Here is a 287,291-nt window from a genome sequence, read left to right on the forward strand (position 1 = left end):
AAAAAGGAAGTGGCCAGGTTTGAAGGCGTTTTTAAAGTTATTCTTATTGAATGAAAAAAGTGCTTGACGTAAGTTGTAGTTCAGCCCTTATGGAGGAACTTCCATGAATGGCTCCATAGGTGGAGAGGGCTGTGATGCCTTTATCCGGGAAAGAGACATGCCAGGACAGAGTGTGCCCTTAGGCACCTGCTTCAGCTTGTTCTGCAAGTTTAAGCAGCCAAAATGGCACCAGCCACACACGAGAGGGAAGTATCCTTATGCTCAGGGGAACCTTGCAGTTTGCAGAAGTACCAAGTTTCTTCCTTAGGAAGAAACTTCAGGAGGAGAGCTACCAAAACATTCCAGGGGGGACTGAGCACGTTCAGCAGCCATGGAATGTTTACTGACTGGTGGGGAAGGAAAGGGGAAAGAAAAATGGGGGCTGGGATGGCTGAATGGAATATCTTAACAGATATCTTAAAAGGAATATCTTAAAAGATGGCTGGCCAGAACCCTGAACAAGAGTGCAAGTTCCGCTTGTTAACACCAGCAGAGAAGGATGTGTCATAGCTGCATCCTCGAGGAGCCAATTTCTTGTGCATTCCTTTTTGTTGTTGTTTCTGATTTATTTTTTATTGCTTTTCTTCTTACAAGCTGAACATCACTTTGTTTGCATTCCAAGATGGTTTGGGGTTCAAAACAGAACCCCAGACTTGGGTTAATGTGCCTAGAAGACAGTCGTACACTAGCAGGTCATCACACCACTAATCAGCACTGTACCTTGCAAAAAGCAATTCCATGAGCACCAAACCTGACATATGAAGCAGTTTTGGTGATGACTGAACATATATTGTGTGTTTCCTAGAAAATCAACCCCATGATCCTCCTGGTGTTGTAAAAGGATGGCAAATAATAAGGAGTGCCCTCTCTCATAGTTAGTATTCTTTGCCTCTGTGCAATAACATTATTTAAGATATCTTTCCCATTAATGTTTAGTCCTTTTACAACTTTCAACAATCCTTTTATTGGAGCATCTACACACAATAAATCTGTTGAAGTGTTTATTGTTCCATTTTGTGTTATATAAGAGCTCTGATTTATCTCATATTCCTGAATGGTGACAGCACCCTTGATACTGTAATATATTGCTTCCATTTGCAGTACTTATCTGTTTTGATAAAGGTCACTTTTTCAGTTTCTTTTCTTTTTTGAAAAATAAGAATCTGTTTAAGTCAGTAGCAGAAAGCTTTGGGCCTGGGGTTTTAAAAAGAAACAAACAACCCCATTCTGCATAAAACAGGTATAACAGAAGTACTCTCTTAATCCCCTCCCCCAAGGAAGCATAGTAACATCTACCGTATTTACTTGAATAATGTGCCATCAAATCTAATGTGCACCTCAATTTTCAGAACCTTGAAACCAAAAAAAGTAGTCACTGGCGAATGTAAATGTGCCATTGAATCTAATGTGTATCTTAATTTTTGCAATGTAATTTGGCCAAAAAAAGGTGAGTGTTAGATTCAAGTATATATGATAGTCTCTAGCATCTTGTTCTCACAGGAGCTAACCAAATGCCTATGGGAAGCCCAGACCTGATAATGTCTGAAAATTGTCCCTTCAATTTTTGAAAAAGCTGTGCTTACAGGGTGACTGGGTAGCACCACTGAGACCACAGCTACCTGCTAACTTAATTTGCTCAGAGGCAAATCTCTGACCTGTGTGCCAAGTCTTTTAAATATCTAGCAACACCCCTGCAGCCATCCAGGAGGACTGTTGTCACATTTTAAAAAACGCCATGTGTCCTGGTTGACAGCCTATGGTGAAACAATCATGTGTATCCACTCCCTAATATCTTAGATTGAATTTATTTATTAATCTCATTTATATACCAACTTTTCCTCCAAGATACTCAAGGTGGTTTACATGCGTTACCCACTTCCCGTTTTATCCTCAGAACAACCTTATGAGGTTGGTTAGGACGAGAGGCAGTGACTGGACCAAACTCACCCAGTGAGCTTCATTGCTGAGTGGGAATTTGAACCCTGGCTTCCCAGGGTCCTACACTCTAACTGATGCACCGCACTGGCTTGTATTTTATTGTATTAACATTTGTACTTTATGGAATACAAAAATGTTTGTGTGTATATATACAAACACATACATTTATGAAGCAATTAAATGAAATTAAAAGTCACACAGCGTATAACATAGTGCATCACAATGTATGCTACAACATTCTATGCTACATAGTAAAGGTAAAATAACCCCTGACCATTAGGTCCAGTCATGGCCGACTCTGGGGTTGCGAAGCTCATCTCGCTTTATTGGCCGAGGGAGCCGGCGTACAGCTTCCGGCTCATGTGGCCAGCATAACTAAGCCACTTCTGGCGCACCTGAGCTGCGCACGGAAACGCCGTTTACCTTCCCACCGGAGCGGTACCTATTTATCTACTTGCACTTTGACACGCTTTCGAACTGCTAGGTGGGCAGGAGCAGGGATCAAGCAACGGGAGCTCACCCCGTCGTGGGGATTCGAACCGCCGACCTTCCAATCGGCAAGCCCTAGGCTCTGTGGTTTAACCCACAGCGCCACCCGCATCCCTTCTATGCTACATAGCAAAGTCATTAAAGGGTCCACCAATTCTCCCAGCAAATTTCAAGTTGTCGTAGGGGAGGGGGATGTTTCAGAACTTCTTCTGTAACCAACGACAACACACAGGCAGTTTGGTACACGTCCAACTAACACAGAAGAGAAAAATTAGACATAACTGTTACGTTTGTTTGTTTTGCCTGACCTTGTAAGAGATATCAAGACCAAAGATACCATGGTAACAAGCCATTCCAGGATGTTAAGGGCCTAAGTTTCTAAGAATAGGAACGCCACTCTTTTCACAATAGCACTGGAGTGAGGGAGGGTGGCTAACTGAAATGAGTCCTTTGGAAGGAAGAACAAGGTGAATTTAAAAGGAAATCTGTCATCCTCATGCCAGCTACATGAAAAACATCTACATCTGGCGCTGTTCCCACTTTTCACTTAGAATGTCATGCTCCCCATGAAGAAGTGCTACCATTTTGCGATGTGCCATTGCATAATGCAATAAAGACCCTTATTTGTTATGATAGGATTCCATTAACGCCTTTCAGTGTGTCAGTGAAGCTGACACTTCACTCTGTCTTATTAAAGCAGTGTAATTATTGTAATGCCCAATCCTGTCACAGTAGGTGAGGTTCTCTCGTCGACGCAATTAAAACTGCATCTTTCCCTAGTTCGGAGTTTGGCTAGCTCTGGTCCTGGTGTGACTCTGTCAGGAGGATCCGGCTCACTGGTAGTAGAAACCGGATGATGGACTAGAGAGGGCCTTGGTCTGATCAAGCAAGGTGATTCTTATGTGCCCATACTGTTGAGAATCTATGGTGGCACAGTGGCATCAGGGCTTGAACTGGGAACTCTGCGTCTGTGTGCAGCAGCCCTGATCAGTGAACCACCGGACTGTATGATGCAATGTCTGCCTAGGCCCTGCACTAATCCTGCCCACCCAGGCTGGATTCACCTAGACAGGAGGGACTATCACAGACTACCCTTGTTCCAGGTAAGCCTTTGTGTTCCTGTATCCTTAGGGCCCAGCTTCCGGCTTGGTTCTTGATCCTGCCTCCTGGTTTGTCATTCAGTCCAGACTCCAGACTACTGGTTTGGGCCCCAAACTCCTCAAGACGAGGCCCAAAATGCAGGCAGCTATGCTGATCTAAACTTAGCCGTTGCTCACACCACACATCAGCCCTGCCTTTGGTGGGGTGAGGAACCATTTTGGCTCTGCAGGCCAAATTTGACATGTGGGTGGGACCTCCCACCTGTCAATCAAGTGACATCACAAATGACATCACACTTTGAAATCCCAAAGTCAGGACTTCAGAGCACCTCGCAGGCAGCAATGCACTACTAAAATGAAGCCCGCCTTCCTTTTAGCAGCGTGCTGCTGCTATTTATTTATCTACTTATTTATTATTGGCATTCATATCCTACCTTCCCTCCAATAAGCTCAAGGTTCTCCCCCTTCTCATTTAATACTCACAGCAACTTTGTAAAGCAGGTTGTTCTGAGAGGCAGTGACTGGCCCAAGGTAACCCAGTGAGCTGAGTGGAGATTTGAACCCTGGTCTCCCAGGTCCTAGCCCAACACTTTAACCACTACACCATACCAGATCTCTGCTTCTGTCTGTCTCCCCCATCTCTGTGAATCTAACATTAGCTTCAAGGGAGAGGGGAGATCGAGGGGTTCAGGAGGAAAGGGTTAAGCACTTTCTCTCAAGAGTGCCGCTTCCTTGATCTTCAATTAATAGAGAAAAATGCTTTGGGCATCACAGATCTCCCACCTCACATCTAGCTTAGGCTGCGCTGCACAGTCATAAAACCGTTTTCACAGGACCAGCCAAGGGTAGAATTAATGTTAAAAGATCTGAAATAGTCACATTCTCTGGCTTGTTAAACAAATAACAGAGCAGGCCTGAACAAGTGGCTTCTGAACTGTGCATCCCGAGTTCATTGAGCACAAAACCCTCAGGAGCTTCTGTGTCATATAGTTTTATGGCCAACTATGCTGCAGTTTGGACTTGATTCCAGGAATGAAACTGTGATTCTGCGTTAATGAGCTGCAAAGGTGTCCCATCCTTCTCATTAGTAATGTTGGGATTAAGTCCATGTCCCAGGGGCAGTTTACTGTATTCTTCCGATTTTTATTAAATGTAAATGTCAGGGTTGAACTTTTGGAGCATAAGGGCAACCTTTTGCTAGTGCAACCATCAGCAGTTGTGCACCGCACACTGGGCAATTACCAGATCAGCATATAACAGTCTTTGTTATAATGAATGGCATATCCCAGTGCCCCAGCCTTCATATTTTGCATTTCAGAAAGTCAGTGTGGTGTAGTGGTTAGTATTGGACTATAGCCTAGGGGACCAGAGTTCAAATCCTCACTCAGCCACAAAATTATCTTGGTGACCTTGAGCTACTCAGCCTAACCTGCCTAATAGGGTTGTTGTGAGAATAAAACTGGGAAGAGGAAACTATGTCTGCCAATTTGAGCTTTTTGATGAAAAGATGGGATAAAAATATGGTAAATAAACAAACAAGTTTATTATTGCAGGATACGGCCTGCGCTGGGTGGGTGTTATTGTGACCAATTTTGCTCAGTAGCTAACTGGTCCTGGTATAGCCTAGTGGCTAATCATGTGAGCAAATGTGCAAATTTACAAGTAAATACTATAATTTGAATAGAAATACATCTCACCAACGTGGGGAAGCCAGAGCAGGTGACCTGTCCTTATTAATTTTTATTCTTAAGATGAACTTTGACTGGGTACTCTTTGAAAGAAAGGGTGCCTTCAAACATAGGACTGTCTTTGGTAAAGTAGAGCACATGACAACCCAATTTAAGCACCTGTAGCCTGACATGTTTTCCAATTCAAAACAGACCAGTTGATAACAAATTCACCCCAACACACACACACACACACACACACACACACACTGGTACATCACACCATGGAATTCAATGGTGCCACATATACTTCTGGAAGTGGCAGGCATATTGCAGTCTTTCATTTGCTAGAAGTATTTGGTTTAAGTCTGGGAATGAAGAAGTCAATATCATAATTACAGGACATTCCTTTTAAAAAATTACCTATAAATTTTGACCCAACATTAAATAAACATGGGGGGGGGGGCATTTGAAAGAAAGAGAGATTGGGTGGGGGATGAACCCAAGGCTTAAAATCTAAAAGATCGAGAAACCTACTTGGTATGTTTAAAATATTGCAATTCTACAGTTCAGCCATAACTCTAATTAGCGCTAGGATATATTTAGAAATGTCTTGAGAAAACTCTTGTGATCTCTGGAAGCAGGATGAAGTGTGAACCAGCCTTCATTCAAGACTGTGCCTTCTCCCTGCCACAAACGATACTAGTTAAAGAGAACCATTTAAAGAGCACATTTTTATCCTGCTGGGTCCTAAGGCTGCAGTCTTGCACCCACTTACCTGGGAATAAGACTCATTCAACTCAGTTGCACTTATTTCTTCGACATTTATAGGACTGTGCTGTTAATCATTCTATGAACTTTATATATAAACACGAAAGTGTAACCATCTCTGGAATGGAACTCAGCATCCAGCTGGCATATCGTGGTAGTTCACACAAATAAGGGAAGGAGATATTTTTGGCCAAGGACATCAGGACAAGCCCCTCTTATTACAGAAAGTGCATTACAGTGGTACCTTGGTTTAGGAACCTAATCCGTTCCGAAAATCCGTTCTTAAACCAATGTGTTCTTAAACCAAGGCGTGCTTTCCCATAGCAGCGGGGGACTCAATTTACAAATGGAACACACTCAACAGGAAGCAAAACATGTTCTTATTCCAAGACAAAGTTCACAAACCAAAACACCTACTTCCGGGTTTGCAGCGTTCTTAATCCAAGTTGTTCATAAACTAAGCTGTTCTTAAACCAAGGTACCACTGTACAGGTTTTTATAGTATAGTGGTACCTTGGGTTACATACGCTTCAGGTTACAGACTCTGCTAACCCACAAATAGTGCTTCAGGTTAAGAACTTTGCTTCAGGTTGAGAACTGAAATCGTGCTCTGGCAGCGCAGCAGGAGGCCCCATTAGCTAAAGTGGTGCTTCAGGTTAAGAACAGTTTCAGGTTAAGTACAGACCTCCGGAACGAATTAAGTACTTAACCCAAGGTACCACTGTACTGTACAGGTTTCCCCCACCCTGAAAAAACAGTTGCTACATTTTTGCATCTATTCATGTAAATTAGCAAAGGCAGTTTTTATGCAAATATGTGCCCCCTTTTGACCTCCTTTTTCCATTTTTTAGCAACAACTGTTGCCTCAGGCCTGGTTCCTCATTGTGTGGAATTTGTCAAATGCAACAGTTGCTCTTGAGATTCCTACACCTTACCTTGCCCTTTTTGGAACTTGACTTGAATTCCAGAACATAAAAAGTTCGGGCAAAAGGCCTATCTAGCATTCTGTTCTCACAGTGGTCAACCAGATGCCCAGGGGAAGCTCACAAGTGGAAGCTGAGTGCAAGAGCACACTCCCCAACTGCAAATCTGTCTGTGGGTTCTCTGATCTTGGGTTGCTACTCTGGACCTTGACTTCAGGTTGACCTGAGCTACATACTGTTGCACACCACCCCAATTTCCGAACGGTGCAATATTCCAGGCACTTACCCAGGGCTCATGTTTCCTTTGGAATGAGACACAACAGAGACTGTGGCGTCTTTTTTTAATATATGGCTTATTTACACATATATACAACCTGAGCCTTTGATGGAGGGCTTTCATCTCCCATAGTTACAGCCTTGGATTCAAACAGAAACCAAGCATTGTTCTCTCTCCCTCTCTCCAGCTTGTAGCTTTTTCTTCTAGTTTGCATCACTGCCCCAAACTCTCTGCCCTCAACCCTGACTTTTTCTTTCTAACTATCTGCAAGTTGGAGAAGCGCTCCCACCCATTTGCCATCTTGCAATGTGCTGTCTCACACAGAGCCCCTTCTCCTTAATGGCCCATCACCCAAATGATCACCTCATCAGGAACCTATCCAGGCTTGTATTTTAACACTTACTGGATTCAGAGGTTAGAAGGGTCTCGGCATACAGCCTACCCCCACCCAAATTCATAACAATACTCTTCTTTGGCCCTTCCAATAAACTGTGTGCGGGTCTACCTGTTTGACTCTCCATGGTCCTGACAACACAGTAACACACGTACACCTGGAGCCATGTGGAGAAAAACAGCAAATAAGGTAGCAAGGGAGTCCCCTTTCTTTCCACTGCCTCCCTCCTCCAAACTGCCCCCTTCAGAAACAGTGTTGCCCTAGTATCAGAAGACTTTGAGGTTTTGTTCCATATGTTCATATGTAAGGGAATTCCTCCCTCAACCTGTTTTGAAGGGCAGGCCAAGATATGTCTCGTGTCTTCAAAACTGCTTTGATTAGTACTCTTGAATGTTTGACATCACTACTGCTGCAGCTTGACTTCCCTTTGCATGAGAGGTTTCTCCCACTGTAAAAGTCACTCCACCCAACATTAGCTTATGTAGGAGAGAACACTCTTTCAGTTGTGTAATCTGGGAAGCATACAAATATGTAATTGTGCTGAATGGATAACTAACCATTCATTAGGCTGAGCACATTGGTTCATTCATCAATATAAAGCATGTAAAGGCTGACATGTAAATATAAATATGCATTTACATGCGTAGAAATTCCTTTGCTGGATCAAACAAAAGCCCAGTCCCTACTCCACTGTTTCCAACAGTGGTCAGGTGCATAACTTTTGGTGCTCGTATGCAGGGGACTGAGGTGATGTTGTTCCTATTTGTTCCTAGAGCAGGGGTCAGCAACCTTTTTCAGCCGTGGGCTCAGACCTAGTGGGGTACCAGACTATATTTTTTTTGGGGGGGGAGAACGAATTCCTATGCCCCACAAATAACCCAGAGATGCATTTTAAATAAAAGCACACATTCTACTCATGTAAAAACATGCTGATTCCCAGACCCTCTGCGGGCTGGATTTAGAAGGTGATTGGGCTGGATCCGGAGCGCAGAGAGAAGGGAGGATTTCTCTCTCCCCGCCCCTTGTACTCAGTGGTCCCAATGAAAGTCACCACACTTGAAAGTCATTTGGGACTGAGGAACTGCCCACTTGGGTACCATTTGGATTCTGGAAGTTAAGATGCTATTCCACTTTCAGCCTGACGTAGAACAGATGTGATCAGATGTGACTACCGGCAAATCACCCATGTCATTAGGAAGCACTCCTGGACTCCATGTTAAATTAACTACCTCTCTCACCCAGGCTGTGGCTATTGAAAATAGTCACCTATACCTTCTGAGGTTCTTAAGCGTAAATATACTGAAATCCGCAGGCCGGATTGAGAAGGCGATTGGGCTGCATCCGGCCCCTGGGCCTTAGGTCGCCTACCTCTGACCTAGCGGTATCTTGTTTCTCTGTATATGGAACATCCACTTAACTGCCATGCCTCACAGTTTCCTTTTCATCAACCTCAGTCGGTTTAAAACCTGGGTTTCTGTGCATTCGAAACTGAATTAGAGTCACTCAAAAATGCACATAAATATCACAGGAGAGGCTGAAAGGCGGAAATATGGTTTCTATTTTGTTTCCTACATTTTAAACAGAATTGTGAGATGGCACTGAAAACACATGAGGGGGTGGAGTGGGGATCTCATAATGAGTTTCACATGCTATGGAGTTTGCACGGCTGGAATTTATTATGAAAAACTTATTTTTACTTTTTGGCTAGACGTCTGCTATGAAATCAAGGAAAAGGCTGTAAATAAATATTGCAAAGCCTACTGAAATGCTGTACTGAAAGGTATGAAAACATGTCAATACCAAGCAAAGAAAAAGAAAGGTTAGTCCTTAAAGTTTCAGTGAACGTTTATTTGTGTCTAATAAATTGTTCTGGATTCCCCATGATGACTGATCGTCATATGCTGTGAAATGCCCTGAGATCTATGGATGAAGAGTGACATACAAATTTAATAAATAATAATATTAATCTTGACGAAACCTGAATTTGTGGTCCCACTATCAAGCATGGCGTTTTAGGCTGTTGCCATCTGCCAATACAGTAATAATCTCTAATACTGGCTAGAAGTTTGAGAAAACTATGGCTCTTTCAAAGTGATCAAGTAGTTCAGTGTATGGATGTTCAAAAAAAGGCTTGCCTTTACAACACTGCAAGGGCAGCAAATGCAGTAGCTATGTCTCCTTTTGATCCACGTTCTACTTAAAATTGCTGGAAAAGCCTTGTTTCCCCCTATAGGTCAGATCATTTCCAGTAAAAATAATAGGTAAGTGCTCATTAATTTCATGAATCCTTGACCCAGCAGCATTCAGTTGCTTGGAAGCTGCTTAGGATTCTGTGCACAGATGAGGCCAAATTCACACACACGCAAAAATCAATGTCATGATCTTTCTCATTCATTTCATAGCCTTTACCAAGTTACCTTTTTCTGTATTTCCATCTCTCCCCACCCTAAACTGTCTGATTTTTCAGTTATTCTGGGTTAATCCATTATCTCCTTCATCAGTTCCATATAACACCTAAAGAAAACTAGGAGGAGTCTTGGCCATGGAAGAATAAGAAAATACAAAATTATTGTATTAGGCAATGATGTCACATAATTTTACTGGCCACGGCCCATTTTGTGTGGTCAAAAACTTAGGCTGCAGTCCTAACCATGTCTACTCAGAGTAAGTCCTACTGAATTCACTAGGGCTTACTTCAAGGAAAGTGGGATTAGGATTGCCGCCTTAGTGGACCGCAGCTGCCCTTAGAGCTGTGCAGATAAAAATACTTGTGGGCCACTCAGCATTACAACTTAAATATCTGTTTCTTCCATGCAATGGAGAAATTTCACATGATATTATGTTGGCAAAGCACTCATCTGTATCTATGTTTATCTATGAAATCTACCTATAGGAAAGAGCATGGTTTATGGGTCAGTGATGTGGGTCACAGAATATGGCTAAGCTTGGGTCTCCTTTCATGTTAATTAATTCAGTACTCTGCATAAATAGAAGATAGGAGTAAACCTGGGGCCACATAATCAGATGTTTACAAAGGGTTTGCAATCCTGAGTAATACTCAGAGCCAAAATGTTACATTTCCTTGTCTGTGATATAACAAGCCTTCTGACTTAATTCTGTTTACATCTGGATCTATAGTCAGTTGTGTTTATCATCCAACATAACAACCTTGGCAGAGCTGACTCATTGTTTCTGCTGGTGGCGTAATAGTTGTCTGTACTGTTTTTCCAACACATTGTGTTCCAAATAGAGCCATCTGTGCTGCACTGCATTGGTTAGAGGTCATTGCTTTTTCAGTTTATTTTCATTCATTAAGAAAAAACACCAGTCACTTAATAACAAAACAGAGTGGGGCACTTACACAAAACTAGGAGAAACCAATTTCTCAAATAAATATCTCTTTCTCCCTCCTCATCTTAAGTTTATTTATAGATCAAGCTGCCCTTACATTTGATACTGAACACAAGACATTCCAGTTCCTTTAGCTGTGTTAAATCACTCAATCAGGGTATCAGTGAATGGACAGGAAGTTATAAAATGTGAGGATTTGAGATGTTATAAATTGTACTCCAAATCTGGCCCAGCATGGGAATATCTAGGACAATTAATATATAATACCTGAATTATATTGGGACGCAGGTGGCGCTGTGGGTAAAAGCCTCAGCGCCTAGGGCTTGCCGATCGAAAGGTCGACGGTTCGAATCCCCGCGGCGGGGTGCGCTCCCGTTGCTCGGTCCCAGCGCCTGCCAACCTAGCAGTTCGAAAGCACTCCCGGGTGCAAGTAGATAAATAGGGACCGCTTTCTAGCGGGAAGGTAAACGGCGTTTCCGTGTGCGGCTCTGGCTCGCCAGATGCAGCTTGTCACGCTGGCCACGTGACCCGGAAGTGTCTCCGGACAGCGCTGGCCCCTGGCCTCTTGAGTGAGATGGGCGCACAACCCCAGAGTCTGTCAAGACTGGCCCGTACAGGCAGGGGTACCTTTACCTTTACCTTACCTGAATTTTGAACAGGATTGGAGGGCAAGGGAGATGATTTAATTTTTAAGGAAGCAGAAATCAAGTCTGGCCGTAAGCCATATCATTTAACCTAGAAGTCCCCCCGCCCCCATGAAAGATACATAGTGGTAGGCAATCCATGGTAAGAGAAAGGCATACTGCACATGCTCAGAGGCACCCTTTTTCTTCTTCACAGTAAAATAGAACCACTTGCTGAACCTTCACCCCTAATATGTTTATCCAAGTTTTGACCACTTAATTAAAGAGTTTCTATGGGCCTTGGAATGCAGGAGCAATGGTTTCCCCATTGCTTCATAGAAGCAAGCTATGTGGTGCTCTGTAGTATTAAAGCTGTGACATCAAACACGGAAGCAGAACCAATTGCTCCGAGTACCAGATTTACAAGGCTAACAAAGACCCTCTGTGCCCCCACAAAGGACCTGAAATAGCTGACCTACCTGTTTGTTGAGAGATAGTTTTCCCTTCCCTTTTTCTGTCCCATTTGCACACCTGCAGCAAGACTTCATAACTGCAAGAGTTTTGGTATGATGGATACCTACAGTCTTCTGATATTATTACCATTTTGAAAAGAGATACTGAGGGTTTTAAAAAAACGCATTCCTTACAAATATGATAAAATCTCTAACAATGGGAGGATGTTTGGGAGAACCAGCGGCTGTGTTATCGCAGGAGTGGCACCCAGAACGTGGGAGTAACTTCCCAATCTGTAAAAAGTGCCGCTGTTGTTTGCTCCCATAAGGAATCTTGACATTTGCAAAGCCAACTGCTTTTCATAAATCAGGACAGGTTCTGCAACTTTTCCCCAGCTGTAACTTAACAATTGCCAATGGCAGGCAGTTCAGCTGCATACCTTTAGGGTGGGAAAGCAGACTTGGGGGGGGAAAGATGCTTTTTAAAAACATGGTTGCTTGTAATATGCTCATTTTAAACATGCTGTTGAACTACTTGCTTGAGCAACTGCTGACACTTATTCAAGCACATACCAGACCATAAATAATACCTGTAAGTTAACACTAGCTGCCTTTTAGGTACCTTGAGCCATATTTAAAGGCCTTATTTCCCCCTCTCCTGTTTTATTTATGTCTCTATGATCTAGGTGCCTAACATCAGATATGTAAGACTGAAAGCGTCGTCTCTGCCCTTTACTAACTCCGTTCTGTGCTGTGCTGAGTTTTCCTGTGAAGTTCTGACCGCAGTGTAATACTCTTGAGTGCAATGTGAGGATGTGAGCACAATATGAGTTTGATGAAGCTCAGGAACGGGTTTTTACCTGAAAACAGTCCTTGCCCCTTATATTTTCCCAATAGCTATATATTCCTGTGTCCCAGGCTGAAGCACGTAACAGAAATAATAAGTTGCCGATGACACATTAGTCTCAAAATGTTTGTTACTGAATTGGATATTTTCAGGAAGTAAAGAGAATTTCCTTAAAAATATGTTCCTAGGAGCCCTTCAATCCAACTTCCTGGGGAATGTAGCTGCAGTAAACAAGAAAGACCAGATGCTTCCTCAAATCCTCCAAACATCAAGGGGGGGATATATGCAATCCCTTCCCAAATTGCATAATCACTGGAACTTGCTGGCTTTTCACATCACATCATAATGAGCCCGGAACACTTAAGGTTAGGCAAAACTGCCAGGTTCTGTTCACATAAGAGCAAGAGAGAAGGTGCTGGGGTCAAACCTACTTTTATCTAGTAAAAACGTCTACTCTGATAACAATATTCTGATCCCCAATATATGGGGTTAGCTTAACTATACAGTAGTTAGTAGCATAGGAGAGACACATCCCTAGTGTGGTGTGGTGTAGTGTAGTGGTTAAGAGCAGTAGTCCCGTAATCTGGTGAACTGGGTTCGCGTCCCTGCTCCTCCACATGCAGCTGCTGGGTGACCTTGGGCCAGTCACACTTCTCTGAAGACTCTCAGCCTCACTCACCTCACAGAGTGTTTGTTGTGGGGGAGGAAGGGAAAGGAGAATGTTAGCCGCTTTGAGACTCCTTTGGGTCACTACCCAAAATCACACACATTAAAGCGGGATATCAAATCCAAACTCTTCTTCTTCTTCTTCTTAGTTTGCGTCCCATAATCTGGTTCGATCCTTTATTATCATTGTGAAATACGGAGGCAGGGGAGAGATGGGAAGGAGGAAGTTTAGAGATGTACCAGTGTGATGTATTATGAAATGAGTGATCACACAGAAAAAATGGTTACATAATTTAAGGGAAGCCTTGATGAGCAGGAGCAATGGCATTACGGGATATGATGTAACACCAGCCATCAACGGTTAAAAGTCCAGTTCTCTCTAAGGTGAGTTATGTCACTGATGTATGTCATCTTGGGTGATGATACTGCTTGTCCCAGTTGGCGAAGGAAAAGCACGAGGCAAAGGCAATACAGACATATTCTTCTAGATTTCTGGGCAAGTATGCAGGTTTTAATTAATCTATTGCAGCCTTCAACAACTTAGTGCCTTCCCAGCATGGTCAGCAGTCAGCGAAGTTGGGAGTTATAGTCCAAAATATCTGGAGGGCACCAGGTATGTGAAATGCCTGGTTCTCTTAAGTCGTGGCAACTGTACCAGAGCTAGAATACAGATCTATATGTTCCAGAATCCATGAGAGCGCAAATTCTTTTTATATACAGTGGTACCTCGGGTTACATATGCTTCAGGTTAAATACGCTTCAGGTTACGCACTCCGCTAGACCAGAAATAGTACCTCGGGTTAAGAACTTTGCTTCAGGATGAGAACAGAAATTGTGCTACAGCAGCGCGGCAGCAGCAGGAGGCCCCATTAGCTAAAGTGGTGCTTCAGGTTAAGAACAGTTTCAGGTTAAGAAAGTACCTCCGGAACAAATTAAGTACTTAACCCAAGGTATCACTGTATATATAATTTTTTTATTTGATTTTCAAAAAATATAAGCATACATCAAAAAATAATTCAAGATCCAAATATTGAGATTGCTCTGAACAGCCTGACTTCCCCCCATCCCTTCCATGGGTCCTAATGATAATATTTACAACTCCATATCAACACCTGTCCTCTAATTTTTATCCTTCCACATAATCCATACTTTCCATTACTTTACAAGTGTGGTTAAAATCCTGCTAATGTTTTAACCTGCTTACAATGGTCTTGTAAGTAGATTGTGAACTTTCCCCATTCTTTTGATTTCTGAGCTTCCCAGCTAATTTTGCCATTTCAGCATAGTCCATCAACTTGGTTTGCCATTCTTCCCTGGTTGGGGTTATTTCTTCTTTCCATCTCTGGGCTAACAGCATCCATGTGGCTGTTGTCGAACGTGAGCACAAATTCTTTTATGGATCTCTACATAGGCAGCCCTGAGCCTGGTAGTATGTATTCTACAGTTCCTCCGTCATGCCACTGCATAGGCATAGAATCTGGTTTTGAGCACATAATTCATTATTCTAAGGCTGTGTACGTGTTTATAGCACAAAAATGTCATTTTTTTCTCAGTCCGGAATCATCCGTGCTTGTCCTCAATATACTGCTTTCAAGTTAGATTGAGTCTAGATCCTGCCTTCTACAAAAGGAATCAGATATTCCGGTACATGTCCAGTTCTCTAGTGCCTACTTTCTCCACATTGTCTATAAGCCATCCTTGGCCAGGAGACCTTTTGCTAGAAGCAACAGCGGCTTTAAATGCTTATGTAAAAAGTATGAGGAAGTGGGAAAATCAAACACAGGGATTCTGTGGAATAAGTACTGGTGGTGAGAGAGAGAAAAACCATCAAGGATGCCTGTTATCTTGGCAAGCCATCATAATATGATCCATTCAAGCCCAGATCATTTTACACTAAGCAGAGAAATGTGATGGGCAGAAGGCAGTTCCTCTCCTGGTGACATAATAAGAGATGAATGTGTGCTGGCCTGGTTCTGCATACTGTATATGTCCTTGCTAAATTAAGCAGCATAAATAACTGCAAGGGCATTAAGACTTTTTTTGGGAACAACTATAAACATGCTCTGGTGGCTTCAAAAGAGGAAACTAGATCTGAGTGCTTGGCATTGTGGGATTTGTGAAGGATCAATGGGTCAATGGGAGGAATCAAAGCCTCACAGAAACTTCTTCTTTTTTAACCTACTTAGTTTTGAACTTCATCTGTAATTCGTTTCTAGAAACAGTGAATGGTGCACAGAACATCTAGGCATCAACCGAAAACTGTTTTTCATGCACACAGCTGTATAAGGAAACATTTTACTGACAAGAGCACACAGCTATAAGCAATGTTTGCTTGTTTTTAATTTGTGTTTTATTGATTTTCAGTTACTAATGAATTTGATATATATATTTAAGCTGTCACTATATAGTGGGCAGCAGGGGTAGAAAAAATACATACATACATACATACATACATACATACATACCTTAGCAGCTCATTCTTGATGGGGGAGGGGGAATGGCAAGCAGCACAGAGGAAAAAATACTAATATCCATTTTTTAAAATAAAAAACCCTTTCAATAATAAAATAGGTTAATGAGCCATGTGCTGCTTAAGAAAGAAATTGCATCAACTTGATCCGTAGCCTGTTAGTGGAATGTGTTTCCAAGGAAAACACACCTGGCACTATCATTGTCAGTTTTTACGTGCCAGCCTAAGACATTTTTATTAATCCAGTCCTTTGGTAGTAAAGCTACCCTCTACTGTGGTGCTAATCTTTTAAGTGGGGTGGAGTTAGACTTGTCCTCCTTTGTGTATTTTTGGATGAGCATTTTAATTTAAATAGACATATATTTCATGGTAGTGCTGTTCAGGAGCTTACTTTCAAAGGGCACCCTCAAGGTCCCTGATCCGCCTATTGACTGTTCTTTACCTTTAAACTGGGCAGTGACTTAGAGAGCACTTCAGACAGAGGCCTGTAAAGTAGGACACACAGTCACCCTAGTTGGCAATGACAGAACCAGATGAGGCAGGACCATCAATCCACACCCACCCTCCAACAGAGAGTCAAGAACTGATGACTGAATATGTCAAGATTGATGCCTGCAGATGAGGAAGTGGCTGGCTGGTTCCAATGGATATGTTAAATCCAGCATCCTTTGCTACCGAAAGGGCATGGAACTGGCAATGATTTCATGCTCTCACTATCTAAACTGGAGCTGCCTGACACACAATCCCCAGGATTATTCCCTCTTTATGCCTGGAACTGAGCCCTCCAACAGAGGAACTTCTAATAGGGTGATTGGGGAAATAATAAGAACATGAGTGGGTGAATTTTGGTGTTCTATTGACAGTTAATAATTTCCTTTCTTTCTGGCATGTCAGCAGGTGTATCTAGCAATTTGTCTGAACAAAAACTGTGGGTGGGGGACAAGGGTGTGATAAGTGCATACAAGCTCCACCCTGACATCCTTGTGCATGTTTTCCCACCATCTCAGTCCACAATTTTCCTTGTGTTGAGAGGGGGAAGCTTTGCAGGGAACTTTTACTCACCACATTTACTTAAATTTGAGCAGAAAACCATGTGCAATCAGGAAGGGACTCCCTGCTTTATCAGGGTCCGCAGTCACGCAGAGGGCTGTACACTTGCTCAAGTAACCTTGAGTAAAAGTTGCAGGCCTTCCACACTCAACACAAGGAAAAGCTGTGAGATTAGAGTGGGATTAGACTACATACAGGGGGTGCAATGGGGGCAAGGGTGCCAACTTGAATAAAATATGGGGGGCAAGTTAAACTCTGCCCTGCATATGCGGTGCACACAAACCATTTGAATGGCAATGCTCACCAAATTTGAGGGGTGGCTTCCTCAAATATTTTATGGGGGAGACCTCGGCCCCTAAGAGTTGGCTCCTATGATTGGGATGATTGTGGGCAGTGCTTCTGTCCACACTACATTTCCCCATCCACAGATGCACATTCATGTTTTTTGGGCATCAGAAGTGGGAGACTCCCTGGCTTCTTCAGCAGCCTGCCTCTCCCCCACTTCTCCCCAGCCCCTGCTTCTGCCTCGCAGTCTGAACTGTGCTCTGCTGCAGCATCTTCCTGTTCACTTAACTCTGTCACCTTCTCCTTCCAATCTGTAACCACTCCTCGTTGTCCCACCACCAATCCCCTGGCTCTGCGCTTTCCTCTCCTGGGAGTTCCCTAAGGGCTTCTGCAGCTGGTGCCTCCCACAGCTCCTTGGCATTCAACTAGTCCATGACGATGCCCTGGAGCAATGCTACATTGGGGCATTTTGGGTAATGGCAGATGACCCTCAGTGCTGGTGTTCTGTTGCATGCCACCAGTAATAAACCTGCCTTGGAGCGGAGAAGCTGATGTTCCCCTCCCACCTCGGGCTGGCCTTGACTTTTCCTTGAGATATGACCACCACCGCCTAGTATCACTTAAACCACTCACAAGCTATTCTGCCACAAGGCTTGGTGGATGGTCTCCCTTGCTAAAAGCTATTAGCAGAGGGGAAAGTTCTTTTGAATGTTGTGAGAGAGTGGATCTGACTGACATACTGTGGGCGGCAAGTCGAATTAACGGTATTCGGCTAGTCATCAAACTTTTTAAGACTATTAAATATCTACGCAATTACACGGAGAATCTAAAGGATAAAATTACTCACATCAGACTACATAATGCAATGACTCTGAAATGCTACAGAGGAAACCTATGTTATTTATGCACGGCTATGAATATGATTCACTGATTTTGCTGAATATGTATGAGGTGGCTGCTATTTTTTACCATCCCTTTTTTTGTGCAATTATATAAGAGTCTCCCGATTTCACCTGAAGACAGTCTTTCATTATGGCTGCCTCCTTTGTTGCCTTTGGAATAGATAAGCGGCAGTTTCATACAGTAATATATTGTTCTGGCACAAACAACAGATTGGTGCTTTATTCAGTTCCCCAGTCGTAAGATACAGACATCCTTCTTAAATGTCAGGCTGCAGAGAGTTGGGTCACTAGCAAAAATTTAGTAAAACTTGATGCAGGTTGAGGTAGCCAGAGTGAACAAAGAGTGGGGGGGGGGGGAGGAATTTTTTTTTTTTTAAATCAAGGTGTGGAGAAAGTAGATATAGGTAACAGTATAGGTAACTTGACAGAAGAAGAAGAGCTTTGCTCTATCTAGTCCAGGAGTCAGCAAGGTTTACCTTGCTTGGGCCGGTTCATTCCAGCGGAGATCCCTCTGTGGGCCGGATTAGTTGAACACTCTGCTTCCGACACTGGCTGACTAGATTTAAGGGTCTTTTACACAGCTACCTGATACTTTTTAACAGAATATGCCAATGGCAAAACCTGGAACTTTTTTCATGAGCTACCAATGTGCTATGGCAAGAATGGGGAGGATGTGACCCTCCAGATAATGTTGGACTCCCAACTCCCATCAGCCCTACTGAGCATGGTCAATGGTCAGGAAAGATGGGAGCTGTAGACCAACGACATCTGGAGAGTCAAAGATCTTGAGAGCCACTAGTCTTAAAGGGGTAATTAGACAATTTCATGGAGGATGGATCTATCAATTATTTGCCATGATGGTGATATGTAGCCTCCATCTTCTCTGGCAGTACTGTACACTAGTTGCTGGATATTGTCTTTATGCCCTACCTGTGGACTGCTCAAGAGGCATCTGGTTGGCTATAAATAGAATGCTGGGCTCAGTGGAGATCTGATTTAGGTCCTATTACATTCTGGATACCATGATTGGACCAACGCATATTCAACGCATATGGTATCTCAAGAAGTGTGCATGTACACAAAAGCTCATACCAATAAGAAACTTATTTGGTCTCTAAGGTGCTACTGGAAGGATTTTTTAAATTTTCTTTCACATATTCAAAATGTTTCCTTATTTTTCTACTGAAACAACTGTTTCTGGACAAGCTCCACCCAGGTCTACCAATTACAATTACAATTTTCCTTTATTATTAAATTGTTGTTGTTGTTGTTGTTAATTAAATTTTTATACCACTCTTCATCAGAGGATCACAGGGCAGTTTACAATACATTTTCACAAAACATATAACATAGTACCAAATGAAAACAATACCCCTGCCACACACAGCATAGAAAACATAGTGAAATGTTACTTTAACTTTACACATATATTTATCAACCTTTAGTCAATTATTTTTTATTTGTTTAGTCGATGAAGTTATTTAAAACTATTTTTGTATACAAATAATGTATGCAATATTAACTTATGAGTATCTTCCTTTACTTTTTGACATGTGTAATTTACCGTTGAATTATCAAAACGTAAGAACTGCAGGTGGGAACAAATGCAGGGGACCATAAGAGACAATATATCAGAGTCACTAGAGAATACTGGGCATGGGGCCCCCACCTGCAGAGAAAGAGGTTGAGAAAAGTGGTTGCATAGGGATTTAAGTTTAGTCCTGTAAGATAAGGTTGAACTTTAAAATAATGGCAAAAGAACTTTTTTTGTGAGAGAACAGGTTAGTATATTAAAAGCTGCAATGTCAATCTGTCCCCCTTTCACCAGTCAAAAGAATAAATGCATCTAAGCAGCTGTAAGAATTCAGTCTGATTATCTCCTGGGATGCAAACAGTTCTCTCAGTTACTGAGAGAAGCTAGATTATGCCCAGTTGCAACATAAAGGAAACCTACCTGGTTCTGCCTCCAGGTGTTCCTTGCTCACTGGTATTTTGAAACTTTGAATCTGCCTTGTTTGAGTGAAAATGCCTTATGGCAAATTGCTGAAGGAGCAGCCACTGAAGAATGTCAAACATCAGTCACTGCTTTGTGATTGCAGGTTTGTGCATAATCAAACTATCAACTGCATGAGGGTTCTTCTTGTGCTGATTGACCTCTTTCCATCTGAATTCCTCCCAATAGCACAAAGGATCCTACACATATTTCACCTGGGCAGCAGAAAATGTAATCACCAACCTCTGTTTGTCTTGATTGTTTACATCAGAGAGTTTTTCTTCCCCACTTGGACCTTTGGGAGGTGAGTAGCTGCAGCTGCCTTCAAGAACAAAGCAATCTTCTTTTTCATCTCCACCTAGATGGAATTAGAACACAGTCAGTCAGCATTGGAAAGGTGACACGAGCAATTAATTTATTGTTTGTTACTTAATGGTAGCAACATGTTCAGAATGACAACAAATGCGTAGCATCTTTGAATTACAAGCCACTGACGTTTCATTTCTGAACTGTAACGTATGATTAGGAAGCTGGGAAGTTGCATTCTACTGAGTCAGAACATAGTCCATCCGGCTCAGTATCATCTACTGATAGCAGTGGCGTAGCGTGGGTTGTCAGCACCCGGGGCAAGGCAAGTAATTTGCGCCCCCTAACCCGTGGATTTGCGCCCCCTAACCCGTGGATTTGCGCCCCCTAACCTGTGGATTTGCCCTAACCCCAGATGTTGCGCCCGGTGCAGCCGGCCCCCCCTGCACCCCCCACGCTACGCCACTGACTGATAGACAACACATTCTAGGGTTTCAGGCAATGGTCTTTTCCATCTCTACATGGATATGGAGATGTTATGCACTTTTTGCATGAAAGCATGTGCTCAACCACTGAGATGTTGCCCCTCCCCCAATACAACTAGACTTCAGGGATGCCCAATGTGATGCCCTCCAGCTGTGGTTGAAGTACAACTCACATTCAGCCCGAGCCAGGAAGGCTAATGATCAGGGATAACGGGAGTTGTAATCCAACATCTGGGGGCAGAAAATGTAGCTGGTATATTCTTCTTAGGAAAGCTTTAGCTATTGAATTTAATTATTAAACACATGTGAGCCCAGTTGCAGGAGAGGGGAGATGACAACCTTAGTGAGGTGATTTTACTTGCTGCTTTCTTTAAACTAAATTTTTAAAAGTGTACATAAGAGAATGAAAGTCAACAATGCATGTCTTCTCCCCCTCTCCCTGGGCTTCTGTTTACTCACAGAATGAATTAGGTGAATGTAATTTTTTATTAATATACTGTATGCAAGTTTGTGTTTACAAAGTTTAAGAGCCAAGGTAACAAGATACATTATTGTGCAGAATGAGTGCTTCAATGCATACAACCGTCTTGAAACACACGCAAAGCAAGTCTCTTTCATCTCTAAGCTTGTAACCTAAATACCACACAAGCAACATACTGAGATTCATCATTATGAACTTGTTTATTGATTGCTGACTTTAAGGATTTATTATAATTCAGGTTGCTTAACAGATCATCAAGGGAAACATCTGAGAAGCACTAACTGATTTTTTTTTTTAAAGAAAAGAAGCAGCACTAACTGATTTTTTATCTCAGCATGTGAAGGGGGAAAAACTGTAATGATAAAACATTAAAGAAAATAGACATACATACCTATAAGGGCCTGACACAACAGAGAAAGGCTTAACACCATTTAGTATTAACGTCCCACTGTGTGAATCTAAATGCCTACAGATGTTATCTTTCTATCTGCAGAGCCTTCCACTTTACAGAGAACAGTCCTCTACTTTGAAGAGCTGTCAGAGAACAGTCGTCTCTTTGAAGAACTCCTTTATCTGAAGGGCTGGTCAGTCTAAGTCAAATTATTTATTTGCATTTATATCCCACCTTTCCCCCTCCCCACAAGGAGTTCAAGATTGTGCGTATGGTTCTCCCCCTCCTCAATTAATCCCACAACAACCCTGTGAGGTAGATTAAGCCAAGAGCAAGTGACTGACCCAAGGTCACCCACTGAGACTCGTGGCTGAGTGGAGATTTGAACCCTGGTCTCCCAGGTCCTACTTCAATGTGAGCATGTGCATAGTCGACTCAAATGCACACGAGTGTGGAGTTGCCTGTTTACTTTAGAATATGTAAATCCGTCTCTCTTTCAGTTGATGCATATTTCATATTTTAGCAATGAGGGGCAATTAGCTACCTGAGAAAGGGGTTCCAAAATGTACAAGGAGCCTCCACAGAGCCTCGTCCCCCACTGCAAACAGTTGCCTTCCAACCTGCAGAAGGTGATGAAAACGGGGTGGATTGGGCAAGCATTAGTATACTCAGTCCCACTTGACTCCACCCCTTCACATGATAATTTTTCCACTGAAGTTAGGTTTAGTGGTGGGTTTTTTGTTTTTGTTTTTTAAAGGGGGGCAAAAAACTAAGTGATATACATAAATCTGAAACCTGTAGGTTTATATTGTATTAAAAACAGTGTTTCATTTTCCTCTTTTGATTGTATATCTAATTTCTCTCTCACACACCAATATTTCACAAGCTGGATGTGAAAAATTGAGACATTTGTGGGAGATATACAGTCAAATCTAACAATGCATATTCTTCCTAGTTAGAGTGTGTAAGGGTTAAGACCATAGAGCCGTATTGCTGATAAGCCAACTGAGACCACAGAAATGTACTGTAATTGGTGGAGAAGGCTCTGTGTGATGTCCTTTCTCCTCCTCTCCTGGGAGGGAAGAAGCAAAAATATTTCCTGTTCCTTCTCTATTTTTCTCTTCTTCACACCACGTAAGCAGACAGATACACAGACCTGATGGGCTGCAATATGTTCCAAGGAGGATTGCCAACTGTTCTGTCAGCAGCTGCTCTAGTGCCTTACTGCCTTGAACAGGAACCTGATGTGCCGACCTTGATTAGGTGGCAGTGCTTTAGTCCATGCCACAAAAAGCCCCCCAAGCTGTTGTTAAAGGCACAATGCCAAGCCAGACAAGGTTTGTCCCCATCCCAGTCAGTTGGCAACCCAGCGGGAGAGGAAACAATTCCTGAGCGCCTGTCCTTTGCCCTCACCATTCCCAATCTGCCAGCTCTGATTCTGCACAATCCTATTGATCTTACGAGGTTTGTGCAAAGATTCTGCATGAGGCTGTGCTGAAATGAAAGAGGTGCTTGGCAGGCTGAACCCAGTATTAACTTGCAAATTCAGGCACATGCAGGGACAAAACAAACAAGTATTTTTGTTTCTAGATGGTCTAATGAAGGTGTTTGCCAAGCCATGAAACCAGTCCCTCCCTAAAATTTCTCAAGCGAAGCACCCAAACAGATGCATACCACTGAACACCCACATATTTGTTTAGTGGGGAAAATGTTAAAAACAAGTTCCTTATCATGGTGTGCTTGGATTCTGCACCTCTGTGATTGGAGAGTGCTTTATTATCACTTAGCAACCTTAAGTGCTTTGGCAAAGTTGATGTTTACAGTACAAATTGTTGCAAGCTTCTGTTTCATTTTGCATTCTGCCACATTCCTTTCCCTTTTTCTTCTCAGACTGTGATATTGTCGAATCACAAGGCAGGAAGAAGAACAGAATGTGATTTTCATTAGGGGTCACCCCCTTCTTAAGCCATTATTCTGCACACAGGTAACTAACAGCTACCCTATACAATAACCTTGTTGCTCTCTATCCCTGCGTGATCCCAGAATTTAACATTTTATGAATAGGGGACAACAGAGAATATGCTTTTAAAAAAATTGAATGCAATATTGATCAGAGGCTCTAACTGCAGCCACACATAGACATCTAGATAAATGATAACCAATCCATCTATAACATAACTTTAACATATATCTGAAAGTATTCTACCTATTATTGAATGATAAATAAACAAGACAGTTTAAAATATGCCCAGTGTGGCTAACTCATACCACTAAATTGATTTTATGAATTCATCACACACTGCTTGAATTTAATCAGCTTTTGGTTGTTGTTGTTGTTGTTGTTAATTTAATTTTTTTGTTTACTTGGTTTTGTATTTGCGTCCTGAAGAGATGCCATTCCAATTACACCACCCCACCTCACCTCGCATCGTTCTTGTCCTCTATTACAGACTTCTCAAAAATAATCTGTACAGGCAGTGAACTTGTCTGGTTCAGTCACTTTTGCTAATTCTGATAATGCAGGCTATGTTCTCAAAGGAGGGGGAAATTGTAAATCAATGCACTGCTGGATGGAAAGACAGTTTGTGCATACAGAAGACAAGAAATATCACCATAGAATTGAAAACTATGAATTATCTGGCAGCAGAAATATAAATAAAATGGAGATGGAAGCCTGCAGAAGATTGCCATAAAGGGAATTGCAAACATCTCAGGGCACTCTTGAAGGCAAGACTTCACTAGAGCATATATGCACGAAAAAATGTAAACATTCCCTCTAAATTTACAGTACTGAACAGAGCATTGAAACTTCTGACGACTGGACTCCAGGCCTATGTAAACAGATTGCCTCATCCTACTTCCCACATCTGAGACACTCCAAAGGCCATGGCAGGCTATGAAAAACAGGCTTGTCTTATTTTCCTCTCACACCATTAGTAGGGGCACCATGGGATAATTGCCCAGATTCTTCTAGAATGAACTAACAGAGAGCTGTGACCAACTCTGTGCATAGCTTGTAATCTATGCATAGATTATATGGACTTGCTGATATAGTCCCATTGACTATATCTGCAGGAACTGTTCATTTTGTATTGTTATGAGTTTGAGGAGGGAGGGAGTAGGCTGCATGCAAGATCCTTCTAACATGGATCCAGAAAGTGTTAAAATATAAGCCACACCAGTTTCCTGTGTTGAGATGATAGCCTGGGTGATAGGCCATTAAAGTAAACAAAGGAAAGAGGCTGTGTGTGAGATAGCAAATGGGTGGGGCCCTTCTCCCAGCTTGTGGTTAGTTAGAAGGACAAAGCCTGATAGAGATGGGTATGAGGTGATGTGACCTAGAAGCAAAGAAGCAAACAGACAGAGAGAGAACCATGCTGGATCTCTTCCTGAATCCAAGGTTGTGGCTATGGGAGAAACAAGACCCTTTTAGGGAGTTAGTGTTGTGAAACTCCCCCCAACCCCAATTGCAGGCTCAGGTTGAATAAACCATATATCATAAAGACACCACAGTCTCCGCTGTGCCTCATTTCCAAAAGGAAACATGAACCCTGAGTAAGTGCCTGGAACCCATGGAATCAGAGATTGGGGTGGCGTGGTACAGTATGTTTTGTAGGAAGACAGATGGGCCCTTCACTGGCTATCGCTATGACATTTCTACTTTCCTTTGATCCAAAAGTTGTAGAGAAAAAGAGTCAAAAGGGAGAGGACATTCTCCCCAAAGTTGTGGAATTCCCTCCCCACAGAGGTGCATCTGGCTTCTTCACTATGCAGCTTTTGGCAAACCCTCAAGATGCACCTCTTTCCTTGGCCTTTAACACCTGAGATGAGTGATTGCAAGGCCCACCCTATTCCTGTGATTGAAATCTGCTGTTTTTAATTTCAATTTGTTATAACCTACTCTGGAAACTACTAGTGAACGGTTGGCAATAAATATCATCACCATAATCCTGATGTGATAGACAGTCACATCTGCATATATCACTGAGTTGTATAATGCATTGAAGTAAGGAACACAGCAGGTATTACAGAGCCACAAGCAAGCTCATTTTGGGGACTGGTCCAGCTATGGCACCCATTCCAAGCAGGAAGGAAACTTGTTCTCAATATTTGTTTCTTGGAAAGTGATATGAGAGACAAATAGGGCTTCACACATGCTCTTCCCCCTCCATATCTACTTATGGCTGTATATACCTCCCACTTTTTTCAGACAACTTCATGTATATACCCTGAATAAGTGTTTACTCAAAACATGCGGTTCGAAATCCACCACTTTTTTTAACCATACATTTGAATATTAATGGAGCTGCTGTTGTAACCCAACCCATCTTAGGTCAGCCTGCAACCCAATAGTTGGTCCCAATCTATCTGTTGAAGCAACATATTGCATGTGAAAACTCATGTCCTAAGAGTCAGCTGCAGCATGAATTTATCCATGTTTACTCAGAGGTTACTCCATTGTCTTACTTCCTAGAAAATGTACTTAGATCTGCAACCCTAGTTTGAAACTCATTTTCCAAAGCAATCTCCATTTTTGCAAATAAAAGGAGGTCTTATCTGGTCTTTATCATTAAAAGCTGCAGACCTATGGAGACCTAACTCAGAAGTGGGTTTCACTGAGTTCAGTCTGATTTGTTTCAGAGTAAACATGTATAAGATCTTGCTGCATGAACACTGTGCATGCAATGACCCTGCTGCATAAGAAATATCTTACTTGCCATATTTACAAATATTTATCAATTGCTTTGTCTTTGGAAGACCTTTGGAACCTGCATATTTTCAATGATGCCTAATCACTTTTTTTTGTTAAGAAGCACAGTAGCTCAATCAACCATTAATTCTGTACTACTTTGTTTTGAAAAGAATCAAAGTAACTGTCTGTAACTATTTCATTTTGCTCTAAATATTTAACCATGATAATGCAAAGATAGTTGTTTCAGTTTTAAAAATATTTTACCCATTCCAACTTTTCCCAGTTGCCAATAGCCTATCACAGCAAGAAGGGCTACTTGCACTCTAGAATGCAGAGCAGAGAAGTTGGGATGTCCTCACTCAGAAAGTATTCAACAAGCCTGAAAAGTATAAGATTATATACTTCCTATACCCAGGATAAATGTCCTGGACAACTGAGAAGAATATTTCAGTTCTATCCAGGTCTACCAACAATCACTTATGGTCAACCACAAGTACTCTGTTAAGGACTGCAAGAAGCATTTTGACCCAGCCAATATCCTCCTTGCAAACAGGAGGGGAAATTGCTGCCACACTCATGTGTTTCCTGAGGTTTCTCTCCTCCTTCCTAGGACTGACAGCACATTAATCAGAAACCACCAGCCTCATTCAGTTATATTTTTTTTAATTCAAGAATTTATATCATGCCCTTTAATTCATAAGCATTTACTCTGGGTGGCTTCAAATAATGGGAAATATCACCATGATCTCATAATAAAACAGTCATATAAAACACACAAGTATAAAATAGAAACATGGCCCACAAACAGTCAAAAATAACAAAGTTTGCCACATAAAAACATGATCAGTCTGATAAAAGACAAAAGCAGCCCGTAACAGAAAAGTCTTGATAACGAAGGCCTAAACCACATGCAGCAAATTACTTGGCTTAAGGACCATGTCATCTGATCTAGGTTGAGTACACACCATAAATTTAAAGCACATGCCACCCCCGCCCCAAAGACTTATGGGAGCTGCAAGGGTGCTGGAAATTGTAGCTCTGAGAGGGGAAACTACAGTTCCCAGGATTCTTGTGGGGGGAGGGGTTGTCATGTGCTTTAAAATTATGGGGATACCTTGCAGAGCTACAATCCCCAGCACCCTTGGTGAACTAGTTCCAGGATTTTTCGTGTGGTGGGTGGGATATGAATCAAATGTGCTTTACGTATACTGTACTCCGCATTCCCCACCCCGAAAAAGCATGCCTTGTGCTGGATTAGGAAGGGCAGCAGAATAGCAGAACTATAGAGTTGGAAGGGACACCAAGGGTCATCTAGCTCAACCCCCTGCAATGTGCAACGTGGGGCTCGAACCCACAACCCTGAGATTAAGAGTCTCTACTGACTGAAAGTCTCTACTGAAAGAGTCTCTACTGACTGAGATTAAGAGTCTCTACTGACTTGGGGACGCAGGTGGCGCTGTGGGTAAAAGCCTCAGCGCTTAGGGCTTGCCGATCGAAAGGTTGGCGGTTCGAATCCCCGCGGCGGGATGCGCTCCCGTTGCTCGGTCCCAGCGCCTGCCAACCTAGCAGTTCGAAAGCACCCCCGGGTGCAAGTAGATAAATAGGGACCGCTTACTAGCGGGAAGGTAAACGGCGTTTCCGTGTGCGGCTCTGGCTCGCCAGAGCAGTGATGTCACGCTGGCCACGTGACCCGGAAGTGTCTCTGGACAGCGCTGGCCCCCGGCCTCTTGAGTGAGATGGGCGCACAACCCTAGAGTCTGTCAAGACTGGCCCGTACGGGCAGGGGTACCTTTACCTTTACTGACTGAAAAGCAATGACAAACCTAGACAGCATCTTAAAAAGCAGAGACATCACCGTGCCAACAAGGTCCGCATAGTTAAAGCCATGGTTTTCCCAGTAGTGATGTATGGAAGTGAGAGCTGGACCATAAAGAAGGCTGATCGCCAAAGAATTGATGCTTTTGAATTATGGTGCTGGAGGAGAGTCCCATGGACTGCAAGAAGATCAAACCTATCCATTCTGAAGGAAATCAGCCCTGAGTGCTCACTGGAAGGACAGATCGTGAAGCTGAGGTTCCAATACTTTGGTCGCCTCATGAGAAGAGAAGACTCCCTGGAAAAGACCCTGCTGTTGGGAAAGATGGAGGGCACAAGGAGAAGGGGACGACAGAGGATGAGATGGTTGGATAGTGTTCTCGAAGCTACAAACATGACCAAACTGCGGGAGGCAGTGGAAGACAGGAGTGCCTGGCGTGCTCTGGTCCAGGGGGTCATGAAGAGTCAGACACGACTAAACGAATAAACAACACCACCACCGACTGGTCAAATCCAGGTCCGGCTAGGAGAGACCCCTGGCCTGCAATCCTGACCAGCCGCTGCCAGTCAGTGTGGAGACAGCCCTGAGCTATGGAACTCGCTCTCCCGGGAAGGCAGTGCCGGCCTCCACCACCTCAGGGGCTACTAGCCCGACGGCTATGCTCTAACCTCCACTGCTCATGCGCTCATGCTCTGCTTGGTGGGCTTCTCACAGGCATTTGGATGGCCAGGGCGAGACCAGGGCGCTGGGCGAGCGCGGCCACTGAGGTATCTCCCCCAACGGCCTCCCCCAACCCCGCAGGTCTCGAGCGCGTGGCCGGCTCTGCGCGTGCGCGTACGCGCGCCGCCGGGTTTGTTGCCATGTCGAGCTCTGACCTCACTGACTCCGCGGCGGTCACGCCAGCCCCGCCTCCTCCCTGCCTCCCTACTGTACAGGCCGGCGTTTGAAAAAGCGGGCGAGTCCACCTGAGCGCACTCAGTACAGGGGCGTGTCTGAGGGGGGTAAAAAAAAAACACACGCTCCCGCTCACTGACACCTTCGTGCCTGCCCTTGCTGCGGCTAGCCTGCCCCCACCCTGTGCCGTCCGGGCTGCGAAGCGACAGCCGCCGAGGTGGGCAAAAAGGGCCGGAGCTCCCCCCCTCGCTTCTGGAGCAGTTGGACGCGCCCGCGGCCGCGTCACCCATTGTTTACAAACCAACCGCAGCAGCAACAACAGCGTTTTGAGAGCGAGAGAGCGAGCGAGCGGAGAGGGCGCCTCATTGGTAGCTGCGGAACGAGCAGCGGAGGCGGCGGCGTGCGCGCCAAGCGGAGGAAAGGAAAGCGGAGCCGGCTACTGCCATGCCTTGCCGGCGAGCGGGCGCAGAGCGCTTCCTGCTGCTGGAGCACGCCGTGTCGCTGCCGGGCGGCGCCGTCGGGGCGAGCAGCGGCTCCAAGGAAGTGGACGCGCTGGTGGCCAAGCTGGGCGAGGTGCTGCAGCTGAGCGCCCAGCGCCGCGCGCCGCCGGCCCCTCGCCTGCCCCCCAAGCGCCAGGGCCGCGACCGGGCGGCCCCCTACTCGTCCCCGAGGGGGCTCGGCTTCTTAGCCTCGCTGCACCACCACCACCCGCGGCCGCCCCACGCGCTGTCCCCGGCCTCGCTGCTGCTGCTGCCTCCGTCCCCGCCCAGCGCCGCCGACCGCGAGGGCAGCCCTCGGGTGGCCAAGCAGCTTTGCGGACGGGGCTGGCTGCGGAGCGCCGGGAAGAAGCAGCGCCAGCAGCACTCTCGGCTGTCCGCGGGCGACGAGGACGACGACGAGGAGGACGACGACCCGCACCGGCTCCTCCAAGAACTCATTCTGTCCGGCAACCTCATCAAAGAAGCCGTCCGGCGGCTGCAGCTGGCGGCCACGGCGCCCTCGACGGCGCCGGCCGAGGCCTCCTCCGCCACCGCGTCCCCCGGCTCGGCTTCGTCCACCGGCAGCTGCTGCTGCCACAGCAGCAGCGGAGAAGGAGACTCGGCGGCAGCCTCGGCGTACGGCGTCTCCGCTTTGCAGCCCCGGCCCTGACGCCCCCACCCTGCCCGTCCGGGATGCAGCCGTGCCCTCCCGATCGCCTCTTTCACGAGGGGGCAGACTATGGGATGGGGCTTTGCATCTTTTCCCTCTCCGCTACACACAGTTAGGGATTTATGGCCGGGGGGGGGGGGCAGGCCAAACGCGACGGCGAAGAGGTGCGACTGCAAATCCCCAGACGCGGATTATCGAGGCAGCGCCGTATATACTTGAAGCAGACTTGTCTATTTGCTACGAGACACTGAACGATTATTATTCTTTGTAGCTCGTCGTTATGGACGAAGCCACGGCTGCTACTGACTCACTGTTCTCTCTTTATTAAGAAAATTGTGGTGCTATGCAGCCCTGGACGGTTGCCCTCGCAGCCTTTCTCTTCGACCAGCTAAGAGCCAGCCAAGATGACCCGAATCTGCCTCCTGCGCCAGGATTTGTGCTTTCCGTCTGAACGCTTGTGCCCCACCGCCGCAGTAGCCTGCTCTTTTTTGGAGGTGGGGGGGGGGGCGAGCAAAAAAAAAAAAAGGGACCATCCCGCATGGCATTATTTAGTGTGGAATCATTTTTACGCACACGCCGGTGTGTTGCTTGAGGGAGGGCGGGCGAGGGGTGCTGAACAGTAAAGGCATGTCAGATGTTTTCTATTGGAAAGGGAGGGTGGAGCCTGTACACTATTGAATGCAAATATGAATTGGTTTGAAGAGCTGCGCCCCCCACCCTTTTCTGCCAAGGTCACCCCTTTCTGCCTTTCCCCGTCCAGGCTCTGTTTGTTCATGTTGCGTTCCCCAGGCAGTTGGAGATCGTAATCCTATCCGAGCTTGTTTTGACTGGGCTGTGGGCGAACCCTGTGTGTTTTGTAACGGCTGGGAGTCTCCTGAGGACGCACACGTTGCCATCCGAGTTGTTGTGCTTTTCTCTCTCTCTCTCTCTAAAAGCTCCTCCTCTCCCTACAAACAGGATTCTGAGAAAGGAGGTCATGTTACAGCCGTCTTTCTAAGAAATCTCCCCCCCCCCCCCCGCCAGTCATAAGCAAATCTCTGGGGCTCTGGCCAGCCAAGGGTATTTGGTTTGCCTCTTTTACACCGTCTATGATCCCCAAATTTCCCTTGTGAGTCAATCCTCTTACACACAAAAAAAGAGAGAAAAGAAACGTTGCCTCTTGTTTTGGATTGTCTCAACTGGAACCATTTGCATTAAGTGTAAATTCTCTTTTTGGAGACGAGGTTTTCACCATTTTTATCTTTTACATAAATCTGTTTTGCGGCTGTATGTAGCCGTTTAAAAATGTGAATATTCATGCTGGAAAGTGGTTGGCTAACATGCAGCGAGAGGCTGAGGGCGAAAAGGCACATTGTTCACAGAAGGTAGCTAAAAATGAGCTTTTTAAAATTAAAAGCATAAAAATAAAAATAAAAATGAATAAATACACACAGAACCTCAATGGCTCAATCAGCAGAAGCGGCTGTTGAGAAAATATAAATATATATACACTTCGTAACGGAGTGTTGGAGTTGTGTTCCTGGTTTTCAGGACTTGTCTTTAATATGTCTGTATTGAATAAACGTGGTAGACTTTTATATGAAAAAGAAATTGTGTTCTGTCATCTTTGCACTAGAGTGGTTTAGTGTTCCCACTTGCTGTATATATGATCAATTGTTTCCTCTTCTGTTAAGCCTTCACGAGGTGGGCGAGGGAGTATGGGGGTTGGGACTAAACCTGGGCTGTGTGATGCAAAGAGCTGGTTACAAAAGTCTCTGAATGCAACTCAGTCCCTTTGTTTGCCAGCAACATTCTTCCAGGCTCCGAAATCCTCTTGTGCATTTTGTAGTTTTGTTCTTGGAATGTACACATTCTAGTTTATTTGATGCAACCACTGAAAATTTAGAATACTATAAAGGGTGTGTGTGTGTGTGTGTGTGTGTGTGTGTGTGTGTGTGTGTTTGCATCCCCTTATTCTCACCCCATCTCCCTCCCCTGTCCACTTTTGTGGTAAGAACAGAAAGGATGATGTAGCTCTCATTGCAGCAGTTTTTTTCTTGATTACGGTAATATTGAGATGCAGGAATCTTGGACCCAATCCAGATCCACTGCCATCAGGAGGAGGCTGCTCATTCATGTTAGTGAGATAAGAATGGCCTTCCCTAGATGCCAATTAAACCAAATGTCCTCGGAACACTTCTCACATTAAGACATTTGCCCTGGATTACTCGGCATCAAGATACAAATGAACTAAAGCATGCTATTCCACCTCTTGCCTCTGTGTCACAATTGCAAACAAAATCTGCTTCTTTGTAGTAGATGGTGATTGTGTCTAGAAGAAAATGGAAGGCAATAAAGCTATGAAAATGTACTTGCCTCATGCTCTAATGCTTTGCAATTAAAGAAGGGCTATGTTAAGATTACTACTACTTTTAGAAAAGAAAATGGAAGCAATGACAGGAATAGCTTACTTGCTGCTAGAACTCTCTGTGCACACAAATGATTGGTAGATGCTGCAAGAATGTGATAGCCCTTCCCTTTGCAGAAGATGAGGGATAGAAGATGATAGGATCCTACCCAACAAATGAGTAATAATTATGCAAAAACTCATATGTAATGGCTGCTACTACTAAATAAATAAGAGTGTTAAACATAGAACACATGTATATTTACCTCGCTATTTTTTGCCAATTATTCTTTTAGCCAGCCAGGTGGTAAACTAGTAGTGTGAACCCATGAGTTATTTCCTTCTGGCCTTAATGATACTAAAATTCCAGTAGCAAATGTAGATTTGATGGTTCAACAGGATTGCCAGGCCTTTACCACTACAATTCTGGACAAATCTGACTTTGATGGGTACCTTGTCAATATGGTCTCATCTGAAGGTAAATGGGTAAAAAAATTAAATGCATCCTTGTGTAATTTACTCTCTCTTTACAAAAGGGGCCAGTGAATACTTTTTTTAAGGACTGGCAAAGCTTGATAAGATGTTCAATTAAGTTTTAATTGCAAAACTGATAACCTACATGTGGGGGGGGGGCGGGATTCTGCTTCAGCACACTTGGGGTGGCTCTTGTTTAAACCAATGTACAAATTCTGCTGCATTATAAGGAAATGTTGCAGCTTGGTATGGTAAAGGAATTAGCTGTATAGACTTGGGGTCAAACTAAACATGATGGTCAGATGGATGTGAACACAGATTTAATTGCAAACAGCAATTTGGTATGCTCTAATCGCACCAGAATTGGAGAGTAAGAGTCTATTGTAGTACCAAGGAGTGTAGACCACTTCACTTTGCTGCACCTTCCCCCTACCCCCAGTGTATTTCTTCCAACCAAGCACACTTTCAATATTAGGGTTTGGCTAAGGAGAAAAGTACTTCGAGAAATGGAACATGGGGGTCCTGTGCCCCTCTTTCTCTTTTGCATAGGCTCCCACCCCCTTTTTCAACAATGAATGGAATCACGGAACCTACATGACTTGGGCAGATTAGTGTTTAAATACTTAAATCTGTTGCAGTCCCATCTAGCTCAGCACTTACGTAACTCATTTTGTCATTGCTTCATATAAAGCAGATGTTTGAAATTGTATCACTGAGTAATTATGTATTCCTTACATGTGCTCTAGGCAAATTGATCTTGAAATAGAGTTTCATAACTCTACGCTAATGGACAAGTTTGGCTCACAACTGCTGTTTGGGGCGAATGTGGAAGGGAAGCTGTTGCAATATACAGCATCTATTGAACAAGCTTTCGTTGTAAAAGCCTTTTTTGTTTGTTTGTTTGTTTGTTTCCTGCTTGTATTCTGTATAGCATGGGTAGGGAACCTTCAGCCATAGGGGCTGCATTTAGCCCCCACCCCTGCTCTACAGCAACAGGAGAGTAAATGTTATTCAGTGATTGTTCAAGCCAAGAATAGCAAAGGTAAAACAAACAGAAAGCTTAGGTGTTTCCAAAATCAACACTGTCATGTAGCAAGCTTATTTCCCTCCCACCCCCATATAGTGAAGCTTTTCAAAATTTGAAAATCTAAGCTTAATTCAGTCCCTTGTCCTTCCCAATTCCCAGAAACCTTCTGTCTTTTTAATATCTCTTTATGCATCTGCCACATCCCTTTTATTATGGCAACATTTTCTCACTAAAGGAATATATAGGTATGTGAGAAGCACAGACCTCTTCATCAGATAAAATAAAAATGTGGATGTTCACTGCACATTAATGTAAATATTTTGTATTCTTCAGATACAAAGAAGCCTAGCTGCAAAAGGGATAGACAAATACTTGCTTTCTTAACCAGTCCTCTGTGTCACTGAGAATTATATGCCTTTCAATTTAAGCCTTATTTTTAAAAAATTCTAACTTGGGCTATAAGCCCAAGCACACAAGTAAATAGGGAGTTAACCCCATAGGCACAATGATACTTGCTTCTAAGCAAACTTGCATAGGTTTGTCCTGTTCGTTTTGCAAATTGCAACCTTGTTTACTAATTAAAATAGCATGTTGGCTGGCTCAGGGTGACGTGGCCTTTCCCAACAGTTACAAAAACAGGCCAAAAAAAAAAAAAAGTTGGCAAGAAGGAAGAACTAGTGTAGCGGATCAATTCTTCATTCTAAAATAGGTAAAAGGTAAAGGTGAAGGACCCCTGGACAGTTAAGACCAGTCAAAGGCCACTATGGGGTGCGGCACTCATCTCGCTTTCAGGCCAAGGGAGCTGGTCTTTGTCCACAGACAGACAGCATGACTAAACCGCTTCTGCCACAACGGGACACCATGACGAGTGCCAGAGCGCATGGAAACGCCGTTTACCTTCCTGTTACAGCAGTACCTATTTATCAACTGTACTTGCATAAATAGGTCCAGCGGAGCGACTGACCCACGCACCAGAGCCAGGAGTCTATCAAGCCCAACATAGGTAAAGGTAAAGGGACCCCTGACCATTAGGTCCAGGCGTGACCGACTCTGGGGTTGTGGCACTCATCTCGCTTTATTGGCCGAGGGAGCCGGCGTACAGCTTCTGGGTCATGTGGCCAGCATGGCTAAGCTGCTTCTGGCGAACCAGAGCAGCACACGGAAACGCCGTTTACCTTCCTGCTGGAGCGGTCCCTATTTATCTACTTGCACTTTGACGTGCTTTTGAACTGCTAGGTTGGCAGGAGCAGGGACCGAGCAATGGGAGCTCACCCCATCACAGGGATTCGAACCGCCAACCTTCTGATCAGCAAGTCCTAGGTTCTGTGGTTTAACCCACAGCGCCACCCGCGTCCCTGCTGAAGCTCAACATACTGTTTCGCAAAGTGGTCAACTAGACTCTTCTGCAAAGCCCACAGGCAGGCCAGGAAGGCAGCTTGTATTTTATTTGCTGGGCTACTTTGATTAGTCTATTTAATATTTGTACACTACTTATCAATTAAGATGATAGCCAAATCAATTTACAATAAATAAAATTCAGAATAACAGGGTAATAGCTGGGACCCTGAGTTTATGCCCATTGGAAGGAACGCTGCCCGAGCAGAGGTTTGCTCACAGAATGCTCCCACCAGCAGAAGAAGATGGAGGCAACTTTAACTAAGTCTCCTTCTCCCCCTGCATCCCTTTCTGGCTCCTGAATATCTGCTTTAAGAGGCGAAGAAGCTTCTAAAACAGTGCCTGTTTTCCCTTGTGCCTCCCTCCCCTTTTGCTTGAGATCCAAGTCATAGGCAGAAACTTATGAATTCAAAAATTAAAATATCAATGCAGCCATGTTGTAAACTGCCTTGAGGGCTGCAAACCAATATATAAATGATTTTATAAATAAATAAATGCACACTGCCTGCAAGAATTAAAGCAATGAGAGGCAACAGTATTAACACTTTATTAACACACATAGCGGGTCACTGATTTAGAAGCTGGCTTGACTTTAAAAAGTCTTTACTATCCACCATAAGAAGGGGATTAGGGGAACTTGAGTGAATTTCTGCTGGGAAGGAATTCCACAAACAGTGCATCACCACCAAGACCCTGTCTCTTGTATTGCTATGCCTGACATCCCATATGGGAAGGACAGAGAGCAGGATGAAAGAAATGAAATACCATTATAAATGAAACAGTGAGATCCTTCTCAGAAAATGTTAACAAATGTTATTGTTTAACACATACAAGTCACTCTGATATCAACAGGCTTACATGTGCCTTACTCTGTGCTGGATTGTGAAAAATGTATGGGGGTTCTTATGTCTTAAATTTATTTGGGCTTCTATGAGTCAGACTGAAATAACTGATAGAGAAACCAGTTTAGCTCTTAAAGCATTACTCAGTGGACCATTTAGAACTGTAGGCATCATCAAAGCTGGGAAAGAAAGAAAGAAAGAAAGAAAGAAAGAAAGAAAGAAAGAAAGAAAGAAAGAGCCCTGTTAGATCAGGCCAAAGCTCCACTTAGAATGACCAATTACTGCTTCCCACAACAGCCAATAGTTTACTGTTTATTGTGGCCTCTCTGTTATATCCCAGCTTGGGCAGCATATAAATATTGTTAGTAAACAAACACCTGAAAAAACACACCTTGCATCTTGAATATCTTGCTTGATGACTAGGGTTTTGTTTTTTAATTAAAGTACCGGTAATTAATTCAAGGGTGTATATCACTAACCGCAGAAGTTTAGCAACTGTGATTAGATGGTGCCCATACAGAAAAGTGTTTGGAATGCAAAACTGAGAGCCTTCGGACTGTTAGTGCGAACAGGAGAAGCAAAAGATGAAGCCTTGCTCTTTTTTCAGGAGGTTGAAATCTACACGGGGCTTCAGTATATTTTGCCAGTTATCTCTCCTAACCTTCCCTCCCTTTCTCTTCCTGAGTCATTTTTGAATGAGGCAGGGAGTTAACGTTTTTTGGCATCGCAGCTTCCTTCCCTCTGAAGTGTGACAGCTATTGGTCTATATGATGCAATGCCACCGTTTTTTCCTTTCTGCAAGACTCAGCAGCTAAAGCGGCTACCCTGGAATTAATCTGATCCAGGTGATCAGAACTGTAAAGTGCTTTGGTGTGTTTTTTCCAAAGAGAATACAGAAATGAATTCCAGGGCAGCTGTTGTTAGCCTGGTCTTGCAAAATGTTACATCATCGACTCCCCAACGGTTCGTGTGGCACAAGCTTTCTTAAGTATGGGTTTCTTGCTAACCAATCTTATGCATGTTATGGACAGAGGGATCAAGAGTTACTGTTCTGGCCAGGCTCTTATCACTTTCAACTGCTTCTTTCAACCCCCCCCCCTCCACAGCTGGGGGCAGGGGAGACGCTTCCTTCCCGCTGACAACTATCATATCAGGGAGAGAGCCTCTTGGATGCTGCTTCGCTACTTTTCTAGGAGTGCAGTTGAAGACAAGCAGCAGCCACAAAATTAAATCCAAGGTACTGTACAGTGTTACCTCGGGTTAAGTACTTAATTCGTTCTGGAGGTCCGTTCTTAACCTGAAACTGTTCTTAACCTGAAGCACCACTTTAGCTAATGGGGCCTCCCGCTGCCGCCGGGCCGCCGGAGCCCGATTTCTGTTCTTATCCTGAAGCAAAGTTCTTAACCTGAAGCACTATTTCTGGGTTAGCGGAGTGTGTAACCTGAAGCGTATGTAACCTGAAGTGTATGTAACCCGAGGTACCACTGTAGTTGTGGAATCTGAAGCCCTGACACCAGTTTACCTTGGAAATAATTTCACCTCCAGACATTCGACTCCCATTCAGAAAACCCCAAACCAATTCAGCTTAAGAACATAAGAAAAGCCCTCCTAGATCAGGCCACAGGAGTGTGCTGGTTAGTAATCGCACAGTTCAAAGACTGAGTTAACTCTTTATTAGCAAAAACACAATACTCACAGACTTGGTTGAGTGTCAGGCCTAATGTACAATTTGTATGCACAACCAAGGAATAAAGGTACACGTGACACCAACCCCGTATGTTTATTTTTCCGTATGTTTAACAAAACCTCCCTGGGTTCCTTTGGGGGAAGGTGCAGAGCATAAATCTAATAAATATATAAAATAAATAAACACACCCGCCAGTTAAATACTCTTAGAATGCCTTCCAAAGTCTTAATGCATGGGTTTCCTTGTCTGTCCCAGAGAGATCTTGGACTGATAGGTAGGGCTGGTGTGTGAAATAATGGCCAGAATCAATAATAGCTTTAGTTCCATTTTGTGCAAATTACATGTCGCGGGACTTGACAGATCAAAAGGTGTGTCAAGTTAGGATATCTCTGATGAGTATATGTGATGATTGCAACAGAAAACCCAGCAGCTGATGTAATATATACTGACAATGCAACACTCTTATTACTACAGCAGATCATCTAGTTCTAATCATAGACAATCCTCTGCCTCGTTCAGCTTCATTCTGGTAAATTCTGCCCCTTCATTTGCTTCTCTCTTTTTTAAATCAATATTTCTCCAAGAATTATTTGATCGATGAACCTCAATTTACATGGAGGTATTTGTGGCCTTCATTATTTCCACTCTCCCCCAGCAAAAAAGTAAGGTTAATAGCACCTGAGGAAAGCACAAAGACACAATTTTAAGATTGAGAAAACAGTGCAGGGGAGAAGGGTTAAGCACCGTCCTTCATCCCACTAATGATGATGCTCCTATTGAAGCAGGAGCCTCCCTGTGACTACTTTGTACTTTAAAAAGTTGGGGTACCCGAACAGGGATCTCCCATCCCGTGCTGTTTTTGGCCCTTGCTGAAGATGGCGATGGGACATATTCTGCATTGGTTTCCTTACCAATATCCCCCCTTGTCCCTTCCACTGTGATCTCCCTTGCATTGAAATTCATAATTACGAATTCCTCAAGGGCAGGGACATGACATTTTCTTGGTCATGTTTTTCTCCCCACTCTCACTCTCTTCTTCTTTTTTTGCTCATGTTTACATGGATGGCCCTCTATGAATAACAACAACACAACTCCGACTACTCACTCACTTATTTGTATACATACAGCGTGCACCACACACACACACACACACAGAGAGAGAGAGAGAGAGAGAGAGAGAGAGAGAGAACTCCTCCGCTGTTTTTAAAGAGGCACATCTGGTGGTACTAAAAATAGGGGCTTGTCAGCAGCTTGGTAATTTTAGGCTCAATGAGAAGCTGTCCCCATGGCAACCGTACAGTTGTTGAATCATTTATTATTTGAAGGAGAAAGCCATAATAGTGCTGACAATTTTCAACTCCAGAGCTTTTTAAGGGTACTTCATTTTCCCGTATTCCCCGTTTCAGATCATTAATATTTATCAGACGGCACCAGCTCTTGAGCTCCTTGCTTGCTTTCATGCTAAGTTCTAACAATTTGATGTGTGTGGAGCGACGGAGTCTCAGCATGGCATTTGATAAAGGGGAAGGAGGGAGGAATGGAATAGACATAACTTGGTGCTTTTGCGCTCCTCAAGCATTGCCAATGTTTGCTCCCCAAAGATACGACACTTAGACATGGCTGGGCAAAGACTGTTGCAGAATTAGATTCAAATCCATATATCTCCACCCACCCCCCATGGCGCATTGTTCTTTGTCCCCCTTGGTGTTTTCAAATAGTGTTTGCTTAGAAGCACACAGAGAGATCAGAGCCGTCTGAAGAAATTACAAACCTGAGGAAGTCCAAATGCTCTCCTCCTTTCTAATTAACAGGACTCGCATAAGAACCTGCCCATACCCTAAGAGTTGTATCAGAAAACTTTGAAGGTTAAGTGACTGGCAGCTGGGGATGGGGGGGCACCACAGAGAAGGCCCTGTGGAATGCTCTTTTGAGAAAACACTCACTATAGCCTACATTGTATAAGGCACCAGGGATCTCAAATTGTGCAGGGCCCAGGCACCACCAGGGCAACTCTTGGCCAGAGTGTATCTATAGGTCCTTGTTTAACTGATCTGGGTCCCAGATCGCGTCCTCCACTTCTGGCACACATTGGATCAACATCTGCCTGACTCAGAACCCAACCAGTCCCGTCTGGACCATATCATTTGCCTCTGACTCAAACTGGCCAAGCCGACCCAAGCCCTGCCCTGGCACTGTGGCTTAATGGGCAATATTTTCATGTTGCTCTTATTCTTTTATTATGGTCTTTCTAAATTGCTTATTGTTTTATGATTGACCTTTACATTGGGGTTACATTTCTGTTTTAGTAGATTGTTGTTGTTAGCCAGTTTGGAAGTCTTTTCCCCCCCATACTGACAAGTAGGAAAGAAAGCAATCAAGAGGGATTTGTTTTTTTTAAGGGACACCCTTTTCAGGATAGATCAACTTCCCTCCATTTCAATAAAGCTTGTGCAAGAGAACTTCTCTGTGCCATTAACTTCCACCACAGCAAGCCCAAACCATTTTAATCAGCCTTGTACAGTGGTACCTTGGGTTACATACACTTCAAGTTATATATGCTTCAGGTTACATACACTTCAGGTTACAGACTCCGCTAACCCAGAAATAGTACCTCAGGTTAAGAACTTTGCTTCAGGATGAGAACAGAAATCATGCTCCGGTGGCACGGTGGCAGCAGGAGAACCCATTAGCTAAAGTGGTGCTTCAGGTTAAGAACAGTTTCAGGTTAAGAATGGACCTCCAGAATGAATTAAGTACTTAGCCTGAGGTACCACTGTATTTAACAACTCAGTTAGCATCCATTGGCAGCAAGGAACTCCAATACAGGTGGGTTGGGGAGGGAACAAATATTCTCCCGCCTCCACTAGTCTACTTGGTTTCTGTGATGGCCACGGAGGAAGGGAAGTCTACCCCTGTTCCACCAATTCTCTGGATAGAAGTCATGTTAAGCTCAAGAGGCTAGCAGCTTGCATTTTCATGCTGGCTGCAGAATCACAGAATCACGGGATGTGGAAGATAATCTGGTGTAAATTCCATGCCCAATGCACAAATTTGTAGCTCCCCTGGCAGATGACCATTTAGCCTATGCTTAAATACTGCCCGCGAAGGAGACATCGCTACCTCCAGAGGCTGTCTGTTCCACTGTCTACAGCTGTTGCTATTAGAAAGTTTCTGCTTATGCAGATATAGAAGGAAGAAATAGCAGGTTAGCAGTTTGATTTCCTGCTCCCTCTTCTGGAATGGCTCAGAACAGCAGTGTGTACTATATTGCCGAGAAAATTAGTAATTTGCCGTTTTGTGGAGCTTGATGCTCGCTGGTGTCAGTTTGTTTAGAAAGTATGGGCAAATCTGCATGGCAGTTTTGATAAGTGCTAATGTGTATCTGATGCAGAGAGAGAGAAAGAATTCTCCAATTTAAATTATCTCTAGTTCTGTTTCGATTTATACTCACAGCGGACAGATGACTTATGTAAGTTATGCATGCGACTGTAAGGGTGGCCTAACAGTATAACCAAAAATGACGAAGGTTTGCAGAATTCATCTCACCATAGTGGGCAAGACTGATCAGGTGACCTGTGTGCCTGATCAGGTGATTGGTCATCTGTGCCCAGATGCCCAGGACAACTTCAAGGTACCTGCTCTGCCTTCTTATGGTTCTTTCTCTTTTAAATGGTCTTGAAATAGACTGCCCTTCAACAGAGAGCTGTCTTCTATAAAGCTGGGCACATGATCACCTGGGCAACCATTTCACTCTTTTGCTGAGAGCACCTTTTCTTAGATGAAGGGTGTGTGTGGAAATCCCTCTGTACTTTTAACTACTAGCAGCAAATTTTAAAACCACTAAGCTGGGCCAGTAAAGCACACCATTTGCTAATGAGATGAAATAGCACCATGAAGCAGCCAAGCCAGATGAAAGCGAAAGCTACTTCTCTATACACCTTTACACCACATGAGCTTTTAAGAAAATGTTGGAGAATCTAATGCGGATGGTGCTTTTGAAGTGGCTTTCCCCACTATTACTAGGTTGCAGAGTTGAACAAATCAAGGTGGAAATATCGTACGCGAGGCCTTCATGTTTTGAATGCAGATGTTTCCTATTTCAAACAGCTTTTGCAAAAGCGCCTTCCACCAGATGTTTAAAAGAGCCAGTTCTCCCTTCCCTCCCGCCCATCTACCTTACGTATTATACTAGCCACAGCCCAGAAATAAATTCCTATTGCAATCTCTCGGGTAGGGAACAATGGCAGACTTACTGCAAGGGGGAAATCACTGTACTTCCTGCTCACCAATACCCCCCTCTCAAAATGGGGTACATGCGCTCTCCAGCACTAAAGAGGGTGGTGAGGCCAGCCTTCTTGTTCCCTCTGGCACATCTTCTGTACACAGTAGAATGCTCTTATGCCAGACTTCAACTTGACAGACATTTGGAGTCTGCATCAGATCCCCCTAGAAAGGGATGGTATAAGGAGGTGTGGGGCATTGCCATGTCTATGTGTTTAGCCAATCAGAAGAGGTCTTTAAGAGGTGTTACAAAACAAGACCATTTTGATATTGCATGGTCTCCAATTACATGCTTTATAAAGATAGTGCATTGCATAGGCCCTATATGGCAAGGCTGTTGTTTAGTCGTTTAGTTGTGGCCGACTCTTCATGACCCCATGGACCAGAGCACGCCAGGCACTCCTGTCTTCCACTGCCTCCCGCAGTTTGGTCAATCTCATGTTCGTAGCTTCGAGAACACTGTCCAACCATCTCATCCTCTGTCATTCCCTTCTCCTTGTGCCCTCCATCTTTCCCAACACCAGGGTCTTTTCCAGGGAGTCTTCTCTTCTCATGAGGTGGCCAAAGTATTGGAGCCTCAGCTTCACGATCTGTCCTTCCAGTGAGCACTCAGGGCTGATTTCCTTAAGAATTGATAGGTTTGATCTTCTTGCAGTCCATGGGACTCTCAAGAGTCTCCTCCAGCACCAATACGGCAAGGCTACTCCATATCAATATGGGACTCTTACTTCCAAAATGCCCCTTTGCAGATTTTACTGTATTACAAAGCCTGCAAAAGTATACTGAACCTTCTGTTTATTTTTCCCCCAACTGCAATAATGTGCTCCACAGAGACCTCTGTTTTCATTTCTTTGTCTTGTCTGCAGGTTTTTTGAAAACTTGAAACACATCTTTTTTTAAACAACAACAAAGATGTTTATTACAGCAGTAAACTGAAAGGAAGAGGGGGAAGAATCTTCAGTTGCAATTTGGAATACTGTTACCTTACAGCAGCTGAGCCTGCTGCTGCTAACAGGGCTGGCCATTGCTGTTGGAGGACAGAGCTGTGCAAATGCTGCCCCTCCTCATTCCCCAAAGCAGCCTGCTGTTCTCAGGTGGAGTGGAGGACGCTGTCCCAACTGCTAGTGTTGAAGTAAGTGTCAGCTGTCAGGTTTTGAACATAGATGGGGAAGGAGAGGGCCAACTTGCACTTTTATCCCAACTTCATTCCCTCCCTCCTCAGACAGAAGTTTATGAAGAAGTGATTTGGTCTTGTTCATGGCCGTTGTGTTCTCTCTTCCTCCCAGAAGGGAAGGGTGGTGGCAGGAGGCTGTATGTTTTTAAAGTGATATTTCCTTAATAAATGGACACGCAGCAAACGTGTCGGCACTTTAGCATAATACCGATTATACAGAACATTGCATTCGAAGGACCTGATGCATATGTTATGAAGATGGCATGTGCCAGCCAGGAAATCTTGCGGAAAAGGTTCGGATTGCGCAATGATCTTTGGGAAACTATTTCCACACAGCTCGGCACTGCAGCTGTTTCTTTTACAAGAACAAGCCCCATTGAAGAATGCCAATTCTGCTCTGTTTTGCTGGGAGAGCAGGTGACCAACATTCAGTAATAATCAAGCAATAATGGGGTGTGTACAGAATGCAACTCAAGGGGTCCACAAATGGATTTAAAACAGTTTTAATACTTGTAGAAGATGCAAATGCAATGTAAGTCAAGGAGCAAAACATCCACATAGCAGGGTGGTACAAAATCCATGTAGAGCAGCTCAAAAAAACGCACTTCTACAACAGTGATATGGTCTGTTTTTAATTTTTTTTTTTAATGCTTTCGGTAACAATTCATTCTTTTAACTCAGCAGACGGGGCAGGTACTAAAAGTTAAAAGGAGAGTTTCTGGGTTACAATTCTCCCAATAATCTCCGATAAACCTCCAATACCATCCAATCTAATTACTGCCTCCGTAGTCAAGACCACTGTGAGCAAGTATCGTGTTCCCATTATTTCCAAGTGTCAGATTTTATTATCATACCAGTAATTATAAGTTCTGTATCTTGTGAGAGAAGAATTGAAGGGTTTGTGTATTGTTACAATACCCTCATTCCCCCACATTAAAATAATCATGGGATAGTAACTTAAATATACAGTAGTCCAAATGTGCAATATACAAGTTTAGAACATTACATTTTATACTTTATATGCATATAATAATATATAATCTATTTTACAAAAATGTTACAGCATTTTCTCCCTCAAAGTATTGCATTTCACATTCTTAACCAAATCTAGACTGTCAAGTAAGCCTGGCTAGAATCCATTTTTTTAAACAAATAAATATATACAAACACAAAGCAAACAATTCTTTATATATATAAAAAAACCCAAAAGGCACAATCCCAAGGTCTTAAGAAGCCTTTATTTTATGGATATATAAAAATAATTTTGTGTGCAAATAAAAATGAAAGGTTGGTTTTGTCATGATATGTTTTTCTAACAATTTGGGTTTTTCTTTTGTTTTTATAGTGATTTTGTAGTGATCAAGGAGAACCCTTTGTGTGATAGGTGAATTTAACGCTTTGAATGCCAGGGCAAAGAAAACATCCAGCAATATCCCTCCCTTGTGAATTTGGCAACTGTGCTATCAAAGTAGTGAATGTCCCAGAAACTTTAAATGGCAAGCTTGCACCTGGGGTGTGCGCAGGGAGAGAAGCATCCCTATGGCCAACTGTGCATATGCCTAGTTTTTGTTTCCAAATAATAATTAGAAAACACCACGAAAACACAAAATGACAGGTAGATATCCAAGACAGTGGAAACTTCCCATGTGCTAGAAGGATTCAGCCACTGTAGATTAGGAGTGAAGTCAGAGGGACCGGCATCTGGTTGGCTGAAGTTGTGAAGGAAGTTTAAGTGGAGCCTAAAAGAAACAGGCAAATAAATAATAATAATAATAATAATAATAATAATTTTTTATTTATACCCCGCTCAGGGCTGCTAACACCAGTAAAATTACAATAAAAACATAATGGGGGAGGGGGGAGACCAATTTAAAATACAGGTTAAAATACAATTTAAAATGCAGTCTCATTTTAATAGTAGCCCATAGATCAAAACCATAAGGGGAGGGAAACATAAGGGTCAGACTGAGTCCAAACCAAACAGCTCTGTCTTGCAGGCCCTGCGGAAAGATGTCAGGTCCTGCAGGGCCCTAGTCTCTTGTGACAGAGCGTTCCACCATGTCAGGGCCAGTACTGAAAAGGCCCTGGCCCTAGTTGAGACCAATCTAACCACCTTGCGACTTGGGACCTCCAAAGTGTTGTCATTTGTGGACCTTAAGGTCCTCCGCGGGGCATACCAGGAGAGGTGGTCCCGTAGGTACGTGGGTCCTAGGCCACATAGGGCTTTAAAGGTCAAAACCAGCACCTTAAACCTGACCCTGTACTCCACTGGGAGCCAGTGCAGTTGGTAAAGCACTGGATGAATGTGATCCCGTGGCAAGGACCCCGTAAGGAGCCATTCTGCACCCGCTGGAATTTCTGGGTCAGCTTCAAGGGCAAGCCCCGCATAGAGCGAGTTACAATAATCAAGCCTGGAGGTGATCGTCGCATGGATCACTGTGGCCAGATCAGGGCGAGAAAGGTAAGGGTCCAACTGCTTAATACAGAAGATGGAAAAATGCCACCTTTGCTGTGGCTGCAACCTGTGCCTCCATGGAAAGGGAGGCGTCGGTTACACCCAAGCTCTGAGAGTTCTGTAAACTAGCGCTGAAATTCATTTTGCTTATAGTCTTAAATAGACTCCACCCTGCCGGCCCCAATCTATCAGTTCATTACCATGTGAGGGTTGTCCCTCAATAGATGGGTTCAGGCAACAGCTGCCCTTAAACACAAGAAGCTGAGCATGAACACAGATGCAGCCTTAAACACAATATGCCAAGCATGCAACCACAAGCTGGGCATGCACACAAGGGCAGTCATCTACTAAAGCACTGTGCCGCCCCTCAACATTTGGAAATGGCAACGTAAGACTATTTTAGCTGCCGATCCTGGCTTCAAAAGGCTTGGAAGGACATGGAGGGGAATGAAGAGAAGGAGGAAGGGAAAAGATCTGGGGGTAATTGTAAGCACACACTCCCCAATAGCTACTCCCAAAGTTCAGTGCGTACATTGTGCATTTGGGAGAAGATGTTGCTGAACCTTACCTTTGTTAGGAAAATCTAACTGCTTGGACCTTTGAAGACAAATCCGTTCTTTGGGCACTGACCTGGCCGATTCATCTGCGTGTACAGATCCATTCTCTGCTGCATACTATAAAAATGACAATTAATATGTGTTGCAAAGGGAACAGTTGTTAACACAAAGCATAGCTTGTAACATCATCTCAGGCTCATTCCATAAAGAGCATAAGGTGCGTCTATTGTCTGCTAGCACTGTTACTTGATTCCAAGTGTCTGTTTAACATTTACAGTTAAGTAAAAGTTGGATTCCAGAGAAGGCTTTCAGCAATCACAAAATGGCAATTGCTATCAAATGTTCACAGTTTTACCCCCCTGCATCCGGTGGGCTTGAATAAAGACCCCAAGGTACACATGGATTTCTATTAATCATGATTATTGTAGAGAAGATTGATTAGATAGCAATCTTTTCCAGATGTGCTTGGTTACTCAGGTCAGGCTCTCAGGATATGCACTTGGGGCAAGGAAAGCCAGCAGAGTTTCAGTGAACAGCCTGTACCGAATTTGAACTTGAAAATACGACTCCATAGGGAAGTTCAGGGACCTCAGGAGTCGCAGCCTAACTGGGTACTGGAATATTCCCCAAAAGACTTCGGGTTTGGTTTGGCTTCCATTTCAATACCTTCTTCTGTCCTCATCCTTGTCTCAGCCAGAACATTTTCCAGGATCACAAACCAGCTCGTTGCGAAGTGCTCAAGAACCACTACAGCTCCATCATATGAGCTTCCATTCCTCCGATATGCTGAGCTTCTGGACTTCCTTTTCTTTTATGCTGCTCTCTGGGGCTCATCCCCTCCAACCCTGCTAGGCTCCATTAAATTTCCAAGGGGAATGCCCATGACACATGCCCCCCCCGTCACTGCCAGACTGGCTGCCAACACACACAGTAAATATTCAGATATTCCCCGCTAGGTGGTTCCAAAAGTCCATTTACTAAATAGTATGGGGGTAGTCCAGTGTTTCCCAATTGTAGTATTTTGGACTACAATTCCCACCATCCCTGACCAGTGGTCCTTGGTAGCTAGGGATGATGGGAGCTGTAGTCCAAAACCAGCTGGAGACCCAAGTCTGGGAAACAGTGGGGTAGCCAATCCACTGCATCAGCTTTACTCAGCATGGTCAGTGGTCGGGGTTGATGGGAGTTACAGAACAGAACATCTGGAGGACCATACTGGCTACCCTTGCTTTAGTGCAATGCACCCTTGTACATAATTTCTGACCAATTACAGGTGCACTGTACTCTTATATATGTCTGATTATCTGGGACATACGCTCGGGTAAGTGTGCGTGTACAGCAATCTTTCTCTAAACTTGGGTTCCCAGATATTAAGGGACTACAGCTTCCCTCATCCTCGACAATAGGGCTCTGGCTAGTTGTTATGATGTGGGGTCAACAACATCTGGAGACCCACAGTTTTAGGAAATGCCAGTGCACAAGATTGCAACCTTAGCCTCTCCCCCCACCCAAAAAAAGTGCCAACTAATTTCTGGAGCTCATTTACTAACTTTGCCTCATTGAAAGACTCGCTTCCAGCAGTGGCTCCTATAAACCAGGACATCTCTCAAGACATTAGCTTGGATCCCAACTTCCCTTCCATGAATGAAGAGAGCCCATGGAGCAGAATTCTCCCCTGCTTCCTTTTGTAGCCCCCTGAAAACCTGCTCTTAAGGATTGAGCAGCCCTTTGGGGGTACTGTAAGGAGGAGATGCAGCAGATCAAGGAGGGAGTTGACAGAAATCACACACACACACACACACACACACACACACACAAACCCTTTCCTTGCACGAACAAGAAAGCCACTTAGGATCCAAGTCAGCGTTATTTCAAGAAAGGTCAACATCCTTTCCAACCGGTAAAACATTTCACACAGGTGACAAGTCCAAACTCACTCTCCCTACCCGTAACACAACAGCAGCAATCTGTAATGCATCCTGATCAGTGATAAGAAACAGCTTGTTTGGCTGCAACATAGCATGTTCATAGCCTGCTATATTCCGCTACAAAAGAAGTCTGCTCCTCACTCTCTCTTTTTTGGCGTTTTGCTTACCTAGGGTAATATGCTGTGTAATTCATAAAGAGCTGAGTGCCAGCTGGATAATATGCTGTAGAAGGCTGAAGTGTCCGTGGGTTGAGGAGCACGGAGGGTTGGTAGAGTGCCGCATCCGTCGGGATAACTGCCGCAGGAGCAGGGAAGGAGTAGGACGAAGGAGACATGCCTAAACGACAGAACAAGACAGAGACGAAGAAGGTCAGTGCTTCTGCGCGCAACCTTTTTTAAAAGCACAAAGCATGATTAAGGCCAGGCTACACTCCCGATCCAGGTGGTCATTTCACAGAAGAAAGATGCAATTATACCACAAGCTATATTTTGCCCTCACACTTCTAGGAGGTAAAGGTAAAGGACCCCTGGATGGTTAAGTCCAGTCAAAGGAGACTATGGGGTTGCGGCGCTCATCTCGCTTTCAGGCCGAGGGAGCCAGCGTTTGTCCACAGACAGCTTTCCGGGTCATGTGGCTGGCATGACTGAACCACTTCTGGTGCAACGGGACACCGTGACAGAAACCAGAGTGCACGGAAACACCGTTTACCTTCCCGCCGCAGTGGTACCTATTTATCTACTCACGCTGGTATGCTTTTGAATTGCTAGGTTGGCAGAAGCTGGGACTCCGTTGCAGGGATTCGAACCACTGACCTTCTGATTGGCAAGGCCAAGAGGCTCAGTGGTTTAGACCACAGCGCCACCCACATCCTGCTACACTTCTGGGAAAAGCTACACTAATTGACACATACACAAAAAGGCCATACTTCTTGGTGACCACTGTTCTTAATCTGTTGAGTCACATTGCAGCCTTCATTGGAAAGAAGTATTCAGATCCAAAAATCTAAAAAAACAATTTAACCAATCACACACTCAAAGAGGGTGCAGAGATGGTGAGAGGTGTGGCCTAGGGAGAATCCTGCCTGATCATTTAGTGTAGGTTTCCTTCCAAATGTTTGGGATTATAAACTCCCATCATCTGACCACTAGTAGTCATGGTGGTTGGGGCTATTTTTGATTAGATTAGTTTAGAATGCTGCATGAACCCTAAACTGTGAATGAACTAAAAACCGTGGTTAGCAAAAACTAGAGAGTTTCACAAACTATGGTTTGGAGATTTATTTCTACTAACCAGTTATGTTTAACCAGATGGCAAGGCAGGCTGTGGTTGGTAAAATGGAAGTGAGATCTTCCAGACTCCCCCTTGTGGCTATGTGAGCTGAGGGGAGAGCATGCGAGCCCAAGGAATGCTAGGCTTGTTCTCACAGTGCTGAACCACGGTTTAGCATTACAACCAAACTAGCCCCTGTGAACGCCAACTTTATACATAAAGAAAGATTACTCAAAGAGTTCTTCTGTCTGAACACTGGTCTGCCTCCAAGATCTTATTGCAAGTTTAGTTTGGGCTATTCCTAAATCAGACACAAACCTAAGTAGCTGACATGTTGGGAATTTGGTCCCAACCAAACTGACCCAAACTACACCCATTTGAAGTAGATGTTATCTCATGTCAAGCTGCAGGATTAGTAGAAGATACACAATATAGAAAAAGGAGCTCTGTCTGCACAATGAGGATGGAAAATATGTTCCTCCATCCTCTTCCAGACTTAATGCCTTCCTTGTTTTTGAGACTGCAGATACTGAAATATGGAGTGTTTAACTTCTAAAAGGAAGAAGTCAGGATCAAAGCCTTTCTAGAAAGAATGTGTTTTCAAAGCTCTTCGCCCTGCTATTAACGTTTACACTCTGCTTTATGGGCTTGGCAGAACCCCCAAGGCAGCTTATAGAAATTAAAATTCCATATATAACATTAAAACCCATAATAATAAAGCCAAACCAATAAAAATGGAAGTACTGCACAATTCACCAGTATCCAACAAACATAGAAAGCTGCCTTATATTGAGTCAAACCATTAGCTACATCTAGCTGAGTACTGGCTGTCAACACCGACTTTCCAAGGTTTCAGGCAGACGTCTCTCCAGGCCTACCTGGATATGCCAGGGATTGAACCTGAGGCCTTCTGCACACCAAGCAGGTGCTCTGCCACTGAGCTACAACCTTCGCATGTCAACACAACCAGCTACTCCAATTACTTTATAAAAGAGCCAAGTCTTAACTGACCTCCTGAAAGCTAAGAGAGCACAAGCTGATAAGCTTCCCTTGGACAAGAATCCTGAAAAGAGAAGGCTGCCCTCGAGGTGGCTTTTGAAATGCAAAATAATTTGTGGAGCTGTAGCTGCGTTAGCTTCTTACAGCAAAAACAAATCAAAGATGGCCAAAGTGGGTGGGGGAGAGGGGGAGGGGAACAAAGAAACAAAGAAAGAAACTGGACATATTTCACCCTGCAGATGTTACCTTATTGGCGAGAGTAAGCCTCATTGAGCTCAGTAGGGCTTACATCTGAGCAGGCAGGCATAACAATACAGTCGTACCTTGGTTTTCGAACAGCTTAGCTCCCGAACGTCACAAACCTGGAAGTGAGTGTTCCGGTTTGTGAACTATTTTTGGAAGCTGAACATCCGACCTGGCTTCTGCAGCCAATCAGACACTTTGGTTTCTGAACATTTTGGAAGTCAAATAGATTTCCAGAATGGATTCCGTTTGACTTGAAGGTACAACTGTATACTGTACAGCAGGGGTAGCAAATATGGTATCCCCTCCAGATGTTGCTGAAATACAACTCCCATCATTCCCTGACCATTGGTCAGATTGCCTGGGGCAATGGGAGTTGTGGTCCATCAACTTCTGGAAGACACCATGTTTGCCATCCCTGCTGTAATTACTAGTTTTAATTCAACTTAACTGGCATTTCCTTGCTAGGTGAGAAAAGAGTTTGCCCTATGCAAATTTCTCCCCCGGCCCAGACCACTCCCCGAATCCCTAGAGGATCTGTGGCATATCTTTCTGGCATCAGTTTTTGTGATGACACCTGTGCCCTCGCTCTCTTGGCAGTTTGCATCCTCAGTGGAGAAGGGGTGGAGACGACACTGCACAAGGAGGAAGGGGCCCTTCCTGCTCCCCCGAGTCCCACTCAGCTTCTTTCTCTCACTACTGATGGTTAGGAGTTAAGGGTACAGAAGGCTTTCAGGTAATAAAATCAAACAGGAAGGAAGAAGCCTGCAGGGGCAACAGATCTACTGAGGGCTGGATCAGACCCAGGGCATTTGGAGTCCATCTCCTCCCCAAGTAACTCCCTAGTGACGATCAGGAGCTGGTCAAATGGGACTTAAGCAAAACAAGCAAATAGACCCAGTATTGCTGGATTTAGCCAGGTTCCAAATCTGGATTTCTTATGACACAGCTTTTTCGCTTTATGTTTTACTTTGCAGAGCAAACAGAAGCTAGTCCAAGATCAACCAATCAATACACCTGGGAGACATTTACCAGGCACAACTACTCTGTGAATGTGAACAGAGGGAGAAATATTGGACTAAACTCAACTTGGAAGCTTCTCACTGGCCATTGATAGTGGAATAACCAGGCTTTGTTCACTCATTTCTGAATGGGGCATCTAATCAACATAGTGATTAGAACAGGGGTCAGCAAACTTTTTCAGCAGGGGGCTGGTCCACTGTCCCTCAGACCTTGTTGGGGGCCTGACTATATTTTGAAAAAACAACAGTGAAGGAATTCCTATGCCCCACAAATAACCCAGAGATGCACTTTAAATAAAAGGACACATTCTACTCATGTAAAAACACGCTGATTCCCAGACCATCCGTGGGCCGGATTTAGAAGGCGATTGGGCCGGATCCGGAGCGCAGAGAGAAGGGAGGATTTCTCTCTCCCCACCCCCTGTACTCAATGGTCCCAATGAAAGTCACCACACCTGAAAGTCATTTGGGACTGAGGAACTGCCCACTTGGGTACCATTTGGATTCTGGAAGCTAAGATGCTATTCCACTTTCAGCCTGATGTAGAACAGTTATGATCAGATGTGACTACCGGCAAATCTCCCATGTCACTAGGAAGCACTCCTGGACTCCATGTTAAATTAACCACCTCTCTCACCCAGGCTGTGACTATTGAAAATAGTCTCCTATACCTTCTGAGGTTCTTAAGCGTAAATATACTGAAATATACATACTTGTAGTAATTTACTATGTCAGCCAGAATACATAGGTCTCATCCATCTGAGCAAAAAGCTCTTTGTTCCCTAACAACCCATCCTTTTGGCTAACTTTGGTGTAACGAAATGCCCCGTACATGCTCCTCTGCATTTCCAGGCACCCATATTTGATATTGGCTTCTGCTGCCAGTCAGTTTAAAACAGGGGTCGGCAAGGCTTACCAGGCATGCGCCGGATCGCTCCCGCAGAGATCCTCTGTGGGTCTGACCAGAGCAGCATGATGCTGGAAATCGCGTCTGCACATGCCCAGATGCTGGAAATCGCGCCTGCGCAGAAACGATTTTTGTGCGTCTGGGCACATGCAGAAGTGTTTTCCAGTGCCACAGACATGCGCAGACGCAATTTCCGGAGCCAGGGAAGAGAGTCCCCGCACCGCACTTCACCGATTTAGCACAGCACATGGGAACTCGCCGAGTGGGCGGCTCATTTCAGGGGTGGCTCGTGGGCCACTTCCGGCCCACGAGCCGCTGGTTGGGGACCCCTGGTTTAAAACATGATCCTGCAATTCTGAGCTGAAGTGCTCCAAATCAACACTTGCCCAGTGCAAATTACACTCCAGAAGGTGTGGGTCAGCAGAAAAGCAAGAGTAAAGAAGCCAATTACTATCCAAATCACAGTAGTCCACAGCCAAAAGGGAGAACAAAAATCAAAGGCTGATACCGATTTCAGATGGGAAAAGCTTTGCATTCCAGACCCCACAGACACGCTGATCCCTTCCAAGAGAGGAACACAAAAACAGAATGGGTGAAAGAAGCTCCAACACCTACCAGCGTACAGCAGAAAGTAGCGCCAAGACCCAAGCTAAACTTACATGGTAACTTACATGGTGGTGGGGATAAGCCATTTCGATTTAAAGTGCCCCCCATTAACACAAAGTTCATCTCCTCTGCAGAACACTGAAAGACTTCGACATATCTGTCCTTCATGGTTTTCTTATGGCACTTCTGAGCAGCCATAAATGCTCGGTCTGAAGATTTCATCTGGATAAAAGCGTCTCCGGAGGGACGACCCTAAGAGGGGAAAAGGAGAAAGGTGAGAGGCTGCAGCATCAAGACTAAAGGATTTACTCAATTTTTTAAAGAAAAAAACATCCGTGATGATAGCTCTTCTAAGTTTCACCTAGCAGCCGTTATGGTGGAAGAAAGGTATAACTTTTATTCCTTGCTGTAAAGCAGCAATATGCCTGTTGGGCAACAGTCCGACAGAGTTCCTATGTACCCGGAAGTTACTTTGACAAGCACAGATTAAAACAGTTCATGTTACATCCTAGGATAGGCTTCCGAGCCAGGCTTGTAGTCAATGTGACACCCAAACCCATTTCTACATCGACAAGCAGTAGCCGGGAAACATCGCTGGCCGTTGCTAGGCACCCGAGAAAGCAAGTCAACTGTACAACTCCATCCCATAATCATGCGACCAGTGAAGAGCAGCTGTGGCACAACCAGGGGCTGCAGGAATAGTGCCCGGTTAGCATCATAACGAGGTGGGAGGTACAAATTTTGACGTGCCCATGAATCCTGCCTCAAGGACCGCCTCTTTCCATATGAACCTACCCGGACCCTGAGATCATCTTCTGAGGCCCTCCTTCATGTGCCCCCTTCGAGAGGTTCAGAGGGTGGCAACATGAGAACGGGCCTTCTCACAGCGGCAAGACTGCTATTAGCTAAAAATTGGAAATCTCAAGAAATGCCAACGGTAGAAGAATGGCAGATGAAGATGCTGGAGTTTTTGGAGCTGGCAGACCTGACTGGAAGAATCTGCGATCAGAAAGAAGAGGAATACCAAGGAGACTGGAAGAAATTTAAAGACTATTTAGTTAAATATTGTAATATAAGATAAGTAGAAAATACGTGAAAGTACCAAACAGGCCGAGGATTAGAATAAGAATGTTGTATATTAATATGGAGCTAAGTCAATAAGAAAAGAGATGAAGATAGTGAATCGAAGGAGTTAATTGCAGTAGTAAGATGATTTTGGAGAACTGTTACAAGGTGATACAATGAAATTCAGTTAGAGGGGATTTGAGGAAGTCAGTTAACAATGAAATTTAAAATGAACTTTTGAAAGGCTATGTGTTTCTATTTTTGTTTCTTTCTTTCTTTCTTTCTTGTAGTATTGTAGTGTGTTTTCTTTCGTATGTTTTATATGTTTTATCTGTTAAAATCAATAAAAAAAATTGGGGGGGGGGGGGGGAGAACGGGCCTTCTCTGCAGTGGCTCCCCGTCTGTGGAATGCTCTCCCCAGGGAAGTTCACCTGGCGCCTTCATTATACACCTTTAAGCGCCAGGCAAAAACGTTCCTTTTTAGTTCAATAAATAAATAATAATAATACATAGGAGCTGCGAGCCATGGCAGAGTTCACCACTATTTAGTTCTCTGAGGACAGCCCTTTATAAAAGCCAAGAACACACAGGAAGGGGGTTCTATACAGCAGCAGTGGGGAACTGGAAGCCTCAGTACACAGTGCTTTGCAAGCCGCCGCTCCCCTGCATCAGCTGATCATCAGCATCTGCAAACCCCCTATTTGGCTCGGTCACACATCTTCCAAACTTATAGGCATAGGGAGGTGAGAGTGGCTTGGCTGAAATGGCCTCAGAGAGCACCAAGTGGAGATCAGGCCTGGCAGGCCTGATTAGGCTAGAGGCTCCGCACTGCTACTGCGCCCTTGGGAGAAAATTGGGATTGTCCTCTCCACTTACCTGGTGATTTAATACCATGTGAACCCCATGAGTCCTGATATCTCCAGAGAACTCCCCTAAGAATCCCAGAATGTCTTCTATAGTGGCGGCATACGGAAGCCCCCGCAGCCGTATGCAGTCTCTGACGTTGGTGGGAGGTACAAATTGCTGAGGTAGTACGGGAAGGATGGGCGGAGCAGGGAGAGGAATGAGAGGCACAGATGAGTATCTGTTCAGTACCTGCAGTAAAATAAAATAAAATAAAAATATGTTAACAGCCGAGTGGCTTCCCTGTAATTCGGACTATAGCCTGTACCGTCACATCGTATTTTGTTAGCATTGTTAAGTTCCCATTTAACTAAAAGCAAAGTAAGACAGCTCATGCCTGATCATTCCTCTAAGTAGGCAGCTGGTGTATGGGGTACAAAGAGGCCAAGAGAAAAAAGAAGAGGTGGCTTCTTACTGGCAGGAGGAATCCCAAGGCACACCAGAAAATCCTGTACTCTTGAATGCAGCAGCTAGACTGGTGACTGGGAATGGCCGCCAAGATCATATAACACCAGTCCTGAAAGACCTACATTGGGCTCCCAGTACGTCTCCGAGCACAACTCAAAGTGTTGGTGCTGACCTTGAAAGCCCTAAATGGCCTTGGCCCAGTATACCAGAAGGAGCGTCTCCACCCCCATCGTTCAGCCCGGACACTGAGGTCCAGTGCCAAGGGCCTTCTGGAGGTTCCCTCGCTGCGAGAAGTGAGCTTACAGGGAACCAGGCAGAGGGCCTTCTCGGTAGTGGTGCCCGTCCTGTGGAACACCCTCCCATCAGATGTCAAGGAAATCAACAACTATCTGACTTTTAGCAGACATCTGAAGGCAGCCCTGTTTAGGGAATTCTTAAATGTTTGGTGTTTTATCGTGTTTTTAATATTCTGTTGAGAGCCGCCCAGAGCGGCTGGGGAAACCCAGCCAGATGGGCGGGGTGTAAATAATAAATTATGATTATGAAAGGACTCTTCCATTTGTGAATTGGCAGGAGGTAAAGGCTGCATCCCCAAATGCTGACAGCAGAGAGCAGCACAGAGGCATCAAACTCTCGGCCCACCCGAGTTAGGCCTGCCATTTGAGACAGTAGCCTGGCGAAGGTTTTATACTGCTGCTTTTTAACTGCCGACTGTGGTACTAGTAGATGAGCGTTTAAATTTGTGTTCATGTGATTTTATTGGTGTGAACCGCCCTGGGCTCCCTTTAGGGCGGAAGGGCAAACTATACATTTGCACGCAATAATGATCTGCCTCATCCTTCCAGCATGAGGCCCATATAAGAATAATAACAACCATTTTATTATTTATAAATAATATGGCTCTGTGTGTGTGTGTGTGTGTGTGTGTGTGTGTGTGTGTTTGTACCCTGACTTTTCCCACTGACAGCAACTCAAGGTGGCTTACAGATAAAATTAGAAGAGCTAAAAACATTAGGGAGGAGGGAATAAATAAAAACCAGTTAAACGTTAATATAAATAAAAACCAGCAAAACATTAATATTAAGATAATAACAATAGAAGCTGCACAGCACCAGCCCTTTCATTAAGCCCGGCCTTGGCTGGGGAGGGCGGGGTATAAATAAAAATTATTATTATTATTATTATTATTATTATTATTATTATTATTATTATTATTATTAAAAGTAGTCTGCTCCCAAAAGCCTTAGGAATAAGACGGTCCTCACCTGCTGGCTGAAGGGCAACAAGGAAGGAGCCAGCCTAACTTCTCTAGGGAGGGAGTTCCAAAGTCGAGGAGCAGCCACCGAGAAGGCCCTCCCCTGCATCCCTACCAAGGATGCTTGTGAGGGTGGGGGGTCCCAAAGGGGACGAAGGAAGGGTGGCAAGGAGGGACTGGGCTTGGTGAACCATCAGGCAAGCATTCTACAGGCTCACCAACACCACCAGACCTTTTAAACTGTAAAAGAGGAATGGCTCCCTGGCAATTTTAAAAGCTTGCAAGGATGGTAGTGGAATTGGCCTCTGAAAAATGCTCTGCTGTGATCCACTGCACTCCAACCGTAACATTCCCACTCCCATTTGTTAGAATGAAAACAGAAAGGGACTACTGAATGAGTTACTGGTACACTACAAACACACTTTCCAGTCATCACTTTTGTAATTCTACATTCTTGGATCATGCGTCTTCTCTCAAGCTACAGCCCATTGGCTCAAAGATGTTGCAGCCGGGATCTGAATGCGCAATTCTGAGCAAGACTTAAAAGCTGACATCGTCATTTATTATTTGTACCCTGTCCATCTAACTGGGTTGCCCCAGCCACCCTGGGCAGCTTCCAACATAATATATATAAATAAAACATTAAACATTAAAAAGCTTCCCTGCCTTCAGATGTCTTCTGCAGGCTATATAGTTACTCATCTCCTGAATACCTCTTGACAGTTAAAGCTCAGAAATACCCAATCAAACAATGTAGAAATTTTATGAAATAAAACAGTATATAATCTTGTATTGGCCCTGGACCCAACACTGAATGGACTCCTGCTATAACTTCCTCTGTCCCACAAAACTTCCGTTTCCCAACAGATTCCTTTTATGACATTAAATCAAGTCCTTAACTCACCTGCTGGACCTCAGCAGCTGTACTCCTGAAGAGCTCTATGTACCTTTTGCCCAACAAGTCCTTGTGTTTCTTTAGTGCATTCTGTGCATATTCCTCACAGGCAAACAACACAAACGCATCCCCTGTCGGCCTACTGTCAGGATACGTCACGAAAAGGATCCCTTCTTTTCCACCCGTCACGGGACAGTGCTGACCAAAGAATGCCAACACTTCATCGGTGGTGACGTTGAACGGGAGGCCGCGCATACGAAGGATCACTTGGTTCTCTTTCGAAAGGAACTGAGCCACTTCATTGGACGTGCCTTGAAGAACCAAGGAAGTTAGAAGTTGAGATAGTTGTTCGTTTCCCACAGTTATGACAGAGTAAAATGGCTCAGGATCGCAATACCTCGAGACTTCCGGTCGGTGCCAGCGCTTAATGGCGGTCCTACCTCCGGGCTCCGGAGAAGGACTGCTCCGCAAGTTCGGGTCTTACCCGCTACGGCGAGTGGGGGACCCCTAAAATCTCAGGCGCGGAAGCCTGAGAGCAAGGAGACTCGGTGGGCACCTTTGCGCCCCCCGGTACTGTGAAAGAGCCTTTTTAAAGGCTCCGGAGCGGCATCGGGAGTGAGCGCGGTGCTGAGAGTCGCTACCCAGCCTGCGGAGTGAAGCCGCGTCGCCATTAGCGGAGAGCGCCGATTCCTTCCTGAAAAGAAAATCTGGACTGGATTCCCGTGAGTAAGAAGGGAAAAAAAAATCAGGAACCTTTAAAATTAGAAAATTTGGCTGAAAACGGGAGGGCAAAAAATAAGGAAGTCTGCCCCCCCCGGACTGCAGGAATTTAAAGCAACGAAAGACCTCGCTGCAGTTATTAGAAACTCAGTTGCGAACTGTCAAACCTGAGCTGTCAAAAGTATCTCTTCCCTCCAGATCGGCAGGAGAAGGGGGAAAAAAGACAGTCTTGTGAAGATACTTTTAATTTAAAGGGAAACAAAGTTTTTCACTGCTCTGATCCCCGGGGACGACCTGCCAGGACTTAACACCGGGAAAACTGTTCTTTAAAATAACTTTGAAGTGGATATAGACTATACCTTAAATGGTGAAAAAATTTTAAGACACTTAAGATTTGAATGGGACTTTGTTACTGATATTGGACTAGTTAAATTTAAATTGGAGAAAAAGTTTTACAACTTTAATGGCGGACTTGAGATTTTCTACATCCGGTTTTCTGTCTCTTTGTTGTCTCTAACTTGGAAACTTTTAACTGCTCCCTCTTGAGGGCTAAGAGGGAAAAATTGCAAAGTAACTGACTAACAGTGGGATTTTCCATTGCAAGTTTTTCCTGTGAGAACGGCCTTGGGATATGAGTGGCACGGCAGAGGAGATAAGAACCAGATCTAAAGCTAAATTAACACAAAAGAAAAGAGGCTCAATCTCTGGCAACACAGTGCCTGCGCCGGATAGTGTGACAGCAGCATCAATGGAATCTATGACACAGGCACTGCTTAAAATAAACCAATCCCTTGAGGCCTTAACAAAGCAATCTACAGAAAATTCAAAGAAATTGACAGAACTTACAGCAAGATTGGATTTGAATACTACATCAGTGGCAACAAATACAGAATCTATAAATAGACTGATTCAGGAATCTTCAGAAACGAGGAAAATTGCAGAGAGTGCGAAATCTGTTGCAGGTGAGACACAGGAAAGACTTGTGCCGATTGAGAAAAAGGTGAATGAGCATGAAGCGGCCCTCTCCTTACTGGAATTACAACGGAAAGAAAGGAATCTGAAATTTAGACAGGTTCCAGAGAAAGAAGAGGACAACCTGGCGGAATTTCTCACAGAGGCAATTCTGGAAAATTGGCAAGGAGATCTGGAGGAAGATGAAGTGGGGATAACAACTGCTTTCAGACTTGGTAGAAAGCAAAGCAAGAAGTCAAGGGATTGTCTGATCACCTTTAGAACCAAAGAGGAAAGAGACAAGATACTGAACCTTCACTATCAAAAAGCTTTGGTGATTGGAAACATTCAAGTCCAAATCTTTAAGGACATCCCTAAATACATCTTGGAAGTGAGGACTTTTTATAGAGACCTTGCCAATTTGTTGAGGAAGAACTTTATACCCTTCAGGTGGGAATTTCCACAGGGGTTGTCCTTTAACTACAAAGGGAAGAAAGTACGAATAAGAACAGTACAGGAGAAGGAGTACTTTTTGGAGAGAAACCTAGAGGACCTACAGAAAGGTACGGTGGACCCGGCAAGAGAAGGACAAGGATTAACATCAGAAGGAGGAGGGCTAACGGACATTGCAAATCTATCATTTGGACTACCACAACCGCCAACTGAAGAGGAAGAAAAACTTGGAGCAGTCGGAGGATCAAACATCTAACAAACAAAATGTCTCTGCAACTTCTAAGCTGGAATTGCAACGGTTTGAACCATCCCAGAAAAAAATGACAGGTTTTCCACATTTTGAAAAGGGAACAACTGGATCTGATATGTCTACAGGAAACTCATATAACTAGAGCACACAGGAAATTGTTGGTGAACAAAAGATTGGGACAAGAATTTATATCTTCCGATAAAGTAAAAAAGAGAGGAGTAGTGATTTATGCAAAAGAAAAATTGGACCCAAAATTAAAATTTAAGGATGAAGAAGGAAGATACCTGGCAATTGAAGTACAGATCCAGGGGGAAAAATATTTGATAATTGGAGTATATGCACCAAATGATGGGAAGGCAGAATTTTTTAAGAAGTTGCATGAGACTTTACTAGACTATCTCGACTGCAAAATAATAATGATGGGGGACATGAACGGAGTGGTTTCTACAAATATGGACAAGGCACAAAGACAGATAATATCTAAAGAAGGAAGACTACCAAAGACTTTCTTCGAGATGACGGAAAATATGGACTTGATTGACATTTGGAGAACAAAGAATCCTCTCGAGAGAGAGGGAACTTTTTTCTCGGAATCTAAAATGACATGGACGAGAATTGACCAAATCTGGGTATCTAGTGTGATGGCTACAAAGATTAAAAAAGTAGAAATCTGCCCAAAAACCTGCTCTGACCATAATGCCGTAAAGATGGAAATGAAAATGACAACAACTGGATCCTTTAGATGGAGAATGAATGACTCCCTATTTAGAGATGAACAATTCTGTAAAAAGGCCCTAAAGACATTGAAAGATTACTTCGAGATAAATTTGAGAACAGATGTTGAAAAAAGAACAATTTGGGACGCGAGTAAAGCCGTGATGAGAGGCTTCCTGATACAACAGAATTCAATCAAGAGGAAAAAGCAAAATGAAAGGAAAGAAAGAATTTTAGAAAAAATGAAGGAAGGAGAAAAGAAACTGAGGTTAAAACCAAAGTCTCAAGAAATTTTGAGAGAGATAAAATATTATCAGACGCAATATATGGAACTGACAAATCAAGAGATAGAATGGAAAATTAAACAAATGAGACAAAGGACTTTTGAGTCTGCAGACAAGTGTGGGAAGCTCCTTGCATGGCAATTGAAAAAGAGGCAAAAATTGAATACAGTTACCTGTTTGGAGATAGAGGGAAAGAATATTCATAAGCCAAATGAGATAAGTAATTGTTTTCAAAGTTTTTTTAGGAAATTATACACACAAGGGCCAGTAAACGAACAAGAAATAGAAGAATTTCTTAAAAATCATGGACTACCGAAAATTTCAGAACAGGGCAAGTTGATTTTGAATGAGAAAATAACAGAACAAGAAATAGAGGAGGCCATTCAAAAGGCACAACTGGGAAAGTCTCCAGGACCAGATGGACTGACGGCTAGATATTATAAAGCTTTGAGAGAATGTTTAGTGCAACCATTGAAAGAAGTTTGCAATGAAATATTGGAGGGGAAAAAGGCACCTGAAACGTGGAAAGAGGCCTTTATCTCACTTATACCAAAGACCGAGACTGAAAAGAACCAGGTTAAGAACTACCGCCCGATATCACTATTAAATGTGGATTACAAAATTTTTGCAGACATTTTAGCAAAAAGACTGAAGAAAGTATTGACAGGTGAGATTCATAAGGATCAAACTGGCTTTCTCCCGGGAAGACACATGTCTGACAATGTGAGGAACATAATAGACATTGTGGAACTGTTGGAAATGAACATTAACAGAAAAGCGGTTTTGATTTTTGTGGACGCGGAGAAAGCCTTTGACAATATTTGTTGGAGTTTTATGAAAAAGAATCTCCAAGGGATGGGGGTAGGCCAAGGTTTTGAAAATGGTATAGGTGCAATTTACTCTGAGCAGAAGGCAAAGCTAATTGTGAATAATGTGGTAACGGAAGAGATAGCTATAGAGAAAGGAACACGACAGGGATGCCCTATCTCCCCCCTACTTTTTATACTGGTCCTGGAGGTTTTGCTAAATAGGATTAGAAAGGACCAGTTGGTTAAAGGAATTCAGGTCGGAGTGAGAGAGTATAAATTAAGGGCATTTGCAGATGACCTAGTTTTGACTTTGCAACAGCCAATCACTAGTACAAAAAGAGTTTTAGAACTGATCGAGATATTTGGTCAAGTTGCAGGATTTAAATTGAACAAACAAAAAACTAAAGTCTTGGAAAAAAATCTAACAAATGAAGAAAAAGAGACATTCCAGAATGAAACAGGTCTGGAGATAGCAAAAAAAGTGAAGTACCTGGGGGTGAATTTGACAGCGAAAAATGTGAATCTTTTTAAAGACAATTATGATAAATGCTGGACAGAAGTTAAGAAAGATTTAGACATATGGTCAAGGCTGAAACTTTCCTTGTTAGGCAGAATTGCTGTTATCAAAATGAATGTATTGCCTAGAATGTTATTTTTGTTTCAGACATTACAAATAATAGACAAGATGGACTGTTTCAAGAGGTGGCAGAAAGACATATCGAAATTTGTTTGGCAGGGCAAAAAGCCAAGAATAAAATTTAAGACATTAACAGATGCGAAAGATAGAGGGGGTTTTGCCCTGCCGGACTTAAGACGTTACTATGAATCAGCAGCGTTTTGCTGGTTGAAAGATTGGCTGCTCCTCGAGAATACAGACATTTTGGATCTTGAAGGATTTGATAACAGATTTGGTTGGCATGCATATATATGGTATGACAAGGTAAAATTGCATAAAGGTTTTAAGAACCATATGGTGAGGAAAGCTCTGTATAATGTTTGGATAAGGTATAAAGATCTGTTTGAAAGTAGAACCCCCAGGTGGTTGTCACCAATGGAAGCAAAAGAGGTGAAAAAATTGAATATGGGTTCTAATTGGCCTAAATATTGTGAAATTATAGAACAAGATGGTGAAAATGTAAAATTGCAGAGTTTTGAGAAACTGAAGTTTAAGGTGAGAGATTGGTTACATTATCGACAGATAAATGAAGTATTCAAACAGGACAGAAAGAAAGGCTTCCAAGTGGAGAAGTCAAAATTAGAAACAGAACTGTTAGAACCCAATACTAAAAATTTGTCAAGAATGTACAACTTGCTGTTGAAATGGAATACTCAAGATGAAATGGTGAAATCTAATATGATTAAATGGGCACAGGATATTGGGCATGACATTGAGCTTGCTGACTGGGAGCAGTTATGGACCACTGGTGTTAAATTTACGGCATGCAATGCCTTAAGAGAAAACATTATGAAAATGATCTACAGGTGGTACATGACTCCTGCTAAGTTAGCAAAGATCTATCATTTGCCCAACAACAAGTGTTGGAAGTGTAATGAAACGGAGGGAACTTTCTATCACCTTTGGTGGACCTGCCCGAAGATTAAGGCTTTCTGGGAAATGATCTATAATGAAATAAAAAAAGTTCTGAAGAGAACGTTTGTTAAAAAACCAGAGGCCTTTCTCTTGGGTATGGTGGGCCAAATGGTGCCAAAGAAGGATAGGACATTTTTTATGTATGCCACTACAGCAGCAAGAATTCTTCTAGCAAAGTATTGGAAGACGCAAGATTTACCCACGTTGGAAGAATGGCAGACGAAGGTGATCGACTATATGGGACTGGCAGAGATGACTGGCAGAATTCGAGACCGGGGGAAAGAGGCGGTGGATGAAGATTGGAACAAATTTAAAGTTTATCTCAAAAACTGTTGTAATTTGGAAAATTAGGGGCTCAGAGTTATAAGAGATAAAGAACTACAGTTGTATTAATAACTAACTGAAGTTAAATACATGAAATATAATCAAGTTTATTATCAGAGGGTTGCTGAAAAATTTTGAAACAAGAATGCAGAAAAGGGGTGGTATGGGGAAGTCGATTTTCTGTTTGTTTATCTTTATGTTTTTGTTTTGTTTTTTCTTTACTTATGGAAAACTAATAAAAATTTATTATAAAAAAAAAAGGATCGCAATACCTCAAGGACCGCCTTGTTCCATATGAACCTACCCGGACCCTGAGATCATCTTCTGAGGCCCTCCCTCGTGTGCCTTCTCCTCGAGAGGCCTGGAGGGTGGCAACACGAGAATGGGCCTTCTCTGCGGTGGCTCCTCATCAGTGGAATGCTCTCCCCAGGGAAGCTCGCCTGGCACCTTCATTATACAGCTTTAGGAGTCAGGCAAAAACATTCCTTTTTAACCAGGCCTTTGGTTGATTTGATTTACATCCTATGCCCTTTTAAAATGTGGCTCTTTGCGGGGGGGTGTTATTTGGGTTATTGTTTTTATTTTGATTTTATATATTGTGATCTTTTCTGTGAACTGCCCTTAAAACTTCCAGGTATAGGGCGGTATATAAATTAAATCAATCAATAATGTAATGTAATGTAGCAACTCCTCTCCCTGTGTGGCCTGTGCTCATTTCAAGAAGACTCACATCTACAACGTACATTTAAAGCACTCCAGGGCCACTTTACCTGTCAGGAAGAATCATGGGAACTGTAGGTTGTAAAGGTGCTGGGAACTGTAGCTCTGTGAGGGAACAGTTCCCAGCATTCTTTAAGACTGGGAGAAGAGTGCCCTTCAATGTATACAGTGGGTGGAAGTTTCTTTACTTCTATACAAGAGCCAGAAATACCACCACATGGGACACACCCCAACAAGTCTGGCAATGAAATTCCTTTAGCTGTTTGCGAGGTCCACCCTTACCTGAGGCAACGTGAGGGATTTGTTTAGTTTTTCGGAGCCTGCACACAACTAGTGCTTTTGAAATGCTAAGCTTCCAAATCTAGAAGCTATTTTTATGGCCCTATCAGTGTACGGAGTGCCTTATAAATGCAAGGGGACTGGCCTTTCCCCCCAAAGAGTCTACAATCCCCCCCCCCCTTTTTTTTTTTGCCTATTAGCAATGCCAGGTACAAGGCTGCTTGGGAATTCGAAGAAGATGAAGAAACAACCCAGTGCCATTTTGAAATCAGGTGGCTAGAATCAGTGCTGTTTTGAAAGGTTCGCTCAGCCACTGCAACGTGAAACGGGGTCCAGTTGCATCCAAGTGTGGATGAAAACCTGCTCCTTGATCTCAGGAACCACCTCACAAAATTTGGTTGCGTTATCTTCAAAGGTTTCCAAATTCAAACAAGCAACTTTTTGAAATATGCAGCAGATCAGCAGGTGGGGAGTTTCCCATAAAGATTGTTGCAGTTATGGTATTTTTTCTATAATTAGTCAGCATTCTGAATGGCAGCTAGTCCCTCCTGCCTCCCCCAATTGTGGGTGTGTGGAAATCTTGTTACTTTTAAGAATGCTAACTATTCGTGCCAAGGAGCTTTGAGAATGCACTATAGATCAGGGGCAGAGCACGCAATCTGCAAACAGAAGGTCCTCAGTCAAGTCTCTAGGTACAACGCAACCCCCAGGATGGCCAAAGGTCAAAGGTGAGGGGAGCTGTACTCCAGCAACATCTGCAGGGCCACAGGCTCCACATCTCCGCTCTACGCAACAGATGAGCCAACAGCCTGTCTTGGCACAGCCCTTCATCTACAAAGACATAAGGCATATAGTGACATGATCAAAGGCTATAATAGCATGATCACACCCAGATAAAATCTTGCAAAACTGGGCCTGCACCAGAACTTTCTCTCAACAGCAGGAAGCAGACCTTTTTCTCATAAATCACACTACTGCACAAGCCATATCCAAGTAGCATTCAGCGGCACCTAAAAGCTTATTGCACCTAACTCCATAGTGAAGCAATTTCTGTAACCTCCGATGATGTGGGAAGCTCCGTATTATCAGATCCTTCACTTTGCCTTCCCCCAGTATCCAAACAGCTGCAAGGTCATGGCAAATACAGGCCTGCCACGTGAGGGTCTGCAGGGCCACACTTTTAACTGTCTCCCTATTCTCTCGTGGCTCCTTCTGGCTTCAACATTCAATAAAAAGCATCTGCAATGGGGAACCTGCTGCACCCATGTTCGCTCCCTGGGTGATCGGGGTTCCAAATTACGCAGGGAGCTTAGAAAAAGTACAGTCAGAGTTGCATGACAGTGGCAGGGCTAGGAGAGCTTGCGGCACAGCCGCTTCATACTTTCAACTGAATAGTTCTGCATTAAGGCCCAGTTCATACATTAATGTTATACAATGCAAGTCCCATCTACACTGCACTGGTAGCGTCTGAATAGCTGAGACCTTCGTGGCTGCTCTCTCCACACCCAATTTTATGCCAGTCTATTATTATTTTAAATAATAATATACCGCCCTTCATCTGAAGATTAAAGAGTGATTTACAGCATGTAAACAGAAAATACTTAACAAAACAACAAGCAAGCAATAATTCCCCACAATACCCCCCCCATAAACCCACACAGAAACAGTGGTACCTTGGGTTACAAACTTAATTCGTTCCGGAGGTCCGTTGTTAACCCGCAACCGTTCTTAACCTAAGGTGCACTTTCATTAATGGGGCCTCCTGCTGCCACCGGCGCGCGATTTCCGTTCTCATCCTGGGGCAAAGTTCTCAACCCGAGGTACTACTTAACGGAGTTTGTAACCCAAAGTGTTTGTAAGCCGAGGTACCACAGTATTATGTTGGCCAGTGTGCCAAAAGTGCCCCATTCTTTTTGAAGCCACATTACTATAGGTAAAATGGTAAAGGATCCCTGGATGGTTAAGTCCAGTCAAAGGTGACTATGGGGTTGCGGTGCTCATCTTGCTTTCAGGCCGAGGGAGCCGGTGTTTGTCCACAGACAGCTTTCCGGGTCATGTGGCCAGCCTGACTAAACCGCTTCGGGTGCAACGGAACACCTTGATGGAAACCAGAGCACATGGAAACGCCATTTACCTTCCTGCCGCAGTGGTACCTATTTATCTACTCATGCTGGTATGCCTTTGAATTGCTAGATTGGCAGGAACTGGGACAGAGTGACGGGAGCTCACCTCGTCACGCGGATTTGAACCACTGACCTTACAATCGGCAAGCCCAAGAGGCTCGATGGTTTAGACCACAGAGCCACCGCGGCCCTGGAACATTACCTTACTGCACATTCTCAAAATATGACTGGTGCCCTCTGGATCAGTGCCAAGTTATATAAAATGCACCTCCTTGTACCTCCAAAGAGAGAATACCTGATCTGAGGGGGGCAGGGAGGCTGTCCCTCAGACCACTCTGGAAGCTTAATGGCAGAGGGATTTGGCTGGATAGACAAAACGTTCAGCTCCATAGGACAGTTTCATTTGACCATGTAATAACATGCTAGGTAGCCCGTGTGACATAGCAGTTGGGAGTGTAAGACCAGGGAGACCAGGGTTCAAATTCCTACTCAGCCATGCAGCTCACACCTTGAGCCAGTCACAGCCTCTCAGCCTAACACACCTCACAGGGTCGATGAGAGGATGACAACAAGGAGGGGGACAACCATGTATGCTACCTGGAGCTCCTTGGAGGAAAAGGTGGGATATAAATGCAATAAATAAGCAAAGCAAAAAACATTTATATACTGCTTTATATCATAAAATGTCAAAGCAGTGTACAGAATAGTAAATTCATACTTTAAAACCCTACCATAAAAAAACACCCACCACCAGATTAAAGAACAATTACCTCCAGCAATTTTCAAGAAGTCCTCCCCAGTCGCTTTGTACACCTGAGAAAGGGAAAGGGAAACGATTATGCCTGGAGAAGCCCTCCTCACCATTTAATCCAAACACCGATTTTGGAGCTTGAGCAACATACCTCAATGTACCGGTTCCCCATGTGATGCTTGTGTCTTTGCAACGCCAGATCTCGGTGTTCCTCACTGACAAACCTGACAAGAGCTTCTCCGTTCCTCCTGCCTTGGGCGTTGAGGCAAAGTGCGGCCCCTCCTCTAAAGAGTTAAGGCAGCAAACAGAGGCAGCCGTAAGCCACACAAAGCATTATGTCTCACCTTGCAAAACCAGCACTTACATAAATCAAAGGCAAGCAGCACTGGGTGTTCTTAGGTGCATTCACACCTCCCTTTTGAAAGCAGGAGTAGCTACTTGCATGTGAACCTCAGCAGCAAAGTCCTTCACTTCTGAAATGTTCCCACTACTGGCATTTTAAAAATACGCAGTATTTATTTATTTTTTAAGCACCCTTTTAATCAATAGTGTGCACTTTTAAAAAACCCTACCCTAAAAAGCAAGAAGGTTACATAATTGTATACAGACTGAGGATTCAGCTACTCACTCCTGCTATAGAAAAGGGGTTCTCTTACTGCAGAGTTTTTAAAAAATAATTAATTCAAGGAAGTACAGACAAGGATATTTTTTATTCATGCATATGAAATATGGGAATATGAAAGAGGATGTCTGAGAAGGGTCCGCCAAACATTCCTGCCAGCCCCACACCAGATGTCAGGTAAAGAGGTCTTTGCAAAGGAACAAACAGGAGGCTAAAGTGCTGTTCATTCAAACTGGCTCTGCAACAGACATTTTCACTCTCTGCACATAACTTTGCTCACAGCAAGCCCATCTGAAGTTGTCATCTGTTATGATAGAATCAAGTGACTGGCAACAGTTGGGCCACAGGTTCAGTGGGAGTAATAGCCCACCAACATCTGGAGGGCCATAAGTTGACCACCTTTCCATCCACGCCAATTTCAGATAGCCCAGAAAAAGACATTAAAGTCCATTTTTTCAAACAGAAAGCAAACTATTTTAGCTGTGGTTTTGCTGCGTTGTGATTGTATTTTACCTGGTTTTTAACTCAGCTGCTGGGCAACTCAGGAAATGAAAAAAAAGTAGGATAAAGGATCCACAAATGCACTCACTGGCAAGTGCATCTTTTCTTCTGGCAAAAACAGGGGATGAAGGAGAGCCCCTGCCTTTCACCTAGGCCCAGGGAGGCTCTGTTCCTTCACTGAGCCTTGGAGACATTTCAAAAGCCATGAGTTTCCCCACTGCTTCCTGAGTGCCAAAGGCAGCTGTGCAGAAGCTTTTGCCTGCCAGATGCTGCTGAACTACAACTCCCATTAACCTCAGCAAGCAAGTCCAGTCCCCACACTTGGTCTAAGGCTTAGGGCAAGGGAGGTAAATTTCCAGGCCTCTTTCTTAGCCATGAGCCAGGGAGCAGGGTCTCACCCCTACAATAGTTGCATTTAGCTTTCACTGTATTTAGCAGGGTCATGCCAAATACAAATTTCAGCTGGTCGCCAAGGGCAGCCAATACGCCAACTCCAGGGAACAGTTTGAGAACATGGCTGAAAATAACGAACGTTACTAAATGAGAGAACTAACTTGGCAATATTAAGGCCTTTGAAGAACCTAGCAATGTCCTGGTCCGATGACTGCCATGGTAAGCCTCTTGCTCGGATTATGGTGTTATCATCTACAAGTTCCATCTTGCTGCTGCAGATCAAGCAGAAGGATATATATTTAAATTTTGCCTATCATCATGAACCATGACCAGAGCCAAGGATATCTTCTATAGGCTCACACCCCACATTCTTCAACATGCTTTCGCAACAAGTCAGGGAGAGACTTATGCCCCCCCGCCCCCCCAAAAGAGAATCTCAACCAGTTTTGAAATTATGGGCCTGTCCTCCAATATGCTGTAATCTTCAAAAATGGAAGTAGAGAAAAAAACCAAGAGCCAATGTTGTCACCACTAGGCTGCAGATGTTTTGAATAGGCTATCTATGGCAGTCTTGTTGCTTTGTCTCTTTCCTACCTTATCATTTTTATATTGTAAGCTCCTTGCAGGTAGTGAAATGTATTTAAGGCTATGGGTTGTAGTAAAATAACATTTACTCAGAGTAGACCCACTAAAGTTAGCGACCATGCCTCATTTATGTCCCTTAATTTCAACTGACCTGCTTAGCTAGTCACTATTGATTAAGTCTTAATCTACCTCACAGGGTGGTTGCAAGGATAATACAGGAATAGAACAAAGTATGCTATCCTGTGCTCCTGGGAAGGAGAGCTGAGTTTAATTGTAATGATAATTTTTTAAAAAAATGCTGGGTCAGAACATTAGTCACAACGTTTTAGCTCTTAACCATAGTCACCCAGACACCACAGATCAGTTCACAAGCAAGATGCCTGGCAGTGGAGGTATGGATCCATTTCCCTGCCCCTAAAGTTACAGTATTCTAAGGAAAACAGCAGGCCAGATTCAAAATGGAAAGAAACTGTTGCTTTCCCACGTTACAAAAAGAGCATGCACTTACCAGGTCCCACTTTCAAATTTGTAGTTCACCCTTTCTGGATCCGAAAACGTGTGATCTACAAAACACAGCAGCATGAAGTTAGCGACATGTCTAGTCCCGGAGTAATATATACCTTCCAACATGTTGCCAAAGAAGGGGACAATTGTACACCTCGAAAAAGCACTGCTTGTATCAAGAACTGCTGCATGATTCCTCAAAGTCAACCCAACAATTACACATTGATGGGGCCTCTTCTCTACCAACCATACTAAGCCTGGAACTGCTTCTGAAGCTGGTGTGTTGGAGTGTCACTTGTGCACAGCGGGGTTACAGGGCTCTGTGTTTAGTCTCTGCCTCCAAAGTTGTGCAGCTCCTCTCAGTCCCTCACATGAGAATATTTAAAGCAGGGAGCATGTGTACCTGCAGGAAGTTTTCTCTGGGGTGAGGAGTAAAACACTAAAATATGATGAGCAGACTCATTCTCACAAAAATGGGAATCGTGTTTGCATATTTTGTCTTATCTGTTTGATTCCACAACATGCTAGAAACTTTCCCCTATTTTAAAAAGAAAGGAAGCTGAGAAAATGGAGATTATGGTCCACCCACCATGGATGACCATGGCAGGAAGTCTTATTATTTCTGTGTAGGTTCCTCATGTGATTTAGTACTCTCAGGCTGAGCATGTGATCTCCACAGCCTCTTTGCATCTGTGTTGTACTTTCATGTGACGAAAGTGGGCTATAGCAGAATCTGGGAGCTGTGTGGCCCTCCAGATTTTGCTGGACTCTAGCTCCCATCACGCCCATCCACTGGCCACACCGGCTGGGGCTGATGGGAGCTGGAGTCCACCAGCATCTTGAGAGCCACAGATTTCCTGCCACTGCACCACAATTTCCTTTTCATTCTGCTGATTTCTAAGTTCCTAAGCTGGCTTTCTGGAAGTCTAGTTCGAAACATTTAATCTTGCAACAGAACTGGCTCAGCAGCCTTTAGTACCTGGATAGTCAGTGGGGAAGGGAGGAAATTATGGCACACCTGAATATCCTAAATTTCTTTTAAAAAAAACAAGTCATCCCTGTCAATCAGACGCAAAGGACAAAGTGATGACAGATTTACCAGGAACAGGCAACCGGAAAAACAGAAACAGCTTACTGTATGGTTCTGAGATGAGTGTTAAAATGACGTTTCCCATGTCTTCCACCTGAGACGCTCCAAAATTCTGTGGAGAACTGCTCTTGTCAAGATTCAGATCTGAGCATTGGTGTTAAGTCAAGAACCTTAAAGCGGCAATTTAAACAGATTATGCTTCAGGGCCAGCTATCAACCTGTATTGATTCACTGTGGTGTTTGTCCCTAGGCCTGTTCTCTCATATCCTCCACATCTAGGTATCGGCCCACCCACCATACCATTAAAAGAGTAATTAGAAACGTAAGAGCTGGAAATGTACAAAAGGAAAATATTCGCAATCTTGATGAGATCTGACGCACAATATAAAATTTTAAAGCTTCAAATGTGTTTCCTCTGATCTTGGAATGATGAAGTTAATCACTAAAGCCATAAATCTATTACAGTAACGAAACAGGTATTATGCTTAACGTAAGAAAAAGCCTGCTAGATCAAGCTAATGGCTAATCTAGCCCAGCATCCTGTTCTCAGTGGCCAACCAATGTGTGTGGGAAACCAGCGATCAGAACGTGAGCACAAATGTACTCTCCCCTCACCTGGTTTCCAGCAACTGGTATTTGAAAGCACTGCTGTCTCCAGCTGTGGAGGTTAGAGCACAGCTATCCTGGCTAGTAGCCATTGACTGCCCTGTGCTCCACAAATTTGTCTAACCCTCTTTTGAATTCATCCAAGTCGGTGGCCATCATTACCTCCTGGGGGAGTGAGTTCCATAGTTTGACTATGTGCTGTGTGGAGAACTACTTCATTAAAGGTAAAAGGTAAAGGACCCCTGGATGGTTAAGTTCAGTCAAAGACGTCTTTGGGGTGCGGCGCTCATCTCACTTTCAGGCCAAGGGAGCTGGCCTTTGTCCACAGACAGCTTTCCGGGTCATGTGGCCAGCATGACTAAACCAATTCGGGCGCAATGGAATACTGTGACAGAAACCAGAGCGCATGGAAACACCGCTTACCTTCCCGCTGTAGCACTACCTATTTATCTACTTGCATTGGCATGCTTACGAATTGCTAGGTTGGCAGGAGCTGGGAATCGCAGGGAATCGAACTGCTGACCTTCCGATCAGCAAGCCCAAGAGGCTCAGTGGTTTAGACCACAGCACCACCCGCGTCCCTACTACTTCATTAGTCATTGTAATCAATATATATCTCTATGTATCACACACACACACAAAATATGAAAAGTAATTTTTGTATATGATCATATATATTGGAACTAAGTATATCCATTACACTCCTTATGCTGCAGATTTATTTTTATAAAACAGATTGTCAAACACAAAATGAGACTCTTTGCTTCTGCAGCACTGCAAGCCTCTGCATGAAAGCATTTGCATGAGAAATATTTCTTTTCCTACATAAAATGGTTTCATTCCCAGTTAGTCACAATTAATGGCTCTGCCATTGCCATGCTGAATTATTAGTTCTGGCCATTGATCTGCACATCGTCATTAGACTTTTTCCTCTTTGATACTCTGACAGATTAGCATTTTGTTTTTACAGTAGCCCCCTCCTGCTCCTGTAGACTACCAACCACAGCATTTCTTCCATTTTATACGATTCCTCAAATTGTCAGTGTAACATTGGTTGAAATTGAATCAGACATGCTTGATGAAGTCAGAGTCTAGACTCTTAACAGATCTATGACTAGCATTTATCCTTTCCCACAAACCATTAACATCTCGAGGCCAATGAAAAATGTTCGGGGTGGGGTGGGGGGAGAACCCAACACAACACTCCTAGCAGTGTTCAAAACTCCCATTGTTCTAGGTGCATCTGGTGACAGGGAATTTCATTAGTGCAAGCGGTTTCTGAGCTCTGGGCGCAGTACTGCGCCTAAGATTTCAGATTAAAACTGCAGAGTAGAAGGAAAGGAGAACCTTTTTCTGCCTCCCCACTTCCAGCTACTCTGAAGACTGGAGAAGAGACCCTATTAAGAATACAGTTGACCATCTGGTTATGGATTTGATTTGTTCTGGGGGTCTGTGCATGTGGCGAAACCCGGAAGAATATACTTCCGGGTTTGCCGCGCTCGTAACTTGAAAGTTACGTATCCAGAGTGGTATGTAACCAGAGGGTCCACTGTATTAGGGGGTTGGGCAGGGGAAGGAATGCACCATGTGAAAAATGAACATAATATTTTAGGGGCAGTTCATTCATTTTCAGCTTTGTATTCTTCTTATAAAAAAGTGTGCCTAGACATTCCATTGCTGCGTCCATAAACTAGGTTTAAGGTGACATTTAGCTCCTAGCTTTCATGTCTGTTTCCAAGACTGCCTCCTAGGGCTGTACCACTTCAGAAGACAGGAGGAGGCATCTCCCTGAATGCTCCCCATGAGAGAGAACCTCTTTGCAAATGGAAGAGAAGCCGAGAGAGAGAGAGAGAGAGAGAGAGAGAGAGAGAGAGAGAGAGAGAGACTTCTGCCTGGGCTTTTACCTGATGCACTAGCTATTCATGCACAAGATGTTTGTACTGCAGAGCAGCAGACTGCTTAATAGCAGAGGCAAAAATGACTAGAGGAAGAGGGGTGTGTTTGTCAGTCCCACTCCCAGCAGTGGTGGGGTGTGCTGCACCTCCTGCCTTCCTTGCAATTGGGAACCTTCGTAAGACTAAATATGCAAAGGTTAGGAGAATGCGAGATGCACTTGGCAAAATTAGGATTTGGTGCGATACACATTCCCCAGTCTCTCTACACTTCTGCCCTCCTGTGTTCAAGCCTACACATCATGCAGCACAAGTGCTGGTTCACCTCCCATAGCTACTTCAAATTGCTTTTCAGAACACCATTCCGATAACTTGAGAGCCAGCATGGTATAGTACTTAGGCTCTTGCCAAACTATGAGGCTCACTGGGTGGCCTTGGCTCAGTCGCTGCCTCTCAGCCTCATTTGCCTCACAGAGGTTGTTGTGAAGATTATGATGGTTGATGAGGGGGATGAACCATCTATGCTACCCTGAGCTCCTTGGGGAAACAGTGAGATATAAATGCAATAAATAAATAATCAAATAATTTTCCTGTACAGTACAGTGGTACCTTGGTTTGCATACGTCTTGGTCTGCATATGTTTTGGATTACAAACACGTCAAGCCCGGAAGTGTGTGTCCTGGTTTGCAACCTTTTTTTGGATTACAAACAATTTTTTTTTTTGGTGAAAGTGCACCTTGGGTTACAACCTGTTTTGGTTTACAAACGGACCTCCGGAACGGATTATGGTTGTAAACCAAGGTACCACTGTATAGGGAAGTTTTTATATCTGTTGGAAGCTGCCCAGAGTGGCTGGGGCAACCCGGTCGGATGGGTGGGGTACGAATAATAAAATTATCACCATCATCTTGTATAATTTTACATTCCAACTAAAGGCTACTACCGCAGCCTGTTTCCTAAGTGGCACAGTGCTGGGAGGATGAAACTATTTCCTTCAAACATTTGAATGGAATTTCAAAAGCCTTGACCCAAACAAGTGATGTGGGCATTTCGAGTTGCAAGTATACTCATATTGGCCATGTAATGATTTCTGCATGTCTGACTGTTAAGGGAACAGCAGAATGTATCCTCCGAAGGCACATGATTTATGGGCAGCCATGCAAGCCTGATTCACTCCACCCTTGAGGCATCTGCAACCAGAAACTAGCTGAGCGAGCTTTGCAAGTGGAGAACGGCGATGAACTGAAGCAGGGGCAGGGAAGGCAAGCAGATAGCTGTAAAACACAGGGCCACTTTAGGATCCAAGTTGGAACAGTCAGTTCCCTAGCTCGTTGGTCAGCGTGGTGGGAAGATCTCACACCGAAGAACTAGGCTGATAAACCCACAAGTCGATGCCTTATCATTTATGGCTACATAACATGATGGGCAACTAAGGCTGGCACATGAGTTGTAATGGACCAAGGGAACTTGAGTCAGCAAGGTGATGCTGCAGCACAAAAAGCCAATGTCGTATCTTAACAGGAGCATTGCTGCCAATACACTAGAAAGGAAAAGGAGAAAAGAGGCAGAGAGATAGTAACTGGTCCAAAGTCAACCAAGTGGGCTTCATGGCTGAGTGGGGATTTGAACCCTGATCTCCCAAGTCCTAGTCCAGCACTCTAACCACTACACCACAGTGGCTCGGATACATGGGCCTCATTCAGTAGTAGATGGCCTGGCGGTGGTGGTGCAGCAGCAGCAGTGTACCTGACCTCCTACCAGCTGACTGGCTCTGCCACAGCATAGGCACCACACTGACCTTCCCACCACCTCGTCCCGGCCTCCTGGTAAGCAGCACCAGCAGGTGAGCACTGCCTCCCCAAACCGCCACCTGCCATTGGCCCCTTTGTTAAGTTACTTTTACAACCGATTAAAAAGCTTCAGTTTGGGTTGTGTGGTGCGCATGATACCAAACCTCTGCATGAGTCTGACAGAAAGGCTAGTTACGCCTCCCACTCAAAAGATACAGCAGATGGCAAAGCAAGAGAGACTTTGGAGGGTTGGATTAGATGTCCCATGGCTGACGCATGTTAAGCCCAACGTTTCCTTTTTTAAAAGAAAAAATGAAAAGCAGCTGCAGGTGGCTGAATCAGAAACTGAAACCCCCCCCTCTGATTTTTTTCCAGCTCAAAATGTGCTCTCCTCATTTGCTTTCCCCCTTTACAGTCGAAATTTCACAGTGAGGTAACCAAAGAAGATTTAACAATAGCATGATCCCTTATCCCCAACTCATGCTGGCTGGGGATGAAATTCAGAGGTTCCAAATCCCCAGGGCAGTGGAACCTAAAGAACCAATCTTCACAGGGCAGGGGTAGTCAACCTGTGGCCCTCTAGATCAGTGTTTCCCAACCTTGGGCCTCCAGCTGTTTTTGAACTACAATTCCCATCATCCCTGACAACTGGTCTTGCTAGCTAGGGATGATGGGAGTTGTAGTCCAAAAACAGCTGGAGGCCCAAGGTTGGGAAACACTGCAGATGTTGCTGGACTCTAACTCAGGTAGAGAAGTCCACAGAGCAACCAAGCAGCATAACGTTGTGCTTGCAATAGTGGTGTAATTAAGAACACTACTGTGGAGAAACCCAAGAACAGTCCCCCTTCCTCCCCTCAGTCCCAGCCCCAATGGTTGATAGGGGTCTGATTAAGCTCTGCAACTAATCACAATACACCCTGCCAGGCAGAATTGTGTGCAAATAACACAAAAGCCGGGAGAGAGAATCTGCTCTAACTTCCAAGGGTAAACTTTGGAACTGATAGAGTAGAGGGGTACCTGTGCCAAGTCTGTTGCAGCAAACAAGATGTGGTCTTGTAGCAAAAATCTAACATCAGAAATTGCAACATTCAAGAACCAGAGAGTGTTTCTGCCTCCAAGGACACTCTGACTGGTCTTAAAGAGGAGAACCTTGAAGAAAGGAGCTTCAAAGGCAAGCTGAAGTGAATCACAATTCTTCCAGACGCTCTAAAGATTAAACTTGCACTGCTCTTAGCACTTCATTCATTTTAAAAGGATACATTCCGCCATGGCTTTAGCATCTAATTTGTCGATTTCAGGTGAGCCAGGGCAACATTTCTTGAATTCCTTCCGCAGATCAAAAAATGAGTAGAAACATTCAGACAACAAGATGTTCTGCAAAAATGACATGTTAGTTCTAGTAAGTCAAGGTGTGTAGCTTGTACACTATCAGGTTGAAAGTATGCTCAGTTAGCTTACAGGAAACCGTTTTGTAAGCTGCAAGTCAACTTTTTATCACTTACCGGTATCTAAGTTTCCCTTCTTGAGAGCGCACCCTCAGTGTCCTTTAATAAGAAATTGTGCCCCATTCACAATTACTCACAAAATGAAGACTAACAGAGCCAAGAAAGGTTTTGCAGAACCCATTTGAAAAGGCAAACACATCATCTCAGACTAAGGGCAGGATTCAACTAACAAGCCCCACTAGCAGAAGCCAGTGTAAGGGTCCCTGTTAAAAGAGTGGGGCTTCTTGCCTCACTCTGTACACACCCAAAAATGATGGGGGGATTAGGAGAACCCCCAGACTAGCATGCGGAGGGGAGGGAGGGGGTATTGTTCCACCTGGCAAGCTGAAAAGCTTGTGCACTGATGGAACAATTGCCATTGCATTATGCTGGACTCCTCCCATAGTTCTTCCAGGCCACTTTTATAGTCTTGTGCAAAAGAAAGAAGAAAAAACCACCACCCACACATTTCTTCAGTATTGTAAGCCAGGTATGAGGAACCTGTGGCTTTCCAGATGTTGCTGTTTTCCCATTAGCCCCAACAGCTGATCATGCTGAAGTTTGAGGCCAGCAAAATCTGGAGGATCAAAGGATCCCCGTTCTTGCAAGAAACTCCCCATCTTTTCCAATAAGCTCATCCCAACTTAAAACCACCTCTCTCAATTATATGCAGGGTTGAGCTCCCTGAGCCCTGGCTTGGCCTGGCTGCATAGCAGAGAGACATAGAGAAGTCTCTTCCACACAGCATTTTTTGTACCTGTGCATATATTGAAAGATGCAAGACTGGAAGAGCCTGCAATGCTCACGAGAAGAACTATGGACGAGCTACGCAGCTCATCCCAAATGAACGCCAGATTTCGCATCCACCCATTATTCTGTTATTTTATAAAAGTTTAAAGACTGCTCTAAGAATCAAATAAATAGTAGCGTCTCTGTTTCTCTCTCTCTCTCTCTCTCTCTCTCTCTCTCTCTCTCTCTCTCTCACACACACACACACACGTATGTACCATATATTGCTATGCTTCATATCAACTCAACCCCAAAGGCTTTTTGAGAAAGGACAAATGCATTGCAGCACTTTATATTTATGAATGGGGTTATTATTATTTTAGCTGCAATTGACACAGTTTAGAAACTTGGGCATGGCTAAAAAGCTTCATTCCCTCCCCCGCTCTGTTGGTGCATCACTAGAGCAATGTGATCCTATTATAGGGCAATACGCCTGAGGCACTGATTTACCTAGCGGAGGGTGGGCTGAAGTGAAAAGTAAAAAAAAAAAAGAGGCATACTTCTGTGGCAGATTGATTTCTGTTTTGCCTCTGCTTCAAGCTTCACAGCTGATGAAAACTGTGGGGCTCTCCAGGTGGTGCTGAACTCCAGACTGCCCACCCAACTACTAAGAGAATATGTATTCTCTTTATAATGGATTGAAAGATGAGTTTACTGGTGTTCTTCCTTATTTTTGAAAGGAACAACGAAAAACCCAACAAGACTCAAATCGCCCATGTATTTTTGCCACTGTAACATTAGCGGCAATAGGAACCCTTGGAAAGCACAGATTGTTCACGACCAGAATTTCAAGATCTACAACAACGTGATCTGAAAGGTGCGGAGCACAGATTTAATCTCTTTGAAAAGATGACTGATAGATTAAGCAGCAAAACACATCAGCTACAGCCAAAGTAAAAATTGCTTCACATGTGATTTTTACTGGCACTGCTGTCACATGCGCTGGAAATCTACATGCAGTGTACCTGCGATGTAGTACATACGCAATGCTGCATACGTATATTTCTTATACAGAAGCAGCATAAATTCCAAGCAAGCATTGCTTGGGAAGGAAGATCGACCACTGCATTACTGGTAATATTTATACACGTTTTATCTCAATGGATTTCAAGGTAATTTACAAAAAGTAAGACACAAAGCAAAACAAAATAGATAATATAAGGAAACAAGCAGTAGATATAGGCAGGCAGTAGTTGTCAAGTTTTAAAATATTTAAGTCATCAGAAATAAAATGTTTTTGTCTGGCACCTACAAGTAAACAAGGTTGGGAACAGACATACCCCCCTGGAAAGGTACCAACTGGGGTACCAAAAATAGGCCACCTCCCTCGATGAAGCAATTCTCCCTTGTGATAAAAGTAGCATTTGAAGAAGGGCATCAGAAGATGAACTTAAAATGCAGGCGGGTTGATTCGGAGTAGGCATCATCAAGCACATGGGTCCCAAGTTGTTCGGTACTTTAAAGGTTACTCTGCAATGGGCCTGGAAGCAGACACTAGCCAGCAAAGTGTAGTTGTTTTTAAGACTGGCAATATATGGCCTCGGCCCAGTATACCTGAAGGAGCGTCTCCACCCCCATCGTTCTGCCCGGACGCTGAGGTCCAGCGCCGAGGGCCTTCTGGCGGTTCCCTCATTGCGAGAAGCAAAGCTACAGGGAACCAGGCAGAGGGCCTTTTCGGTAGTGGCGCCTGCCCTGTGGAATGCCCTCCCATCAGATGTCAAAACGATAAACTACCTGACATTCAGAAGACATCTTAAGGCAGCCCTGTTCAGGGAAGTTTTTAATGTATGATATTTTAGTGGGGTTTTTGGTTTCTATGGAAGCCGCCCAGAGTGGCTGGGGAAACCCAGCCAGATGGGCGGGGTACAAATAATAAATTATTATTATTATTATTATATGATCCAAGTCTGCAATGCCAGCGATAACGTAAATGAAACATGCAAACCATTTTCAGAGAGAAGATCCAAGTAGAGTACACTGCATTTTTGCAAACATGATCCTACCAGAGTAGATGATCAAGGCCAGATAAAACTTGGTGGGATTTCCAACCAAGGATTAGGTCCAAGCCAAAATGAATATTCTTATACGCAACCTGATCCTATGCATACTTTATTCAGATGTAAATCCCACTGAATGCAATGAGTCTTAATCAAAGTTAAGTGTACATAGGTTAAGTGCATTTAGGATTTAAATACTGTTTATGGCAGCAAGATCTGGGAACACTTGCAACCATGCTATCTAACAATCAATTTTGCTTTGAAAATGCAATTGTGCTCAACATTAAAATTCATGTTGGGTCATTATACTACTCAATAGAAATTACAGGCAAGAACTGCAGTTAGTATGTAACAGAAATATGTAAAGAATGAATACTTAGTAATGTAACTTTCTTCTTCAAAAAAGAACAAGACTGCACTGTGAAAAACAAACCATTTTCTTCTTTTACACATCCCCGTACATCAGTGATTTCAGAAAACGGGAAATGTGACAAGAAATACTTCATTTTAAGCAAAACTATGTGCAATAGATTCATGCATATCCTGATTGTCAGAAGGGGTCAGAATTAATTAAATCTTAGTCTTCTTACCTTTTTGGAAGCTTCGGGATGAAGAACTTGCCTGAGATGAAGCTGCCCATCTGTGCAGAGACAGAACGAGGTACCTACACCAATATTTAGTTCATTGCTCACAGACTGGTTAAACTAAAAGTTACAAGACACAAAAAGAAAAAGAAAAATCCACTTACAACCTGAAAGTACATTTTGCAATACTAGATAAATATTTTTTTATCAGTTATGCTTTCAGTAGGATTCACTACCTGCCCAAATCAGAGTGCTGCTTACATTACTTTGTATCCTGCTTTTCAATCACAAAGTCCCAGAAGTGGCTTTCAAACCAAAATATTATTCTTATTTATTTAACGAAATGTATATACCGCTTGATTGCATTAAAACCTCTAAATGGTTTACATGAAACATTAAAATTATCAACAAAACATTAATACATATTAATTTTTATACCACTTAATGCCAAAATAGGCTTCAGTTAAAAACATGTTAACAAATGCAAGAGGAATCACAAAAATGCACAACAGCAAACAACCATTCAAGAGATAGTGTAGGTACAGCAAAATTAATAAAGAATATTTGAACTTCAGCAGATTTAGGTGTATTTCAAGGTTGCAAGTTAGATAGATGTTAAGATATTTTTTGCACTGTGGATTTAGTTGCCCTTCCTCCAAAGAACTCTGAGCATAACACAGCATTGCTCCTTTTTACCCTCATAATAGCCTGTGATGTAGGATAGGCAAGAGTATGTGACTGGCCAAAGTCAAGCAGTGAGCTTTCTGTCTGAATGGCTAATGACTCCATTAATACAAACCACACACACAATTTCTACTGGAGAGGCAGGATTTTTTTTAATAGCATCTTGATCATACACAACCTTCAGCAAATCTTTACACAGGGTTGGCCCAAGTTACTTTGCTTCCTGAGGTGAATATGAACCTCATGTCATCCCCAGAATCTGAGCAGCTTAACCACTGGATCTTGGTTCAATCTGGCATTTGGACTAAATGCTCCACTACATTGCAGGGGGTTGGACTAAGATGACCCAGCACAAGGTAGACCACATGCTACACACACACACACACACACACACACACACACACACACAGTACTCCAACACCTCAGTGCCCCTCACTCACTGTCCAATTGACACCAGTGTGCTGCTTATTCAAGACAGCTGATGTACAGTCATGCCTCATGTTACGTTTGCTTCATGTTACGTTCTTTCAGGTTACGTCCCGCAGTGACCTTGAAGTACTGGAAAGGGTTACTTCCGGGTTTTGCTGCTCGCGCATGCACAGAAGTGCAAAATGACGTCACGTGCATGCACAGAAGCGGTGAATCACAACCCACATATGCGCAGATGTGCTGCTGTGGGTTGCGCTCTTTTCATGTTGCAAACGGGCCTCCAGAACGGATCCCGTTCACAACCAGAGGTATCACTGTAATGCAATGCATCAGTGCAGCAGCACCCATATGCATCACATGAAGAAAGCTGCAAGGAAAATCAGCATGTCTGTGACATATTGGAAGAAGGCAATTAAGTGAGACAGCCAGATCCGATCAATAACACGCAAGCACTGACCGTAAGAACTACCACCACTGGATCAGGCCAATGGCCCATCTACTCCAGCATCCTGTCGTCACAGTGGCCAACAGCATCTCTGTGGGAGGCCTGCAAGCAGGACATGAGCACAGCAGCACTCTGCCCACCTGCAGTTCCCAACAACCAGTATTCAGAGACATATTGCCTCTAACAGTGGAACCTCGGGATGCGAACGGGATCCGTTCCAGAGCCCCGTTCGCATCCAGAAGCAAACGTAACTAGCGATGGCAGGTCTGCGCACGCGTGCATCGCTTTTTGCCGCTTCTGCGCATGTGCGAGGCATCATTTTGAGCGTCTGCGCATGCGGCAAAACCCGGAAGTAACGTGCTCCGTTACTTCCGGGTTGCCGCAGAGCACAACTCGAACGTGCTCAACATGAAGCATATTCAAGCCGAGGTGTGACAATACAGTTATTGCTGCCAGCTCAGACGGTTGCAAATAGCTGCTTAATCATAAAATCATAGAATTGGAGGGGACCACAAGTGTCGTCTAGTCCAACCCCATGCAATGCAAGAATCTTTTTCCCAATGTGGGCTTCGAACCCATAACTCTTAAAGAGTCTCAAATGTCTACCAACTAAGCTATCCCAGCTGGCTCAAGAAGAATGGCCACTCCCCGCATCCCCAGCAATTGTTTCGAGGTAACTGCCTCACTCTGCCTCATGGTAGGATTAGCCCATCAGTAGGGTTTCATATCTCTCTAACAACACGATTTTAAAAAAGGTTCTTCATCCATTTTTTCCCCTTACAATACTTGCGCATCATTTATTCTATGATTCACTACAGACCCAAACACTTCTTAAAATCCACCAATAAGGGAAAATGTGCCCATTGTTCCACATGAGGGCATATCAATTTGTTTTGTAACTTGAGTTATTATTTAACCTCTTATCTGTTTTGGAAAGACCTTGTAGGCAGTTGTATGCTTGCAGTTCCCTCCTCGTTAGAGAAAGGTAAAAAGGTAAAGGGACCCCTGAAACTTAAGTCCAGTTGCAAACTCTGGGGTTGCGGCGCTCATCTCCCTTTACTGGCTGAGGGAGCCAGCATTTGTCCGCAGACAGCTTTTCCAGGTCATGTGGCCAGCATGACTAACCTGCTTCTGGCAAAACCAGAGTAGTGCAGGGAAACGCCGTTTACCTTCCCACCAGAGCGGTACCTATTTATCTACTTGCGATGTGTGCTTTTGAACTGCTAGGTTGGCAGAAGCTGGGACCGAGCAACGGGAGCTCCTCTGACCTTCCGATCGGCAAGCCCTAGGTTCAGTGGTTTAACCCACAGCGCCACCTTCTGATCGGCAAGCCCTAGGTTCAGTGGTTTAGACCACAGTGCCACCCGCGCCCCTAGAGAAAGGTGCAATTGCTCAATTATCAGTTAGCTAGCTGGGGGGGGGGGGGGGTGTTTAATATATTTGCTAGTCAGTTGTGGCCTCCACCAGCTTGTGTGGAAGTGACTAGTAGTGACCAGCAACTTTAGAGAGATCTAATTTACTGCACCCACTCTTCAGGTCTTTCCTCTACTCAACTCCAAAAACAAAACACAAACTTGTAGAATGACAGAATTGAGTAAACAAGGTGGAAAGGAAGTGTGCCAACTCTGAATTGGGTTTTTTCCTGGCCCAGCAGTAGGGAAATCACAGGGTCCTTCTTTTCAAGGCTGCCATTTCTAGCCACACTTATCTGGGAGTAAGTGTCACTGTGGGGCAGATGGGGACGGACCACAGCTCAGTGATAGAGCATCTGCCTTGCATGCAGGAAGTCCCAGGTTCAATCCCTGATGCCCCTAGGCAGGGCTGGAGAAAAGCTGCTACCTGAAAATCTGGAGAGCTGCTGCCAGTCTGAGTAGGCAATACTGAGCAAAATGGACACATGTTTTGGCTCCGAGCAAGGCAGATTTCTGTGTTCCTATTTTGAAGTGATGCCTCTACCGCAGCAACAGCCATCCTCCTGGCTTTACTTGCAAGCGCGCACGCAAATGTCAAGGCCATGGGAGCTTCGAAACACCAGAAAAGCAGTCTGAAGCCATCTCCTGTCTTCCTTAGGCACACGTGGGCGAGGAAGGTCGACTTTTTCCTGCTCCTTCTGCGGTGACTCAGCTTTCCCTCCCCTCCCAAAACAAGCCCAACCCATCCCTGGAGAGAAATGGAGCGTCGTCTTAGCACTTCTCCCCCTTTTAACCTGCATGCACCCGATTCCCACGACCCAGCCTAGCTTACCTGTCTCAGAGCTTGCTCCAGCTGCGGGGCGAGCGCCAGGCGGTCCTCGGCGAGGCCGGTTTCTTCTTTGCACTCGTCCGTCAGCTCCAAGTGATCGGGCCCGATCAACTCCTCATGCAGATTTCCCAACTCCATGGAATTAAGGGAGGGGTCGGGGAGAAGAGGGGGAAGGCAAAAGAGATAAATCCTTCCAACCCAAGGTCTCCCCTGCAGGCATTCCCAGATAAGACAGACCAAGCTGGTTGCTGGTAAACCGGATCTAACCTGGGCCAGCGCCGGGCTCTTTGACCCATCTAGGCCCAAGCCTCTGGAAGCCAAGGCCCTCGTTTCTTCGAGCGTTTGTTTACACTGCGGCCGCTTATCTGGGAGAGTAAGGAAGGGTTTACTTCCGAGTAGACACGTGCAGGCCGGTTCCGTCGGGTTTCTGAGTCACCCGGGGCGCGTGGGGCACAACTCGAGCCTTGCTTTCAAGCTCCTTGGCAGTCACTGGGACCACGCGGAGAGTTTACACGCGGCCCGGCCGAGATCCGAAGTCGGGGCTCGGAGCGTTCTGACGCCAGGCTGGCTCCAGCAGCACCGCTCCGGGCCTGAACAACCCCTCGAGCACACTCCTTAAGCCGGAAGGGTCTATTGGGACAGTCTAGTTTCTTTTCAAACACCTTTACGGTCAAAATCCATGCATATATATATATATATATATATATATATATATATATATATATATATATTATATATATATATATATATATATATATATATAAAATAAATATAACACCCCACTAACAACTCAAGAGGTAAATCCCACGGAATCTAATTGGATTTGCTCCCAAATAACCGTGCACTGGATGGGAGCTGGGCTGCGTTCACACATTTAAAGCACCCCCCCACACCCAAATAAAGGAATCCTGGGAACAGAAGTTTAAGGATGCTGGGAATTGTAGCTCGGTGAGAGGTGAACTGCAGTTCCCAATGGGATTTGGGGGGTATTAAATAGATGGTGTACACAACCTTAATTCCGACCCACCTCGGTTTTGCCGAGGGCACAAAAGTTCCTGCCCACACTTGCGTAGAAAACAAAAAAAGAAAGCGGAGTACCTTCTTATTGCTCAGATCTACCACCTTCCACAGCAGCTGGATCAACTCTCTCTCATCGGAGCCCAGCCGAGCCCCGTTGGCTCCGGCGGTGGTCCCGAACAGGATGACCAGGTAGCCCGGAGACGTCGTCATGCCGACGGGGATGAGCCCCACAGAGGGAGGGGCGGGAAGAAGGACCTTCACCAAACTTCGGGCAAAACCAGCCCAGCCAGCCCCCAACCCAGCCACCCCCCAAGCTGTCCTCCTCCTCCTCTCCTGTGCAGAGGAGCAATACTAGCCCCTTCCCAACCCTACACCTCCAGCCACCTCAGCTCTCCCTCAGTCCCTGCCCCGCACCTGCATTTAGGAGAGCGGGGGCGTGGGGGGAGGCGCCTGCCCCACGCGGCCTCTTTTTGTAGCTTAATTGCAACAGGAGCCAATTCCGCAGCGCAGGGCGGGCTACACCCCTGCGAGGCGCGCAAATGGCTGCGGGCCGGGGCTGTTTGGGGATGTGGCTGTACCTGCCCCTTCCTCCGCCCCACGTGGTGCAGGTGAGAGAGACACACCTGAGGGAGGCCGCCCATTGGCTTCTCTCCCCGCAAGGGACGTGGCAACCGGGCGGGGGGAGGAGGCGAGGGCGGGTCAGGGGAGCAGGCCGAGGGGCTTTAACCCAGGGACGGAGATTGCGCCCAGGGACACCTGCCTGGGACAAAGGCGCACGCCCTCGTGAGTGTGGAAGTCCCGGAAAAGGCTGGCCGGCTCACCTCCACAGCGGAGCCTTTTTATTCTTTCTTTGTATGGAGCTGCGAAATAAAGCAATAAAGTTCTGTGTTGGTTTTATGTATTTTACAAAGCTGAGAGTGCGGTGTAGTGGTGAGAGTGTTGGGCTAGGACTAGAGGGGTTATTGGTTTGCTTACCTTTATTGTGTATTTCGCATTCTCATTTTGTGAACCGGCCTGGGATCTTCTGATCATAAATTTAAAAAATATTATTAATAGGACCTGGGAAATAAAAGGGCATGAAGCTCATTGGGTCATCTTGGACCAGTCACTCTCAGCCTAACCGACCTCTCGGGGTTGTTCTGAAAATAAATTGGGGTGGAGAACTATGCCGCCTTGAGCGCCTTGGAGGAACGGTGGGATATAAATGCAAGTACTGTAGTAGTAGTAGTAGTCATTAGCAAAACATTAATAACAGTAATCCATCACGGGCATTGTTCAAAGCATTTCACGTGCGTTACCTGGTTGTGATCCTTCCAACAACCCTGACAGGTAGGTCAGCGTTCTTCCCCGTATAGAGGATGAGAGTGTTTGAAGGCTTGGGGGGCGGCGGCCTTGTTTAGGACTCACCTGGTGAGCTCATGGGAGAAGTAACACTTGAACCAGGGGCTTCCCTTTAACAAATGCACCAGCCACTAACTGTCTATGACTACTAGCCTACTAATAAAGGTTGTATTTGGCTGCAGTGCTATGTTCACTCATTTGGAAAGGAGCCCAGTGAGGCTTACTTCCAAGTAAACAGGCACAAGGTCAGGCTTCTTGTTTGGGTGCCAAGGATAACGGGAGGACACGCAGAACGGAACATACGGAGTAGTGTCAGAAAATGGAATCTGAAAGGATGGCAGAGATCGGCCAGACAGAGAAGAGGCGACCGCCCAGATTGGTGAGGATCCGGGAAACAATGTAGTCAAGTAACGTTAAAGGAGAATTGCCTCCAGATATATGAAGGGCTGTCGTGCAAAAAAGTTGGAGCAGAAGCTAGTTCCCTGTTGCTCCATAGCCGTTTTAAGGACGCAGGAAGCTGCCTTATACAGAGGCCAGTCCCGTTGACACTGACGGGCAGCATCTCAACAGGGGACATTTCCCAGTCCTACCCCGCGATACTGGGGATTTAACCGGGGACCTTCTGCACACAAAGGATGTGCTCTGCGTCCTCTGCGGCTATGGTTCCCCCTCCACCCACCCCGACAACAACAAAAAGATATGTACGGATCTATCCGTTTAGACATAAATATTCCTCCTTCCCACGATTAGACCCATTGGTCTGACCAATCCAGGTTTCATCTTCATAGAATCGTAGAGTTGGAAGCAACCCGAGAGTCATCTAGTCCAACCCCTTGCAATGCAGAAATCTCAGCTGGAGCATCCATGATAGATGGCTTATCCAACCTCTGCTTTAAAACCTCCCAAGGCGGAGAGTCTACAACCTCCCGAGGGAGACTGTTCCACTGTTGAACAGCTCTTACTGTCAGAAAGTGTTTTCCCTCCCGTATGTTCGGTCGGAATTTCCTTTCTTGAAACTTGAAGCCATGGGTTCCAGTCCTACCCTCCTGAAGATACTTGCAAATGGCTATCATCTCTCCTCTCAGCGCTCCTCGTAAGGCTTGGTTTTCATAACCTTGAAGGATATGATCTGTGCCCTCCCACCTGCTACTACTCCCCCCACCTTTGAAAAAAGTTTATGGGGAGGGGAATATTGCATTGCAGGGGGTTAGATTTGGTGACCCACGAGGTTCCTTACAACTCTGGAATTCTATGGTTCTTTTAACTCTGCCAGTAAGATGCCCTGCGCTCCGGGTTATGGAAAGACCGGTTCATCTCCGGGCATCAGCGGTGGGGAAAGGATCCATTCCTGGGTGCAGCGGGGAAACCAGCAGCTCCTTTCAGGATCATCTGGCCCGGTGCGCGCAAGATCTCTAGAACTTGGATCGCGCGCTCCCTCGCTCGGTGGATACTATAGCTCGCTGCCGCCCTAGGGTCAACCTGGGGTCCCTGGCTATGTTGGGCTGCAACTCCCACGCTCCCTAGGTAGCAATACCAGCGGGCAGGCTTGATGGGAGTCGTCCAACAACAGCTGGGGACCCAAAAGGACTTCCTAGAAGCCTGTATAGATTTTCAAGAAGCTGGAAATAGTTCCTCTGTGGCAGCCTTTGCAGCCCAAGAAACCGCCCACTGGGCCCGAAGCTGCGGAATAAACTATTGGAGATTAACAGCTGTCCCGTGGGTAGCGTTGGTTTCCTGCGGAGCGATTTGACAGGCTGCTAGCAGTTTGAAGAGTCCGCCATGGGTGCAGCTGCCTTCCCAAATCAAGTAGATAAATAAGAATACTACTTAACTAAAACTATAAATGATAGAAAGATTTTGACAGATGTTTTCCGAGTGCTTGAGGTCAAAAGAAAACAATTAAAAACAACTGTTGCGGAGACATTTCATTCCGAATCTGCTAGACAGAGAGGATGGAGACCATGGGGGTGAGAAACCGAATCGACTGGGACTGATGGACTGAGCAAATCTATAGCATACTTACCAGGAAGTAAACCTCAATAAGCTGCGCTCTTCACTAGAGGAAGGAAACTCCATTGATAGTAGCGGGACTGACTTCTGAGCAAGGAAGTGATTATTATTATTATTAATATTATTACAGTTACCGTAAATCCCTATTACCTCCAAATATTGGCGTACAATATTCTCCTCTACTCCTCACATCAACTATTCCCAAGTCACACATTGACATTCATGGCTACCTGCAGATTTGAACCCTGGTCTCCAAGGTTCCAATTCTCCGACCCCACTACAAGAGCCTTATGTTCACACCATTGGGAGCTACTTCCGAATTAAGCGTGGTTTCTTATTTTTATAGAAGGCTGGACAGTAACACCTTTCTCTGGGCGGCTTAATGAAGCACAAAATGACACAGTGCCCTAAAACAGATGACTGGCGCCGTCTGTCATGTATGATCCACTTGCGATTCCTGCATTGCAGGGGGTTGGACTAGATGACCTTTGGGATCCCTTCCCTATTCTTTGCTTCTGTGAAAAACAACCCCAAATCCTGAGCACTTGCAGTGCAATCCTACCCAAAGGTTAAGCCCCTTTGAGTTTAACGGGGTTTACTCCCAATAAAGTGGCCATAGGATTTCAGCCTTAGAATACCTACTATTGAACTGAATGCGGGTTTACAGTCCCATCCCATTGTGTGTGTTTGTTTGCTCAAAAGTCGCTTTGAGTCGCCGTGGCAAAAAAGCGACCAATAAATGTAATATTAATAATAGTTCCAGACGCTTATTCGGAAACAATGGAGAAGGGTCACATACAGGAGGGTTCCCAGGTTCAGTTCCCAACATCCCTAAGTAGATCTGGAGAAACCGTGGAGAAACCCTGTCAGTCTGGGCGCATCTCTAGATCGATCCATTGCTCTGACTCGGAATAAGGCAGCTTTTTTTGTTTCTAGGGAATGGCAAGGCGGAGACAAGTTAGACAACCAACTTGGCGTGGTAGGTCTCTTCCCACAGGATGATGGCACAAGAGCATTAATTTTTTTTGCGGAGTGCCTGAGATTTGCGCGCTACAGACTCACCAGCAGAGCGCAAAACAAAACCAGGAAAAGGCGAGGGCGGAGGAAGAGAGTATTTTGCGTGAGAATAGTCTTACCCCGCTGTGGCCTGTTTCAAGACAGGGTTGCTGGCTTATATATATTTCCTTTTCATGTTAATACGGAGCACATTGTCCTTTTTTTTGAAGGGGTGGTGGTGGTGGTGCGTGCTTTGGCCACTGATTTCAGACAGATGCCATTTTCATAGACCCTCACAGTGTGCTCTTTATTTTGGAGCGCTTTGGTGGCTCTCCTACTTGCTTATGCGATTTCCAGAAGAAAGGAGCCGCGAGTCGCGACCACCCGCCTTCCATGCCCATCCCATCCTGGTCCGATTTCACTTTTTAGCCCTTTTTCAGTTCCATCGTGCCGCCCTCCCGCTCTCTGCGGGAGAAGCAGCTGCTGCAAAGCCGTGCGCGCAGTTCCGGGCGGGCAGCTGCCTGCAGGAAGCAGTGCCCGAGCAGGAGCTTTGTGGCGCCGCCGGACTGGGCGATCAGGTTTGGGAGGAGGGAGCCGCCGCGCTCGGAATTAATTTGCTCAGTGTTTCCAGGACTCCCCGCCCTCTTTTTCAGGGCAAATGATTTCGCACCGTAAGCAACAATCGGAGACGCACACTAACACACGGAGGGAAAATATCGTCAATCATTCCAGACTGGCAATTCTTGCCTGTCTGCACACAGCGGCTACGGGCGAACTGTCTCTGCACCGGCTGCCATTCATAAAAAAATTACCAACATCTCTTCTCAATGGAACATTTTGAGTCTGCGCACTGCACTGCAGCTCGCTCGCCTGCGAGATTGTTGCGCGTGGGAGGCTGCTTCGGATTCGAAGAGCTCCTTCTTAGCCTCTGGCCAGAGTCGCCGTGCCAAAAGGGGGTGGCTGCGGGGAAGAGAGTCACAGAGCAATCTTATCTACTCAGAAGTGAGTCACAGGTATCCCTGTTGGGCCTCTGGGAGTTAGGGAGAATCCCGATGTAGCAATAGTTAGGGTATTTCTCTCCATTCTGATGTTATAGGGCTCCCAGCTCCCATCAGCCTCCGCCGACATGGCCAAGGTCAGGCATGAGTACGGTTTTGGATTAATGTTTCTGCCCCCAAAAGCACAAGATCTGTGATTTATACCGTTCAGTCCTCCGAGACTGATGTGGCCTGTGATTTAATGGTAGGTTTTTAGGGGTGGTGGTGGATGGTATGATAGTTTGTCAATAATAATAATAATAATGTGAATTCAAAAGGACACATTTTTAAAATCCTGGATCTGACTTTTACCAGATCTTCTACAAGTACAGGCTGGCTTATAAGCAGTATGGTTGTAAATAAATGTTTATCACATCATAGTTTGCCTGCGATGTGGCGCTCTTGTTATTGTCAACGTTCAATGGTTTGAGGATTATAGAATTACTTTCAGCAAGTCTACACACATTTAGAAGCACGTATCGCTGTTTACTCAGACACAAGTACAGTGGTACCTCGGGTTAAGTACTTAATTCGTTCCGGAGGTATGTACTTAACTTGAAACTGTTCTTAACCTGAAGCACCACTTTAGCTAATGGGGCCTCCTGCTGCCGCCGCGCCGCCGGAGCACGATTTCTGTTCTCATCCTGAAGCAAAGTTCTTAACCTGAAGCACTATTTCTGGGTTAGTGGAGTCTGTAACCTGAAGCGTATGTAACCCTGTGGTACCACTGTATGCACAGGAGCGTAGTTGGATCCTATGCAGGTTCAGTTGAAGCAATTCTCACTGTTTAAAGGAGCTTACTCCCAGGAGCGGATTCTATGCAACTTCATTTGACCCACCCCTGCAATTAAGTGGTATATACATTTTATGAAACAAATTTGTAGAGTAGAGCTGCTGAGCCTTTAATAATTGTGTGAAAGAGGGAATTTCAGCAGGTGTAGCAGCACAACAAGCCACACCTACTGAGATCCCCTCTAACACACAATTATTAAAGGTGCAGGAGTTTTGTTCCTCTTCACCCAACTTCCGCAGCTGGACGCCCTGTTTACTCGGAAGGCGCTCTCCCTGTACCAAATGCTTCTTACTCCCAAGTAAGGCTGGAGAGGTCTAAACCCCGATCCCACGTAGAAAGATGACTCTGAAACAACGCACTTGATTAATGGGGATTATTCCCCAGTAAGGGCACATTGCATAGCATGCCTTAACCGCACGTCCCACAACTACGCTGCCTTTGCTTCTCCAACGATATATAGGCACGTTGTTCTGCTTTTAGCCAAGCGGCAGATTTAGGAGGAAAAGCAGCAGCTGAGCAGGATCTATTTTACGAACGGCTGGAAAGAAGCTTAGTGCGCATGCGCTCCCCCACCTGCCATTCCTCCTTGACTCCGGAAGTGCTTCTCGTGTCAGGCGAGGTGCTTCCGCCGAAGGAAAATGGCGGCGGACACAACAACGGAGCTTCTGTTTTTAGACACTTTCAAGCACCAGAGCACAGAGGTAACGGGGGAGGCGAGGGCCGTTTCCTTCTGCTTGACGGGCGCCCAAAGAGGACGGGCGTAGCGGAGTTTTAGTCTTTTTTGCTCCAGGGACGAGGGTTGATTTTATGCAGAGAGGTCGGACCCTCGGGGCGGGGCTAGAGCCCCTTTGCTCTCTCGAGCCCCACAAAGGAAACTGGTGACAGCTCTGGCCCGTTTCCTTCTTTAGTAGGTGCATCTGCGTCTTGTATAGAGGTTCACACGCATGTACAAGTGTAAACATATTTCTTTTTCATATTGGTTTTTTTTTTGGGGGGGGGGGAGGTTTCGACCATAGGAATGAGATGCCTTACCTTTAATAAAAATAAAAAGCCTGTCAATTGTCTAGGTGTTGTTTGATCTGAAATAACTGCTACTCTGTGGCAATTACTAACATAGATTATAACCCATGATAACACACTCTGAATATTGTTGGATTCTAAGTTATGCCAGCCCAACCGATGTAGCCAGTAGTGGGAGGAAATGGGAGTTGCAGTTCGGCAGCATCAGGAGGGCCATAGTTCCCCGCCCCTGGGATAGAAAAAGCCGGTGGAAGTGGGAGTAACAACAGTAGTTTAAGTCGAAACAATCATAGGCTAGTTGGGGATCTTAAGTATGTGCAGCCTTACTGACAATTTGTATTGCTCTATTTGTGACCCGGAAGCTGTACACTGGCTCCCTTGGCCAATAAAGCGAGATGAGTGCCACAACCCCAGAGTCGATCACGACTGGACCTAATAGTCAGGGGTCTCTTTACCCTTTACCACTATTTGTATGTTATTATGTAGAGGAGATTATTGATGAGAGAGGTTAAAAACTCTTAATGTATAGAGCCATCAAAGTCCAGTACTACGTGCTTTCCAAGCAGCTGAATTATCTGCATGTTGCTGTAGCTGTGCTGGCCCAGCACTCTTTTCTCCTGCACTAGTAGGTTGGGTAAAACAAATCTTTTGAGTCTCTTAAGTTGTGAGATAGTGTGAAAAGTAGAATGCATCTACTGTCTTTCTCCTTCTCCTCTAATCTGCCAAAAGCACAAGTATGCAATGCAGTCTGTTATATGGCTTGGTGAGATATAGGGAGCAGGTAGAGACCCTTCTATTCCCTGTGTGAGATATCATTTGTGTCCGTGAAAATGATAATACAGGTGAGGTGTACTGAGTTCTAGCAATATTGTCAAATTATTGTTTGTGCTGTTGCAGCTAACTACACAAACACTAGCATTAATTTGTCAAATTTGGTTGCCTGTGAACTGCTGGAAACCATTTTCAAATATTTTCTCATACATATCCGGTACACGTATGCATGCCTATTTTTTTGGAGAAAGGGGAGTCTGTGCATGCCAAATGACCCATATGTTGGGTTAGGAAAATTTATTTGGATTTCAGTACATTTCATCATGCAAGTATAACCAGATTTATGCTGCAGTTGTTTATATTAAACTTTGCCTCTTGACCTTCACAGACTAAGACACTTGCTTACTCAACAAATGTGGAGCATGTGAAGTTGCTACTTGTGCTTATAGTGAAATATTCATTAGATGGACTGTAGTGTTCTTAGACTTATGAAGATCAGATGGAGGATGCTTGTGAAAATGCTGACTGTTAAATGGGAGCTGAAGCCAGGCAACATCTGGCCTTGGGGAAGGCTTACATATAGTGGAGGCATTCCTTTTTACCCTCCAAGCTGAATACAGCTTGCTTGCCATGTATCTTATCAGATACATGTATCTATCAGATGTTGACAACACTTCAGTATATACTGACAGTTAGTTCAGTATATTATGTGTTCGTTACATTTGTGCTCAAGGCACCTAAAATCAATAATATGCCATTTTTCGGGCAAGTAGGAAACAAGAAGGTTAGAGAGTCACTAGTAGGTTGTGTTTGACTTCATAGGCCACAAATGTATTAATTTAGAAAAAATATTCTGTGCTTCCCTTCAATAAAATTCCTCTGTATGGTGTACATTACAATAATAGAAGAGCAAAACAAACAAAAAACCAGCAGAAGTTGTAGACTTTTTTTATTCCATTCTTAAAATTACTTACCTTTAAAAACATTAAAACAATTTGCTTAACAGCCAGCTGTATTTTTTAGGATGGCAGCCTAAGGAATTGGTGAAAGGCTTTCTCTGGTAGTGGTTACTTTTTAACTGCATCATCTGTAGCAAGATGTAACTTTATAAAGGCATGCTATGGCCATTAAATTTACATTAAAATACTGATAGGTGACTGAGTCATTGTGTGAAGCTTTAAATCTTCATGCTTTTCTTGTTCCTTTACTACTGTGTTTCACACTAATACAGTATCATGCAACTTTCCTTTTGTTTTGGCCAAGTACTAGGTTTTCAGCATATACACCTTTTGTTTTGCTTTCTCATCTTTCCTGTAGCACATTGCAAACTTTTTCTGTGTTCCTCAGTTCCCTGATGGATCATTGTCTATTCTTTCTGTTCATCCAATCATCCTCTTGGTTCATCTTCTCTTCCTGCACCTCAGTTACCTGATGTCAGAATATAGCTTTTTCTGTCTCTTTGAGAACATCAAACATTCATTTTTTAACAGCAATGTTTGACCAGCCCTTCCTGTAGTAGTTGTGAATATTCCATGACATCACAGCAGCCCAGATAATGCCTTAGGCTGTGGTTGTGTGAAGTGAGTGAAAGATAGTTTAGAGACTTACTGTATATAAAAAGAATATTGCAATGCATCTCAGTATGGGATGCATGCCATTAAATTACTCATTAAAAAGGTAAGGTAAAGGGACCCCTGACCATTAGGTCCAGTCGTGGCCGACTCTGGGGTTGCGACGCTCTTCTTGCTTTATTGGCTGAGGGAGGGAGCCGGCGTACAGCTTCCGGGTCATGTGGCCAGCATGACTAAGCCGCTTCTGGCGAACCAGAGCAGCGCATGGAAACGCTGTTTACCTTCCCGCCGGAGTGGTACCTATTTATCTACTTGCACTTTGACGTGCTTTCAAACTGCTAGGTTGGCAGGAGCAGGGACCGAGCAGTGGGAGCTCACCCCGTCACGGGGATTTAAATTGCCGACCTTCTGATTGGCAAGTCCTAGGCTCTGTGGTTTAACCCACAGCGCCACCCGCGTCCCTTCATTAAAAAGCTAGGCAACTATTAATATAACAAAAGCAAAATTAATTTGTACTCTTCAAAAGCTGCACTCAGTGGCTGAATGTCACCTCTGAATTTTATTTTTTTATGTCCTTGCCTGCTGCAAATGGTAAGCAGCCTAGTGTGGGTGGCACTTGTCAGGAAAAATGGGTGGATACAGCTGTCATATCATTGCTGGCCTTTTAGACAATTTCTGGGCGCTGTGCCATATATTTTAACCTTCATGAATTTTGTTCTCTTTGTTTTTGTTTTTGATAGCAAAGTAGTAATGTAGATGTGGTTCGCTTTCCATGCGTGGTTTACATCAATGAAGTACGTGTCATCCCTCCAGGAGTAAGAGCTCATTCTAACTTACCTGAAAACAGAGCTTATGGGTAAGTGCAAGTTGATTAATTCAATTCTTTATTTAGAATATAGACATCCTGCTTTCTAGCACCTAGTGCCTCTCAAAGCAAAATTAAACAAAGGCTTACAGAAGATTCTCAAAGTCAAACTCAAATGTGGTACAGGAACAAAAATTACCTACATGGTGTACATATGGGGGCCAGAGTATTCAGGCTCTCATTCTTGTTCTTCTGTGGTGTCATACCAGGCAGTCGCTCCCCCAATGTCATCTGAAGCAAGGAGGTGATTTGTATCTTACTGAGTCCTCTGATGAAGGCAAGCCTTCCCTTATTGGCAATTCCCATTTGCCAAGTAATAGCTCCTTCCGAGGCAAGGGAGTTGGGCCGAGCAGCTGGAACTTGCTCAGCACATAGTGAAACTAGTCTTCCTTTTCTGGAAGTTAGTAGCTACCTACCAGTGGTTATTTGAACAGCATTTTAAATTTGGAAAGTATTTTGTTATGTTCTCCTTCCCAACAACCTTGTAGCTCCCATTATAGAGATATGGAAGAAACTTGCCCTTGGCCACACAATGGCAGAAAGACTTGAACTTGGGTCTCCCAGATCCATCAGCCTATTCCAAAGCTTAGGACAATATGAGAACTTAGAGAGGGATCTAGATTGCGTCAAGACAGTGGCCATAGCCAGAATGCCAGGGTCACTTGACCCTAATACAAGACTAGCACAGACCTGGAAAGTTTGTTTAGTTTGAAGTGAATTGGCAGACCATAGCTTGGAGACAGTTTTGGTTAGCTCCAGCCCTTATTTGCCCTATTGGGGTATTATGTCGAAGTAGGATTAGAACAAATCGGGAAAGGTGAAGTAAGAAGTGTGCTCACCCACATCTTCCTCCTGGTGGCAGTTTTCTGTTCATCTTTCCCAAAAGTTACTTCCAAGGTTTGGGGAATCCCTTTAAAGTGGTATTTCGCGTTGTGAAAGGGGATGTGGTTTTGCAGTGGGGGTTCATGGAAATCAGGGTCTTTATTGACCGCAAGCATTTATGATCATTTATCAAATCTGTGCAGTGTCAAATAGCACATGTGTGGTGGAGGTGCAGTCACAGATCTGCAGGCCTCTTACATAAGTGATGAGCTTGCCTAAAATTACAAAGGTGATGGTTAAGATAGTGGGGAAAAAATAAATGTATAACAATGTATGATTTACCTTTGGATACAACAATGCTAGGTTTATTAGATAATGGCCTGATGAGATGTCATGATAAACTGTAAACTATTGGATTGAGAATGAGCTGTGTGCTTCCTCATTACCCTTCTCCACCTCCCCTTGAGTTGTGGTTTATTAATTTTATAGTTGAATACTATTAAAAAGCTCCCCACTTCTTTACTTCTTGCAGATTGTGGCTATATGATAATTGGTATTTTAAGTCTCGATTATCTTGTTTATTGTGGTTCTGTAAAATAATTTTTTACACTTTGGCTTTCTTCTCAGTGAAACATCTCCTCACACATTTCAGTTAGACCTGTTTTTCAACAATGTCAGCAAACCAAGTGCCCCTGTATTTGACAGGCTAGGAAGGTAAGCAATTCTTTCATAATCTTGGTGCCATTGTAAGACTTAACCAGGGCTAAGGCAAGCTGTGTAAGCCTGGCTACTAGTTTCCTTGTGTCTTGTTTATGAAGAAAGCAGTTGAAGTAAATGGAAATGTAGGCTTTGAGTTTCTCTGTTCTACTACTAAATATAAAAATAGGTAATTGTCATTCTCATTAGATACTGATTGAAAAAAGTACCATTGTGAATCTGGTTGTAAAAGATGTTGGTGCAGTTTCTTTGACCTTTAACACATATTTCTGTTTTAACAGCCTGGAGTATGATGAGAACTCTTCAATAATTTTCAGACCTAATGCCAAGGTAATGATCACTTGTAAATTCTGAGATTGACCCTTCTAGTGACAACTGTACAGAGAGAGGCTGGTAACCTCTACACTGGGCTGCGTTGGGATGTTCTTGGGGTACTTTTGAAGTCTTCTCAGAAAGTTTCATTAGTGCAAAACATAGTTGCTAGGTTTTTCACTAGGGCCAACTATAGATAGCATCTCTCAACAGTTCTTAAACATGCATACCAGTGGCTAGTCTGTTTCCAAGAGCAGTTCAGAGTGCTGGTTGTTACCTATCTGAAGGACTGCCATCTACCTCATGAGCCTGCCTCAATCCTTTGATCTTCATCAGAGTCTCCTCATCAGAGTCCCACAATCATTTGAAATAAGGAGGTGGTGAGCAGAGCAAGTGCCTTCTCAGTCTTGGAGGACCACATTTTGAATGCCCTTCCCCAGAGGTGCTCACCTGGTTCCCACTCTTTATTAAAAACAAAGTGTCATCTAAGAAATGCTCTGGGGGAGACACGATTAGCTTTAGTCGATTGTGTGATGCAGTGCAGGCCATCTGAAGCCCATTAGAAACATTTGGTCTGAGTGGGCCAAGTGCACATGGTAGGGGGGCCAGCATTATACAGCCAGATGCTGTCTCACGTGTGTGTGTGTTAGAGAACTTGTGCATGTAGGCCAGCCGTGGAGAACCTCTGGCTCACAAGCAGAAGGTGACCTTCTCCAACCCATGGGACTCTCATCAAGTCACATCCCTCTGCCCAGCCCATGCCCCTCACATCACAGCTCACCTGTCTTTTTTATATAAAAAAAAGCTGAGGCTTTCAAAACTATTACAGGAGTCTGTGCCTCATGTATTTGCAAAGTTCATTTAAATCCTACTGTAACATGTAAGTGAAATCTAACAATGGCATAGCTGGAACTATATTTCATTGCAAATATATACTGGTACTGAGCCTGTAGTGTAGGTGCAGCAAGTTAATGGTTTATCTTTGTTTCTTTTATGTTCTCTCTCCTCCTTTAAAATCCAGGTCAACACTGACGGATTAGTTCTGAGAGGCTGGTACAACTGCTTGACGCTTGCAATATATGGCTCTGTTGACAGAGTAATAAGCCATGATAGGGACTCTCCCCCTCCGCCGCCTCCGCCACCACCCCCTCCTCAGCAACAAGCAGCTTTGAAAAGAACTCCTAAACCTGGTAAGCATTCCAAAACTAATCCAGCTAAAATTCTTTTTTTCTTTTAAAAGAAATGTAAATAGAAGTAAGTGATCCCCCCCATAGAAGTTAAATCATCTCCGTCTAAAATGTTTGTGTCTCATTACTTCTTTCAGCTGAAGTTTTTGTCTGTGATCTGTAAGTTAATGCATGCACCATTACAGTGTTTTTACTGAGTGGTTCATTTTCAGCAACTTCCCAAGTGATGCCACAGGCTTCCCATGAATTTATTTATCTTTATTTATAAGCTCATTTATATGCCTTTTTTTTACAGCTGATGGAGAGAAAGAGGATCAGTTTAATGGCAGTCCTCCACGACCACAGCCTAGAGGCCCAAGAACTCCACCAGGCCCCCCTCCTCCTGATGATGATGAAGATGAGCCAATGCCCGTATCAGGTATTTTGGAATGTAACTTTCTTTCCATTTCTTTCTCACTTGTGTCCTCATGCATGCATAATTTAAGTGAGGAGAAAGTGTTGCTGTTTTTCTAGAAGTAGGTATATTTTCCAGCTGCAACTGAATTCACCACTGGGAAGTGGCAGTTGTGACAGGAGATATGATGCATCTATTAGGCTGCTCCATACGGGAGAATTGGAAAACATCTGTATTGGTCTATGGAGGCTCTTTGTTGTTGTTTAGTCATTTAGTCATGTCCGACTCTTCGTTACCCCATGGACCAGGGCACGCCAGCCATGGAGGCTAACCTTGCCTTAAAACTACAAAACCAAAGCAGCAGTTTATTAGCGTCCTAGCTTGAGGATGTAAATTGTATGGAAAACACACAGAATTCTCTTAGCAGAACATTAAATTACACTATGGGTATTAGTTGTCTAGCTTTCGTTGTTGTCTGCTTTCTCTTTCTTTTTGAAAATGGCAGTTGTTTAAATTAATTTTGCTGTGGATTCCAATCTTTCCAGTGGTTGGGGAGAAAGATGACGATGTTGATCACAGAGAGGATTACTTTGAGCCCATTTCTCCTGATCGGACATCCGTTCACCAGGAGGGTCCATATTCTGATGAAGCAGAAGTGGAAGAAGACCAGCCCGAAGAAGTGGATGATGAAGAGGGGGTGGATGTTGAGGAGGAGGAGGAAGATGAAGAGGATGACGATGGTCAGACAGTAGAGAGTATTCCAGAAGATGAAGAAGAGGATGAAGAGGAGGAGGAGGAGGATGAAGAAGAAGAAGAGGATGTTGAAGAAGAGGAGGAGGGTGAAGGTAGGCAAATACAGAAACTGCTGAGGACTGAGTTGCGCTTGCATATGTGTTCTTTCATCACTTCATCACAGAACAGTTGATTTTCAGCTGAATGTGTGAACTGTCCCTAATGAAAAATATTGAGAAGTGTTCAAGCTTTATTGATAACAGATCTGTTGAAATTAATGCACCTAATGTCATATTCGTTAATTTCAGTTGGTTTACCTTGAGTAAAATCACCCATTGTTTGATTTGACTGTGGGGCATGCAAACGTTCTGTGTTACTTAACCTGAGTCAGTCAGTTCACACTAGTTGTCTCTAGAAGCTAATAATGATAAGTGGTATGTGTGTGTGATCTGGTCCTGAGACAGTGGAATATATGTAGTATTTTTTTGGGAAGCCAAGCACTTCAGAGGACACTAGGGAAGAGATTTTGAAGGTTTTGTGGCGTATAGGTTTTCTACCTTTTCTGTCAAAATATTATTTGTGCTATAACTGCAGTTGTGAGTCATTTTTTAAAATGTTTGTGGTCCTGTGTTGATGGGCATGGTCTGACATACAGTGACACGAGAGAGAACCTTCTCAGTGGTGGTGCCCTGATTGTGGAACTCCCCTTCATTAAGAGATATGACTCCCTCCTTTACTCATGAGTTTTAGACATCAATTTAAATACTTCTCCATATGAGGGAGGTGCAGAGGGTGGTTACACAAGAGGAGAGTTTTTCAGTGGTGGGCCCCCTTTTTGAAATACTCTCCCTAGGGAAACTTTCCTGGTATCATCAGCTTTTGGGTGATAGATGCTTCTGTTTGCTAGACTTCAGTTAGTCTCTGTTGTGCTGCTCATCTTTTAGTGGGGTACAGTAGGGCTAGTCCTTGGATGAGCATTTTAAGAGTTTTGTATTGTACATTGTTTTTCAGTTTGACTTTTAATTGATTTAAATTATTCATATTTTATCTTAAGTTGCTTTAATACTTTTTTTGTTTGAAATGACTAACAAATAATCTTTTCATACAGTCCTTTGAGTGAGGTCTGCAAGCTGGATATGGTGGTTTGAATGTTGCTGCAGACTGGATTGAGTGGTTTCCTTGTATTTTAGTCTGGCTGTATTGTGGTATTCACCACTTCAAGATCTTACGAGATAGACGGTGGTTCTGAAATAAATAAAAACCAAGGTTAAGAATTCTCCTTGTGGAGATAATCTAATTATATGGTGCAATTATATATTTCTCCTGTTAGTTGATACCTTTTGGTCCTGTGTGTGAGTGTGTAGCTGATGGGTTGGCAAAGCATCCTGCAAATGTTTTAGCTGCTGGGTTTCCCATGTCTATGAGCAAAAGGGGAGAAGATGGTTTATTTTTCAAAGCTGTAATTAATGGATGGGTGTAATTTGTTGCTTATTTTGGTTCAATGAATTCAACAAGGTAATTTTAAAACTCTTCTTTTCAGGGGATGATGGTTATGAGCAGATTTCAAGTGATGAAGATGGAATTGCTGACTTGGAACGTGAGACGTTTAAGTACCCGAGCTTTGACATTGAGTACACTGCTGAGGATCTAGCCAGAGTGCCACCTGTGACCTATGATCCTTTTGATAGGGAACTTGGGCCTCTTCTGTACTTTAGCTGTCCCTACAAGACAACTTTTGAAACCGAAGTTGCTAAGATGAAAGATACAGATCCAGACAAGGAAAATTCAGGGGCAGTTGAGACCTCTACTAAATTGACCGAACTCCTAGAATTATATCAGGAGGAGAGGGGTGCAAAGTGGGTCACTGCTCTGGAAGAAATTCCAAGTTTAATAGTCAAAGGGCTAAGCTACTTGCAGTTAAAGGACCCGAATCAGGATTATATAAGCCAGTTGGTTGACTGGACAATGCAGTCATTAAACCTACAGGTAGCCCTGAGACAGCCGATCGCTTTGAATGTCCGTCAGCTTAAAGCTGGGACAAAACTTGTCTCCTCACTGGCAGAATGTGGAACTCGGGGGATAACGGGCCTGTTGCAAGCAGGAGTAATTAATTCTCTATTTGAACTGCTGTTTGCGGATCATGTCTCTTCTTCTCTTAAACTAAATGCTTTCAAAGCTTTGGATAGCGTTGTAAGCATGACTGAAGGAATGGAGGCATTTTTGAGGAGCGGCTCAGAGGTGCATGAAAAAAGTGGTTACCAGAGACTACTGGAGCTCATCCTGCTGGATCAGACAGTAAGGGTCGTCACTGCCTGCTCTGCAATTCTGCAGAAATGCCACTTCTACGAGGTTTTGTCCGAGGTCAAAAAGTTTGCTGACCAGTTAGCGGAATATCCTCCATCTCTTCCTAATCACACTGAGCCTGAGCAGGATACGGACACTGGACTCGAAAGGGGGAACCAGGAATATGAAAATGATGTGGACACTCCAATGGATATGGACAGCCTTCTGGAGTCCTCCAGTATGAGTGAAGGAGAAGTGGAGAAACTCATTAACCTTTTGGATGAGATCTTGCATTTGATGGAGACTGCCCCTCACACTATGATCCAGCCACCGGTGAAATCTTTCCCAACAACAGCACGTATTACAGGGCCACCAGAAAGGGACGACCCTTTCCCAGTGCTCTTTAGGTGAGTGGCCTTAGTTTTTTTATATGTTTCAAAGGGATACCTGTTTGTTTGCTTTCTGCCACTTGGTTGTTGACATGAGTACTTGTCATGCATGTCATGTGTGCTGCTTAATCAGGGTCTTTCAATGTTGGGAGATGTTCCAGCCTAGACTGTTGTCTCTTTTTCCCCTTTCCCACCCTGTGTCTTCTGTCATGCCATCTCATAACTAAACAGAACTCCTCCACTGTCTGCATCAAGTCTCTTTACTCTAATCCTTTTAAGTCTGTGAGGTGGTGGAGAACAGTGTCAGACTTGAACTGAGAAGATCTGGATTCAAATTCCTGCTCACGTTTGAAGATTAGTGAGTGCTTGTGGGCACATCACAATTTCTCAGGTTCTATTGCAGTGTTCATTAATTCCACTGGGTCTGTTCTGAGTAAAACTTTATTGAATCCCACCCACATTTGTACACTTCTGCAGCTATTTCACGTACCATTGCATTGAAAGTAGTAATAAAAAATTCTGCCAATGTGCTATATTTTGAAGTGGAATTGAGCATGCTGCTTCTTACATATTTCCAGGTACCTTCATAACCACAATTTCTTGGAATCTGTCACGTTGCTGTTATCCAATCCAATAACCAATGTGCACCCTGGGGTGCTGCAGTCTACCAGGGATATACTGAGGTTTTTGGCACAGTCCCAGAAGGGCCTCCTTTTCTTCCTCTCTGAGTATGAAGCCACAAACCTGCTGGTTCGAGCCTTTTGCCATTTCTCTGACCCTGATCAAGAGGAAGGTCTCCAGACTGATGGGGCAAGCGATGAAGCCTTTCCCCCATGGCTTCTTCATTCAACACAGACGCTGCAGTGCATTTCAGAACTATTCTGCCATTTCCAGCGCTGCACAGCCACTGATGAAACTGACCATTCAGATCTCCTGGGAACGCTTCATAACCTTTACCTGATCACTTTTAACCCTGTGGGAAGAGCTGCTGTTGCCCATGTCTTCAGCCTTGAGAAGAATCTCCAGAGTCTTATTACATTAATGGAGTTCTATTCCAAAGAAGCATTAGGGTAATTATCCTATTTTTTTAACCTTGCTTTAGGTTTTATGCTTTTAAATGGATGTTTGCAGGTTGATGTGGGTTTCACAAACTTTTAATTTGGGGTTGTTCCTTGTTATGGAACTTGGCTGCAGTACAGAATCCAACTTCTTACCCTCCTCACTTTTCTCCTTTTACGAAGCCTTTCCTTTAAAGAAGTGAACCAGGCTTTCCTTGTTCTGGGGTGGTACATGCTCATTCCTCAGCATAGTCTGAGGATACGTATGGGCTGGCCCATGAGTTAGCAACCTCTTCATCCCAGTCAATGCTTGGTGATTTGGCTCTGATTGCTGCTGGGCGGACAGGAAATCCTTGAGATGTCTAAACAGATTTCTCACCCCCACTCTCCAATCCCTGCTTTTAAATGGGTGGGCTCAGGATAACTAGGTCTGAAAATATTAGCTCTGCAGCATATGAAGCTGTGCTACGTCCTCTGAAAAAAACAACACAAAAACACCGTGGATGACATGAAAGAATAGCTAAAAGCAAAGCCAAACATTTTAAAACCAAGGAACAAAGGGAGCAGCGAGCACGTTGTGCTTCCTCCTCATCTTAATGTCCTGTAAGATTGATCTTTTGCATGTCCACCAGTGTGGAGATTTGCAGGTTATCTGCACAGAAGTTCTATGTTGCACGTGACAGAAATGTGGTGGAACAGGAAGTGTAAGCTGCACGGCTGTTTTCTGATTCCTTCATGTTGTTTTGAGAGCATTTCATGCTTGTCTGAAACTGGCTACACAGATCAAGAGCATAATTTAGATAAACATATCTTAGATGCTGGAGTTAAAGTCACAATCGAAAGAGTGGGGTTTGCAGCTCAAAGTGGCATACACAACTTTAGCTTGTGCTAAGGAGGTGAATGTTTGCCTGTGGCATGGCTTGTATGCATTTGAAATCAGAGCCGTTCTTTATCCCTCCTGTAGGTTACTGCTTGATTCTGATCAATATAATTGACTTTTCTGTTTTGAGTTCTGAAAAGATTATGAGAAACTAAGTGGAGAAACTAGGAGAAAAGGCTGAGTCAATCAATCGCATGCCAATCATTTGCAAACTCCTACTTGTAGTATGAACTTTTTTATTCTCCATACAAAATAATCGTTTTGTAAATGAAAATTTGAATAGTATTCTGTAAGTATATGTGTAAGGATTCAAATGTGAAGTATGTCATAATTTTCAGAAAAATCTGTTTCAGCGATTCCAAGTCAAAGAAGTCAGTTGCCTATAATTATGCTTGCATCCTTATTCTGCTGGTGGTTCAGTCCTCCAGTGATGTCCAAATGCTTGAGCAGTATTCAGCACCCCTGTTGAAGCTTTGCAAAGCTGATGAAAATAACACCAAACTACAAGGTACAGTATGTGCTGTTAATGGGGCAGTTGCTGGAAGCAGTTTAGGAGAAATCTTTTTGGAGTCTGCTAAGGCTCTCCTGACCTTCTGGTTTTTGATAATGCAAGTAATGAGATTCCTTTGGTAAATACAGATTACTAGAAAGGCTCATTGAAAAACTGTGTAGCTTTTTTGCTAGTATCAAAGAGGCTTTGAAGCACAGAAAGTTCTCTTGTTTGTGTAGCGTACTGTTCATTGGTGGGAGTCATTCAGTAACTGCAGGAAAATATTCAGTGTTTGAAATCTTCTAAGGAAGCAACGTAGGGTGCTCCTGTTCAAAGAACAAACTAAAAAAAGTCACTGGACACTGATGATGACCTGAGAGCTTCCATTGTAAGTGTGTTTCTCAAATTGGAGCTGTTGTAATCTTGTCATGCCCACTTCAAGACAATGACTGATGAAAGGAGACCCCTTTGTGTGCAGGCTTTTACATTGCACGGTTTTACTATACATGGCTTTTTAAAGTCCCAAGCAGCCTTGGGTCAGAATATCTAGGGAACCCCACCGGCCCATGTTATCCTGCCTGGGACCTTCATTCCACTTCAAGGGATCTCCTTCAGTCCTGCATCTGAAACAAGGCAAATAAGAGGTAGGAGAGAGAGCCTTTTTGGCTATAGTGCTGAAGATTTGTAAAGACCTCTCAACAGGTGTGCCTCACTCCTTCATGACCTGCTTTTAGCCTGGTGATAAAGGCAACATTACAAAAGTGTACCTTTATTAGAATCTTGATTTTTATCATGAATTGTGCTGTTTTAAAATGCTGTGCCGATTCTGTTTTTAAAGCTTTGTTTTGGTTTTCCTCCTGCCAGTACTTCCATTGAATTTTCAGTCTGTTTTTGTTTTTGAGAGACAAGATGGTCTTGGCTTGCATACAATAAAGACTAAGAAATTCAAGTTATTCTGAGCTGAGGAAAAAACTTTCATTTCAGAATATGCACACAGGATGCCTTTGTAGCTAAGATGGGGTTTAATATTGAATATTCAAGAGATCAAATGTTTGAATTATGCTGGGCAAAATTGCCTTTTGGAACAAATAGATTCTCATGGTTCAGATACTTTTTATGGCATCGAATCCAATATTAAAACATTTTCAAAATCCTTGTAAGACTCATAAAGCTGCAACCACATACGTTGCAGTAAGTTGAATTGAAATCATAGGGATTTATTCCCACATAGGATAGCAGACCAAGTCATACTGATTTCCCCCCACTGCTGAATGGAAGTGAACCTTTTTGATTGTTTTATTGCAAATAAGCTAACTTTTGATAAAGACATCCCTGGACCTATAGAAATAGATCTTCAGCAGTGTTCTTGGTGCTTTCAGCTGAAGAAATCAATTGAAATGTGGTATAATAAAGAATAATTTCAGACCAAATCAAAATTTGGCTCATATGTATGCATTGAGTCTTTATTCTTTGAATTAAAGCAGTTTTAATGTTGTATTAAAAGTTGATTTATATACAAAGGCCTGTAGCTCTAATGCTTGTCATATTTTTGCAATGCATCATTTTACATAATGCAACATTGTTCAAGTTGCCTTGTTTGTTTTAGAACTTGGCAAATGGCTGGAACCCTTGAAAACACTTCGGTTTGAAATTAATTGCATCCCAAATCTCATTGAATACATTAAGCAGGTTAGTAAAAACCATTCTCAATGCATGCATTTTCTTAAAAATCCACTCCCTAGCTATTTCATTTGTTGATCTCTTGCAATTGTATATACAGGAGGCAAAATTCTGTGTTTTCACAGTTCTGATGGCATAGGGTTATCATAAAGTTTGCTTGGTACTCCTTTATCCAGAAATGTTTTGTTACAAGTACATTCTATATTGGACCATTTTGCACGGTGTTTTTAGTACAATCCTCATAATAACATTTTTTAAAAAGTAGTCAATGGATTTCAAGAAGGAATTGTTGGTTCTCTGTTTCTAATAGCCCTTTTTGAAGAGCAAAACTTGATGTGACCTTATTAATGGAACTGCTAATTCAATACAGTTTTTTAAAAGTAAATAGCAGCCATGGGGAGGGGGAAAATCAAGTTATTAGCTGGCTTTTATTCACATTGGGATTTCCACTGGATTGGAACTACAGCTGTGGAAAGAGAGTATAGCTCCACTTCTCCATCATGGCTCCAATCAAGATTGCTTCCTTCCTGGTTGGTATTTACTTAAAACATCTGTGTAATTATCTAGTTTGGCTCTAAGGTGTTGTGTGTTTTGTGGTGACCTTCCATTAGAATTTTCAATCCTTGTGTTACTTTTACTTGGATGCCTCATATAGAAAGGGTGGGAAGAAGTTTTGTAGACCAGTGCCCCACTTCTGATGAACCCCTAAATACTGGCAAGTAGATTGGACCAAAGACAGACATTGGTCTGATGCAACAAGATGGTACTTAACATTCCTAAGCAAAAGAGTACACAATCAGAATAATTTAGCCTAGATTAGTTATTCTTTAAATGTTAAAAAAAAAGTTCCATGTTGTATAAGTCAATAGATTAAAGAGATTCTAGTAAAAAAACCTAATGGCCCTAACACTCAAGTTTGAAGTCAGCCTACCGTTTGTTGCTCAGAAGCAAGTTCTCTACTGCACCTATTTTTGTTGAATATTGATCTTTAATAACATGAGTCTTATTTTTCAAATTTTATTTTAAAGAATATTGATAGCTTGATGACCCAGGAAGGAGTTGGTCTTCCTACTGCACTTCGTGTCCTGTGCCATATTGCATGCCCTCCACCACCTGTTGAAGGTATAATACTTGCTTTTAACATGGTTCCATTTCCTTTATAAGAGTACATCAGATTTAATCACCACCTCCTATAGCCATATTGAAGTAAATTGTTTCTTTGGACCATTTTCTGTTGCTAACAGAGCATGTAGAATTTTTGGATGGGAAAGTTAAGAGTAAAATGTAAGGATTCTGTGCCCCATGATAAATTTGGTGTCATGTAATGTATATTCTTGGTCATGGACAGAAGTCTCATGAAAAGGAATCATTTCACCTGATCTATATTTTCCTAATGACAGATCAAGGCACAACATGGTTTTTCTCTTTCCTCCCCTCCTCCATTCCCCATTTCCTCCTAAAGGTCAGCAGAAGGACCTGAAATGGAACCTTGCAGTCATACAGATGTTCTCTTCTGAAGGAATGGACACTTTTATTCGTGTTCTGCAAAAGCTAAACAGCATCCTTATTCAGCCCTGGAGACTCCATGTCAACATGGGGACTACCCTCCACAGAGTCACTACGATTTCCATGGCCCGGTGCACCCTTACCCTCTTGAAGACCATGTTGACCGAACTGCTGCGTGGAGGGTCCTTTGAGTTCAAAGATATGCGCATTCCTTCTGCACTTATTTCTTTACACATGCTCCTGTGCTCTATTCCCCTCTCGGGACGTTTAGACAGCGATGAACAAAAAATCCAGAATGACATTGTCGACATTTTGTTGACTTTTACCCAGGGGGTTAATGAGAAGCTAACCATCTCGGAGGAAACTCTGGCCAATAACACTTGGTCGCTCATGCTAAAAGAGGTCCTCACTTCTGTTCTGAGAATTCCTGAAGGGTTTTTCTCTGGTCTTATACTGCTTTCTGAGTTGCTGCCTCTGCCGCTTCCCATGCAAACCACTCAGGTATGTAAAAACTATCAATTATTTGTAAAAGGCAGGAAAATTAAAAGACTGGTGAAGAGGATAGGTAGGTAACAATGGACTGAAAAAGAGTTGTGCAGTGGATCTATCCATTTGACGGATTGTATACCAACCTCCCTCAACTTGGTGACCTCCAGTGTCATTAGATTCCCATCAGCCCCAGCCAGCATAGTGAATGGTCAGGGATGATGGGAATCGTAGTCCAGCCACATGTGGAGAGATGCAGGCTCCCCATCTCATTGAAAGGGCTGATAGAGGGGATTTGTCCTTTTGATGCTGGATGATGAGTGGGGATATTGCCTCCTTAGCTGGGAGGCAGTAACTCTATATATTGGAGCACATATATTGGCTACAAGGGTTTTCATGATTGCCTAAAAAGCACCAGGTAGTGTGCCTTGCATGTGGTGTTGGAGAAGAACTCTACGTTTTGGCACTCTCATAGAGTTAATTTTGCTTTTCTGACAGGTCATTGAACCGCATGACATATCGGTGGCTCTCAACACTAGGAAACTGTGGAGCATGCATCTTCATGTTCAAGCGAAATTGCTGCAAGAAATAGTACGGTCCTTCTCTGGCTCCACCTGCCTGCCTATTCAGCACATGCTGAGACGCATTTGTGTTCAGTTGTGTGACTTGGCTTCACCAACTGCTCTCCTTATTATGAGGACTGTTTTGGATCTGCTTGTAGAAGATTTGCAAAGGTACGATTTTATACTTTGTCCTAAGGGTCTTTAAGTAGCAGTGCTAACCTGGTGACCTTCAGAAATTGTGGTCTATGACTCTCACCATAGCTGTGCCGATTAAGGATGATGGGAGTTTTGTTGAAGGCTTCTGTAGAACCTTTGCATGTTGAGGCTGGAAAATGGGCTATGCCTCTCCTATCTCATTCATGAATAGGCAGTGGCTGCCTTGGATTTAGGCCTTCTGTTTCTCTCCATGCATGGTGATGGGTCTTGAAGGATGGAGCTGTGTGATGGCTCCTCAAGCTGGGAAAACCTGAGGGCTGCAGTAAATTGCTGCATGTATGGCATGAATGTGACACGGAGAGGTAGGCATCATACAGTTGGTGATAAGAGATTCCTCCACACATGGAGAGGGCTGAAACATAGCATTTCTTTTCAATACAGTGGTACCTCGGGATGTGAACGGGATCCGTTCCGGATCCCCATACGCATCCTGAACGCAACGTAAGCTGCGATGGCGCATCTATGTGTGCGCGGGTCGCGTTTTGCTGCTTCCGCGCATGCACATGATGTCATTTTGAGCATCTGCGCATGCGTGAGTGGCGAAACCCAGAAGTAACGCACTCCATTACTTCCGGGTTGCCACAGAGCACAACTCGAACGCGCTCAACCCGAAGCACATTCAACCCAAGGTATGACTGTACTTTGTTAGGCTTACTGACTTGGGATACCAAAGTCAAAACTGTAGTGGTTATCTCATCTTTGCTGGCAACTAGATACACAGTTAATTAATGACCACAACCTGAAAACTATCAAATTACAGTGGTACCTCAGGTTAAGAACTTAATTAGTTCCAGAGGTCCGTTCTTAAACGGTTCTTAACCTGAGGCATGCTTTCGCTAATGGGGCCTCCTGTTGCTGCTATGCTGCTGGCGATTTCCGTTCTTATCATGGGGCAAAGTTATTAACCTGAAGCAACCACTTCCTGGTTAGCGGAGTTTGTAACCTGAAGCGTCTCTAACCTGAGGTACCACTGTAATGGTAATAAGCTCATTTGCAACAAATGCAGAAAGAAAGATAGATAGATAGATAGATAGATAGATAGATAGATAGATAGATAGATAGATATTGTATTATATATATAAATACACACACACACACACACACACGCACACACGTATATGAATCTTTTAATGGAAATTTCAGATTTGAAGTTTGTTTTGTCATAAACATGCATGCAATATATTTGTCTTTTCTAATAAGAGCATTGGTGTCACTTCAGCAACCCAGAAGACAAAGAGAAGCAGTACACTGGCCAGACTACCCGCTTGCTTGCGTTACTCGATGCCCTGGCTTCACACAAAGCTTGTAAACTGGCTATTTTGCACTTGATTAATGGAACTGTGAAAGGGGATGAGAAGTATGCTGAAGTTTTCCCAGACCTTTTGTCTTTAATGCGAGCTGCAGGGGACAACATTATTCACCAGCAGTGTGCTGAGTTCTTGGCTTCTATTTTGCAGTCTCTCTGCGATCAGGTATTTAAAAATGAAAATCTATAAAGAACCCTTTAATTTCATTCTGTATTGATTGTGCACATGTTGTCATGCATGCGGGCAGTGGGGGTGGGGCTGGCCTGGAAGGAGTGCAAGTCTCCCCTTAGCAAACAAGACAGGCTTGTCCAAGAAAATACGAAAAGGATGTCCCTACTCTCCATCTCCCCAGAACACCTAGCCAGCATGCCTTCAAGGAAGGAGAAAAATATACATGGAGGAAAACCAATGTAAGCTAAAAGGTGTGTGTATGTGTGTATAAACACTTCATTTGTTTCCCAGATATAAATCTCCGCTCATTTCAAATCTCAATACACATTCCGATTGGTTCTCTCTGGTCACACCCCTGAACAACTGTATTCATTAAAAACCTGTTCTTCATTAATTCACAAAATGCACCAAGGCTGAATCTTCTTTCAGGAATTCATGAGTTGCACCAAGACTGAGTCCCTCCTCCTTTAATTGCATTCCTAAGTCTTATAAAACTATGCCATACCTATTTCCCGAGCCAGGAAGAAGAACCTTGAAACCGTTTGGTTTCTGGCAGAGAGGGATTGTTGCTGCCATCAACTCCTACCATAAATCTACCTCTCCTTTTTCAAACTAATTGCATACAGGCTATATTTGCACAGCTATATAGTACCATCCCTATCTATTATCGCTGAGGCTGGTGGGAGTTCATTGTCACCAAAGGGCCTCAGATTCCCAATTCTTTTAGTAGCTGCTCTCAAGAGCAGGCCGTTTCAAGTTCTGCTTTATAGAGCTTGATGAAATGGCTGTTGAGTGACACTTCATGTTTCTTTGCAAAGCTAAATGCTTTTAAATAAGGTTGGCCAGGAATCAGAAAGTAGTGCTCAAGAGATCTTTCGCTTAACGGGGTTCAGCAAACTTTTTCAACAGGGGGCCGGTCTACTGTTCCTCAGACCTTGTGGGGGGCCGGATTATATTTTTTTTGGGGAAATTGAACAAATTCCTATGCCCCACAAATAACCCAGAGATGCATTTTAAATAAAAGCACACATTCTACTCATGTAAAAACATCAGGCAGGCCCCATAAATAACCCAGAGATGCATTTTAAATAAAAGGACACATTCTACTCATGTAAAAACACGCTGATTCCTGGACCGTCCGTGGGCTGGATTTAGAAGATGATTGGGCCGGATCCGGCCCCCGGGCCTTAGTTTGCCTACCCATGGCTTAGCAGGTTGTGAACAGCACTCCCTGTTCTGCATGGCAGACATTGCAGCTGTGGACAGTTTTGTAACTGTGAAGTCCTGTGGTGTGTGATAGTAAAACTTTGCTTTTTAAAAAACCCCACTCGGTTGGTGTAAGCTCTAAAGTGGCTTTTGCCATGGCCCCAAGGGATGCCTGTGTGCCTTTCTGCCTTTTGTAATACTGTGATTTCTCTTTGCAGGATATTGCATTGGTCTTGCCCAGTTCCACGGAGAGCACTGTCTCTGAATTGGAGCAGCTTTCAAATTCGTTGCCAAGCAAGGAACTCATGGCTTCCATCTGTGACTGCCTGATGGAGACATTTTCTAATGCTGAAAGCAGCTATAACTGTTTGCTGACTTGTATCAGGACAATGATGTTCCTTACTGAGCACGATTATGGATTCTATCACCTGAAGAGGTACATTCCACAAATATACTCACACCGCAGAAATGTTTAGTTCAGCTCACTTTCCCCCCCAGTGGGCCTTACAAAGCAGAAGATTGTAATGTAATGTAATGTTAAATTTCACAGGCAACGGTAACAGCAAGCATACCAGTGTGGCATTTTTTTGGTGCTGTTAATCTTCTCTTTCCCTTGGAAATAATTGTTCAAAGCTAACTGTATAATAAAACACTCAATTTGCAAATTCCTTTTAAAAAATGATCTGGCCGTGTTCTTGTATAGTACAAATTCTTTTGTGAAGATGTTAATTAGGGCTGCTGGCTGATTAAAGAAACCTTAGTCAGTTCATCACATGGGTTTCATTAAGTCATCAGATTTGCTTTAATGTGCATGTAATTGAGCCACAATTCTGAACAAAGCATCCTTGTTTTATTTCAGGTAGTGTCTGATATGACGTAAAAGGTATTATCTTAGAAGGTGTATTCCCTCCTATATTTGAGAGGAGGAATTGTTTCTTCTAAGCTTTTGTTTTGGATTTAAAACATTTTTAAAATGCTGTTTAATTAATCAAGGACATCCTTTTAATTAACTGAAACATTGAAATACATATAAGTTCATTCAGTTGTGTTTCTGAAACTGCCTATGTTTTAAGTGCTTTAGATCTATTAATCATATTGTTTTCATATGCTGTGTCAAAAACGGGATGGTTAACAACCTTTTTCTTTGAAACAAACATAGCTCTCTAAGAAAACACTGTGGGGCTCTTAACACTGGATTGAAGCGAGTAGTGAGCAGCTTTAATAAGGACCCCGGAGAACTTGCGTCTTCGTTTCTGGATTTCCTGAGGCAGATCCTGAATTCTGATACACTGGTGAGTAAATGCGTACAGAGGGCTTTCTGAAGCTTTGCCTTGATTGCATTCTGTTGCATTTCAGCTCAGGAAAAGTAGCTGCAGCTTTCTTTAAAGCGTACAGCTGTAATACTTCCATCATACTTCCAAATGCTTCCAATACTTCCATCATACTTCCAATACTTCCATCATACTTCCAATACTTCCATCATACTTCCCATCATACTTCCATACTTCCATACTTCCTAAACATTAGGAAGAACTTCCTGACAGTAAGAGCTGTTCGACAGTGGAATTTGCTGCCAAGGAGTGTGGTGGAGTCTCCTTCTTTGGAGGTCTTTAAGCAGAGGCTTGACAACCATATGTCAGGAGTGCTCTGATGGTGTTTCCTGCTTGGCAGGGGGTTGGACTCGATGGCCCTTGTGGTCTCTTCCAACTCTATGATTCTATGATTCAAATTATGGTTATCTAACAGAATCCCAAAGGGCCAATTTTATTTATTTATTATTCAAGGGGATTTATTTCCTACTTTTCTGTCACAATAATAATACCCAAGGTGGCTTAAATCATTTTAAAAATGTACACACACAGACACACACACACACACAAACACACACAAACTCGAAACAACAAATAAGTAAACATTAAATCAGTAAAAACAGAATATAGTTTGCAGCAGGTGAAAACAAAGGAAACGTGAAAATCATTCAAGCTGGTAGGTTATGTGCTGGCAGGGATAAAAATGCCTTAATAGAGTAGTGAAAAGCCATGAGAGAGACAGAGAGAGAGTTCTAGCAAGAAACGTTGGAAGGTGGTTTTACAGGGAGATGTCAAAAAAAGATGTCATCAGTTAACTGCATTATGGTGCTGTGGTGTTACTGCCTTTGTACTCACGTAGCTTACTTCATCTTCCTTAGGGATGTTGTGGGGATGACGGAAGTCTTGCAGAAGTTGATGGAGCCCATCCTGCCAGAACTTTGGGTCTTACCACTGCAGAATTAAAATACCAATTACAAAACAAAGAAGAAACTCCTGAAAATCTGCTCCTCGAGCTGGAAAAGCTTGTTTTGGTAATGTAATGTTCTTATTTTTTGGTGTCGGTGCCAGATGTTTGAGAGTTAGGAGTCTGATGGTTTCTCATTGCTACTGTTCTGATTTGATTGTCATGCATTTTATATGTCTTTTTAAACATTTGTGTATGTATTCATTTTTATGCAGTGTTTCTGAACACTGCCCATGTATCTTAACTAGATGACGGTCAGGCTACAAATATTAATAATAATTATAATTTGTAACTAGTGATAAAGCTAGGATGATTGTGTTGCCACTGTTTAGTACTGTTAGGAATGATCACTGTGGTTATTAGTTATGCATATTAAGCTTAGCTTACATAAAATTATCAGGCTATACCTCTTGAAATTATTTATTACATTTTTCCTGCCCTTCCTCCCATGGGCAATTGTCTCCACCGTGTACAGTTTGTTTCTCAGTAGCCCTGTACATATACTGGACAACACTTCAGGCACCTGATCGACTGGGGCCTAGTCCACAAAAACGTACACTATAATAAATCTAAGTAGACCTATTGAAATCAGTCCATTGATTTCAGTATGACTGACTTTATGTCCATGATGCCATATGCCATGATGTCAATTGAACATGTATTTATTGAAAGAGTTACTGCTAGTTTGCTGCATCTTATCAGGTGGCAAAAATACTTAAATTTTGTCTGAATTGCTAGTGATTGCAGTGTTCCTTACACAGGAGCGCTCAAAAGAAGATGACAGCCTGGAATCTTTATTGGACAATGTTGTTGGACTTCGGCAGATGCTGGAATCTGCTGGTGATCCTTGTCCACTGAGTGATCAAGATGTAGAGCCAATCCTTCCTGTACCAGAATCTCTCCAGCATCTTTTTAATAATAGGTAAAGTGCTGAATGTGTATCTGTGTCTGTGAAGAACTAGAATCTCTGAAAACCAGGTGTGTGTGGTGGTATATTTGGGACCGTGTTTAACTTCATGCATTTATCTTTATGGGCTATATGCATTACAACAGAGACTACCCAGTTGTCTTGTCTCAGTCCATCACCACACCTCCCCCCCCCCCCCCCCGCAAATGATAGGTTGAGGTTCTGAGAGTTGCCCAATTCTTTAAAGATCTTGTGACACAAGTATTGCACAAGTATGATGGATGTGCTTCTTTGTCAATTGTGATCTCTCCCCTTCTTTTTGTCAACATTGCTAATCCTTTTTCTGATCCTTCTTTATTTGGAAATAATAGGCGTTGAGTAGTCCAGCTTTCTTTTTATCATTGATCAGTGTCTTTCTTGAACAAAGCATAGACTCAATGTGTCCTTTTTGTTTGTCTTGTTTTAAACATACATAAAATTGTTTTCAACTTATGCACCATTACTTATCACAGTATTGGTGTATCACAGTGTTGATTGTGGACAGTGTCCCTGGACAGATAGAAGGACAGGGTGTATGTTTTTAAAATAACAAAATACATAGTGTACCAATTGCTAAACAAAATACAGATGTGATATGGTCCCTGTCTTAGAAGGCTGTCAGGCTGTTTTTGATGACACAGTAAAGTAAAGTGCTTGATAGACCTTGCAAAGAATACAGTGGTGCCTCGCAAGACGAAATTAATTCGTTCCGCAAGTTTTTTCTTCTTGCGAGTTTTTCGTCTTGCGAAGCACGGTTTCCCATAGGAATGCATTGAAAATCAATTAATGCGTTCCTATGGAAACCGCTTGCCAGGCTGGCGGTGCGGAGAAGGGCTTTTCTCCCCACCGCAAGCCTTCAGGACAGGTACGGGAACAGAGGGGAAGGCGCACAGCGCTTCTCCTCTGTTCCCGGGGCTTGCGGTGGGAGGAGGGTTTTTCCTCCCCACCGCCAACATTCAGAACAGCCTTCCGAAGCCTGGCGGCGGGGCGGAGAGACCTCCTCCCGCCGTCAGGCTTCGGAGCATCCTTCCGAAGCCTGGCGGCGGGGCGGAGAGACCTCCTCCCCGCAGCCAGGCTTTGGAGCATCCTTCCGAAGCCTGGCGGTGGGGCGGAGAGACCTTCTCCCCGCAGCCAGGCTTCGGAGCAGCCTTCCGAAGGCTGGCGGTGGGAGGAGGTCTCTCCGCCCCGCTGCCAGGCTTTGGAGCAGCCTGGCGGCGGGAGGAGGTCTTTCCGCCCCACCGCCAGCCTTCGGAGGAGGTCCGAGGACAGTGGGGAAGACGCGCTGCGCTTCCCCGCTGTCCCGGAGATTTCCCTATGGGCTTTCGTCTTGCGAAGGAAGCCCATAGGGAAATTCGTTTTGCGAAGCGCCTCCAAAACGGAAAACCCTTTCGTCTAGCGGGTTTTCCGTCTTGCGAGGCGTTCGTCTTGCGGGGCACCACTGTAGGAGACAAGAGCACCTGGTCATAGCAGAGGTGCAAGCCATGTTCTCCACTGGGCATTAGGATTCTCCAAGTGGGATTGTGTTCTTCCTACTGCTTGAGGAAGGAAGTGGTGAAGCCATGGTCCTTTAGGAAACGTTTTATTGGAGGAGTGGATGATGAATACCAGTGGGTAACATTTATTTCATATGGAGGCAGCAAACACTGACCGGTATTTTTAAAAAAATACATTTGATATTACAGGACTGCATACATCTTGGCAGATGTCATGGATGACCAGCTGAAATCTATGTGGTTCTCTCCATTCCAGGCTGAAGAAATTGAAACTGACCCTGACATGGTAAAAGTCTTGAGTTTTTAATACTTGAATGGGTGGGAACTGGAGCATTTATAGCTTAATTGTCGGCAGTATTTTTGAGACCCCATTCATAGTGTAAGCAACAAAGAGGAATGTTAGGAATTTAGACAGATAAAAATGGGCTACTCATTTAGCAGCAGCCTTCCAAGAGTGTTTCCTATTTGGGGATGCTGACAGTTGTCTGGGGGAATGATTAAAGTGGAATGAATTTCTCACTCTTACAGGTAAAGGTTGACTTAATTGAACTGTCAGAAAAAGGATGCAGCGACTTTGACCTGCAGGCGGAGCTGGAGAGGTCGTTTTTGACAGAGCCTACTTCTCCGGGTCGGACAAAAACCACAAAAGGCTTTAAACTTGGCAAACACAAGCACGAGACATTTATAACTTCCAGGTAACCAGTGGTTTTGATTGTGACTGTGTGCCTGAAGGTGGATTTCGATTTTGCCACTGTACTGGTGATGTATTTGTAATCACGGCATAGTGGGATCCAAGTAGATTTGAGTCACTTGAAAGGGTCCCTCCCACAAGTTGTTCTGCTGCAGAACTCTCTTTGAAAACCAAAATTAAAAAAAAAAAAAAAGATTTTACATGAACAGATTTTGCTGGTGCAAGGGAAGGGAGTGGAGGAGGAATGATTCCTGTGAACGATAGAACTAACATGGGTTATAAAAGGCAGAATCTAGTTCTACCCAGAAGAAATTTAAAAGAGCCTGGGTTGGAAGAAAGCATCTTACATCCTCTAAAATGCTGCAGACAGGTGTGCCCGAGCAAAAACAAGAAAATTGACTGTGATAGGAACCTTAGAATGCAATACCTTTCTGTGTATTTTGCCATATAATAAGGTGGTACACATAAAGGAAGGGATCTCTTCTTCTCAGAAGCCTGCCTTCATCCTACAAAGAGACTTAAGTAACTTAACTCCTGGAGCCAAGGGATGAGGGCATTAAAACTAAATTCTTAAGTCACAAATGGGCAACCTTCAGCTCAGGTGCCACATGGCGTCCTTGAACCTCTTGAAATTGCCCCCTTTCCCCGTCCCATCACAGTTACTTCCTTTCATTTTGTCCTTTTTACCCATGGATTTTTAAGTGGTCTATCCTCATTCCTGTGTAGTTTCAGAGCAATTGGAAGGGGCAGAATTGTATCTGATAAAAAATTGTTTTTGACTTCTTTCATGGTTGGTATGCCTTGGGGAAAAGAATAGTTTCCCTCCCAACTGCCTGAGAATAAACTGTTAGGCTTCTGTCGTATATGTATATGTATATGGGAGAGAGTGGGTTAGCATGGAACACTATGCCAAACTATACCTTAGCTTAATGTTGGTTTTCCAGAGAGGAGGTTATGGCCTCTGAGGTCCTCTTCTTTCTGCTGCTGTGATGTGATTTGGCTCAGCATGTTGTCTGAACCCGGTTTCTTGGTTTGTCTAGCTCCAGACAAACCACAAACCTGGGTTTGGAGAAGAAAATAGCCCAACCATGGCTTTGCTTGCAGCAGGGCAAGGGGAGGTGCATATTGGCTGTGATCTTTTCTTTCTCAGGTCTGACACTTGTGCGATTGCACTAAGCCACTGGTCTTCAGCTGGTGGGTCAGAACTTACTAGTAGGTCACATGACCTGTTCCAAGGTGGATTGCAACAGGTGCATTGCCACCATGCAGATAAATATGGTGAATAATTAAGAAATGTGTCCCCAAGTGCATGTTTGGGTGCAAAATGTGTCCTGGGTTTGAAAAGGTTGAAGATACCTGCACTAAGCCATAGTTCAGCTTAGCCTTACGTGTGAACCAGATCAGAAAGGGAGGTTATTCACAAAGGAATTACTTTTAATTTCCAGAAGAGTCATGCTGTACTAAAAACATCCACTGTATACTAATATGAGAGTAACTCTGTCAAATCTAATCTGGCTACCTCGAATCTGAAAATTCAAAAATAGAAAATTGAAGCGGGGATGTCTTTAATCCAAATTATTTAATCCAGAACGTTTTTGTCTGTGCCTATCATTGGTTCAAGCTCCAGCAACCATCATGCCGTTTGGATTAATTGCCACTAATTAATTTGACTGAACAACCAACGCTAATGCAGATGAATATTGAGAGACAGGATAAGGGCTTAGAAAGGATAGGAGAAAGAGACCTATTTGCAAACGGCACGTCCGTATGGTTTTTCTAGCTTGTGAAGTATTGGAAAAGGTTCACATTCTCCTGTATACGTTAATACCTGTGTCCTGCTAAACAAAATACCTCTTGTTCATGAATTTACCATGCGAAACTTCTGGGCCTTAACAGTGGGAAGTCTGAATACATCGAACCTGCCAAGAGGGCCCATATTGTGCCTCCTCCGAGAGGAAGAGGCAGGGGAGCATTTGGCCAAGGCATTCGGCCCCACGACATCTTCCGTCAGAGGAAGCAGAACACAAGCAGGCCGCCCTCTATGCACGTTGACGACTTTGTGGCTGCCGAGAGCAAGGAAGTGGTTCCACCAGATGGGATACAGCCTCCCAAGAGACTGCCTAAAGTTTCACAGAAGATTTCTTCACGGGGCGGGTTCTCAGGGAATCGAGGAGGGCGAGGAGCCTTTCACAGTCCAAATAGATTCTTCACGCCACCTGCTTCAAAAGGTAGGTTTTCTGGTCCGCCTGAAATATGTGAGCTTTATGCCTTCTGGAGGACAGATTTGAGGTTCCATTCATTCAGCGTGTTTCTTAAAGCAAAGTTAGTTGTAGCACTTCTGCTACTAGTCATCATTGCAGCTGTCTTTTGGGGGGGGGAGGTTAAAGTCATGGAATTATAGAGTTGGAAGGGATCTTGAGGATCATCTAGTCCAACCCCTTGCAATACAGGAATATGCAGCTGTCCTTTGCAGGGATTGAACCTGCAACCTTGGTGTTATCAGCACCATCCACCCAGCTGAGCTATCTTTGCAGTAAACTTTGTCCACAAAGGATGCAATCTCAGGCTTTTGGCCTTCTAGCCGCAGCCCCCTACAAACTGAGATGTAAAAAAAAGTTTGACGTTCTTTGATTCTCCAAACAGACCTGTTGCTGTCCCCATTTTACAGATGGGGAATTGAGAGGTAGAAGGAATGGCTTGTTCAAGACTGCTCAGTGTGTCCATGATAAATTTAGAACTTGGGCCTCCCAAATTAGCGTCCCGTAATCTGGCTGCCTGGCCAAGCTAGGTGCTACCTTCCATCCAGCATGCATGAAGCCTTTCAACTCAGATTGTGGGGTTGAATATTTAGAAACAAAGCCAATTCACAAATGGTTTAGTTGTTGTGCTTTTTCGTTTAGGAAATTACAGTCGCCGTGAAGGAGCTAGAGGATCAAGCTGGAGTGCACAGAGTTCTCCGCGAGGCACCTACAATGAAAGCAGAGGCGGCCAAAGCAACTTCAACAGGGGCCCACTTCCACCTCTAAGGCCGTTAAGTTCAGCAGGTTTGTGGTTTCCCTCCCCTCACAATACTTCGTTGAAATTATATGCACAATCAGTTCAACCAGTGGTATTTTTCTTCAGTTTTTATTTATGGCACTTATCTCCTTCCTTTCTGTTTTACACAAAGCACCAAAAGACACCTTAAAAATTAAGTCAAAAATAAAAAAATAGCTAAATGCAAACTCAAAAGAGACTGGATCCTCAGACAAAAATGTCACTTTAAAAAGTTGGTCAACAATGATGGGAGTTGTAGCAATATTTAGAGGGCCACAGGTTCCCTGTTCCTGCTTTATTGCATTTATATACTTTGTTTGCCAAGCATAGCTTACAATTTAAAAAACTAAAATGAAAGCAAAATAGTTTCAGGCTGCTGATGTCCCTTCATGAGCTAATGACCTGATCTGCTTTGCATGGGCTTTTGATTCTGGGGTTGATCCACTGAAGGATAATTTTCATGTTTTACTTGCCGATGGTTGAAACTATTGCATTGTAAGTAAGTGTACATGTATGATGAAGAATACCAAAAGGTTGTGCTGTTCATTTTGATCTATGATCTGCAATCTTAGCAAGATTAAATATATCACATATTTCCAGCCTGATTTTATAATAGAATCAGAGATGGAAGGGAACCTGAGGGTCATCTCTGCAGGAATCTCAGCTAAAGTGTCCATGACAGATGGTCATCCCACCATAATGGGGCTTGCTCAGTAGTAAGCCTTAATTAGTGAAGCTTAAATGAAACTAGGTGTGCTTAGGATTCTAGCATTAATAAGTTTGCCTCGGTGTCTGTTGTATAGTAGGCAAAAAAACCTGGCCATTATGATGGCACAGATTTCTATACAGTGCTGGTTAAATGTATATTGAGTTGTTCTGTATTAATATCATAGGTTGGAGGCTGTTTTTAGAGGCCTCAGTATAGTTGCAATGCATAATCTGGCCCTTATTTATATCCCAGTAGGAATCATCACTGTACTGTTACCAGTTATCTCTCTCTCTTTTTTAAGGCTACCGGCCAAGTCCTCGTGATCGTGCTTCCAGAGGCCGTGGTGGAATTGGGCCATCTTGGGCAAGCACAAATAGCGGCAGTAGTGGTGGCTCAAGAGGAAAGTTTGTTGGCGGAGGCAGCGGAAGAGGGCGTCACGTCCGCTCTTTTACTCGATAAACACACCATTGAGAACATTCTGACTGTGAACCTTTCAAGATGATGGCAAATTGCTTGAGAACTTGAGGACCAACGCTAGACTTACTGGTATCGGGGGGCAGAAAAGAGACTTTTTTTTTTGTTTGGAAAAAAAAAATCCCATTTTGTTTGATACAAGATCTGAGATTTCAATAAAACTGTTTTTTGTGTTAGCGTGTGTGTCTTTATAGTTGCCTATGCTTTTATGGCACTTACGCCAGAAGTACAAGTTTAGATTTGGTTTTAACAGTCTTGCAACATAGCCTTCATTTGGGGTAAGTAGCATCAGCCATTCCAAGGCAACAATGTTTTATTTAACAGTTTATATCCCACTTGATCGTAAAACAACCACCTCTAAGCTGTTGACAAAAATATAAATAAAACAATTTTTTAAAACAGGTATTTAAAAGCATTTGTTAAAAAATAATTAAAATCAACAGTCACTGAAGAGGGAGAAGTCACATGTGACTTCTACTTGTTTCTATGAAAATATTTAATAGTGGAGCCATGCATGTAGCTACCTGAGAAGCAGTTGTTTTCCTTTGCATGTATTTTCCATCTCTGCGTATAGTGTGCACTCTTACCAAATATCTGAGTCCTTAACTTCCAAGAATACATAATCTGTAAGCTTTCATTTCTATATATACATACACCCACACACAACACGCACATGTTATATTAGTTTTATTAGGTCAATTCATTTCATAGGATACCATAGCCAATGGTATGGGCCATCTCTTGTCAGCTGACACAAGCAGGAGCAAAGGTTTGTGGGAAGTTGGTCCATTTCCCTCAGGTTTTTTTCCTGCCTGATGCAGCAGTATGTTCCTCCTTGGCTCTCCTGGCTTAAGCCAAGTTTCATTAGATTCCTTCATTTTTCTATTTGCTTTTTTGTTTCTTTTCCCGAGTACACAGAACTTAGTTCTCTCCCTGCCTTCATACCTTATTATTATTATTATTATTATTATTATTATTATTATTCCTAAGAGGAAAACTAAAAAATAATAAAACCATAAGACAGGAATTTAATAACTCAAAAATAATTGAAATAAACAGCTAAGCTAAAAACAGACCAAAATGTTAACTTCTTCATGTCTGGAAAAACTTGCCTGAACAAAAATGTTTTAGCAGACACTGGAAAAAGTGCAGTGAAGGTGCTTGCCTGATGTCAATAGGCATGGAGTTCCAAGTGTGGGTGCTGCCATGCAAAAAGATCTATTTTTTACCAGTGTGGTGCACCTGTAATAGCGCCAGTGCTGCGGACTGAATTGACTGAATAGAAATATACGGGGTAAGGCAATTCCTGAAGTAAACTGTTTCCAACTGTTAAGGGCTTTACTGTATATACTAATGCTAACAGCTTGAAGTTGGTCCGGTAACAAACCTGCAATTGGTGCAGATCTCTGAGCAGGTGATATCTGCTGACAGAATCTCATTGCTGTCAGCAGGTGGACTGCAGCATTCTGTACTCATGGTCAGTTGCCAGATCCAGCAAAAGGAAACACCACATAAACCAGACTGCAGTAATCCAGTCTTAAATAACAGCCACCTATGGCTTTCACTTCATGCTTTCCAGTCGGGTCAGAGGTCGAACATGTGTTGCTTTCTTGCTTCCATCCCTAGTCAACCGACAGTCTTCCTGGAGAGTCTTCACTAACTCCAGTAATTCTAGCTTTTCAAGCTGTGCCTGCTCCAGTTCTTGGTGATGCTGCCTCTCTGTTGCCAGCAGGGTACGTATGTCAGACGACATCCTGGACATCTGGCTCTGAAAAGCGTAAGAGAGTTTTTCAGGTGTTGCATTGGGACTGCCTGTTAACTGTTAGATGCTCACCATTTCCTATCTACACTAGTACCTCGGGTTAAGTACTTAATTCGTTCCGGAGGTCCGTTCTTAACCTGAAACTGTTCTTAACCTGAAGCACCACTTTAGCTAATGGGGCCTCCTGCTGCCGCTGCGCTGCCAGAGCATGATTTCTGTTCTTATCCTGAAGCAGAGTTCTTAACCTGAAGCACTATTTCTGGGTTAGCGGAGTCTAACCTGAAGCGTATGTAACCTGAAGCGTATGTAACCCGAAGTACCACTGTATTACATTTGTTTCTTCCCCTTCCTCCAAGGACCTGAGGGTAGCATACAGATAACAGAGCCTAGATTTCATGGATCTGCCCCTTTCAGGTATCCAGACTGCTGCAAAACAGATCTGTTTCTGCCCACTCTCCAAGGCAAGGGAAAGAGGCTGCATTGTCCTGGAATGACTTGGGCCCAGACCCAAATGCTTCTGTACCCAGAGTTTAGGGTAAAGCAAAATGTGCATGGGCATTCTGAGGGCTATTTCAATGATTGTGCTCTCCCTGTTATCCCAGTAAATTTGGGGAAAGAGAACTCGGCAGGTGGGGGATGTGTGGTAGGGAAAGCTCTTCTAGGCCAACTTGGAAGTAGTCTGATTTTTATTAATGGTCCATCTCCAAATTAATATAATATTATGTTCAGTTTCAGTTTCAGTTTCTGTTAATTGGTTCTCGTGGGAAACTTGCAGATTCTGGCTTCTCACAATTAACTCAAGGTGGTGTCAATTTACTCTTGGCAGAAAGCCCAGGTCTGCTTGACCTAGAAACTACTCTGATTGGTTAACGACCAGCACTCTGCTCTGTTATCAAGGGATTGCTAGCTCAGTTTGAGGTGAGGTGTTGTTAGGAGTAGAAGTGCTGTGTATGGTTATGAGAGAGAGAGAGAGAAAGAGAGGATTTATTTTGTATTGTATTTGTATGCAGAAACTCTGCTGGTTTTATTTTCTCCTTTTAATAAATCCTGTAAATAGTTATTCTGAGTCTAGCTGACTAGTCATTACTGCCGCAACTAGCTTCTTCGCTGTGCAGGAAAACTCTGCTACGTTTGGGCTAAAGCCAGTAGGGCTATGCCTGACACTCCAAAGTTCCATGAGGTTATGGGCATTGTGCTGCCAGCCTGAGTTGCGGTGGTGTCAGCATCAACGGCGTTGGTTCCAGTAGTTCCAGAAGTTGTTGTTCCTGCTGGTGCAGCAGATGGACTCTGGCTGGTTCCTGACCGTGGTGAGCTGGTGACGCAGTGGACACAAGGACAACAGCTGCAGCGTGTGAGTGCTGGGTGCTGTGGTTCCTGTTTTCTCTCTCGGTGGTCGTGAGTAGCTGGTTCCGGGTTCCAGGGACATCGCTCTCAAGATGGCCTCACAACCAGTTCAGATGGCTTTTGAGCGTCTGAATGACTCCAATTACTTGCTGTGGTCGGAACGCATGCAGGCAGTGCTGCAGAGGGATCGTCTCTGGCAAGTGGTGAGTAAGTTTCCTGCGAAGCCTGATGATGAAGACCTTGATAAAGACCAAAGAGCAAGGGCCACAATTGTCTTGGGGCTGGAGGATTCCCAGTTGCCGTATGTGAGGGGAATCAAGACAGCTAGAGGTGTGTGGCAAGCACTTAAAGAACTCCATGTGCGTGAGACAGCGGTTTCCAAGCTGTTCATTCGCAAGGCATTGTACAAGGCAATGTTACAGCCTGGGGTTACAATGCAGGAACACCTACACAGTTTACAGTTAAAGTTTGCAGCGCTACAGGAAAGAGACTGTGCGTTAGACCAGCAGGAGAAGGTGGCTATTATTCTGAGTTCTCTCCCGGAAAGCTGGGATAATTTAGTTTTGTCTCTAGAAGGCATACAGGAGCATGATTTATCCGTCAGTTACGTTACTGGGCGTTTGATTGAAGAATGGCAGAAGCGGCAAGAAAGGTCGTTGGCTGCAGAGGCTTCTACAGGTGGGCGGTTTGAAAGGAGTTCTCATGCCGTGCCAGAGGTGAAGCAAGAGCAGCGTGCCGGTGAGAAGTCAGCGTTTGCTGTTAGCCGTTGTTTCCGATGTGGGTCTTCAGCGCATCTAAAACGACAATGTCCGGAGTTGGTCAAGTCTCAGTTGCCGGTGCAGGAGCAGAGACGAGATCAGCAGCAGCAGCAGCGAAAAAAGAAATTCTTCAAACGAAAACAGTCGGCTCAGCTGGTGACCGGCGAGGTCAAGATTGCTGATGAGAAACAAGCGGTCTGGGTGGTCGATTCGGGAGCATCTCGCCACATCGTGAATTCAGATGAATTGTTTGTTTCCAAGAACTCAGCACAGCGCAGCCAGGTGGCTCTAGCAGACGGAAGTACTTCCGAAGTGATTTCGGGGGGTGCAGTTTTTGTTCCTTGTCTTCGTGAATGCCTGCAAAATGTACTTTGTGTGCCTTCATTAAGGAGCAATCTGATGTCTGTAGATTGTTTGCTAAAAGCTGGGTTTAAAGTGTATTTTGAAGGAGACAGTTGCATGATTAAGAAGGCTGGTGAGATTTTAGGCACTGCTAAGTCAGAGGGAGGCTTGTTTTGGCTTAAAGCAGGATCTCAAGTTGCAGCAGTAGTCAGTAAATCTCAGCCTGCAGTGAGTAACAAAGCTATACATGACAACTGTGTGCACTTATTGCATAGGAAAATGGGGCATGCTTGCTGGAAAAGTGTACTAAAAATGTCTGAATTGGCTGATGGGGGTGATTTAAAGAGTTGTAACAAGTACCTTGATTGTAATGTTTGTAAAAAGGTTAAAACCCACAGAGTCTCTTACCCCAGAAGTGACAGAGTTAGTGAGGCACCGCTACAGCTGGTTCACATGGACGTAATTGGTCCATTTGCTGTAAGCAGGGGTGGATCGCGCTTTTCACTAACAATTGTGGATGACGCCACGCGTTACTCTTGGGTTTTTCCCATGAAGAATAAGGGTGACGTGTTCACTAAGTTTAAAGGCTGGGTGGCATCTGTGGAAAGATTTCTGTCCATTAAACTTAAAAGGATTCAGACGGACAGAGGTGGCGAATTTATGTCAAATGCCTTTAAAGATTGGTTACAAAAGCGTGGCATTGGGCATAGAAAAACGAACGTTTTTCCCCCAGAGGAGAATGGCGTTGCAGAGCGAAAAAACAGATCTTTACAAGATATGATGTTTGCCATGCTTGATGATGCTGATTTGCCCATGTCTTATTGGGGGGAGAGCATGCTCACCGCGTGTTATCTCCAAAATAGACTCTTTCATCAAACAATAGGTACAACCCCGTACTTTAAATTGTTTCAGAAAAAACCCAAAATTGACCATTTGCATGTGTTTGGATCAAAAGCCTGGGTATTAATTCCAAAACAAATGAGGAAAAAGGGAGATCCTAAGACCAAACAGTTAGTGTTTGTGGGTTACCAGGAGCTGGGAAAAGGTTTCCGTTTTGCTGAAGGGACAAATGGCATTGTGATCTCCAGGAATGCCAGTTTTTGTGAACATAGTGGCTGGGAGAGACTACATGCCAATACTGAGGTTTGGTTTGAACCTTCCCAGGAGCTTTATGACTCTGAAGGTAGACACAGAGAATCAGAGTCTGAGGGGGAGGAAAGTTCAGATAAGAGCTCTCAAGAAAGTGGTGTTAGCCAAAGACCAGTTGCTAAGCAACAAAAGAGAGGTCGAAGTTCTGAGGAGGAAAGTGGGTCAGAAGAAAAATTTTCTCCCAGAAGATCTAAAAGACAAAACAAAGGAGTGCCTCCAGTGCGTTTTTCTCCAGATACTGCAAATGTGTTTAGTGTAATTGCAGAACCCAAGAGTTTTCAGGATGTGTTAAAGTTACCAAAAGAGGAGGCAGAGCTCTGGAAACAGGCAATGGAGGAAGAGATGTCCTCTCTGAATGAGCACAAGGTTTTACACCAGTAGCAGCGCCTGAGGGGGCAAAGATTGTAGGCTGCAGGTGGGTGTACAAACTTAAACCTCTGGTGACAGGAGAGTACAAATACAAAGCTCGTTTAGTGGCTCAAGGATATTCTCAGAGGCCTGGAAAAGATTATGACGAGACTTAGGCCCGGTTAGGACATATCTAGGGTTGGAAGTGTGCTGGGCCCAAGATGGCAGCTGTCTAATTAGTCAGCAGAACAAAGTTAAACAACTACTGACTACATACAGGATGCAGGATTGCAAAGGGGCAGTGGTGCCTATGGATCCAGGTTTCATAAAAACACTTCATATAGATGAGAGTCCTGAATTTGAACATCCTGATGTATATCATTCTGTAATTGGAAGTTTATTGTATCTAGCACAGTGGTCCAGACCTGATATTAGCTATGCAGTAGGCATATTAAGTAGATTGGTCTCAAAACCCACACTAAATGCCTGGAAAGGGGTAAAACAAGTTCTGAGGTATCTGAAACAGACAATTGGCTATATGTTACAATTAAATTCTTCAGAGGATGAAATGTTGAGTTGCTACTGTGATAGTGACTGGGGAAATTTGCCGGATAGAAAATCTGTCACAGGACTGGTCATAATGGTCGGTGGAGCTTTAATCAGCTGGCGATCACGCAAGCAAGACGTTGTAAGTGTGTCATCAACGGAATCAGAGTATGCCGCATTGAGTGAATTGTGCAACGAGGTGATTTATTTCAAGCATTTGTTAGCAGATTTAAATGTAAATTGTGGAGAACCAGTACAAGTTTACATTGATAATCAAGCTTGTATAACATTAAGTAAAACAGAGGGTTTCAAATCGCGTTCCAAACATATCTCTGTAAAATACCAAAATGTACGTTGCTGTGTACAAGACAATGTAATCACCTGTACTTATGTACCAAGTGAAGAAAATGTAGCAGATGTGTTAACTAAACCATTGGCAAAGGTAAAGAACAAGCGAATGTGCAAGGGTTTAGGTTTGCTGGAAAAATGATCTCCTACATAGGTGTATTTGGTGTTAATTGTTCAGCAGAATCTGTGAGGGGGTGTTCAGTTTCAGTTTCAGTTTCTGTTAATTGGTTCTCGTGGGAAACTTGCAGATTCTGGCTTCTCACAATTAACTCAAGGTGGTGTCAATTTACTCTTGGCAGAAAGCCCAGGTCTGCTTGACCTAGAAACTACTCTGATTGGTTAACGACCAGCACTCTGCTCTGTTATCAAGGGATTGCTAGCTCAGTTTGAGGTGAGGTGTTGTTAGGAGTAGAAGTGCTGTGTATGGTTATGAGAGAGAGAGAGAGAAAGAGAGGATTTATTTTGTATTGTATTTGTATGCAGAAACTCTGCTGGTTTTATTTTCTCCTTTTAATAAATCCTGTAAATAGTTATTCTGAGTCTAGCTGACTAGTCATTACTGCCGCAACTAGCTTCTTCGCTGTGCAGGAAAACTCTGCTACGTTTGGGCTAAAGCCAGTAGGGCTATGCCTGACACTCCAAAGTTCCATGATATTAATGGGACTGGAGGAGGTTTGCCAGTCACCAATAGCAATGCTTCCTTGCTTATGTGAATTGTAGTTAAAATACCTGCTGCTGAAACCATTGGTTCTAAAATAGATGCTGTAGGTGAGACTTCCCCAATTTGATGCTCCCCAGCTGTTGTTGGACTTCAACTCCCATCAGTCCCACCTGGCTTGGCCAGTGAGTGATGATGGGAATTGTAGTCCAAATCACCTGGACAACACAAGGTTGGGGAAGGTAGCCGTCAGGTGCTTGAGGACTGTGGCTACCTTCTGGAAACTGAAAAAGAGTACAGCATAGAATAAAGCTGTCAGAAATACCAGTTCGCCAGAGGCAACATTTTAAGGGAGGGAGATGACCTCGTAGCTCATGGCAATACAATTCGTTTACCTTTAGCTCTTCAATCTGATTTTGCAAAAGACTCTCCTTTTGCACCATATGCTTCCTTTGAGAATCTAGTCGAGATTCCATCTCATGTTTTGCCTCTTCCATCCGGCAGATCATCTCTGACCTTAAAAAACAAAACACTTTTTGTTAATCAGCGTATCTGTCTTTAATCTGAATACAGAGGAAACTTGAAACGTACGCACATTCAGTTTTATGTGCTTGGCAATTATTATTTTTAAAGGGGGGCAAATGTCTGGGGGAAAAGACTGTGGCAATCCCTCCCGCCATTGTCTTATCTTACTGTTCATCCTGCTTTAATTTTGAAAAGGATTGCTTGGACTGAAACAAACAACATGCACCTGTTCATATGTAAGCTAAGTTAATACGCTGATTTGTTTCCGCTTGGGAGGAGGGCAGCTGGTGCAGCTGAACCGTGGGCCCCAGGAAATTGATCATTCACAAAAAGAGATGGTTTGTTTTAGATCAGGACTTACCATTATATGTGAACAGGGCCACTAATTACCAAAACAGGAAGTAGTGTTTAATCCATCAGTTTTGCACTAATTATTCTCGTAACAAACAAGAGCTGGTTTTTTTAATCTTCCATCTGTTTTATGCAATATCTGCGTCTTCCTTCGGCCCAAGATAAACATCTCATTTTAACAGCCCCAGCTTCACTCACAGGGGCATTTCCCATAAGCTAGTACTGGCAAAGAAGCTTTTCATTTATGATTAACTTAGATTTTCAGGTTACCACCAAGCAGCGCACAAGCTTATGTTACACAAAAAAGATGTCAACAAATCTTTTATTTCAATCGAATCAGGATGATAGAATACCAGGTGTAACTCGGGTGGGAAGATAGGAGGAAGAGATGGTGATGGCAATAGAAGCAATTTGCCAAGTTACCAAATTGGTTTCCTGAGCACCCAGGAAATTGCAGCAATATTGAAGAACAGTCCCCTTGTGTATGTTTTAGAGAGATGGGCAAAATATTTAAGTGTCAGTTCATGCTTTAGGCATGGCCACACTTGGCCCTCCAGATGTTTTGGGACCACAACTCCCATCATCCCTAGCTAACAGGACCAGTGGTCAGGGATGATGGGAGTTGTAGTCCTCAAACATCTGGAGGGCCAAGTCAATCCATGAGCAGCCAAGGTAAGGGGAAGAATAGCTTTACCTGAGCAGTTCTAGTTCCGTTCTCAGCTCTGCCACACAGTTATGTTGCGCATCATCAGCACTGAGGATGGCATACCCACAGCCTTTGGGGCACTCGCGGCTCCTGTATTCGCACACTGCCAAGTGGCTGTCTAGGTTACGTCTTTCAACCCGAGCTGGGCAACCTGATTGGAAAGCAGAAGACTGGAGGAAGTGCACCAGAGAGAATTATTTCATTTCCCCCATAATCTTCTGACATGGAGACAACGATAGACTGTGCTCCAGAGAGGTCACTTCAGTGCTGCTAATGCAGCAAAAACAATGTGGAAGGCAGCAGTGACAAGCTAGTGGTTTCTGCAGCCCCTGTGATTCTCCAGCAGTTTGACTTACCCCTAGAGGTGCACTCCATTGTCTCTCAAGACAGAAGGATGCTAACAACAGCAGCACCACCACTCTTGAGGAATCTAGGTTAGTGTTTCCTGCTGTGCGCAGGTACAAGGATTCTCCAAGGGGTCACTGGCACATCAGCTGCCTTTCAGTTCCCCAAACACCAACACTGAATCCATACTTTGCTTTGGCTAGTGTTGGCAACAGGTAGAAATGGAACAGGAAGGGGTGTTCACACAGGCAAAGAAACCGAGAAGGCCCACTCTGCAACAGCCACTAACTCTGAATTCCCTTTAGCCTACATTCCAGAACTGGGGGACTGAATTCAGGTGAAAACGGAGATCTACCATCTGTTTGCAAGATAACCATCTCTGCATTCTACCTACCGCTATTTGAACAGGGGACCCGGCTGCATTCACACTCGCGTTCATGTCGGTCAATGGATTCCAGTGAACACACCATTTCACAGCCACACTCTCTGTTCCTGCAGTGAATCTGGAGTTGATTGAGATCGTTCTTCATGTATCTGGGTACAGAAGTTAATTATTTTTATTCTTGCAATACTGCTTGCTAAGATATAACATATGCTCCCCAGTTCTCCGAGTGGTAAGACATTCCAGAGTCAGTGCTAACTGATTCTGTTTTCTTTGAATGAGGCCACATGGCAGACCAACCATGACTGTGTAATATTTGGTTTAATTGCAAGTATACAGGCAGAGCACAGGCGAAGGTAAACAGCAGATCCCCAGAAAGGCAACTTGCACCACAAGGCATTTCTAGCCTTGATGTTAAGAGCTTCCACACTCTACCTTCTGCCTGTCTATCCCCTAAAACTGCTGCACTAACTTCCATACATTACACCGGCCACCCACTTCAGCTTGGCTGTGGTGTCACCCTCCTTACTCCTAACGTTCTGGAGAAATATCTGTATCAAGAAGCCATCTTCTAACAATTAGATCCCATAGAAAGACATCCCCTGGCCACTGTGAGCCATTAACCATAACATCCTTTCCTCAAAACTTAAGACTATGATCAGCCATTGCTTTAAGGCAGGGGTGGGAAATCACAGGTCTGATCACCAAATGTGACCCTTCAGACCTACCTGGCTGTCAGGATTTCTTTCCTGCTATACCCCCCCCCCCACTGGCCCTGCTCACCACTGGAATGTTGCCCCTGGAAGGCAACACCCCCCTGACACAATTAAAATGCACGTTTTCAGAAAGTTGGCAACCCTAATGAAGTAGAAGCACCATGGCCAACTTGTGTTATTTGGCAACAGAGTAAGTCAACACTTGTTTGTGACATTTATGTTTAAGATTCTTAAACATTATGTTTAAGAGTGTTCATTCTTTATTACATACAATACTTTAAAAACATGTATCGTGGGTATTACCACTTATGCTCTCATATCCTTTTGTTTTTCAAAAGTTGTGTTTTTAAAACCTTAGCTGTTAGTAGGTTAATGAAGCTTTAAGCAGTTCAAAGTGTTGGTGCTGAACTTTAAAGCCCTAAACGGCCTCGGTCCAGTATACCTGAAGGAGCGTCTCCACCTCCATCGTTCTGCCCGGACACTGAGGTCCAGCACCGAGGGCCTTCTGGCGGTTCCCTCGCTACGAGAAGCCAAGCTACAGGGAACCAGGCAGAGGGCCTTCTCGGTAGTGGCACCCGTCCTGTGGAATGCCCTCCCACCAGATGTCAAAGAGAAAAATAACTACCAAACTTTTAGAAGACATCTGAAGGCAGCCCTGTTTGGAGAAGCTTTTAATGTTTAATAGGTTATTGTATTTTAGTGTTTTGTTGGAAGCCGACCAGAGTGGCTGGGAAACCCAGCCAGATGGGTGGGGTATAAATAATAAATTATTATTATTATTATTATTATTATTTGCTCCAACCTTGAGAAAAGGAGATTGGTCAAGCAAAGAATTTTCCTAGCAACTGCACATTTCTGTCCTAGCAGAAATTGTGTGTGTGTGTGTTTCTTTTGTGCAAAGCAGCAAGGTTAAAAGGGGTGCAATCAGAGGTGTGAATTCAGATCAAGCCGAAACTTTGTGATGCAAGCAATCTGGACTTTGCTACTTACTCTGGACCTATGTAATAGGATTATTTCCACGTACGAGAAGAGGACAATATAGAGATATTTTTGATAACTGGAACTTGGCACTGGATCCTGTGGGACAGAACATTCTTGTCTATCCTGTATTTCTATAAAAGGAGTTCTCTCTTTATTCCAATTTGGAAAAGGCTACACAGTGAACCCCCAAGGAGTTAATGTGTCTGCAGCACATCTTGCTGCCTCACTCTTTTCTTATACAGTGGTACCTCTGGATATGCACATCTCTGGTTGCGTATCCTTCTGGACACAAACGCAGTAAACCCAGAAGCATTTTTCTGAGTTTTGCTGCGCGCGCATGCGCAGAAGCGCTCTACTGCGCCGTGCGCAGAACAGGCACCTCTGGTTGTGAATTCCTCAGGTTCCGACCAGAGCTCCAGAATGGATCCTGTGCACAACTGGAGGTACCACTGTACATCGCTTTCCTTGTAGGAACATTTTCTCTTCAGAGTGAAATTGACCAAATCTAGGCTTACTTGGGGATGCGGGTGGCGCTGTGGGTAAAACCTCAGTGCCTAGGACTTGCCGATCGCATGGTCGGCAGTTCGAATCCCCGCAGTGGGGTGAGCTCCTGTCGTTCGGTCCCAGCTCCTGCCCACCTAGCAGTTCGAAAGCACCCTTAAGTGCAAGTAGATAAATAGGGACCGCTTTATAGCGGGAAGGTAAACGGCGTTTCCGTGTGCGGCTCTGGCTTGCCAGATGCAGCTTCGTCACGCTGGCCACGTGACCCGGAAGTGTCTGCGGACAGCGCTGGCTCCCGGCCTATAGAGTGAGATGAGCGCACAACCCTAGAGTCTGTCAAGACTGGCCCGTAAGGGCAGGGGTACCTTTACCTTTACCTTAGGCTTACTTAGCCTAGTCAATTTCATTAATTTGCATGACATATGGGGTAGTAACTTTAGTAAGGAAAACCAATCAAACAGGATGCTCCATCCCTCAGCCTTACATTTGCACATTTGCTCAATCCACTAGTGTAGGATTAGATTTCATGATAGCAGCGAATTGGACTCAGAAATAATTACGCACCTGTAAAGTGGTCGAAGGACAGACAGATCAAGCGGCTGACGATCTTCTGGGCAGTTGCTGTGATGAACAAGCCACCCATGTATGCAGGAAGTGCAGAAAGCATGTTCACAAGGAGCCTGCAAGGGATCTTCCAACACATCTCGGCAGATGCAGCACAGGAGACCTTCATTCACGTAACCTACGAAGCGATCAATATCATATCCCATTTTCTCAATGACCTCTAGCCTGCTATGGAAATGAAAGCACAGAATTAGTAACTGCGGCCACATTACCTTTGAAAGCCAAGTGAGCGCATTATCACTCTTGCACCTTAAGATCTGAAGAGATATGATGCAGAGGGAGTGAAGTGGCTTGCGAGTTTTATGCTGTGGACCTTCAGAATCTGGATGTAATTCCAATTTGCAACCTTTCCCCAAGCATGCAAAGCCATAGCATAGACAAGAGCAAACTTACACTTTTTTGTTCATTTAGTTGCATCTCAACCCTCAAGAGGGCCCTTTTTATAGAAAAATGCATGCAGGCATTGATTTCAAGCTTCTTTGCAACATGTCACAGCCCCTCAAAAAATAATACATTGCCTTTTCAGTATTCAGTTTCTTCTCAGAGAAACCCTAATTAGATTTAGGAGGATTAATGCTTCTTTCTCCACTAAGCACGTAAAGCAGCCAGAGCACCTGATCAAAGTAACTAAGAGCCACCTGCTTCTTTCTCAGGTGTCATTCTAGAAAGATTCTCTGGATTAAGTGGCATATGGAATGGGTTCTAAACACTGAGTTTACAAAGTGTTTATAATGTGAACTGTGCATGTGTTTTGAGATGCTAAAAAACTGTTGAACAGAATGTACTCACTCTGTAATAACACAGTTCCATATTTTTAATGGTGGGGCTATTTTTCTTTTTTAATATGGAATATTCCAATACTTTCTGCTGGAAAATATATATATTTTTGGTAAAGCATAACTCCCATAACTCTTGGACATGTCCAGCTCCCAAGAGACTGCAATTTACTCCCAGTATAAAAAAACTGGCAGTGATCTACCCATTGTCATTGGAGAGAGGAGGAGTGTGCATGGGGTGGGTGGATTGCACAGAGTTTTTTAGCTTCTCCCCCGCAACTTTTTGTACACGATAAGGATCCCGCGATCTACCAAGATCAGCCAGGGATCTACCAGTAGATCACAATCTACTGGTTGGACATCCCTGTTTTTTTTAAAAAATGTAATTTTATTAAAGATTTTCTTGGTTTACAAAAGTATGTGCAATGTCTCTCTCTCTCTCTCTCCCCCCCCCCCCCAGTAACATTTTTTCAGATCAGTTCCCTTTGTTGAGACATTAGGAAGAAAAGGTGAAGGGGGGGAAAGGTGAGTGGGGGTGGTGTCAGGTGGTGATGTTTCTATTATATCTAATATATGTGGGGTTTTGTGTCAGCGTCGCTTGTGCAGGTTCTCTGCTGTTCACTTGTGTTCCTTTGGTGGTGAGAGAGGTTGGGGTTGGCTTAGGGTGTGGTTGTTTGTTTGTGATTGGCTGTGGTGATCTTTGTTTTCATATGTGAGTGGGGTGGGTGGGTGTTTTTGAATCAGGTTAGCCATATTGATTTGTATGCTGTTGGTGGATTTTTGTCATTGTCTTGTTGGGCTGTGTATGTGATAAAGGGGACAAAATTTTTGCACATCTACGCTCAAAGGTTCAAGCCAGCACAGTTGGTCAAAACATTTGGAGGGTAAATGAGACAGTGTGGTGTAGTGGTTAGAGTGCTGGAATCCTCATGAAGCTCACTGGGTAACCTTGGGCCATTCACTCACTCTAACTTACCTCACAGGGTTCTTGTGTGGAGAATAGGAGAGAACTATGTATGCCACCTTGAGCTCCTTGGAGGAAAGGTAGGGCATAAATAAAATGAGAAGAATAGGTACAGCTGGGGATGGGAACTAGGCTAGGGGACATGCTATCTGGAGATGCTGGAGGGGCCAGGCAAGCAGATGCTCTTACCCCTAAGCTACGGCACTGGAGAGCATATTTTATTTTATTTCACAGAATTTATAGGCCGCTTGAGTGTAGAAGAAAAAACAAACCCCTGAAAGTGGTTTTACAGAAAGCCACGACTCCTCCATCTTACGCTATAACAACTGTCAACAAAAACAGACTAAGGCAGCTGCTCCAGATTCAGGATGTCAGCAACTTGGTACAGAACTGTAGTTCCCAACACACAGGGGGGCAATTTGATTTTTTAGGGGGGGTGCAATTCGAGAATGAGTTATTAAGAATTCATGGTCTTTTAGGCTTCTTCCATGTGACTTTTTGAATAATAAGAATTATATGTCAAGGGGGCGGGGGGCCCATCAGGATTTTAAAGATGCTTAGGTGGGGCATGGCCAAAAAAGCGTTGGGAACCACTGGTACAGAATCACAGAATGGTACTCAAGGTGCTTTTGACAAAAGTGGGCTGTTGGTTTCCCAAAGTTCACACTGCAACCTATTGTTAAGTCTCTTGAAAAGAACAACAATAAAAGCTGAGCACCCTTGCAAATTAGTCTTAGCCTTTTCTCTTTTTTTGGGGGGGGGGGGAGAGGGTTACTTTTTAAAAGTACACAGGCAAAATCGCTATCAGAAAACAAGGGGAGCCACCTGCCTCAAAGCTTCCCTCCCAAGGCAGGTTTCAGGCTGGCGATTCCTCTCCTCCTTCCCGCCCTCCAAGCGAAAGCCCAGAAACGGCTCTTCTTCGCCTCACCCGCTTCGCGAAAGCGCGCTTCCGCAACATAAATTGCTCCCCACAGGCCACCGTCCAGTCCCTCCGCGCCTCCACCCCCGCCAATAAGAGGAGTAAGGGGCTGGCCTGGCCCCGCCTTCTTCGCACGCGACCGCTCAGCTGGCCCCTTTCTTCGGGGTAGACTTAGAATTCTAGAGCGGCACGTGCTTTGCAACTTCCGAGTTTTTCGTGATGCTTTTTTTTAAGCTGCTCATAGAAAGCAATGGAGAAAATACAGGATTTTAGAGCAGCTTTTTTTTTTTTTTGCAGGCAGGGCGCGTTCTGCTAAAGCAAAAGAGAGCAGGAGCTCTTCCTCTTTCCAACTCGGATCTTATTTATTGCGGGGGGGGGGGGAGAATGTGACAAATTTCAGAGGAGCCATTCAGTTAGATCGCAATGGATTGCTTTTGAAGTCATTTCAGCACCGGGTGGAACCCTAGAAATTGCCAAACCGGGTGGCAACCCTAGAACTTAACCCGGGAGGGCGCAGGTGGGAGAGACTAGGCTAATAAGGGGCGTTTGGCAGGAAAAGGCGTTGCGTGTAAATCCACATTAAACCTCAGCGCCACCATCGGATCAGCAGTTTGAACGATGGGCCACACTGCTGGGCCGCCCTAAGACACTCCCCGCACAGCAGTCACAACTGACGCTAATATCCTGGCTCTGCCCGTTGTCTTCTATGGGTAGCTCTGAGCGGGGAAGAAAAGGAGAAAAATATACCTTGCAAGTTCCAAATCTGTGTTGGAGTGAGTTGCTCTATATTTTTATCTCTATGACACTCGGCAATTCATCCTCTTCAGCCTTGCGAATTGGTTAACGCCCTCCTCTGCCAGCGCCGTATTTTCCTGCGAAAACGAGTAACCTAGGCAACGGGGGAAGGCGAGGAAGGCACTTTGCGACAAATACGCTTGATGGCCGTGTGACGTAGAGCGTAAGCGTACCCGGCGGCCCGCCATGTCGAGCGCGGCAAAAGCACCAGCGGAGCATGCGCAGTAGGGTTTCCTTCGTACTTGCCTGGCAGCCCTCAAGAGAGGCGAGGCGGAGGCGAGCGCCGCGCATGAATGCTGGTCATGCGCAGTGGGGCGAACGGAGGGCGCGATAAGTTGAGAGCAGCCTGGGGCGATCGGCTGCGCATGCGCCGTTTGGCGAACGATAGGGCGACGGTGTTGTCTTGGCGGGACGGTTAAATTGCAAAGTAAGTGCGGCGTCGTGTTAAGACTGGGAGGGGGCTGAAGCAGTCCTTCCTCAGAGGCCTAGGGTTGGGGATTCAGTAACTGGGCTGGCTGTACCCAGTGCGCTTCTGCTTTTCAGGTTTCCGTTTCCACAAACACGAAAGATACTCTGTACATGCTCAGAAGCTCTTGCTCCCTCGGTTCAGTTTTAACAAGACCGTGTTTTCTTTCCTTCGGTGGACAAATATATGCTTCTGGTGCTCGCTGTAAGAACCTGAAGATGAGTTTTGTTCCTGCATATATGGAATTAATAAATATAAGCAACTGACACAAATGGCCAGCAGAGGCCTGAGGAAATAAATAGAGGGCTTTACGGATTATTATTTTTTTAAGCAAGCACCTGGACAACATTGCCGGCATTTGCCTTGGCTCACAGTGGAGTTGAGGAGAGGGTTGCCACCAGAAATGAAAAGTTGCTATGAAATGAATCTCTTTGGACTGTGGCAGAGTCAGGAGATGAATGTAGTGGGTTGAATATAGTGAATTAGGCAGGTTGATAAAAAAAAAAAAGGTGCTCCCATGGGTAGTCTGGTGCTTAAGAAACCATGATTAAAACTTTCAACTTAACCTTAGAACGTAAAAGTCTTCACCTGGCACCAAAATAGTGGTGGGTACCAGGTTAGCCTCCCTCAGGACTCCAAAGAGTACTGAGAATGGCTGGACCACAGCTGCCCTCTTCCTACCACCCACCTAATAAGGCTGGTACACCTGGAGGAGAAACAAGAGGAACCATACTTCCTAGTTTTTTGGGTATTTCCTCACTGGTGTGAGAACAGGAATAGGATATGTTCTGGGAAGTATTTAAGAGTTTCTTTAGGGCTCGCTTTTTAAAGCAAACTTCTTTTTTTTGATGTTTTTCAGACCAACAGAACTGAACATGAGACGATCAGCAGCTCCTAGTCAACTGATGGGAAATTCAGTCAAAAAGCCAAGGTTTATACCTCCAGGAAAAAGCCATATGTTGTCTCTGAAAAAAGAATCTGAACACCCAGGCTCAGAGGTAATATTAAAAGGGAGGAAGAAAGCAAGTGTAATATTATTACTGAATGAAAACTGTACTTGAATAATCTATGTCAGAAATCCATGGAATCTTAATTCTCACTGGGATAATATGTTTGTTTCTGGCCTAGGCTATAAGGGGCTTACGGGATCAGATGCTTCACTCACAAATTCCTTCCATATAGAAGACAAGCTGTCAGGGAGTGCCAGTATCACTTCCACTCTGATACCTAACTTTCTGCATGCAGGGATTTATTTATTTTTCAGTGGGGGAGTATGCAATCATGTATTCTGCCACTTGCAACCTGAAGCTATCCAGCCCAGATGCATGTTTACTTGTAATTTTGCATTCTGCTCTGTTAGTCCATGTGCAAAAGGGTCCTGAAAGCAAAACTATAGACAAATTGTCTGAAAAATGACTCCAAAGCTAAACATCAGTGGCATCGGTGGAAACTGGTTCACGCAATGGCAGCGTTTGCATGTCACAATAGTTGATGGTTTACTGTCAACGTACAGAAGTTTCCCACTTCATTCCTCCCTTCTAGCCAGTAGAAGGAAAAAACACAATCCCTAGCTTACTGTTACATTCAAACTAGGGATTGTGATTTGTTTCACTCAAAGCAAACCACTATGTGATGCCAAAGTTTCTAGGTTTACCAGCGAAATAAACAATGACTCCCAGTTTGGATGTAATGGTAAGCCAGGGATTTTGGTTTGCTGCACCCACTTCCCCCAAGTGGATGAACAAAGTGGACGTGATCACTTTGTGCATGGTAAACTATTACCTTTGGCATACTAGAACACACAGACCAGGCCTTGGTTCTTTTGCATGTGTGTTAAGATTGTGCCATGGTTTGTACAGTATCTTTATATTAATATGGAACTTAGGGATGCTGTGTGAGCACAATGCTTGGTACTGAATAGAGCCACAAATACTAGATTCATATGTGCAGAAGGTTGATGTTAGCCTTCCTGTCCTAGAGAAGCCTTTCTCCCACTACTTCAGTTTTCATTTGTGTTCTTTCCCCAAAGTTCTCTTAAGGAAGGCTAGAGAAATATATCTGCTCCCAGTAACTCTGCCCCAGTCCCAGAAGTTCTCCATTGGGCACTTCTAGGATAGCCTCATCCTTATGTTTTGACCTTCTCTTAGAATGGCAAGGCCAGGGAATGCACACAAATCACTCTCCACTGGCTTGGAAATTGTGGAGAGAGCATAGTTCAAGCTAGGCTTCTCACAGTGCCTCCTTCCCTCCTTGGAGCTATCTCCTTCATCATATGAACTTCTACTTCTTTCAGGCTTCAGCTTGTATTTAAATAAGAAAAAGCTACACACTTATTTTGATACTGTTGCGTGAAAAGTCATGTACAATCCAAACTGTTTCAATGTATTGTAGGTGGATGAGGGACAACTGAATGGCTCAACATCTGTAAACATCTGTTCTACAACTTGTGACTTAAGTTCTACACTGGCTGTGAAATCTGATCAAGGAGAATTTTGCTCTAAAAATAATAATAATGACTGCCATTTTGAAACTGGAGTGAAATCACCATATAGAACTAAAATAGGTAAGAAAACAAACATTTGAATGTTACCCTAGTAGACTGGTTTAATATAAACTAAAGCATAGCAATTTTTAAAATTGCTTATGAAGGAAAGCTGTCAGGAGCTTGGGAGCATCTGGCTGAGGATGAGGTTTTTTTCCTCAGCAATGATACTGTCAGTGTTTCAGGTTCTCAAAATGAGGAAAGGGCAAAAATGAATAGACGAAAACAAATAGCAGCCACTTTCAAGGGACCAAAGAGTCTGACAGGCATTTGAAGAGGGACACAGTATATAGGTGTTTATATGATACTATTGACACTCATCTGTCTCAAGAGACAATGGAGTGCACCTCTGGGGGTGAAGTCAAACCATTAGCAGGGATGGCCAACTCCCAAGAGACTGTGATCTCAGAGTTAAAAACTGGCAGCGATCTACCCCCTTTTGGGGGGTTCAGGTAGTTGTTGAGCTTTTTTAGGAAGGAAAGCCCTGGTTTTTAGGGTTCAGGTAAAAGGTTTTTGGGGGGAGGATGAAGGTTTTTTAGGGCTTGGGAGCCTGAGTTCTGAGAATGAAACAATAAATGAAGGTTAAGTAAATCCATCAAAAAATAAAAATAAATAAATCTATATCTACTAGCTGTAGACTGTGACATAATGATTTCTCTATTTTATCATAGTAGGATGGTATATGTATCTTTGAATAAATTAAAAACCTGTCAGATCCCACACTTGCCTTTCAGATTTGTTTATCCACTTGCCCAATTTTCTGATGCTTGGTGTTAGTGCTGCATTTGATAAATTGTACTTTGTTTGAAGGATAATTTTTGTTGTTGAGGCACGTTTCTGACCTGCATGATGCTTGGTTCTGGTTTGCTGGTTCCATTTGGTTTTGTGGTTCTTTTAATACCCTCTCTGGCACTCTTTTTGTTGGATTGTTACATTTATTTTTCTGACCCTGTTTTTAAATTGGCTGCTTTGAATGGTTTGTGACACAGTTGTACTCCCACTTACCTGGTTAGAAGTTCCACCTGATTGAATAGGACTGACCTCAGAAGACAGATGTATAAAGCATTGTTGTATGTTCCTAGTCTACAGGAGGCTCCCCTATTTCAGAGGTGGAAATTGTTTTTTCCAACCCAAGGGTTACATTAGCTATTCGGCAACCTTTCAGATGACACATGCCATTGGTGGGCAGGGCCATATCAATGGATACGATAGGCTTGCTTCTGCATTCATACCACCCTCTCTGTTCTCCAGCCAGGAATTGCCAGACTTCAGGGACTCTCTAGCCAGACAAAAACATTTGAGGAGGATGTGAAACAGGGTTAGTAAGAGGTGTAGTCTGGGAAAGGGTGTATGAAAGGGGCGGGGGCGGGTATGGATTCCCCCCCCCCCAGCCTGAGATTCTTTGTTGTTGTTGTTTAGTCGTTTAGTCGTGTCCGACTCTTCGTGACCCCCAGGACCAGAGCACCCCAGGCACCTCTGTCCTCCACTACTTCCCGCAGTTTGGTCAAACTCATGCTGGTAACCTCGAAAACACTATCCAACCATCTCGTCCTCTGTCGCCTCCTTCTCCTTGTGCCCTCCATCTTTCCCAGCATCAGTGTCTTCTCCAGGGAGTCTTCTCTTCTCATGAGGTGGCCAAAGTACTGGAGCCTCAGCTTCGCGATCTGTCCTTCCAGTGAGCACTCAGGGCTGATTTCCTTCAGAATGGATGCGTTTGATCTTCTTGCAGTCCATGGGACTGTCAAAAGTCTTCTCCAGCACCATAATTCAAAAGCATCAATTCTTCGGCGATCAGCCTTCTTTATGGTCGGTCCAGCTCTCACTTCCATACATCACTACTGGGAAAACCATGGCTTTAACTATACGGACCTTTGAGATTCTTTACCTTTGCCCTATATGAAAGGTGGCGGATGGAACATTCGCCTTACTCATACACATGTTATTTTATTTGCTCTCATTATATTTTTATATTGCACTTCCTCAGGGGTCAGCAACCTTTTTCAGCCACGGGCACCTGGTCCATCATCCCTCAGACCATGTGGTGGGCCGGAATATATTTTGAAAAAAAATATGAATGAATTCTTATGCCCCACAAATAACCCAGAGATGCATTTTAAATAAAAGGACACATTCTACTCATGTAAAAACACGCTGATTCCCGGACTGTCTGTGGGCTGTATTGAGAAGGCGATTGGGTCGCATCCAGCCCCTGGGCCTTAGGTTGCCTACCCCTGCTCCAGAGAGCTCAGAGCTGAGGTCATGGTGCTCTACTTGAGCTATGAGTCAATAAAATTGCCAATGAATATAGGTATAAACATAATTAACAGGCAAATTGTGGGTGAACCTTGCTTGAAGTTGCCCACGCCAAATAGCTAACCTTTAAAAAAATGTTTATTGGTTGGCTTCCCTCATGTAATTATTAGGGCTAAAGAAGCAATTGGATTAAATCTTCCCTCAGATCTTCTCAGACTTGATACAGGGTAAAGATTTCCAAATCCTAATTACAAATGGAATGATCTGTCCATTTTGGTTCTCTTAGCCCCCCCCCCCCATCTTCAATTCAGTTCTCCACACTTCTGCGGCAATTTGCATTTTATAAATAAATCATGAAAGTTCCATGCTTATCCATATGAAATATTTCAGAATTTACACTTCGGTAAAATGTCCATTAGTTAACAAACTTTCAAGAAATCTTCATCAGGCTGGAGGTAAAGCAAAATGGGGTGGGGGGATGGAGGGAATTCGGCTGATGATGTCGTTGCCAGGCAGTCTGGATTTGGTCATTGTTTTAAGATGGAAGTGCAGGAGGAGATGGCAAACTTAATTGGATTAGGCTAGGAGGTGCTATGCCGGTTTCAGGTTGCACCAAGGACAATGAACCGCACAATGGCTGATCTCCTCCTTTTTGAAAATGTAAAAGCCAGATGTCTCCCAAATCTGTCTCAAGTCTTAAGCAAAACACACTTGTTAGATAGAGAACAGGAATAAAGATGCTTTAAAATAGGGATCTTTTCATTTGTTAGATGTATGTCTCTTTCAGTTTCCTTGGCTTAAAATATTGCCTTGGGCAGGAAAGAATTCTGAATGGCTGTCTTACAAGATGTCATACTTTATCCTCACAACAACCCAGTGAAGGGAGGAGGCCAGGCCAAGATGTGGTGCTTTGATGCTAGAGAATGACCTCCATGCAGTGGGTTTTCCGAGTCCAAATCCAACAGCCTCTCCTACTTCCTTTTACAGTACTATACATTTTCTGAGACAAGGAGAGAGAAAATACTGTGTGCGAATACCTGTGTGATTTGGGCAAACAATAGTTAAAAATTGATGTTTTCCATTTGTGCAATGGTTGGGTTTCTTAACATAATAATAGCTTTTTGGTGGAAGTTATGAAAAGCCCACACAGTACAATGAATCCAGAGCCCTGATTGAATGTTGTGATTATTACTTGACTCCCGAGAGCTATTTTTTAGCCACAACCCTGCTGAATGGTGACCATGGATGCTGTGAGATGGGTAGATTACGGAATGGCACAGCTGCAAGGGGTGGCAGAATATGAAAAGAACTTGATGTTAACGCCCCCCCCCCCCCAGCTCTTTTGTTCATGGCACTCCTTCTTTTGAGCGACTGCCTCTTTAAAAAGTGTGTGCGTGCGTGGGAAGCAGAGGCAAGCTGCAAAGTGCTGGGGAAGCTTAGCTTTACTGTGAAGCCTGAGCCTGAGTGAAACCTAACTAGCTAGGCGATATGCAATTCCTGATTGACAGCAGGACTAGCATTATGCAAATACTGCCAGAGAGAACAGCAGCTAGGGAGCCGTGATCAGGGGCTCTGTTAGGGATCTCTCTACACACGCCCGCTCCTAAATCCCCCTGTTTGTTGTTTTCATTTCTCCTTTTGCTGTGGTGGTTCGGCTTAACAATCAATAAATGACCAAAAAAAAAAAAAAAGTTGTTGCTTTCTTGGGCATGAATAAATCCAATCCTCTGTGCAGTTTCAGTTTCTTGTCAGCTCAAAGAGATGTGCATGAGCTTGTTAACTCAGGATGAATTGGGTAATATTTAGCAGGGTAATGTGCTAATCTTTAAACCTTTTATGTTTTCAATCCGGTGTATGTATGGGTCTCTTGACACAAAAGTGTGTGTTTTGCCTGCTTCTCCTTGTCTCCTTCAATCTGAAGCCTTATGTAGGTCAGGCTTGGCTTAAGCAGATTTCCTGAACCTGCGTCAGCTTAAGCTGAAGGAATTTTAATAAACCCTCCCTTGTAGGCGTGGGCCTAAATGAGACAAGCCTAGTTAAGCCTGATCTTTTTCTGTTTGTGAAAAAGAGCCGAGCAGAGCTAGGATCTGCGTGGTGGTTTCAGGAACTGCTTCTTCAAGCTGGAGAGAACGATGGTTGGGAAGGCCAGGTCCTCGAATTTTACCTTGTCTGAAAAGCTCGATTTGCTGAAACTTGTCAAGCCGTATGTTAAGATTCTCGAAGAGCACACCAACAAGCACTCGGTCATAGTGGAGAAAAACAAATGCTGGGACATCATAGCCGATAACTACAATGCCATTGGAGCTGACCGCCCTCCTCGCACCGCGCAAGGCCTGCGCACCTTGTACAAGAGGCTCAAGGAATACGCCAAGCAGGAGCTACTGCAGCAAAAAGAGAGCCTTTCTGATTATAAAAGCTACATCTCTGAACCGACCAAGAAAGTTGTGGAGATGATCCCCCAGATTTCCAGCGTGTGCTTGAGGGAGAGGAGCAATCTGCCATGGTAAGTTGACTTTTACATTGCGCCTGGATGGCCGCTATAGCGCCTCCTGTCTTCTCTGGCCATCCCCTTTTGGGCTACATGCCTTAGCCTTTGGGAAAAGTTAAAACCTTGTGATTATTGTTATTATTTACTTCTTTAATTTTTGAACAGTGACTGACTTTTCTGTTCAACTTCCAGCCGCATTTCAAAAGATCTTATTGTCAGACCCTTGGCAAGTGAGGGTTAAGAAAGAATCCAAGGGAAATAGGAGCTCCAACTTTTACCCCTCCCCTTTTAATAGGCATAGCATTCAAACACTGACCAAGCAAAAGGCTGTTCTACATTTAAGGTAGTACTGCGGTCAGCTTGCCTCTGCATACGGAAGCTGATGCCTGTTTTGGATAATCTACATAAAGTCGAGCAGGAGAACAAAGGAGCCTCTCTCAGTACAGTGTGCCCAGTCAAGGATTATGTTAATCTCTCAGGGTGGAATACATTTTGACTGAATTTAGACCTTTTAAATGATTTTACTTCGCATGCTACCATGCCTTTTTAAACAATGCAGATGGATTGTTTTAAACAATCACATTCTCGGAGGCCAGTATGCAAATTAATGCTCCAATTTAAACTGCAAAAAAGAGGCTATGGAGCAGATTTACAGGGGTCGTGCACAGACAGATCAGAACACTGCAGTCACACAAAAGTCTTCATATTTTCCAGCAGCCTTTTAGTGTAGAATCAAATCGGAGCCTCTCTAGATTTGAGCCAGACGTAGAGCAGGCAGGCTGTCTTCAAGCTTTCTTGCAGGGCCTTTGCTTATGCCGCCCTCCCCCTCTACAACTGACTTGCAAAACACGGCTGCTCAAAAGCTTCTCAGACCAGATTTGTCCTGTGCCTGGATGCAGACATTTTAAAAACCAGGGGGAATCGAGCAGCTCTCTTCCTTACTCCTGCCGCAAGCCATTTAAATTCATGTCACTTACTGTGCAAAACAAATATGTTAATCTGAGTTTCCGGGAAAACTGGCATGTTTGTGCACACTGGCCAGTCCTTGATTTGTGCTGCCTCTGGTTGCTCTGAATGGTAACAGTCGTCTAAATCCCACCATGGCAGATGCTGTAAAAATAACATGTGGTGGTGGGCCTTTTGGTGAAATAATTCTGTATTGCCTAGGGTAGATAAGGTATATTCAAAATGGACTTTTGCAGCACAATCCTTTATCTTTCTCCTCAGAAGTAAGCCCCTGTTGAGTTCACTCAGGCATACTCCCATCTAAGTACTGTACGTATAGATCTGTAATAGCATGTTAGAAGGTTGTGTGTATATAATTTCCCCAATACTGATGTAGACTGAAATGGTCAGCATAAGCCAGAAGTATGGGGCCACTCTATGGGTGGTCATATACTCTTCCTTTAACCCCTTAGCCAATACAGCAGGTTTCTTTTGTAGCTTAATAATTTTGTAGTAGTGGAAATGGGTGGATTTGTAATTAGCTGTGTTTTATTTTTGTATTGTAAGCCATTTTGGGTGCTGTGTGAGCAGCACAAATGTGGCGCACAAATGTTTTGAAAATATTAATAGTGTGCCCCTTAAAGACCATTGAAATCTGAAAGATTTGTTTGTTATTTTATTCAGTAATGAATGTTTTCCAAAAGCATCAGTTCACTAACAGTTGGAGAAACAATCCCCTGATCCTGACCATATTATGTTGGAGTAAGTTTCATTAATCTGAATGAAACTGACTTCCCTGTAGATGTTTGGGATCTAAGTGAAAAGCTTTTCTAAATCCTTTTTATCCATAATATATTCCTTTTTTTCAAGAGAGAACTTGTGGACCAAATTGGCCATCCTCCCAACCAACTGAGGTTCTGCCTCTTCATCTCCCCACCGCTTCCCATGACTATTGTTTCCGTGTCAGTCGCTGCTGTCTGAAAACCATTAATTTCTTCCTCTCATTTGATTAACAGAAACCTGATACGTAGGACCATTGAGTCATGGAATGGGGTTGGCCAACAGGGATAGATAAGAATGATGCATAGCTCCAAATTTCCAGTTCCCAATCAAAAGTCACCATTGAGAAGTAGAAACACAATCTGCTCTGCCTCAATCTCTCTAAAATGCTCCAGTGGCTGGATGAAGTGATGAAGTGGTGGGGTGGATGAGAGTAATAAACTGAGTCTGAAATCATAGCATGATGGAGGCTCTGTGTGTGAGTCCAGGAAACTGGACTCTTTGAAGGAGCAGCTGCGCCATCCAGGGTGTTACTGGAGGCGCAGGTTTCCTCAGTGGCTAGGAGGACCTTTTAACAGCTATGACCACTCATGCATTGGTAACCTCAGGGTTGGAGTACTGCAACGTCCTCTGCACATTTGATGTTGTGTTGGAGGCTTCAACCAGTGTAGGACATGGCAACTCGGTTGCTTGTGAGAGCAAACAACTGCCAGTATTTAACACCTTGTCCACTGCATTTTCACTGGCTGCTAGTCTTCTACCAAGCCAAGTTTAGTGTTCTGGTACTAACATATAGAGCCCTATACGGCTCAGGACCAGGTTGCTTGCGAGACCTTCATAACCCTTATGTACCTGGTAACTCTCTGTGTTCTACAGACAGTAAGTTGAAGCAGGGCATTCAGTTTGGCCGCCACTGTTTTGTGGAATAAGTATCCCTGTTGAGATACCAAAGATGCTCACCCACTACCTGTACTTTCCAGAAATAGTGGAAGACATTTTTTGTTTTGACAAGCAGCATTTTTTATTTTTCCAGCAGGATGAAAAGGTCGCAGCCTTAGGTGTTCCTTTTTCCTGTTTTTAAAACTAATTTGAGCTGTTTGTAAATTGCCTTGAGGCACATGCAAAAGGAGATTCATAACTTAATATTACCGATTAATATATTTACCCCCCCCCCCCCGCAAGCTCACATTGCTTATAACAAGGGTTCAGTTCATAAGCAGCCAATGACTCATATTTTTCCTATATCCACGGGCTGGCCATTCTCTGTTGCCTGTTATGACATTGCCATTCTCTGTTGCCTGTTATGACCCTGAGCGGTGCTTTTGTGGGTTTTTTTTCTTTTCATTTTCTGTATCCTGAACTGCAGTTACAATTAAATCATTATAGCTTCATTAAATTGAAAGGTGTTTGAAAATTTATTAGAATTGTTTTGTTACCTCTTGCCAAGTAATTAGAAAGCTCAGGGCAGACTTTTTGAGGCCAGTTAGCTTAAGGGGCAAAAGGTATTGGGCTTTGTGCTCTCTAAGATTTGGCTGAAAGACAGAAGGGTGTGTGCAAACCTTTACTTGTTCATTGTTTCTGTGCTCCTAATCTCCATCCCGTGAGCTTCAAAATGCATGTTTATTAATGAGGTGAACCCTGTGGTCCAGGGAAACCATGGGGGGATTCACTTTGGTGCCCTAAACTGGCAGATGAGAAATGCGGTAAGCGCCTTCCTGGTGCAACGTCTCTCAAACCCCAGCCCAGCTGTTTTTCTTGCATAGTCCAGCATCAGGCCTTTGTTTACCAGTAGTCAAGAATTAGAAACTCAGATATATAGTCTAATCACCAAATGGCACCTTAAACGTAGGTTGCGGTCATCACAATGGACTGCCCAGGCACCTTCTTTTGCAATGGGGTTCATTATATTTATTAATTACATTTTTATACTTATTTGTATTTTAAATGGCAAGTGTCAAAGCAGTTTACAACACATTAAAACATCAAATAAAACAATCCAGAATAAAATGAATTCAAGCTTTGAGGAAAATACTCCAGAGCCTTCTCTAAGCGATATTTTGCTTTCCCCAGTTGCCAACCTTGCATCCAGGAATCTCCACATGGCTGCAGTTGGACCTGGGCCAGTCAAAAATGCTCCTGGCTAATTTCCAACTGCCTGTAATATGCAGTTACCCCCTAAAAAAACCAGTGGGTATCAAATGGTTCTCTCCCAAAAGGTAAGTAAGTATGGAGGCCTTGGAGAGTAAATCTACTATGAAGAAGGGTTCCAGTATTTGGAGCTATTTTGTTTAGCAAAAGGGAGACATTAAGGAGGTATATAAAGTTACACATGGTGTAGGGAAGGTGGATAGGGAGAATCTTCTCTCTCTGAATCCCAGGGTGGGGTCATCCAGTGAACTGTAAGGTGAGAGATCCAAGGCAGAGTAAACACAATACTTCTTCACGCAGTGCATAATTAAACTCTGGAATTTATTGGTTAGCCCAAGATGTGGTAGCAGCCACCAGCTTAGATGACTTTAAAGGGAACTCTAGACACATTGATGTCAATGACTACTAGTCATGATGGCTGTATATTACCCCCAGAATCAGAGGCGGCATGTTTGTGAACCAGCATGCTTGTTCTCACATCCTCCTTGCAGGCTTCCTGTAGGCACCTGGTTTGCCACTATGAGAAAGAGGATGCTGGTTTAGAAAGACCTTTTGTCCTGGACTAGTAGGGTTCTTATGCTTTTAATACATAAGACTCCTTGCATTGCCCCTACCAAAGCAGATTCCAGCTCCATCCCTCGACTTGCACAGTAATCAAGTACCTATGCTCTGTTTTTACAGAACACCCATGCTTTGCAGGTAGCTGACTAATAAAACAGGGTTGGGTCACCCTAGTGAAACACACCATTGAATTCTGCTGTTACCCAATACCCTTGTCGAAGACGGTCACTTCCTTATGAAACTAGTAACAGCAGATTTAGTCTGGGTGGATCAGCATATGATTTGTTTGGAGGCAGTGCAGAGTTAGGAATCTAATTTGGCATTTGATGACCAATTCCAAGCTCTGTTAAAACTGACATAACTGACTCATACTAAACAGATGCCTGACGGATTCTGAATATCAATTCCACCATGGTAACTGTCTCTCTTAATTAATGAATGGAGGTCTCCCCACACTAGTAGATGAAAACTTGCATTCTTCTTTCTTAAGTTTATAATATAAATGTGAATCTTTGATATAAGCTAGTTTTTGTAAGATAGCCAGTTAGCACACACTGAAGGCATTTTGTGAGAACATTAATGCAGATTTCCAGCCAGATCTTCATCTCCATTAATGTAGTAAATTATATTTCCAGCTTTCAGAATTTTGGTCGGACTGTTCACCCCAGCATTACTCTGTATTGTATTGTATCTTGTTTTTCATAGATGTTTTAAAAATATTTAAGAAACAATGATAAATAGTTAAGTTGGTCCTGGTGCTTCACCAGACTGTCCAATGTCTTTTATAGCTTCTTAGCAGCTTGCTGTCCTGTTAAAGGACTTTTTGTGTGGACAGAAAGCCTCCAGATGTTAGACTACAGCTCCCATCTTTCCTTACCATTGGCCATTCTGGCTGTGTCTGATAAGGGAGGGGAGTCCTACAACATCTGGGCAGTCACAGATTCCCCATCTCGAGGCTTGAGTCACAACAGTTTCTATCCTCTCTGGTTCTGGTGAGGCTAGGCTCTCCAATCCATACTACAGTCTACTTAGGCGTGGGGAAGATATGTAATTTGGTGGAAGGGAGAAGGAAAGAGGAAGTCCTCTCCTTTATTGGAGGTTTTTAAGCAGAGGTTGGATGGCCAGGTCTCATAGATGCTTTAGTTGAGATCCCTGCATTGAAGAGGGTTGGACTAAATGACCCTTGGGGTCCCTTCCAGCTCCACAGTTCAATGATCCTATGATCTTCAGTAGTCTCTCCCATACCTTCCTTCATACTTTCAAGGCCCTCTGGAAAGGTGGAAGTGAGAGAATGTTGCTCTTTCAGGATTTCACCTAATATGGAGTAAGCTGAGAAGCTGATCTCGAGCCCACCTCACAGGTCCTCTGAAGGGCAGGATCCTTCACTTACCTTGCACTGTACTGGGGAACATTTGGAAGCAGCTAGAAATTCTCTCACCACTTCCAAGTGCTTCCCAGCCCAGTGCCAAGTAACCAGGTTACTCTGGCCCTCCCCACCCCCCTAGACAACCTGAGAAGGGAAGAGTTGGAGTAGCCACAAATAATCACTGACTATTAAAGCCAGGTAGCACTTGTGACCCCCAGAACTCAAGTGCTGAGATACTTACTTTGAATAAGGAATGCTGCAGGATGTGTGGAATATAGATGGAGAAAGAAATGCTTTGAGATAAAATATTATTCAGGCCCTGGGGAAAGAAAGCCATACAAAGCCCTTGGAGCTATCCTAGCAGGGATGGTTTGAGATTTTATTGCTCCTTTCATTCAATCAATATGATGTTGATGTTTAAAATAGTCTACACTCCTCCTTTTCTCTGTATTTCTTTCTTCACTTTTTCAATTAGATTTTATTATTCATCATATGACAAAGTCAGATAGCCTTATGCTCTATGTGTACCCCTCTCAGTGACAAATCTACATGTGAACAATGGTAGTGTCTTTTATCAAATGTTAATTCACAAGTGGTTTAGGACAGCCTTCCCAACCTGGTAGCTCCCAGATGTGCTGGCTGGGGCTGATGAAAGTTGTAGTCCAAACATCTAGAGGCCACCAGGTTGGGAAGGCTGCCTTATAAGTTGAGTTTTTGCTTTTTTCGTTAGCTAAGAAGATCCCTTTTCTTTTCTGTTAATGATGAAAATATTATTTGTCTGTTTTTAGTGCTACACCGGATAAAAAAATAGTTGCTACTACCAGCTCACCACAGTCAATGTTGGAGCACCAACCTGCTGCTATCACACTGGAGCTGGATGAAGAGGAGGAGGATGTCAAGCCACCTGCTTCATTGATTGTAGAGTTACAAACACAGGAGAGCTTAGAGCAAAGAGAAGAAGAACATTTGGTCCATGCAATGGAGAGATCTCCTTCAACTTCCCTGTCTTCTGTGGATATAAGAATGTTGTCTCCATCTCCCATCCCCAGAAGAGATGAATTTTTCAGGCTTGAAACTGGAGAACGATTTAGACCGGCATGTGGGGGATATGATCCCCAGATGTTGCAAATGCTGAAAGAAGAGCACCACATCATTTTGGAAAATCAAAGGAAAATTGGGCTCTATATCCAAGAAAAAAGGGATGGCTTGAAAAGAAGGCAGCAGCTGGAAGAAGAGCTACTGAGAGCAAAAATTAAAGTAGAAAAGTTAAAGGCGATACGACTACGTAGGGATCTTCCTGAATTCAACAATCTTTGAATATTTAGCAATTCTGCTTAAAAACCAGGGTTATTTCACAATTCTTTTTGATCTAGAAAAGAAGTATTTACCCAAGTTTTGGGGGTAGGGGTATGCATGTTTTTCCCCATTTTGTTTCTCATGCAAATTTGCAAAGAAATTAAAGCCATTTTCCACTGGTCTTCCCAGGTTTTCTGATTTAAAGTAGAACCAGATCTAAGACTAAAAAAAACCCCTTTGAAATCTTATGACCACATGACTGTTAGCAAAAGCAAATGATAACTTATACAGCTGTTGTAAAATATGCTGATCTTATTCTTTTTTCATTTTCTGGTGAATCAGTTCTTATCTGTCCTTTGAAATACTCATTTATTTGTGAGTCAATAAACATATGCAAAATGGAGAAAAATACTATCTCTGTTTCTTCCTTTCATAAAACTTGTGGAAATGGCTGTAGTTCAAATGAAGTATTTATCATGGAAATATCTCACCAGCAATTCCTTTCTATGTTGACCTGAACAAGGGTGGATATAATGGTGGCATTCGTACATCACAATAAGCCATAGGTAACGGAATAGTTTTGAGTGTGCACTGCAGAGGCCTCCTCCTTCACCCCTCTAGACTACAGAAGCAATAAATCATGATCTCTGGATCAGTGTTACACCTGAACTAGGAATCTTCATTTCAGACACACCACACTGTTAAAGCAAGTTTTGTTCTTGGCTTACCTACTCTGGTTGTTTTGAGCAAAAGAAGCTATGATTCCAGGTTTGCATATAATGCTTTGCCAGGGATCACAATTAGTTGTTCCTACTGGGTATAAAGGAGAAGTGAAGCATGCACAATATTCATGGTAACTATGGTTTATTGCAGCACTGCTGTGCTTCTAATAGCTGATCAGCAAAGCCTTTTGGCCCAGATGCATCTTTACCTATCCTGCCTCCCCTTCCAGAGTCACATAAGATGTCAAGCGTAGGGCAGTTGAGCATGGCTTAGCTAAAATAGCCACAAGGGCCAAATGGGAAGCCCTAGCAGACCTAATTAGCCTTGCAGACCAAAAATTCCTTGTCACTGGTTTAGGGCTTATCCATACTTGCCTATTGTCTTGCTCTTCCAATCAGAGGTTTGCACTTTAATGCTCTGTGTCCAAGCGGTTTTAGGGTTTTGTTTTTGCCCCAAGCTTTCCTCATGGAAACCTGCTCTTTAAAGTTGAATTGGAGCAAAAATCAATTTGGGTTTTCCATGGATTGACAGTTCCTCTGACTGAGCTTCGAAGAGCAAGTTTTTGCAGGGAAAGCTCCAGGGGGCAGGGGAAAGGTGCTCAGACACTGAGTTTTAAATTGCAGAACGTGTCTGGAATGAGCGGAGGAAAGGTAAAGGTGTGGACAAGCCCTTAATTAGGACATGCAAACTGGGCCAGAACATACTAAAATGTAATTATAAAAGTACAATAGTGAGAGTAGGCTTTTGAAGGGGAAGTACTGTAGCCTAATGGTAGAGCTCAATAGAAGGCAGCTTCCTCTGGTTTTTTAAATGTTTCTGAATTTTAGGTGTGAAATGATTAATTATTGGTCTGTTTCTGAAGCTGCTAGCTTGTACTTGCCTAACAGTTCCAGTTGAACCAGTTTCCTGCACACACACTCTTGAATTTTGGCTTCCTTTCAGGGGGCCCTCCACCACCTAGATAAAGCTTCTTCTATTTCTGATATGTGCAAAGGATATCGCCCTGTAAAATAAGAGGCAGGGAAAGAGATTACTTCCACGTAATCTTGTTTGGTTTAGTCCTTTCATCCTTTATCCTTCTTTACCTACACTTAGGGAGCATTGCTTGAATACTCTCAATCTCCCTGCCGCCACCCCCAATCTGTGTTTCTGGGTTTTTTTGTTTTGTTTTCATGAGCTCTTTATTCCTGGAAATAAATTGGCCTTAATAAAGCTTGTAAACAGTTTAGGAGTGTAGAGATCACTGATTAAATATTTTGGAGAAGTCGCCGTAATCTTGATCAGTAGCATATATAAGTCTAGCTACCTGGTGACAAAATATGTATCCCCCTACTCCCATAAACCTCAAAACCCTTTAGAGTGCAAATATTTATTTAAAAGATTATTGTGTTTCACCTCTCCTTACTTACGGCAATTAACAGCTTTATGGATCAGAAATTTTCTGATTTTATGGTTAATTTTAACTGATTTTATCTTTTGTAAATTCATTGCTTAGAACTCTGGTGTTAAGCAATATATACATAGCTGACATAATAAATGAACAAATAACCATAACCACTGCATTATTAAAATGAGCACAGGAACTTCGCTTCCCACTCCCTTGGTATCCCTGTGCCCAGTCCTTTCACCCCCTAGAAAAATAGGTGCCGGTAGTTACCATGAAGTTGTTACAGGAAGTGCTACACTTTTTAACAACCAAAGAAAAGAGGTGCTGGTACTGCATACTCTTGAGTACCCCCTGAAAAAAAACACTGATGTGCCCCCTAAATCTGTTCTGGGGTTTCCCTCAACCCTCTGCAACAAATTTGGGAAGGGTGTGGGGGAAGAGGAAGGGGCAGGGAGTTTATGACCATTGCCTGGATCATACTCAGCCTCATTGTTTTAACATCTGAGCTCCAGCTGTTTCTTAGCTGCTAGGACAATTAAGCAAGTATAAATGGAACTTCAGGCAAGCTTTGAAGCAGAAACCCCAGACTTTCAGATGCATGGCTGGAATTATGGCCCTCAGTCCTTTTACTTGGACCTGTTCTTGGCTTGGTTGCCTTCTGTCTGATAACATGCTTTAAAGCATGTTGAATTTGATTTGGCGCTTCAATGTCTATATTACTTGGACTAGCTATGGTTCCGGACTTCCCTTGTTCTTCTTTGGCTTGTTTTTCCTGGCTCCTCTTTCCACACCTGCTCTGTTCCTCCACCTGTCTCTCCCCCACCCCTGTTCTTCTCTTACTCTTTAGCCCATACTAGGGTTGTCTTCTCTTCTTCACCTGTTTATTTTTTGGCGATAAGGTTACCTGCTTAAGCACAAATTGAACTGATGAGGGGGTTGCCCTGCCCACCAGGTGCCCACCAGGTGTACCCTATCAAAAGTTTGACTTCCTGCCAGTGGAGAGGTGGGTAGTGACAACCCCACTTCCTTCCTACAGAGAAGGAACTTATCACAGTAAGTACCAATGCTCACTTTCCCCCAAAAACAATTTCTGAAGAGGTTTTTAACAATATAGTTTGTGGAATTGGACTGACCAGAGATGACAATGAAGGAATGGTAGTGGCATCTCCAGAAGCCTGCCTCCAAAATCCATTATTTTACACATATCCTCAACAGTGGTTGTGTCGAAAGCCTGGACAACTGGTGAAAAGGCTGACAGGTCGCATGGGTGGAATATTTTTTGATGTTGAGTGTTTATTCAGTAGTCATTGAAGTGAAAGCAGAGGTTCATGAGTAGGCAACAGAGGACAGGGACTGAAAATCAGGAAAAATGTCAGGCAGGCTAAAGATATTCTCAGCAAGTCTATCAAAGACTGTGTTTGATTTTAATTGCCACCATTATAAGGGTCTCGACCAACTGGAAGATAGGGCTGGAGAAAATAAAAGCCTGGTAGATCCTACAAGAGTAAGAACAAGGGACTTCAACTCTTTCCAAACATTTGATGCTGCCTGAATAATGCAAATATTTGTCTCTGGAACACAGTGTGCCTAGAGAGGTAACTGGAAAACAAAACTGGTCATAATCCTGAAGTCAGGCAGTGACCAGGACAATGAGTCAAAGGCTATACTGCCACTGAGAAGCTAGACCAGATTCCTAGCTTCAGAGCCTCAGGTCTCATGTTTGGGATCAGGGGGTTCACTGACCATGAGGCTGACTGGCAGGAAGTCGCTAAACTGGATCCCATTGACCAGGGCCATAGAACTAGAACTGAGACCCTCACAGGCGGCTAGTTCTGGCCTGAGAAACTGAGTGCCTCCTATGCTACCCCACCAGTCTGACAGTGCATGGGACACCTAGAGCAAAGGAGAAGTGCCTATCTTCAGCTCAAAGGGCTGGCCCTTTAAGAGCCTCTAGTGCTCCAATAAAAGAGGTGGAGGATCAGAAAGATGGACTTGGAGGCAAAGGCTCACCTCCAACCCTTGTCAAGCACGTTGTTCATTAGGAGCTCTCCATGGTGCTGCAGCAACCAACCTGTCTTGCTCTGTGGGCGGCACCTCAGGACTAGAATAGGATAAAATATCTGATGCAGTCCAGAGATAAAGTTCACCACTATCCCATTCTTTCCTCCCTTCCCTGTGCTGCAAAAAATATTGAACTATTTTGGAGTTAGAATAAAATACTGATACGGATAGCACTTGCTCAGGGATCTTACTAACTACTTTAGTGCAAAATGATAAGGTTAATGGGATTTTAGGAAATCAAGGAACATTTGTGTATTTGTGTACTTAGTTAGACTCCAGATTACTAAATTCTGGAAATTTTGCTTTTTTAATTTACACTAAAGGCCACTGTTGGTAGACAGGATGGGCAGAACATGAATATTTAGATACACATGACTACCTTTGAATAACCCTTATTAAAATTGGTCTCTATTAGTTTCCTGTTTAAATTATTGAATGAATTACATTTATGTAAATTGGGTTTATGTAATGTGGTTTGGAAAGATTATGTCTTCCCCTTCCAAGAATGTCTTTGGCTTGTCTATATGGAATTGCTTCTGCATAGCATATTAAAATGCTAAAAAAATGAATAATCTTTCTGACTTCTTCCAAGGTAATCCCACATATTCTACACAGGCAAGGATGTTCAAATTATGTAGATAGTGAGTACTAGAATAAACCATGTTTCTGCTTCACTGTAGAAAGCATGATTATTATCAGAGTAGACCCACTGAAACTAGTGTACTTGAAATTTTATTGCTTGAATTTTTCAGTATACAGTATGGTCATTTTTTTAAAAAAAATACTAAAAATAAAAAAGAATTATGCTACAATGTGGACAAGAGATACTAGATGGTATAAATGGCCTGTTTGGGTTATATTTAAATAGGCTCAGCATTTGTTCTAGTAAACTTTCCCCCTTTTCTTTTGAAGTTATGGGAAGTACCATATACACTTCTCAAATTTAGTGTGTCTGCAAGTTTCAATTTTTTTTCTTAAAAAAAGAAAGGCATATAGCCCATCTAAAAGCACGAAGAAAGGGAAAAGGCTGACAGCTGAGCTAGCACTCACAGCTGTCATGTCATTTGCCTCCCTGGGCTCAGCCTGAGGGACGTGTTACAAGCGCTCTCTCTCTCTTTCCCCTTTTTTGTGTGTCTTCGGCTCTACAGGTCCAGCGTGCCCAGTGACAACAGCAACAGCCAGGCACCAGGAGGAGCCTGGCTGCCTCACAAAATACTTCAGCGTAGTGTGGTGCAAGGCCTCCAAGAAAAAACACAAGAAGTGGGAAGGTGATGCCATTCTTATTGTGAGAGGGAAGTCGGTGACCCTGAAAGATACAGAAGGCAGAGACATTGGAAGAGGTAATGCCAATTGGAGTGCAACTCTGATGTGTAGAAGTTCAGCACTGCCCCCAAAGGAAAGTGTGCTTGAATAAAATGAAAACAGTTGTTTGTATGGTCGGAATTACAATGGAGTAGGAAATTTGGCGGTGGCGCAGTCTTCGTCGGTGATTGGCTGAACTGTTCTTGTGTCACAGAGAAGTAGGAAAGCCAGAATTGTCTCTGGCTGCTTGCTATTGGTTATGGGCTCAGATCCAAGAGAGAGGGGCCAGGCAGGTGCAGGGGCTTGGGAAGCGAAGAGTAAAAGAGACAGAGGGGCCTGAGAAGGAAGTAGGTCAGAAGGAACAGAGGGACTTAGGGTATGAGTATTGGTGATTGAGAAAGATCTGGAGGAATGTGGGGAAGGACAGGGAGGAGTCTGAGAAGAGAACTGGGAGAGAGAAGAGGGTAGTTAGGAAAAGATGCATGTGACCAGGAGCTTCAGAGGCAGAGACCTGCCTCTGATTTGAAATAAGCAGCCAAATCTCAGGCTGAAGGCCCCTGAAAGCTCATGTTTAATGCACCCCGCCATTTTGGTTTTTTTTTTACTCCAACTGATAAATCCAACAGATTATTTCCTTTGTTCTGATGGTTCAAAAGTATAGTAATACTTCACTCCCCTTAATTCAGGGGTTCTCAAACAGACATGCATGGAGCCGGTTGGGGGAATCCTCTGGATAAGCATGAGAAGAAGGAGGCTGCAGGGCTTTAGAGGAATCAATGAGAATTGCCTTCTCCTCCCCATTTCCAGCAAGGAGTCTCCATTGGATCTTGGAGCCTTTCTGTTCATGGACAGAGCACTCTGGATCCAACCTAATGTGGCCAAAGTCTTTGTCTAACTTTTACCTGACAGTTTTATTATGACTATTACCGTATTTTTCGCTCTATAAGATGCACCAGACCACAAGACGCACCAAGTTTTTGGAGGAGGAAAACAAGAAAAAAAATATTCTGAATCTCAGAAGCCAAAACAGTAAGAGGGATCACTGCGCAGTGAAAGCAGCAATCCCTCTTGCTGTTCTGGCTTATGGGATAGCTGCGCAGTTCTGCATTCGCTCTATAAGACGCACACATATTTCCCCTTACTTTATAGAGCAAAAAATACGGTATTTTAATTTTCTATTCATCTTGGCTAAACATTTTGCGGCCTTTCTTAGGTGCTGGATACAAAGCCAAAGACCTGGAGAATTTTGACCAAGGCCAGACTCTGATGGTTGGAGGCAAAGAAATTGAAGTGATGGGCGTAATTGCAGAAGAGGACTTCAAAAGCGGCAAGTGTTTCCAGTCTGGTGTGAAGACTGCCGAGGAGATTTGGAACGTCTCGCAAGCTGCTGCAAAACCATTCTGCAACCCTTTCAAAAATGTATCCAAAACTAACACTGAAGGAAATCCTCCCAAAGGCTCCCAGAACTATAACCCACGTCATGATCCATGCGCACCAAGTGAGGATTTTTATGGTTCACCTGCTTTAATCTGTTTTTAACCTCTGTTTTATCCTCTTCTGAATTTGAATAGACTGGCAGGATTTAGACCCTGTTTTTTTGGCCTCCTCTGCTCCAGTATATTGGGGTGAATATTTTTTTAATTAATCTCGAATCTACATGAGGAGATGTGCAGGGGTTGCTAGTAACAGGCAATAATACATTTAAATGGACAATCTGCAACTAATGCCCACCCTTCTGGTTAATTTGGAGAGGATGCTTTCTTTTCTGCAGCAGCCTAACCTTTCCCAGCCTGGGGCCCTCCAATTGTTTCTTCTTATTGTTATAAGAAAAAACTGCTCCTTTTCCCTTATGGGGTACCCGAGAGGCCATATAGAGTCCTTTTGTAGGTTCTCTATCGGTAGGAGAAAATAACAGAGGCCAACCAGAGAATATTGAGAAGCAAAGCAGCTAGTAAGCCTGATCTTTATTAACTGTTGCAACAAGGTGCTCACTGCCACATGCAAGAGACAGGAGGGACCCCGAACCATGCGCTCAAGCCCTTATATAGACTTTGGAACTGCCCACCCTGGAGCCCAAGACCACCCCTCCATACATCATACATATATCAGAGAAGGGGCGGACTACAACATAAGTCTGAGTGCATTGTTTTTATCCTGTCTGCCAGGTTACCTGATTGGATTACCTGGGGCATCCTGACCACTCTTTTGTTATGATAACTACTCAGTTCCTGAATGCAGGTCACAGGTTCACCCTATTCATTTCTTAAATGTGCCCTCGAGACAGGATTTGTGAGCATAGAGACAATGGGGAGGCTCCTCATTTCCTTCAACCTTGCAGAGAAATATTTGAGGTCATTTGGGAGAGACAAAATGGTTTCAGGACTTTTTTTCTGTGGGGTTTCAGACATGTGGTTTATACATTTATGTATGTGCTTGCATATGACCTTAAAATTCTTAAAACATTATAATTCACATCAGCGCTAACTGTTAGGCTTGCTGGCTGGTGCTGATGGGAGTTGGAGTCCAAAAGCAGAGGGTACTAGGTTGGGGAAGGCAGCAGTGGCTAGTCAAATATTCCTTCATACCTTGAGGGCAGATCCACACCATGCATTTAAATCAATACAAGAGTAAAATCTATTTAGGTAACATTGACAATCACTTGCTGTTCTGCTGCTTTACTTAATCTGGTAATTAAAAACATAGCAGTGTTTGCCAGCTGTCAATTTCTCCCCCAACCAGTAGCTTTTACTGAGTAATGTTGCATTCATGATTCCTGTGCTTCAAATTTAAGATTGCTTAGTTATGCTGCGCCCATCCCCAAATCACCAGCGGTTGTTCAACAAGTCGGGCTTGCCTGTGGTGGATGTTGTTGTGGACCCCCACATTGTCAACCATCTTCGACCACACCAGCGGGAAGGGATCACATTTCTTTATGAATGTATGATGGGAATGAGGTAAGAGGATAATCATTTTGTACTTCTTTTTAAATTGCGTGAACAAAAGCTGGAATATGGCCTTTTAGTCATCTGCAGTAAATCACACAGGTGGGCAAACGTTCTTCTTGCTTTCTGATTTCTTCAGTCTTTTTAAAACCTTGGCATGGGGTGGGAGGCAGGCTGGTATCTCCAAAGCTTATTGAGAATTGGCCTATATGTCATGGGTATGCTGTAGTGGTAGGAAATGGCATAGCCCTGGTGGTTAATTTGGTTGAATTGCATTCCGACCAGCTGCAGCAGGAGGTTTCTATTAATGAATAATGCAACCGATTCTCTCCTAGCAAATTCCACCCTCAGAGAAGCAGGGCACTCATTCGAGATACACTTGACACGTTACATATTAACAGGGAAGTTAGTGAGAAAGCTCGTTGTTGAAATTGCTGTGCCATTTGCTTAATGTAAACTCTGTAATTTGAAGTAGGGATTTTAAACTATACACACTTACCTGAGTGTAAGCCTCATTGGACTTCTGAATAACAACAAAGGAGAAGACCACAATGAAAGGCGAAAGTAGGGATATTGATTCCTGTTCATTCAGTAAAACTGTTCCAATCTCGTTCCCTTATCAGAGTAAGTTGAGAAAGCTTTTGCCAGAATTAGGAGCTTTCTAAAAATTTGATTCAGGTTGTATAAGAAAACAGCCTCAGAAACTTAGGAGGTGTATTCTAAGCAAAAATACTAGATTAAGCTAATAAACATAAATGTTATTTTGTTATTCATTTTTGTAGCCTTTTCTGTATATTAATGTTTTTACCCTTGTGGGTTTTGTGGGGACCTTTCTGGTTTTGCACTAAAATGAATTATTTGATATGCACCTTGTAACAACATTGTTATATTATTGAAGGTGTGTGACTGAACCAACACATACAAATAGTAAGTAAACGAAATAAAAATCTAAGGCCAGGCCTCAATACATATTTTTTGAAAAAGAAAAAGAAAAAAGGACTTACATAGCTTAACAATATGGATTTTCCTAAGAATGGTTTGCAGAAAATTGCCAAGCTTTAAAGAAGAAGAAGAAAGTATCAACCATGCAATTGTCTTTTTTCAGAGTAAGCTGTAGATTTGGAGCCATTCTTGCAGATGAAATGGGTTTAGGAAAAACTCTGCAGTGCATTTCAGTCCTCTGGACTCTCCTGCGTCAAGGGCCATATGGATGCAAACCTGTAATAAAACAGGCACTGATAGTCACTCCTGGGAGTCTGGTGAAGAACTGGGGGAAAGAATTTCAAAAATGGCTGGGAAGTGAGAGAATCAAGGTGTTCTTAGTGGATCAGGTGAGATAATAGTCTGGTTTGTACATCATGTTAAACCATTCTTAAACCACTGTTAATTGAAAAGTGCCAAAGAATGTTCTGCAGATAGAATCCTAGAGCTGGAAGGGACCCTGCGGATCATCTAGTCCAACTCCCTGCAATGCAGGAATATGCAGCTGTCCCTTACGGGGATTGAACCTGCAACCTTGGCATTATCAGCACCACGCTCTTAACTGTTTAGTCATACACTACCTTCTTTCCACACGGCCTACTTCTCGCCCTGAGCTGCCCCTCTTCCTGACTTCCCATAAGGCTTTGCAGTGCCCAGCTGCTAGCATTGCCTCATCATGTCACCATTTCTCTTTCCATTGGTCAGCTCCAAGAGCGAGGGGGTGGGAATCTTAGCAGTCTTTAGGAACTTTAATCAAGCGGCAGTGTTCTCCTTACATTCTCCCAATAAAGAAATGCCCATACTCCTTTGCAGCATGTGTTTTTTAGAAATTAATTTCTTCCACTCCTCTGGTCTGCCCACTGGGTCCTTGACAATTGACCCATTACCATAAATTTGAGCTCAGTACACCTTACCTGTGTTGGAGCCATCCCCTATCTCCCCTCCCCATCTGCTACTAGATGGTTAAAAGACTGCTTTCAATAATGCACACTTAAGTATTTTCATCTGTTTCATTTGTAATGATCAACAGGAATAGAACCTCTTTTGAATTCCTTCCACTTGGCATTCTCTCTTCTATTTCTGTGCTTTGCTATTAAGGCATAAAGTTGCTGCTGCTGTGAGCTGCACCTGCTTGGATAAAGTAGGTAGAGCTCAAAGCGATATGTCAAAGAAATTCCCTTTAAGTTTTCAACTCCAGCTTGAGCTGCAGCTGTGAATTGAAGTGGGGCAGGGATGGGGGCAGGGAAAGGCAGAGTTGGATGGGGAAAAGGATCCTGTTATTAGTCAGAGTTAGCAGCAACATGAACTTCAGGAAATTTTCTAGTGAGAGTTGCTGAATGCCAAGATTGGCTTCTCTTGCTTAAAGTTGCAGTAACCTGGTGGGCAATTTGGGCAGGGCAACAAAACAAACACATGTAAACCATCGTTAGGGAGGTACTTACATTCACATGTAATACTAAGCCATAGTTAAGGTCAGTAAAGCAACAACAAACCATGGTTTGTCTTCACAAACAAGGCATAGTTAAGGCATTTTGCTGGGTTAGTATGTAACGCTAAGCCATGGCTTATTAACTAAGTTTTCTTTAAACTATTGTTTAACATGATGTGCGAACCAGGAACAATGTTCACCTGCCACCTGTAACAATGCTAGGTACTTTCCTTGGTGGTTGGATAGACCTCAGTTCTATTTTTACTGTTGCAGAGTCTGTTAGCTGGTTTGAGAATGTTTACACTGTGCCTTGTTAGCGTTTGTATTCCTATTATAAAAAAACAGCTGAAAAATCATTTTGAGTAGTTGCTTTTTGCTGCTTCCCCATGTGGGGACAATAAAATTGAGATGTAACTTTACAACTCTACATTGACATGCTGTGTGGTATTTTCAATGGAGCTACCCAAAGACTTGCAACACAACTGAGTAGAAGCACCTCACCATTTGTGAATAATGAGGAGCTTTTTAGCAGCTTTCTTTCTTTCTTTCTTTCTTTCTTTCTTTCTTTCTTTCTTTCTTTCTTTCTTTTTCCGATCAGCATTGCCAAGAGGAGGATAGCGTTTCCTGTTATGGGCCTACCGTGATCTGTCATTCCACCTTTCTCCTCTGCTGTTAGAACAAATGTAACAATTGATAGGAAAAAGGGCAAAAAAACACACCAGAAGACCAGGGTGCCTCCCCCTCACCAGAGCCATTATTCTGCTTTGCAATTAACAGAAGGTGCAACATTTTTTGACTGGAGAGTGTGCATGTGAATTAGGATGTTTATATGCTCATGCATGCATAAGAAGCCCACATCATGGCCACTTTGAGAAACAGGATGCTGGGCTTGACAAACCATTGCCCTCATCTAGCAGGGCTTCCCACATGAAAGCAATAGCTCTCTTGCTCTTCTTCCCCAGTGGCTGGTGTTCAGGGGCATGGTGCCTGTCATCCAACAGGTAGTGTACAGTGTATGACTATTGGCCATGGATAGCTTTCTCCCGTGTGAATTGGAGTAATCACCTTTGAGAACCATCTAAACTAGCAACTATGCCCATGTCTTATGGCAGTGACATACACAGATTAAGTAACCGCTGTGTGAGGAAGTAAACACACAGGCGTTTTTGTTTCTTTAAACTGCCAACTTGCCTGACCCACAAAGCACTACAATTCTCTCTACGATCTGCAGGATCACAAAGTAGAAGAGTTCATCAATTCCCCGCTTTATTCAGTCCTGATCATTAGTTATGAGATGTTTCTACGCTCCTTGGACCAAATACAGAAGGCGCAGTTTGGCCTTGTCATTTGTGATGAGGGACATCGCTTGAAAAATGCTGCTATTAAGACGACGACTGCACTTGCCAGTCTGTCTTGTGAGAGGAGAATTATTCTGACTGGTGAGTACTTAATCATCCTGTTGCCAGCAAACGGACTAGCATGGGGATAAAATAAGTGTTGGTTACATTTATGAATGTAGCTGGAGAGGGAACACTTCTCAGGATACTAAATGAAGAGTTATTTGTGTCCAAACAAGATGTTGAGATGAGACCCCTCTAGCTGGAAGCACTGTTTGCCATACAGTAAAAAAGATAAATTTATGTTGTAATGCAAAAGCTGAATAAAACGTAATCAGCTCTGGGGGGGAAGCCCTTCTGAAGGTGTAAATGCATTCCTTTTCTCTTCCAAGGTACTCCAGTACAAAATGATCTGCAAGAATTTTATGCATTAATAGAGTATGTAAATCCTGGAATACTTGGTCCTTTGTCTACATACAAAAAAGTATATGAGGAACCTATTCTCAGATCCCGAGTGCCTTCAGCAACAAAGGTACATTATCATCAAAATCTGGAATTGAACAGCGTGATTTAAAATTAAGGGGCACCCGGTGCTTCTTGACAATTTATGAGGAATGAACAGTTCTTTTGGATGAGATTGTACAGAAAGGCTTTACTTAACTTTACCCTTGCAGCGTTACATGCGTTCATACTTCTAAAACCTGAGTAGGATTTTCAGAATTTATTGTACAACACAAACGGCCCTGTTTGGTCTTAGCTCCCTATAGTGACTTCCATTGCTGAATACTATTGAAAACTGGCAAAATGCTCATAACTTTGCTGAGTGGGGTGTGCACAGAGCAAATCAGTATGCAGAGACACAACATATTTGGCAGATGAGTGGGAAGGGGCCATAATCTAGAAGCAGAGCCCATGTTTTGCATGCGGAAGGTCTCTAGTTCAAAAGGGGTTGGAAAAGATCCTTGCCTGAAATCCTAGAGAGCCAGTCCCCATAAACGATACAGTAGTAGCTGGACTAATGGTCTCATCTGTTACAAAGGAACTTCATACACTCATAATATGCTCATATTTTGAGGATCCCTACTGGTATTGGATGAGTCACCCAGTATCAGGGGTGGGTGGCAAGTTTGGTGTTCATTGCAACAGTTGTCCTCAGGCACAGTACTTCACTCTTCCCTATAGGAGTGAAATGACAACTATTGACTTATGCAGGAGAAAGTTAAGGGGTGCATGTTAACAGTGGATAAGTCTGCTTCTTCCTCATGGAAACCCTATTGTCTTAACTCTGCTCCAGATTGGATTTCTTAGCCAAGCTAGAGTGGCATGTGAACTTGAAAACTGGATTTATCATTCCATTTCTGAAATTCAGGTGTGGGTGCCATTGCTTTGTGTTGCCAAAATGTCACCACCCACCCACAGTAGGGGGATGTATCAGAACTGTGCATGCTCTGTACTGACTCTTTGGGGAGGGGGGATGGAATTGAGTATCTTGGAAGGGGACGTGGCTGCCTGACTCAAAGAGGAACACTCCTCAATACAAAAAAAAATTCCTTCCAGTAGCACCTTAAAGACCAACTAAGTTAGTTCTTGGTATGAGCTTTCGTGTGCATGCACACTTCTTAAGAGTCGTCAACAGGCTCATCACAGCTATCTGCCAACCACCCATTCCCACCACCCTTCTGAGTAATACCCTTCCCCACCTTCTCACTATATAGAAGGATCTGGCAACTTCTGTTTCAGTGTATCTGAAGAAGTGTGCATGCACACGAAAGCTCATACCAAGAACTAACTTAGTTGGTCTTTAAGGTGCTACTGGAAGGAATTTTTTTTGTTTTGACTATGGCAGACCAACACGGCTACCTATCTGTAACTCCTCAATACAACATTGCAGGTCTCTATATCTATAGATCATTATTAGTCAGCTGAGCTTGCTTGTATGAGCCAGTTTGACTGTCCGTTTCATTTGCTTAGGAAGAAATTGAACTGGGAGAGAGAAGAGCAGCAGAACTGACTCGCCTCACTGGACTCTTCATTCTGAGAAGAACCCAAGATGTCATAAACAAATTCCTCCCTCCTAAATTGGAGAGCATACTTTTCTGCTGCCCAACAGCACTGCAGCTCAGTCTCTATCGAAGTCTGCTGAGCTCTCCGTTTGTTAGATCTTGCCTTCAAGGTAGTCTGGAAAACAGCTCCCATTTAATATGCATTGGAGCTCTGAAAAAGCTTTGCAACCACCCCTGCCTTCTCTTCAAAGCAGTAAAGGTTTGTATATTGTGCTTTGTTTAAACACATTGTTTACAAAGCATCTCACATTATCGGTGCCATGAAAAACACAATGGACAGCATTTCAGTCAACATAAGGACCAGCAAGTATCAAAAACCACATAAGCATATCAATAAATTCACAAATTACAGTAATTCAAAACGAGTTTATCACAAAAATACAATGAAACCATTATATTAATTTACCTAAAAAACCTGATTCAGCAGCATGATAATATTCATGTTAAGAATATTTCTTGTTAAGAAAGGTGCTGCTTCTATACTTTCTTAACGAACCATCTGGGAGTAGGAGCAAACCTTGAAAGTTGTGAATAACTATGGTGCTTGCAGAGTCAACAGATCTGAGTGGGCAATGAGAGGAAGAAACAAATTACATGCATACATTGTGTGGCAGGCACGTCTCTTATTTGGGGCAGTCCACCTCCCGGCTCTTACCTGAGCTTCCCTTGTAGCCCCATCCTCATCTCTCACCTGGGGTTCAGATCATTACTCCCTCTAACACAGCCCTAATGCCCTTTGATGTTTACCCTTTGGGAGTGACCTGCGCATGGCAGCTTTGGGAAAGATGCTTCCCTCCCAGATACTGCTGCAGATCTCTCTCTCTCTCTCTCTCTATATATATATATATATATCTCGGTTTCTACTTTCTCACCTGAGCACATGCAACAGCTCTTGATGGTTGTTAGCATCAGCAGTGGCATCTGCAGTTGAAGGCATTGGAGGCAAGGATCAAATTCTTTCCCAGCCCTTCAGATGTTCTGGCTGCTGTTACAGGACAAATGAATTTTCTTTGTCTCCCTTTCCCTTTGCCTCCAGGCTGCCCTGTTCGTTACTTACTAAAGCAGTGCCAGCTGCTGCTGCTACTGGCAGATCAGCAAAAATCTCCTGAGAAATCGCATACTTCAGAAAGTAGCTGCACCTTTTGATTTCTTCAAAAACCTCAAGCCTGGAAAGTGTGAAAATGAAATGCTAACCTTTATCAGTTCCATTTCTTACAGTCTTTATTCTCTTAGCTGGCTTCTGCACTCATTATTAATTGGGCTTTTCTTATCCCGTCTCCCCAACTCCCTCTCAAACTAGCTAATAAAAGATGTCAAGAGATGCCAGCGTATTTTATCTTGTCCTTTTACAAAGCAATGCCTATTGCTTCTGTTGTATTATATTGCCAGTAGCAGCCATGATTCCTTCAGGGCAATCTTTTAAAAATGTATGATCTCCTTGACGTTCCTGCATTGCAGGGGGTTGGACTAGATGACCCTCGAGGTCCCTTCCAAAGCCCTACAAATCTATGATGCTACCTTTATGGAATCTTTTCCATGCTGATTTTCCTGCCAAGGACCTGCCAAGTATCCCCTGCCTAAGATGCTGCTTTATTTGCTTTAGCGGCAAGTTTGAACCTTCTGCTTGGAAATACTTTTTTTAAAAAAACCAAACAAAATGTAGTCATTTCCTCTGCCTTCCCCAACACACACACACACACACACACACACACACACACACACTGGATCAGGCCCATAGGCGGAGGCAGGATGTGTCATAGTGAATTTTATAGGCAGCTCTCTTGTTCCATCATGATGCTGTGTGTGTGCAAAAGAGCCACGGTACATAGCATGATACCCAATTTATTAGTATTGGAATAATTGCAGTCCTGTATATAGTTTCATGGGAGTAATCGCCACGGAGCTAAGAGGTGCTGATTGCATAGTTTAGACTTGTAAACCTTACTGAGCTTTAACAAGAGATTTTTCAAGCCATGCAACCTTTTGCCTCTAATTAGAAACACACACAATCCTACAAAGAAGCGTTGTCCTTTAAACTGCTGGCATGGAGTGGGAGCTCTGTCAAAGGAAAAGTAAGAATTAATACTTGCAGTATTATCTACGCATTCAACATTTTGGGATATTCTGTCCTCAGTGTTTTATAACGCCCACTTTGGCTACAGCATCCTTTTATTCACATCAGAGCAGCTGAAGAAGGAAGAAGCAGAAATGTTTTGCTGTAAGGCTTTAATAACTTTTGTTTGTCGCTGAAGGAAAAAAAAATCGGCTTTAGTGATTAGCTGCACCCTTCCAGGATCCAGAGTAAACTTGTCTAAAGTGTGGTGTTTGATGCTTTAAAAATAATATGTCATGTTAGCAATAAAAGCCACCCAACTTTTAATAAACTGTTCTTTTTCTAGGACAAAGAATGTGATCGGAGTTGTGATGTACAAGAGAAACAGAACCTCCACGAGGCTCTGCTTGATATTGTTTCTCAAGAGCATACCCCAACCTCTTTCTCTGAGACTGACTCGGGGAAGTTGAACGTGCTGACGCAGTTGCTGGCAGCAATTCAGGAACTGAGCCCTGCAGAAAGGTAGGAAATTGGTTTGGTCAGCTTTTCTCTCTTTTTTTAGTGTAGTTGAATCTTTTGATTTAATCTGATTTCTCTCAGATGACATACACCTAGAACAGATGATCCTAACAATCGATGTTGTAATAACAATAATAATTTATTATTTGTACCCCGCCCATCTGGCTGGGTTTCCCCAGCCACTCTGGGCAGCTTCCAACAAAGACCAAAAATACACTAAAGTGTCACACATTAAAAACTTCCCTGAATAGGGCTGCCTTCAGATGTCTTCTGAATGTCAGGTAGTTGTTTATCTCTCTGACATCTGATGGGAGGGCATTCCACAGGGCAGGCGCCACTACCGAGAAGGCCCTCTGCCTGGTTCCCTGTAGCTTTGCTTCTCGCAGTGAGGGAACCGCCAGAAGGCCCTCGGCGCTGGACCTCAGCGTCCGGGCAGAACGATGGGGGTGGAGACGCTCCTTCTGGTATACTGGGCCAAGGCCGTTTAGGGCTTTAAAGGTCAGCACCAACACTTTGAATTGTGCTCGGAAACGTACTGGGAGCCAATGTAGGTCTTTCAAGACAGGTGTTCTGTGGTCTTGGCGGCCGCCTCCAGTCACCAATCTAGCTGCCGCATTCTGGATTGGTTGTAGTTTCTGGGTCACCTTCAAAGGTAGCCCCACATAGAGCGCGTTGTAGTAGTCCAAGCTGGAGATAACTAGAACATGCACCACTCTGGCGAGACAGTCCGCGGGCAGGTAGGGTCTCGGCCTGCGTACCAGGTGGAGCCCATTTTGCATGGGCAGGAGTAAAAACAAGGCAGACCCTCTCCCTCCTGAACCACAACAATGCACTTCTTAGAACCACGCAGGTGGCATCTGGCTAAAACACTCATGCTCAACCTCTGCCCTGTGGGCTATTTGTCACCCTGTGTTCTTTGAAGGATGCTAGGTCTCCATAATGTTGTTCATCGGTTTACCTGCCATTCATTGAGTTTTAGCAAAGTTGTAGCCTGGGAAGCAGGCTAGTACTGAGACAGACGATTGGTCCAATCTAGCTCAATATTGTCTACAGCCCTCAGCTGCTATGATGACCCCCCCCCCCCCACAAAATAACCTCTTCCACTTAGCATATGGGACCTTTTTAAAAAAAGCTAGTTACCGCAGGGGAGTGTTACCCTCCCCTTCCCAGCTGCCTGCCTCTAATTCGCCCTGCCGCAACCCGGGCAGGAATTAAGAAAATATCTCTCATTTGTGTGAATGGAAACTTTCTTGGGGGGGGGCAGTGCTGAGGAGGGGATGCTGCAGGCCAGATCCAAAAGTGCTGCAGACCGCATGTGGCTTGTGGCCTGGCACTTACCTGGCCCTGTTCTGTGCTAAAAGGAGCCTTTCTCGACTCTATACCTAGAGATTCCAAGGATTTGAACCCTGGGCCTTTTTGCATGCAGCTGATGTACCCTGCCCTTGGTACACACACTAACGCTATATACGTTTTGTAGATTCAAATGCAGTGAACATGAAGGAACTGTATTAGCCAGTAACAGATCTACTGTATTCTGGATTGACAGAGTCGTGGTGGTATCCAATTACACACAGACCCTGAACATATTGCAAGAGGTGTGCAAACGCCATGGATATTCCTACGCAAGGCTTGACGGCAACACTCCCGTCTCCCAGAGACAGCAGATCGTTGATGGTTTTAATAGTAAATTCTGCCCATCTTTTATCTTCCTGCTGAGTTCAAAGGCTGGTGGCGTGGGTCTGAACCTTGTTGGGGCATCCCATTTAATCTTATACGATATCGATTGGAATCCAGCCACGGATATTCAGGTTTGTTGGGAATGTTTAATACCAGGGCTGAAAAGCCTTTTACACCAGACATCATTAGCAGCAGCTGTTTAATGGCTCACATTTTTGTTCAAAGAAACATTCAGATTGATACCATTTTGTATGCAGGTCTATGCCCTGGGGTTGCTGAGCATACTTACCAAAGACGGATGCAGGTGGAATTAATATTTTCCATTGCAGAAGTTTAACTTACTTTCTCACAGGAAATTTCAAACAGGATGCTCAATTCAAGCCCAATTCAAATAGGCAAACTTCTCCCTTCCAAGGGTTATATGGTAGTTACTTTGAGAATAGCTAGTTGCATAGGGGTCTCATTATTTCGAGCTCAGCTGCAAGAAACGAAAATGTCATAACTGATTTATGCAGGATGGTTAAAATATCTGAAGTGCTGAATAATTCCCCTTGCATTCGTTGTCTGAACCACGCTTTGAAGTAAGCCATTGCTGCTGCTGCTGCTGCTGCTGCTGCTATTATTATTGTTGTTGTTGTTGTTGTTGTTGTTTATTAATTTATTCAACTTATACACTGCCCTATTCCTGGAGGTCTCAGGGTGGTTCACAATAAGACCACAATGTATAAAATCAAACCAAAACCTAATAAACCCCCTCCCCCCCAAAAAGCACTAGTTCCTCATGTAGCTCACTGATCTTGAAACCAAGGAAGGTTAAAAAGAAAATTTGCGATCTGACATGGAGGTTTGTTGCTCAAAGAAGTTAAAAAAAAAGTTGCTGTGCTTGCCAAAGGTCTTGCACACCTGAAGTTCTTATTTGGATCTTAACCATTGTTTTGCACATTTTCACAGATGCACACAGGGTAAAAAAAGTGTAGAGATGGCTGCTGTTTTTAATACTAAATTACTTTTAAAATTAGATGTGTATGGAGGAAACGGGCTTTCATCCAGTGGAGTCGTACATTACCTCAATTTGTTGGGAAAGGGTTAGGGATGATAGAGATGCTGTAATCATAATAAAGGGGGGGAGGAGCCTGTGTAGTTTTGACAATTCCGTCTGGTTGATCGTGGCCACTGGATGCTTTGCTCTTGAAATTGATGATACACGTTCTATTGGTTTTAATGGAGTCATCTTAAGGCCATAGTGCACATGAGATGTTCTGTGACTGGTGCTGCCACAGCCTCAGGGAGGCCTGATTTGGAGTGGCACTGCAGAGTGTGGTTTTAGCCCTTTACCATTGTGCTGAGTCTCTGATAGATAATCCCTCATGCCAGAAGCTTCTATTAGCTGTGGAAGCCCTGTGTGTGTTTTCCTCTCTGTAGCTAATAGCAGCTATAGGGAAGGATGCTGATTTTTATTACGCAATTGGCAGGTGGAGGTTCGGGCTTGCACTCCCCTCCTGCCATGCCTCAGTCCAAATACTGCAGCACCCACAGCTGTTTATAAGACAGGGAAGAGATGTTGGCAGCCCCAGTTATGGTTCTCCTTCACGTGTAGTTTTGCCCAGTGGGACCCACTTTTAAATAAAAATATATAGGTTTATGTTGCACTTGTTTTTTCTTATAAATTCCGGGACCTGATAGTTTGGGTCCGAAAAAGAACTGACAACCAAATGTTAGAGAAGCGGGTAAATTTAAATAAGGTGAGATGCGCTTGCCAGCCACAATAATACAGAACAGTGTGCTCAGTCATATTTCCCTTCTCCTTCCCTTTTAGGCAATGGCCAGAGTTTGGAGAGATGGGCAGAGACATACAGTGCATATTTACAGACTGCTTACTACAGGTCCGCCGCATGATATTTGCAAACTCTTGTTTGAGTTTGGTTCGCAGGAAACATCTCTAGATGTATCCGCTCTTAAGAATTATACAGCATTTTCTGTTGGCTTTTATTTCAGGACCTCACTTCCAGAAATAAAACCAGTGTCCCTGCTTTCTTCAATGCAGGCACAATAGAAGAGAAAATCTATCAGAGACAGATCAGTAAGCAAGGGCTCTCTGGGGCCGTTGTCGACTTTTCCAAGGGATCCGAACACATCCGTTTTTCTGTTGAAGAACTTAGAGATCTGTTCACCCTGCATGAAGAGTCTAGCTGCCTTACCCACGATTTGCTGGAGTGTAAATGTACGGAAAAGGAAGGTGACCTAGGTGAGTTTTGTTTTGCTTTTGTTCCTCCTCTCCATTGGCCACTGGCTCCTCTCCAACTCGGTATACAATTTGGTTCCCAGCATTCCCTTAATGTCTTTATAAATTGCAAAAATAGGGATTGATAGCTTTCAGTGGTGATTGCTTTTATGTGAATAACAAATTGCCTCTTTGAGGAACCTCTAAATCAGGGATGGAGAACCTGCTGTTGCCCTCCTGATGACTGACATCCAGCATGGCCAATGGCCAAGAGTTAGAGGTGATGGGAGCTGTAACAGAATAGATTAATAGAATTGTGGGATTTGAAGGGACTCTGAGGATCATCTAGCCCAGGCTTTCCTCAACCTCGGCCCTCCAGATGTTTTTGGCCTACAACTCCCATGATCCCTAGCTAGCGGGACCAGTGGTCAGGGATGATGGGACTTGTAGTCTCAAAACATCTGGAGGGCCGAGGTTGAGGAAGCCTGAATTCTAGCCCAACCCCCTGCTTTGCAGCTCTCGCATACAGGGATCAAACCTGCAACCTTGGTGTTACCAGCACCACGCTCTAACCAACTGAGCTATCCAGGCTAACAGCAGATTGTGGTGCGCAGGTTTCCCAGTTTGTGTTCCAAACTATGCCTTTTGTGCAATAATTTGACCCATGTTTAATCATAATCACAGGTGGTAGATTGGGGACAGATCATAGAATCATAGAATCATAGAGTTGGAATAGACCACAAGGGCCATCGAGTCCAACCCCCTGCCAAGCAGGAAACACCATCAGAGCACTCCTGACATATGGTTGTCAAGCCTCTGCTGAAAGGGAGGACTTCTTCTCACAGTGCAGAGTCAAGCCTCTGATGAAAGGGAGGACTTCTTCTCACAGTGCAGAGTTAACCTACGAAATCCACTATCTTAGATATATTTTAAAAGGGGATTACACAAGTTCATGGAGAATGATGTTATCACTGGTTATTAGTCAGGATGGCTGTGTACATATTATCTCCAGGATCAGAGACAACATGCCTCTCAATTACCACTTGCTGAGGAGAAACAGCAGAGGACACATAGTGCTTTCTTGAACTGCTTGTGCGCTTCCAGGTACATAGAATCTGGTTGACCCCTTTGGGAAAGAGGATGCTCGACTATAGGCCTTTGCTCTTTCATTCACACACTCACACACACCTATACACGCTTAAACACCTTAAACGGGGACAAATTAAGGACTCGTTCCCATGATCTTGTATCTGTTTCATAATTTTCACACTGTTCTCTGTCAAAAATAACAGATTTGGCATTTGATGTTCTTCCCTGCATCTCTAAAAATGCCATTTCTTTCAGGTTCCTCGGAAAACCTTTCTCTACAAGATTGCCAGCTTGGCCAAAGCAATGTGAAACCTGACTCAAAAAAGCCTCTCTCTATGTCACAGTTGATGCAATGGAAACACTATTCTGGGAATCACGAAAATCTTCCCGATCCCTTTCTTAGAAGAGTAAAAGAAAACATTACATTCGTTTTCCAAAATATGACCAACTAAATGATGCCATCTAAACAGGGACGTTAGTTTCTCCCTTAGTCACAATGGACATTTGTGCCTTATTTTTTACAAGCAAAGCAAACTAATGGGATTGTTGGGGAATTATAAAGAGCATGTAATAAGGTTTATATTGGGGAAAGATTTAAGAATAAATTATGGTTGGGGAAGACATCTTGTTTACTATTACTTTCTCTGATTTGGTGTCATAAATAAAATTATTTTGTAATATCTTACTTGGAGCTAACCCAGCCCAAGGGTTTCCTTTATGTCATACGTAGAAGAGACCTTCCTATTATCATGGCTATTATTTCCGTAGCAGTAAGCCTTCATTTGTTGCTCACAGCTTCCATGTCTTCATAAGGCTGTGCTACCGTTGCATATTCCAAGGGCTGAGCACACTCTTGTACTTGGGCAAATACTTCTCCTCTTATTACTTATTATTAATGGAATCACCATAGGAATGTTCTATACATGTCCTGAGCCTCTTTTGGATAGTCCCTTTGATGCAGTTATTGACAAATGACATAACACCAGCTGTGCGAGGACTTGGGGGGGCGGGGAAAAATATTATTAAAGTGTGCTTTTCTACAGCACTTAGTGAGTTACTATCAAATGATCTACCATTTGCATTCATTGGTCCACTCCTGAGGTGTAGTTATTAGTCATGGTCATTAGCCCTCAGCTTGTGTCCTTGGGGCTGCTGGCTGAAATCTCACCTTCTTCCCTGACTGACTTGTATTTTAAAGAAATGTTTAAAGGAGAAGACCACGGCTCAGTGGGAAAGCCTCTGCTTTGCATGCAGAAGGTTCTAGGTTCAATTCCCAGTAAGAAGCAGTGGTGGGAAGGACTTTGGCAAGTCACCTCACCGACGTTAGTAGACAGTGATGGATGAGATGGACCTGCCATAATTTCTGAGGCCTCAGGTACGTCGCATCAGCAAGATGAAGAATATCCTCTAATAATATTTTTCATCCCAGGATGTTCTGTGCTATCACTTTGATACAATGAGCAGACATATCTACCAAGCACAATGCCTTTCCCCAAATGCTAGGCAGTGTTTGTGTTGAAATATAAAACTGCCCAGAACCTTTGCTACAGCTTTTGTAGTCCGATTTCATACTATTTCATGTAACATTTGACCAATTTCCAACAATAATACTGTGCATGTTTATCTAACCTTATTGGTTTTATTCAATTATATCCTATAATCCAGTGATAAATGCAAATAGAATGAATACTATAAATTAAAGGACATATTACTCCACACATGCACACTTATTAATTTATTTTGAAATGTATAGCCTGCTGTTGGAGGAATTTTCTCCACAAAGTGGACAACAATCTCCATTAAAAACCAACTCTTCCTGACAACGAAGTAAAAATGCATCTTGAGAACAATAAACCAGCTCGGCACAACTTTAATATATCTGGAAAAAATTATCTGAGCGTTTGTTGTTCTATTTTTATTTTTATGTAATTGTTGTATGTCATATGCTGTTATTTAAACAAAGATGTATATCAGTGCAACATTAGCTTTTATTCATTTTTGTCTTTATGTTACAAAAAAAGAACAATAAACTAGCATAAGCAATAGACTACAGAAACAGAACATAAACTTAAAACAGATGATATAAACAGTATTAAGAAATACAAAACAAGAATTAAAAACTGCAGAGAAAAAAAATGTTTTCAACAAACTTCTTCCAATGGATGAGAATTCCAGAGAACTGGTGCCACAACATTAAAAGTACATGCTCAAGTCACTGCACATATAATCTAAACCTAATGGGTCCACCTGGAAAGAATCGCTGCTTCAGTCAGTACAGCATGAGACTCTTAATCTCAGGTTCGTGGGTTCAAGCCCAACATTGGGCAAAAGATTCCGGTACTACAGGAGGCTGGAGTAGATGATCCTCATTGTCCCTTCCATCTCTTTGATTCTATGGTTCTGCCATAAAAGATAAAAATGGGAATGTGTTTCATGTGCAGATATTTAAATCTGCCTAGTTTATATCAGTTTTAGCTATTTCTTTGTGAAAACGCTTAAAAGTGAAGCTGCAACCCTAGCCCTACTTACTTGAGATCAGTCCCTACTGAACACAGTGGGATTTTGCTTATGAATAAACATGCATGGATTGTGCAATCAAATAATCTTTGGCACATCATTGCCGATATGTAAAAGGAGGTTGCTGTCAGTTGAGGTGCCTTTTGTATATTCATTTCCAGACCGAATTCTCAAAAGGATGAAACGGTTTTATTCCGCTGCCTTCCAAGTGACCTGATGGTGGCAGCAGAAGATCATAGTATATCATATGGGCTTACTTGAAGACTGAGTAACAGAAGTACAAAACCTTCCAGGTTTTACTCGGAGTTAAATTTATATTCAACGTTGCATTGTCTACTTCAGAAGTGCTCAACCTATTCCTGCCATCTTGGACCATTTGAAAATCGCCAGGCCCCCCGGTGGCCATTTAATTTTTAAAATTGTTCTACAAATCAAAGCATGCCTTTGCCTTTCTAATCAATGAATATGCCTCTGAATTTTTGAGAAGGGCTGTGGCTCAGTGGTAGCTTTGCATGCAGAAGGACACAGGTTCAATCCTGCATCTCTAGGTAGGGCTGGGAATGTTCCAATAATAATAATAATAATAATAATAATAATAATAATAATAATAATAATAATAATTTATTATTTGTACCCCGCCCATCTGGCTGGGTTTCCCCAGCCACTCTGGGCGGCTTCCATAGAAACCAAAAAACACTAAAATATCATACATTAAAAACTTCCCTGAACAGGGCTGCCTTAAGATGTCTTCTGAATGTCAGGTAGTTGTTGATCGTTTTGACATCTGATGGGAGGGCGTTCCACAGGGCGGGCGCCACTACCGAAAAGGCCCTCTGCCTGGTTCCCTGTAGCTTTGCTTCTCACAATGAGGGAACCGCCAGAAGGCCCTCGGCGCTGGACCTCAGCGTCCGGGCAGAACGATGGGGGTGGAGACGCTCCTTCAGGTATACTGGGCCGAGGCCGTTTAGGGCTTTAAAGGTCAACACCAGCACTTTGAATTGTGCTCGGAAACGTACTGGGAGCCAATGTAGGTCTTTCAAGACCGGTGTTATGTGGTCTCGGCGGCTGCCCCCAGTCACCAGTCTAGCTGCCGCATTCTGGATTAGCTGTAGTTTCCGAGTCACCTTCAAAGGTAGCCCCACGGAGAGCGCATTGCAGTAGTCCAAGCGGGAGATAACTAGAGCATGCACCACTCTGGCAAGACAGTCCGCGGGCAGGTAGGGTCTCAGCCTGCGTACCAGGTGGAGTTGGTAGACAGCTGCCCTGGATACAGAATTGACCTGCGCCTCCATGGACAGCTGTGAGTCCAAAATGACTCCCAGGCTGCACACCTGGTCTACGCATTCCTATGTCTGAAATACTGGCAAGTATTATCAGTGTTAGGGTTGCCATATTTCAAGAAGTAAAAATCTGAAAGCGCAAAAGCAAAAAACAAAACACCCCATGATTTCTTGGATTACAGTGGTACCTTGGTTCTCAAACTTAATCCGTTCTGGAAGTCTGTTCCAAAACCAAAGTGTACCAAAACCAAGGCGCGCTTTCCCATAGAGAGTAATGCAAAATGGATTAATCCGTTCCAGACTTTTAAAAACAACCCCTAAAGCAACAATTTAACATGAATTTTGCTATCTAACGAGACCATTGATCCCTAAAATGAAAGCAATAAATGTACTGCAGTCGCACAATCAATCCACCAGTAGCTGAACTGGGTTCCACACAGTCACAAAAGAGCCTCAAAAACAAAAATGCAAAATAAATAGCAAAAACAGACAGACCTCAGCGTAACACTCAAAACACTCAGTCGGAAGCGTAACACTCAGATCGGAAGCATAACATTCAAAACATAGCACGTTTGGCTTCCAAAAACGGTTTGCGAACTGGAACACTTCTGGGTTTTCAGCGTTTGGGTTCCAAGTTGTTTGAGTACCAAGGCGTTTGAGAACCAAGGTACCACTGTACATGCCGAAGATCCAGGACAAATCTCCACCCTGAACGTTGCTTACGCCTTTGAAATTCCAGTAATGTCCAGGATATCCCTAGTCAGTGGTGAGCTAGATGGACCAATCAAACTTCTCATAAGGCAGCTTCCTCTGTTCCTAGCTGATTCCTACTGTGTGTTTTAAACTTGAAACCGGCTGCTGAATATCCAAATGAAAGCCATTTTGGGTGCCCTGAACTTGCGCAATTCGCAATGCGATTTCCCCTGGGGGAAAAACGTTTTTTCCAGGCCTGCAAACCCCAGCCACATGTTTTTGGGTGCTGTGAGTTTACAGCACCCAACATCTGTGTGGGAGACAGATCAGAGTGGTTTTTCTTAGGGTGTGAGGCTGAGGAATGGGGTGGACCTCCCAGGTGGGAGATGGGGGAGATTCAGCTCTCAGTATGCAGATGGGAGATTGAGATAAAATGGTGATAAAGGGCTATAGATTTATGTATATAATTGTGTTTTATGAGGATCATGAATATTGTGTATTATATTTTTTCTATATTATTTCTTTTGATACTTTGCCTTTTATTATTTTTCTATAGAAGAGTTTGGATTTTATTGCTTAATATGTTAAAAAACCTGTAATAAAATTACACACACACACACACACACACACACACACAGTACGGCACCCAATATGGCCACCTCTGTTTCTCCAAATAGAATGTTTCTCCTAAACCTATTTGTTTCCTCAGACCTCCTTTCCTAATTGTATATCCATTGCTCCTGAGGAATTACGTACTATATCTAAGTTCTAATAATTTCCATGCAGGCTGGGAACATGAAACTTTGCGCATTAATAGTTCACTTTTGTTTAGAAAACCTTCCCTCTCTAATGGAGAGAAGAGAGACTGTGCATACTTAAATCTAAACTGTGTACATAGGCACCATTCGCTTACCAATAGTCGCCACTAGATAAACACAATTTTACTTGCTTCAAAGCAAGTAATTGCAAATAATGTCATTGCTGTTTGCTGTTAAGGTATTGTTAAGGATGCAGCCTTTCGGGAAGAACTGGAGGGTCTGGTAACAAGAGTGTTTTTCTACCACCAGAGATGGTCAGTTCATTCCAAGGCATCTACATGGTTGGTAATATCCAGTCAGGAGGCTGCTTAATATTGCTGCTTCAGAAGAACAGTCATGGCAGTCCATATGGGTGAATAATGTTTGCCATATTTCCTTTCAAACCACCTGTGCTCTTAAAAGCAGGGTTATTGTGACTGTGTTGCTAGATGTAATCAATATGTACATTCATTTATATAATACCACCCTGGGTGGCTTCCAATAAAAGATTTGACTCCCTGAGAGGTATCCCCCAAAACAACCCATTTGCTAGATAGTAAATGAGGCTGTGATGCTCTCTGCTGGCTGCCGGTACAATGTGGGGAATTCCAAGCAGAAATCTTGGCTACCATTGCAGAACACATTTGGGGCTGTCCTTTGAGACTCCACAATAAAATAAGTATAAAAATGCCAGTGTATAGTTCTTTCACCTAAACAGCAATTTACCTGTATGAGATCTGGTGTGATGTAATGGTTAGATGGTTAGACTAGGAGTGGGCACTTAAAATCTGGAGGCTTCTCTGTGTGAAATAAGCTTCATGATGTTTGGGTTATTCCTTCAGAGAAGCTGAGTACAGCTGGTTTAAACTGGTTCTGTTATCTCTTTCAGTCAAGATCATGCTGACTATAATAGTGAGGCCAGAAGGAGCGTGGGCTCACGATCTCTTTCTATCTCTTTTTCTTTCTGGTGTTCTGTATGTAGTGTTAAGGTTTAGTCTCCTCATAAATTTGTAAGTTGAAGTTAAGTCTGCTGCAACTTGATTTCTTATGGACAATACCAATCCTGAACGTACTGGACTTATGACCATTATGCTCATTTGCCTTCAGTAGCAGTAAAGCTCTGCTAGATGAAATGCCTCTGGTCTATTTTTGGGCAATCCTGCAACGTATTTAAGTTTTTACTCTGCTAACTATACATTGGAATCTGCTCTGGATCAATATTGTGTAGAATTTCAATGACATAAAGAATATGGAAAGTGCTTTGTTGGAAGAAGCAAGAGGATTAGTAGACATAGTCACTGAGGATAGATTTACCACTTGCTATTTGTCATGACTATTTGTCGGGACGCGGGTGGCGCTGTGGTCTAAACCACTGAGCCTCTTGGGCTTGCTGATAAAAGGTTGGCGGTTCGAGTCCCCGCGACAGGGTGAGCTCCTGTTGCTCGGTCCCAGCTCCTGCCAACCTAGCAGTTCGATAGCACACCAAAAAGTGCAAGTAGATAAATAGGTACCGCTCTGGCGGGAAGGTAAACGGCGTTTCCATGCGCTGCTCTGGTTTTGGTGTTCTGTTGCACCAGAAGCGGCTTAGTCATGCTGGCCACATGACCCAGAAGAACTGTCCGCGGACAAATGCCGACTCCCTCGGCCTGTAAAGCGAGATAAGCGCCACAACCCCAGAGTCGTCTGCAACAGGATTTAACTGTCAGGGGTCCTTTCCCTTTATTTGTCATGAGTCATGATAGTGATATGGAATCTCCATTATAGCCTGCCATTGAACATCCAGCGCTGGGGATCAACACCGAAAAAGAGCGATTGCCTTGAAGCTCTGTTTGCCCACTGTGGGAACTAGATAAACCTTTGTTCTAGCAGGGCTCTTATATATTCCTACATTCTTGAGCATTTAAGCATGCAGAAGTAGGCAAAGCTGGCTGGGCAGAATGTGGGAGAAAAAAGCAGCTCCTGCAATTCAGCGTTGCCTGCTCAGGGACACATCGGATCTTCCCAAAATTGTTAGTGGTTCAGGAGGAGCATTAAAATCTTAAATCAAGGCTCATGTTTCATGTTGTTTTTCCAGCCTGTGATGCCAACCATCCAATATTTACGGCTTGCAGGATTAGTGAAATAAACACTCCTGCAAGATAGCAGCCAAAGTGACCCTATTCTGTAGCTACAGTAAATCTGGAGCTGGATTTCCCCCATACACTTCCAGAAAAGGAAGGTGAATTGCTGCTGTCAAAATACCTTTGCTTCCTTTGGAGTTTTTGAGCCTGGTGTGAGCTAAAGCAATAAGAGGAAAGGTGTCCACCCATTTAAAGCACAGTGCAAGCCTGCTCATACCTCACAGTTGTAATTACATTAAAAAAGTGACCAGCTAAAATTTAAATTGGGTGCTTAAAGCATTTTTCTCAAAAGAGTGCCTTGCGCAACTTCCTGTATGGCTGGGTCAAGCTGTTACCATTACCACCATGTATCTCAATACAATTTATCTTCTGCCTCAGTTTATCCAACAGTAACTATGGTTAAGAATTGGCTAAAATAGCACAGTGATCCAAATGAAAGTGAAAACAATATTTTATGTACAATAGTTATTAATATAAAATATGGTGGTGTTCATCTGTATGGTTTATAAACCAAATGGCTAACTTTGCTTTGTTACAGTTGTTATACAGGTTAAGAACTTAATTCGTTCTGGAGGTCCGTTCCTAACCTGAAACTGTTTTTAACCTGAGGTACCACTTTAGCTAATGGGGCCTCCCGCTGCAGCTACACAATTTCTGTTCTCATCCTGAAGCAAAGTTCTTAACCCGAGGTACTATTTCTGGGTTAGCGGAGTCTGTAACCTGAAGCATCTGTAACCTGAGGTACCACTGTATAGGGTTCCTGTCCACTTGAAATGATGGTAGTGCAAACCTCAGTTCTATTTAAACCTAAAGCCAACTTCTTTATACCACCTCCTCCCAGTTAGCACTCCTCATCTAGGCACTGAGGACTACTATGCTTGCAGTCTTCCATCAGGTCCACAACCTCTTCCCTCAGGAGTCTCTCCTCAGTGGCAGGGCATATGCCCGCGCTGCCCAGGGTCCCCTCCCAGGTGCATGATAGCTGCTTGGGTGCCTGGAGTGGTGCGCATGCCCTGCAGCCTGGGGCAGAGCGAGCCACCCATGGCGGACATTCGGCGCACCGTGTGCCCGCGACTCCCAATCCTCCCCCAAGCTGTCAAAATGAAGGGGGAAGGGGGATTGCTGCTGGCAAAGCAGCACAGCTCCCCTCTTCCCCTGACGGCTCGGGGTAGGCTTGGGAGTCGTGGACGGGTGGCGTGCCAAATGTCACCCCCCCCCCAGCGAAGAGACTTGGGGCGGTTCGCCCCCACTGCATCCCCTTCCTCTGTCCCTGTGTCTCCTGCTCTACCTCCAAAGCTTTCAGCAGGAATTCGCAATAGTTTACAGACAGGTAAAACATTACATTCACCTATATAAATACCTTTATATATTAAAAAATAAAAACTTTACCATACCCATTAAGTCAATCACCCATCTCCCACTACCCTTCTGAGAAAAACCCCACCCCACCCTCCCACTATATATAAGGATCTGGTGACTTCTGTTTCAGTGTATCTGAAGAAGTGTGCATGCACCCGAAAGCTCATACCCAGAACAAACTTAGTTGGTCTCTAAGGTGCTACTGGACAATTTTTTAATTTATTTTGACTGTGTCAGACCAACACGGCTACTTACCCGAATCTACAAATATCGAGAGTAATTCTTCAGAAATAAGACCCTTCACAGTAAAACTCTACCTGTATAGGAATCTTTGTATATGCGGTTTTTGTTGTTATTTTACAATTGGTTAAAGTAAATCTGCAACGTAGTTTTGTGTTTGAGGCAACTCAGCTTTCCCAGGGACATGTATCTTTTTTCCTCTTGTTCACCACAAATAACATAGCAGCTTTTTCAAAGGGAACAGACAGTGATGGAGTGTACGGCAAACTGTTTAAACAAGCTGAACTTTTAAAAATACATGTACTGGGAAGCACAGGTGCATGTAATTAGTTTTTTAATTAAAAAAAGCTACAGTGAAAAACAATAGGTACAGTGTATCAAATCTATGTAAAAGCGCAGTCCTAAGCACAATTTTTATTTTTATTTAGTTAAAGAATGTATAAACTGCTCAATATAAAACACATAAGTGATGAACAACAGTATAAAAATTGATCACTAAATGGGATTACAAAGCATAATTATTTTTTTAAAAAAAGATGCTGTACATTGTGCTGTGTGCAAAGTTCACCAATTCCTCGTGGTGATTGGATTGTGTGGAAATGCTTCATGGCATGAATTACAGCCACTACTCAATTGCTCATCTAGGTCAAGGTATTTTCTCAGCTTACTTGGGGATGTCCCTGATTATAAATAGCTAAGGTGTTTCTTTTCAGCCACTAGCCAGAAGGATTACTATTGAGTCTAGTTTGTACGCAGGGACATATTGTCAGGTGATGCTAATAAAACAAATAAAAATTGAGTAAAAATAAAATATCTGTATATAGTGGGCTTCCTTCAAGCTACAGTGTGCAGGAGTTTAAAAGCCAGTTGTGATGGCTTCATTATTAAGGCATGGGTCACCAGAATAGTGCCCACAGCTGCATGGGTGCCTACAGAACTGTTCTCTGATACCCACAGAGTGTTCTCTAATGCAGTGTTTCCCAACCTTGGGCCTCCAGCTGTTTTTGGACTACAACTCCCATCATCCCTAGCTAGCAAGACCAGTGGTCAGGGATGATGGGAATTGTAGTTCAAAAACAGCTGGAGGCCCAAGGTTGGGAAACACTGCTCTAATGCCCCACCCCTGAAATTAGCCTTGAAACATATGGTAGTTTCCCCCCCAAGCCAAACAGCTGTGGGGGGGGGGTGTAGTCATAACTGGGGAGAAAAAAATTAATTCCCCTCTTCTCAACTGTCAGGACTGTCCCCACTGAAAATGCCCCCTACATAACAATTAGACTTCAAAGAAGTGTGACTGGGCCAAGAGACCAGAGAAGGTCTCTGAAGTACAGTGGTACCTCGGTTTACGAACTTAATCCATTCCGGAAGTCCATTCTTAAACCAAAACCGTTCTTAAACCAAGGCGCACTTTCCCTAATGAGGCCTCCTGCCGCCGGTGCCCTTCCACTGTTCGGATTCCGTTCTTAGACCAAGGTAAAGTTCGCAAACCGGGACACTACTTCCGCTTTAGCAGAGTTCGTAAACAGAATTGTTCGTAAACAGGACTGTTCTTAAACCGAGGTACCACTGTATACGTGGGTCTCTACAAAGCAACACACAGCGTTAACAGCAAGAGACTTTATTGAGCTAACAGAGAACAGGATAACCAGGGCAAAGCAGCTGCTTATATACATTTCTGAAGGTCTGGGCCACTCCCACTCTCAACGTGATTGGCTGTCTAAAATTCTGAGCTTCAAATCGTAACTCAGAGCTTAGGAACCAATGCCAGTAGCCCAAATCCTGATAATGCTACGTGATTGGATATTGTGTATCGAATCAGAATCCTCAGTCCAGACTTGAGCTCATGCGAACACAGACCATGGAATACGTCACAGTGTCCACCTTTGCCACTCTCAGGAATAGGACAGGGGTCCTATGCTTGGCAGGGGGTTGGACTCGATGGCCCTTGTGGTCTCTTCCAACTCTATGATTCTATGATTCTAAGATAGCGATAATAGCAGTGAATAGGTTTGAAGGCTGCTAGATTAAATAATGAAGGGAAAAGAAGAAGGGAAAAGAAGAAATGAGAAGTTTGAAAGATACGACTTTCAAATGAGAAGAGCTAAACACAGCAGTCTGGCTCTGTTTGGAACATGGCTATTGTTGCTTCTAGACACCATTGCCATTTATGCTTGCCAGGGCTCACTGGCAGAGGCAAATCCTTATCAGGAGCTGCAGCTTTTATAAGCCACTGGGAGCTCCTTGGAAGATGTACTAGGTATATTCATTGATGTATTTCTTAAAAAAATTCCTGCTTAGAAAATGACTCTCAGGAAACAGCTACTTGTGATCTGGCAGGAAGAGAATAATATAGTTTGGGGTTACGAATAGTAGCAGTCTGGTGTCAGAAGTTATGGGCGTGTGGTTGTAACTAGGAGACCAAAATATTTTCCTTCCTGTCTGAAACAGGGTCGGTCTACAAGTGGTGGAGATTGTGAGGGAATTATCTCCAGTTTGATTGCAAGGGTAGATTACCCTCTCTGGGCCATGTCTGCGGTAAGCTTGTTTTTTTTTACTTTTGTGATCTTGACAAGAGTCGTTTAAAATGAATCAGGCGGTGTTTCCAAAGCGTTTGCCGTTATGGGAGTGATGTTATCTTCTCCAACTTTTGCTTTAAACTAACAAGATTGCCCAAAGCTTAAAGCTTGAGATTTGCCTCAAAATCAGATCAGTTCTGAGCTCCTCTGCTTTAGAAAAATTGCAAAATATATCAGGTGGTTATGTTAGTAAGCTTAACAATGCCTTTGGTCTCCTTCACACATTAATACCTTGGCCATGTGGAATTGATAGCTCAGCACAGCACAGCCAACCCACCTCCCTTTCGGTGTCCTCTGTCTTATGCAAGATAAAATACTGTACTACACACTCTCTGAGCCAGACAGGAGGCTGACATACCAGATGAACTTTTACTCTTGTAAATCATTTTTAATAAGCTTATAAAACTTTTGGTTTCCCCATCTGAGATGGCACTAGGAGAACTCTATAGGGGAATTTTTATTATTATTCACGAGGCCCGAGTCTTGGGATCTGTTTCTTTCTTTTGTTGCTATGCATTTCTCAGATCAATTGACTCATTACTCAAGAGAGTGGGCTGTGTGTGCGTCTCTTGCTATGCGCAATTGTTGCTCTCGCTGTTCTTTGCTGTGCCACTCATTCCTGGCTCCTTTGGCGTAACTGAGTGGGAACGAAGCCAAGAGAGCTGGAGCTGCTGGCATTTATTGATCGCGTCCTTCATTAAAGCACTGGCTGTGTTCACCCCTTGTTCGGGAAAAGTGGTTCCTGGATTTCATGATGTATATGTGGGATTCTAACAAGGTCCTTGTGAATTCTACCAATGGACAAAATAACATTTTAAACAAAGGGACCCAATAGTCTGCCAGCCAGCAATCAAAATTTTGGAACCATTCTTTAGAACATTTGTGTTCTACAAGTGGGGCTTGTAACAAAATGTTGTAGCATGAAGTGCTCCTGTAGTGTTCCAGCCAATCAGGCATGTATTCTTCCAGGTTATTTCACTCTATTCTATTCCATTCTACTTAGTTTTATGTCCATTCATTGCCCTCCGTACCTGCACATCAGCTAGTGAGCATTCCGTAGTGATGATAATGCTTTAAATGCACAGATGCAACAGGCGTGATCGTCTCGGTTCTTCTGATGAAAAGGGCAGGTTGCACTTCTTCTGAACACTAGAAACTGGGTACGCTTAAATGATAGCCAAAGAAACACAAACTCCATATCAAGGTATTCCAACCACCCAGTCAGCCATGTGGTCTGCAGGCAATGGAGCAACCAACCGCCTGCAAAGCTGGAAGTGACGCCGACTGCACAGTCAGCCAAAGAACCCAGTGTACTTTCAGTAACATCCCATCTCAGCACTGTCTCTAAGCACGGCAGAAACAAATCAGCTGCCGAGCGATTTTCAAAAGCAAACGAACAGCACTGTTTAAACAAAGCAAGTGAGTTTGCAGCAAACCTATATTTGCAATAAGTAAAATGATGCCGTTTTATGAACATTTCAAAACCAGGGTGCTAGAGTTGTGGCCTGTTTGTTGTGCCTGCCAATATACAGCTGTGGAGACCATTTGGGATACGGAACTAGGAAACTCATGTTCAGATTTAACTTTTCCTTGCTGTCTGCAAGCATTTTTCTCCGACACCTCTGTTCTTTGTGGTTTGAATTGCTTTAATTGCTCCTCAGGTGTCAGGTGAATGCACTGTCTTTTCTCCCCAATGGCATTTGGGCTAGGTGCTTAACAATGCAATCCTGTGCATGTGTTCTCAGAAGTAAGCCCCACTCAGGTGGTGTTTATAGGATTGCAGCCTTTGTTGTTGTTGTGTAGTCGGTTAGTCATGTCCGACTCTTCGTGACCCCCTGAACCAGAGCATGCCAGGCGCTCCTGTCTTCCACTGCCTCCCGCAGTTTGGTCAAACTCATGCTGGTAGCTTTGAGAACACTGTCCAACCACCTCGTCCTCTGTCGTCCCCTTCTGCTTGTGCCCTCAATCTTTCCCAACATCAGGGCCTTTTCCAGGGAGTCTTCTCTTCTAATGAGGTGGCCAAAGTATTGGAGCCTCAGCTTCACGATCTGTCCTTCCATTGCAACCGTAGTTGCTTTTAACTCTCTCAGTAAATTGGCATGACAAAGTTACATAAGTTTCATGTCAGATTATGGCTTCCCCCAAGGAATCCTGGGAACTGTAGTTTGATGGGGGTGCTAGGAATACCTGACTAGAGATCCCAAGCCATGCTCATAAAGTAACAGAATGGTTTAAACCCATAGTGTACATATATCCTCAATTAAGGACCTCCCAGATTGATTTCTGCCCAGAAATAGTGACAAACACATACTGGCAAATGAAGGTTGTGGAATTAAATTTGGTTGGGTGTTCTTGCCCACTGGACCCGCTCCCACCCACCCTCACCCCAAATTGGACTTTTTGCTATAAAGGAAGTGATGGGGAAATGCTTTAGAAAGTTTGGGATAACAACTGCTTGACATTACATTGTATAGCCTATCTGTCAACAAATCAGAATGCAGGCCAAATAAAGAGCCGCTACTGTCAAATCTCCCTGCAAACTTTGTGTAAACAAATCAGGATGAATGTTTATTAAACAGGTTGTCCGGATGCTTCCTTGGTAGCATTTTCCTTTGTAACTTGGGGGGATCAATGCTGGTAAAAAATGGGATATTCTGTGCAATTTATTCCCTTGTTGAAGGAGGAGGTTGCATTCTTCTATTCATCTAAGGGGGAAAGACTAAAATAACATTGTAGAAAAAGAGTAATTTTCAGTCTAGCATGGCCTTTAGGTCAGTTAAGACGTTTGCGACATTCCTGTGTTAATGCGTCCAAAGTGATTTTTAAGAATCGGTGGTATCACCAGCATTTTAGAGCAGACAAGAAGGAACTTATGGATATCATTCCCCCACTTTTTTTTGCTTTGCTCTTGTGAAAAAGGTTCTGTACTTGCACTACCGGCATTATGTGCACATACAGAATAAGTGACTGTATGCCTGCAAATAAATTGTTTCGTTAGCAATCGTAACTCTCTTTCTCTCTCTCTTCTGCATGCCTGCTTCCGTCCAGCTGGGGGCTGGCTGTTGGGCGGACAGGCCAACGACGTCACGGAAAAGCCCTGTCTCTGATCAGATGGGCTTAATATAAACCAGGTTTGCTGAGAAAGAATTAGAGAGGCAGCCCTTGGACAGAAGAAGGATTTCCAGTGGGAGAGTGGATCGGTGTTCAACACTCTCCCGAGAACTAGGGAGTGAGATTAACGGAGTCGCCTGTGGTTGGAACAGAGAGTAAAAACAGCAACAAGGTAGTGTTGACTTTAATGAGCATTGATTCGAATGCATTGCTTTAGCACTGCTGGCATGTGAGTAGATAGACAAAAAATGTGCAAGTTGAAAGAGTGTTCAGAATTTGCATCAGACCAAACTTTATTTCTTTGTTAGACTATTAAAGTAACAGCATAGTTAGCTGCACATTGCAATGAGACTGCTCTAAATGCATCAAAGGAAAGGCATCTTATTCTATCCCTTTTTAGAGAGCACAGTGTTAACTAGAGCCACAAAATAGTAGTAAATGTGTTCATGTCACATATACAGAGATGAGCTTGATATCTGTTCACTATCATCTTTGGCTGAAAAAGTTGAAGTGACTAGTCAGTAAGGGAGAAAAGGAATAGTCTAAATTTGCATTGAATGCTGTTTCTCTTTCTGACCAGCATTCCTTTGCATCTCTCAACCCAAACAACAGGCAAGGCCAAATATAATAGCTTTGCAGGTTGCTGCAAAATGCATGAAAATGTGTGCACCTGAAATGTCATGGAGTGGAGTTTCCTTCTTTGCTGAGTGTTTTTGTTTTTAAATTGTTTGGAAGCCTCCTGAGGAAGTTCTCACGGAGCTTGTCTGAATGGCAAAACAAGTGCATTGCTTGAAAAAGAGTTGAACTTGTGAATGCTTCTGCATCTGAATTTTGGAAATGGCCTTCAACAATCTTTTGGGCAAGTGCTCTGTTTGTTAGCTGGAGAGAAGTGATGTGAACTGAGAAAACTCAAGCATAAGCTTGAATAAGCAAAATGTCTAACTTAGCTGTCATGTTGGGAGCTGGAGAGCATCAAAGCAACTTTCCTAAAAATGGTAGCTGCAAATGAGAGTGGCCATCAGGAATTAACTCGCTGCATTGTACCGCCCACCAACACTAAAAAGTCCTTCCTGCAAAGTCTAATTAAAAGCCATCTTTAGACAAGGGGAGAGCACCCAGCTTACTGCTCCAGAGATGAATTAGGGGCTCCCCAGTTTGACTGGACTTCTTGGGCAGTAAACTATGGTTACTTATTTGTAGTGTTTCCTCCTCCTAACTGACACTTTAAGGGGCAGAAGAAGAAAAAAAGAATTTAGGTATTTAGGAAAACCAAAGCAGGGGGGGAGACCCAATGATGTAACTAACACCCTAGCCTCTGACACATCTATGAAGAAATACCCTTTTGTATGGTGTAAAACCAAGTTTCTTGGTTGCTTTGGGTGTTTCCCCCCCAGATGCTGTAGTACCATGTGAGGTGAGCAATGCACTGATTCAGAGCATCAATCACACATGGACCACATGTCCACTTTTTAGATTGCTGCTAGTACATATGAATGTGCAAGGTTTGCAAAGTGGGAGAGTGCTGTTGTCATGTGCAAACAGCAAAAAGATCTCAGAATAAGAAATAATTTCAAGAGGTACTTCCTATTATCATCACTCCTAGCAGCACCATTGACACTTCCAGGTGTCAAGTATTTGCAGATCTCAAGAACTCACCTGTTCAGATATGGGACAGAGAAATTCAACGGTACATATAACACTTGTGATTTTACTGTTGTTGTTTTTTTAACAGGGCTGGGAAAAGCCATGACTCTGAACAATGTCACGATGCGTCACAGCAGCAACACCTTACAATCGCAGCAGCAACGCTGGAGCATCCCAGCGGATGGGAGAAATCTGGTGGTCCAGAAAGACCCCCACGAGTGCAACCGACACAAAAGGTACACCGCCAACCCCGAAGAGTATTACCGAAGAAGCTGGTCGTCGGAGTCTTCTGACTCTGTCATCTCCTCCGAGTCAGGAAACACCTACTACCGAGTGGTACTCATCGGGGAGCAAGGAGTTGGCAAGACAACCATTGCCAACATCTTTGCAGGTGTGCACGACAGCATGGACAGTGACTGCGAGGTGCTCGGAGGTAAGTCATTACATTCCACGCTGCAGAGGTTTATTTAAAGCCTCTTGTGTAAGCGGCGATTAGCTCTGAGAACTTGGAGCTCCTGATATTGAGGCCGTGATTCCCTTGGCTCTTAGCCTCCAAGGCGATTTTGGCACGTTGGGTGCCCAGTGATGTAGGGTGGAGATTACGGTGGAGATGGTGGGAGGAGATTCTCTGTTGTCAGTGCTTTAAATCTGGCCAAGTGCACATGAAGCAGAGTGGGGAACCTTTTCCCCACGGAAGGGCTGCTTCTGCTTCTGGGCAGCTTCCCATGGGCCGCAATGGGACTGGTGGGTGGGACACCAGAGACAAAAATGGGAGGAGGAACACTTTCATGCAGTAGTAGGTTGATTTCTGCACACAGCCCTCTCTGTCCAACCATCTAGGCAAGAAGCAAGCCACTATCAGAATTCAAAGAGACAGGGAAAACACTCAAGGAAGGTGCAAAGCAGATTTTGAGAGGGGTGGCCTGGAGGGATGGGGGTGGGCAGGGAGAGTTTGAAAGGCCAGATAGAGACACTTGAAGGACTTCATTGGCCCCTGTTCCTGAGGTTCCCCACTGTCTGCATCAAGGAAGGAGGTAGGATTTATTACACAGCACCAGAAATCAAATCTTCCATATATTTATTTATTTATTTAAAAAATAAATCCTGTCATTTCCACAAGATACTCAGGACAGCTTCTCCCAATAGTGGTGGCTGTGGAGTCCATTTATCACTGAGCCTTTAGTTGTGCGAGTGCTCCCTGCTTTGAATCAGTGTGTGCCTTCTTCTCAAATATTCTCAATTACAAACCAGACTGACTTAAGTGACCATTGACTTTAACAAAGTTTACATGCTACAGATTAGACTGATATGCAAAGTAGGATTGTCACATATAGAACACAACAGCTGCAAGCTTAAGAAATGTTTTCTTAGGGCAGAAGTAAAGTTCCTATAAATCACAGTTGATCCGACAAGAAATAAGGAAGAAAGAGGAAATGAGAAAATAAACGTAGCTTTACAAGATTAGTACTGGTCTTGATCTAAATTAACAACCCTGTTGCAATATTCCTAACGATATGACAACAGAGTTAGAAAGTTAGCAAAATAAAGAGGTTGCATGAAGAGAAGTTTGAAGTTCAAGAGACTAACAACGGAATCCTATAGCTTTCATTCCCAGCTTGCAACATGGAGCCCACTCTCACATTTTCATTTTCTGAGTGGTTTTCAACTAAATATTATTCAGAGTAGACCCACCGAAATGAATACACCTAACTTAGTCATGTTCATTACTTTCACTGGGCCTGCAAAACTTGACTACAGTAGTGTTCTTCGGGGTGGAATTAAACGTGGCACTGTTTAGGGAATTTTTTAATATTTAATGCTGTACAGTATTGTTTCTAACACTCGATTGGGAGTCGCCCAGAGTGGCTGGGGAAACTCAGTCAGATAGGTGGGGTATAAATAATAAATTATTATTATTAACATTTCATCTGCACAAGCATCGCAGCTTGCTACGTGGAACGATTCCCCGCTCTCCTCCCTCCTGCACCTTGTGCTGGGGGCTCTCTGAATGCCCCCCCCAAGCCAATATCGCAGGGGGAGGAGTGGAGGCAAAAATCAGCAGTCCTTGCACAGGGCTTCTGCTGATGGGGCAGGTGCTAGGTGAGTCCCACCCTTTATTATCCCTGGACAGTGATAATAACACACATGATTAATCCCAAAATGTTGAATTCAAAGAGCATTTAGTAGTAATGATATTTGTAGTAGCAGGCATTTGGGAGCAATGATATAGCATTGCTAGGAACTCATAGGGAGTTTCTTTTTATTGTCTCTCTATTTACTCAGCAGCGACTGGCAGGGTGCCGCTGTGGGCTTTGTTATGTACTGAAGTTCTCACCCTGGGCCAGCAGGGGAATACTGAAGATAGCTTTCACTCAGGTCCACATATGCAAATAAGGGAATGAAAGTGACGCTCAGTGATTGGATAGTTACAGAAAGTGGTTACTGTTGCGTTGTAGTGGAGCTCTATATAAGCAGGCTGGCTGAACCCTTCAGTTCAGTTGTTCTGGCCTGTGAATAAACAAGGGGTGTTTGAAGAATCGCTGTGTTGTCTGATATGTCCACCCACAACTTAACAGGCTTCATGGCCACTTTCTCTTCTATTGCCTTCTTTCACATCCCTCTCTATTGCCACTTGTCTGCCTGCTGCCTTTTCCTCTCTGCTCACTGTTCTCCCCACCTTCCCTTCACCTCCTCTTTCAGGCCTCTTTCAGGCTCCCCCCCTCCCTTCTTCTACTTTATTTCACCTGATGCTGTTGCCTTTCATAGAGGAGCATGGTGGGGGAACCTCAGACCTGGTTCTCCAAGCCTCTCTATTTGCCCTCAGGCCACCCACCACCCCCAAATGTGTTTTGAACTGGCTGTTTTTGTCACTCTCTTTGAGCATTTTTGCCTGGCTGGAATTGGTCCCTGAACTCTTTAACAACACCCTTGCTGTTGCTTCTCTGGATGGAGGATAGAGGGGGCTGTGTGTGTGTGTGTGTGCATAAAATGTAGCCCACTGCACAAAGGTGAAATTTACATTCGTTGCACCGTCTGCAAGAGGCAGATGAGCCACATTAGTGACCAAACACTTGCTTTTTTTTTTTTTTTGCCAGCTGGACTTGTTTCAATTAATTGCTACTGAGATTCTGCCTTTCAACAAGGCTTGTGTGGCATCACATTTATACAGTGGTACTTTGGGTTAAGTACTTAATTCGTTCTGGAGGTCTGTTCTTAACCTGAAACTGTTCTTAACCTGAAGCACCACTTTAGCTAATGGGGCCTCCTGCTGCTGCATGATTTCTGTTCTCACCCTGAAGCAGAATTCTTAACCTGAAGTAATATTTCTGGGTTAGCGGAGTATCTAACCTGAAGCGTATGTAACTGTTATGTACTGAAGTTCTCACCCTGGGCCAGCAGGGGGATACTGTAGATAGTTTTCACTCAGGCCCACATATGCAAATAAGGGATTGAAAGTGACATTCAGTGATTGGATAGTTACAGAAAATGGTTACTGTTGTGTTGTAGTGGAGCTCTATATAAGCAGGCTGGCTGAACCCTTCAGTTCAGTTGTGTTTTGGCCTGTGAATAAACAAGAGCTGTTTGAAGAATCACTGTGTCGTCTGATATGTTCACCCACAACTTAACAGTAACCTGAAGCGTATGTAACCCGAGGTACCACTGTATACATAATAAAGAAACAAGAGAACATTACACATCGGCTCCAGCAAGCGGACTGTTCCCATGAAGCGTTGGCAGGGTTTGCTGCTGCTTTCACTGACAAGCTAACAGGAGATAAAGGCTGGAAATCCTCTTGTACGAGTCACACCATGGTGAGAGAGCTTGGTTGCTCTTTGCCAGAGGCTTTCCCCAGCAGGTCTTACTGTGTGATTAAAAGGAGAGCCTCGGATATTAGTTATTCCTTGAGCTAATAGGCATTGGGCTGCTTTTGTTTACTATGAGGAAGGAGGGGAGACTGGAAGGGGAAGATGGAGAGATACACACACAACACCAGGATCCTCTGCTTGAAGGTGATTCTCCATTTTGTGGTGGTATTGTGAAGGATTTACTGGGTGCATTCTGTTGTCCTCATATATACTAATTCCAGTCTTCAGTGGGAGAGGGTTCTAGCTCAGTGGTAGAGCATCTGCCTTCCGTGCAGAAGGTCACAAGTTCAATCCCCGGCATCTCCAGTTAGGTCTAGGAGAGACTCTTTCGTGAAGCCCTAGAGAGCCACTGCTCATCAGTGTAGGCCATATGGAGCAAGATGGACCCATAATATAATAATAATATTTTTAAAATTTATTTATACCCCGCCCCAGCCTCTCTAGGTGGCTTCCAATGCATATAAAAACATCAGCCGCTAATAGTAACAATCTGATCCAATATAAAAAGTCACAATAACTTTAAAATAAGCAACTTATATCAAACAAAGAAACATTCAACAATCCATCAGAATCTAATAGCAAACAGCAAAATTAAACACCGGCAAATAATAATGAAACAGTTTGCACTTATCAACCGCAATAAAAAAATTACTAATCTATATTCAATTAAAAAAACCCCAGCAAATCACAATGCATAAAATACCACCAAATATTCTAAACCATGTAAAATGATCAAATTGAGAAACAAGGCACACAACTGATGTGGTCTGACTCAGTATAAAGATAGCTTCCTATGTTCCTAGACTATTGTTGCTTACATAACCAAAACTCAAGAGGGACTCATCAACAGCTTGAAGGAAGGTGGACAGAAATGGGGAAAAAAATTGTGATGGACTCCTAGGGGGTGAGGGGAACATGAAAACAGTATAATGCTCAGTCACCATTGAGTACCAACACTGGTTGCGTACACACCATGCATTTAAAATACACAACTTCCCCCAAAGTATCCTGGGAACTGTAGTTTGTTAAGAGGACTTGGAATCAGCACCCGTAGCAAACTGCAGTTCCCAGGATTCTTTGGGGACGCCATGGCTGCTTTGATGTCATTTTAAATATACAGTGCAGATGGGGCCCCAACTTTCGAAAGGAAAAAAATGAAGAGAAAGGAATTAAGATTGCAGAGATGGGGGCAGGGAATCAATTTATCATATTGTCTGGGGAGCTTCTATAGACCAACCCTGGGGCCTCTTAAATTCTCTGAATTATAGGTTGGCTTTAGTACATAATCCTTCCCCTAAAGATAGTCGGACATGGATCACAGATGAAAGAAACTTGCAGGAAATACATTGCTGTGTCTGGCGTTTTCGCACATTCATCATATTTAGCAAGAAGCACTAATGTAAGGAAGAGTTATTGCCGATTGAACATCCTACATGGGAACTGCTTGTCTCTTTTTGGAAAAAAAAAGAAAGGCCAGCGTCCCTTTGCTTTCCACACACTTTTGCCCCAGGCGAAAGCTGCGCGCAGCGGCAATGCCTGTTCACCCATAAACTGAGTGAAAACAAATATTTTCCATTACTAAGCCTAGCTGGAGCCTTTGCGTCTGTCTGAAGCTCCCATGGGGTCAAACGTTCAGTATTTGGCTTATTTCTTCCAGTGGGTCTTCTTCTTCTTCCTGCTCTTATTACTCTCCTTTGGATAAAGATAACTTCAGAAGAGTGAATGTAATCGTTTGTCTTACCACCTTCATGATGTCTACCAAGGAAATTATATGTCCATGTAGCTCATGGAAACTATAAGATCTTTGCCAGAAATTGTTATTTTAATGACAAATCGTTGGAAGATTTGCATCAGAACTGAAAGAACTATATACACCACCACCCCCCAACACACAGCTATTTGCAAGTCTTAGAAGATGCAGTGGAAGGAACAAAGTTAATAAAAACATTTTTGGTCAGCAGTACTGCATAGTCGGTATAAATAGAATCACAGATTTGGTAAAAACCTTAAAGGTCTAGTCCAACCCTCTGCTGATGCAGGAAATCTACTGCTAGAGCACCCCTGATAGATTGCTATCCACACAGAAGCTGCAAAGCAATGGATTTTTATCTGACCTTATACGAAGGCTGAATTAGGTTCCCAGATGGAAACAAACAAATCCTGATATATTTTTCATCATTGCAATAGAATCACAGGAGATCCAAAATAACAACTTGTTGTCAGAGCAAAATTATGTTGGCTCAAAAATATCTCAGCTGTTGAGTTTCAGAGAATGCTTTCCATTACGTTGTGTGGACAGGTATGGTTTGTCTGATGAAGAGTTCTCTGCAACCCCAAAGCCTGCACACTCTTACACCAGTTTAATTTGTTTTATACAGTTGTAGGATTGCTGGGAGATCCTAAATAGGAATCTTCTTTATAACAGCCTATGACATTTCCAACAGCTTTCTCTCCAGCTTTCAAGAACATTTTTTTAAAAAATGACACTGTCTTGTTTTTCTTCTAGAAGATACCTATGAACGAACCTTGCTGGTAGATGGTGAAAGTGCAACTATCATACTAATTGACATGTGGGAGAACAAGGTAGGATGAAATATTCATTTTGCCATGCTGAATTTTTCAAACATTGCTTTGGAAATTTGACTGTAAGGGATCTTAAAAAACAAACAAACATCCAAATGTTAAGAATTGCTAAATTGTAAGGCAAAGAGATGAATCATATTCAATAGGTTTGCTCTCTGCCTTTATTTCATTTTAAGCTTATAAATTCAACAGCTGCTATGCTTGGGAATATATTATGATTACTATCATCATCATCATCATTTCTATACTGCTTTAATTCTTTAAGGAAAAAATCTCAAAGCAATTTACAGCCTACATGAAAACATCAAATAACACAATCCAGAATAAAACATTACAGAAGAAAGTCAACTATAAAGCGTATATTCAAAGCAGCATAATTAACAGGAAACTAAAACATTATCTTAAAGATTTCAAAATTAAAATCTAATCTAAAACTAAAACATTCTCTTAAAAGATTTCAAAATAAAACATTACATAGGAGGTCAATTACAGAATGAACATTTAATACAGCAAAAAACAAAACCCAAACCTATTTGAAACATTTCAAAAGAAAACATTACTAAAGGAAGTCAAATATAATGCACATATAATTATCAATAAACTTAAATATTCTCATAAGCATAGAACATCTCTGCCGCTGTTGCTACCAATCCTGCCAATGGTGGCGGCAGCTCAGGCTCAATGACTTGTGTCTGCACTATGAGACAGCCAAGATGATCTCTGGCCTCTTCAGCAGCCTCAGCTTTTGTAGCTGGAGTCAGTCAGCGCCCCACCCGCCCAGGCCAGGTGGGAAAAGGCCTGCAAGGCAGGGAGCAGGTCTTCCAAGACTCACAGCCAAGATGTTCTCCAATATTGAGAAGCAAAACTTGAAAAAGTTTCAAGGGGCCTTTGTGATGATTAGAAGTCTCTGGGATGAGCTCTTACTTTGTGCAGGGAAAGGTTGAATAACAACAGCTGGTGGGCTGGATCAATCATATTTGCCTGGTGCTCCCATGTGAACCTAGCCTGCCTTAGGGATCAGCCTCAGAGTCCCATCAGCCTGATCCATCCATATATGAGATCAGGCGGATGGTGGAAAAGAGGCAGGGCCTTTTTGGTGGTGGTATAAGGACTATGGAATGTTCTCTTGGGGAGATTAGCCAGGCTCCCTCTCTTCTTATATTTAATAGTAAACTAACATTGTTGTTTAATGATGTGTTCTTTATCACATTTTAGTACCGTTGATATCTAAGTAAGTCGTACCAAGTGCACACCTATTGAATAGGTTCCACTTGTCCTCTGTTTTACGGTTGTACTCTTTAAATTGAGCAACATTTTACTGTTCTTTTATTATATTGCAATTTTGTGGAGCATTGCTTTGTTCTTATTTGTTTTATTGCAATGTGGTTATTTCTGTTTTAATAGAAAAATGGCATATAACTAAAAACAACTCAGCTAAAGGTTGAGTTCCACGGGGCCACTGTTCGTGGGCATTTGAACTAACTACCACTGAAGTGTTACATATTTCATCCACTTCTGCAAATCTGGTCTTTCAAAGATCTAATCTTGCACAGGGTGGCAGTTCCACACCATCAGCCGGCACTTCTGGGGGTTTTTAAGGGGGTGGCACATTCCTAAAGGTTGCCTGAACTGGCCATAAATTTACTTAAATCTAAGGACTCTCTTAATGGGTCTGTGAGCTGCAACTTAAATCTCAATGAAGACATAATGCACTTTTTTTTCTGGCAGCCATGCATTACTAGAACTTAATAGGCGTTGTTAACGGTGCACTTATAGAAATAGTGGCAGTGGTGGAGGAAAGATTCATGACCTAGGTTTTAATAATAATAATAATAATAATTTAATTTATGTCCTGCCCATCTTGCTGGGTTTCCCCAGCCACTCTGGGCGGCTTACAACATATATACAAACACAACAAAGCATCAAACATTAAAAAACAGAATATCCTATATGAACAACAAACAAACCAATAAACCAATCATCTCCATAAACAGGCAGCACCAGTTTCTCAGGCCCTGACTGATGCAGCACTATTTGGTGACTATCCTTTCACCGTGTAGAAAAAGCAGACATTACTACACACACACCTTTGGAACCTGCTTTATACCGAGTCATATGATAAACCACATGATAACCATTGATTTATTTAGCTCAGTATTAGCAGTGACTCTCCAGGGTTCAACCAAATGTCTTAACCATCCTTGCCTGGAGATGCGAGGGATTGCACACGAGATTTTCTGCATGCAAGGCAGAAGCTCAACTACTGAGCAATGGCCTTTTGCAAACGTACCCCATGGACACCCAATTACTTCTGTTGCATCTTCCGATGGATTACCATTGTAAACTGCTTTGAGAGACGAGCAGAGTATAAATATAATAAATAAACAAAATAAACAAAATAAACTAAGAAGATAGCAGAGAAGATGTACATTCTGAATTTCTCCTTCTACCCAACCCAGGTGCCATGCCTTCCTTTGCATCTGGTCTCCCCATGAGGTGCAAAGTGTTTTTTGCTATATCTCTGCATAAACACATCCAGCTACTGTATGTTTGGAAGCAGAGAAAAGGGAGCAAGAATTGATTTTTTAAAAAAGCCTTGATGTTGATATTCCATTTTGTTAGTTCCCTTCTCTCTCCTTGATCTCAAAGAGAAGCAAATTGGAGTTTTTTTACCAGTTCCTATAAAAATGCAAAGCATTTCCACACATTACACATATGTATAATATTATATGCACCCCACATTTCCTAAAGTAACAGCACATAAACACACCCAGCAGTGCATATAACATATAAAATACTTATGTATTAATACTTATAAACTTATGCTGCAACAATATAGTAGCACAGAGGATTTTACTTTTTTATACATCTTCAGTGTATAAATATATGGAGGGTTTGCATCTCATTTTGCATCTAATTAGTCAATTGTATATTGACAAATGCGAGAGCAGCTTAGACATAAGTGGGCACTTGGTGCTGCAAGAGACACTCTGATGGTTTGAAATGGATCCCTCCTCCATCTCTCAAAGGATATATTGAAGGTCAAACGCAGAATTTAGACGCAGGATTCAGCCACAAGCTAACCAATGACCACATAATGCAGCACTCATTCTGTAACCCTGAGCTACATACCAAAAGTAATGAAAACATGTGGTGGCAATATTTTGTTTATTTCCTGTAGAGATGCAGGTCTTCCAGTTAAGATACCCAGTATTTGTTGACACGCAATACAATTTTTTATTATTATTATTATTATTATTATTATTATTATTATTATTATTTAAACAGGGTGAAAACGGATGGCTCCAAGATCACTGCATGCAAGTTGGGGATGCATATTTGATTGTTTATTCCATCACGGACCGTGCAAGCTTTGAGAGAGCATCTGAGCTCAGGATACAGCTCCGCAGGGCACGCCAGACAGAAGACATCCCCATTATTTTAGTGGGCAACAAAAGTGATCTCGTTAGGTGCCGGGAAGTCTCTGTTTCAGGTAGGAGCTACTAGATGTCAATTGGTAGTGCTGTTTGCTTTGCTTCTACACTTTTGACACTAACCCTGCTCAGAGGGTTTGTAATATTAGATATGCCTACGCTACAAACAACAACATGTTCAGCTGTGTCTTTCTCCTGAGAAACCTTGGAAAATTTCATTCTGCATGGGAGATAGGACAAGGGCAGAGCCACACTATATGTTTAGAACAGTGTTTCCCAACCTTTTTTGGGCAAAGGCACACTTGTTTCATGAAAAAAATCTCGAGGCACACCACCATGCCAGATAGGGAAAGGTCACTTTTTACTTATGTAAAAAAAAAATAAAAAATAGTAACAGTATAGAAGGTAATGGTAGATGACTGTTAGGGTCTCCCCCCAAATGCAGAATTCTATTAATATCTTCCTTAGCGAGCCGCGTTAACCCCTGTAATGCTTTCTATAGAGTAAGCATAGGGGACACTGGGGGATGTGGAACCAAGGGGGCAGTGGGCCAAAAGAGTTCGGGATCTACTGCTTTAAACAGAAATAAGAGCCAGTGGGTTCTTCCTTTTTTAAAGTATCGTTTCAGCGGGGACAGCAGTCCGGATTTCCAAAAAGCGGCGCTTTTTTGCGTCTGAGCAAAGAAGAGAGAGAGGGGAAAAAAGAGAGAGAGATTGATTTGTGGCTGCGCAAAGGGGGGAGGAGCCCAGGAGTAAAAGTAGGAAGGACGAAGGGAGGGGAAAGGAAAGTTAATAGAAGGAAAGGCGGGTGGGAGAGAAAGAGAAAGAAAGAGGGAAGGAAGGGGGGAAGAGAAGTGGAAAGGAGGGAGACCGAGGCGGGGGAGAAGCGTCTGGAGAGTTGCTCCGAAGTTTGGGGGGCCGCGGGGGTGGGCGCGCGTCCCAGGAGGCGGAGGCCAGCCCGGGCTGGGAGCCGCGCCGCGGCCCGGGGGCGGTAGGCAGACCGCGGCTCCTAGGATGTGGAAAGGGGACGGCGGCGCAGGGGGAGGAGACCCGCACGGCTAGGGCAGCGCGCAGGGGGAGGGGAGCGGGCCGGAGGAGGGGGGCCGCGATCCCGCGCGCCGCGAACATGGCCTCCTTCCCCACGGGCCCCGCCGAGCCCCCCGGCCGGGGAGGGCGGCGCGCCCCCGCCGCCGGAGGAGAGCAGAGGCAGGAGGAGGAGGACGAAGGCGCTGCCGAGGAGGCGCGCCAACTTCTGCCAACTTTGGCGCCCGCCCCGTCGCCGCAGGCTCCTCCCGGCCGAGTCACGTGGCCAGCGTGACGAAGCTGCTCTGGTGAGCCAGCAGCAGCGCAGCACACGGAAACGGTCCCTATTTATCTACTTGCACATAAGGGTGCTTTCGAACTGCTAGGTTGGCAGAAGCTGGGACTGAACGACTGGAGCTTGCCCCGCCGCGGGGATTCGAACTGCCAACCATGCGATCGGCAACCCCTAGGTGCTGAGGTTTTACCCACAGCGCCACCCGCGTCCCTAGTGCTGCATGGTACAGCATAATTTATCATCTCCCCACTTCTGATATAAATGATATACAGAGGATGTAATTGTACTAAAGTTACATGAACTTTAGTTACATGAAGTTACATGAAGAGAACTTTTAAAATAAGGTTGTCTACAACTGCTTGTCGTCGTCCCCCCTGCACTGGATCAGGGGTAGGGAACCAAGCTTCTTCTGCCTAATTTTATGCTGATAGGGGAAGTCTGGAGAGAAAGTTGAAAAAGAAACAGGGGGGGGGGGGCAGTCAAGACAGACAGAATGGTGGAAAGCAGGGAAGCCTCTCAAGTCCATCACATCTGACCTCTGGCAAGAGCAATCGTTCCTCTCCAGGCAGAGAAAAGAGATGGCCTGGCATTTATAGCTAAATAAAAAAGATAAAAAATGTAACTTATTGATTAGTGTCAAAAGGATGTTAAAGATATCCTCCTGGGCCAGGTGAGGGGGACGTTGGCTTTGCCTCTTGGCGGTTTGAGAAGCATCCCTGACCTTTGCGGGTGTCCACACACTTCCACGTCGCGCTCCTGGGATCGTGTGGGGACTAAGAGACGGCCGGAGGGGGATCTGGCGAGCCCCTGGGCACGATCACCCTCGATTACGGGGAGCAGGGGGCTCTTCTGAGGGGAAAGCGGAGCGCAAGGGGGGGGAGCGCGCTCCCCGCCAGAACCGAAAGGAAGAGCCGGTTCGGGGCGGGGGGGAGCCAGAGCAGCGGCTGCCCCCCTCCCAGCTCCCACGGGACCTTCCGCCTGAGGGAAACCCTTTTCCCGCCCCCGGAGAGCCTCGCGCGCGGGGTCCAGAGGGGGGAGGGGGAGAGAGCAGAGGGCGCACCCCCCCAGCCACGCATGCGCGCCTCAGCCGCGCCTGCTGGGAGGTCCTTTCCCCTGGGCTCCGCCCCTCGCGACACAGGGCCGCCCGTCGCAGCGTCGTCCCGCGGGGCTGGCGCCGGGCGCGGCCACGGATAGAGCGAGCGAGGAGCGAGAGCGCGCCCGCCCTCGGCTGGCTGACTGGCTGGGCCGGCGCGGCGAGGGGCAGAGGCGAGAGGCTGCGCGCGGATCTGCCAACTTCGGCGCCCGCCCCGTCGCCGCAGGCTCCTCCCGGCCGAGAGCCAGAGGACGGCGGCGGAGCAGGAGGAGGAGGATCGGGTTTGGCGACGGCTGCTGCGTCCTCTCCAAGCGCGGGGCTGGCCTCCGCCGCACCCGATCCTCTCGCCTCTCGCCGCCCGACTCGCCCGCCTCCCTCCCACGGCACACCAGGCAAGGTCTCACGGCACACCAGTGTGCCGCGGAACACCGGTTGGGAAACACTGGTTTAGAACACACCCAACGCACACACTTAAAACCCCATGGATCCTGGGAACCACAGAGCTACAATTTGCAGTACCTTTAAGAAATGTACTGTGGCGCTGTGGTCTAAACCACTGAGCCTAGGGCTAGCTGATCAGAAGGTTGGCTGTTCGAATCCCCGCGACGGGGTGAGCTCCCGTTGTTCGGTCCCAGCTCCTGCCCACCTAGCAGTTCGAAAGTACACAGTGCAAGCAGATAAATAGGTACCGCTCCGGCGGGAAGGTAAACGGCGTATTTCCATGTGCTGCTCTGGTTCGCCAGAAGCAGCTTAGTCATGCTGGCCACATGACCCGGAAGCTGTCTCTGGACAAACGCCAGCTCCCTCGGCCTGTAGAGCGATATGAGCGCTGCAACCCCAGAGTCATCCGTGACTCGACGTAACAGTCAGGGGTACCTTTACCTTTTAAGACATGATAGTTCTCAGGATTCTTTGGGGGAAGTCTCCTGCTTTCAACGTGTGTTGGATGTGCTTTAAATGTATGGTGTGGATCTTCTCAAATGTCAACGGTCTCACAAAACCTATAGCCATAAGGTAGGGATGGGAACCTGTGGCCCTTCAGATATTGATGGACTCCAGTGCCCATCAGCTCCAGCCAGCATAGTCAAGGATAATGGGAGTTGTAGTCCAGGAACATTAGGAGGGCCACAGGTTCCCCATGCTTGCCCTAAAGGTTTCTTGGGGAACTTTCATGGCAGCTAACTGAATTAAGATAAGCCCTGTTCATAGGTAAATACTCTTTGGGTTGGACAATGAGTAAACACTGAAGCAGGGGTTGGAATATAATTATTACCAAAAATTAGCCAAGGAATAGGCTGTCTAAGGCAGTTGTAGAATCCCCATGATTGGAAGCTTTCACAAAAGTGGTGGAGACAGGCTGGGTGCCTGGGATTTTCTGTTGTTCATTCAGCTCTCTTCTTCAAAGGCAAAAGGTAAATCTCTAGCAAAATTTCTAGCAAAATTTGAAATCTCAGAAGCCCAAAGTGTGGTGGCTGAAAAGGAGTTCCATTATTTAGATGGTGGAATTCAGTGCCACCATGGATGGCGGAAGCGGACAAGAAAAAATATTTAAATTTGCTATATTTGCATAATTTATGCTTGGCTCTGAATTCAGCTTTTCCTTTCTTAGAATGTGAGTCTGCTGGGGTAGAACTTTGATCACATTTAGCACAGCAACCAATGTAGCCCTGATTATATGATACGCCGTCTTAAGGCAAAGGATTGGAGTGGGTGATTCTCTGGGTTGTTGTCAACACCAGCTCTTGTTTTTATGAATCTACCCCGGCTCATTGGCTCTTTGTCCATTGTTTAAAATAATGTGCAGTCACCTGAGCTCTCCAGCTAGTACAATGACAAATCCCCTTCAAATGTTTTGCAGAGGGCAGGGCCTGTGCTGTTGTGTTCGACTGCAAGTTCATTGAGACCTCGGCGGCCGTCCAGCACAATGTGAAGGAGCTGTTTGAAGGCATTGTGCGTCAAGTGCGGCTCAGGAGAGACAGCAAAGAGAAGAACGAAAGGAGGCTGGCATATCAGAAGCGGAGGGAGAGCATCCCTAAGAAAGCCAGGCGATTCTGGGGCAAAATCGTAGCCAAGAAGAACAAGAACATGGCCTTCAAACTTAAGTCCAAGTCTTGCCACGATCTCTCTGTCCTTTAGGAACATTGGATCATCCTGAGCATTTTCTTTCCTGGATCTTCTTCAGCTCTCCTCTGAACAATAAACCAATCTATATTAGATTGGTCAACAAGAAATGCAAATCTGACTTGGACTCACAGTTGTGATTATTCTGATGAAATGTGCCAGCAATAAGGACAGCCTAATGCATGCAAGGATGAAGAAATGCCATTTATACTTTCCAGTTTATAATTTAAGTGTGTGAGTGTGTTTGGGTTGGGGCGGGACAGAACTTTTGTCTTATAAACAATAACATTCCAAACTTACAATCAGACGTGTCCAAGGGGGGAGAAAACTGTTTCCCTTGTTGCCTTTTAGATAATAGTATAAGAAATCAGAAAGCATCTTTTATAAAATGGATGCCATCTTTTTGTTATTTCTTACTAATTCTGTAAGCCAATGAAAAAGGGTTCCCACGAGATATGCCTTCTCCCTAATCAACCAGTTGACTTTCTTAAGTGCCCGCAGCTGAAAATCTTTGTTGGTTTGATATCATTTATCCCAATGAATAGAAAGATATCAACTGCAGTCAGATATTCAAGTGTTTGGTTAACTGGGAGCATTATTTACAGTGGGTTACATTGCCACAGAACACTATGGGAGATGAATGTGAATTTCACTAAATGGATACTTGTTGTTAGAATATTGGCGATATTAACTGCTAATGGCTGTAGCCCTAAAAACCACATGCAGGGTTTCATGGTAACTGTATAATAAGTGTTGAAGTGTTTCCTTGATGCATCTGGAGCCATTTGATTCTCTTAAAAAACATAGGTATAGGAGAAAATTGTATTACAACTTTCTGTTGTGTTGTAACACAAAATTGTTTATATTGATAGAAAAGTAGGAAACGTAAAACATAAAATCAAGTGCAAAATGCCAAGTTTTGGGAAAGAAAACCTCCTTTTCTAATAAACCACAAAGAGATTTTGTGCTGAAATCTCACGTTTGTATTATGCCATTGTAACTTTCTATTTATTGTCTTTCAACTATTTGCATTTTTAATGGGTGAACTGTTAGGAGTGGGAGGGAAGGGGGAGACATAGTGTTGAAATGTATTTATTAAGTGTTTTCTTAAGAAAAACGATTTTATTACTGTTTTCTATATGATGTCTTTTGGACTATTTACATGCCTTGTAATAAATCAATAAAAGGTTTCACTGCCTTTGAACCTAGCAAGAAATCTCAAACTTGATTGAAGTTTAGCTCATACAAGCATAGCTGTCAACTTTCAGATTTGAAAATAAGGGATCAGCAGCCTCATCTGTCCCGGGGACAGTCTACGGGATATCTAACAATCCGGGATAGCGACGGGAAGCAGTGGGAAACGGCGCTGGAATAAGGGAATTGCCTGCAAAAAAAGGGAAGGTTGACAGCTATGCAAGAAAACTTGCTGATTTGGTGTTACTTGTGAGAATGGGAGAGAAATTTGATAGGTTCACATTTTGATGCGAAACGGCCTCATTCACAGATGAATGCATGAATTGAAAAATAGTTATCCTGTAAAAGTCCCATTCAGATATTGCAATGCTGTTTCCCAATGAAAAAAATGCATTTAAAAAGTGCACAATGAGAAAAAGGGCATGCAAAAATGTATATATTAGTGAAAACAACAGAGCATATTAAGAAATGCACTATAAAATTGCATTTTATAGCGGACTGAAATTGGCTTCCATTGCTTATGTGTTACTTTTTGTTTCCCCTTAAACTTGCCCCACTAACACAGCTAGGAGGCAAGGTAAAAGTAAAGGACCCCTGGATGGTTAAGTCCAGTCAAAGGCGACTGTGGGGTAGTGGCACTCATCTCGTTTTCAGGCTGAAGGAGCTGGCGTTTGTCCACAGACAGACAGACAGCATGACTAAACCACTTCTGGTGCAACAGAACACTGTGTTGAGTACCCACACAGAAACGCCGTTTACCTTCTCGCTGCAGTGGTACCTATTTATCTACTTGCACTGACGTGCTTTCGAACTGCTAGGTTGGCAGGAGCTGGGACACAGCAACGGGAGCTCATGCCATCGCGGGGATTCGAACCGCCAGCCTTCCAATTGGCAAGCCCAAGAGGCTCGGTGGTCCCCCGCGTCCCACAGCTAGGAGGCATGCTAGACTGGATGGTTGCAGGCACTGCCACCTCTATTTTCCCCATTGCTTTTGGGACTTACTCCCCCCCCACCTCCATGTAGCAAAGCTACATCAGGATCCAGAGGCAATATAGTTTTGCAGCATTACAAAATAATAATAATAATAATAATAATAATAATAATACATTTTTTAATACATTTTATTTATACCCCACCCTCCCCAGCCAAGACCGGGCTCAGGGTGGCTAACACCAGGGAGTTGAGAGAAACCAGTGCTCATATCAACCTTAGGAAAATGACAGCATGGCTCTTGAATTTGCACCTTAATCAATGAGTAAATATTGAGGTTGTGAGATACCGAGATTTGCTTTGCTAGGCAGCATTTATATTTTGCTTTGGAATGCAATTTTAAGAAAGTGCCCGTGATAACTGACTTCCAAGTGCTGGTGATATCTTAAGGAAGGAGCGATGTGTGGTGGTTGTGGGAAGACCCGTATTTTCAACACAGGCCACACCAAACTGCTGTAGAGCAAGACCGGTGTTGATCAGGTTGCAGGTAAGAAGTGGTTCAGAGGCCATTCCACTACTTCTTGTATGGGAATATACAGAGCTGTCCTATACTGAAGTCATTGGTCCATCTAGCCAGTACTACTGAATGGCAGCAGTATTTCAGATACGAATCTCTCTCAGCTCTAGCTGGAAATGCATGTGATTCAAGCTGCAACCTTCTGCACACAAAGCAGTTGATCTACTACTGAGCTGCAGAACTTTCCTTACAGCCATCCCTCTGAGCCACTTTTCTAATAACACACTTTGGAGACCGGAAATGCCCTTGGCGAGGTGAAAAACTGCTTGCAGGAGTGGCTCTATTTACGATACGATAATCTTTATTGTCATTGTCCCATACAGAACAACGAAATTGAAAAAAACCTACAAAAGACATTCAAAAACCAACAAGCCTGCTATCCCAGCTATCCCAACCTGGTTAGACCCCTAAAAACTCTGATACCCCATTTTTAAATACAATATACTCCCATAGAGACTCCTTACACTGCATTTAAAACCAAAATTGCATTTGGATAGAAACTGTTTCTTAGGCATCTAGTCCTAGTCTTTATAACCCTGTACCTTCTTCCAGAAGGCAGAAGATGAAAGAGATCGTTTCCAGGGTGCGCTATCTCTGCAGCTTTCTTATGGCACCTGGAAGCATAGATTTGATCCAAGGTGGGAAGAGTGCACCCAATTATTCTATCCGCGGTCTTTACAACCCTGGACAGCATTGTTTCTCCCCTGACCGTGCAGCTCCCAAACCACGCACACAGACCATAAGTTAATACACTCTCAACAGTACAATGGTAAAATGCCATCAACAGGTCTTTTGAGAGATTGTTTTTCCGGAGGATTCTCAGAAAATATATTAATTTAGGTTATTATTCATTTTAATATTTATATGCTGCCTTTTGGGCAAAAGAAGAAGAAGAAGAGTTTGGATTTGATATCCTGCTTTATCACTACCCGAAAGAGTCTCAAAGCGGCTAACATTCTCCTTTCCCTTCCTCCCCCACAACAAACACTCTGTGAGGTGAGTGGGGCTGAGAGACTTCAGAGAAGTGTGACTGGCCCAAGGTCACCCAGCAGCTGCATGTGGAGGAGCGGGGACGAGAACCCGGTTCACCAGATTACGAGACTACTGCTCTTAACCACTATACCACACTGGCACCCCATTGCAATTAAAGCTGTTTCAATGCTGTTTCAATGCTAAAAACAATGGCTGTACGAAATCTAGGTTGTAGTTCAGGGATGGGGAACTTCAGGTCCAGGAGCCAAACAGAGTTTCCAGTCCTCTCTGTCTGGCCTGTGGGACTCTTACCAGGCCACACTCCTCACTGACCCTGGCAGGATGGAATGTGTCTTTGAACTCTGATAGGCTTCTGGCTTGCCTGGATGGAAGAGGGAGGATGTTTGGTGTGTAGAAATTAGCTTACTGTACAAAAAATAATAATAAAAAATCAGATTCATTGCTCTGCCCTCTGGCCCGGCAACCACTTGCATGTGGCCCCCATAAACTTCCCCGGAAGAGTATGTGCCCCTCAGGCTGGCAAGAAAAGTTCCCCATCCCTGTTGCAGCTGGTCTCTCTCTAAAACCTGTTGCTGCAGTCCGTTTCCAAAGAACCCTGTACAAAGGAAATCCTCTCAGTATTAGAATTTTCCTTAAACATTAAGGTTTTGTTCAAAAGCCCAGCCATGTATCTGTTTGGCCTCGTTTCTTAAAGAATCGTTCTGATAGCACGGGGGGGGGGGAGTTAACCCTCCTGAAGGGTTTTCTACAAAGAGATCGGAGAAGTTATTAAGCAGCCAATAGATTTGAAAAGCAAAGGAGCAGAACTGGGTTTGGGTCAGATGATCCAGTGACTCAGCCTAACGTGCTTCCAGAAACATAAACATCAAGTTTCTGGGGCAGAAACTAATAAGATAATTGCAATGTCATCTATAGAGATCTGGCAGTGGCTGTGGAATCTGTGAGTCATAGTCCTGACTGGATGACGGCAGTGATACTGAAATATATGCAGCCTCTGTATAAGGCAGGAAACAGGAGCATAGAAACCCATGATCATGTGAAAAGAAGAGCTGCCATAATAACTCTGTTTGGATAAGAGATTATTATCTATTAAACTTGTCAGATGCTTTATCTTGCCCAAGGCAACCCAAAGCGACTTACAGTCCATTAGGCTAATGACATGAAATAAGAATAGTTAGAATATATTAATTTTTGCAGCTCAGTATTAGAGTATCTGTTTTGCATGTAGATGGCCCCCAGGTTCAACCTCCAGCACCTGCAGGTAAGGCTGGGGATGTCACCTGGATGTCACACTGGAGAGTTACAGCCAGTTAGTATAATCTAAGCTGAGCATCTTAAAGACAGCATCTTAAAAAGCAGAGACATCACCTTGCCAACAAAGGTCCGTATAGTTAAAGCTATGGTTTTCCCAGTAGTGGTGTATGGAAGTGAGAGCTGGACCATAAGGAAGGCTGATCGCCGAAGAATTAATGCTTTTGAATTATGGTGCTGGAGGAGACTCTTGAGAGTCCCATGGACTGCAAGAAGATCAAACGTATCCATTCTTAAGGAAATCAGCCCTGAGTGCTCACTGGAAGGACAGATCGTGAAGCTCAGGCTCCAATACTTTGGCCACCTCATGAGAAGAGAAGACTCCCTGGAAAAGACCCTGGTGTTGGGAAAGATGGAGGGCACAAGGAGAAGGGGACGACAGAGGATGAGATGGTTGGACAGGGTTCTCAAAGCTACCAGCATGAGTTTGACCAAACTGTGGGAGGCAGTGGAAGACAGGAGTGCCTGGCGTGCTCTGGTCCATGGGGTCACGAACAGTCGGACACGACTAAATGAATAAACAACAAGCTGAGCTCAATAGACAGATGATCTGATGCAGTTTAAAGCAGCTTCTTATGCTCCTAAAAGTCCATTGGAAAAATTCTGGGTGCCTCCAGGTGGGGTCAAAGAATCATAGAGTTGGAAGGGACCCTGAGGACCATCTAGTCCAACTCCCTGCAATGTAGGAACATGCAGCTATCCCATACCTGCAACCTTGGCATTATCAGCCCCACACTTGAACCAATTGAGCTGGGTCATTGGGATATCTGCGCTGTTTTAATTTGTGTAAGCCTTCTTGAGTCCCTGCCCGGGGGAAATGTGTGATGCGTACACGCAGCTCCTTATTTGTGCACCCACACGTCGGTGCAACAGGTGTGACCTGAGGCTGTCATTCTGTGAACAAAAGGAGCTGCCATTCTGCGAGCAAAAATCTCCTTCCGTTCCCAGACGGATTCCTTTGAATCCAATGAAAACAAACCATTGTTTCGTTTTTATTGGCACACATGCTTTAATGCAAAGCTGAAATGTCTGTGGAAACCATCCTACAGGAAAGACTGTGGTTTTAGCATACCTTGCAAGTGTCCCGGAAAAACTGAGACGCCCTGTTGTTTATTGCAAGAGAACGGCAGACATTTTGGTTGCTGTAATCTCACGCGATTTCATGGTGGGATTTCCCCTCCCTGCCCAAAGTGTGGTGTACCCCCACAAAAGTGCTTTTTATGGGGGAGAGGGGAACCCATGGCGCAAAATTGTGATCACAGCAACCGAAATGGCCACTGTGCTCTTGCGAAGATGGCATCTGGCAATCTGGTGTCCTGGATTTTGGCTTCAAGGTGTTGGAGGGTATGGTTTTGGGGAGAAAGCTCCTATTAGCACCAATGGGAGCTTTCCCCCCTAAGCCTTATAGTTGTGAGGGAGGGAGCATTTGTTGCCAAAGTCACCACTGGGATGTAGTAAACACTCCCTGTCTTATACACTGCAGTCCCACTCGAACTCTGCCCCTTATTGTCAAGGGCTGGGCAGAGGAGGATGAGTGGTGGAGACCACCTCCCCATCCTGACCCTTCCAGGGAGGAGGAAGGGGAAGACAGTATAGATTTACAACAGGGGTTTGTGGGAGGTCACAGCTCAGAGGCAGTTGAGGGGGAAAGTTGGGATATAATGGGAGAGAAGGAGCAGGCAGAGCTGGAGCAGCAGCTGGCTGACACATTGTCACTAGAAAGCATTCCAGACCCACCATCTCCCAGAACCCGGCGAGCCTTAAAAGTAGGAGAGCAAAGAGCTCAAAGACAGAGGGCACTTAGTGGCACCCATAGAGGAGGAGGTGATGATGAGGAAGAATGAGGAAGTGGAAGAGAAGAGGAGTGGAGATTCACTTGGGACAACACCATTATCCAAGAGTTTGGGTTCTATAGGCTCTCTCTGTAAAGTTTGAAATAAAAATGGATTGTAAGAAACTTTCCCTTGACTTTATTCTTTCTTGGGCAACCAGCCGGGAGTCGCTGACACCTATGCCTGTAATAAAATAAAACCACAGGTTTAGGTGCTCATCACCCACTTAAATACCAAATTGATCGCTGTGCTCTGTAGGTGAGGACCTCCTGAAGATACCATCGCATCAGGAGTTTCATTCCATTCAGTAAAGGAATTGGGCCTTTAGTGTTGTGGCACCCACCCCTTGGAATGCCCTCCAACTCAAGATTAGACAGGTGCCACTCTTTTTTGGCCCCTACGGAATTCCTTCCTTTTCCTACAAGCCTTTTAAAGTAGAGATCTTTCCCAGCCTGCAGCTGTATTGGAATTGTTTTGAAGATCTTTTAACTGTTTGATCGCTTGCGTGTTTTCTGCCCTGCACACCTTTAGGAGGAAGAGCCGGCTATGCCTTTAATAAACAAAATAAAATAATGTCTAGTTTGACCCTGATGGCGCAAATCAGGTTATAGGCAAACATGCAGAACTGGATATAGATACACACACACCTTTGTTTGCCCTGCCAACACCATGGCTTTCATAAAGAACTTGCCCTCTCCTCATGCTATCTTCATACCTTAGGGAAGATAAGCCATGTGCGTTTCTCTACTTCAGGAACAGAGAAGAGAATATCCTTTCTCAGATGTGACAACCAGCACTGTACACTGTACAGTAGCCCAAATGCGGCCGTACCATAGATTTGTAATCTTGCAGAACCCATGCCTTTTCCTTTTATTTGCATAACGGCAGTATACCTTGCTTGTAAGAGTGCTGATAACGCCAAGGTTGCCGGTTCGATCCCTGTATGGGACAGCTGCATATTCCTGCATTGCAGGGGGTTGGACTAGATGATCCTCAGGGTCCCTTCCAACTCTGTGATTCTGTGATTATTATATTGGCAGTTTTATTTTTGATTCCTTTACTCGTGATCCCTAGCATGGAATTTACCACTTTCACAGCCACCACACAATGGGTCGACATCTTCATTGAGCTATGACCACAAGGTCTCATTCCTGGTCAGTCACCACCAGTTCAGTCTCCATTAACATATACGTGAAACTCTTTTTTTGTTTTTCCCCAGCGTGCACCAATTTACACTGGTTTACACTGAATGGAAAAGCAGTTGTCTCCAAGAACATTGGAAGCTGCCTTTGGGCTCATACTAGTTCAGTGGCTCTCCAAGGTTCCATGCAGGGATATTTTCTGGTCCTACCTGGAGGAGCTTACAAATAATGGGTGCTATCACTGAGCGGGACGCGGGTGGCGCTGTGGGTAAAAGCCTCAGTGCCTAGGACTTGCCGATCGCATGGTCGGCGGTTCGAATCCCCGCGGCAGGGTGCGCTCCTGTCGTTCGGTCCCAGCGCCTGCCAACCTAGCAGTTCGAAAGCACTCCCGGGTGCAAGTAGATAAATAGGGACCGCTTACCAGCGGGAAGGTAAACGGCGTTCCGTGTGCTGCGCTGGCTCGCCAGATCCAGCTTTGTCATGCTGGCCACGTGACCCGGAAGTGTCTCCGGACAGTGCTGGCCCCTGGCCTCTTGAGTGAGATGGGCGCACAACCCTAGAGTCTGTCAAGACTGGCCTGTACGGGCAGGGGTACCTTTACCTTTACCTTTATCACTGAGCTATTGGCCTGCCCAAGCCATATCTGTCTTTCCAGCACAGATACTGGGAGGGTGATGCTCGCAAGCATCCTGCACTTAGCATACGTGCAGAAAATGCCAAATGGACAGTTATACTCACAATAGGATGTCCAGGCTGAGGCAGTAACCCACTGAGTGAAAAGTGAAGTATGAGACTCCAAACACTCCCTATGACTGGTGGCTCTTAGCCCTTTGCTGACTCATTCACTATCTAAACAACTGGGATAGACTTTTATATACAGTGTGTGGGTTGGCTGCTACATGACTTTGGAATGAACCGGGGCTTTCAGTAATTCAGTGCCTCGTTTGCCACCTCCCACGTTTACCTTAGGATGGGCCAACTGGCATCCAATCCCAGAATTTCAAAACACGAACTCTTACAAGCAAGGTATAAAAGGGAAAAAAGCATGGAGTTCTGCAAGATTCGACTTGTTTCCCCACTCCCTGATGAATTGTTCTCTTACGGGTTAAAATAGTTCAAACTGAGAGCCAAAGTACATTTTACACCCAAACACAATTAATTAATGAATACATTGAAACCCCACCCATTTCCTTCAAGGAGCTCAAGGTAACATACCTGGCACTCAAACCTTTCATGTTACTCTTACAACAACCCTGCGGTGCTGGTTAGGCAGAGAGCTGGAGACTGTGGTATAACTGACTTGTAAAGGCGACATGTGGTAAATGTTTTGTAGAGAGATGTTTGCTAGCTGTAAGCTAAGGTGTGAGTGCAAGGGGGAAAGTGAGAGAGGGAGGGGATGTTTAGAAATAAAGGCAAGTCAGAGTCAACACGAGAGATAAAATTATGCTATTTTGGCTCTGTCAATTTTTCATTTCCCCAATCTTAAATTCATTCACCACATTTCTGCATCAATTTGCGATCATTATTATTTTAAACAGAAAAAGCCTTCATGAAAATTCACTAGCGTTTTAGTGTAAATTTCTCCCAATAAACCCACCTCTGGTGCAGGGAGAAAAGTGAAAGCTCCATTGCAGTAGTGAAAGTCTGCTCTTGCAATACCAGGATCCTGCCCTATCAACGAATTTTGTAAGCTGTCTTTGTAAGTTTTAAAAACTGAAAAGTGGTACATACATCCCCTCTTTTTTGTAAACATTGAAGCATAAGATTGTTGTGTTTTTTTACAAGGGTGGGGACTGAGGAAGTTTTACAAGATAGTTCTGAAAGAACATGAATAATTTTTTGTTTTGTTTTGGGTTTTTATTTTGGAGAAAAAAGCTGCTGTTTTGGAGATCTTTTAAGCTCTGTGTAAAAGGGTGGCTCAGCTGTGATGTCATTCTAGGAGCCTTAATGAATGAAATTAACGGATAATGGAATATCAGATGAGGCAAGAATACGAGGGAAAGGGACGTCAATATTCAAGAAATGGGTAGGTGGAGGAAATTATAAGCAGGGAGGAAAGCTGTACAGTATATGGAAAAACTGACTCAGGCATTAAACATCTGAAGGCTTGGGTTCCTTTTCATCATTTGCACTCAAAGAAACTGCCAGAGAGAGACATTTTGCTGCTGATTTACTTCCATTAAGAGCTACCGGTACTTCGGTCACTTCTGGACTTTGAAATATTTTTGAGACACTTTGATCTTACCCCCATCCTGCCTCAGTCACATGTACGTCCTGGGCGGTGGGGACACACACACACACACACACACACACACACACACACACACACAGAGAGAGAGAGAGAGAAACTTCATACAAGGCCAGCCTAAGACATTTTACAGCCTGAAGTGGAGCAGCAAACCATTCCCTCACAGTTCAAGTTGTACAGCGGGGGTGGGAGCTGTTTCAGCCAAAGGGCCATATTCCTTTCTGAGCTATCTACTGGGGGCCAGATGGCAGTGGTATGTGGGGCCAGAGGCAAAAGTAGACAGAGCGCTAAGTGTGATTTTTTTCCTTTGTGCAGTAGCTTAGTTTCCACACACACACAAACACTTCTCTACCTCCATCTAGCAAGCGAGAAGCAAAGATATATTCCAGCAACCAGGCAAAGAGTGTGCAAGCCAGACTGGCAAGGGGTGTGTCTGTGGCAGGGGTTCCCCATTGCTGGTATATATTACCTCAGAAAGCCAGTCAAGTTATTTCGGTGCCTGAAGCAAAAAGATTTTCCAACCTCCCACACAGTAAACACAGAACAATAATAGCTTAATTTTTTTGCTGTCTGATGGTAGGGCTGGCCATGATAGGACCCAGTTTTTTGGATCCATTCTGCTGCACATATGAAAGCCTTGCAAATATAAGCTGTACCATTAACAGAGGGAGCAGATTTGAGAAGATGAAGCCATGTGTCGCGTACTAGGGCTGTTTGTTGGCTCCAGCTGAATCCCAGCTCCAAAACTAAATTGGGCCAATTGGGCTGAGGTAGCCCCAGATCAACTGGGCTCAGTTCAGGTCCATCTGTGGCAGTCTAGGGCTGGCAAAGGAGGGGGTCACTCAGCTGGTGAGAACTGAGGGTGGGGAGGAGATGCAGGGAGGAAGCTGGCCTGCGTGCATTCCTGTCTCCCTCCACTGCTTGTTTAATGAAGGTTTGAAAGCACAATTAAATACTGTGCAAGGCCCCCAATTCAGTTATGGGCCTAGATCTGGGTTGGGTTGGTCCCAGGTTATCCTGGGAGGGATCAGGTTTGCTCTGAAGCACCAGATCATGCCTCAAATCAGATAGGGTGGGCTGTGTACAGCCCTAATTTTAACTCAGCTCTGTTTTGTCTATTCAAATGAATAGGTTTTTCAAGTGGGATAGCTCCATTTGCACATCAAAGCTGTCACCTCCATAAAAAAAAAGTCTGGATCAGAGGGAATGTATCTGTGCTAAGGGAATGATGTTAGAGGACATATTTCTTATGGGCTTCTCAGCAATGTGTAAAGGGGTGTATACAATGATTGGAACCTGAGTTGCTGACCTGAGCCCTGAAATGCATGTAAGAGGCCAGAGGAAGAGCATTGGTCCTTCCCACATCCTCTTTCAGTTCTATGTGTGAGCTCAGTTCAGCACGCAAGCTGCCGACCAGAGCCTTAAAAAGCACACAAAGCTTTCCAAGGCTCAGACTGTCGTGAGTCTGAACAGTGGAACAGAAAGCAGAACATCTAAGAGGGTAAGAGGGGAAAGGAGCCTAGGGCAATGAAACAAGCTGGGAGACAGCTGGAATGCGAGTGGAGAAAAGATTCGGTCGAATGCAATCAAACACTGGCGAGGGCTCATGACTGAGCCTACCTAGTGGCAGTGAAGGCAGCAAAGAAGGCACACAGTGGTACCTCGGGTTAAGTACTTAATTCGTTCTGGAGGTCCGTTCTTAGCCTGAAACTCTTCTTAACCTGAGGTGCCACTTTAGCTAATGGGGCCTCCTGCTGCCGCCACCGCGCGATTTCTGTTCTTATCCTGAAGCAAAGTTCTTAACCTGAAGCACTGTTTCAGGGTTAGCAGAGTCTGTAACCTGAAGTGTATGTAACCTGAGGTACCACTGTACTTTGTTGTCACCATTGCAACCATTGGAGAACTTTTCTGGGTAGTGCAGGGCCTCTTCCTTCAATCTGGCCTGAAGGATTTGGTAGAACCGACGGTAGCTTGCTATGACTTGTTTGCAAAGCATTTCGAGGACAAAACTGCTTACATCCACTAGGATCTTGACTCCACTGTAGTAGCAGATAAGTCTCAAGGGGTGTCCAGAGCACTATTTAGTCCTGTTGTGTTGGATGAGTTTCAGTTAGTAAGGGACAACGATGCGGACAAGGTGCTTTGATCAGTTAAGGCGACAACGTGTGCTCTGGACCCTTGCCCAACTTGGCTAATAAAAACTAGCAGGGAGGGGACAGTTGGCTGGGCCAGGGAGGTGATTAATGCTTCCTTGTGAGAGGGGGTGATCCCTTCCTGCTTGTAACTTCCGACCAGCTGCTAGTCTCTCTTCCTTGGGCAAGGTTCTTGAGCGGGTGATCACAAACCAGATCCAGGTGTTTTTCAAGGAAACTAATCTTCTAGTTCCATTTCAATCGGGGTTTACACTCGGTTTGGGTACAGAAATTGCTTTTGTCACCCTGTATGATGACCTCTGTCAGGAGAGAGACAAAAAAAATGTGTCCCTGTTAATTCTCTTCAACCTCTCAGTGGCATTTGATGCCATCAACCATGGTATACTTATGAAGCGGCTGTCTAGGTTGGGGGTGGATGGGACCACTTTTGGTGGTTCCAGTCCTACTTGGATGGATGTTTCCAGAAGCTGATGCTTGGGGAGTCTTTTTCGGCCCTGTGGAGCCTTCCTTGAGGTTCCTCAGAGTTTGATTTAATCCGCTATGCTGTTTAACATCTACAAGAAACCACTAAGTAGGGTTTATACAGAGGTTTGGAGTATGCTGTAAAGCCCTACTTCTCCTTTACATCTGCAGGTGAGGCAGTGGGTGTGCTGGACTGTTGTCTTTCCTGGGTAATGGACTGGATGACAGCCAACCAACTGAAGCTAAGGTACTGTTAGTCGGTGGTTCCCTAGACCAGATGGATGAGAGGTTGCCTGCTCATGATGGGGTTATATTCCCTCTGAAGGAGCGGGTATGTAGCTTAGAAGTTGCTTGAGGCTCAGGTGCCCTTCGTTGCACAGAGTGCCTTCCATCAGCTATGGCTGGTGGTCCAAAATCCTGAGAACTGCAATTTGTTGAGGGCACTGATAGTTGTTGGAGACCCCTTTTCTCTTCACAGTTACAATTCCTAGAGTGTTAGGTCAATCAATCTCTCTTCCCAGGGAATTCTGAGAACTGAAGCTTCATTGCCCTCAACAAATTAAGTTCCCAGGATTCTTTGGGGAGGGAACCATGACTACTAAAAGCAGTATAATAGTGCTTTGAATGAATGGGATGGTACTCAGCTAAGTTTTACTCTAGACCCATTGGACCAGATTCAACAAAATAGATATGCTAGCAGGAGTCAGCACAACAGGGCTTTTACCCCTTTCTCCTCCCCATCACCTCTAAGGAGTCAGGAGAAACCCCAGAACAACATTTCATATAATAGTTCTTTAACTGTATGGTTTATGGTTTGGATGTGACTGATTAACTGATTAGCATCATAGATAGGTTATGATGGTGCACCAATTCCTGATTTTTTTGAGCTTGGCTGATAGCCATTATAACCAAAATAATGATATGATTGTAACAATGGACTGTGAAGGGTTATCCCTTCTTTACATTCTTGATAATCGTTGCTCAGATATTACATGTATTGAAGCAACCTCATTCTGGGTATGATTTTCAACCAGTTCTATGATTCAATCAATAAAAACTCACATGAAAGTTCAGGGGGGTGAAAGATACGTGACTTGGAGGTGTGTTTGAGTGTGTGAAAGAAGGATTTGCTCTGCTCCAAACTGCTCCTTTGCATTTTATTTACCATGGTTGCCATTTCAAGCCACACCTTTCCGTTTAAGATCGGGACTTGTCAATGAAGGAAGTTAATGTTTGATCAAAACCCTGCAGAGAGGCTTAGAAACTGCCAAGGGTTCTGAGAGACACAGGCAGGCACCACCATCTTGGGCAGGTGTGGAAATACCCTTCGGAACAGATCGAGGTTTTTGTGCACCAGGTAAGAGGTGATCTTCTAAACAAGATTTATTGGGAGGTTTTCATACTGTATGAGATTCTTTTGATTGTTCTTGTCTGTGAGAATTTGCTTCCCTGTTGCTTGTGAGGGCTGTTTGCTGTTACGAGCCAGTCTCTGTTAGGAGTTTCTTTTGTTTGTTACAAAATCCAAAAGTTCATTTGTGGAGGATGAGGCTATCAGTGGCTATTAGCCACAATGGGTATGCTCGTCTACCTGCACTGCTGGCGGCAGTGTTTCTCTGACTCCGCTAACCCAGAAATAGTACCTCAGGTTAAGTACTTAACCTGAAACTGTTCTTAACCTGAAGCACCACTTTAGCTAATGGGGCCTCCTGCTGCTGCTGCCGCATCACTGCCGCATGATTTCTGTTGTCATCCTGAAGCAAAGTTCTTAACCCGAGGTACTATTTCTGGGTTAGCGGAGTCTGTAACCTGAAGCGTATGTAACCCGAGGTACCACTTTACCTGGGAATCACAAGTGAGGAGAGCACTCTTGCACCCAGGTCCTGCTTCCAGCCTTCCTTTGGCTGGCCACTGTGAGAACCAGGAAGAAATGGGCCTTTGCCCTTATCCACCAGGGCTTTTCTTATGCTCTTATGTCCCTGTCCATGTCGGGTGACGCAATCTATATTTCATACTTCTGCAGGTAGAACTGGAGAGACCTAGAGGGAGGAAAGGGGAGCTTGCACTAAGCATCCTCCCTAGAGGAAGGGTGCAGACGGTGGACTGTATGATAACGGTAGTAAGCCCCTATTATTGCACTCTCAATAAGAAGAGTTTTGGATTTGATATCCCGCTTTATCACTACCCTAAGGAGTCTCAAAGCGGCTCACATTCTCCTTTCCCTTCCTCCCCCACAACAAACACTCTGTGAGGTGAGTGGGGCTGAGAGACTTCACAGAAGTGTGACTGGCCCAAGGTCACCCAGCAGCTGCATGTGGAGGAGCGGAGACGCGAACCCGGTTCCCCAGATTGCAAGACCACCGCTCTTAACCACTACACCACACATAGCATCCCTGCTGGGTGTTCCCTTGGTTGCCTGCTACTTTGAAAGCCCTCACTGTTTCTGGGGGTTCCTTAGTTTGTGCCTTAATTCGTCCCTCTTGGAGTCTATTTTCTATCCTTCTTTGGTTATAAAGAACCAAGAGAAACCTCCCTCCCTTACATTATAGGGCAGTTAGGACAGGATATTGTTTTTAGGTCCAAAGGTTCTTTTCCTCCGGTGCAAAGAGCTTTCTCAGGTGGAGGAAGCCTCCTCCTCACTGAAGAGGGGAATCTTTGGATCCATCCCATCTACTTGATGTGGGGTAGAAGAAGGGACTTGTTGCAAAGGAGAGCCTAAGCCCCATAATCTGTGCCTGTCCTACCTTCCTGCCAACTCCCCTTGCTTTGTCTGAGTTTTCCTTTTATTTAAAAAGAAAATCTGATACTCCCAATGAACAAAGGGGAGTCATATCCTCGTGGGAAAGGGTTTTTCTGTCTGGGGAGGCCCCATGGTGGTTCGCAGTGGTGGCTGCTGCCCATTGTGACAGGCAGGGAGGCCAACAGTAGATGGCGCCAGAGGGGCTGAACCAGCTAATTTTGGTTTTATTCCTGTCCTCCTCCCTGCAGAGTTCTACCAGGGGCAACACTAAGGAGAAAGCTGACAGGCAGTGGCAGCCCCTGAATTGGTTGTAAGGGACAAAACAGGCAGGTGGGGTGGCTGAGGGGAGACTGAGGTTGGTGGGCCAGCACTCCATCAGCCCCTTCCACTGGTAGTACAGTTGAATGGCGTTACTTGCTTGCCTGAACATTTAAACCTGCTCATAACAGCTACTCGAGATCTTTTCTGTGAATGTTTTATAGGAATTGGAATAATTGGAATGGAAGTTCTCACCAAGATGCTTAAAATATATCCACATCACTTTGGGTGTCTCCTCATACTTCATCTGGTAAGTCAACAAACACCATAGGAACTCTCTAAATAACTATTTGAGAAGAAACAAATTATTCTGGCCATAAGCCATGGCAAGTCCAGAGATCACGATGGGAAGAGTCTTTGGTTGTGTGCTTTGTTTGTTAATTTATTTATTTATACATTTTCTAATTTGCGCTAATCCATAGGATCATGCCAGGAAAATCAATGTCCTTTTCCCACAGCAGTTAACAGGTAGATAGGAGACAGGGATCGTCCCTTGTTTGAGTTAATGAAAGCGGAGAAATCGCTTGTGAAAATTTATCAGCATTATAGAGTGACTTTCTCCTGATGTAAAGTTTTGGAAGCTTTCTTTGGGCAATATATACATCTTCACAAGCAATTTCTCCATATGTAATGCGTTTTTTGTAATTTCCATGAATATGTGTATTTCCCCTAAAAGACACATTTTTGTACAACTGGAGAACTGCATCACAAAATTTAGAGAAGCGTGAGTTTTGAAAGATAATTGCTGTCTGGTTTGTTCATTGCTTAAGGAAGTGAGAATTAAGGAGTCAAATATCTTCCCCATTCCTAGCAATAAGTGATGCCATTCCCACACCTGCACAATTTTGGGAAACTTAAAAAAAAATAATACTTTCATTTTTAAAATTAAAGTTCAAGAAAATTTGGAAGCTGTTCAGTTCCTAACTACCGTATTTTTCGCTCTATAAGACGCACCAGACCATAAGACACACCTAGTTTTTGGAGGAGGAAAACAAGAAAAAAAATATTCTGAATCTCAGAAGCCAGAACAGCAAGAGGGATTGCTGCACAGCGATCCCTCTTGCTGTTCTGGCTTCTGGAATAGCTGCGCAGCCTGCATTCGCTCCATAAGACTCACACACATTTCCCCTTACTTTTTAGGAGGGAAAAAGTGAGTCTTATAGAGCAAAAAATACGGTATACAATACTAGCACAGGAGAAAGCAGCAAACAGCATTAAGACTACACAGCAGAGCAATGCACCACCCATTTGTAAAGCTTTCATTTTAAATTTTTGGAGAGAAAAAATTGGGATGTGCTTCTTGAGTCCCACCTAGGGATGGGGGAGAAATTTGTTTCGCTTTACATTTTTAGACAAACCAACCTAATTTTCACTACCTGAAACAGAACACAAACCAAAAGACAACCATCCTCTGGAATTTGTAATGCAGTTCCCCAAGAAGAAGAAGAAGAAAAGTTTTAAGATTTGTATTTTAGGGGAAAGTGTGAATAAAAATGCATATGCTTCTGAGAATAATATATTGTTACAGGCCACCCAAATCTGCATAGCAATGTGAGATTCCAGGAGTTTCAACTGCATTCACCCAGGGTCTGTGTTTCTTTTCGGACAATGAGGCACAGCAGAGACTGTGGTGTCTTCATGATATGTGGTTTATTTACACACAGTGCTTTTTTCTGAGGGGACGCAGGGGTACGCATACCCCTAAACATTTTGTGAATCTAAGTTTGGCCTCATTGAGGGGCAGTATTTCAATATGAGTAGGAAAACTGAGAGTCCCCCTAAACATTTTTTTTAAAGAAAAAAGCACTGTTTACACATATATCAAACCTGAGCCCATGATGGAGGTGCTGACAGCACTGAGGCTCCAAGATGTTCTTGCTTCTCCCATAGTCACAGCAGCCTTGGACTTAAGCAGACCTCAGCCATTGCTCTTATTTATTGCTCCCTGACTCTCCCTCCATCCTGCTGCTTACTATCTCCAGTGCAACCCTAACTCCTAACTGCAGTCCTAACACCCCACCCCGAAAACACTGGCACTGGCTTTTAAAACTAAATTTCAGTTGAGGGAGGGAGCCCACTCATTTGCAAATGAGATTTACCCTTGATTTAATTAGCTTTTGACACACCACAGGAAGCAAACCTACACATGTTTACTCAGATGTTTACCCCATACTATTTAATGGGACTTCCAATTAACTTTGCATAGGATTGCAGTCTGTTAGGACAACTAGAAATCAGTGTGCCTTTGGGATAGAGGTATTAGAAGCAATACTTTAGCATGTTGACACTCAACTAAACCCTCTGCCCAGAAGCTCCCTTACAATTGAGCTGTATGTTGTCATCCTTGAGCGGGATATCTATGGGGAAAAATACAATATTTAAAATATATATCAAATTAAGTTAAATTGTTCCCTCTATTTCTAAAGTTCAGAGGGGAATGTGGATCCTTATGTAGCCAGAGAGGAATAATATATCACCAAGCTTATGGGAACCCTGAGGTTGGCAGAAGTACAAAAATCCTTTGGAAGAAAACCCCCAAAATAGCCCCATGAAGACTAAAGCAGACTCAGTGGCCATGGAATGCTGACATATTGCTGGGGAAGCGAGTGGGAATGGAATGGAATGGAGTATTTTTGAGAAGGGTGTGGCTGGTTAAACAGCAATACTCCACTCTGCAAAAATTTGTTGCAGATCCCACTTGTCAATAGCACAATACCTGTTTGTCTCTGAGAACCAAATGTCCACTTATATTTTAAAAAGCAGATATATTTCATAATTATATTGTGGAACAGGCACCCAACAACACTTCCTCACATCTCTGACTTGATATATGGCATGATTGGATTTAACCTAATTGGTTTTTCAGCACCAAATTAACTGGTTTGTTGTCATCTGACATACGCAGCACAGTCCAGTATCAGTGCCCCACACTACATTATGCCCACAAACTACATATTCATCTCCTTGAAGTCCCCATGACTTTTGTGTGTCTGATTCGGGGTTCACTTTTCCCCAGGCAGGTGATCTGGATTGTCTGCTCCCTCTGCAAATCAGACAAGCTGTAGGCAGGAGTGCCCCAAGACATTTTGCACCTTCCCAAATCCATGTCCAGAAGCCAATCAGACTGGCAGTGGTATCTTACTTTAATAGCTATCCTGTAACAGTATCCTCATTGGCAGTAGAGAGCAGCAAGCTAGCTTAGACCACACAACACAAGCCATTTGGCACACATAGCTCTGACCTCCAACACTTGCCCACTCAGCATTGCCGCCTGAGGCAGCTATCTCTAATGGTATAGCTTGCCCTGGCCATATAAAGGGCAAAGGGTAAAGGACTCCTGGACGGTTAAGTCTAGTCAAAGGCGACTATGGGGTTGTGGTGCTCATCTTGCTTTCAGGCCAAGACAGCCGACGTTTGTCCGCAGACAGCTTTCTGGGTCATGTGGCCAGAATGATTAAACCGCTTCTGGCACAACGGGACACCGCTGGACGGAAACCAGAGCACACGGAAAAGCCATTTACCTTCTTGCCACAGTGGTACCTAGTGTGCTTTCGAACTGCTAGATTAGGCATGAGCTGGGACAGAGCAACAGGAGCTCACCCTGTTGCGGGGATTTGAACCGCCGACCTTCTGATCGGCAAGACCAAGAGGCTCAGTGGTTTAGTAATGGTCAGTCCCCTGCTGAACAAACGATAAGGATGGCTCACGCTTCCTGCATATTCTAAAGGAAACAAATATATCTGCTTTCTCTTCTGCTGCAAGAGAACAGGAAACCTTGTTGTAGACATGGAACCATGGATTTTTGTACTATGGCTGCTGCCTCTGACCTGACTTGAGATCCTATGAATCATCATGCTGCATTTTAAATATTTCTTGCCAGGGAATTTTACTAACTGACGGTTGAAACTGTCCTTTGCTTGCAGCCATTTCATGCAGGCGTTGGAGCAGCTGCCAAACAGTAAATGGAACGAGGAAATAGAAGGAAGTGCCCCTCCTCACTCTTTCATTAAATAATGATTCACCAGGCAGCCCAACATTTTACAGCTCACATAAAACATTTCTAATTGACAGGGAAGGATCTATACACTGATATAAGAACTAAACTTTGAACCCTGGATTTCAGTTAGAGAATTGGACTTTGCTCTTTCCAAACAGACATATTTCCCTATAAAATATGACAAAAGCAGACCTCTATAAACACTTCACCCAATAAAAGATCTTGTTTAATTATACAGAGCTCAGTGTATTCCTTTCACCCATTTCGAAGAAAGGAAATGCTATGAACATCATTGGGGCCTTTGGGCGCTGTGGGTAAAAGCCTCAGCGCCTAGGGCTTGCCGATCGAAAGGTCGGCGGTTCGAATCCCCGCGGCGGGGTGCGCTCCCGTTGCTCGGTCCCAGCGCCTGCCAACCTAGCAGTTCGAAAGCACCCCCGGGTGCAAGTAGATAAATAGGGACCGCTTACTGGCGGGAAGGTAAACAGCGTTTCTGTGTGCTGCGCTGGCTCGCCAGATGCAGCTTTGTCACGCTGGCCACGTGACCCGGAAGTGTCTCCAGACAGCGCTGGCCCCCGGCCTCTTAAGCGAGATGGGCGCACAACCCTAGAGTCTGTCAAGACTGGCCCGTACGGACAGGGGTACCTTTACCTTTACCTTACTAGCGGGAAGGTAGACGGCATTTCCGTGTGCGGCTCTGGCTCGCCAGATGCAGCTTGTCACGCTGGCCACGTGACCCGGAAGTGTCTCCGAACAGCGCTGGCCCCCGGCCTCTTAAGTGAGATGGGCGCACAACCCCAGAGTCTGTCAAGACTGGCCCGTACGGGCAGGGGTACCTTTACCTTTACCTTTAAGCTAGTGGAACAGATAAACTAGAGAACTAGAGAACCTAAATTAGGATAGGAGCACACACACAATTTAAAATGGAGAGACATTCATGCATAATTGCTAAACCATGGCTTGGCCATCAAGGGCATGCATATTCCTGTTTCTCCTCACATGTTCTGATTCTGTAACTTAGACCCACATATCAAGCAACCAACAGGTTGTCTCTGAGACAGAATCTGAAAATCACTTCAGATCATTGGTTCCAGTTCTGTTTTAGAAGCAATCTCTAGTTTATCAGAACTGGGCATCATAGTAAACTATGGTTTGGCCAAACCAGGAAGTGAAGGAAGAAGCTAGAGCTTGAGATGGTGAGATGGAAGGGGAAGAGGACAGGAGCACATAAGCCTGAGCTGGTGTAGTGAGAGAGAAATGCCTCACCTTCTGCTCTGGCAGGTGTGAACTAGCAGAGCTTGAGAAGCAGCTGTGTATCTGCCACTCTGCTCTACCCAACTTTGGATTGCTCTGAAATTAAAACAAAGGTTCCCCAGCTGTAAGAACTTGTAGAACAGATGATTGTATATGTATTTATAATGAAGGAAAGGAGATGAAAATCCCTGATAAAGGCAAAGAAGAAAAGGTAAAACAGTTGATTAAAGGACAGAGAATGATACTCCTTTTCAAGTATTCATTCTTTGAAAAAAACAACGGAACTAGAACAAAAATTTCCTCAGAACACAGTGTTAGTTGTGGGCTGTTCTATGTACAAGCAAAATATATTAAGGGGTGGGAGGTGAGGGATCACTAGAAAATGGACTCCATGCCAAATGTTTGTGTTTGGCAAAACAGACCACCTTAGCCTTCGCAGTATCAGTCAAATGAAAGTCTGAAAGAAATGTCCCATGTGCCTTTAGTTTAGAAGGGCAATAGAGCATATGCGTTAGAAAAAGCTTTGCTTTACAGCATCTATTATCTCTACAGGAGCTCTTGCAAGATACTAGGTGGGGAATCAACCTTCGAACAACATGTGCACATGCAACACTTTAATGGACTGTTGAACTTGAGTCATTCCACCCACCCATGAATGCTCTGTAGTCACCCTAGCATTTATGACAAAAGGCAATATACCCTGATCCTATTGTGGAAACAGCATATAAGAACTATGCATCTGTTAAGAAATGCATGTTTGGCTCCGGAAGGTAGCTACTTGCATTTCATGAGCTCAGTAGGACCAACTTTCAAGTGTGTGTAGGACTGCATCTTTACTTACACAGGCTTCATTGTTCTAAGCAGCATGAATGAGTTTGCAAATACTCACAGTATGCTAAATCTTCCATTTTCACCATTCACATTTTCTAGTGGGGAACTGCAAAGGAACGAATCAATTCACATTCTATATCTGATTATTTTCGAACTCTAAAATCTGAAAGTCAAATGCTCTTGTGGGCATCTCTGAGTTGCTTAGACTTCTGCAAACTTCACATATAAAAACTTAGAAGCTATGTTACTGCTAAATAGCTATCTATTCATCTATATTATTGTGTCACACAGTATCTATCAAATGTTGTAAGGAGAAATTCCCTTTTCCAGCAAATGCAGTGTCACCACTGCTGCAACAATGACAGGGAATTACAATTATATCGCCCTGGTAGGAGGACCAAAGTTTTATTGCAATTAATTAATATGGACAATATTAATAATCTGGGACCCTTTTTCATTTTTCCTGCAGGTCATTTGCCAAGGTACAGATGACCCACATATAAGTGGGCCTCTGGAGGACAAGACTTTTTCTGTTCAAGAGGGGAGGACAGGAATCACCTATATCTTTCGGGTAAACGGATGTCTAAAGTCTTCACTTTCAAAACTGTTTGATATTTGAGAATGGGAAACTGGAGTTCTGATTTGTTTCTTTTCCTCATGTACTAGTTTACATTGCAACCTCCGACTGTCAAGCTGAGACTGACTGGTGTGACAGACGGCAAAATATATATTTACCCGGGAGATTGGTCTCTGTATGTTAATGGGTCTCTGGACTGGGAAACCAAAAACGTCTACAATCTACAGGTAAAAGAAAGATGTGACATTTTTGTTTCTTTCTAATATTTTATTTAAATACTCCCAGTCAAAGCCCTCTCAAGTTGGCTTCCAAGTACACTATAACTAAGTACAGCCATAAAAATGAATAAAAACCAGTCATAAAAGCAATATCCATCTCAAAAAATACTAACCCATCACAATGACCATAGGGACATGGGAAGCTGCCTTAGACACCAAGTTACATCACTGGTCCATCTTACCCAGTACTGACTGCACTGGCTGGCAGTGGCTCTCCAGGGTTTCAGACCAGAAATCTTTCCCACTCCTACCTGGAAATGCTAGAGATTGAACCTAGGGGCCTTTGCATGCAAGACAGAAACTCTACCACTGACCTATGACCCTTTCCCTTAGAACCAATAGGTAAAGGTAAAAGGTAAAGGACCCCTGGATGGTTAAGTCCAATCAAAGGTGTTATGTACTGAGTTGAATAGGATCCAAAATGCAGCAGCCTCATTGGTCCTAGAACAATAGGATTCAGAATGCAGCAGTCTGTTTGGTCCTAGAACAATAGGATCCAGAATGCAGCAGTTGGTCTGCAGGAGCCACCCAATCCAGCTCCAGGTGGAAGTGAATCCGCAACCTGATTGGCCTACAGGAGAATCCCGGAATTAGCCAATCACGTGGGACTCATTGTGTAAATAATGTATATAAAGCAGACATTTTGGGGGAACTGGCATTCCTCACTACTATGAGCTGAATAAAGAGCATGAAATCCACACTTGACTCCGAGTATATTTCAAAAGGTGACTATGGGATTGCAGTGCTCATCTCGCTTTCAGGCTGAGAGAGCCAGTGTTTGTCCACAGACAACTTTCTGGGTCACGTGGCCAGCATGACTAAATCGCTTCTGGCGCAACGGAACACCGTGATGGAAACCAGAGCACACGGAAACGCTGTTTACCTTCCTGCCGCAGTGGTACCTATTTATCTACTTGCACTGGCATGCTTACGAACTGCTTGGCCCTAGGAATTGGCCCTATGACTCAGTTGCAGGCATTATTGGACTCTTAGGGTATACTCAGGGCTTTTTTCCAGCTGGAACTCACAGGAACTCAGTTCCGGCACTCTCAGGTTGGCACCATTGCCATTATAAGAAAACAAGGGAGACGTTCATGGTGAGCTCTGGCACCTTTTTTTCTAGAAAAATCGCACTGGGTATACTGATTATTTGGACCCATTCCAATTTAGGTTGAGTCCTGGATCCAGGACCAAATGAGCTTTCTTCGCCTAATGAATGATCAAGAGAAGGATGATATGAAGCAGAGGAGGGGAAACCACAATGGTATTTCCACATCACTCCTAACATACAGTTCCATCCTAGCCAGTTCAACTCAAACATGGAACGACAAAACTTTGTGACTTACTGTAAACTGCTTAAAGGTTTTGTTACAATGAGGTGGTACCTAAATCTTGTTAGATATACTTGTTGAATGACCTTGTTTTGATATCTCTTCTTTCTGCCTCAAATTAGGTGGAAGGTCTGGATGAAAATGGGCAGAGAGTGAAAGGCCCATATTCTATCACAATAAATGTTATCGATGTCAATGACAACCCTCCACAATTTTCGCAGAGAGAGTACTTCGCAGCGGTGAGACAAAACTCCCGCCCAGGTATTTATTTCCACATTTAAAGGTAAAGGTAAAGGTAAAGGTACCCCTGCCCGTATGGGCCAGTCTTGACAGACTCTAGGGTTGTGCGCCCATCTCACTCAAGAGGAGACACTTCCGGGTCACATGGCCAGCGTGACATCGCTGCTCTGGCGAGCCAGAGCCGCACACGGAAACGCCGTTTACCTTCCCGCTAGTAAGCGGTCCCTATTTATCTACTTGCACCCGGGGGTGCTTTCGAACTGCTAGGTTGGCAGGCGCTGGGACCAAACAACGGGAGCGCACCCCGCCGCGGGGATTCGAACCACCGACCTTTCGATCGGCAAGCCCTAGGCACTGAGGCTTTTACCCACAGCGCCACCCGCGTCCCCTGTTTCTACATTTACTTGACATTATTTGGGGCTTGTAATGATTGACAAATATGACATTAAGATTAACCTAAAACTGTGATTGTTAAGCTGTGTCCGAGGTGAAGAGAGGGGGGAAAGCAGAGGAGCTAAAAATTTCATAGACAATACCAAAGCTACTCTTTCGTTACAGAAGAGGTTATCCACTTCCCAAGTATAGTCATACCTTGGGTTGAAGTAGCTTCGGGCTAAGTATTTTCGGGTTGAGCGCTGCAGTGACCTGGAAGTAACAGAGCATGTTTCTTCTGGGTTTCGCCGCTCGCACATGCGCCGACGGTCAAAATGACGTCATGCGCAGAAGCGGCGAATCATGACCCGTGCACGCGCAGGTGCGCGGACGCAGTTTACGTTCACTTCTGGATGCAAACAGGGCTCTGGAACAGATCCCGTTCACATCCAAAAGTACCACTGTACAACTTGCGCCATCACTAAGCATACAATTGCAGGGGATCCCTGATCTCATGACTCTCCAGTTTGCGTGCATATGTGTTTCAGTTGTGTGTTTGGTACCTCATCTGGAAAGCTGTGCTCATTGTGGGCTGAGTAGTATATTATTCCACTTCTTTTCAAGTGGTTATGGTTGAGTCTGGCCAAACCATCCCACTTCCACATTTCTCCCCCCTCTGGGTACCACAGCTGGGAACGTGAACCTGAAAGCTGACAAAATAGAGATTCAAATGACATAAAATAAGAGGGCAAATGCACAGTAGTCATGAAGCCCAGAAAGGTGTGGTTTTTGTGTGTGTGTTTTTTTTTGTAATTTGCTTGTCAAGTAAAATCAGCCAGAGATAAATCAAACCCTTTCTCTTTTTATGTGGCATGGCAACCATTTATTTGTTTTGTGTGCCATGAAGACCAAATGAGAAAGCCACTTTGAACTCACAGAAACCTATGGAGAGATCTACCTGATTAAGGACTCAAGTTATTATTGTGCCTGTCTGGTATGCAGATACCCGATTGTCTGTTGTCATTCTCTTAACAGAATAAACAATCAGCCACTTTGGTCTTTGTTCGTGGTATATGTTTATTTATTGTTAGATATGCTTGTTCCATGCTGCGATAATAAAAAAAATAAATTTCTAAATAAATAAGCCCAGAAAGTTAAAAATCCCAATGTGAAGGGTCACTATCATATTTTTACCTAGCGTGCTAGAATGCCAAGAAGACCTATTGATCTTTCTGTTTTATAAAACAGGAATTTTGCTGTTTATTGTTCTGAAAACATTGCCCGGTTCCTTTAAACTAGAAAATTGTGGATTACTGTCAGCGGTTCGTCTTCAGTGGAGAATGATACCTTCTGTTTGTCTTTTTGATATGTCTTTATTTTTCTTTTTACACCCAAACAGGAAAGCCCTTCATATACGTCACTGCTACTGATCGTGATGATCCCACCACTCCTCATGCGCAACTGAGCTACAGCATTAGCAAACATTTCCCAGACCCTTATCAAACGATGCTTTTCCAGATTAACAATGTCACTGGAGCAATTTCCACAACTGCTGCTGGTAGGCAAATCTACTTGTGGAACCAAGTTCCAAACAACTAAGCAGTCTGACTTGAAAAATTGGGCCAACCATTGTTAATAATATAAGGTGGTCACATCCAACCCCCCTCCCCCCCCCCAAAAAAAATCTGAACTACTTAGATTTGTGGGGAAGAAGCAGCTTTGCAAATGTGCCTTGAATTTCTGAGTGAATGCCTAGTACAAACCAATAGCAAAACACCCTATATGTTTTAGTGAATGTGAGATCAGATTCTATGCTACTTTTGTTAGTTGTATAGACATATACCCTCAGACATTGGCTCCATACAGATATATAGTGGTACCTCGGTTTACGAACTTAATCCATTCCGGAAGTCAATTCTTAAACTGAAGCTGTTCTTAAACTGAGGTGCGGTTTCCCTAATGAGGCCTCCCACCCCCAGTGCCCTTCCACCGTTTGAATTCCATTCTTAGACCGAGGTAAAGTTCACAAACCGGGACACTACTTCCGGTTTTGCGGAGTTCGTAAACTGAATCATTGGTAAACAGGATAGTTCTTAAACCGAGGTACCACTGTAAACAGTACAGTGGTCTGTATGTAAACCATGGCTTGCAAAGTTGGACATAGATTTAGGAACGTGCAGTCCCTCCCTCCCTTTTTTGAATTAAGTATCTCCTCCCTTCCTTTGCCAGTATTAGCTATGGTTTAGTTTTACATGTGCAGCAATGTAGGTGATTACATTTAAGACCCTTTATGTTTGGGTACTAGATTACTTACAAGACTACTATCCCTCGTATATGAACCTGACTTCTTGCTAAAGACACAAGCACAGGCTCTCTTAAGTGTTCCAGCTATCTCAGTGGTCTGTCTTGTCAGGATCAAGGAAAGAAAGTCTTATCAGAAGTTGTATCAAGGCTTTGGACATCTCTCCTGAATAATGATTGTCTTGCCTCAAACTCCTACAGTCTTCTGCCATATGTTAAGATCTTTCTTGTTTTAGTAAAGCTACATGTCCAACCTAGTTTTAGGGCACAATCCTAATTTCTCCCCGCTCCTGCTGATGGAGTTTTGCAGAGCAGTATGGCCATGTGGCCAGGTTTGGCAGCGGGCAAGACACCAGCTGAACTCAGATAGCAGGGTGGAGGGACAAGCAGGGCATAAATGAGGGTTTGGTTTGCGCCATCGCCTATGGCAATTCTTTTCCTGCTGTTTCTACGGAATATTCTTTGTTTCAAATAATAATAATAATAGTCTCACTGTTTCAAACTGAAGTGAGCTGTCAGTTTGGACCTTATTGTTTTCTGTTTATGCTAGGAAGCATCTTGGACTATTTTGTAGGAGAGGCATGATATAATTGTTTTAAATTAGAGGAACGTATACACCAGGCATAGGCAAACTCGGCCCTCCAGATATTTTGGGACTACAATTCCCATCATCCCCGACCACTAGTCCTGTTAGCTAGGGATGATGGGAGTTGTAGTCCCAAAACATCTGGAGGACCGAGTTTGCCTATGTCTGGAATACACCAATGAAGGACACGGGGGAGGAATTCATTCTAGAGAGAAGAAAAGAGGGGGAGGCATGTGAAGTTTTAGTGACAGGTGAACCATGGTTTTCAAGGAATGAGTATCATGGTTTTGCTAGAAAGCAAAGGGAGAGATAGAGAAAGATATCTAAAGGAGACATCATGATAACTGCTGTTGATGTACATGTAACCCAGTTAACCAGAACTACAAAATACTTGTGTTTCCCCCCAGGAGTAATGGGTTCAGTACCTGTCAACAGTAGTGACATGATTATGACATTTGTGTGAGCTGCCAAAAGGATAGCCATAGTTAAGGCTGCCAAGCAGTGCTTTTTTCTGGGGGGGACGCAGGGGTACGCATACCCCAAACATTTTGTGAATCTAAGTTTGGCTTCATTAAGGGGCAGTATTTCAATATGAGTAGGAAAATGAGATTACCCCTAAACCTATTTTTAAAGAAAAAAAGCACTGCTGAGAGCCAGTGTGGTGTAGTGGTTAAGAGTCACGTAATCTGGGTAACCGGGTTCGCGTCTCTGCTCCTCCACATGCAGCTGCTGGGTGACCTTGGGCCAGTCATACTTCTTTGAAGTCTCTCAGCCCCACTCACCTCACAGAGTGTTTGTTGTGGGGGAGGAAGGGAAAGGAGAATGTTAGCCGCTTTGAGACTCCTTAAAGGGAGTGAAAGGCGGGATATCAAATCCAAACTTTTCTCTTCTTCTTCTTCTGCTGCCAAGTGAAGGGAGGGGGAATTTTCTCTGGGTGAAAAATGCATGTCATTATTTGCAACCTTTGCAATGTTACACTTGCAGAGGGCTTTTGTCAAGAGAATGTTGGTGCCAGTTCAATAATTGTTTCATTTATTCTCTGTTTGATTTCCAGGAGCTAAGTATTTAAATCCAGCAGATGGGATCAATTACACTATCGCTGTGAGAGTAAAAGATATGGCAGGGCAGTCAGAGAATTCCTTCCCCAGCGATGCTGACATGATTGTCACCGTGTTGGAAAACCTCTGGAAGTCTCCTCCACTAGTAAAGCTCAAGGAAAATTCTACAGAGCCCCACCCCATGAGAATCACTCAGGTAAGATATGGCAATCGCCAACAAGCCCAGGAATCAAATCTACCATCCAAAGTCTGATTTTCAATTTCCCATGTTTACGTGCTCCATTTATCCATAAAACCATTACCACAGATGTACAATTAAAGACTGGGTCACATCTCAGGGAAAACCTTTTTAAACAAAAATGTCTCCAGTAGGCACCTAGCTATCATGATACTAGGCACCTGTCTGGATTCCAAAGGGCTGGAGTTGCAACACTAAAAGCCCAGTTTCTAGTACAAGCTAAGCACCCCTTTGGGGCATGTGGCACTCTTAACGGTGCCCAACTGAGGACCGCAGTTGCTAGCCATCGATATATGGAGGATTTAAACCTGCTGTTTTACTCTTCTTCGAAATGATAGGTGCAGTGGAATGATCCAGGTGCAAAATATGAAATCCGGCAAAAGGAAACGCCTCCCACTAAACTCCCATTTATGGTTGCCCAGAACGGGACTGTCTATGTAACTGAACCACTAGACAGAGAAGTAAAAGATGCAGTAAGTATTTGGGAAAGGGCTGTCAATATACTTTTAACGATGGAGGAAGCTAAATGATTGTAGGCATGTCACTATTACTACTCCAAATGTTGATCTGGTGTTTTGTTTTTGTTTTGTTTGCATTGGCTGCACACTGAATCAGGGGTGGAGAATTGGTAGACATGAACCTATTTTGGACTCCAACTCCAAATAGCCTCTGGGCAGATCCATGCCACACATTTAAAGCACATGACTCCCCCCCCCAAGAATTTTGGGAACTGTAGTTTGTTATGGGCGCTAGGAATTGTAGCTATGTGAAGGAAACTACAGTTCCCAGATACTTTCAGGGAATTCATATGGTTTACATGTGGGCTGGCTGTGCTCTGAAACCAAGGTGTGGATCTGCCACTGGCCACCACGGCCGATGGTTAGCAATGATAGGAATTGGGGACGTGGGTGGCACTGTGGGTAAAACCTCAGCACCTAGGACTTGCCGATCGCATGGTCGGCGGTTCGAATCCCCGTGGCGGTTCGAAAGCACCCTTAAGTGGAAGTAGATAAATAGGTACCGCTTTATAGCGGGAAGGTAAACGGCGTTTCCGTGTGCTGCTCTGGTTCGCCAGAGCAGCTTCGTCACGCTGGCCACATGACCCGGAAGTGTCTGCGGACAGCGCTGGCTCCCGGCCTCTAGAGTGAGATGAGCGCACAACCCAAGAGTCTGTCAAGACTGGCCCGTATGGGCAGGGGTACCTTTACCTTTACCTTTACATCTGGAGGGCCAATGGTTAGGATGGAGGAATCTGACAATTTTGGTTTCTTTCATTTCCCCCCTAACCTTAATTTCATTTGGATCCATTTCTGCATCAGTTTGCCATTTTTTAAAAGAAAAAATCCTATGAAATTGTGTAAACATTTTTGTATGCATTTCTACTAACATACAGATTTTTGCAAGCATTTTCTCCTAATATAAAGCATTTCTAGAATACATTACCTAATACGCTGCACATTATTTTCACTGCACATTATTTTCATGCTGCACATTATTTTCACATTATTTTCATATAAACTGTGCCTTTTTGTGCACAATTTCCCCTAATGTGTGCTTTTCCTGTACTCATTTTTTTTCCTTGCATGGAAAAACTGCAGCGCAAATTTTCAATGACTCACATATTGATTTGGAAAGTACAAATTTGGTCGATTTGCATTCAGATGCAAATGGAACCAATCCCCCCCCTTCCATCCAGAGCTACATATAACCCATTGCAGGACTAAAATAAACATTCACTATTGTTGCAATTCCTAATCACAATATTCCCATTTTAGTATTCCTTTTACGTGGTTGCAAAAGATAAAGACGAAGACATATCACTATCTTATCCGCTGACCATTAACGTCACAGTTGAAGACATCAATGATAATCCCCCTGTGTGTGACAAAGCTTTGACCATATTTGAAGTTCAGGACAACGAACCTGTAGGTAAGGAAACACGGCAAAAATTTACCAGACAGCTCCCTTGGAAACCAGATAGCTGAAATAAGTGTCAACCTTAATCACGGTGCCAATCAAATGTGAGCAAAGGTACAATCATTTTGAATTTGGACAGTTGTGCCTCTGATATATTTTGCGGTGCATCAGTCCCTTGCCTGCAGGCCTGTACTACTAGCAGCTGTGAGAATAGTGGGGTCATTTCAGGCTCTTTGTTCTACATTATTTAAAATATTGTCTTTCTATTGCTTGGGATTGGTTCCTGAAATATTCTCACAAGCACTGCAAAGTCTGTAATCCTGCACATCCTTTAGCTGGGAGTTAACCCAACTGAACTCAATGGGGCTTACTTCTGGGTAGACACAGGCTCACACCACAACGTGTTTTGTTTTCATCTGCCTTGTGTTTATTTGCTGCTCAACTAATTTTGACTTTCTTTGCCGCCACCAGGGAATTTCATAGGAACTTTTCATGCTTCGGACAGAGACCAGGAAAACACTTTAAACTCCCGCCTATCCTACGACATTGTGGATCAGAGCCCCAAAGTGCCTTTGGATAAGATGTTTCGCATCGAACGTGGAACTGGGACTGTCAACTTACTTGCCTCTGCCTTGAACAAGGAGCTAGTCTCTAACTACTCTTTGACGGTGGAGGTGACAGATTCAGGTTGGTATTGCGTGCCAAGGCCCTGTGACCCACAGTTCCCTAGTGGATAATAAACACACAGACATGAGCATTTTGGTTTATGGGTTCAAATAGGCCACAACTTTATGGGTTACAGGTGTGAGCAGCTTGCCTTAGGCATTGGGTGAAGCCAGGCTATATCTCGACTCCTGCCTGTCTGCAGGGACTCCATCTAAGGGTAAACCACCAATAGGGGGAGTCCTATGACTTACATCAAATAGGGGAACCCCAAAGGGTCCCTGCTGGGGTTGTTTAACAGGATACCCTTAATGAGGAGGGGCAGGCGGAGGCTGCAACCTCCCCTCCATCCAAACAAGGCTTACCCAATGCCTAACCTCACAAAGCTGTGAGGATTGCTATGAGGTAGACGAAAACCAAATGGTTGTTGCCACTTTGCCAAGTGGAAAAAAATCCTACCTGGCCCCAACAATATGTCCATCACCCATAGATTTCCACTCTGACGACTTCTTCTTCTTCTTCTTCTTCTTCTTCTTCTTCTTCTTCTTCTTCTTCTTCTTCTTCTAACATTTTTTATTGGTTTTTAAACATCACCAATAAAACGGCATTATCATATTGACAGTTTTATTTTAATTTGCCATTGTAAAGATTCAAAACAGCAACAACAACCCAGAAAGTTCCCATCGTTAAAATAACACAGTTAGCAACAGAATAGAATAATAGAATAATCTTCCTAAATATCAAAATAGGCCTGAGTAGATGAAAATATAAGAAAAAGACCTACTGGATCAAGCCAATGGCCCATCCAGCCCAGCTCCCAGTTCTCACAGTGGCCAAACATATGCCCATGGGAATCCTGAACACAGCAGCAGTCTCTCCACTGGTATTCAAAGGTAGACTGCCGCCAGCAATGGAGGCACACCATAGCCATCATGGGCAGTACCCATAAATGAGTTCTTAAATGTTCTTAAAACAACCAACTGCTGAAGCCTTTGGGGAGGGTGTACCAGAGGCTTAGTCTGCAACTTGAAAAGCTTATCTCTGAGAGGTTTCTAGCTGGCAATTCATCTGACTGCAGTATTGCTAGTTGGGTCTCCTCTGATGATCACAAAGAATAGTTTGGCTGGCCCCTAACAGCAGAGGCAGCCTGCTTGAAGCAGTCAATTGAAATGTTTGAGAACCCTTGTTCTACATGATCCTGTCCTGTTCTTATGCCAACAGTATTCAAAACGCTCTGCAACGTACGGATCAATGTCATTGATACCAACGATCAGATTCCAATCTTTGAAAAATTGGACGTGAGTGTTCTTTTAACTGGTTTTGCTTTTGTAGTAGCTAGAAAACGCCTGTCACTCGATCAGGGATCTTGGGACTCATCTACACAGAGGCAGAAAACACGTTTTACCGTAAATGTGTTGTAAAGTGCAGTATACAAATGTGACACTAGAGGGCAACAATGAGCTATGCACAATTCAATGTATTTTTCAAAACTTTTTTTTAAAAAAAGCATTTGCACAGCGTTTTTTACACGTGTGTAGATTCCACCTTGATCCAATAAATGATTGCCCGCTGACAATGAAAATGTGATATTGATGTAGAAGCAGGCTTTTGCGTATGCAGTTTCAGTTAGATATAAAATCATAGTGCTGGGCAGATTGTGGTAATACGGAGCCCAGAGTGAGGACATAATTTGGCACCCTCTCCCCTCTTGCCTTCCATGCACATGTTGTCAAATGTACTACGTCATAGTTTTGCATTGGTTCGGCACCTTGTGTGGTGGGGAACCCATCCCCACTGCACTAAACCAGGCGTTGTTTGGATGTGACCCTTGTAGATGAGGGAGAGCCCACTCTCCACCTTTGTAACTGGTTCCATTGTCAGGCTATTTCTATCATTAAGAAGTTTCTCTTCATCTGTTCTGATTGTTGTTGTTTCTTCTTTTCTCTTTAGTATGGCTCTATGACGCTTCCAGAAAACATACCATTAGGAACAGTAATACAGAAAATCCAAGCCACAGATGCTGACGAACCCTTCACCGGAAGCTCTCAGATTGAGTACACAATCACTAAGGGAGACCCCAACAACACTTTTAAAATAGTGACAGATCCAAAAACAAACAGAGGAGATGTTAGAATTAATAAGGTGAATAAATTTTGTTTCTTTCCCTGATGGATCATGAGTAAGGAAAGCTTAACATTTAAGTGAGGAGGGCTTAAGAACTTGGCCATCCATTGTGGTAATTGGAGGAGACTCCTCTTGGCTACCCCACCTACGGAAATAAATCAAGCTGTGACCAAGGGCTGGGCCTTCTCTATCCTGTCAGCAAGACCATGGAATGCTCTTCTCAGAGTTTTGTACCTGACTTCCAGTTTCTAAAAAATCTATTGGTGGGAATGAACCTGTTGTTCTCCAAATGTTGCAAGACCACAATTCCCATCACCCTGACCTTTGGCCATGCCGATTGGGGCCAATGGGAGCTGGAGTCCTACAATAGTTGGAGGGCCATTCCTGCTTTACCACATGTCAAAAACTGGTACAACTCTAGTAATAATGCCTCTGAGGATGTTCAGAGCTAAATTTCCACCATACGGAGCAGCCATAGGGATTAGAGAACAGCTTTCAAGGCTTCCCCCAAAGATTCCTAGGATCTGTAGGTAACCCATCACAGAGCTGCAATACCCAGCATCCTTAACAAACTACACTTGGGGGCAGGCATGTGATTTAAACATAGGGTGTGGATGTGACCAAGATCCATTACAGTGGTACCTCAGGTTACATATGCTTCAGGTTACAGACTCCGCTAACCCAGAAATAGTACCTCGGGTTAAGAACTTTGCTTCAGGATGAGAACAGAAATCGTTCTCCGGCGGGGCGGTAGCAGCAGGAGGCGCCATTAGCTAAAGTGGGACTTCAGGTTAAGCATAGTTTCAGGTTAAGAACGGACCTCCGGAACGAACTAAGTTCTTAACCCAAGGTACCACTGTATTTGTTCATCTAGCTATTCCTGATACAACTGGGTTTTCTCTCCCTGCTTTCCTAGGCTCTCGATTTTGAAACAACTGATGTGTATAACCTCACAATCCAAGCCACAAATCGTGAACCTCTTGTGACTGGGGTACAGTACAATTTAAGCTCCGTTACTTACTTGAGAGTCATAGTTACTAATGTGGAAGAAGCACCAGTTTTTCTCAAAACCACTCATACAGTGGATATACCTGAAAATGCTACTGTGGGTACTTTTTTGACAACAGCGACTGCCTTTGATCCAGAGGGTGACTCGATAAGGTAAAGATGATTTTCTCTCTAAACTTAATCATGGTCAAATAAGACTTTACGTTAATCATATTGTTGAATTAAGGTGGCCAGCTGCAACAGAGAGCAGGACTCCTGCAACTTTAAAGGTTGTGTAGAAGAGGGGATTTCAGGGGGAAAGAAGATAAACATTTCTCTGGAAGATGGACACTCAGGGCTTGTAACTGTGTAGACATTATCTTTTTGCCCAGGCTTCCCCTGACGCATAAGATTGGACTCTGCTTTGATCTGTTTGAATTCCCTTAATACATATTTGTATTTTTTTCTGTATTGTTTCATTTATTTAACAAAATTTATATCCCGCAGGATTGTAATAAATCAATGAAGCGGTTTACAAAAAATGCTACATTTAAATTACCAATACAAGACAGAAACAGGTTTTTAAAGACATTCAAAAGATAATTAAAATCAGCGGTAAGCTAAAAAGGAGTTTAAAACTCATGTCGACATTTTACATGTCCAGATAGGCTTGCCTAAACAAAAATGTTTTAAGCTGATATCGAAAATAGTGCGGTGAAGGCTGCCAGTTGATGTCAGTAAGCCAGCAGTTCTATAAAGTGTAGTTTCTGCTGCATTAAAGATCAATTTCTTACAAGAGCAGAAACATGTATTATGTGGCACATACTGGGTAAGGCAATCCCACAAGTAAACCAGCCCCAAGCTGTTAAGGACTTAATATACAAATAGTAATGATTTGTGAATTTGGGATGTTGAGGTCTGCGGAATATATGAATAGTAACACCTTGAGCTTCTAAGGGACACGGGTGGCGCTGTGGGTAAAAGCCTCAGCGCCTAGGGCTTGCCGATCGAAAGGTCGGCGGTTCGAATCCCCGCGGCGGGGTGCGCTCCCGTTGCTCGGTCCCAGCGCCTGCCAACCTAGCAGTTCGAAAGCATCCTCGGGTGCAAGTAGATAAATAGGGACTGCTTACTGGCGGGAAGGTAAACGGCGTTCTGTGTGCTGTGCTGGCTCACCAGATGCAGCTTGTCATGCTGGCCACGTGACCCGGAAGTGTCTTCGGACAGCGCTGGCCCCCGGCCTCTTGAGTGAGATGGGCGCACAACCCTAGAGTCTGGCAAGACTGGCCCGTATGGGCAGGGGTACCTTTACCTTTACCTTTTTAACACCTTGAGCTTAACCCAGTCTTTATTTTCATATGCTTTTATACTACTGTTTTACTGATTTTATGTTGTATTTTCGTTTTAGTGATACTGTTTTTATGTTAATTACCGCTTAGATATATACACATATACACTCAGGGAGATGTGACCATTAGGTGTGGTTCCCCTTCCTTCCTGTGCATTACAGGGAGGGGGAATGAGTCACTAGCGCTATAGCGTCTGTGCAACTGTTTCGATAGGACATTCCTGCATCTGTAACCAGCTATCAGTGAAAGCACATCAGGCTTTATGAATAAACTGGGTTCTTATATATTGACCTTCTTCTTGCAAAGGTACGCGCTGAAAAGTGATGCCAGGAATTGGCTGCGGATTGACCCTCTCAATGGCACAATATATACTGCTGCCCCGCTGGACCGGGAAACTCAACAAACCTACATGGTGCAAATAGTCGCAACTGAGCAAAGTAAGAAAAAAAAAAGGAAGGAAGGAAGTGACTCCCGAATTAGAGGTGACCCAGGACAAAGTGACCCTCCCTGGCAGGCCCATCCTACATTGGTGCCCCTCCCCTTGCATATTGGGTGTCAATGGCACCACCATTAAAAATGTCACACAGCTCCCTGGACTGATGCGACTAAGCACTCTGGGATTTTTAAAAGGATAGCTTATAGCTCTCTGGTACAAAGGGCAGATGTTTGTGCCAGTTGGCTACATACATAGCCTGGATAGATGATGATGATGATAATAATAATAATAATAATAATAATAATAATAATTTATAATTTGTACCCTGCCCATCTGGCTGGGTTTCCCCAGCCACTCTGAGCGGCTTCCAACAAAGATTAATGTCACACATTAAAAACTTCCCTGAACAGGGCTGCCTTCAGATGTCTTCTAAATGTCAGGTAGTTGTTTATCTCTTTGACATCTGATGGGAGGGTGTTCCACAGGGCGGGTGCCACTACCGAGAAGGCCCTCTGCCTGGTTCCCTGTAACTTTGCTTCTCGCAGTGAGGGAACCACCAGAAGGCCCTCGGCGCTGGACCTCAGCGTCCGGGCAGAACGATGGGGGTGGAGACGCTCCTTCAGGTATACTGGGCTGAGGCCGTTTATATTTAGGTGTTTATAATTCCCAAATGCAGAAGCTTCATGCCCTCAAGAAAACTTGTTGGATAGAATGGAGAAGATGGAGGAGTCTAACTCTCCCTCACTTATTTTCTTCTTCTTCTTCTTCAGTATCAACTAGCAATCTGTTCATCATTATTTTAAATGCAGAGAGGCTGGCACATACTATAGTCATGTGTCCACATAAGAACGTAGCAAATGATGCTCCCAAGTGCCACTGCTGGCATTTCACAAATATTGTCATGCTGAACACCCCCTCCCACTCAGTGGCAGAGAGCTTCTGAAACTTTGGAGAGCCCCTGCCCGTCAGTGTGGAATATTGTTTTGCCCTCTGTTCCACTCCACAGCTAAAGCATCTCGAAGCTCCACAGCACAGCTGAGACTGAACCTGAAAGATGTGAACGACAACCCTCCAAGGCTAGATAAGAACGCTGTGTTCTTCTGCCACCCTCTCCAAGGAAACGAGAAAAAGAAAATCGAAGTTTCCGATCCGGATGAACGTTCATATGTTCAGAGATTCACTTATTCCCTTGTTGGTGCAGATGCAATACAAAACTGGAATGTTTCTAAACCTGATGGTAAGTTTTTGATCAGTTCCATGGCAAATGCAACCCCAATGCAACCGAGCTATCCGTTTTAGGAAGGAGCTCTATAGCCTTTCTATGGGACTCTGAGTTAATGACGCATATATTTTCAGAGATGGGGAAACTCTGATCTTCCAGGGTTTGATGAACTCCAAATCCAATCATCCCTAACATTAGCCCATGCAAGCTGGGGCTTATGGGAGCTGGAATCCAATAATATCTGGAAGGCCTCAGGTCCACATCTCTGCTTCACAGGTTATCTGTTATTTTTAAAACTGTTCAATATTTATGCATTTGGGTATGGATTCCTGCCTATTGTAGAGACTCGGACACAGCGAAGACATGATAAATGCAGTCTCATTTCTTATTCATGGCACAAGGATTCTTGTCTTAGTTTTCCTGATTATAATGCTACCACTTCTATCCTGGAATCTAATGTTCCTTTATGGAACTGTGGCTTTTTGATCAGTATACTGCCATGCCGTACTAAATTTTTAAACATCATGTGATATCACAATGCAAAACTGCCATGATTTTCTGGGTTGATGGGGTTGTAAACATCCCCCCCCCCAGAAGCAAGTAACATGGAAGTGCGCACTAAACTTCCTTTGGATTCTGCTAGTTTTCTAGAAGTGGCTTTTATGTCATATGAGAGATCACATAAACTGTAGAAGCTATCTGGTAAGGAAACTTCGGTGAAACTCTGGGGAAGAGCATGAATCTGCACCTGCAGCTGAGATTCAGGTAACAGGCTTGACCCAGCCCAAGTCCCATAGATTTCCATTGAGTTAAACACATGCTTACATTTGCCATTTAAATCAACGAGACAATGAGTATCCAATCATTTGCTTGGATTCCCCCCCCCCCATGAATTCCATTTTACAGGTCTTCCTTTTTACTTATTTATTAAAAGGTAAAGGTACCCCTGCCCGTACGGGCCAGTCTTGCCAGACTCTAGGGTTGTGCGCCCATCTCACTCAAGAGGCCGGGGGCCAGCGCTGTCCGGAGACACTTCTGGGTCACGTGGCCAGCGTGACATCGCTGCTCTGGCGAGCCAGAGCCGCACACGGAACGCCGTTTACCTTCCCGCTTGTAAGCGGTCCCTATTTATCTACTTGCACCCGGGGGTGCTTTCGAACTGCTAGGTTGGCAGGCGCTGGGACCGAACGACAGGAGCGCACCCCGCCGCAGGGATTCGAACCGCCGACCTTTCGATCGGCAAGCCCTAGGCGCTGAGGCTTTTACCTACAGCGCCACCCGCGTCCCACTTATTTATTACCAGAGAGACAAATAGCACTCTCAGTTCTCTGAGCGCTGGTCCTTACCTAGCCATAATGGCAGTACCCAAAAGAGACATATGAGCGAGCTTAAGGGAACCCTAAGGTTTGTGGAAGTCTAAAAAATATTGAAGGGGACGACAACTCTGATTTGTTGGGTGAGCATTCTTGAAACAGACCAATGAGGACTGATGGCCCTCAGTGGATACTGAATGCTGATTGACAACTGGTGTGTGTGTGTGTGTGTGTGTGTGTGTGTGTGTATAAAACTGCATGGGAGGAGGAATGGAGTACTATTGACAAGAGCATGGCTGGCTGGCTGGGTGAAATGCCACACTCCACACTGCAACATTTTGTTCCAGGTTACACTTGCCCTTATTATTGTTGTCACCATCATCTTGCTTTTCTGTTAAAAATTTACCATTCACTGTTTATATTTACAGGCTTACTTGCCTACATTTCCCCAAGGAACATGAAGCTTGAAGAGAAAGACTATGACGTACCATTGAAAATCAATGACAACGGAAGGCCTCCTATGGAAGGAGTTGTTACTCTGAAAGGTACAGTGAAAATGGTGTCTATGCTCTTTGCTTTCCCCCCCTTTGGCTATTTTCTCTTAATGCCTGGGAATTTGTGGTTTTGTCCACAGTGAGACTGTGCAAATGTACAGAGGAAAATAGATGCTTCCTGGCAATTGATGACGGACCTTCACTTCCGACAGTTGGGATGGCAATTGGAATTCTGACTGGTGTACTGCTAATCATTGGTAAGTGGCTGTTTTAAATGGGCCTAATGGTGAGAGTGGGACGCAGGTGGTGCTGTGGGTTAAACCACAGAGCCTAGGACTTGCCGATCAGAAGGTCGGCGGTTCGAATCCCCGTGACGGGGTGAGCTCCCGTTGCTCGGTCCCAGCTCCTGCCAACCTAGCAGTTTGAAAGCACGTCAAAGTGCAAGTAGATACATAGGTAGCGCTCCAGGGGGAAGGTAAACGGCGTTTCTGTGCGCTGCTCTGGTTCTCCAGAAGTGGCTTAGTCATGCTGGCCACATGACCCGGAAGCTCCCTCGGCCAATAAAGCGAGATGAGCGCCCCAACCCCAGAGTCGGCCACGACTGGACCTAATGGTCAGGGGTCCCTTTACCCTTTACCTTTAATGGTGAGAGTAGGGCTGCCAGTAAGAATGGGCAAAATTCTCCATTTCAGTTTCTCTTTTTTCCCAATTTTAAGTTCAGCTCTCCACATTTCTACATCAGCTTATGATTTCTTTTTAAACGAAAGCCCTCATGAATATTCATCAGCACCTGTGTGCTTATTTCCCCAAATATATACATTTTTGTATGGAATGTTGCATAAGTTTGTAAGTTCAATTGTTTTTATTCTGAACAAAGCAGGCTGATGATGCTAGACCTCATTGCTCTCGACTGGACAGCAGCAATTGGCAGAACTTAAACAACTTGACTGTTTTGGGTTGTTGTTTTTTCCACTTTCCAAAACAAGACAAAACCCTTGGGGGAATTTTGAAAATAAATTTAAACACTGAAGGAGCCAAGATGACTGACTGGGGAATTTGGCTTTCAAACATGCAAACAAAAGCAATATATATAGAGCACAGGTCTTTGCGATTTTTGGAAGCCGTCAACTGTTGGAAGCAAATTGAATAAACAGTTATTTGGATTCATAGGGAAAGGCTATTCGAAAGCATGAATTGGATAAGGCAGGCTGAATTTGCAAAACTTTTGCTGCAAGGGGGACAAACTCTATGAGACACTCCCTCCCATCAAGTTTCGTGCAAACTTAGCTTGGAAATGAAGGCTGCAGTCCACAACTTAGTGCCAGGAAGAAACAGTCACCATGGAATAATTGTAGATGGCTAGGAACAGTTGCAACTCTCTCACATTGAAGGACATCACCATTGACCATCTTTCTTTAAGGATGTGGGCAGAGGATTGCTCTATCACATCATCTCTAGGGTGCAAGCCCCACCAACTTGAATGGCTTTGAAAGTGAACTAGACTGATTCATGCAGTATAGAGCTATCAATGTATAGACGATGCAATGCCTTGGCCTACAGACTTATGAGATCTATAGACAGAGTTAGAGATCAATAGGTTTCCTAGATCTATAAGTCAGGGCATTACATTTAGGATAAATTAAGATGACAGGTAGCAACTGAGCTTGGCTCCCATTGAAAAGTGGCACTGCTGGCTGCCCACCACTAACATCACCTGCAGATCTGACCGAGAGGGCAGTGAGTAGTGGCATGTGCAAGTTGAGTTGGCGAGGGACTTTTCTGAGCATCTGGAGTACTTTGTCCAGTGACAAACCTGTAAGTGTTCATCAGATTACATTGTTGGGCTGTTATTTTAAACGCACACAATAGGAAGTAAGCCCCGTTGAACACAGAGGGCCTTACAAGTAAAAATGTTTTGGGTTGTACTGTAAAAACCTGAGCCTGTTTTGCCTGCAAAGTGTTTGCCAAAGCTAATTTTGCTTAAAGTGTGAGATAAATATCTCATTTCCCATTTTGTTCCCTCAGGTATCATTTTGGGGGTCGTCTTTCTCAACCTGAAACGCAAAAAGGAGTATGAGCTAAAGGCCCAGACAGCAAATGCTGTGAGCCCATCTGAATTGCGGAACTTGACGTAATTGTTTTACCAAAAGGAACAATTCCATTGTGGGGTGTTTTGTTTTTTTAACTAGTTTTGTTGTTATTATCTGCTCCCATTAATAAATTCCGTATTTTCCACTAATCCGAAAATACAATTATTATCTTTCTTCCCCTCTTCCCCTTTCATCCAGAAATACAGACCTATACTGAGGTTATCAGAGCCCCCAGGTCATTTTGGTGCCAGAAGACTTAACTATGATGCAAAAAGTGTATTAAATGTTTAGTGTACATGTTTTTCATTATTTGACTATTAGCTGTAAATAGGAACAGGAGCATGGCGCATAGGGAATGGAGAATGTTTGTGGATGCTCCCCCCAGGATAATTACAGCTTGGGGTGTGTGTGTATTTTTCTTTTTTCTTTTTTTTTTTTTTCATAATGCTTTTTATTAGTTTACGAAATCAAAATACAAAATACAGAATATAATAAATCAAATCACCACGTACTACATAAATGAAGACTTCCTTCAATCTTACCACGAATCGTCCATTCTAATAATTGCAATATATCTGCATTCCATAGATTGTAATGCCGTAAGTCATTTACCTTCTCCCCTGTCCTTTTTGACATTACCCTTAGATATTACAAAGCAGTTTTGAAGCCCACTAGAGTTATCTGATCATCAGTTAAGTTTTCCAGATATTTCGTAAAACTTTCCCAATCTTTAACAAATCTCTGATCTTTTATATATCTTATTTTGCCTGACAGCCTATCCATCTCCGCGTATTCCAATAGTTTGTATCTCCATTCCTCCAGTGTCGGTAGACCCTCTAATTTCCAATTTTTAGCTATTAGAACTCTTGCTGCCGTAGTTGCATATTGGAATAACCTGTAATCTTCTTTCTTTATCTCCCTTCCTACCATACCAAGCAGGAACGCTTCCGGCCTTTCAACAAAAGTATATTTTAATATTTTCTTTAATTCGTTATAAACACTCTCCCAAAACTTTTTAACCTTTTGGCATTCCCACCACATATGGTAGAAGGACCCCTCCTTTTCTTTGCACTTCCAACATTTATTACATGATCCATACATTCTGGCTAGTTTGACTGGGGTCAAGTACCAGCGATAGAACATTTTCATTAGGTTCTCTTTGAGTACCACACAGGCCGAAAAATTTAGATGTTGATTCCAAAGTTTATCCCATTCTTCGAAATAGACAATTCGACCTAGATCTCTAGCCCAATGAATCATTGCAACCTTGACTTCCTCGTCAGCTAAGTTCCATTCTAAAAGTTGCTTATACATTTTGGACAGGATTTTTATGTTGTTATCTAAAATCTCTGTTTGGAATCTGGAGTTCTTATCCGCATATCCATTCTCCTTAACATCTTTCTTAAACATTCCATTTATCTGATGGTAGTGTAGCCAATCGTAGACTAAAGACTTAACCTGTTCATATGGTCTCAACTTCCATTCTCCTTCCTCCTTCTTTAGCAGATGTTCATAAGTTGCCCATTTTGTACTCTTATCTTTCCTGGTAACCGACATGGCTTCTAGTGGTGACAGCCACTTTGGTGTTTTTGGTTCTAACGCAGCTTTATACCTTTCCCATACTTCCAACAGAGAACCCCTGAAAATATGTTTAACAAATTCCCTATGCACCTTCTTCTTTTCATGCCACAAGTAAGCATGCCACCCAAATCGATTGTTGTGGCCCTCTAGATCTAACACTTCCGTATCTTCTAGTTTTATCCAAGTTCTTACCCAACATAGGCACGAGGCCTCATAGTATAATTTCAAATCTGGCAGGGCGAAGCCTCCCCTTTCCCTAGCGTCAGTCAGAATTTTAAATTTTATTCTCGGCTTCCTCCCTTGCCAGATGAATTTAGAAATCACTTTGTTCCAGGAATTAAATATCTTTGTGCCTTTGATCACTGGGATATTTTGGAAATAAAATAATATTCTTGGGAGGACCGACATTTTAATTGTGGCTATTCTGCCCCAAAATGATAGTTTGAGTCTACTCCATATTTCTATATCTTTCTTAACCCCTTTCCATGTTGTTTCATAGTTATTTTTGAATAAATCTATATTCTTTGATGTTACCCATACCCCCAAATATTTTACTTTCTTTGACACTTCTATTTCTGTTTCTCTTTGCAGTTCCTCAATTTGATCTACATGCATATTTTTGGTTATAATTTTTGTTTTCCTTTTGTTTAATTTAAAGCCCGTTACTTCCCCATAGTGTTCGATTTCAGCAAGTACTTCTTTAATTGAGTCTAGTGGGTCTTCGATTGTAACGACCAAGTCGTCTGCAAACGCTTTAGTCTTGTATTCGTGTTGGCCCACCTTGATTCCTTTAATTTCTTTGTTGTTTCTGATCGAATTTAGTAAAATCTCTAGTATCATTATGAATAGTAACGGGGATAACGGGCATCCCTGTCTTGTTCCTTTCGTTACTGTTATTTCCCTCGACTCCTCATTGTTTATTATCAATTTTGCTCTTTGATCCGTGTAGATTGCTTTTATCCCGTTGTAAAATTCCGAACCTATTTCCATACTCTCAAAATATTTCAGCATGAATTCCCAGCTTACATTGTCAAATGCTTTTTCAGCATCTACAAATAGCAATACACCTTGTTTATCACTTCTTTCTGTTAGGTATTCTATTATGTTTATGATGTTTCTTAAATTATCTTTCATTTGCCTGCCGGGCAAGAAGCCGGCCTGATCTTTATGGATACTTTCTACCAAAATACCTTTCAGTCTTCTTGCCAGAATTCCAGCGAATATTTTGTAATCTATATTTAACAAGGAGATCGGTCTATAGTTTTTAATTTGCTCTGGGTCTGAGTCTTGCTTTGGGATTAGCGTGATCAGTGCCTCCTTCCACGTCTCGGGTATTTCTCTTTGCTTAAGAATGTTGTTCATCACTTCTTGTAGTGGGTTTAGCAAAACTAATATCATCTCTTTATAATATCTGCTAGTAAACCCATCTGGACCTGGGGCTTTCCCATTTTTTAAGTCCGTTATTATTGCTTTAATTTCATCTGTCTCGATTGGGGCATTTAATTTTGCTTTTGCAGCTATGGGGATTTTGTTAATATTTTTAGATTTTATGTATCTCTCTATTTTCCTCGTCTTATTCCTGTCTGCGTTTTTAAACAGTTCTCCGTAGAAGTCAGAGAAGGCTCTCCTTATTTCTTTAGGCTTAGTTATCTCTTCTCCTTCCACCACTATCTTGTTTATTGTGTTCTGCTCTTTCCTTTTTTTCAATTGCCACGCTAAGAGCTTCCCGGGTTTATTGGCATATTCGAAATTCCTCTGTCTCAACCTTTTGATCTTCCATTCTATCTCTCTATTTATCAACATTGCATATTGGGATTGTAGTACTTTGATGCTTTCTTTTAATTTCTTATTTTTTGGGTTTTGACTTAACTTCTGTTCATTCTCCGCTATTTGTTGAACAATTTCATTTTTTCCTTTTTCCCTCTTTTTATTTTTAATTGCACTCTGTTGGATGAAAAAGCCCCGCATCACCGCCTTACCTGCATCCCACACCACATTTGACTTTGTGTCTTTACCTAAGTTATCTTCAAAATATTCCTTTAATCTGTTTTGGGCTTTTTCTACTATCTCTTGGTCATCTAGCAAGTAGTCCCTTAACTTCCATCTGTTTAGTCTGCTTTCTTGCCCTTTCAATACCATTTTTATTGGGTTGTGGTCTGAAATTGTTCTGACCTGGATCTCCACGCTTGTTGATCTTAAAACTAATTCTTTCGAAATCCAGATCTGATCTATTCTTGATAATGACTCATTAGGTTCTGAATGGAATGTATACTGTTTATCTAGGGGATGTTTAGATCTCCAAATATCCACTAAGTTGCAACTTTGAGCCAGAGAGAAAAAGGTTCTAGGTAACTTCCCCTCTTTCCCTTTAGAGTTTCTTTGCCTGTCCGACTCTAACGACACCACCCCATTCATATCTCCCAGAAGTATTATCTTCTGGTCAGCGTATTCAAGTAATTTTCCTTCAAGCCTTTCATAAAACTCAGACTTTTTCTCATTGGGGGCGTAGATTCCCACTATTATTAGCTTTTCTCCCTGCCAGTTGATTTGAACTGCTACTATCCTTCCTTCTTCATCATTAAATATATGTTTCGCCTCGATTTGTTTTTTGATGTAAATAACCACCCCCCTCTTTTTACTCGAATCTGAAGAGATAAATTCGTTTCCCAGTCTGTGATTAATCAGCATTTTTTTGGGGGTGTGTGTGTATTTTTCATGTGGCTGTGGCTTGGAAAAGGGTTAAATCCGCTCCCTGTGAACTACAGTCCCAAAATTGCATGCACATACACAAGAGTATGTTAAATGGCTACCAGGGTAGTGCTTAAATACAAGGCTGTGTGATAGGAAGGTTTAAGTCTAAGAAATCTTGTCTCAGTATAGGAAGAACTACATGCCCTAGGAGCCTACATTTATGCTTCTGAGTCTTTTTTTTTTTAAAAAAAAAATTGTGTAATTTTAGCTATTTTCTATATTTAGCATAGTTACAAGCTTTTTGCCAAGGACAATATTATAACATAACAGACCCACTGATGGAATCATCTGAGAATGTGTCCCATGACTCTGCCTCTTAAAACCTTGTAAGGTTCCTTTATTAAGCACAAAGTCAACACAGGATCTTTGTTCCAATTCCCCTGCAATTCATATCTTTTGAGCTTTTAGGTATGACTTCTAGAACTAAAACTATGCACAAATTAACCTGTTACTAATTAGTCTTCATCGTTATAAATCTGAAGTAAATATATACAGGCGCTTTCGCATCAAACTTTGTAAGACGGCGGAACGCATAGCTGTAGCTTAAATGGGGGGGGGATGAGTGTATTTGGTTTAGTAAAGTACAGTACATCTCTGCTATTCATAGAATGTGGAATGTTGACCATAAAAGTGACCTATTAATAATCATGCCACCCTTACGCAGATGGAACAAGTTGGGCAGAGATGTATGCACTTTGCCCTGAAATAAAACAAACATAGAAACTTTGCACCAAAATGGAAGAATTGGGATGGACCAGATTTGTAAGTCACACATGCAAAAGTGACACGGACCAGAAACAGATTGATTTGTTCATTCATTCTTTATGACCCAGCACAGAATTCAGGTTTTGGGGAAATCAATCTCTCTCTCTCTTTAAAAAAAGTATGTTTCTAGTCCTTTTATTGGGAGAGAAATCTGGACCTGAGGCTCATATGTTGGATGAAATACCTGGGAAGGAGCATTTGAGAGAAGGCAGCTCTCCAGCTGTTAAGAACATTAATGGCAAGAACAAACAAGACGGGCCTGAGGTTGTTTTTTTTAAAAGGTTTTATACAAAATAATGGACTGTAAATGTCCAATTTTCCTCTGAAGCAGGGCAGAAATAACTGATATTTGTTCCCCCAGCTAAAGAACCTGACAATAGAAATACAGTGGTACCTCAGGTTACATATGCTTCAGGTTACATACGCTTCAGGTTACAGACTCCGCTATCCCAGGAATAGTACCTCGGGTTAAGAACTTTGCTTGAGGATGAGAACAGAAATCCTGCTCCGGCGGCGCGGCAGCAGCAGGAGGCCCCATTAGCTAAAGTGGTGCTTCAGGTTAAGAACAGTTTCAGGTTAAGAATGGACCTCCGGAACGAATTAAGTACTTAACCTGAGGTACCACTGTACCTGCATTATTTGACAGTATCTTATATACAATACGAAGTATCATTTCAAGTATTTAGCAATTACGACAGACAAAACTGTCACTTTTGGTTTCTCTAAGATTCTGGTTTTTTTCAAATTCAATTTGCACATTTCTGCAACAGTTTGTTTGTTGTAGTAGTTGTTTCCTCAGACACACTCTATGCAATTCCGTCCAATACAATGCATTTTTGTATGCTATCATAACAAATGTGCACATTCGTGCCCACTTTCCCCTAACACAGTGGTGCCTCGCAAGACGAAATTAATTCGTTCTGCGAGTTTTTTCGTCTTGCGAAGCACGGTTTCGGAAAAGTTTTGGAAAAGCTTCAAAAATCACCAAAGTCTTCAAAAACCTCAAAAAAGGCTACCACACCGCGTGCTATGAGTTGCTCCTTGAAGTCAAGTCACAACTGTATTAACGGTTTTAAGAAAAAGGAAACAAACTTGCAAGACGTTTCCGTCTTGTGAAGCAAGCCCATAGGGAAATTCGTCTTGCGAAGCAACTCAAAAAACCAAAAACCCTTTCATCTTGCGAGTTTTCCGTCTTGCAAGGAATTCGTCTTGCGAGGTACCACTGCACATGCATTTTTGTACGCATTGTTTGGCTGAAGGCTGTGTCTCAAAATTTAGGGAAGTGTGAACTTAGACTGGTAGCTGTGCTTCGGTTCACATCATGTTTCAGTAAATGCAAATTTGGTAGGTTCACAATAAAGCCAACTTTCTCCCCCATCCCCATCGGTGAACATGTGATGGAAATATATAATTGTTATTGTTTTGTAAAATGTTATGGGACATATACATACAAGGTCTTCATCTTTCATCTGTCTTCCTGGAGCTCTAGAACCTGCCACTTGGACTCTAATTCTGCCACTTGGACTCTAATTTCTTCATGTGGATATCCTCAAAAGCTTTTCTTCTGTTTCCATGTTGTTGTTTTCTCATGTAAATCAATAAAATATGTTTTATAAAAATATGTTTGCTGTTGGTTAACATAGTCTTCTTTATTTGTGGCAGTTTGTTGCCCAGTCTGCTCTAGAGCAGTGCTACTTAAAAGTGGTGGCCCATGGACAGATCAGTGGTGCTGATCTGTGAGCGGTTGGCTGCTGGTCCGCAACAACTCCAGCCCAGCCCAGTGCCAACGACTGGGCTCAACCTCTTCAGCCCCGACTGGGCCAGGCGAGCTGGAAAAGCACTCCCAGAGGCCTTCCACTGCAGGGAGCAGGTCTAAGTGCTGTGGACTCACAACTTAGAGCTGTGAGCACCAAACTCAGTTCCAAAAGTCGGCGGAGCACAGCAGAGTATGAACCACACGAACGACAGCTCTGAAGTATAACTTCTTTTATTCTCTACAGCTACTGCACAAACTAACTAAAGACTAATCGGAGACGCTGGACTGCATGAGTGTTACAGCTGCTTGAGCAGTCACCTTACCTATATACAGATAACACTCAGACTCTCACAGGCTGGAGCGGAAGAAGCGATGAGCAAAATCCGCCCCCTCCTTTCTGAAATATTGTCAGCAGATTCTTGCAATGGGAGGGGTGAAACATCCTCATGGGATGCTTCAAGGCCTAAATATGGTACCAGTCCCTGGCACTTGGAGAAGAGAAATGCCTGTCCACCACATTACAGGAGGGGAGAGTGCTCCTGTGCTCAAATCCTGCTTGCTGGATTCCCACAGGCCTCTGATCGTCCACTGTGAGAACAGGATGCTGGAATAGATGGGCCATTGACCTGGTCCAACAGGTTTTTCCTATGTTCTTACATCAGATAGTTGGAGAAGTACTGCTCTAGAGGACTGTACTTCCATTCTTGCAATTTTTTTCTACTAATTCATTTGAAAGCTCATTTCTTTTCAGCAACCCACTCACGGTCTATGACAATGCATCTCTCGGCTAGCTTTTAAACCATTCAGAAGGTGTTGGTTGTTTTCACGGTCACAGACGGAGCTTAACAAAATTATCTGCTTTCTGTCCTGTACTCATTGCCAGATCCGTCTTACCGTCTAGCCTGATATCTTTTATTTCCCACAGCTGTCATTATTGTTTCACGTCAGCAATTATGAGCAGCACCAGAAAATCCTCAAACCACCCCCTAAATAAACCCCATAGTTCTTTCCAAGTGCCTGAAAGTCCCTTATTCATATAAATATTATCAAAGAATTGCAGACTCCAAAGGAGACACAAAAGAATGTTGTCTCAGAGAGAATTAAAACAAGGGAGAAAATTAAAGTTAGGAAATTTAAAGCCTAGTTGGAAAGCTACAAGACTGGGCTATTCACTTTTATTTAAGAGTTGAGATTTACCTATTAAACAGATGGGCTTACTTCTGAGTAAACATGATAGGTTATCCCATTTCAGAATGGGTTGAACCTTGTGAACAAGTTATAGCAATCCTTGTCACCGAGATTACCTGATACTCAAATGATTATTATCAGCTTATGGTAACATGGAGTTGGGCTTCCAGTGTTGTGGAATGCTCTCCTTGCTGAAATATGACAAGTCCCATCAGTACTGGCATTCTGCTGGCTCTTGAAGACATGCCTGTTTAGACCGTGGGATAAATCAGCCTCATATAACCAACATGCTTAAGTCTAATTAATACATGAAAGGGATAAGACCATAGAGTAAGCTGTCCTGCCAGGCTTAGCTAGGTCACTCCTCACCTTGGGAGGAAGGGTTATCAAACTTATTGTTCTCTCAATTCCATCATATGAACCCTACCAGTAAGGAGGTCTAAGCTGAATACTCTAAGCTTAGACCACGTGGCTTAAGCAAACCATTTTTGTGTTTGTACACAAATAATTTAAAAACATTTACCATTTTGGAACTTAAGTTATACTGCCTGTCTTTTCTTGCTGCTGTATGGAAAAGCACATGAAACCAAACCATTCTTAACCTACCAAATGTGTATTCCCTTTCTATGCAAAGAGAAGTGGGGAATTTTGGAAGCAACTCAGAAGGGAATATTTTATAAGTCTAAGAGCTACCACACTTTATTTTACTGCACGTTTTGTGATTTGGGGCTCTCTCACCAAAGAGTACTTGCTCTAAACCTGGATTTAGGCACACAGAGAATTCTCCTTTTATTTTACCATATCTATTTTTCTTTTAAGCAAAATTTACCAACATAGACACAAATTACCCTGATCTCCTGACTTGAACTTCCTGTTTTAATTGCTGTTTTAATTCTTAGGACTTTTAATGGGTATTTTTATTGTATGTTTTAATTGTGGATGATTATTTTAATGTTTGATTAAATTGTTTTACTGTGCATTTTAATTATGTATGGCTGTATTTCTATAATTGACTTTATACTTGTAAACTGCTTCGAAGTCAACTTGGCAAGGATGGAATATATAAATTAAACAACAACAATATTGCTGGCTCAAGGAGCATCCCCAGACATTCCCTTAGAATTCTTCCCTGCAGAAAGTGATATGTGGATGGACTAGAATAACCCACTTTCTGTTCTTGTGTAGGAACAGTCTGCCAGGGATGAGGCAGATTATAAGTAACCAAACAATTAAACCCCTGTTTTGCAAACAATTATCAGTAATATCCAAGGCAACACGATGACCAAGTACAACAATGTGATGCCAATATAAACTCTTTATATAATCTATACAGAACATTGAACAGTATGAAATATACGAAATATGCACTCTCTGCAAAACCAAATAAACAGAAATCTTATAAATCTCTGAAAATCATTGCTTCTTTCAGAGACTTGCATAGTCTACAAAGACTTTCAGAGACTTATAAGACTTATGTTTATTTGGTTCTATGTTTTCAAGAGAATCCATCAAGAGTGCATATTTTGTGATTTTCAGAGATTAATAAGATTTCTGTTTATTTGGTTTTGCAGAGAGTGAATCTTTCATATATTTCATACTGTTCAAGGTTCTGTATAGATTATATAAAGAGTTTATATTGACATTGCCGGGACGCGGGTGGCGCTGTGGGTAAAAGCCTCAGCGCCTAGGACTTGCCGATCGAAAGGTCGGCGGTTCGAATCCCCGCGGCGGGGTGCGTTCCCGCCGCTCGGTCCCAGCGCCTGCCAACCTAGCAGTTCGAAAGCACCCCCGGGTGCAAGTAGATAAATAGGGACCGCTTACTAGCGGGAAAGTAAACGGTGTTCCGTGTGCTGCGCTGGCTTGCCAGATGCAGCTTGTCACGCTGGCCACGTGACCCGGAAGTGTCTGCGGACAGCGGCTATAGAGTGAGATGAGCACAACCCTAGAGTCTGGCAAGACTGGCCCGAATGGGCAGGGGTACCTTTACCTTTACCTTATTGACATTGCATTGTTGTACTTGGTCATTGTGTTCCCTTGGATATTACTGAGGGATGAGGCAGAGGCAGTTGTCAGAAGTGAGTCAGGAGCCAATGCGTCAAGAAACGACAGGGAACGAAATCCAGAACTGGAGTCACAGGAAAAAAGCAGAAATACCTTGTTTAAGCCATGGTCCCAACCCTAATAGGAAGCCTTTAAAGATAGCCCTTTCTGCCCAGGTGAGGGTCAGGGGGAGGATCAGTGGCTAGCCTTGGTGGCAGGACCAGTCCACAAACCGAGAGAATTTCACTCTTAAGAAGATGCTCCTGATCAATCATCTCTCAAGGCACACAAATATCGAAGTTCCTGGTTTCATCCCTAGCAACTCCTGATGTACTCTCTGTCTCTCCTTTCCTGTTCAGGCAGCCTACAGAAAGTCTTCGAAACAGTAATGAAGTCTAAGCCCAGCTTCTTTGAAATCTGTGAGGAAGCCATGACTTCAAGAAGAAAGGGCTTCTGTTCTGTGCTCATAAGCCCTAAGAAGAAACGGTCCTCTATATTACGGAGCTACAATTCTAAGTCTTCCCCTGAAGATGCCACATCGTTTAACCTGTTCAATGTTTTAATTTCATAATGTAGGTGAATCCTGAGGCCCACCCACCCACAACCGTTACCATGGTCTCTAACTGGATGTATAAAAGCACCTTGAAGCATTTTTCAAAATGTGACTGGTTCCTATTAATAGGGAATTGACTAGTATTCTATTGATGACCTGTCAGTGTATTTGGGGTTAATATTTATGGTGTGACACTGAGATGTGCAAACCAAACTGCAAAATGTGAATAAAGGCTTCATGGAGAGAGGTATAAGGAGGAATTAAGGTCCTTCACGGCCCCATCTTCTCTGTCATTCCACCCACAGATAAGAAGGATTGCTTTGTTTATACATCTAGCTCCGTTTTTGAAACTAAAGTTTGGCTAAAGCTGTAAACTCCAAAGGAAACAGGAGACTGTTGCTTTTTCAAAATCTCTTCTAATGTAAACGCTTCTGCTTGCAAAAATCTGATGAAATGTTGCTTTTTAAAACAAACTGTCAAATGCTTGGCAAATGCTGCAAGGACATTTAAATACAGAAAGCATCCTTAGCAATTTGCCGGTGGGGAGGAATCCCTGATGCATTCAGAATTTAGGGCTGGGTTCTCACATAAGAAAAGTCCCGCTAGATCAGGCCAAAGGCATCCTGTTCTCACAGTTGGGAGAAGCCATTGCTTTCCCCCAAAGAATTCTGGGAGCTGTAGTTTGTTAAGGATGCTGAGAGTTCTTAGGCGGTCCTTATTCCCCTCCCAGTGGCCACAATTCTCAGAGTGACTTAATCATCAAGCCCTCTTCATATGGAACTCTGAAAATTGTGGCTCTGTGATCATTTTCATCCCTGGAAAAGATCTCAGACCTGAGAGCTTAGCAGTCAGAGTAGCAGACTAGAGCAGGGGTCACCAACCTAAGGCCCGGGGGCCGGATCCGGCCCAATCGCCTTCTCAATCCGGCCTGCGGATGGTTCGGGAATCAGCGTGTTTTTACATGAGTAGAAGGTGTCCTTTTATTTAAAATGCATCTCTGAGTTATTTGTGGGGCACAGGAATTCGTTCATTCCCCCCCCCCAAAATATAGTCTAGCCCCCCACAAGGTCTGAGGGATGGTGGACCGGCCCACGGCTGAAAAAGGTTGCTGACCCCTGGACTAGAGGGACAAGGAGTCTGCTGCAGCATAAGGCTGCTGCACATATTAAACAGCCATGTTTCAGATGTGGTCTGTTGCACTATTCTGCAAGCTGACATCATGGGCAAAAGACCAATCCTGCCCAGCTGGTTAGGGCAATATGAGCTTACAAGTTTTGGCATCAAAAAACATTTTGAACAGCTTCATGCTTCTATCTTTACATCTGTTTTTCTCTTGCTTTTGGATGTCACTCTTGGAACATCAAAGGGAGCCTCACAAGAGCCAATGAGAAATCCTTTGAATGCTAATTTAATATATTCTGTTTCTGGCTGGATTTACTTAAGGAAATGAACACAGGACTTATAAAACAGGAAGAGTTTTGAATTGGATGATGCACAGCAGTGATTCATTTGTGCTCCCTGAAATGTAAAAGAAACCTTCTGGACTTCATAATCGTTATTGCTGGTGAATACCAACGCAAAATGATGAAGGGCATTTTCACCGACCCCCCCTCCCCCTTTCCCGAATGAAACTTTTATTATAACAGCACACATAATCGCAAGGGACATATCCTTGCCAGCTTTCTGTCTTCCTGGCAACTGAAAATTCACTCTCCGGAGTTGCAGCAGCAATGGACACAGAGCAAAATGTGCTGTGCCAGTCAAAAGGATACATACCACATGATGTGTGGCAGTGAAACATGACCAGACTTAAGAACAAAATTAGATTCCTGCTGGATCAAGCCAGTGGCCCATTTGGTCCATCATTCTGCTCTCACAGTGGCCAAGCAGAGGCCTGTGGGAAGCTTCGAAGCTTAACAGCACTCTCCCCAATTGTGAATCACAGCAAGTGGTATTCAGAAGCATACTTCCCCTGACCGTATAGATGGGACATAACTATCATAGCCAGTAAGGTAAAGGTAAAGGGACCCCTGACCATTAGGTCCAGTCGTGACCGACTCTGGGGTTGTGGCGCTCATCTTGCTTTATTGGCCGAGGGAGCCGGCGTACAGCATGACTGAGCCGCTTCTGGCAAACCAGAGCAGCGCACGGAAACACCGTTTACCTTCCCGCTGGAGTGGTACCTATTTATATACTTGCACTTTGACATGCTTTCAAACTGCTAGGTTGGCAGGAGCAGGGACCGAGCAACGGGAGCTCACCCCGTCGCGGGGATTCGAACTGCCAACCTTCTGATCGGCAAGTCCTAGGCTCTGTGGTTTAACCCACAGAGCCACCCACATCCCAATCATAGCCAGTAGCCACCAGAAATGGCTTACCAGGTGGGGTGTGCAGCAGCTATGCTAGCTTTCCAACAGGTCGGTCAGAGAGCAATTTTTGATTTCTGTCTGAATCCAAGAATGTTGCTATGGGAGAAGCAAGACCATCTTGGGAAATGGATGGAGTATGCATGCACATTCAACTGCCTAATGGTGTCTGTGTCACCCAGGAGATTGCAACTGCAGAGATAAGAAGAGAAGAGTCATTCCGTCATCCAGAAAGGTCACTTCCTGGTTCGCATGGAGAAACCATTTTCAACAGAGCCCAGCAACAGAAGCACACAGGTCTATTAAGGCAGCATCAGGGGTTGAAATGTTGCACCCCTAACCATTTTGCGCTGGTAGCAACCACCCTTGTGGCCTCCCAATGCTACACCACTGGGTTTTTTGTGGGGAAAGCATTGTGGCAAAAAAAAGTGGCTTGCAACAGCACCCACCAAAGAGGGTGAGCGAACTTCTGCAGTTGTACCTGCAGTGATAGTTGGCAACATGACTAACAGACAAAATGATTCCTCCCTTTAGGAGTTCCTGAGGAACCCTTGGTCAATTCAGAGCACAGCTTGAAAACTACTGCTCTCTCATACCACCTTTAACACTCCTTAAGTAATATACTGCCTTTCTCTGCCCTACAGAAGAACAATGAATCAAGGAAATGTCTTTAAGCTACTTGACGCCTTTATTTAAACATTTCTCCACAGGAATTCCATAACCAGCAAATGTTCTACCTGTACTCCTCATGGCTTCTGTCCTTAAGCAAAACCCCCATATTTTGTAGTTTTCCTACAGGTACAATTCCCAGTAACTGGTTTGAAGGAGGGTCATCAGGAATAAAACTAAGAAATCACTTTTGTTGGAAATTTAGCTAGTTCGGAAACAACTACTGAAAAAGCAGACTTGGAAGTTGGAGGACATTTTTCCGCATATCTTCTAAGAGGTTAGAACATGTCAATCTTTTTTGCTTTATAGAAACTTGTGGTTTTGCAACTACCCATATTTTTGCATAGAGCTGAATAAAAATTTAATAAAGGGATCCTTAGTCATACAAATGCCTGCAGAATGTATATTCACGTCATAGCACATTTATTTTATTAATCCCCTTCCATTTATCATGATGGGGGAGGCGAACAAACATCACTAGCAAAATGTTAACAAAAATATGACAAAGTGCTAGTTATATAAGAGGCAAAAATAATTTCCAAAACCCTACACAGAATGTTTTTCTTTCCAAATTATAATTCACAGTCTGAATGGATTATATATCACAAAGAGATAGTATAATCCAGAGCAGGTCTATCCCCCCCCCCCGCCAAATAAAAAGCTTTCAATTGTGGCTGAAAAGGTCATTGGTCTAGAATTGTTGTTCATACTCTACAGAAATGTGCTGTTTCTCGTCTCTTACATAATCTCTGGAATGCTTGAAAACATATTAAAATGATAGCTATTGTCTGCTTTTAAGCACAGCAGAAAGAAATAAGACTGGACCATTTCTGTTCTTAAAAGAAATCTTACTGGCAAAAAAATGAAATAAAATGTTAACTTGGAAAGTAACAACAACCCTAGTTTGTCCAAAATATAGTCTCCTATTGAACTGAGGTCCCATAGAAATCAATGGGGCAAGTTAGTCCTGACACTCATGTCCCTTTGGTTTCAATGGGGACTGGGTTCAGCTAACTTCCTGTCTGGATCCAAGCCATATTCAATATATGAAATCGTTTTCATATTTTTGTCATTACCAGATACAAGTTGTGTTAGACCAAACGCTGACATTTCAAATTAGCTTGAAGACAGTTGCTGGTATCTGTGGATGAAGACGTATTTTTATGTGTGTTAAAATGTCAATGTTAGACAGGTGCCATCTCTGTTGTCTTTTTGGTGCCTCCTGAAGACAAGCCCAAGTTGAGATCTTTCCCAGTCTACATCAACACTGGAAATGTATTTAAGATGTTTTTATTGTTTCATTTGTTGTTTGCCACCTTGCGCTCTCTTGAGAGAAAGGGCAGGATATAAATGCTAGCCTTATTATTAAGAATAAACCCAGACCATGGAACGTCTTCTGGGCATTCTGGCAGAAGAAGCACTCAGAGATTGGGGTGGGATGTAGACAGGAACTGATATTTGAGGTTCCACCTCATTCGTCCTCCCTCAAGTTTCTCCACATACTCTGGGACCACTCACGTAGGCCGACAAACAACACCTCAAATTGTATCTAGAAGGCAGCAGGAAGCCAGCACAGATACGGAGGCATTTGCATAATATTGTCCCCCTGACGTTCTGCCCTTTCAAAATGTTATATTGTACTGTTTGAACAGATGATATCCTCAGACTTTATATTCCAGTAAGAGGAAGTTTGCTTACCTCGTGGGTTTATTCATATTCTTCCCCCCTGGGGTCATACAAGATCATTTTCATTAGCATTGTTCTGATCTCAGATAATTCTGGGAATGATCCCAAGTTTTAGCTTGCTGACAAAATTTACCAGCTCCATTTAATATCCTAGAATGTGGGCATGCTGAGCACAAGTTCTGCTCACCAAAGATTTATATGTCAGACAAGGTAAGAGTCTTGCCAGGATGCTGTCAGGCAAAGTCCTTGAGAAAGATTTCCAAGTACCATGGGGGTGGGGTGCAAATCTGGGAAATACTTAACCACCGTCATTATTGTGAACATGTCAATATTGCCTTAAAGCAGAAGTGGGAAACCTCAGGTTGGGAGACCAAACAGGGTCCTTCAGACTGCTCTTTCCAGACCTTGGGACCATCATGGGTGTGCTCCCTTTTCTCCAGGCCTCAGCCCTCACTGGCCATGCTCCACACCCTCCTCAAGCACTTTTGCCTGGCTGACATGTGTCCTTGAACTGTGAACATGCCTTTTGCTTGTCTTGATGGAGAATGGAGAGATCTGCAAGTGTAAGGCATTATACTTAGGGCTGCTTCTGAAGACAGTTCTTCAGCTGGTACAAAATTTGGCAGCCCAGTTGCTCACTGGGGCAAGACAGTTTGAACATATTACACCGATCCTGGTCAGATTGCATTGGCTGCCAATTAGTTTCCAATTAAAAGTACTGGCTTTGATCTATAAAGTTTTAAATACAGTGGTACCTCGGGTTACATACGCTTCAGGTTACATATGCTTCAGGTTACACACTCCGCTAACCCAGAAATAGTGCTTCAGGATAAGAACAGAAATTGGGTTCTGGCGGCGCGGCGGCAGCAGGAGGCCCCGTTAGATAAAGTGGTGCTTCAGATTAAGAACAGTTTCAGGTTAAGAACGGACCTCTGGAACGAATTAAGTACTTAACCCGAGGTACCACTGTACCTCTGGACTGCAATACTTCAAAGTCTGCCTCTCTCCATATGAACCTACCTGGACCCTGAGAACATCCTCTGAGGCCCTTCTTCAGGTGCCTCCTCCACGAGAGATCTGGAGGGTGGCAATACGAGAACGGCCTTTTCTGCAGTGGCTCCCCATTTGTGGAATGCTCTCCTCAGGGAGGTTTGGCAGCTGCCTTCATTATACACCTTTAGGTGCCAGGCAAGAACATTCGTCTTGAAGCAGGCCTTTGGCTGATTCACATCCAACGCCCTTTTAAAAATTGTTTTGGGGGGGAATTATTGGTTTGTTGTTCTTATTTTTACTATGCGTTTTGTGGTTTTTACATTGTAATTTTATGTTGTGAACCATCATGAGGTCTGCGGATGAAGGGGACACACAATTTTAATAAATAATAATAATGAATAACATGGAAAGAGGCCACAGAAACATAACCTTGCCTCACTTTGGCAGACCAGGCAACTGCTCAGATAAGCAGAGACATATCCCAGGTGATCTGTTGGTGGAAGGAAGCAGAGTGGATTTCAGTGGAGAGGAAGAATGGCTGTGGCACTAAAGAGGGCAGGGATGCTCCTCAAGTGGTCCATGGTGCCCTCCATATGCTGCTGGACTCCAACTTCCGTCTGCCCCAGCATGGCCAGTGGTCAAGGACAAAGAGAGTTGTAGTCCAACAACATCTGGAAGGAACCACTTCACTTACCCTTCATTGACACCTGTCTATCCGGTCCCAACAGAAGGCACCTTAATGTGGTTTTAGATTTTTAAGTAGGAATGTGTGTTGACCCTACCAAGGGGCACAGTGTGGCATCTGCCACAGGCGGTGAGGGGTTGGTGTGTGAACCATATGACTAGTCCTCTGGTCCCTAAGCTAGCCTGTTGTCTTCAGGTGGGATGGAGGACACTTATACACGGCCCCCCAGTGTATAAGTAAGGTTCAGCTTCTGGTCTGGTAGGCTTTTAAAGATGCACTGGAGAGAGGAGTCATTTTGCCCTTCAACACAGGCCATATAATGTCTTGGGCTGGCTCCGAGTGTCTGTCACAGCTCATCCCCAGAGATTTCTGGATCTTACACAGAGGTGTGTGAATTGCTGCACTGACCTCATGTGAACAAATTCTATTCATTTATTCCATTTTTAGATCTATCTTTTAGCTCACAGGGGGGTTCACGTGCTGTTCACAAAGCCATAATAAAAAAACAGCTTAATGACCAACATAATAAAGCATTCATCCCAAACCAACCAATGAAAAAAACAAACCAGACCAAAATAATTAAGAGTCAGCAGTAAAGTTTTCAGCCTGAATCTAGCAGCAGGCAATAAAAACGCAGGACATCATCTGTCCTCCTCCCATGCAATTAATAATGTTTTGTGGGATACATAAAAGGGGATTCCAGGGTAGATGCAGCAACATCCTGTCTCCATCTGTCACATGTGTTCTTGATATCATGCTGTCACCTTTAAGGACTATCTCAACAAAGTGGATGGGGATGCTTTGAGCTGCTTGCCTCAATGCACCCCAAGTACGGGTGTAATGTGAATCACATGAAAGGAGCTGCTCATCTTTCACTAATAGTGACTTCTTCCCCTGCCACTCTGGCAGCAGTGGCTCATGGGACACTCTTGTGGAGGCATCTGTTGTTGAGCACCATTATACATATGGGTTGTGTGCCAATGCTCCAATGGAAGGGGGTCATTAGGTGCAGGGGCAGAGGAAGGGGGGTGCAGTGGGGGCGCGGCGTCCTGGTGTCACCACTGAGGGGGTGACAAAATGCTGGGCAGCACTTACTGTGGGGCCTGCAGCACACCTGAGCCACGTGTCTCTTTTCAAAATATAGTCCGGCCCCCCACAAGGTCTGAAGGACTGTGGACCGGCCCCCTGATGAAAAAGTTTGCTGACCCCTGACCAGCATCCTGTTCTCACAGTGGCCAGCCAGATGCCTTTGAGAAGTGCAGAAGCACTGGGCAAGAGATGTAGGACATAATATAATGTTGGAGGATTGGGAGAGGTTATGGAAGAAAGGGGTTAAGTTTACTGCATGTACGATCTTAAAGGAAAACATTATGAAAATGATGTATAGGTGGTATTTAACCCCAGTAAAGCTAGCAAAGATTTACCACAACAGTGATAATCTTTGCTGGAAATGTAAAGAAAAAGAAGGCACCTTCTTTCATATGTGGTGGACCTGCCCCAAGGTGAAGGACTTCTGGGAGAAGATTTAGAATGAATTGAAAAAAATGTTGAGATATACCGTATTTTTCGCCCCATAGGGCGCACCACCCCATAGGACGCACCTAGTTTTTTTGGGGGGGAAATAAAGAAAAAAAAATTATTCCCCCCCCCCAGGCACGGGGCTGGCGCGGGGGTAGCCCGAGCTTCCCCCAATCCCAGACCCGAGAACAGCCTGGTATCCTCAAGCCTAGGGAGGCCAGTGGTAAGTTGCGCCGGTCTCCCCAGGCTTCGGAATGCAGGCAGCTCTGCGCAGCCATCGGGAGGCGGGCACGACTTCGCGCCCCGCTCCGGATGGCTGTGCAGAGCTGTGCTCACCCCGGGACAGCAGGCAGCTCTGCGCAGCCATCGGGAGGCGGGCGCAAAGTGGCGCCTGTCTCCCGAGTGTTGTGCAGAGCTTCCTGAAGCCTGGATAGCGAGAGGGGTCTCCAGGCTTCAGCGAAAGCCTGCATTCGCCCCATAGGATGCATACACATTTCCCCTTCATTTTTGGAGGGGGGAAAGTGCGTCCTATAGGGCGAAAAATACGGTACATTTATTAAGAAACCAGAGGCCTTTCTTCTTGGGATAAAAGGTCTGGAATTGCCCAAGAAAGATGTTAAATTATTTTTGTATGCCACGACGGCTGCTCGAATTTTACTAGCTAAGAATTGGAAAATACAAGAATTACCAACTGTGGAAGATTGGCAGTTGAAGATGATGGACTTCTCGGAGCTAGCTGACCTGACTGGAAGAATCCACGACCAGAAAGAAGAAGAACATCAAGAAGACTATTTGAATAAATATTGTAATATAAAAAATTAGAAATCACTTGAAAGTACCAAATAGGCCTAGGATTAAAATAGGATTTATTAAATAAATGAGGTTTAGAAAGTAAGAAAAGTGAATAAACTACATAATAACTGGAAATATTTTGGTTTAAGAATGATATTGGAAAGCTGTTACATACAGATACAAGGAAATTCAGAAGGGAGGGAATAGAGGAAGTCAACTAACATGTAAATAAGTATGGGCTTTTAAAGGATTAAGTTCGCTTTTTCTGTTTATTTCTTTTATGGTGGTGGATTGTACTGTTTTCCTTTTTGATGCACTTTTTTCTCTTTCTTTCTTTCTTTCTTTCTTTCTTTCTTTCTTTCTTTCTTTCTTTCTTTCTTTTTGTGTTTATGTTCTGGTATGTGCTATAATTGTGGAAAACTCAATAATTTATTTATTTATTTATTTTTAAAAGAGAAGTGCAGAAGCAGGACTCAAGCACAGGAGCACTCTGCCTTTCTGTGGTTTCCACCAACTGGTATTCAAAATGGGATACAAACTGGGGGCTTCTTGGAGGAAAGCAGGTGCTCTGCCACTGAGCCAGGGGCTCTTTCCAGAATTAGAAAGATTGCAAGGCGGAGAATAATGCAGCACTTTGCCCCCTAAATGTTGTCCTTTACCCTGACTGGGTGACCCTCAGGTGATAAGCAACTGCATCACTGGCTCTGCTCATTCAATCCCCAGCTACAAACAATGTCAGAATGGTATTCGGGTGGGGACACAGGGAAGTGCTTCAATATTGCCACCATTAACAGATGACTTTCCCACCAAGTCCTTGTAAGATTTGGGATTTCACTGTGAAATGGTGAGAAATGTAAACGAGATACTCATCTGACTTCAGTGAAGACTTTCTACCGCTTTTCGTGCTTGGCAATTCTTAATTTAGGAGTAATCTCTATACCAATGAAGTAATGCCATGCACTGAGGCAGCTGAGTGCTGGATTGCACCACTCCAGACTGTATGTGGGGGAGGTGTCATATATTTGAATTCTCCTCCTCTTAATTAATTTAAAAAACCCCATTCCCTGCATCTAGTAAACTAGCACTTCAGACTGTAAGCTGAAAAGGTGTCATGTATTTGAACGCTCCTCACAATTGGAGCACTTGCAGGCAAGTGTTTCCCAATTGGTGTTTATACTACATTTTTAAAAAAATTGCCTTGAGACAGTCTTTAAACCTCTTGTTGACCACCAGCATTACGCTTTCCATTTTTAAGTTCGGAATAGAGTAGTTGCTTTGGAAGACGATAATCAGGCATCTGCACAACATGACCAGTCCAATGAAGTTGATGTTGAAGAATCATTGCTTCAACACTGGTGATCTTTGCTTCTTGTCCCCACTGTGGAAGGACGTGTGGATCCCGAATTGGCCTCCACAGTCATTTCTGGACTCATTGTTAAAACTGTGTTCATGGAAGACAATCTTACTCAGCTATGAGTGATTCCCAAAGAGAAGAAGAAGAGAACATAAATAGAAATAATACTTTCCTGCACTTCAGACTGTGGGAGAGGTGATATGCACCTGAATGCTCCTCATGTTAATATAATGATAGTCATTACTGATAGTTCCCTGCCGCTAGTAAATTAGCACTTTGGGAGAAAGATTTAGCAAAGCCATCTCCCTGATAAACTAGCGTAGTCCATAAAGGGAGCTTTTTACATGGCAAACATCTTCAAAAACAGGACACCCCAGTTTCAGCCTGGGGTGAAATGTTGTGTGATCCAACATTTTGCTACCTCCGTCAATTATTAGCCAATAACTTTTACGAGAGGAAGTAGGGATGAGGGAGAAAGAGAAGCATCCTGCGTCAACGAAAACAGTTATCAGAAGGCAAATTCAGTCCTGTAGGTTGTTAATGAAGTGCGAATGACAGAGCTGCTTGTTTTGGAAACCCGACTTCTGGCGTAGAAGTCACAGCTGGGAACGATAACCAGGCCATAAACTAGAATAAATGCCAGCTTTTCTAAAGGACGTTCATATCAAATTTCCCATTTGCTCTCGGTTGTCTGCAGCTAGAAGAGTCTGGGCAATGGTTTTGTCAGTGAACCTGGGGACGCTCCCATACAAACTCTTCCTCTTGCTTGCCTACCAAAATAAGGTTGGTCAGCGGAGGAAACAGACGTAGGATGAAGAAAAGGGAGCCAAGTGGCTCGTGACAGCCGGGCCCTATAAAAGGGAATTAAGAAGCACAATTGAGAGTTCAGGAGAGCAAGGCGTGCTGGATTTGGAGCACTTTTGGCACTGTCGTGGAGGACTGGTGCCTTCTGAGCGAACAGTTGTCTGAGTTCCACAGCCAGGCTCAAAGACAACTCTCTCTCCAGAACACAAACAAAAGTCCTGGCACTCAAACCTTTGGAGCCAGTTTTCTATTACACTGTTAAATATCATTACCGCTCTTCTGTAATGTGTTTCTGTACCTGGTTTTCGCAAGCTGTGTAGGCAAAATCTGAATCCATTCTCCAGCAGGAAAGACTTGCTGTGTTTATATACCTTTAAAGCACACTCAAAGCACATTCGTTCCCTCAAAGAATTCTGGGCATGGTAGTTTACGCCTCACTGAGTTACAATTCCCAGCAACACTTAATGAACCGCAGTGCCCAGAATTCTTTGAGGGAAAGAACGTGCTGTAAATGTGTATCAAATCACAGTGTGTATATAGTCTTAGGACAGGGATAGGAAGTGTGAGGCCCTCCAGGTATTGTTGGATATCCATGGATTGTGACTAATGTCATGTGTTCTAGGCCTCAAACACCAGTGGTGGGAATGCTCTGGAGTAAGCACCACAATGTGTAAAACGGCCCAAGGTGGCCAGGTCTCGTCATTTCATTGGGTCTACTCTGAGTAGGCATAGCACTGGATACAACCCTCTGCCTGAGATCCTGGGGGGGGGGGGGCATTGCTTAGTTCAGCTATGGAATTTGTTCCCACAGGAAGTGGCGATGGCCATCAACTTGGATGGTTTTAAGAACTAGACAAATTCATGGAGGTTAGCGGTATCAGGCACTGCTGCCCATGATGGCTATGCTCTGCCTCCATATTTATATGGCAGTAATAATTCTGAAGGGACGCGGGGGTGGCGCTGTGGGTTAAACCACAGAGCCTAGGACTTGCCGATCAGAAGGTCGGCGGTTCGAATCCCCACGACGAGGTGAGCTCCCGTTGCTCGGTCCCTGCTCCTGCCAACCTAGCAGTTCAAAAGCACGTCAAAGTGGAAGTAGATAAATAGGTACCGCTCCGGCGGGAAGGTAAACGGCGTTTCCATGCGCTGCTCTGGTTCACCAGAAGCAGCTTAGTCATGCTGGCCACATGACCTGAAAGCTGTATGCCAGCTCCCTTGGCCAGTAAAGCGAGATGAGCGCCGCAACCCCAGAGTCGGACACGACTGGACCTAATGGTCAAGGGTCCCTTTACCTTTACCTTTTAATAACTCTGAATACCACTTGCTGGAAGGCACAAGGGAAGAGCGCTTTCGTGCTCTGGCCCTGTTTGCAGGCATCCCACAAGCCAATGTGAGAACAAGATGCTGGACTAAGTGGGTCATTGGCCTGATCCACCAGGCTCTTCTTATATCCTGCTCCCATTCAGAGATGGTGATATTGGGCTAGATGGGGAAACAATCTGACTTGGGAGAAGGGTCACTCCCCCTACAACAGGTGATATCAACGACCCCCTTATTTCTTTGTCTGTGTTCACTGTTGGCTTTTCTGTCAGCAGATGCTTCTGCACAGCTCCCCGTTTTCCCTCAATTTTCCGGGACATAGAAGAAGAAGAAGAGTTTGGATTTGATATCCCGCCTTTCACTCCCCTTCAGGAGTCTCAAAGCGGCTAACAATCTCCTTTCCCTTCCTCCCCCACAACAAACACTCTGTGAGGTGAGTGGGGCTGAGAGACTTCAAAGAAATGTGACTGGCCCAAGGTCACCCAGCAGCTGCATGTGGAGGAGCGGAGACGCGAACCCGGTTACCCAGATTACGTGACTACCGCTCTTAACCACTACACCACACTACACCACACATAGCCAGCTATCTCGGCTGTTGGAAACAGTGGAAACCACTGAAACTAAGAAAAGCTCAACCACTTTGTCAAAAGAAAAGCTTTTCTGTCCAGATTTTCACTTTTTGAAATATGGCAACCTGAATCTGCAGCAGAACAGGCTGTTCACCCATACTTGGAGCAACATGTTGCCCCCTCCCCCCTTCTCCCCCCTCCGCACACTTCTGCAGAGCACACCTTCCTCTGCTGTGTGCAACGGGACACAGGCCTCCCCTTCCCCCCACCCACTCGCCTCTCACCACCTGCCCGCCTGCAAGAAGTTTCTGCCCGCTCACCCACCTCCTGCCCCTACCTGCCTGCTTGTGTATTCGCCTCTCCTACCCGCCTCCCTGCCCACTTGCCTCTCCCCAGCTGCCCTGGCTCAGGCGCGCTCAGAAATGGCACTGAAAGCTGGGAGGAAAGCTGGGAACAGAGGGCTGTGCAAGGTTGGTAGGGAGATGGCTGCCCAAGAGAAGGAGGGAGGGAGGACCCAATTTACGGAAAATATTGGGGGGCCTGTCCCCCCCTAAATATTTTATTGGGAGCTGAAGGGACCCATAGAGTTGGCACCTATGTGCTCACCTGTGAACTATTTTGGATGAAAGCTGTTGGGCCCTTTGGAAACAACATGTGCTGGGTAGGGAGAGGAGTAGAAGACAACAACGTCTTGGCTTCTGATTCTGGCCTTGATGTATGCTAAGTCAGGCCCCTCAAGAGCGGCCTGGTTGTGCATAAATCAGCAGACAGAAAGCACAGAGTGGTACGATGAGCTGCAGTTCAAAAGATGAGCAGACAAGTTTCTCAAGGTGCACAGGAACGCATGACCTTGCTGAGGCAGGTCTGGGAAGATAAAAGCATGTATTTGGTTGCATCTCGCCTTCCGCTGCACACAATTTCACACACTGAAATCTCTTGTTAACCATTGTTTTGGAACTGTTGCCTGGAAACCGCAAGGGTCTGGCTTCAACCAGGCCAGTTAATTTGACATTAAACCTTAAAAACACCAGATGCACGCCAGTGTTGAGACAGGATTCCTAGATGGAAACCATAGCATTGGTAGACAGCAGCATTAAATTGAGGCTGAAGGCACAAACACTTTGGCATGTTGTCCTCCCTAACCACTTTTTTATTGCACACTGGCAAAGACCCAAGCATCATTAAAAGCAAGTGTTGATGCTTTATATGTACAAATACATTTGCAAGTCGCCATGTGCAGTCAGAACTAGAGATCTCCCCACAGCTGGAGGGATCTAGGGACATGACAAAGGCAATGAACAATATGATGGGTGGATAACTTGCCCTCTCGGATAGACCTATTCCCATCCTATAAAGCATAATTGGGTGTGCTGCTTATGCAAGGAGATTCTGTTACGTGCAAAGCAGAGCAGCTGGTGATCAGGCTACAAAGTGTTTCTTTTCAGTTTAATCCGAAACAAAGACCTACAACAGAAGTAAATTCTGAAATTGAAATGGACTTTGAATGGGCTTTGAAATGTGTGTGCTCATTTCCACCTTACTACTGATCTACTAAATCGGCAGCTGCTGCCAAAATTATGTTGCATGCCACCCCAATCTTTGACCGGTGCAAGGTTCCAGGGGTTCCAGGCACTTACCCAGGGTTCGTGTTTTCTTCTGGAATGAGACACAGTGGCAACTGTGGTGTCTTTATGATATATGGCTTATTTACACAAACATAGACAACCTGAGCCAGAGATGGAGGGGGTCACAGCATTAACAAGGCGGTCTTGCTTCTCCCATAGCCACAACCCTTGATACCAGCAGAAATTAGGCATGGCGCTCTCTCCCTCCCTCCCTCTCTCTCTCTCTCCCTGTCTTTCCAACCTGTAGCTTTTGCTTCCAGCATCTAGCTCACATAACTATTTATTCTGGCCTTTTGTCTTTCTAATTACCTGCGAGTTGAGGGAGAGACACCCATTTGCCGTCTCGCACAGATCCACTTCCTTTGTTCCCCTTAATGCCCCATCACCTCACAGAGAAGCTAGCTGGGCTATTTCAAGAATTAGAATGGGGCCAAGGCATTCAGCCTATCCCCAGCCCCACAACTCACGACACTTAGCATGTGAATTTCAGCATAAGACTCATATGCTTTGGAACCCAAGTGCAGAATGAGAACCCATTAAGTCCTGAGATTCTAGGCAATGACTTCTATAGGAGTTGCAAGCATCCTGTCATGCTACCCATTAAACTCTTCAGATGCTAAAACCATTGTCCACACTCCATGTTTCAAGACTAATTATATTTATTATTCTAAATCCAACTGCAATCATATTTTGAATACGTGTTATTTTGCAGCTTCTCGCTTCACTCTGTAAACACTGTATTTCATAGTCACATGAGCAAAAACAGTGAATATATGTTGGCTTATTTTTCTGCTAGAACTGACCACGATTCATTACTGGAGACATTTTGAAAAGCAGCTTTGAGCCAGTGTTTGTTCCCCTCATTCTTTTTTCTTTTTAGCATTAGACCTTTCAGCTTATACTACTACTTTTTAATATACTTTTATCTTCTTTCTAATGGGACGCGGGTGGCGCTGTGGGTAAAAGCCTCAGTGCCTAGGGCTTGCCGATCGAAAGGTCGGCGGTTCGAATCCCCGCGGCGGGGTGCGCTCCTGTTGTTCGGTCCCAGCGCCTGCCAACCTAGCAGTTCGAAAGCACCCCCGGGTGCAAGTAGATAAATAGGGACCGCTTACTAGCGGGAAGGTAAACGGCGTTTCCGTGTGCGGCTCTGGCTCGCTGGCCACGTGACCCGGAAGTGTCTCCGGACAGCGCTGGCCCCCAGCCTCTTGAGTGAGATGGGCGCACAACCCTAGAGTCTGTCAAGACTGGCCCGTACGGGCAGGGGTACCTTTAACTTTACTTATCTTCTTTCTGCTGGGTTTCTTTAGTTCTCCAACCACCCAACTCCTTCCAAAGCAGAAATAATCTCTTGAGGGTTTGTTGGTTTGTTTTGGCTCGGCACTAAATTAGCATTTATTCTCTGTTTCCATGTTGCCCCTGCAGGCAGCTAGTGCACAGGAGACATGACAGCTACCAATTACCACTCACTCATTGAAGTGGCGGGCAGGGTTTGCAACCCGGTGCAGGCTTCCCGAGTCTGGGTGACACCCCCTTTGGCTTGCTGGCTGTCACCCCGCCCCCTCCCCAGCTAACCAATCGGCTGCTGGCTGGGGGGCGGAGTGAGGGCCAGGTAGGGCAGGCTCCAGCTGACTTCTCTCCAGTCAGTCTTTGGAGTGTCACCAACCATCCCTCCCTCTAATGTGGTTTTCCTGCAGACTAACCTTTCCTTCCTAAGTCTGCGGGCGTTGCTACGGTCACACAATGGTTGATGTTTCCCAGAGCCGGGAAGGAGTTTCCCCTGCTCTGCAGGTTTTGCCTTCCCCATAGCAATTGTCACAACTTTGGCGGTTTTAGGCCTTGGATGGTATCCTATAGTTTCTCTTCAGAATGGGGGTTAGCATTATTATGCACCCCTATGTGGCGGCGTTTGCAGGGCCTGTTAAAGGGTTGATGGCCGGAGTCACTGGCCCTGAGCAGCGGCGTAAGGTCAAACTCCCAACATTGGTGAAGTGGGGGGCCTGCTGTGTAAATTCACATTTAGCAGTCTCCCCACAACACCTGTCTGCCCTGCGTATCCTCAGACCAAAATGGGGCTGACTGGAATGCCGTCCAATGGCTAAGCCAAGGTTTCCTACATCTGAAATCAAAAAAGTTGTGGTCTATTTTAATCCCATACATTGTTGTCATGTTATTTATGGGTGGCTCCCAGGCCAGGGGATAGCACATGGGCTCGCCAAATATGTGGCCTGGCTCACTGCAATGTTCCACTGACATATTTAATTAGGTAGCATCTCTTCACCTCAGTCATATGTAATAAGCTAACAGTCTGTGGACACAAGAACCAGCTCTGATATGCAATGTAATAAATAAACGCAAAAATAAAACACATAAATAAAAGCAGTTTGTGTTGAGAGAAAAGGTATGGGGAGGAGATCAAAATACCCTTTTACCATGCCCCCAAGGCCTTGATCACAGCTAGTTATCTGAATCCAACTCAAGCATATAAATTAATGCTCCCTTTATGTTAAAATGGTTAGAATTTGCTGCTCTCAAAAATGGAATTATAAAGGTAAATTTAATCAATGCTGTACAAACAAAATAAGATAGCTAAAATAAAAATAAAAATGCAAAACCCAAACCCAACTACCTCTTGATACATAAAAGCAAGACGGCATGATTTCTGTAATCTTGCACTGGCTTTCAATTTCGCCTCAGAAGGCAATAACTTGCCATGGAAAATATGAACCATTGGAATGCAGTTGTAATTCCGACATTGACCTCAGAGCAATATGTTTCAGATAAGGATGCAATGAACAGAACACTTTGGGGATTACTCTAAGAAGATTAGAATAGTTAAAATCACAAGTTGCTAGGCTTTTACCTGTAATGGTAAAAAAAAATACATTTCCCCCCATGATATTTTTGACAACAGATTTATGGTCAATTTTAGACTGAGGAAGATAACTGCTCCCCACTCCATCCCTAACACCTCCCCATTCTATTACAACAGGAAAACTTGTCGGAATATTATTAACTTTTGTGACAGCAATATATCAACTTTATGGGTGATGGGCTAAATTTAGTGTTTAAATCACATTATCTTTTTGAAGATAAATATGTTATTGCATGGAGAAGCCAGTATCTGAGGGGATTCTCTTTCTTTTAATGATAGTAAAATTCCTAGAATCTGTCTGGCACACAGAAGTCTTGTTAGGAAAGCACTGGTATTCAGGATTCTTCTGAAGAGATTACAAGAGAAGCATTTCTTACTAGTAACAGAGAGTTTTCTGATGGCCTTTCATAGACTGTGGTTACTTGTGAGATGTAAGGCTTTCCCTCCTGACAGCAGTGTGTATGACAGCCCCAGTCTTCCCCAATATGGTGATATGTGTTTTATTTCTATTTAAATTATAGAAATCTTTTCTAAATTTGCACACACAAATCTGTACGCCCTAGTACAGCTTTAAGCGCATGGACCTCTCTCCCTGCTTGAACCCAAAGCAAAACAACCAAAGCCCTTACAGTCTTCCTGTTTATTCACAAAGGCTCACCTTTCTCATATTTCTTCCATGTTCTGGAAACACAACATCAACTTGGTAACAATTTTGTTGACACAGTGTGTGTGTGTGTGTGTGTGTGTGTGTGTGTGTGTGTGTGTGAATTAGACCATGCGTACGCAAACTAAGGCCTGGGGGCTGGATCCGGCCCAATCATCTTCTGAATCCGGCCCACGGATGGTCCAGGAACCAGCGTGTTTTTACATGAGTAGAATATGTCCTTTTATTTAAAATGCATCCCTGGGTAATTTGTGGGGCCTGCCTGGTGTTTTTACATGAGTAGAATGTGTGCTTTTATTTAAAATGCATCTCTGGGTTATTTGTGGGGCACAGGAATTCATTAATCTCCCCCCCCCCAAAAAAAAATATATAGTCCAGCCCCCCACAAGGTCTGAGGGACAGTGGACTGGCCCCCTGCTGAAAAAGTTTGCTGACCCCTGAATTAGACATTTTCTTTTGGTTGTTCCAAGAAACCTGAATTCTAAAAGCCTCTTAGTTGGTGGGGAAGTAGAACAAGCTGTGTATCGCTATCTGCAAGTTGAAAATACTTACTAACACCCACCGTGAGAAAAAATGATAGGTTAGAGGTAACACTAGACAGTAATAGGCAACCTGTTATAAAAATTTATCAGCCTAGGCACAAAATTCTGCTTTAGCTGCTGAGGGGAAGCAGGCAAGGAGCAATTTGAGTTTCCTCACCAGGCTGCCAAGCAGTTTTGCAATTGGTTGATCAAAACCCACGCCACCTTTTGGTGTGCAAATGACACATTTCAAAGACGACTCATGTCAATTCCATCCTTGTAACCCATCCAGCCAAGTGGAGCTCCCCCACCAAGATGGTGGCCTGTCAGGCAATAAATAAATCTTCGGGATTTTCTGATTGCCTGCAGTGGCCGAAAAAACAGGAGGGCTGTCAAATGCTTCACAGGCTATAAACTGTGGTTGCTGGAAGGCAATTGGCTCAGCAGATCACAAGTTGTGAAAATTGTTTTAGAAAGAAAAATGTTTGTTGATGGTGATGGGTTTTATTGCTTTAAAATACAGGTGTGGTTGTTATATATGGGTGTAATAAAAATTAATGAAGTTTTCACACATGACTCTGAGAAGCATCTTGTGCTGTTTCCGTGAATGCTGATCAGGTGGGACTACATACAGAAGAGAGGCAATTTATTTGATTAATTATTACATTTGCACCCCAACTTTCTTCCAAGGACCTGCATGCTTCTCCGCCATTTTCATCTTCTCAGCAACCATGCAAGGTAAGCTATTTGTCTGTCTATATGTTTGTCTATCTATCATCTATCTCTATCTCTATTTTTAAATGTTTGATGTTTTCATATGTTCTGATATATGCTGTGAGCCGCCCATAATGGCTGGGGAAGCCCAGCCAGATGGGCAGGGTATAAATAATAAAATCATCATCATCATCATCATCATCATTATCTATCTATAATCTATCTATCATCTATTCATCTATCTTTCAAACGTGTTACAGAAGGGAGGATTATTGGTTTGTTTTTGTTCTTATTTTTATTTTGCGTTTTTTTATATTTTATAATTTTATGTTGTGAACTGCCCTGAGATCTATGGGTGTAGGCTGGTACCCAAATTTAACAAACAAACAAACAACTCCTGCCTTCCCCCCACCCCAGAGATTGGGAGACTACAGCTGTTACTATAGCAGGCTTTCCCCATCCCTGCTCTAAACACTGAGCCACACTGCCTCTACCAGCTCATAAATGCAACTTTCAGGCTTGGAGAAAGAAAAGTTGGCTTTTCAGACTAGATTTTACTATAGAGTAACAAATAACCCAGCTCCGCGGAGTTTATGCATTTGATCATTTTTCATAATAACACCCAATGACAGAAGGTCCATCATGCAACAAGCTCCAAGGCACTTACTTAAAAGGGCATTGGCAAGTAAGTCGCTTTTGATTTAGTGGCTTGTCCACTTTAAAACTGTTATGAGCTAGTTAAAAAAAACAACCCGCAGCATCCTGCGGAGTCTAAACAATGCCTCCATTGCCAAAAAATATCCTGCTTCTATTAGATATGGGTACTTTTACTTCCTTAACACCACACTCTTAAGCATGTTTACTTGGAACAGAAGTAAGCCCCATTGAATCCTGTGGAGTTTATGCCTAGGTGCATGGGCTTGGAATTGCAGCCTTAGGGGCTCTGACATCTGAGGCTGCATGCTTCTTACCAGAGCTAAAACATTTATTTATTTATAACAATTAATTGTTTCTGTGTCTGCAAAGACAGTCCACTCGGAAGTTGTTTAAAACAGTTTTAAACAGTTTTCATGTTGTAACCTGTCCTGGTACCTTATAGGGAAGGATGGGTAATGAATAAGAATAAGAATAAGAATAAGAATAAGAATAAGAATAAGAATAAGAATAAGAATAATACATAAGCAAGAAAGATAACTTTCTTTGATACCCCCCCCCAATTTTTTTTTATTCATTTTATAACACAAATAAAGAACACAAACAGAAAAACAAACAATACAAACAAATTCTTGTCATATCCTTATTTTTCTAAACATTGTTAAGTGGGCTTCTCCAAATCCCACCTACCCCTGGTTTAAGCAATGGACCTCCATCTATGCTCAACCTACATATCTGCAAATAAATGCAAACAGAAATGCACTCTCAGACCACATTGCCCTGCCGCCAGCGCCCACAATGGAAACACTTCCTCACCAACCACTTCCTCACCTGATGTGAGAAAGGGATCTACAGGCATAAAAGAGCTCTGCATGTGTACATCAGTATTTTGCATGTACCCCAATCTCTGAGTGGCAAGAGGCGTGTGTGTGTGTGTGTGTGTGTTCCAGCATATCTAGGGTTCGGTTTCCTTGGAATTAAGGTCAGTGGAGACTGTGGTGTCTTCAGAATATATGGAAGATATACACCCTGAGCATAAGATGGAGAGCCTCACACCATCAACACTCCAATAGACCTTGCTTCCCCATTAGGTGTCCATGGAAGACATCTGAAGGCAGCCCTGTTTAGAGAAGCTTTTAATGTTTAACAGACCATTGTATTTTAATATTTTGTTGGAAGCCGCCCAGTCAGATGGGCGGGGTATAAATAAATTATTATTGTTGTTGTTGTTGTTGTTATTATTATTGCCAGTGATTTGGGTTCAGCACAGAACAAGATAAGCCTCTGTGTCTCCAGCATCAGCCAAACTTTCACACACAGCTCTGGCTATTGTTCTTCTACCTCACAAAATATTATCTTAACAAAGCAACAGCTTTGACTTCCTCTTACAGAGTCCACCCTCATTTACACAGGATCACAGGTCTGGAAGGGATCTACATGTATCATCCAGACTGACCTCCCAAAAAAATTTACAACAGGGCAAATGCACAGATAGTAAATAAACATTTCTGTTGTGGGCGCTGGTGGTAGAGTGGTCTTGGCCTATGTCAGTAATGAGGGAGGGGGGCAGGGATAGTCTGTGTGCCCCCAAATGTTCTTTCAACACTTGGGGTTGGGTTTCTGCAGAGCTCCATTCTTAAACTTCACCCCAAGACAGTGGCGTTCCTGTCATGTGTTTCTTTAGTACACAAAAGCCAGCCATTATTCATTATTCTGAAGTTTACGTTTCAAGTATTAGGAGGCAGTGATCTCATTGCAATAAAAAAACCAAAACCTATATATTACAGACCAGCAAGGACCACCACAGCCCTCAAGTATGCATTCAGCCAAGCTGCATTGCTAAGAGATGACATGTTCCCCAGTTAGCAATCCTTAGCCAGTCGCTTTTCTCCTGGTTTTTAAAATGTTATCTTTATTTATTATTATTTTAACCCAGGGTAGTTTCCCTGCTATAAACATAGAGCATACACCAATCAAAGCTAGACCCCAAGGAGAAAAGCAGTGGGAAAAACTCCAAACACATGTTGTGACAGGACTTCGCAAACACTCTGGGTGCGATGGTGGATGCCAACAAATTCTTTGAAGAAGAGGGTTTACTTTCAAAGCAGTCCTTTCCCCTGTCTTAGGGCTGAGTCTCATCACCACTCAGCACACAGCTGGTTTTTGTTTTGTTCTCAGCCTAGATTGCAGGGTTCACATGGCCAGAGGAATCTGATCTTTCTTTCTTTTATACTTAATGTATATTATTGCAAAATTAATAAAAATATTACAGTGGTACCTCTGGTTATGAACTTAATTCATTCCAGAGGTCCGTTCTTAACCTGAAACTGTTCTTAACCACTTTAGCTAATGGGGCCTCCCTCTGCTGCGCGATTTCTGTTCTCATCCTGAGGTAAAATTCTTAACACGAGGTACTACTTCTGGGTTAGTGGGGTCTGCCCGAAGTGTTTGTAACCCGAGATGTTTGTAAGCCGAGGTACCACTGTAATATTTTTATTGATTTTGCAATAATATACATTAAGTGAACACAAAATGAAAACATACAATGAGGAAATGTAAACACCCCCTCCCTTGTCCACTCAGCAGAAGCCAAGTACGGTAGATATTCTTGTTCATATTCTATTGTACAATCATTAATTGTGCTTGTTGACTGTCCATTTTTGCCATTCCTTCAATGGGCGTCTTGTGTATCATATCCTCACAGTCTCCATCTCAGTACAGGCCAACCAAAAAGTGACGAATTGCAATGATGGGACAGTATCTTCTGCACATGCCTTGAAAAGTGAGCAAAATATACCCATTCCAGAGAAAAGGGCTGCCATGGACTTTCCAAAGCAATCTAATGAGCTTCATGGCCAAGTTTGGATTTGAACCAAGCATTTCCCCTGTCCATATATCCATCTCTCTGTTCATAAGTTTTTGCTATGAACAAAGAGAGAAGACCCCCTAACCCCCCCCCTCATTATTTTTCAATTTGGAAAGATTCAGGAAGAAGGCTTGGCAAACGTAAGCAGGGTAACAGCTCCAGACAGATGGCAGGACAGGATAAAATGGAACAAATTAATCTCTGGGGCAAAGGCAGTTCTTTGATTTTTCTTACACTGCAGAAAAATGCTTAGCTTGGCTACATTCCAGGCCAGCAACTAAGCAACACTTTGAACAAGCCATTCAGAAAGAGTTGATATGAATATGTGTATCTCCTGCAGGCAAACAACCATTCTACTGGGAGTCTCACTGAAGTTAGACTCAGGGACTTAATTCTGATTAGATTCAGGGTTAGGGTCCATATAAAAGAAGGGTAGCAAATTTCTAGAGGCAGGGAGAGTAAAACCCTGTACATGCCATTTAGTAGCCAGGCAGTCCTGTCATATACTGCAGTGAGTTTTAATATGGAGGAGCTATAGCTAAGCAGCAGATCTCATGCTATGTACAAAGAAGGTCTCCAGTAAGGGCTGGGAAAGACCCGTCTCTTCACAGGGGAGAGCTACTGCCAGTCAGTGTCTGGTCCAACGTAGCTTAAGGCAGCTTCCAATGTTCCTATTCTGAGCTGGTTAACGGTTTATAGGACGATGCTGTTTTTCTGGTGTGTCTCTAACCCAGGCACCTTCTTTGCATTTAAATAAGGGAAGGTAACACAAGTGTGGACTAAATAGAGTGAACAGCGGGCAGAGAAAAGTGTTAATTAATGCATAATAGTGGGACAGTTGTGTGTTCGTGTGAGCTGGCAGTGAGCTGTGGCGTGAAAACGGAGGGCCTTGTTTTCGTCTGTGAAACCCCGATGACCGTGGGATGAGTGTGTATACACTGTGGAGGAAGCCTGTTTTATACCAACATCTGCTCTCTGAAACAACTGTCTCCGGGCCTTACAATGTGATTGATTACAGAGCATCTGAAGTTGTAACCACCGCTGTGGAACTAGTCATACTGCCTATGCGTTTGTTTGGCTTTTGCCCTCTGCCGGCTTACGTGATATTTTATTTTCCTTTGTGACAGGCCTACGCCGCTTGTGATCCCCAAGATAAACGTAGCCCAGCAGCCAGGGAGGGTGGCCTGCCAGTAGCTTGATGAGCCCCCCTCATCTTTACAGTTCCAGGAAGCAAAAACTGGTTGACTGGTCTTCTAGGAGGCCACCGGACATGCTTGGTGGGCTGCATGCAGCTCGGTAGGTCATTAATTGCTCGACATAGCAAGCTGAAAGGAACTAATCATGTTTACAGAGCTCAATGGGCCATCCTATCTGGTATAAATAAACGTCCTGCCACAGACAAACTCATTATTAATTGTTCTGCACTTCAAATGAAATTGTTTGCTGATCAGATTATGCCTCTCGCCTGGATCTTCTCAACAGCAACGCTGCTGAGTTTCTTCTCTCTGGCTGGTCACACGCTGCCCTCTACCTGTTTCCCCCCTCCTGATTCAAGGTGCTTTTGTTGTTGCTGTTTGTAGGATAATTTCACAACAGATGCCATGTACACATAGGGGAAAACTCTCCTTATAGTCTCCCAGCCTGTGTAAATGCATAATATATGCATTTAAACACAGACATACACACGTTTGATTATTTCATGCCTCCTGCCATAGCTGTCAACCTTCCCTTTTTTTGTGGGAAATTCCCTTATTTCAGCGCTGTTTCCCGCTGCTTCCTGCTGCTATCCCAGATTGTTAGATATCCCGTAGACTGTCCCCGCGACAGGTGAGGCTGATTTTCGAGGCTGCTGATCCCTTATTTTCAAATCTGAAAGTTGACAGCTATGCCTCCTGTTAAAATGGAACAGATAAAGTGTGACCCTTATTTTAGATCAAAAAGCAAAAAAGCCGGTGGTTTGAAGAAAATGTTGCCTCTTCTACCAGTCTGTGAATAATTCAGCCATTTCTCCCAAAGACAGAAATCTGGAAATGAACCAGCAACCTACAATGTCTGTTGGTTTAACACCACTGAGTTCCTTGGAAAGGCATTTTGCTGCAATATGCAACTATACACCAGGCATAGGCAAACTCGGCCCTCCAGATGTTTTGGAACAACACCCATCATCCCTAGCTGACAGGACCAGTTGTCAGGGATGATGGGAGTTGTAGTCCCAAAACATGGAGGGGAGAGTTTTCCTGTGCCTGAATTACACAGAAGAATACAGTTAACTGATCTGTTTTTAATAGAAAAAAGCAGCAAGTAGCTTTATTATGATCAGTGCAAAGTCACAAGTAGTGAGCAAGCTTTTGTGTTCACCCAAACTCTTCTTCAGGCTAAATGTTAAAAAGAGTTTTGGGGGACTCAAACACTTGCTAATTTGTGGCTGTTTAGTTGTTTTTAAAATAGGTTTTGTCCTCTCAGTTATGACTCCCACCCCAGCACGTAAAACCCTGAGACATTAAAAAGTCACTCTATCCCACAGTTACCCTTTGTGCTGTCACCCAATGCCCTTACATCAGCGTTCACTGTTCTTTGCCGATGACGTTGGCATCCCTGCGCATTTCTTCAGTTTGTGCAAGAGCAAAGCAAGCAATGGCTTGGTCTGTTGAGCTTAGGTACCTGGCAGTTCAGCTCCACCTGCTGGCTTATTGAATAAATGACAAGCGGTTGTTTAGGATAACAGTCCTAGAAATCAATCGATCCAGAGAGTCACAAGCTATGAACATCCAGAAGGGTGGAAATGGAAAACTGGATGAGTGAGAGACAAGAGGATTTGGAAAGAAAATGAACTTTAAGGTCTACAAACATTTGGAGTTGCAAATAATCTACCTTTACATTAATATGCCTAACAAGGGAATAATAAATAGAATCATAGAATTGTAGCGTTGGAAGGGACCCCAAGGGTAATCTAGTCCAACCCCCTGTGATGCATCCAAGGAAGGCGAGTCCACCACATTCAGAGGGAGTCCCGTTCCACTGTTGAAGAGCACTTACTGTCAGAAAGTTCTTCCTGAAGTTTGATTGGAATTCCCTTTCGCGTAACTTGAAGCCATTGGTTTAGGGAAGTTTTTAATGTTTGATGCATTACTGTATTTTAATATTGTGTTGGGAGCCGCCCAGAGTGGCTGGGGGAAACCCAGCCAGATGGGCGGGGTATAAATAAATTATTATTATTATTATTCGGGTCCTAGCCTCCGGAGCAGGAGAAAACAAGCTTGCTGCATCTTCCGTGTGGCAGCCCTTCAGATATTTGCAGATGGCTATCATATCGCTTCTCAGTCTCCTCTTTTCCAGGCTAAACCGACCCAACTAGATGGAGAGGCCTCTAATACCAACCTTGTTGACTTCTTGTCACTTGCATCTCTTTGCCCAAGGCCATGGGTGTGTGTGGATTTGTATGTTTGAGAACTGTCATAATTACCTCAGTTCAAATCTGTCTCGTGTTGCTGGTTGACCTTAGGTGTTTTAATAATGCTTTGTGATCTATTAGATGTAGTTTTCAGTCAGCTTCTTTTGGATTACCACCCTGGGACCAGTTGATGAACTGGAACGTTAGAAAGAACACTAACAAACAAGATGTGGCTAAGCTGGTACTGCTGCATTTGCTCATTTTGATAAGTAGGTTTAAGGACCTCTGCCCCAAAGTCCTGCCCTGAAGAGCCTTCCAGTGGATCCGGCCAAAGGCCCGTCTAGTCCAGCATTCTGGTCTCACAATGGTCAACCAGCTGCCAATGGGAAGCCGGCGAATGAGACCTGAGCTCAACAGGCCTCTGCCTACTTGGGATTCCTAGCTTTCTGCCTTCTACAGTAAATCAGGAGTGATGGGAGTTACAATTCAGCAGAATCTGGAAGGCCACAAGTTCACCATCCTAATACAGTGGTACCTCGGGTTAAGTACTTAATTCGTTCTGGAGGTCTGTTCTTAACCTGAAACTGTTCTTAACCTGAAGCACCACTTTAGCTAATGGGGTCGGGCCTCCTGCTGCTGCCACGCCGCCAGGGCACGATTTCTGTTCTCATCCTGAAGCAAAGTTCTTAATCTGAAGCACTATTTCTGGGTTAGCGGAGTCTGTAACCTGAAGCGTATGTAACCTGAAGTGTATGTAACCCGAGGTACCACTGTATAAAATAATGTTATACAGTGGTGCCTCGCAAGACGAAATTAATCCGTTCCGCGAGTCTCTTCGTCTTGCGGTTTTTTTGTCTTGCGAAGCACGGCTATTAGCAGCTTAGCGGCTATTAACGGCTTAGCGGCTTTAAGAAAAAGGAAACAAACTCGCAAGAACTCGCAAGACATTTTGTCTTGCGAAGCAAGCCCATAGGGAAATTCGTCTTGCGGAACGACTCAAAAAATGGAAAACCCTTTCGTCTAGCGAGTTTTTCGTCTTGCGAGGCATTCGTCTTGCGGGCTACCACTGTAAATAAATACAGTATTTCCCCCTTTTTTATTCATTCTTTTATTTATATCTTATACATTTATTTACAGTTCATACATTCTTTTTTTAAAAAATCCCACAAAGTAATTTTCATAAATAAGAATAAAAATGTGCACCCCAACACCGAGACCATTCCATTGTAACTATCCAACCTTCCAAAATTTCAACACTTCTTGCGATGGTTTGACCCTTTTCCGTTTTAACAGTACAAATTCTACAAACACTCTCCATATCTCCTCAAAATCATTTCTCCTGCATATTCCATCTTACCTTAATGTTAATTTATCATTAATTGCTATACCTCACACCTCTTTATACCATTCTTCCATTTTATATTCTGCTTGCCCCTTCCACTTCCTAGCTATAATAATTCGTGCAGCTGTCCATAAATTTGTGAGCAAGTCCTTCATAGCCTGTGAAGCTTCCACCCCATCGTAAATTGATAATAATGCTTCCTCTGGACTTTTGGTCAGCTTTAACCCAGTGATTTCTGTTATCTCCTAAATACAATAAATTTAAGGGCTGGGTTGTTTCCACGGAGTCTCCAAATGCTCAAGCGAATTCTAGAGCTGTGTGAGGAACCGCCAAGAGACCTCTTTCTCCTCCGCCCTTTAAACATCGTCAATACATAATCTGACACAAAGGGTATTTGTTTGATGTATTAACCCATTCCTCCACAGACTGACAATATTTGGAATGACTATTTTAGGCACTTGTATCATTCATGTCTTATATCATTCATGCCAATGCAAGGAGAGCAATAATCCAAAAAGCCGGCAGGTTTATTTGCTCATGTCTGTTTCTATGGTGATGTTGCTAGGCAGCATTGAGACACCTCACTCATGATCCTGGCTTGCTGGGGAAGAAGGTGGTTCATACATGCAGTTAGGGGGCTTGTTTTCACGCTTTGCTTCAGTAAGAACCCACAAGTGCGCTTTTCAGTGACATGGTATCCAGACACCCGTTCGCAAGAGCAAGGTGTGCTTCATTCCATATCTCCAGTATAGGGGAAAGCACAACATCAACAAAACAAAGCAACAGATCAAACACACAAGTGTGACGATGTCCCCAGATTGCCTCTCTTTGAAATTTGCTGCCCTCGCCTCCTCTTTTCAACTGCTGTCAAATGGCAGGTGCCACCTACGCCGATGGTACCAATTTATCTGGAAGAATATAAAACGTTGCAGTCTTATCACCAGATTCCATTTTATTTTGCATTGAGCGTCTGCAGCAGAAATCCCTCTGCTTCAGCAAATGCAGCTTCTTCTAGCATTGGGTCTCTTCCAGGGCTGGATTTAGGTTTGATGAGGCCCTAAGCTACTGAAGGTAATGGGGCCCTTTATATGTCCAGCTGTCCTTTGTCAACAACAAATTGTCACTGTTTTTTGTGTTGAATATATGCTGTGTGGTAATTTATGGGCCCAATAGGTATCTAAAGCCATTTGCACATGTTGCCATGCCACCAGTCCTTGCAGAATGTAGGCACCCTAGATATAGAAAGGAGCAAACCAGTGATATTTTAGGGAGCAGGTTAGCAGGCTCCATTACTTACATCATAGGAGCCTACACAACACAAAATACTGTTGCTATATGTAGGTTTTATTTTATTTGTTTTTTATCTTATATTTTGGAAATGTACATCAGGTTTTATTTCCTTTAAATGGGGGGGGGGGAGTGGGGCCCTAAGCTATAGTTTGTTGAGCTTATACGTAAATCCAGCACTGGTCTCTTCCAACATTAGTGTGCACTCAGTTGTGATGATTTGTATAACGCCAGGTTTAGGATTTCAGTGCTCAGGGATGTAAGCTGAGAGGGGGAGTTCCCGATGGGCAGTGGGTGATGACATGGTCTGAAGGAAAAATTGTGGCATTTTAAAAACACAGTTTGGAAAGGGTGGGCATAATACCATTTTGGCACTGGCTAGTGGAGGTTGGGACGCAGGTGGCGCTCGGGACGCAGGTGGCGCTGTGGGTTAAAGCCTCAGCACCTAGGACTTGCCGATCGAAAGGTCGGCGGTTCGAATCCCTGCGGCGGGGTGCGCTCCTGTCGTTCGGTCCCAGCGCCTGCCAACCTAGCAGTTCGAAAGCACCTTCGGGTGCAAGTAGATAAATAGGGACCGCTTTCTAGCGGGAAGGTAAACGGTGTTCCGTGTGCTGCGCTGGCTTGCCAGAGCAGCGATGTCACGCTGGCCACGTGACCCGGAAGTGTCTCTGGACAGCGCTGGCTCCCGGCCTCTAGAGTGAGATGAGCGCACAACCCTAGAGTCTGGCAAGACTGGCCCGTATGGGCAGGGGTACCTTTACCTTTACCTTTTAGTGGAGGTTGCCCTGAGAGATCGGGAGCCATGACTGACTGCTGCTTTGGCCCCAAGTTTGCTGAAGCTATGGGAGGGGCAATGAAAGACACTATTGGGGTATAATGTTCTGCACCCCCTCCATTACAGACTTCCAGGTGTAA

At 43.7% G+C, this 287,291-nt stretch overlaps 8 protein-coding genes across 23 annotated transcripts; 6 read left to right on the top strand and 2 right to left on the bottom strand.

Moving 5' to 3' along the window:
- Nucleotides 1–29,612: 29,612 nt before the first annotated feature.
- Nucleotides 29,613–32,042, top strand: LOC114600415 (GSK-3-binding protein-like). Its single transcript, XM_028736486.2, has one exon. The coding sequence runs from the start codon at nt 29,748–29,750 to the stop codon at nt 30,450–30,452; it is 705 nt and encodes a 234-aa protein (XP_028592319.2). The 5' UTR covers nt 29,613–29,747; the 3' UTR covers nt 30,453–32,042.
- A 12,163-nt stretch (nt 32,043–44,205) lies between these two features.
- Nucleotides 44,206–86,590, bottom strand: ESRP1 (epithelial splicing regulatory protein 1). Of its 2 annotated transcripts, none has more exons than XM_028736488.2 (15): nt 85,934–86,590; nt 84,839–84,967; nt 81,043–81,156; nt 77,442–77,556; nt 71,940–72,038; nt 70,809–70,863; nt 69,877–69,987; nt 68,351–68,483; nt 68,219–68,261; nt 58,240–58,541; nt 55,646–55,864; nt 53,758–53,956; nt 48,826–48,994; nt 46,742–46,847; nt 44,206–45,457 (listed from the first exon to the last, which is right to left on the bottom strand). In XM_028736488.2, the coding sequence occupies exons 1-14, from the start codon at nt 86,063–86,065 to the stop codon at nt 46,757–46,759; spliced, it is 1,911 nt and encodes a 636-aa protein (XP_028592321.2). In that variant the 5' UTR covers nt 86,066–86,590; the 3' UTR covers nt 44,206–45,457; nt 46,742–46,756. The 2 variants fall into 2 exon arrangements, with proteins under 2 accessions (XP_028592321.2, XP_028592322.2); XM_028736489.2 differs by having other exon boundaries at nt 53,770–53,956; nt 85,934–86,586.
- A 6,019-nt stretch (nt 86,591–92,609) lies between these two features.
- On the top strand, nt 92,610–122,457 carry VIRMA (vir like m6A methyltransferase associated). Of its 2 annotated transcripts, none has more exons than XM_028736490.2 (24): nt 92,610–92,733; nt 96,135–96,250; nt 97,709–97,795; nt 98,080–98,128; nt 99,132–99,300; nt 99,593–99,715; nt 100,237–100,536; nt 101,964–103,113; nt 103,674–104,165; nt 105,372–105,541; nt 107,130–107,212; nt 108,232–108,325; nt 108,666–109,210; nt 109,694–109,929; nt 111,194–111,446; nt 112,877–113,094; nt 113,818–113,950; nt 114,847–114,999; nt 115,694–115,854; nt 117,561–117,657; nt 117,900–118,066; nt 119,959–120,290; nt 120,963–121,106; nt 122,109–122,457. In XM_028736490.2, the coding sequence occupies exons 1-24, from the start codon at nt 92,671–92,673 to the stop codon at nt 122,264–122,266; spliced, it is 5,493 nt and encodes a 1,830-aa protein (XP_028592323.2). In that variant the 5' UTR covers nt 92,610–92,670; the 3' UTR covers nt 122,267–122,457. The 2 variants fall into 2 exon arrangements, with proteins under 2 accessions (XP_028592323.2, XP_028592324.2); XM_028736491.2 differs by having other exon boundaries at nt 105,387–105,541.
- A 494-nt stretch (nt 122,458–122,951) lies between these two features.
- LOC114600419 (RING finger protein 151-like) lies at nt 122,952–138,211 on the bottom strand. 7 transcript variants are annotated; one of them, XM_028736497.2, is made up of 6 exons: nt 138,074–138,211; nt 134,608–134,835; nt 131,858–131,997; nt 131,107–131,269; nt 129,932–130,052; nt 122,952–124,049 (listed from the first exon to the last, which is right to left on the bottom strand). In XM_028736497.2, the coding sequence occupies exons 2-6, from the start codon at nt 134,811–134,813 to the stop codon at nt 123,843–123,845; spliced, it is 837 nt and encodes a 278-aa protein (XP_028592330.2). In that variant the 5' UTR covers nt 134,814–134,835; nt 138,074–138,211; the 3' UTR covers nt 122,952–123,842. The 7 variants fall into 7 exon arrangements, with proteins under 7 accessions (XP_028592330.2, XP_028592333.2, XP_028592332.2 ...); XM_028736500.2 differs by having other exon boundaries at nt 134,608–134,832; nt 138,074–138,172; XM_028736499.2 differs by lacking the exon at nt 138,074–138,211 and adding an exon at nt 137,336–137,397.
- Nucleotides 138,212–138,321: 110 nt separating this feature from the next.
- RAD54B (RAD54 homolog B) lies at nt 138,322–178,784 on the top strand. 5 transcript variants are annotated; one of them, XM_077932848.1, is made up of 15 exons: nt 138,322–138,548; nt 139,447–139,585; nt 140,979–141,150; nt 158,286–158,477; nt 159,653–159,937; nt 161,231–161,393; nt 162,487–162,712; nt 165,023–165,230; nt 165,521–165,660; nt 167,100–167,390; nt 169,591–169,766; nt 171,241–171,571; nt 173,257–173,323; nt 173,485–173,685; nt 177,429–178,784. In XM_077932848.1, the coding sequence occupies exons 2-15, from the start codon at nt 139,463–139,465 to the stop codon at nt 177,482–177,484; spliced, it is 2,631 nt and encodes an 876-aa protein (XP_077788974.1). In that variant the 5' UTR covers nt 138,322–138,548; nt 139,447–139,462; the 3' UTR covers nt 177,485–178,784. The 5 variants fall into 5 exon arrangements, with proteins under 5 accessions (XP_077788974.1, XP_077788972.1, XP_077788973.1 ...); XM_077932846.1 differs by lacking the exon at nt 177,429–178,784 and adding an exon at nt 175,006–175,446; XM_077932847.1 differs by lacking the exon at nt 177,429–178,784 and adding an exon at nt 175,006–175,446 and having other exon boundaries at nt 171,310–171,571.
- FSBP (fibrinogen silencer binding protein) lies at nt 139,496–153,377 on the top strand. Of its 2 annotated transcripts, none has more exons than XM_028736504.2 (3): nt 139,496–139,585; nt 145,451–145,885; nt 152,459–153,377. In XM_028736504.2, exons 2-3 carry the CDS (start codon nt 145,515–145,517, stop codon nt 152,985–152,987), a joined length of 900 nt encoding a protein of 299 aa, XP_028592337.2. In that variant the 5' UTR covers nt 139,496–139,585; nt 145,451–145,514; the 3' UTR covers nt 152,988–153,377. The 2 variants fall into 2 exon arrangements, with proteins under 2 accessions (XP_028592337.2, XP_028592336.2); XM_028736503.2 differs by lacking the exon at nt 139,496–139,585 and adding an exon at nt 141,010–141,150.
- A 10,600-nt stretch (nt 178,785–189,384) lies between the features above and the next one.
- Nucleotides 189,385–206,709, top strand: GEM (GTP binding protein overexpressed in skeletal muscle). 3 transcript variants are annotated; one of them, XM_028736505.2, is made up of 5 exons: nt 189,385–189,615; nt 191,176–191,520; nt 197,460–197,536; nt 200,825–201,029; nt 205,239–206,709. In XM_028736505.2, the coding sequence occupies exons 2-5, from the start codon at nt 191,190–191,192 to the stop codon at nt 205,514–205,516; spliced, it is 891 nt and encodes a 296-aa protein (XP_028592338.2). In that variant the 5' UTR covers nt 189,385–189,615; nt 191,176–191,189; the 3' UTR covers nt 205,517–206,709. The 3 variants fall into 3 exon arrangements, with proteins under 3 accessions (XP_028592338.2, XP_028592340.2, XP_028592341.2); XM_028736507.2 differs by having other exon boundaries at nt 189,394–189,615; nt 197,463–197,536; XM_028736508.2 differs by lacking the exon at nt 197,460–197,536 and having other exon boundaries at nt 189,394–189,615.
- Nucleotides 206,710–219,545: 12,836 nt separating this feature from the next.
- Nucleotides 219,546–247,199, top strand: CDH17 (cadherin 17). The gene is made up of 18 exons (XM_028736509.2): nt 219,546–219,700; nt 221,563–221,648; nt 227,947–228,048; nt 228,144–228,281; nt 229,786–229,924; nt 231,675–231,833; nt 234,217–234,416; nt 234,797–234,931; nt 236,234–236,387; nt 236,847–237,062; nt 238,260–238,336; nt 238,989–239,180; nt 240,079–240,323; nt 241,802–241,932; nt 242,938–243,168; nt 244,895–245,011; nt 245,101–245,217; nt 246,986–247,199. Exons 2-18 carry the CDS (start codon nt 221,580–221,582, stop codon nt 247,093–247,095), a joined length of 2,532 nt encoding a protein of 843 aa, XP_028592342.2. The 5' UTR covers nt 219,546–219,700; nt 221,563–221,579; the 3' UTR covers nt 247,096–247,199.
- The last annotated feature ends 40,092 nt before the right edge of the window (nt 247,200–287,291 follow it).

This window comes from Podarcis muralis, chromosome 8, assembly GCF_964188315.1.
Source record: "Podarcis muralis chromosome 8, rPodMur119.hap1.1, whole genome shotgun sequence".
Lineage (NCBI taxonomy): Eukaryota > Metazoa > Chordata > Lepidosauria > Squamata > Lacertidae > Podarcis > Podarcis muralis.

What these genes read in the sequence shown, in the direction of transcription:
- CDH17 (XM_028736509.2), top strand. Translation starts at nt 221,580, where the DNA reads ATGGAAGTTCTCACCAAGATGCTTAAAATATATCCACATCACTTTGGG. An exon ending in AATTTCCACAACTGCTGCTG is followed by an intron (nt 231,834 to 234,216) that starts GTAGGCAAATCT and finishes TTTGATTTCCAG; the next exon opens with GAGCTAAGTATTTAAATCCA. An exon ending in AGGAGTTGTTACTCTGAAAG is followed by an intron (nt 245,012 to 245,100) that starts GTACAGTGAAAA and finishes TTTTGTCCACAG; the next exon opens with TGAGACTGTGCAAATGTACA.
- LOC114600419 (XM_028736495.2), bottom strand. Translation starts at nt 136,496, where the DNA reads ATGCCCTACCTTTCCTCCAAGGAGCTCAAGGTGGCATACATAGTTCTC. An exon ending in ACGGAACTAGAACTGCTCAG is followed by an intron (nt 130,053 to 131,106) that starts GTAAAGCTATTC and finishes TTGTTTTTTAAG; the next exon opens with GTCAGAGATGATCTGCCGGA. An exon ending in ATCAGATTGAAGAGCTAAAG is followed by an intron (nt 124,050 to 129,931) that starts GTAAACGAATTG and finishes TACGCTTTTCAG; the next exon opens with AGCCAGATGTCCAGGATGTC.
- ESRP1 (XM_028736488.2), bottom strand. Translation starts at nt 86,065, where the DNA reads ATGACGACGTCTCCGGGCTACCTGGTCATCCTGTTCGGGACCACCGCC. An exon ending in ACATGGTATTAAATCACCAG is followed by an intron (nt 53,957 to 55,645) that starts GTAAGTGGAGAG and finishes TTCCCCTCTTAG; the next exon opens with GGTCGTCCCTCCGGAGACGC. An exon ending in TACACAGCATATTACCCTAG is followed by an intron (nt 46,848 to 48,825) that starts GTAAGCAAAACG and finishes TCATTTTTATAG; the next exon opens with TATGCAGCAGAGAATGGATC.
- FSBP (XM_028736504.2), top strand. Translation starts at nt 145,515, where the DNA reads ATGGTTGGGAAGGCCAGGTCCTCGAATTTTACCTTGTCTGAAAAGCTC. An exon ending in GAGAGGAGCAATCTGCCATG is followed by an intron (nt 145,886 to 152,458) that starts GTAAGTTGACTT and finishes GTCTGTTTTTAG; the next exon opens with TGCTACACCGGATAAAAAAA.
- LOC114600415 (XM_028736486.2), top strand. Translation starts at nt 29,748, where the DNA reads ATGCCTTGCCGGCGAGCGGGCGCAGAGCGCTTCCTGCTGCTGGAGCAC.
- VIRMA (XM_028736490.2), top strand. Translation starts at nt 92,671, where the DNA reads ATGGCGGCGGACACAACAACGGAGCTTCTGTTTTTAGACACTTTCAAG. An exon ending in TTCCCATGCAAACCACTCAG is followed by an intron (nt 109,211 to 109,693) that starts GTATGTAAAAAC and finishes CTTTTCTGACAG; the next exon opens with GTCATTGAACCGCATGACAT. An exon ending in AGCTGGAAAAGCTTGTTTTG is followed by an intron (nt 115,000 to 115,693) that starts GTAATGTAATGT and finishes TTCCTTACACAG; the next exon opens with GAGCGCTCAAAAGAAGATGA.
- RAD54B (XM_077932846.1), top strand. Translation starts at nt 139,463, where the DNA reads ATGAGACGATCAGCAGCTCCTAGTCAACTGATGGGAAATTCAGTCAAA. An exon ending in AGGTGTTCTTAGTGGATCAG is followed by an intron (nt 162,713 to 165,022) that starts GTGAGATAATAG and finishes TACGATCTGCAG; the next exon opens with GATCACAAAGTAGAAGAGTT. An exon ending in ATCCAGCCACGGATATTCAG is followed by an intron (nt 171,572 to 173,256) that starts GTTTGTTGGGAA and finishes CTTCCCTTTTAG; the next exon opens with GCAATGGCCAGAGTTTGGAG.
- GEM (XM_028736505.2), top strand. Translation starts at nt 191,190, where the DNA reads ATGACTCTGAACAATGTCACGATGCGTCACAGCAGCAACACCTTACAA. An exon ending in TGACTGCGAGGTGCTCGGAG is followed by an intron (nt 191,521 to 197,459) that starts GTAAGTCATTAC and finishes TTTTTCTTCTAG; the next exon opens with AAGATACCTATGAACGAACC. An exon ending in CCGGGAAGTCTCTGTTTCAG is followed by an intron (nt 201,030 to 205,238) that starts GTAGGAGCTACT and finishes AATGTTTTGCAG; the next exon opens with AGGGCAGGGCCTGTGCTGTT.